At 42.3% G+C, this 288358-nt stretch overlaps 1 protein-coding gene across 1 annotated transcript; it reads left to right on the forward strand.

The window, feature by feature from the left end:
• Positions 1 to 81675: 81675 nt before the first annotated feature.
• Positions 81676 to 225079, forward strand: PUDP (pseudouridine 5'-phosphatase). Its single transcript, XM_033950590.1, has 4 exons — positions 81676 to 81836; positions 115890 to 116108; positions 148561 to 148790; positions 222673 to 225079. The coding sequence occupies exons 1-4, from the start codon at positions 81779 to 81781 to the stop codon at positions 222847 to 222849; spliced, it is 684 nt and encodes a 227-aa protein (XP_033806481.1). The 5' UTR covers positions 81676 to 81778; the 3' UTR covers positions 222850 to 225079.
• Positions 225080 to 288358: the final 63279 nt, after the last annotated feature.

Consider the following 288358-nt stretch of genomic DNA (forward strand, 5'->3'; position numbering starts at 1 on the left):
TGTGCTGACTAAACAGATTCCTTTTCTATTCTGTAGAAGAGCTTTTCCCTGAAGCAACCGTAGGAAAAAACATATTACTATGTCGGGACCTCATCCTGAGCACATTATATTAGCAGTTTGAATATTTTGAAGTCATGATTGTGAACAATTTGGATAATTTGGATTTTGAAGATATATCTGAGCTAAGTACTTGATACATCATTGTTGTTAAATGAATGGATACTGAACATATAAGTGCTGTATATTAAAATAATTAACCCCCTTATATAAAGCCGCGTTAGGCTTTTTTTATTGCCGGCCGCGGTGGTAAAAGCTCTAATGCTCATAGAATTCCTATGAGTGTCAGAGCTAATACTGCCACAGCCGATGATAAAAAAGCCTAATACAGCTTCATATAAGGGGGCCTAAGTTTGTATTGGGAGGTTTATTCAATTTATGTTGTTTTGGGACATCTAGCGATTATGCATGCAAGTGGCAGTAGATTGACGTGCATATTTGTTTATTTAGGTTTCCAAAATTAATTGCCCACTATTTCCAATTATCAAAGCAAGGTACAAATTAAATATACATAGAGGGGCATAATAAAAAAATGTGTCTAATTCTGTTTTGGGCCTAAGTCGCTAGTCACCCAAAGTCGGACATGTCAGAAGTCCATTCTCGAAAAATACTTCCAAAATATTTATTTTTTTGAGAATTGCCTACTTCTACGCCCAGCTGTTTGATTGTCCAGACCACTAAGTCGTCTATCTTTATACCCCATTCTCGTCCAAAAATTTGTCCAAGTCAAAAACACCTAGAGCAAGACCTTTTGGACATGGGAAGGGTCAGCAAAGTGATGGACTGGCCACCCAGACATGGCAAAAGAGTAGTGGGGCACTTTACAGGGCACTGCTGTGAAGTTCACAAAAAGGGTGCCACATAAACATCTCACCACAACTCCCTTATAGGTCATGGTGAGCCCCCCAAAATCTATTAGACACACCTGTCCACCACCCCAATAGCCCTTTGTTATGCCTCAGCATATTACTGACATGTTCAGCATATTACTGACATGTATCCTCAAGTCTGCTTTCCTGAGTGTTACCTTGACAACCCCAAAAGGACAGTAAAGTCTGTTTATCTGACATCCTGACCTCCTTTATCTTCAAAGGACAGTAAAGGCAGATGGTAAACCAGTCTCTGCAAACACCTCCTTATTAACCTCAAAAGGACAGTAACACCAGATGGGACCTGAATGTTGACAAAACAACATCAAAGGGACAGTGAACTGAAACACCTCCTTGTTTCCTGACTTCCTTTTGCCTGCGTATCTCTCAATTAACATCAAAAGGACAATAAAGCCAGATGGGCCGGTCTCTGCCAAACCTCCTTGCCCTAGGTGTTGTCAAAACAAGGAACAAAGGAGCAGGACTAATCGTAATAGCAGGACCAGCTGTTTATGCTTTTACTATGAACTCTGCAGTTTGCATCCTATATAAGACCGGAATTCTGACCCTGACATCAGAACCCAAGATGTCTCCAGGAACAGGATCCAAGATGTCTCAAGGGGCAGTCTCCCGTGTCTACTCGCCTATCTATTGAGGGGTTCCCAATTGTGAAGGTAGAGTGTTTGCCTGAGATACGGTGATGCTATTTTATTCTTATATATATATATATATATATATATATATATATGTATAATAAAGTGTGATTGTTTATGCTTTATAATGTCTGTGTGCTTTTCTGAGTGTCACTGATCATCCCATTTGACAGAAATAAGTGGCAGAACACCCTTATAGCTGCAGGTGTCACCTATATGGCAGTACAATAGGGTTTTGGAGGGTGCACATGTTTCACCATGAATGCAGTAGTTAGAGTGGCTTATGGGCCTGGGTCCTCCTTTCTATGGTTCAGTAGCCCATCCCCCAGACTTCTTAAGCCACCTCTGTTCTACTAGGCTTTCCTATGCCAGGTGCTGATATTCTGGAGGCAGGTATGTACATTTTTATTCTGATTTTTATGGTATTGTGTGTGTGTATGGGGGGGGGGGGGGTCAGTGATCACTGGGGGACTGTTTGGGAGTCTGTACTTTGTTATCTGTAGCGGCTTTATACATATTTTATTTAAGGCTCTGCTTGGGGAATTGTAAATATCACAACAAAATGCCCCATTTCTGCCCAGATATTCTAGATAAAATGGGGGGGGGGGGTTGGAGATGAAATGCTAAAGATGTTAAATTTCCCATTTGATACCAAACCCAAGATACTAGAAATTATTAGAAAAGGGATAGTACACAAGACTAAGAATGTTATAATGCCTCTATTTCGCTCCTTGGTGCGACCTCACCTTGAGTATTGCATTCAATTCTGGTCACCTTATCTTAAAAAAGATATAGCGGAACTAGAAAAAATTCAAAGAAGAGCAACCAAGATGATAAAGGGGATGGAACTCCTCTCATATGAGGAAAGACTAAAGAAGTTAGGGATTTTCATTTTGGAAAAAGAGATGGCTGAGGGGAAATATGATTGAAATCTACAAAATCCTGAGTGGTGTACAATGGGTACAAGTGGTTCAATTATTTTACTCCATCAAAAATTACAAAGACTAAGAGATACTCGATGAAGTTACATGGAAATACTTTTAAAACCAATAGGAGGAAATATTTTATTTGCTCAGAGAATAGTTAAACTCTGAAATGCATTGCCAGAGGATGTGGTAAGAGCAGTTAATGTAGCTGGTTTTAAAAAAGGTTTGGAAAAGTCTATAGTCTGTTATTGAGAAAAACATGGGGGAAGCCACTGCTTGACCTGGATCAGTAGCATGAAAAGTTGCTACTACCATGTTTCCTTGAACATAAGACCTACCCCAAAAATAAGCCCTATTCGCCAGCAGTGGTGCTTCCCAGCACCCCTCCCCCATTGACACCCCTTGCCGACCCTTCCATCTCTCCCGCTGACTGCAAAATTGAAATACTGTACCTTGTAACAAACAGCAGCATTGTAGCAATGTAGACAGGCTGTTTTGCAGCCTTTTCTTACCCTGGCGTTCCTCTGCCGCATCACTGATGATGTCATCAGCAACGTGGCACATGCGCCCGGGCAGGAGAAGGCCGTGAAGCAGTCTATCTACATTGCTGCAACACTGCCGTTTATTACAAGGTACAGTATTTTGGTCTCGTGGTCGGCGGGAGAGATGAAAGGGTCGGTGGGTGGGTGCACCGCAGCAGTGGGGGGAGGGAGGGATACAAGCTACAAGGGTTCTGCTGCACAAGAGATGGGAGGGAGGGAGGGATACAAGCTGCAAGGGTTCTGCTGCACAAGGGATGGTAGGGAGGAAGGAAGAGAGGGATACTAGCTGCAAAGATTCTGCTGCAGAGGGGGAAGGGATAGAAAGAAACTGCACAAGGGGATGGGTGAGGGAAGGAAAGATTCTGCACATATGTGGGAGAGAAAGGAAAGAAGATGAATTGGGGTGGAGGAAAGGAAGGGAGAGATGATAATTGTACAGTACCTACCCCGAAAATAAGGCACTGTCTTATATTAATTTGGGGCCCAAAAAAGGCACTAGGTCTTATTTTCGGGGAAGCATGTTATTTGGGTTTTTGCCAGTAGTTGTGACCTGGATGACCCATTGGCCCATTGATCTGACCCAGAAAGGCTATTCTTATGTTTTTATTTCTTATGATACCCAATACACAGTTATAACTTCTTTTTTTTATTGGAAAAAAATGTGTATTATAAATAAAGTTTAGTGCTTGAATGTATGAAAAAAATGACCAAAATGTCAAGGTGTAAAGGACAAGTATTCCACAATCCGGAATGCAGAGTACTCTGTGCTCTACTTATAAGTCACCAAATACATTTGAAAATTCTAATGAAAGAAAATCATTTATCATCTTTCAATGCTTATTCAAGCCTAATCTAGTCTTTATTGATTTTTGTTTGTGATGCAGATATCTGCAGGAACAGTTATTTTTCTATAATGTTTCCTTAGTATTATAAAAGGAAATATGAAGGTCAAATGTAAGCATTCTGCAGCAGAAAAGAAAAAGACTTTCATTTTCATACCTTGAAAATACAGCTAGTGCTTTTAGCTCAAATATTTTAAATATCAGTTTTAATGCAGAGCTGAATAAAAAGGAAAGGGGGGGAATTAGAATGTTTTGCTTCTGCAACATCTAATATTCGATATGAAGGTCATCAACCATATTTAAAATAAAGTTAGGCCTTGGAGTTATGTCTTTCCTTTTTATTCTGTACTGCTATAGTATTCCGAGATGCCATCATACAGAAACTTAGTCTGAAGAAAGGATAAGGTCATAGGATGGGGAAAAAAAATCTTCTTCAAGCCAAGTACCCCCTAGATTGAAAATTTTCCACCAAGTACCCCCAAGCTCCAAGCAGCAAAGATTTTAAAATGGACATTTTATTGTTAGACAGTAACTAACAAACAGTAGCTAACTAGGCAATATACAGTACATAACAAATACTGGTCACTGGAAATGGCGTACAGACCAAAGTATGCTTTGCATGATCTCTTATATTTTAGTCTCATATAAACTGGCCTTTTGATAGGTGGTGTGTCATTCTTACAAACTGAGTGAAAATGAATGATACTTAGGGCCTATTTATAAGAACAGGAGAAAAGAAAGATCTCCACAAAAGTTGCCCATCTTTTCTCTGACAAAATAAAATCTGATTGGTCAATATGGGCAAGTTCTCTCACACACATATCCCACCTGCCCTCAGCCACTTTGACCTTCTCTCTCATACACACACACACACACACATGCCCTCAGCCACTCTTCCTGTTTTTTTTCTCTCTCACACACAAACACATCCCACCTGCCCTCAGCTACTTCGCCCTTCTCTCTCACAGACATCCCACCTGCTTCCCTCAGCTAATCTGCCCTTTTCTCTCTCTTCTCACTCTCTCACACACACAAATGCCACCTGCCCTCAGTCACTCTGCCATTCTCTCTCTCTTTCTCTCACTCACACACATCCCACCTGCCCTTGACCACTCTTCTCTTCTCTCTCGCTCTCTCAGACAGCTTATTGATTTTGCTGTCTGATGAGATCGGGAGTTATAGGGTCAACAGGATCTTCTTGCACCTCAACACATATCAGTTAATGTAAAATGTCTAAAGCCCTGTCTGATGTTATAACAAACTATACTTAAAAGTTCTGATATCATCTTAGTAACACCAATACACAATCCTGCCACTGCAAAGTACTAAGCACAAGGCATTTATTATGATCTTTGAATGATAATAGGGTAGTCGCTCCTCATAACTCAAAGGCACATCTTGCATCAACTAGAGATTGAGCGTTCTTTTATTTAGTTCCGTGGCTATGGAATAACTTGTCTATAGACTTGAGAAAAGAAGAATCATATACTGTATAAATTTTAAAAGACATTTAAAAGCACATTTTTCTCAAATTGAAGAATCTATTAGAGTAGGGGAGACAGAAGCAAATGGTAAACTGGAGTCCCTCTGGATAAAGATTCCTGGACAAAAAGAAGCAAACATCAAAATTGGCCTCTATTATCAACCCCCGGGACAGATTGAAGAAACAGACAAAGAAATGATGGAGGAAATTAACCGTGGATGTAAATCAGGGAATGTAACAATCATGGGGGATTTCAACTTTCCGGGGATAAATTGGAAAATGGGGACGTCAAACTGCGCCAGGGAAACAAGATTCCTGGAAATGATAGGAGATTGCTTCCTTGAACAAATGGTGGGAGAACCGACAAGAGGAAACGCAATCCTGGACTTGGTCATAAATGGCATTACTGGAAGGACAGCAGATGTAGAGGTTATGGCCCCGCTGGGGACAAGTGATCACAATACGATCAATTTTACCATTGGCATTGGAAAAGGGAAACCAATCAAGACTAAAGCCACAGCCTTTAACTTCAAAAAAGGGAATTACGACAGCATGAGAACCATGGTTAAAAAACGGCTGAAGAAGGCGAAAGCAGTAATCCAAACAGTTGATCAAGCATGGTCTCTACTGAAAACCACCATTACAGAAGCACAGAATCTTTACATACCGAAGATATCTAAAGGAAGGTGAAAGAAGATCAAAGGAGAACCAGCTTGGTTATCCAAAGAGGTGAAGGATGCAGTGAGGGATAAGAGGAACTCATTTAAAAAATGGAAACGTGAAAAAACAACAGAGGCCTGGAACTGCCACAAAATCGATCAGAAAAAGTGTCACAAAGCAGTAAGAGATGCCAAAAGAGTCTATGAAGAGAAGATAGCGCAAGAAACCAAAAATTTCAAGCCCTTTTTTAGGTATATAAAAGGAAAGAAACCAGCAAGAGAGGTAGTGGGTCCTCTCAACGATCAAGGAAGGAAAGGGACAATAAAAGAAGACAAGCAGGTTGCCGATAGGTTAAATTCATTCTTTGCCTCTGTCTTTACAAATGAGGACACTACAACAATGCCAGAAACAAGGAGGATATTCACCGGAAGCATAGAGGAGAGCCTTGCAACAGTACATGTGGGGTTGGACATGATATATTTTCAGATTGATAGACTTAAAAGTGACAAAGCCCCTGGACCGGATGGAATTCACCCAAGAGTATTAAAGGAACTTAAGATAGAAATTGGCGAACTATTACAATCCTTAGCTAACATGTCAATCAGAACCGGGCAAATACCGGATGACTGGAGGATAGCAAATGTCATCCCAATTTTCAAGAAAGGATCAAGAGGTGAACCGGGAAATTACAGGCCTGTGAGTCTCACATCGGTTCCTGGGAAGATAATTGAAACACTAATTAAGGATACCATTGTACAACACCTGGAAGAGCACAACCTAATAAGTGCTAGTCAACACGGCTTCAGGAAAGGGAAGTCATGTTTGACAAATTTACTTCAATTTTTTGACAAGGTGAATAAACAAATCGATAATGGAGATCCAGTGGACATAATCTATTTGGACTTCCAGAAAGCGTTTGACAAGGTCCCGCACGCAAGGCTTATGAGTAAATTACTAAGTCATGGAATAGGAGGAGAAGTGCACAGATGGATCGGCAAATGGCTAGAGAACAGAAAACAGAGGGTGATAATAAATGGGAAATTCTCAGATTGGGAGAAGGTGACTAGCGGCGTGCCTCAGGGCTCGGTTCTTGGACCCATCTTGTTCAATATTTTTATAAATGACCTTGAAGAGGAAACGACATGCAATATAATCAAGTTTGCAGATGATACAAAATTATGTCGGGGGGTTGGCTCTCCAAGGGACTGCGAGGATCTTCAGAAGGATCTGAACCAGCTGGAAAAATGGGCGATAAAGTGGCAAATGAATTTCAATATAGACAAATGCAAGGTGATGCATCTGGGAAAGAAAAATAAAGAACATGAATATAGAATATTGGGTGTGACATTAGCCAAATGCGAACAAGAAAGGGACTTGGGGGTCCTGATAGACAGAACCCTAAAACCATCGGTTCAATGCGCGGCGGCAGCAAAGAAAGCAAACAGGATGTTGGGCAAGATTAAAAAGGGGATCACGAGTAGGTCAGAGGACATCATAATGCCACTTTACAGAGCGATGGTCAGACCACACTTGGAATACTGTGTCCAACACTGGTTTCCATACCTCAAGAAGAATATAACTCTGCTGGAAAGGGTGCAGAGGTGAGCCACTAAACTAGTCAAAGGTATGGAGAATTTGAGCTATCAAGAACGCCTCCGAAAACTTGGACTGTTCACCCTCGAAAAGAGAAGATTGAGGGGGGATTTGATAGAGACTTTTAAAATATTAAAAGGATTTGACATAATAGACCAGGAAGAAGCATTACTGACATTTTCAAATGTGACACGGACAAGAGGTTATAGCCTGAAACTGTGTGGCAGCAGGTTCAGGACAAATGTCAGGAAGTTCTGCTTCACACAGCGAGTGGTGAGCGCTTGGAATGCTCTCCCAGAGGAGCTTGTGGCGGAGAATAGTGTTCAGGGTTTCAAGCGCAAGTTGGATGCACACCTTCTTGCAAATCATATCGAGGGATATGGGAGATCCGTGTCTCCAACAGGGAGCACCTAACTGGGCCTCCGCGTGTGCGGATCGCTGGACTAGATGGACCTAAGTCTGATCCGGTGAAGGCGTTTCTTATGTTCTTAAGTTCTTAATTGAGTCTGGGACTGTAATCTGTATTTATATAATGATTAATTTCTGTTATGGAAATTTTAGTTGTATGTATTAGTTATGGTTCATTGAGATTTGATTATTTTATTGTTTTATTATTAGAATTGTTATTATTAGAATTGTTATTATTGAGATGTTGATTGTTATAGTATTTTATGAAAAAAAATTAACTTTTGCTCTTATTCTTTCCTTTCCTATTTTTAAATGGAGGTCTTTTCTTAATGAATGTGAACTATACATTGTAAACCGCTTGGATCCTTTTTAGGCTGTTATGTGGTATATAAAGTTTTTAATAACACTGGAATTCGCACCACGCTCAGATTGTTCACAATAAAATACATCAACTCAGATATAGTGGCAAAAAATGGGCCGCAGCTTTATTTTCATTAAGAACAAACCTTAATAAAATCAATTTATCAACATTTTCAAAAACAATGTAGCTTATTCTCAAAATTCTGGAGTTACTCGGTGTCGAATTAGCTCCTCTTCCAAAATTCTCCCCCATTCCCCAATTCCCTTACAGCAAGACTTGTGGTGCCACAGAGTCCAGCCGCCACCCATGGCGGCATCGCACATGAGCAGTTACAAAATTTAGTCACCAAATTTGTTGCATAGCCACACTGATCCAAAATTGTTTCCCCAACATACAATTTTTTCCGCAACAAAACTGCAACCAACCCAACCCCGCCACCCCATCCTCATAACAAAAGCCCCTCCAAAGAGAGAACCCCCCAAAATAGGGAGGGAAGGGCGGGACAATTTTCGCCACCACCCTAACCTTCCCCACTCCCTCCAAACCCCTAATCCTCCACTGCCCGCCAATTCTCCTCAGAAAACTCCTCTAATCCCAGAGCCCCCCTTCCCAGCCAATCCTTGCTCGCTCTCACCTACACCTATCCCTACCTTCTTATTTTCACCCCTCCCTTTACCTAACTTGCCTAACAACCCCCTACCCATCCTCCTACCTACCTACTACTATTTAATTAACCCTTTCCACCCCAAAACAATCTTCGCTGGCTCATCCAGCGTTATAAGCCACTTAAACATAAACATTTTTTATAAACACAAACTTGTTCCCAGTTGGAACTTTACAATATCATAACAGATCTAACTCCCAGGACTCAAAGAGCAACAACCTTATGTGTGAAAAATGCACCATAAATATTACACTAGGTTCTAAAACACTAATAAAACACCTAGTGAGAAAATGAACAATGGGACTGCTGCAAGATTTCTACACTGAAACATTTCAATTAATAAATTCAGAATGAAATACTTTTCTCTGCCTTTGTTTTGTTGTCTGAGTACTTTATTTACATTTGCTTTGGTCGCAGTGTCTTTTTGTTTTTTCTCTATTTTTTCTTCTATCTTTGCGGGATGTCTTGTCCATTTGACATATCTTCTCTCTCTATGTCGACCTTCCATCTTCCCTCTGCATTCTTATCTATTCTGTCCAGCATCTACCATCTGTGTCCTTGTCTCTTTGTACCCCCTATAATTAGAATTGCCCTTCAGTACCCTCATCCCCTCTCCATCCAGAATTCCCCCTCTCTGTCTCTGTCCCTATTCTCCCTAAATGCCTAGCATTTCTTCTCTGTGCATCACCTCTCTATTCTTTTCTGCCTACACCTCCCACCCTGTGGCTTGCATGTCTCCTTCTCAATCCCTTGCTCTCCCCCTGCAGTCCGCATCTCTACCTCCCTGATTCCAGTGTAAACTCCTCTTGCCCCAATCCAGTCTCTCTCCTGCTCTCCTCCACTGTGCTCCCCAGCCCAGAAGCACATTTCCTTCTTCCACTCTGTCCAGAAGAACCTGTCCTTCTTCTTTGCTCTCAGTCCAGCAGCACCTCTCCTTCTCCCTCCTCTACTCCAAGTCCAGCATATATAGCAGCATTAGAAAAGGTTCAAAGAAGAGCAACCAAGATGATAAAGGGGATGGAACTCCTCTCATATGAGGAAAAACTAAAAAGTGCTAATGCACACAACTGATGGAAAGTATAGATGTGAGTTAGTCACTGTGAGCATCATAAGGTGAAATGTTCAGTAAATCACAATGGCATAAGAGAGCATTCCAAGTGTGGTAATATCAAAACCTGTCACCATGTTTCTCTGCTAGGTGGAATTTGTAAGTGGCAATGAACTGAGGCTTGAGCAGTATTTTTCCAATGCTGTAACACCACCTTAATTGCTACTGTTAGAAGAATATCAAATAATGTGGAATGCTCTGAGAGAAAATTGAAGGGTACTGATGCTGACCTCAAAATAATCTGTTCAAAGGATCTCGGTGATGACCAAGATAAAATCTGAGTGATAATATCCGATATATCTTGCAAGCACTGGGTAATAGATGAACAGTCAAAAAGCATATGTTGCACAGTTCCTGTAGATTGATTACATGGCCAGCATAAAGGAAGAGTTTATACTAGTACATTTCTTACTTTTAATGGGTGTCCACATAGCCTTATATGATAAGTAATACACAGATTGCAAAATTGCTGCAGAGTGTAGCGGCCTATTGGCTACATTACAAAAGTAAGACCATTGAGCTTTAGGCTGCTGAGTATCCAATTCATACTCCCAAATTGACTGTATGATAAGTGGTGCACTAGGAGGATGGGATAGAAGGAACTTACAAGCGTGAAGCCAAATGTGGGACACATATACCATAGGCCAGTTTTTGAAGCTTGTGTTTTAATCTATCCAACCTGTCCATTCTGAAATGCTTCCCAAACATCTATTAATTTTCTTATGATCTCCTCATAGTTATTATCTAATGGATGAAACATCTAAACTCATAAATATGAAAATTAATCCCAGCTTGTCTGATGCAGGTTTCAAAAGGCAAGTAAACAAAGATATGAGAGTGGTTTAAAAAGTTTGGTATAAAAGCAAGTTAAACAACGTAGTCTCCATCAAGGGCTATACACATATTCCAGCGAGTTTCCATTTTTTCGTATCACAGGAAAAATGCGTTACCAAAAAACTGGAAATTCATAGTAACGTGGAGGGGCATAATCAAAAGATACGTCTAATTCTGATTTGGACTTAGGGCTCTTGTCGCCCAAAGTTGGCAGCATCTAAATGTCCATTCTCGAAAAGTAAGCCCAAAATATTTTTATTCCGAAAATCATCTATCTGTACATCCAGACATTTGATCATCCAGACCACCACTACATCTATCTTTATACCACATTCTCAACCAAAAAATTTGTCCAAGTCCCAAACACCCAGAACCAGACCTTTTGGACATGGGGGTGGGCCAGCATTGTGATGGACTGACCACCCAGATATGCCAACAGAGCAGTAGGTCACCTTACAGGGCACTGATGTGAACTTCACAAAAATGGTGCCACATAAACATCTCACCAGAACTCCCTTATAGGTTATGGTGAACCCCCATAACACCCCCAAAACCCACTATACCCACCTGTCTACAACCCTAATAACCAAACTAGTGGTAGAGAAAATAAAGGTAAAAGAGTTGGCGTTCCTGAAATATTAAAAAAAACAACAACAAGAAGAGGAGTATAGAAAGGACTACCAGGTGAAACTGAAAGAAGCCAAGAGAGAGATACATCTGGTGAAAGTGCGGGCAGAAGAGCAAATGGCTAAAAATGTAAAAAAGGGAGACAATTTTTTTTTCAGATATATTAGTGAAAGGAGGAAGATAAAAAAATGGAATTGTTAAATTAAAAGATGCTAGGATCCGATATGTGGAGAGTGTTGAGGGAAAAGCAAATGTACTAAACAAATACTTCTGTTCTGTGTTCACAGAAGAAAATCCTGGAGGACTGAAATTGTCTGACAAAGTTACACAAAAAAATGGAGTAGATTCTATGCCGTTCATGGAGGAAAGTGTTTATGAATAACTTGAAAAACTGAAGGTGGACAAAGTGATGGGACCAGACGGGATCCGTCCTAGGATACTGAGGGAGCTCAGAGAGGTTCTGGCAGGTCCTATTAAAGACTTGTTCAACAAATCTCTGGAGATGGGAATGGTTCCTGGAGACTGGAGAAGAGTGGATGTGGTCCCTATTCACAAAAGTGGTCACAGAGATGAAGTGGGAAACTACAGGCCTGTAAGCATCACTTCGGTTCTTGGAAAAATAATGGAAGTGTTGCTGAAAGAAAGGATAGTGAACTTCCTAGAATCTAATGGGTTACAGGATCCGAGGCAACATGGCTTTACTAAAGGTAAATCGTGTCAAACAAACCTGATTGGATTTTTTGATTGAGTGACCAGAGAACTGGATCAATGACATATTCTAGATGTCATTTACTTAGATTTCAGCAAAGCCTTTGACATGATTCCTCATAGGAGGCTCTTGAACAAACTTGAAGGGCTGAAGTTAGGACTCAAAGTGGTGAACTGGATTAGAAATTGGTTGTCAGATAGATGCCAGAGGGTAGTAGTTAATGGAAGTCGTTCGGAGGAAGGAAAGGTGAGTAGTGGAGTCTCTCAGGGGCTGATCTTGTTCAATATGCTTGTGAGTGATATTGCTGAAGGGATAGAAGGAAAGGTTTGCCTTTTTGCGGATGATATCAAGATTTATAACAGCGTGGACACCAAGGAGGGCGTGGAAAACATGAAAAAGGATTTGCAAAAGTTAGAGGAATGGTCTAGAGAATGACACGGTGGTTATTACCCACGGCTAGTTGCGGCTAGCCGCGGGTAATCCGCCGAAATGTGGAGAGAAAAAATAGTGGTCGCTGTGGGGACAGGGACAAGGCCATTCACTGCCCCGTGGAGCAGTGAATGGTCTTGTCTCCGCAGCAAAGTAAGCATGGATCGCACAGTCCAGCATCCCCACTTGACTGCCACATCCCGTGTCCTGCCATCTCCCTCCCTCCACCTCACCTTAGGTACCGAATTGAATTCTTCTTCTCACAGCAGCACGCTTTCATTAAGTCGCGCGCAGCTGCTTGAGTTGTTGAATCTTCTCCTCTGATGCAACTTCCTGTTTCCGGTTGCGTCAGAGCAGAAGATTCAACAATTCAAGCAGCTGTGCATGCAACTTATTGAAAGTGTACAGCTGGGAGAAGAAGAATTAAATTTGGCACCTAAGGTGAGGTGGAGGGAGGGAGGTGGAGGGAGGGAGATGGCGGGGCGGGGCGATCATGCGGGAGGGGGTTGCTAGACCATGAGATCCATGATCACGTGTATTCCCTCACACTGGGAAGGAGGGAGTGAAAGGGAAAGAAATGCTGGGCCAAGGGGATGAAGAGGGAGAGAAACATTAAACATACAGCAAGAAAGATAGGGGAGGACAGGCAGGTGAGATGCTGACAGGCAGGTGAGATGCTGGAAGCAAGGGGGGGGGAGAAAGAGGGAAAGAAGCTAGATGGGGTTGGAGAGAAAAGACACACTGGTGTGTAAGAGGAAGAGAGGGGAAATCTGGACACAGGAAAGTAACAGAAACAGAGGGGAAATGATGTGCATGGGGGCATAGGGGCAGAGACATTACATTACATTAGGGATTTCTATTTCACCATTACCTTGTGGTTCAAGGCGGATTAAAAATGGATTGTCTGGAGATTAGAAAAATTTAGGGAGTAGTTTGTACATTTCTTTGAGTTGCTAAGGATTACATCTGAGTTGTCATGATATTGGAGGTACATATGTAGTAGTTGCAGGTGATGCTTGGGACATTCCTGATTGTGTTAGTTCAGTTTTATGTGTTTTTTGAATAGAAGGGTTTTTATTTCTTTTTTGAAGGTTTTGTAGTCTGTGATCGTGGTCAATAGGTTGTAGAGTTGTGGGTCAAGCATTGCAGCTCGAGTGGCTAGGAGGTTGCCATACAGTTTTTTTCTTTTGACGTTTTTGGTTGGAGGGTGTGTGAATGGTACATGGGTTCTCCTATGTCTGGTTGAGGTGGATTGAACTAGTCGATTGTTCCAATAAGTTGGGCTGTCTCTCTTTATTGCTTTAAATAGTAGGCAGTAAAATATGAAGTGTATTCTCGCTTGTATTGGGAGCCAATGTGAGTCATGGTATGCCTCTGTGATGTGGTCAAATTTCTTCAGTGAGTAGATCAGTCTTAGGAGTGTGTTTTGTATTGTTTGTAGTTGTTTTATCATGGTTGCTGTACATGGGAGATATAGTATGTTGCAGTAGTCTATTAGACCTAGGATTAGGGATTGTACCAAGAGTTGGAATTGTTTTCTGTCAAAGAATTTTCTGACTTGCCTCAGGTTTCTCATAACTGTGAATTATTTTTTTTTATTATTGTTTTGTTGATTTGTGGCTGGGAGTGCTAATAGCCTCTGTCTATTAGCACTCCCAGGAGTTTTAAAGTGGGTTGGAAGTGGTATGTTGTAGAGTTTATTACATTACATTACATTAATGACTTCTATTCCGCTTGTACTTTGCAGTTCTAAGCGGATTACATCAAAAAGATAACTGGTCATTTCCAGGAAGAGGAATACAATTAAAGACGTTGGGCCTAATACATCAAAATGATAGCTGGACGTTTTCAGGAAGAGGAATACAATTAAAGGCGTTAGGTCTAAATCAAGTTTTAAAGGGAGGATACTAAGAGGGGGAGAGAGGGGAAAAGAGAGGGGGTTAGGAAATTAGGATGAATTTCTTGAATAGTATGGTTTTGATTTCTTTTCGAAAAGCTTTGAGGTCAGTTGAAGCTGTCAGTAGGTTGGTGATGGAGGGGTCCAATTTAGCTGCATGTGTTGCAAGTAAGTTGTCGTTCATCTTTTTGCGTTTAGTTCCTTTAAAAGGGGAGTAGGAGAAATAGGACTGGGTTTATGACAAGGTTTGTTACGGTTGGGGTTTTGTTATTTTTGAGTAAGATGAAGTTTGTTTTGTCCGGATTTGGTTTTAGTTTGTGGACTTTCATTCATGTTGCTATTGTTTCAAGTGTTCTGTGTATTGTATCTGCCATGGATGGTGCTGGTTGATCGAACGGAAGGAGAATGGTGATGTCGTCTGCATAACTGTAGGAGGTTAGACCTTGTTTGTCTAGGTAGGAACTGAGGGAGGCAATGTATAGGCTGAAGAGTGTGGGAGAAAGAGGTGATCCTTGAGGTACTCTGCAAGGGTTAGACCATGGCTCAGATTTTTCTTTGTTTGTTTTAACTCTGTATGTTCTGGAGTGTAGGAATCCTTTTTAAATCATGATAGTACCTTACCACTGATTCCTATTGAGTCCAGTATTTGTAGAAGGATGTTATAGTCTACCAGGTCAAAGGCTGTGGAGAGATCTAGTTGGATAATTAGCATTTTTTTGCCTGTGCTAAGGTATTGTCTGGCGGTGTCCATGAGTGAGCCTAGTAGGGTCTCAGTGCTGTGGTTGGTTCTGAAACCTGATTGTGTTGGGTGGATTAGGTTATGGTTTTCTAGGTATGAGTTTAGGACTTTGGCTACCAGGCCTTCCATTAGCTTGACATAAAGGGGTATTGAGGCTATGAGTCTGTAGTTGGATGGTTGGTCTATTTATCCTTTGGGGTCTTTCAGGATTGCAGTGATGATGATTTTGCTGAGGTCTTGTGGGAAAAGGCTGTCAGTTAGTAGGGTTTGTATCCATTGCAAGAGTAGGGTGCGAAATAGTGTACTGGAGACTTTCAATAGGTATGGGGACAGTGGTTGAGGTCGCAAGTTGCGTGGCTGTATTTGTTGTAGAGTTTTTTGAAGTCTGACCATGGTATTGGTGAGAAGTGGGACCATATTCTGTCTGCCGCAACTGCTTCTTCTTCTGTGGAGGGTGTTGTGATCTCTTCTAGGTACATAGGTGTTCCATTGAAGGTGGATCTTATAGTTGTGATTTTGTCTTTGAAGAATGTTGCTAAGAGGGTGGCTGTGGGTGTAGGGGCATTGTTGCTTGTCAGGTAGGGTTTGGTGTCTGTGAGTTCTTTTAGTAGTTGGAATTGTTTTTTTGTGTCTTGAGATTCTTCTCCTATTTGCTTTGTGTAGTATGTTTTTCGTTCTTCTTTTAATTTTTGTTTGTATTTTTGGTTCAGTTTTCACCATGTTGTTTTTGTGGAGTCTTGACTATTTTTCCTCCATTTTCTTTCTAGTTGTCTGAATTGTCTTTTTAGTAGGAGTAGTTCATTGCTGAACCATTTGTCAGATTTTCAATGGATTTTGGTTTTGGTCTTTTCTGGAGCTACCTCATCTAGGGTTGCTGCACTTAGCTGGCTCCATTGTGTGATGAAGTTTTCAGGGATATAGTTTTTGATTATGGGGGAGATACATGGGGGTGGAATTATGTGCATGGGGCATAGGGACAGAGACATAAAGGGGACATACATGGGAATGGTATATGGACACGAGGGGGGGGCAATGCCAGATACAGAGGGGAGATATCAGAAATGGGGAAAATAGGAACACAGAAGCGAGATGGTTTGTGCAGATGGGATCAGATGGTTTGTAGGGGCGGGACAGGAACCGAGCTCGCAAGTTCCAAAGACTTGCACAAATTACATTATAATGCGCCATGAAGGTAAGAGGGAGGGAGAGAGATGGTTGGACCGTGCGAGGGGTGCTGAAGGGCGGTAGAAAGGAACAGACTCTGAAGGGGGTGGCGAGAGGGAAGGGTGGTAGAAAGTAATGGAACAGACGCTGAAGGGGTGGAGAGGAACAGACGCTGAAGGAAAATGTGGAAGACAAAGTGGGGAGAAGACGGTAAAGGGAAATGGGGAACAGAGATTGGGGAGAAGACGCTGGAAGGGAAGAAGACAGAGATGCCAGACTATGGAGGGAGTGGAGGGAAGAAGATGGATGTCAGACCCATTGGGGGAGGGGGGTGAAGGGAGAGGCACAGTAACAGAGCAAATGGAAGACGCAGAGAGAAGACAGAGAGTGGATGGAAGGAATTGAATGAGAAGATGAGGAAAGCAGAAATCAGACAACAAAGGTAGAAAAAAAAATTATATTTCTTTTTTTTTTTTTTTTTTTTGCTTAAGGATAAAGTGGTATATTAGTTGTGTTGATAAAAATTTGGAAACAAAGCCCTGCCAGCTGAACATCTCTTTCTCTAGTTCAGCAGCCAGAACTTTGATTTATAAGGAAGGAATAAGCTAAATATTGCAGTACTGAGGCTTGTATGGATGCTGTGGGGACAGTAGTAGTGGGAACGGGGCGGGGACAGTGGTCATGGGGATGGGGCGGGTACAGTGGTTGTGGGGACAGTGGTCAAGGGGACGGGGCGGTGATGGGACAAATATTTTCCCTGTGTCATTCTTTAGAATGGTCTAAAATTCAATGCAAAGAAATGCATGGTCTAAAATTCAATGCAAAGAAATTCAGAGTAATGCATTTGGAGATTAATATTCGGAACGAACCGTATGTGCTGGGAGGTGAGAGGCTGATATGCACGAAGGCTGGGATGGTGTAGATCAGTGGTTCTCAACCCTGTCCTGGAGGATCACCAGGCCAGTCAGGTTTTCAGGATAGCCCTAATGAATATGCATGAGAGAGATTTGCATATAATGGAGGTGCCAGGCATGCAAACCTGCTCCTTGCATATTCATTAGGGCTATCCTGAAAACCCAACTGGCCTGGTGGTCCTCCAGGACAGGGTTGGGAACCACTGGTGTACATGGTCTGGAGTGAGCTATGATGGAGACGTCAGTAGTTGGAACCTAAACACAGTACTGAGCAGAGCTTTGGATTCTTGGCCAGAAATAGCTAAGAAGAAGAAGAAAATTTAAATTGAATCAGATTGGGCAGACTGGATGGACCGTTCGGGTCATTATCTGCCGTCATCTACTATGTTTTGGCTGCAGGTGCCACCTATATGGCAGTACAGTAGGGTTGGGGGGGCTCATTTTTTCTACCATGAATGTAGTGGTTAAGGTGGCTTATTGGCCTGGGTTCTCTTCTCTATGGCTCACTAGCCCATCCCTCAGACTACTTAAGATACCTCTTTTCCTATGCCAGGTGCTGATGTTCCATGGGTCATGTTTGGGAGGAGGGGAAGAATGACCTGGCAATACCGTGGGTCATGTTTGGGGGAATGTTATAAGACTTAAAGGGAGCTAGTTTCGACACCTAATAGCTTCCTAAGGGGTGTGTGAAATATGCATTGAGGTTTTGGACATGGATTGTATAGTAAGTGGAGATAATATTAAGATAGATAATAAAGCTGCGGCCAAATATTTATTCCTGTAAAATTAAGTTTTGTGATTATTGATTGATGATGTTTAGCTTTCAGTTGCAAGAGATAAAGCGTGAATGCTAATATAATTTTTTTGTTTTTAATGCTTTAGAGTTTGCATGGATCATGTATGATTGTTTCTTTCCTTTTATGTAGTTGGAGTTCTTTTATGTATTTTATAATTGGATTGATTATTGTGTAAGCCACTATGACTTTTACATTCAGCGGGATATCAAGTCTACAATAAACATAAACAAGCATAAACATAAACTTTTTTTTAGTTGTAGTCGTCTTTTATTAAACATGTTTTGCTGTAACAGCTGGATGACATAATTCATTCTGAGTTCACCAGATGTTGTACTTTCAGAGTAGTGGCCCCCAACTGTTCAGGATTCTATACGAACTTTTAGCTGGTAGTATCCACAAAAATTAAAATGTGTTCTCAAATCCTCTACTTTAACATTGCGTTTAGAAGTTGAGGGGGCTGTCCCTTACTGGCCTTCAGCTGCTCATAGACTTGCCTCTGGGTATCCTTTTGCCCAGGTGTTAAGTTTTGGGAATTTGCACTAAGCCTGGTAATCTTTCTGTTCTATCTATCTTATCTTCTCTCTCCTTGAAGGAACAGTTTAAGGACTCCTTTTACAAAGGCGCGCCAGCGGTTTTAGCGCATGCTTAGCGCGTGCTAAAATGCTGTGCGCGCTAGTCGCTACCGCCTCCTTTTAAGCAGGAGGCAATTTTTCAGCTAGCGCGCGCTATAGCGCGTGGTAATTTTCTGCATGCGCTAAAAACGCTAGCGCACCTTCGTAAAAGGAGCCCAAAATATAAGTCCCTTTCCTCCTGTTTTCTTCCTTAGTTTATTTCCCTCACATTCACTTTTAGGGAAAAGAAATGTGGACTTGTATACTGCATTTTTGTGGCTTTGGCATTTCAAAGCTGCCATTCAGAGCGGTGGACACTGGAGAATTAAGTGACTTGCCCAGGGTCACATGGAGCAGCATTGGGATTTGGTCTCACAGTCTCTGGGGGCAGAGGTGGCAGTTCTACCAGCGAGCCACACTTTCCAATTTTGCTTTTAAACACTGCAAACTGCATAGATATTATGGTGATGTGCAGTATAGGAAAACAAACATAAACATTAATAGAAATGCATTTGCTGTGTCTGTGTGTCACAGCTAGACTCTGTAACCATGGAGTAGGGATTGCGTCTTTTATGTGTCTGTAAAGCATTGCATACACCTACTGGCAAAATAGAAATGTTAAGTAATAGTTGTCAAAAGGAAAGTGTAAAGGCAGAAAAAATGTCATAGAGAGCTGTTTAACAATGTTAAGTTTTCTTCTAGTACCTTTTCCCTGAAAATAGGCTCCTATAAATTTAATAATGTGCTGAGCATAAAAAGGTCTTTGATAACCAAATTTGAAACACTACGAACAAACTTAGATCTGGAAGACCATCCCAACCAATTATGCCTGAGAAAATAGTTTGTGTGGAGTTTTGACTTCTTTTGCTGAAACTGAACTCTCTGATGTAGATTTCATTATATCAAGAACCAGGCTTACTACCTGTCTGTTTAAATTCATGCCCATCATGGCTAATAAAGTCTGGCAAAGCGAAGTTGTTGGAACCATTAAAGTTAATAGTCAGGAACTCATTTAACGAGGACTGCTTACCAACTTCATTGAAATGATCCATAACAGTCCATTGATTAAGAAACTCATATTTGACCAAAGATTTTAACTAATTATAGAATGGTTTTTAATATCTGGATTTTTTTCTTTAGGAGAAGCTTGTTGAAAGGGCTATAAAAGTTCAATTGAATCATTACTTAGATGAGAATAATATATTAGATCTACGTTAAGTGGGTTATAGTATGGAATTGGCCCTGTTATCTTTGATGGATAAGCTTCACTATTATTTGGACAGAGGTGATGACTTTTTAGTGATTTTATTAGACTTAAGAGCATCATTCAACATGATAAATGACAAGATTTTGCTACTTAGACTTCAATGCATAATGTAAGTGTGGAGAGCCAGCCCTTAAAATGGCTTAATTTCTGATCAGAAAGAAACAAAAAGCCATTATAGATGATAACTTTATCCACAAGTTTCCTGACATTTGGGGCTCCTTTTCCGAAGGTGCGCTAGCGTTTTTAGTGTGCGCTACAATGCCATGCGTGCTAACCCCACGCTACAAGGAAAATACTAATGCCAGCTCTATGGAGGCATTAGCGTGTAGCGCACGCAGCAATGTAGCATGCGCTAAAACCGTAAAAGGAGCCCTTGGTGTTCTCAAGAGCTCTATGAAAGTTGTTTGAAAAGCCTGGTAAAAATGCAAGTTAAACAATGTAGTCTCCATTGACAATGCAAAAAACAAAACCTAGAAGTGGCTCTTACTGAATTATAAGGTGATCATAAATCTAATTACCGCATTTTTTTAGTGCTCAGAGATTGTTTGATGTCACACCACGGGATAAGCCAGAGCAAATGAACGTCTGTGAATATCACCTCTAATCATCGCACTGTTTTTTAAATCGTGAAATTATTCAAAAAAGGAGTACAGAAAACTGCATGAATTTATCTGCAAAATCTGTGAATAGTGTACAACAAATTCTGGGTTCTGAAGCTTTTCGCAATCCAGCTTCTTCAGAAATTTGAGGTTGAGGGGTGGTAGACTTAAGAGTAATGTTAGGAAATTCTTTTACGGAGTAAGTGGTTGATGCCTGGAATGCGCTCCCAAGGGAAATGGTGGAGAGGAAAACAGTGACAGAGTTAAAAAAAATGTATGGGATGAACACAGGATCTCTACTCAGAAAATAATGGTATATATTGAAGAACTAAGGCTAGTACCGGGTAGACTTGCATGGTCTGTGTCCTGTATATTGCCATTCAGTTGATGATGAGCTGGGCTGGAGTGAGCTGGAGTGACGGAAACTTCAGTAGATGGAACCTAAATGTAGTATCTGGATTGGCCACCGTGAGAACGGGCTACTGGGCTTGATGGACCATTGGTCTGACTCAGTAAGGCTATTCCTATGTTCTAAATCAGTAATTTAAAGAGAGGGTATGGTTGGGGACACTGGATGGACCATTCAGGTCTTTATCTACCATTATTTACTATGTTACTATACATGGGTGAGTTAGTTATGGGCTGAACATATAGCTTAGCTGAAAATTTGCTTAATGTTGAATAGCTTTATCTGTTGGACAGCTGGCCAAACTGTTCCCTCTATGTTGTCACACTGAATGCTCAATAATGACCATCACTTGTAAAGTATACGAGGCAGATAACCTAACAAAACTAATTCATGCTTTCATTACTAGTCGGCTAGATTACTGTAACACATTATTTTTAGGGTCAAGCATAGCCAACCTCTCCCGCCTACAGCTAATCCAAAACACTGTGGCCAGGTTTCTAACAGGCGCACACAGTTGTAACCACATTATGCCAGTACTATTCAAATTACACTAGCTGCCGATAACCAAACAAATTGAATTTAAGCTGCTTTGTCTAGTCTTCAAAGCCTGAAAACAGAGAAAGGGAATCCAACAGTACAACCAGAAAACAATGGTGAAACTGCCTCCAGAACTGGAATAAAAATTGTACTTTATTGCATACATCTATTTCATGCAATAAAGTACAATTTTTATTCCAGTACTGGAGGCAGTTTCCCCTTTTGCAGGGGTCATTGTTTTCTGGTTAGTCTTCAAAGCCTGGCATTTTCATCTTCCAGAGTATAAGAAACTGTCCATATATTAACCTGAGCTCTAAGATCATCTCAATATGACCAAATTGAAATCCCAGGCCTGAGAGATATAAAACTACAAACAACTAGAAAGAGAGCCTTTTCATATGGAACTCCATACTTCAAGGATTCATTGAAGAAATCCCCTACCTTTCCTTCCGGAAACAATTGAAATCAACTCTGTTCTACCAACACTATGGAACCCTATGCGATTACTCACCATAGTCTGCATTTGTCTGCATAGTCTTATGTTGCCTTTTTGTATGTCTATACTATTCACAGTACTAGCATGTATTTAAATCCATCTTACATAGATACTATAATTAGATTGTAAACCGTTTTAATTTTTTTTTTTTTTTTTTGTAAATCTTTATTCATTTTTAAAACTTATACGAAGTATATAATCAGAAGAATAACATATAAACAGCACTTATCTTCAAACAGATAATAAATAAAATATTTTACTCCCACCCCCCCTCCTTGGATGTGTATAAAGATCATCAAGGAATTAAAGGTTCATTAATTAGTCAGTCTTTAAGTTAACAAATGTCTCTAATGCAGTGTTTCCCAACTCTGTCCTGGAGGACTACCAGCCAGTCGAGTTTTTGGGATAACCCTAATGAATATGCATGAGAGAGATTTGCATATAATGGAGATGAAAGGCATGCAAATCTGCTCCATGCATATTCATTAGGGCTATCCTGAAAACCTAACTGGCTGGTGATCCTTCAGGACAGGGTTGGGAACCACTGCTCTAATGGACCCCATATTTTTTTTTAATTTATATTATTTCCCATTTGCTCTGCATACATTCTTTTGTTTAAAAAATTTAAATTGAATCAGATTGGGCAGACTGGATGGACCATTTGGGTCTTTATCTGCTGTCATCTACTATGTTACTATGTTACTATGTAGCTGTAATACAAACAGAGTGATTCCCGCCCAAAATAATAGTTTAGCCTATCCCAGTTTTTCCAGTTTCTAGTTATCATCTGTATGACCACCCCTGAAACCGCTTTATTTGATGTCTTCTTTGTCCCTATTCGTCAGGCTGGTTTGTGCTGTTTTGTATGTTGATTCTAGACTGAAAAAAAAAATCAATTTATAATAATCCTGATAATCAAAGAAAACAAAGGGTCTGATTCTGTAATCAGTGCCTAACGGCGTCTAACTAGTAGTTGCCAGTCGGCACGGTTGCCAATCAACCGTGTGGTGCCATTTATAAATCACACCTAGCAGCATCTATAGAAGCTTGGACATTGCTAGGCGTCCTAGTGCAAGTTAAGTACCTTTATTTTAAGCCAAAAATAGATATTTAAATTCAAATTTGGGGATCTCAAAATTGAAACTTACTAAATATACACCTAACTTTAGGTGCTTCATTAAGGGGTCCTTTTACTAAGCAGCTTTAAGCACTAATTCATGCTTACTGAAGTGAAAAATGCCTGTGGTGTGGCACTCAGGCATACCATGGTAAATTTTGCATGTGTGTCTGTGCTACCCGCACACTAAAAACTAAAAGTCAAGTTTTAAACTTGGGGGGGGGGGGGGGGGGGCTGAGAGTAAGTATGTTCTGAGCCAATTGGTTGGTGCGTGTTTAGTGCATGAGTTTTTAGGGGTTGATTTTGTAAGTGGCGCCTGCCGTGTGTCAATTGCATCAAGCAAGGACCCTAGGCACCAGAAATGTAGGCCTACATTTCTGGTACCTAAGTCCCTTACAGAATCGCAGCCAATGGCGCTTAGTGACACTGAAATCCGGTGCCACCCCTAAACTTGTCCACTTCCAGGCTTCCGCATCACTAGGCAACATTAGACACCATGGACCCAGGCGCATGTCCTAGAGGGCTCCAAGCAGTGCCTAATTAAAAAAAAAGTTTTAAATTGGTTTTTAATGGTGTAAACAATTAGCACGCCACTTAAAACCAATTAAAACACTTAAGTTAGGCAAGATTTAGGTATCTGCTGACATCTAAATTTGGCAACTTTTTGGAGAATCTGGTTTTCAGGGTCTGATTTGATAAACCATGCCTAACCACGCATAACTTCTAGGAACAGGTCAGCCTGGTTCTCAATCAACCGCTAGGCACCATTTATAGAATCACACTTAGCGGAGCTTAGGCATGCTTATGAATCCTAGAAGTAGGTGCTTGTATATCTGGCCTAATTGGATGCCTAATGATGCATAAGTCAACCATGCCTATTCTCTACCCCTAACCATGCCTACTTTTCAGGTAGGTGTCATGAGGCATCAGAGGCCGCCACACAGATATCCATAAGCAACCTAAATTACCCTCCCCCCTTTTATGAAGCCGTGTTAGCGGCGGTAAAAGTTCTGACGCTCATAGGAATTCTATGAAATGGGGGATTAGTTATTTTTTTAAAAATGATTCTTAATGGACTTTTTATGGCATAGTCAATTACCACACCATTTAACCCATTACAAATCAAATAAATTGTGTGCAAATTTTAGTTAGGCATCACTAGGCATCTGCTTTTAGATAGATTAGCCCTCTCTTTTACTAAGGAGCGCTAGCCAATTTAGCAAGCTCTAAATTCTAATGCGTCCATAGAATATAATGGATGCGCTAGCATTTAGCGTGTAGTAAATCAGCTAGTGCGCCTTAATAAAAGGACCGCTAGGTGAGTGAAAGCTGGCCTAATGGAATGACATCTATATCTAGGATGCCTAGCGATGCCTAAGTCCACTTAGGCACTGCTAGGCGTGATTCTATAAACAGTACCTTTCTTTGATTGACAACAGCACCAAGCAGGGCCTACAATGTAGGTGCCGCTCGGCGTCATTTATAGAATCTAGCCCTAACTGCATAAGGCACTATTTTATCAAGCTGCATTAGGATTTTTATCACAAATCACTGTGGTAAAATGAGGTCATTCTAAGTATAATGCTGAACCGTTTTTGAAGTCCTTTTACATGCAGTGTCATGCTATGCTGAAGGTAATTTGTCTTTTAAAATCTGAGGGGTGGTCTAGTGACCCATAGAGAGGAGGACCCGGGCCCATAAACCACTCTAACCACTACATTCATGGTAGAAAATGTGAGCCCCACAAACCCTACTGTATCTATATTAGAGAATGACACGGTGGCGGTTTACCCGTGGCTACTGCGTTTAGCTGCGGGTAACCCGCCAAAAACGGGGAATGAAAATTAGCAGCCTCTGCGGGGACGGGGACAAGGCCATCACTGCCCCGTGGAGCGGTGAATGGTCTTGTCACCGCAGTGAGGCATAAAGGATCGTGCGGTCCCCGCCGCCCCTCTCGCCCACCCGCACGCCGGCTCGATCGTTTAACCAGCTTCCTCTCTCCACCTCACCTTAGTTTGCCGGCTTTCTTTTTCGTCGACCGGAACGCTTTCAAAAGAGCCACGCACGCGCGGCTGCTCAGTATTCAATCTTCTGCTCTGACCCAACCGGAAACAGGAAGTTGAATCAGAGCAGAAGATTGAACTTTGAGCAGCTGCGCATGCGCGGCTCTTTGAAAGCGTGCCGGTCGCCGAAAAAGAAAACCGGCAAACTAAGGAAAGCTGGAGAGCAGTAGCATACCAAGGGAGGGGCGGGAGGGGCGAAAAAGGTAATGGCGCCAGGCCTTGGAGCACCGAGGCAGACCGCTTCTCCCCCCTCCCAGCCGAACCCCCGCTGACCCTCCTATCTCTCCCCTCCCAAGTGAACCTTTCCGACCCTCCCAGCGAAAGCAGCAAACCTCCCTCCAGTAGCGTCGGCTTTCTCCTCCCTCTACCGCATCACTAATGACGTCATCAGTGACGCGACATAGGGAGGAGAAAGCCGCGAAGGAGGTTTGCTGCTCTCGCTGGGAGGGTCGGAAAGGTTCACGGAGGGGGGGAGATAGGAGGGTCAGCGGGGGTTCGGCTGGGAGGGGGGAGAAGTGGTCTGCCTCGTGCTCCATTACCTTCTTCGGACAGCAGCAGCGTTTACAATTCGCTGCTGTTGCCGGCTTCAGGCCTTGTTCTCTGCCGGGTCCTGCCTACTTCCTGTTTTCATGAAGACAGGACCCGACAGAGAGGAAGGCCTGAAGCGGGCAACAGCAGTGAATTGTAAATGCTGCTGCTGCCCGATGAAGTTCAGGACATCAGGACATCAGGGAAGGAGCAGGGAGAAATCGGCTGCTGGCTTGGGGGTGAGGGTAGGGAAAGAATCGTGGAAGTGGAGAAATTGGCATGATGGCTTTGTGGGGGCTAGGGGGAGAGAGAAAGAAAGGATAAAATAAAGAGGGGGGGCCAGGGGGCGAGAGAAAAAAAGGCAGAAATAAAGAGGGGTCAGGGGGAGAGAGAAAGAAAGGCAGAAATAAAGAGGGGGTCAAGGGGGAGAGAAAGAAAGGCAGAAAGAAAGAGGAGGGCCAGGGGGAGAGAGAAATAAAGAGGGATGCCAGGGGGAGAGAGAAAGAAAGGCAGAAATAAAGAGGGGGGCCAGGGGGAGAGAGAAAGAAAGGCAGAAATAAAGAGGGGAGCCAGGGGGAGAGAGAAAGAAAGAGGAGGGGGGCAGGAGAAGAAAGAAGGACCAGAGACTCATGAAATCACCAGACAAAAAGGTAGGAAAAATGATTTTATTTTCAACTTAGTGATCAAAATGTGTCCGTTTTGAGAATTTATATCTGCTGTCTATATTTTGCACTATGGCCCCCTTTTACTAAAACGCAATAGCGGTTTTTAGCGCAGGAAGCCTATGAGAGTCGAGAGCAGCATGGGGCATTCAGCGCAGCTCCCTGCGCTAAAAACCGCTATCGCAGTTTAGTAAAAAGGGAGGGGGAATATTTGTCTATTTTTGTATAGTTGTTACTGAGGTGACATTGCATAAAGTCATCTGCCTTGACCTCTTTGAAAACCCGTGGAATATAAATGATAATTAACATTTTCTCTGCGTACAGCGTGCTTTGTGTTTTTAAAATTTTATTGTTGGTAGATCATTTTGACTTGGCCACAAAGGTAAAGGGGAGGGAGGGAGGGGAGCTGCTGAAAGACATCTAGTAATCCTTGCAGGCTTGACTGTGCAGGGAATTATTTTTGTAAAATCATGTTTTGTTATGTGACTGGCATTATCTAGACTTTAATTTCTATGAATGAATACAATGAAAATGATATAAAATTACTTGCTTGCGGGGACCGCGTGTTCCGGCTCACACAAGGAAGGAGGGGGTGAAAGGGAAAAAGTTAATCTTCCTTGGAAATAGATTCTGAAGTGACCTCATCAAAGAAGACCAGCACCAAATGTACAAGAAATCCCTTAAACAATGTCAAAAGAGCCCAAAATAGAAAACTGCTACTGCCTTGAGACTCCATTATTGAAGGAATCACTTGAAATCACAGAAGAGACAGGAAAAGGTTAAATGCCTCATGGAATCCTCAGGTACAAAACACAAACCAAATTGTGAATGAAATCAGAGCAGACAGTAAGAATTATAAAATTGATGTCATTATCCATCTGGAAAAAAAGGCGTACTAGAAATAATGCCTCAGCAATACAATTTTCAGAAGTTCTATTTGCTCATGGTAAGGGAGAAGAGATACTGCTAGTGATGGTGGGGGGACTGATAGAAGATATGAAAGAAGGGTGGTAGAAAGGAACATATGGTAAAGGAGGGAGGGAAGGGTGGTGGTGGAAAGGAATAGAACAGACATTGAAAGAGGGTAGAGAGGAACAGACCCTGAAAGGAAATGTGGAAGGCAGAGTGGGGAGAAGACGCTGGAAGGGAAGAAGACAGATGCCAGACTATGGGGGAGCGGAGGGAAGAAGATGGGTGCTAGACGGGGACGGTGACGGGGCGGTGAATGGGATGGCAGTGGCGGTGACGGGGCGGTGAAAGGGATGGTGGTGATGGTGACGGGGCGGTGAAGGGAACGGCGGTGACGGGGCGGTGCAGAGGATGGTGGGCCGGGGACGGTGCAATGACGGGGACAGATTTTTTCCCCCGTGTCATTCTCTAATCTATATCTATAGTAAGTATCATACATTCTACATTTCCAGTCTAATTTTTTTTGACTTCTGGTATTTGCATACAGGTACTTATAGTAAGTTTGTATTATTGAAACTATTTTTATTGTATTTTGATGTATTATTTTCTTCCCCCCCCATCTCCAACCCCTTTTACTAAACCGCAGTAGAAGTTTCTACCGTGGACTGGAATGCTAATTACTCTGACGCTGTTCTGACACTCATAGAATTCCTATGAGTGTCGGACCAGCGTCAGAACATATAGCGCTCTGGGCTGCTGTAGAAACCTCTACAGCAGCTTAGTAAAAGGGGGCCTTTATTTATTATGTAAGCTGCTTAGAGTTCCATTTTTGGGAAATAAGCAAACCAAAACCATGATATGATGTAATGTGATATATTTGTCTGCTCTTTATGTAAGTCCACCTGAGCTACCATGAGTTTTTCCATATTTTCTATTAGGAAACTGCAATTTCCCAGTTCCAACAATACCCTTTGAAAATAATTCAAATCAATCATCTCCTGAGTGACTGTCAGGTTTCCTGAAAAATCAATAGGGTGCGCACACCAGCCATCTTTCATTTTATTTTAAGCATTTTTTTGTAGGTTTTCATAAGTTCCAATATCTTTCTTTTTCTGTTTTAATTGTACTTGCTAAAAATGAAATGGTATAACTTGTGTTCTCTTAGGATAGAGATTCTAAATATCTTTCATTTAGAAGCAAGAGTTTCTTCATGGTCAAAAAGGCTGGATGATTTAAAATATTTCAAGGTCAATCAAAGAACATAGACAAAAATGTCTTGCTGTGCTCCGGAAGGGAGGAACGAGTAGCCTAGTGGTTAGAGCTGCGGCCTCTTCACCCTGAGGTTGTGGGTACAGAATAATAAGGGGACAAATTTTTCCCCATTCCCACGGAACTCATTTTCCCGTCCCGTCCTGGCACGTTCTTTTTCCTGTCCCTGTCCCATTCCTGCAAGCTGCATCCTCATCGGCACAAGCTTCAAACACTTTAAAATCGTAAGTGTTTGAGGCTTGTGTGGTTAAGGCAGAGCTTACAGGAATGGAGCAGGCATGGGGACAGCAACAAAACTTGCAGGGACGGGACAGGGAAATTGGGTTCCTGTGGGGACGGGGAAAAATTTGTCTCCGCGTTATTCTCTAGCTGTGGGATCAAGCCCTGCACTGCTCCTTGTAATCCTAAGTGCTCTGAATAGAATTCCTATGAGAATTGGAGCAGCTTCAGAGTATTTAGCCCCGGGCTGCAATAGAAGTCTCTATAGTGGCTTGGGCCTTAGTTTGAGTAGACATTCCCTCAAATGAGATAAACAAATAAGTCCACATAGGATGCTGTGTCTTCTGGTGCTCCCCCCTCCCCCCATCAAATCACTAATAACAATGACAGTCCTTTTGGATAATACACTGTTCTGGAAAAATATCCTTGGAAGACAGAATAACATCATTTAGAAGGTAGCTTCCAGTTCCTTGGTCTCTTCCTGCCATTTTAATCAGATGCTCTCCTTTCAGGTGACCTTGTTCTTCCCTAGCAGCCCATGGTACTGACTGCTGTAGCTCTTCCAGTTTTCCACTCAAGCCTCCAGAGATTATGTCATTTAATTCCATGGTGAATCTGTGTAGCCACAGAACAGTTTTCACAAATGCATCATGACAACTTTTCTTGTGAGCAGCTAAAATCTTGAAAAAAATATATTTTCAATTTTAAGCACTTTATATTCAGTTGGTGAAACTGACTAATGTGTAGATTTATTAACTATAGAACTGCACATCCTAAAAACTACAATATTAAAATGTATAATTTAACTTTAGCTAGAAAGTCTATCTAATGAGTTTTAAGGAATTTGTATTTTGCCAACATTTTTAACCAACTATTTTAATTAAAGATTGACATCAAAACTTTAAGACACAATGTTCAAACTATCCATAGAAGAAAATGATGGGATGAGCCAGAGCTTCACAAACTGTGGATCAACACCCCAAATGGGTTCACAAACTCATGTTTAGGGTATCAATCTGGGTGGGCTGTCCATTGAAGCATCGTTATTCTGCACTTTATGGGAGTCACACAATTTTATTTGGTTGTGAGCATGGGGATCTCAGCAACAAAAAGATTGAAAAGCATTGCCATATTAAATAATAATACAATTTAACATAATATATGATTTAAATAATTCTTAAAGTTACCTAAATGTCACCATCAGTACTTATTTATTTCCCTCCCTTCCCCCCTCCCCCCATGGATGTGTATAGGAAATGAATAAAAGAAATATTATCATACCTCCATAAATTTAGTCAATGGGTTCCAAACTTTATTAAATACACCAATAAATCCCCTACATTCTGCGTTAATTCTTTCATATTTGAATGATATATAAGTTGCCTGTACAGATAATAGTGCATTGTATGTAATACCTACTGTTCTTTATTTGTTTGGCACTGTTTTTAGTTTAAAAATCAATAAAGATTTATAAAAAAAAAAAAAAAAAAGCATTGCCATATGTCCCCTGAAATTCAGCCAGGGATGGTCAGCAATTTTTTAAGTGCTGATCATTGCTGGATAAATTAGACCTGGATATTCAATGTTGGACCATGCCCAGGCACCATCATTAAATATCCAGGCCTAACTAGATAGTCACTGGCCCCAGGACGTACACAGGACCAGCCAATATTTATCAGGGACCCAACATTGAGGATTTCTAACTTATTTCTCCTCCCCCATTCCAACCACTTCCCAAATGCAGTGTCCCATCCTGAACCCATGCCCCCTTGCTGAATTCATCCTACAATGCCCCCTCTTTAAATACTTCCTACCTATACGCCTGCTCCCCATGAGACTTCTGCTAGAGGTCACAGCAGCCATTTTGAGGTTAAAACTGGTATGAGCAGAAGTGACTGGGGATTGCTCCTACTCAAAGCCCCATGAGACCACGAGAGAATGTTAAGTGGGACCAGGGGTCTTACATGGGGGTGGAAGGGTGGGAGTGCTTAAGAAGGGGCATTCTATTGGAGGGTGTCTAGGAGGAAGTGCTGTACTTGGGAGAGGGAGCTCAGGAGAGAGGTCGCCTTTTATCTCTGGGGAGGGAGGGGAGTGCTGAGCAATATTCCAGTTATGACCATGAAGCTATGCGAGTACCTGAATATATTAAGTGCCAGCGCTCACATTGCTAAGAGCCCAAATTTAGGACTGCCTTCTGTACGATTCTATTTGATCACTTAGCTATGTGGGCACCAGAACTGAAATACAGTACACATACTTCCTTTCTCCTCCCTTACTCCACTACCACAATGCCCTTCTACTACTTGTTTTGTTTATTTATTTGTTTATGTGGTTGGAGCCAATATTTAGTAGCACTGCCTAGTTAAGTGCTACTGAATATTGCCAACTGCCCCGGTGAGTAGATTTTTTTGCAATACTTGCATTTTTCCTAAAATCCACTCTCAGGCAGTGTTCCCGCTAAGCTGTGGGCGAGTGCATAAGCACATATGTCTTAAAGGAAGTGTATATGCCTAGCAACTGTGTGCACAACATTTTGTTGGCTTCCTTTATTGTGTTCATATCGCACACATCAAGATGAGGCTAAACACTCATGCACATGGGCAAAAATTAGAGAGAACATTGTTCTTCGAACATCTCTTCTCAATGTACCTACGAGGGGGTGCCGAAAAGTTCTCTTAGGTTTCCATGGCTGGTGTCATTATTGTTACTGTTTTATGGGTCTCGCTGTGTCTGGGTAGGTAGAACCGATGTTTCAGCCATTACGCTTTCTTCGGGGTATGCTGCTAGGTCTGCAGTTTGTCTTTACTTATAGTGGGTTCACTGACCTGATTGAGAACAGGGAGGTCTGTTGGTCATGAATTTGAATTTGGGTGGGACAGTTCATTGGTCACAAATTTGAAATGTGGCAGGAAAGTTTGTTGGTCACAGATTTGAATTCTGGCGGGAAATTTGAATTTTGGTAGGAACGTCCATTGGACCCAGTTTTAAATTCTGGCGGGGAACTCTGTGGTCACATTTTTAAAAAAATTCTGACAGACCAAAAAATGGGGTACTAACTTTTAAATGAAGGGAGAAGGCGTTTGTCCTTGGTCCCAGTCCTTTTTGCGCTGAATTTCTTTTGGATGAGTGGCTGCCATTAAAGTTATTGGGGTGTTTTACTATCTATATTGCCGTTTTGATTCTTCTTGGCCACCAGTGGTCTTCTTTCTCAGCCCAACCAAAAGTTCTCAGCCCAACCAAGAAGAGAAAGATGTGGATATGGTTCAATCAATGATCGGAAACAATGTCAAAACATAGAATTTCATTTCTGCAAATTGGCACTTGGCTAAACAAGATAACACTCTCCTGCTACAGTGGCAAAATAACACTCAGAATAAAGGAAGTTGGTTGGTTGGGCTCAGAACTTTAAGGAAGTTGGTTGGTTGGGCTCAGAACTTTTTAGCACCCCCTCGTAGGGACTCTATGTAACCTTTGCAATCTACAATTCTTTGCAAAACAGTAAACAATTGGTATAGCAAGGACTTTGACTATATAATGTGCAAGACTCAGTCTTTATTTCTTAGGCTCAACCAACATCAATAATGAAGATGTACAACTCATTAGCATGTGAAAGTATTCAGTTTTTACTAGCTAAGGCAATTATGGCAATTTACGATACCAGCATGTAAGAAAAGAGTTTCAGACTGACGCAAATGACTGTACTTCCAGTCTTCTAGATATGCCGAGAAGCACAGCTATTAAATACTCGAGCAAGTCTTTTCACTGAAATAAACAATGCCTCGATTCATTCTGCCTACTGTGCTGCTGGTCAGAAATGCAAAGTGATGGTGAAAGCTGTTGCAGCAACTTGCTGATGAGTTCCTAGAATATTTATGTTTCATAATAATTTGCCATTCCGCATTTTGCTTACAAGCAGCAAAGTGGTTTGCAAAATCAAACAAAAATAATATAACAGAAAGAGAGAATGCCAGCATTCAGACAGAAAAGGATATAGCACAGTGAGAGAATTGAGGCTACATAAAACATGTTACTGCTGCCTCTGCGTCCCTGGCCCGGAACCACCCCCACAGAGGAAGCAAGTCCCTTAGGGATGAAAGGTTTTTGTTTTTTTTTAAATGTGGGCAAATGTTGAATCAAGATGAGAGCAAACCACGGAAGGAACAGCTAGAAATTCCAGCTCCTGTAGCTGACTGCATATGCACATAGAATAGATTCTCATACTTCTCTGGCACCGAGCAATTTAAAGTCCTCACCATGCATTAATCTATTAAATACAAACAGATATTAACTTTAAGCATTACAGTAGAACAGAACAAAGAAAATGTTCTCCTGCTTTGGACTAGTAGGATCAGCAGATTGCCTATACATGTTCAGTGTTAGAATGCAATGAAATCACACTTGGGATCTGATGCAGTTAGATGCCCTCCCTTTAGAGCAGTGGTTTATGTTATGTTATGCTATATTCCACCTATACCTTATCCGTCCAAGGATGGATTACATAAAAATAGCTAGACTGTTTTGTCCAGGAACTATAATGCAATCTATTATTACGTATTTGCAGGCAGATTAAGGGGTGGGGTGGGGGAATTCATCAAGGAGTGCTAACCAATTTAGCTCACGCTAACAATTAGTGCATACCACATGCTTTGACACCCATTATATTCCTATGGGTGTTTAGCATGCTAATCATTAGCACATGCTCTAACGTGGTCAGTATGCTCTAAGGGGGATATTCTATAAACAGTGCTGAAACTTAGGCACCAGTAGGCGCCCTACCAGCGCCTAAGTTAATCATAAAACATGGTGTAAAACAGCAAAAAATAGTAAAATTAAAGTGTCTGCCGGTGCCTATATAAAAAGAACAAGAATTGCGCTATGTAGGAGCTTTACAGCACTTAATGTCACTATGGGCGTGGCTAATGCGGGATGTGTGTTAGGTGCCGTAAAGTGCCTGTGTATTTATTTTATATTTATTTATTCATTTTTTGTATACCGTTCTCCCAGGAGAGCTCAGAACAGTTTATATGAATTTATTCATGTACTCAAGCATCTTTCCCTGTCTGGCCCGGCAGGCTCACAATCTACCTAATGTACCTGGGGCAATGGGGGGATTAAGTGACTTGCCCAGGGTCACAATGAGCAGTGTGAGTTTGAACCCACAACCCCAGGGTGCTGAGGCTGTAGCTTTAATCACTGCGCCATACTTTCCCACCTGTGTAGGCGTGATTCACAACAAGGACAGGTGCCGGAAATGATGGCCCAGAAAATCCGGGCCTGCATTTCCGGTGCCTATCCTTTGCAGAGGCATGATTCTCTATAGGGTGCCATCGCCTGATTGACATGCTTGACTGTCGATACTGGTACCCTATATAGAATCCGGACTTACATTGGTTAGTGCACCTTGATATATTTCCCACTAAATTTATAAAATAAAAATGTTTTAAAATTCTTCTGAAACAAAACATAGGACTTGTAAGATCTTAGAGAAAGCAGAAAGTGATTCCACTTTGCAGATCGGCTACTCACTGAAACGCAGTTTGGTTAGATATTCCAGGACTTCTACCAGTTTCGGATTTTACATGTTATTTTGGTTTGCCCATACAAATATTGGACCCCTGAGGAAAATATATTTGTTGAAACACAGACCATGTTGGGTCCCGGTCAGTTCACCATACAGTCGGCACCTCATCTATATAACGGTGATTTATTCCAATAAAGACTTGTCATCAAGTACATCGCCTCTGCAGTATTTTTTTTCTAGATACTGACATCTACTGCAGTTATGTTGGAGCCCTCTTTGTGCTTTGATTGTACTGAAGAAGAAAGATGTCTGATTGATTTCAGACCCAGCCCAAGGTAAAAGGCTCTACCACTGCTTGATAAAAGGAGTCCATAATGAGGGTCCTCTCCAAAAAAACAAAAAAAAAATTAAAAACTGTGACACATACTTTAACCCTGCTCTGGTACCATGTGACCCCAGCCCTCTTTAGACCATCTTTTTTTGGAAACTATCATGACTAGTGACCTTACCTGCCACGTATTTTCTCTTAAGGCCACAAACTGCAGTAGGAGAGATTGGGCATCTCTCCTGCCGCGGGTCGCGGCAGTTCGGGTAGAGGGGTAATCGCATTGCGGCAGGGGAGATGAGCCATCTCTCCTGCCATGATGGTTGCAGTGGGGGGGAGTGGGTAGCTTGCCGGGCCGCAGAGCTGATCGCGCCAGCTGCCATCAGCTCTGCGGGCCCTTTTTTGGCACTTATAACTGTTTTGACTTGGTCTAAGTCAAAACGTATAAGTGCCGACTAGGCAACCTGTCTAAAGTTTTGGTTATACCTGCTGGATGCCTAGGTCTAGGTCGGCCCACCTCCCGCCCTTTCCCCTCCTCTAAAAACGCCTCTTTTCATTCTATGCGTTTAGAGGTAGGGGAAAAGCCTAAGCTGGTTTTAGATACATCTAAAACCAGCTTTGGTTATGGGTACTTGGACGATCAAGCTTTTTAGCTAATTTGCATGGCTGGATCATGAAATGGGCGATTGAGGGGAAAAACACACGGTGAGCCGTTCTATGCATTGGGTTGGTAAAAGCGATCATTACTAAAGCTGATTTTAGTGCATCCCTCACTTAGTAAGCACCTACCACTTTGAGATAAGCATCTAGTCCAAGGCCTTTCACAAAGTAAGCATGGTTAAGGGGTAGATCATTGGCATCTTTTGCATGTAGGTGCCTGTTTTAGACTTAGGCACTGAAAGGAACCTACCTTAGGTGAGGGTATTTAGGCCACAAAAATCTTGGTATAAGTACAGTGTGCCTAAAAATTAGGATGCCTAGCAATGCCTAAGCTTGTTTAGGTGGTAAGTTTAATTCTATAAAGTGAAGCTAACTTTTATAGAATCAGGCTTAGCACTGTACTAGTCAGCACCTAATTTTAAGTGCAATATATAGAATTGGGTCTTTACTGCCACACAGTTTATAGGTGGTAAGGGCTTACATGGTAAACCAGCGATAACCAATTATTGCATGCAAATGTGGATGCACTAAACAGCACTTAAAGATAGGTACCTAAAGGTATGGGTGTGTGTGGAGGGGTGTGTGGGGATGTTGGAGGAGTGTTGGAGGTGTGTGTGGGGCATCAGTATGGGGGCTGGGGTGTTGTCAGGTGTGGAGGGGTGTCAGGGGAGCTTGTGGGATGTTGGACTCAGCGGAAGGGGGCTTCCTTTGGAGGGAGTTGGGGGAATCAATGGGTGGGAGGGAGAGAGAGAGGCAATGGGGATCACCCTGCTGGTTCAACTGATTAATAGCAGGGGAATCCCCGATCAGCTGAGCTGGCATGACTCCCTGAAGCTGCAGTTTCGGGGAGTCCTACCATCTCGGCTAATTGGGGATTTCCCTGCCATGATCATCCGATGGCAGGCTGTGCACTATTTTCAAGATATTCCAGCAAAGATAGGCGCTGGAAATGTAGGCCAGAGTTTTCCAGCGCCTACCTTTGCATGAATCGTGCCTACATAGGTGCTTTAGTCTGCCTAATGCCTCTTCTGGTGTTGGCCACGCCTACTTTGGCGCTTGGCAGCCTAAAGTGCCTCTGTAGGCGTGATTCTGGTGCCTTTTACATAGGCACTGGTAGGCACTTTATTTTTACCATTTTTTAAACCATTTTAAATGGTATTTCTAAATTAACGTAGGCACCTACAACTTTAGGCACCTATCTTTTTAGGCACCAGTTACAGAATCTGGCCCTAAATAATTAGCACAAGATTACCCCTGACACTTCCCTCAAAAAAGATAGAAAGAAAGAAAGAAATTAGCATATGGGTTAGTATGTGCTAAAATGTCACTTGCTACAGGGTTCCTCAGCATGCCCAGCTGTATGCCATTATAAACTGCATTAGGCACCAATTAGTGTCTAACGCAGCTTGGCTAAAGGGCCCCTAAGTCATTTTGAGGAACATTTTGAAGATACTGTATTTGCATACTTCTTGCAGTTCTACAGTTTTGACACTGTAGTCACCTAAAAGTCAGAAGTCAGCATGTATTCTTTATAGAGTGCTATGGATAAATTGCCATGTGAGATATGTAAATAAATAAATAATCTAGCTGCAAATGATACCAACTGAGTGCTCTGTGCTCTCCATTTGTTTTTATGTTCTGCATTGCCAGTAATCAAGGTTTGAATTCTGACTTTCAAATACTTAACGATCTGATAACAAACACGACCTATGCAATTGCTAACACTCTCTACACCTTAAGTGCAGCCAATTAAACCATAGGAGATAAAATATATATGCGACATAAAAAGAACTGAGGAATAAAAACACTTGACACCCTTAAAATCATTTAAACCCTCCAGTTCTTCCTTTTTTCACTCTCACTTAGATATAACAGCTACAGTATATGAAAAAAAACCAAAAAAACCAAGCCATTTACGGTATATCTTGAACATGCTCAGCAAAAGACAGAATGTTAACACTGGAGTTGCATTCATATTTTTAAATCAAAACAGGATATTTTCATCCTAATATTTGCATTGTATTAATTTTCTGATAAACAATAATTTATCCGTATTTCAATAATTTATGTTTTTTTAATGAACTCCTCCAGTCATTGTCCACAAACTGTACTCCCACCCCGCCCCTTCCACTCTGCATCATTTCTGTATTCATATCATCATACTTCAGCCATTCCCCTCTAGCTGTCTGCCTCTTCCGCAGAGATGTTTACCTAATGACATCATTCCCTCTACACTAATCCTGTTTTTATTTTCTTTACTACATGTTGTAGGGGTGTTTCCTTATTTGCACCTGAGGGTTAGGCCTCTCTGACATCATCAAGCCTGAACCATTGGCTGCAAGAAATCTTTTCAGCATGAACCTTACAAGAAGAGAAAGAAGAACACATCTGTTTCTGCCTGATGCATTCTGGGTATGTACCAGAATGGTATTCTGGTCAATGACATCCTTCTATGCCTTCATGCTTAGACTGTGTAAATCTTGGGGGAGTTATACTCCTATGCTGTGCTTATCTCTCGAAAGGCGCCTGTGTCTCCTAGCCTGTATGAGACTTTTCACTGAAAGGCTATTCATCTAAGTTCTGTTTCTGGATTGGTCCGAGGAAGTCATCTGACGTGATCCAAGTGAAAAGGTGCTAATTATAATTAGTCTGTGCCGGGATGGAAGTGAACTGACATCTCATCAAAGGTGTTCTGCACGCATCTCTTTCATAATAATTAAGATCTGAACAGTTACCTCGTGTGACTCTCTGCCTGAGAGAGAGTGAGTCGGACCTTAAACAGATCTGAATTCCATCACTTCAAGGAAACTTTTGCTGCCAATAAATTACAGCTTTACCAGTGGCTGACGAATACTTGTTCCTGTAACCAAAGGATTTTCTATATCTGCTAAGCTGAAAAGACGTCTTCCATTTCATCTGATTTTGTGCCAAGGCCTAATTAGATGGTGAGATAAGGAACTTATTATCTTATCAGCTGGGGTTAAATAAGTGCATCCAATTGTGATATAGGATAAGGCTTGTAAAGCTACTCTCGGTGATAATCTGTAATAGATTGCTGCTAATCAGGGATTATTATTATTATAAGGAATTGTTTAGTATGTGTAAGAAGTAATTTTACTTAGTTATCTAGAAGTGTGTTGTGATAATTATGTACTGAGTTTCATATATGTAATCAGAAATTTTGTGAACAATATTTAGATATTGCTGCTGGTTTGTGAATTATATTTTTCTATTTTTATAATAAAAGTATTTCTCATTAGCCTTGGTCTGGTCGTGTAAATAGGCAAGAAAGCTGAACCTGGATGAGATTATGGTCTTCCCTAGAAACTAATAGGCACGTATTTGTTTATGTAACTGATTAGTGGACCGTAAATCTTTCTACAGTGTCCATAAGTTAAAAAAAAAAAGCAATATGAAGGAACAAGCATACAAACAGATTTGTTTACATTGGCTAATAAGTATTTAAAAGTGCGTGAAATACTAGCGTTTGTTAACTGCATGTGCTTTGTACTCCACAGGACATGTATGCATGTGCTCCAATGGTCAACATTATGGGTGGCGGTTGTAGGCTCTGATTTATGCAGGCTGCCCTTTCTCTGAGAAGGAAACGGTGATGGCGTCGAAGGAGGGAGGACCAGCTGTCATGGAGGAGTCTGATGTAGCAATCTGGTGATCAATTGCACAGGATCGAACGGAGATTATGGCAAACCAACACGCAAATCATTTGCATGCAGACTTGTTTGAGCATCTATCACTGTTTCGGAATCGGCCAAAAAATTGGCCCACAGCGATCCACATGGTTTTACTGACCATGTTTAGGACATGTAGCCCTCAGTCTGTTTGGACATACAATCATACCAGTTAATTTATTTTGTTATCTTGGGTTTATTCTCGATTCACAATTTACATTTGAACCCCAAACCTCCAATCTAAGTAAAGTTGGTTTAATTGTACTCCATAAGTTACGTTCTATCAAGCACTAGTTCAAACCTCAAAAAACTTCAAACACTTCAAAACACGGCCAACAGATTGCTATGTCAGACTCACAAATTTAAAGAGATCACATCTCCCCATTATTATAATCTCACTATTGGCTTCCTATTGAACAGCATATATCATTTAAGGTACTATTTCTCGCATTTAAAGCACACAGAACTGATTTTCCAGACTACTTAACATCTCTGACTATCCCTTACACTCCTGTCCTGTTCCATAAATGATCGCCATCTGGTCTTGCCAAGTCCTAAACAAGCACACTTAGAATCCACTAGATGTTGCACTTTTTACTTCACTGCCACTTACCTTTGGAATACACGTCTGCTCCCTATTTTTATCCATATTAAATTATCTTTACAAACTTTCAAAGTTATAACTTTCAAGGTTATGCTGAAAACTTGACTTTTCAGCATGGCATATAATATAAAAACCTGAGCCAATCTTAGTTTGGCTGGTTGTGATTAGTACTGTCTTTCCTTTTCTTTTTCCTTGTTTTCAAACACTATTATTAAAGTTTGATTGAGTCCTGTCCTGTCATTATTACAGTTCTTTTCAAGTTTACATTTTTATTTTATGATTGTAGACCATCATGATCTACTGCTTGTAGCCTAGATAGTTTAGGAAATCTTAAATATACGACAGCCATTTTGATGATGGCTTTGCACGGGGCAGAAATGTAGGATGATCGATCGTCCCCCACGTTGCCGCTAGACCACCAGGGAAGGTCTGGGAAAGGTCCAGGACACAGGAGGAAGGCGGTGGTGGGTTAGAGCCGGCCCTAAAAATTATCTGTGATTTTTCAACATTTGCGGGCCGGCTCTGCCCCTAACCCCACTCAGCGTAGGGCGCGTCTCCTCAGTTCTCAGTTTTCCGTGGAGCCGAGAAGTCCGTCTTTGACTCTCTGTGTTTTACTTCGTTACTTCGTGCCTTCTCTCAACCGTGGTTTGTGGTTTTTTTTTCATGAATCGCTGTTTTTACTACTTTTATTTCTTTAAAAAAATATATATATATTTTCTTCTGTTTGGCTGCCGGGGCAGGTCACCCGGCCGCAGCCCAGGGGCTTCGATTTTACGGCGGCTATTTTTCCTCCTATGTCCCGGCCAACTACGGGCTTCAAGAAGTGTAGCAAGTGCCAGCGTGCGATTTCCCTTACGGACCCACACCGTTGGTTCCTCAGGTGCCTTGGGCCGGACTATCAACCGAAGTCGTGCGAGCGCTGTGCTACTCTTCAACCTCGAGGCCTTAAACGTCGTCGTCTTTTGGTGGACAAGCTCTTCGGGATGGATTCTTCCTCCGATCCCTCAACTTCGAAGGCGGCCTTGACCTCACCTTCGACTGAGCCTCCTCCTGTTTCTACTGCTTCCACCTCAAGCCTTATCAGACCTTCTTCGTTTGCAGCGGCTCTCTCGTCGACGACTCCTGCTGTATCTTCCCCTGTATCCTCAGGTCACGTAACTCAGCAGAAAGTTCCAGCAGTGGTTCTGAGAGAGGTGAGGGGGTGTAATACTACATAATATTACATCCCAGCACCTGAGAGAGGTGCTGGGATGTAATACAAGTATAGAAAACTAACCAGGTAATAAGTATGGAAACCCAACCAAGTCGTGAATGTGCAAGACCGGAGGATTAGGACTTCGATGGGAAGATAGGACTTCAATGGGAAACCAAGGTGGCAAGGGGGCCCCTTCTGGTTATTCAGACAGGTCGTGACCTGTTTGGGCCGCCGTGGGAGCGGACTGCTGGGCAGGATGGACCTATGGTCTGACCCGGCGGAGGCACTGCTTATGTTCTTAAAGTGCCTAAGACTTCCAAGTCGAAGCACATTCCCACTGCCTCTGTGGAACTTCCAGCCAAGGCAGGTGGGCCGGTTTCAAACGTGGTACCCTCCTTGTTGGCTCTTTACAGACCATGTTGGAGAAGCAATTCATGCAGTTCCTTACTAATATGGGACCGAAGCTTCTTCCTCTTATCCATCCTGGGCATTCTGCAGACTTCTGGGAGGTCGAGCCGCTTCCTTTGCCTCAGTCTGAGCTTCCACACTCTTTGCAGGGAGCAGAGTCTCTGCGAGTGACTGGTCTGGCATCCAAGCACGTCATGCAAGGAGCAGATTCTTTGCCAATGCCTCGGCAGGAATCCTCACACTCTATCCAAGGAGCAGAGTCTTTGGGAGTGTATCAAGGTTCCTCCACCAAGCCTCTGGAGCTTCGCTCTACAGCCTCCAGTTCTATCCATTTGTTGGTAGCATCGGCTGCTTCTGTCTCCGAGACGAAGTCTCCTCGATCATCGAGATCTGCTTCCAAGCACCATTCTCACAGAAGATCGAGACATTCATCGAGGCATACTTTGAGGCACAATTCTTCTTTTAAAGAACGTCTTTCTTCAACCAAGCCTTGATCTACTCCTACTTCTACTAGACCGCCTACTCCTCAATCGAGGTCTCCACTTCCAAACCTCAAGGATGTTGCGGTTTCGATTGCTTCGTCCAAGTCTCCATATTCATTTGATACTTTTCTTCTGACCGAAGCTTCAACCTCGACCCATGCTGCTTCGACAACCTCAAATCTCTCTCGAGGCAAAGCATTGGCCGATCAGCTATCTTTTTCATCCTTTCTTCGTCAGATGGATGTTGACCTGGATCTTCAATTAGATGCTGGTTCCAAATACTCTAAGGAGTATCTCAAAGTTATGCATCTTCCTCAACCTCTGGCAGAGTCACTTAAGCTTCCTCTTCACAAGCTCCTGTCTTAGGCTTTTGCCAGATGCCTGGAGACTCCTTTTACAATTCCAGCAGTTCCAGGAAAATTGTACTCTAGATATAAAACTCTACATCGCAAAGGGTTTGACAACTCACAGTTATCTCACCAGTCCCTGCTTGTGGAGTCATCCTTGAAGAGGTCCCATCCTTCCAAGGTTTATGCCACCGTACCTCCTGGAAGGGAAGGGAAAACTATGGACAAATTTGGACATCGCATCTATCAAAATGCTATGACGTCCTCTAAAGTCCTTAATTATAATTTTTATTTTGTTACTTATTTTGAGTTCCTCATTAAGCTTTTGCCAAAATTTTTGAGTTATTTGGACACTCAAAAACATTTTGAATTCCAAAAAGTCATCGCTTCTCTATCTCAACTCAGACTACATCTCCTTCAATCATCTTATGATGCCTTTGAGTTGTCTGCTAGGGCAGCTGCTTGTTCTGTAGCAATGTGCCGCCTTGCCTGGCTTCGTACTATTGACATGGATTCTAATCTTCAGGATTATTTGGCTAATGTTCCTTGTGAAGGTAATGACCTCTTTGATGAATCTATCGAGGCAGTCACCAAGAAACTGTCTGACCATGAAAAATCCTTTGCTTCTATAGTCAGACCTAAGCCAAAGCCAGCTCCTGCTAAGCCTACATGTCTTCCACCTATATATCAGAGGTGTTTGGCTCCCAGGACGGCTCCTTACAATCACCCTCCTCCTAAGAAACAGCAGCCTCAGAAGCAACAAAAATCTCAGCCTTCTGCTGCACCTAAGGCTACTCAGCCTTTTTGACTGTTTACAACACAGCATAACCTCCACCGTTCTGCCTCTGTCTTCCCTTCTCCCTATAGGAGGTCGTCTCCATCATTTTTACCACCGATGGATGATGATTACATCCGACCTCTGGGTGCTAACCATCATCAAGGAAGGATACTCTCTTCATTTCACTCAGGTTCCACCAGAGCTTCCTCCAAGAGAGTATCCTTTCAGTCCATTCCATACCGCCCTTCTTCTTCAGAAAGTTCAAGCTCTGCTTTGTCTCCATGCCATCGAGCCAGTTCCTTTGGACCAGCAGAACAGGGGTTTTACTCCCGTTACTTCCTTGTTCCGAAGAAGACGGGCAATCTGCGACCCATTCTGGATCTCAGGGCTCTCAACCAATTTTTGGTCAAAGAAAAATTTTGCATGTTGTCCCTGGCATCCCTTTATCCCCTTCTCGAGCAGAACGACTGGTTATGCTCTCTGGATCTTAAGGAGGCCTACACTCATATTCCAATCCATCCGACCTCCCGTCACTATCTCAGATTTCGGGTGGGGAATCTGCATTATCAATACAGAGTGCTGCCCTTTGGCCTGGCTTCATTTCCCAGAGTGTTCACCAAGTGCCTGGTAGTGGTAGCAGCAGCTCTACGGAACCATGGTCTTCAGGTATTTCCTTACCTCGACGACTGGCTCATCAAAGATTCAACTTATCAGGGGGTTCTTGTACCGACCCAACGGACTACGTGGTTCCTAAAAGTTTGGGGCTCAAAATCAACTTTCCCAAATCCCAACTTCAGCCCTCACAGAATCTACAATTCATCGGAGCTGTTCTGGATACTGTCCAACTCAGAGCATTCCTTCCACAACAACGTCTGGAAGCTCTTTTTCAACTCTGCCACACAGTGTCTTCCCGCTCTTCCATCTCAGCGAGACACATGATGGTACTCCTAGGTCACATGGCCTCCACAGTACACGTGACTCCTTTTGCCAGACTTCACCTCAGAATTCCTCAGTGACCCTGGCATCTCAATGGATGCAAGTTTGCGACCCACTTTTTCGACACATACCAGTCACTCCTTCATTGAAGCAGTCTCTCTGTTGGTGGTTGCTCTCTTCCAATCTCTCCAGAGGCTTGCTGTTCCAAATGCCCCCCCATCCAAAGGTCCTAACAACAGATTCTTTAACCTACGCTTGGGGCACTCACCTCGATGGTCTCCATGCACAAGGCCACTGAACCAGTACGGATCGTCAGTGTCACATCAATCTGTTGGAACTCAGAGCGATCCTCAAGGATCTCAATGCTTTTCAACATCTTCTTCACGACCAGGTAGTCCTTAGTCGGACGGACAACCAAGTCGCCATGTACTATGTCAACAAACAGGGAGGGACGGGTTCTGCCTCCCTTTGTCAAGAAGCTCTGAAGGTTTGGGACTGGGCAATCCGCCGCAACACCTTCCTCAAAACTGTCTACATATAAGGGGCAAAAAATTGCTTGGCGGACAACTTGAGTCGTCTTCTGCAACCTTACAAATGGACACTCCATTCCTCGCCTCTTCATCACATTTTTTTTCAATGGGGAATGCCTCAGATAGACCTCTTTGCAGCTCCCCACAACTACAAACTGACTCAGTTCTGCCCCAGCATATACTCTTCTCATCGCCTCGAGGCAGATGCTTTTCTTCTGGAATGGATGAATCTCTTCCTCTATGCATTCCCTCCATTCCCTCTCATTCTCAAGACTCTGGTCAAGTTGAAGAACGATCATGCCACCATGATTCTGATTGCTCTTCGGTGGCCGAGACAACCTTGGTATTCCCTTCTACTTCAACTCAGCAGCAGGGAGCCATACCTACCAGTTTTTCCTTCTCTGCTTACACAGAATCAAGGGTCTCTTCTTCATCCCAACCTGCAGTCGCTACACCTGACAGCTTGGTACCTCTCAACATGACTCATCTTCAGTTTTCTCAATCTGTAAGAGACGTTTTAGAGGCTTCTAGGAAACCTACCACTAGACAATGCTATCTCCAAAAATGGACTAGATTTTCTATGTGGTGTTTTTCTCACGATAAGGATCCTCAACACTCCTCCTTATCTGCTGTTTTGGATTATCTTTTGTACTTATCCACTTCTGGCCTCAAGTCTACATCTAACCGAGTCCATCTCAGTGCAATTGCTGCTTTCCATCAGCCTATTGAAGGAAAACCCCTCTCTGCTCATCCGGTGGTTTCCAGATTCATGAAAGGACTTTTTAATGTCAAACCTCCTCTCAAACCGCCACCAGTGGTTTGGAACCTCAATGTTGTTCTTACTCAATCGATGAAGCCTCCATTTGAACCAATGTCTACGGCTCATTTGAAGTATCTCACTTGGAAAGTGGTGTTTCTCATTGCCCTCACTTCTGCTCAAAGAATCAGTGAGCTACAAGCTTTAGTTGCTGATCCACCTTTCACTGTCTTCCATCATGACAAGGCGGTTCTCCATACTCATCCTAAATTCCTACCTAAAGTGGTTTCAGAATTTCATCTCAACCAATCCATTGTTCTTCCAGTGTTTTTTCCTAAGCCTCATTCTCATCCTGGAGAATCAGCTCTTCATACTCTGGACTGTAAGCGTGCTTTGGCCTTCTATTTGGAACGCACCAAACCATACAGAACTGCTCTTCAACTTTTTGTCTCCTTCGATCCAAACAAGTTGGGACATCCAATTTCTAAGGGCACCATCTCCAACTGGATGGCGGCTTGTATCTCATTCTGCTATGCCCAGGCTGGATTACCCCTACACAGTAGAGTCACAGCCCATAAAGTTAGAGCAATGGCAGCTTCAGTAGCTTTCCTCAGATCTACACCTATTGAGGAAATTTGCAAGGCTGCTACTTGGTCCTCGGTTCATACTTTCACTTCTCACTATTGTCTGGATGTTTTCTTCAGATGGGATGGACAGTTTGGCCAAACTGTATTACAAAATTTATTCTCCTAAATTGCCAACACTCCCACCATCCCATTCTGGTTAGCTTGGAGGTCACCCATATGTGAGAATAGGCTGCCTGCTTGTCCTGGGATAAAGCACAGTTACTTACCGTAACAGGTGTTATCCAGGGACAGCAGGCAGCTATTCTCACAACCCACCCACCTCCCCTGGTTGGCTTCTCTGCTAGCTATCTGAACTGAGGAGACGCGCCCTACACTGGGCGGGAAGACACTCACGCATGCGTGGTGCGGGCGACTCGAAACTTCGAGTTTCTTCAAGCAAGTCTGTTTATGAGGTGTCCGCATCCGGGCTCCGCTGATGACGTCACCCATATGTGAGAATAGCTGCCTGCTGTCCCTGGATAACACCTGTTACGGTAAGTAACCGTGCTATTCTATAGGGGTCATTTTTCTAGCTGTACTTTAAACTAATGTTTAAACATTAAACAGACTCCTCAACTGCAACCTAAAATACTAACCTAGATTAAAACAATTTTTATATAAAACCCTAACAGAGTACAATTGTTAAAATAGTTAACAAAAGATTAAGGGCCTCTTCTATCAAACTGCCCTAGCAGTTTGTAGCGCGGTGAGCCGCGCTGAATAGCCCGCGTTGCTCCTGATGCTCATAGAGTTCCTATGAGTGTCGGGAGCAGCTTGGACCATTCAGCGCGCCTCTCTGTGCTAAAAACTGCTAGTGCAGTTTGATAGAAGAGTCCCTAAGTTACAAAACTTTCTCAGTAATAATTTGTCTGTATAATAATTTAACATCTATGAAATCATACCACAAAAATTGATTCTGGAATGTATCATTTCTGCAGATAGAAATTTGGATTCAGGGTGAAGCACTTTTTCATACTAAGGTAGGGTACAAAACCATTTTCATCAATAGCTTGTTTCTTATCTTGATGGAATTCAGTCCATAAATATCTTATTGAATGATGAACAGGTTTATTTAACAAGGAACTTGCCATTAAATTATATTGCTTCTGATAGAAACAAGTAGGCAAAGCATGTAGAACATGTAGAACATGACTTATGGAATTCTTCTCAACACCTCTGCATGTGTGGGTGTTATATATGCTTCTACATGCTTTGCCCACTTATTTATAACACAAGCTATATAATTTGATGACACGTTCCTTATTAGTAAATCAGTTCATCATTATTTAAAACACATGGCGAAAGATTAAAGGAGCTTCCAAATATTTAATTGGTTTGGGAAAGAATAAAATTAAGCCTAATGTGTTAAACTCCCACAAAAATTCACTCAAATTTTGCAGTTAATTGAACACATCTCCCATACATTTCAGGGGGATTGAGTAGCTCATCTTGTCTTGAAGGAACAACATTGGATTTTTGAACTGTGACACTATTGGGTCTGTCTGAATGATTGTACTGAATGGATCCACTATTCTGTGATTTTGATGGGCTCTATTTAATTGGGTCGATTCTGACTTCATGTCGTTCGTGCATATTATTTGTTTTCAAAATTGGAGTGAGAATGCCATGCCACAACCCAATGAAAGGTTTGCTTCCAAAAGCTCATAATGTAGATATAACAGACTGCTGAAACAGTGGAAAATAAATTAATTCCTAAGGAAGGAACAATTCTCTGAAATGGAGTGCTTTATAGGAATGCCACCACTGATATTACTTACAGATAATTGTTATTTGCTTTTTGCTAAAATATTGTTAAGAGACAATTTGAACATTATTGTGGCATTTATATATTGGACCCGTTAAGGGTCCGATGCAGACTTGGAAGCTATTTCAATTTTTGAACAGAAGACAAATTGATTGTGACATTGATATTTAAAACGTTAATTCGCGATATTGCATGGTTGAAAGGAGGGTTTAAGTGATATGTGCAAGTTTTTTTGAAGAAACATGTTTGACTGGCCAATTTTAAAAGTAAGCTTACAAGGCTACCTGTATAACTTTGTCATACTGAATATTTCCTCTTAAAACATATAGGGCCCCTTTTACGAAGCCATGGTAGCAGCTCCTGTAGTAGCAAAGGCAACACAGCCCATAAGAATTGAATGGGTTGTGTTGCTGCCATGTGTGAATTGCTACTGGTTTTCTGTTTAAGTATATATATTTTTTTATTTGGGATTGGTTTTGTACAATCTTACTGTTATTTGAGGAAGAGGGAGGAGAATTGTTGTGAAGGTAAGACTTATAACATATGTTATAAGGAAATTTAGATATTTTCAGGTTGTTCTTTTGAACTAACACATACAAATTTAGGCCCACTTTTATCAAGCCGCATTAGGGTTTTTTGGTTTTTTTTTAAATCGTCAGCCACTGCGGTAAAACCTCCAACATTCACAGAATTCCTATGAGCATTGGAGTTTTTACCACAGTGGCTGGTGATAAAACACCCTAATGCAGCTTGATAAAAAGGGGACTTAGATATCCAGGGAAAAAATCATGTTCATTTCATTGTATATCTTTGCAATTTAATAAAGTACTATCAGCATGGAAAACTTCAAGCAGTACTGTTCAGTAAGAATATTTTTGCTAAGCCTAAAATCAATTCAATCATATTTTCTGGTTTAGAAAAATCGCCAGTCTATGTGATTCAGTATGGGTGTAAATAATAAAAATTCTAGATATAGAATAACACAAATATTTCCCTTTATTTGGCATGAATTCTTGTCACAGAAACAGCAGTTTTTTGAGGGATTACTTTGTGCTGAGTGAGTTAAAGGCACAATATAGAAATCTCAAAAAAGAACTGTATATGCCACTGGATGATTAATGATGTTTTGAAAATCTACTGTTTTATGTAAATTTATGTTGACAGAGGAATGGCTTATACTTCATGTTTTCAACATTGTCTCATGATTGATACTTTGGCAAAAAAACAGACTGTGTGATATGATCTCATATCATGAACTCTTTAAAATTATTACTGCTTTATTTAAGGACATGTCAACGTTTGTAACTGAAGAATAAAATCATTGATGGGATGTAAATTTCAAAGCTAGTAACTCAGATGATGGAATCTCCTTGTCAGTGATGATATATGAATATTCAACAACTCCCTTGGACTATTTATACATCTGTTGATGTGATATTAAGATCACTCCATGAATCAGCAATGAGATCACAGCAATGCTGCAGGGCTCGGTGCTTGAACCCGTGCTCTTCAACATCTTTATAAACGATAATGATCTGGACATTGGTACGACAAGTGAGGTGATTAAATTTGCGGACAATACAAAGTTATTCAGAGTAGTGAAGACACAGTGGGATTGCAAAGATCTGCAACGTGACATAATCAAACTCGAGAAATGGGCGCCACATGGCAAATGAGGTTCAACGTGGATAAGTGTAAAATGATGCATGTCGGTAACAAAAATCCCATACATAAATACAGGATGTCCGGGGCGGTACTTGGAGAGACCTCCCAGGAAAGAGATTTGGGAGTTCTGATTGACAAGTCGATGAAGCCATCCACACAATGCGTGGCGGCAGTGAAAAGGGTGAACAGAATGCTAGGAATGATTAAGAAGGGGATCGCAAACAGATCGGAGAAAGTTATCATGCCGCTGTATTGGGCCATGGTGTGCTCTCACCTGGAGTACTGCGTCCAGCACTGGTCGCCATACATGAAGAAGGACACGGTACTACTCGAAAGGGTCCAGAGAAGAGCGACTAAAATGGTTAAGGGGCTGGAGGAGTTGCCGTATAGTGAGAGATTGGAGAAACTGGGCCTCTTCTCCCTTGAAAAGAGGAGACTGAGAGGGGACATGATCGAAACATTCAAAATATTGATGGGAATAGATTTAGGGCTCCTTTTATAAAGGTACGTTAGGGCCTTAACGTGTGGAATAGCGCACGCTAAAACGCCATGTGTGCTAGCTGCTACCGCCTCCTCTTGAGCAGGCGTTTTTGTTTTTTTTTCAGCTAGCGTGCGCTAATCCGGTACGTGCGCTAAAAACGCTAGCACACCTTTGTAAAAGGAGCCCTTAGTAGATAAAGACAGGTTGTTCACCCTCTCCAAGGTAGGGAGAACGAGAGGGCACTCTCTAAAGTTAAAAGGGGAACGATTCCGTACAAACATAAGGAAGTTCTTCTTCACCCAGAGAGTGATAGAAAACTGGAACGCTCTTCCGGAGTCTGTTATAGGGGAAAACACCCTCTAGGGATTCAAGACAAAGTTGGACAAGTTCCTGCTAAACTGGAAAGTACGCAGGTGAGGCTGGACTCATTTAGAGCACTGGTCTTTGACCAAAGGGCTGCTGCGTTATGGACTGCTGGGCACGATGGACCACTGGTCTGATCAGCAATGGCAATTCTTATGTTCTTATGTTCTAGCATCTGGTAGCTATGATTTGGGTTATTCTTCCCAATGTGCATCACTTTGCATTTGTCCACATTAAATTTCATCTTCCATTTGAATGCCCGGTCTTCCAATTTCTTAAGGTCTTCCTGCAATTTTTCACAATCTGCATGCATTTTAACAACTTTAAACAGTTTAGTGTTATCTGCAAATTTAATCACCTCACTTGTCATTCCAATTTCCAGATCACTTATAAATATGTTAAATAGCACCAATCCCAATACAGATTCCTGTGACACTTCACTATTTACCCTCCATTGCTAAGAAAAATAGCTAATTAACCCTACCCTCTGTTTTCTGTCTTGTAATCAATTCTTAATCCACAACTGAACATTGCCTCCTATCCCATGGCTCTTTAACTTTCTCGGGAGCCTCTCATGAAGAACTTTTGTCAAAAGCTTTCTGAAAATCTAGATACACTACATCAACCAGCTCAATTTTATCCACATGTTTATTCATACCTTTAAAGAAGTCAAGCAAATTAATGTGGAAAGACCTTCTTTGGCTGAACCCATGTTGATTCTGTCCCATTAAATCATGTTTGCCAAAATGTTCCACAGTTGTATCTTTTTAATAATTGTTTCCACTATTTTGCCTGGCATTGAGGTCAGGATTACCAGTCTATAATTTCATGGATCTCCCCTGGAACTCTTTTAAAATGTTGGTGTAATATTGGCCACCTTCCAAGGTATTACATAGGGCCCCTTTTACAAAGGTACAGTAGTGATGCTGTTGCGGTAAATGCACTGAAGCCCATAGGAATTTAATTGGCTTTGGTGCATTTACTGCAGAGACATAGCTACTGCAGCTTTGTAAAAAGAGCCCTTATTCTGTTAATTTGCAATATACTTTGTTACACCATTTAAAAAATGTTTTGCTCTTTTATTCTAATACATGTCTTGTGACTTCAATATTTTCCTTTATCTAGTCCCATTGTTTTAAGCTTGGGCATGACCATTGTCTTTTATAACTATCAAACTACATAACAGTAATACCTATAATATTGAACTGCTAATTGTTAACCCATCCCAAACTATAAAACTAGAATGTCATTCGTTTGGTCTCTCTAGATATCTATTAATAACATCGCTATAGATGAAAACTTGTCTGCATTTACATAAATAAGACAAGAAAAGGCTATTCAAACTTTTAGTTGTCTTCTGCGATTATGTACTTCTTCCATAGGAGGTGTACCTGAACCATAGGAAACCTTGAAAAAGGGTGTTCAAGATATACAATTTCACTTCAAATGCATTGTGTCTGTCCATTATAAAGCCATCCACCTTTATGCAGAAGCCTCTGTGATCTCTGCCATTGTTGGAATCCTTGCTACAAGTTGTTCATTGAGACAATGATTTTGCTGTAGGTCTTAAGCAGGTCTCATACTGAAAATGTTTGCAAAAATACTATGAGGGAAATTCATCAATGTATGCTATTGATAAGAAAGATTACACTGGACAACAAAGTTTTTGCTTCTTCAACAAAAAAGTACATTTTTACAATTTCTTATTATACTTTCAGGCTAATGCACTTGTCATCAATGACAAGAGATTTGAAGATCTGTTAGGCCAGAGAAAATCACCTGGAAAGCATTCAGGGATGTTGCAGAACATTTTCTTGGCAGTTACAGAGCACCAAACTATACTGAACTGGTTGACAAACTTCTTAGAGCATACAAAACCATGAAGTGCAACATGTCACTGAAGATGCACTTTCTACATTCACACTTGGACTTCTTTCCCATAAATCTTGGTACAGTCAGTGACAAACATGGCAAAAGGTTTTACCAGGATATTGCCATTATGGAAAAAAAAGATATCAGGGCAACTGGAATCCATCAATGCTGTTGGACACTGCAACGAGATGCACCGGACACTGAGCACAAACGAAAATCAGCAGGAAAACACCTTTAGCCATGGCGAACTATCATAGCGTATCAGAAACTTTGTGCATTAAAACATGTTATAGTCAATTAAAGATACCATCGTGTTTCTCAAAATTCCTACATGATACAGTCAGTGGCAAATTATATTTGTGTTTATTTTGAAGGGATCTATCATAATCACCAGTTTGTTTTAAGGAAGCAAAACATTTGGAAAAACTTGTTGCCCAGTGTTATTTTACCTCAAGTTGTGCTGTTTTAGCACAAGGTCTCATTGCATAAAATTCACTGGCCTACAGGTTCCAAATTAGGAGGGTAAGAATCAACCTTAACTATAGCAGGCAGCCTCTATTTCTGCAAATAGTGGTTTACAGCTCATCAGGCATCCAAGTCACTGTACGAGAGGTAATGGGACCTGACCTGAGGCAGGCTTCTCTTTTCTATCTCTCTCATCACATGTTGTGTTTCTTGTGATACCAGAATTGCTTCTGGTTGACAGAATTATTAGGAAATGCATTCACTGACAAGAAAGTCCTTAGCAACAGAAACCAAATTAGGGACAAGGCTCATTTTTGGCAGCTCAATAGTAGCTTCAGTAATTCTGAATTGTCTCACCGCCACTCTGTTAAATCATACATAACTAGTTTTATATACAACTGGCTTTGGATTCTATTTATAAGATTGTAAGAAAATTAAATCATTTGTACACTGTCAATGACTTATTTCCAGTGTTAAAAGTATTATTAATTATACTGAACTGTGCTACTACATATGTATATCTATGTTATATTAGGGTAGATATTCCGAGCAACTTAAATGCCCAGAAATGGCTTCTGGCCATTTAAATTGCTTGTCTGGGGATAACTGGGAATATTCAGAGGCACTGTCAAGTGCCACTGAATATGAAATGCCTGGCTAGTGTCTAAGCCAGAACTGTCTATTTTGTGGACGTTCCTGGGGCAGATTCAGTTTAGTTGTTTAAATGCTAATATTCAGCACATACTGTAAGCTATGATATCTGCATAAATAAGACTAGATAAAACAGAATCCTATCTTTGTGCAGTTGATCATAGCCGCTTAAGTACTGTATATTGCATTTAACTGGGTATGTTTTCATCACCTGGAAATTGAATGCAGGAGCCTGAACATGATCCGGCATTAAATTTCCAGAGATAAACCCAGTAAGAAACATAGAAACATGGTGTAAGATAAAGGCCGAATGGCCCATCCACAGCATCCTCCATCTCCTCCTCTCCCTACGAGATCCTACGTGCCTGTCCCTTGCTTTCTTGAATTCAGACATAGTCTTTGTCTTCACCACCTCTTCTGGGGACTATTCCACACATCTACCACCCTTTCTGTAAAACATTATTTCCTTAGACTACTCCTGATCCTATCACTTCTTAACCTCATTCATGCCGTCTCAAAAGTAGTTCAAAATGAGCTATATTCAGAGTATATGAGAATACAATATATGATACATGTACAGTATATTGCAGTGAGCAGTCTACTAAGCAGGATACAGAGAGAGAATAAGATTTGGGGTAAGAGTCTACCTGAACGAGAGCAACAAAATGACCAAATGCTGCCTTTCAACCAGTATGAGGTGCAAATAGATTCATTACTTAAATGCAAACAAATTTCAAATTACTTTCCTTCATTTCCTGTCCTTCAGGTACAGCAGGATTCACAGTTGCTGGTTCCATTTCCAGGTTTCATTCAATTTACATGGTGTGTGGCTGGCTTCATTCAGAGCGCAGGAAGAGCCTTCTGTGGTTGCAAAGAACACTTTCTATCTCAAGGAAAAAGCCTTCTTCTAACTTGGAGCCATTGCTGTTAATGTGCTCACCTGCTCTTTAACTTCCAGCTTCCTCTACCACCTTACTCTGTCCAAGCCTGCCCCATGAATTCATAGGAGGTGTAATCCCTTCAGGTGACCATATTCTGCAGTTTTCTTCTTCTTAAGGAGAACTGGCTATCAGGTTTGGTTTACTGAAAATCAATTATCTGCCTGGAATACATCTCTGACATCTCTTCTAGACAACAAAACCCCAATAACCAAAACTGTCTCTGTTCGCAAAATTTTAAACCCCTGGTACACGGCAGAACTCCGCTTGATTAAACAACAATTGCACTCCTTAGAACGAAAATGGCGACACAACAAAACATTAGCTAATCTTCAAACATATAGGGATAACGTCACACTATATAAAATAAAAATCAATCAGGCAAAAAAAAACATACTATTCCAATAAAATCGATAAAGCTAAAAACTCTTCCACATTGTACAACATTCTAAAATCAATAGATTCAAAAAACAAAATAAACAACACCACTCAAAAATCTACATTAAAAGCTTAAGATTTAGCTGACGCTTTTACTCAAAAGATCAATAACATTCGTAATTCTTTTCTTTCAAACACAACAAACAACTCTTCAAGTCCCGATCAAACTAAATTCATACCAACAGCAAGATGTTCAAACTTTAAAATCCCTTCAATTCAAGACATAGAATCTCTCTTTAAACAAGTTAACCTTAAAAGTTCCCGTTCCGATATCATTCCTCCGTTTTATCTAAAAAAACACTTCTCTCATTTTGGACCTTTCATTCATTCTCTTATTCAGACTAGTCTACTCACTGCTACAGTCCCATCCCAATGGAAGACTGCAATCATTACTCCCATTCTTAAAAACCATAAAATTAGTATCAACAAACTCTCCAATTACTGCCCGATAGCCAACATACCATTCTTAGCTAAACTGACAGAAAAATTGATTTTTAACCAACTTTCTGATTTTATAGAAAATACTAATGCACTACATCCTAATCAAACAGGATTTCGGAAATTTCATAGTACAGAGTATTCTTTAATAGGTCTAACATCAAACATTCAATATTTCTTAGACCATCATAAATACATCATTCTTTTCTCTTTAGATATTTTCGCCGCCTTCAACACTATAGATCATGATCTGCTCCTAAACAGGCTAGAAGAAATAGACATAAATGAGAACGTTCTTTCCTGGTTCACCTCGTATCTTGCTAACCGTACTTCCTCTGTTAGGTTTAATAATGAAGAATCCACAACTTACTCTTCCTCATTCGGAATCCCTCAAGGATCTATTCTGTCCCCTCTACTCTTTAACATTTTTCTTTCTCCATTATTAGGTATCTGCCAGTCCATAGGCTTCATTCCATTCTCCTATGCTGACGACATTCAACTTATTCATCCCTTGGACATGGAAAATAACATTGAAATCACATCTATCAATCACAAATTGGAAATAATACAAAACTGGCTCAACACAAACAAATTAGCGCTAAATATAAACAAGACTAAATCAATGCTATTTTCTTGGAAAAAAGACTTAACTCTGTTAAATCCGTTCATCCTTAATAATATTCCACTCAACTTAGTCTCTTCTGTTAAAATCCTCGGAGTAATAATAGACGATAAATTGATCTATCATGAACATATTTCTCTTACTGTTAAAAACTGCTTTTATAAATTACGACTGATCCGCTCAATCGCTAAATTTCTCAGTCTAACTTCAATTAAGATTCTCATTCATTCTTTAGTAATAGCAAAACTTGACTACTGTAATGCACTTCTTCTTAATATTACCCAGAAAGAAAAAAGGAGACTTCAGTTGATACAAAATACGGCCATCAAATTAGTATATAACGCGAGAAAATATGACCATGTCACACCATTACTAATAGATGCCCACTGGCTACCAATCAGTCATAGGATTATCTTTAAAATAATGTTGCTCACTTTCAAAACTCTAGCATCTAATGAACCTTTATTTATATCCAGGTATCTAATCCCACATAGTACTCAACGTCCACTTCGTTCATCTGGACAAAATCTGCTTTCAGTACCCTCACTGAAAATCATAGGAACACGAAGATCAGATATGTTCACAGTGATGGGACCTCAATGGTGGAATGCTTTGCCACAGTACATTAGAATTGAAAATGACATCGCAACATTTAAAATTTTTTTAAAAACTTATCTATTTAATGATGCTTTTAATATCTGAAACTTTTATACTTTTTGGAGATGCTCCTAACAGTGTTATGGATTTATTACCCCTTACCCTTTGTTTTTTCCTTTTTTTCTACCAAAAATTTAAAATTGTAACTTTTAATTTTTTCCCTCCCGATTCATGTCTGTATTGTATGTAACCACATTGTTAAATGTTAGTTTCTTTTAATTACTCTTTATTGGATTTTGTACATCACTTAGCAATTTTAATAGGCGATTCATCAAATGTACTAATAAACTTGAAACTTACTGTCCAGCCAGCAGAACAGTGGCAGAAGTCAGCCCCCTGGCCCATTATCACAATATATTTACAGATATAAATTGCTTATATTGCCACTAACCATTGCTATAGTTTAAATACAGAGGATACTGCTAGGGTTTTATATAGAAAGTGTTTTAGTTTAGATTAGTATTTTAGGTTGCATTTCACAGCCTGAAATCAGATTAGGGCATAGAAAAGAGTTGACTCTACTCAAAAATGGCCCCCTCTTAAATTAACTTGGTGGGGTCGCTTGGACACCATCAAGATGATGATTCTACCCAAAATAAATTATATTCTGAGCATGCTGCCATTTTTGCTCAAAAGACGTATATATCACAACATTGAAAATTACCTTAGTGCATTCTTATGGCAGAATAAACAACCCCGAATTGTGTTGCATAAATTAAAAATGCCAAATCTAGGGGGGAAGTAAACTTCCCTGACTTTTTGCATTATCATCAAGCTTACATCATGAGACATGGATCAATGTGGCTAGATGCTCATTCCACTACTACTTCCCTCATTTGGTTGCAATTAGAAAAAAGTCTATATGAGAATACTCGCCTTCACACTTTCCGCCCCTCTACACTCAACAGATAAGAAACAACCAATTTTCTATTCCACTCATGTAGTACTCAAGGCTTATGATAACTTGATGGAAATTAAATGGCACAAATCTCATCAAATATTGTTATGGCATAATGATCATATCAAAATACAGGATAGGTTACTTACAGTAAATGGATATTGTGGCAGAATTGTGGTATCAGGACTTTGTAATATTTACTACAGAATTCTCATTGGATGTCCTTTGCTGAATTACAAACTCATTACAACTTGCCTTCCCATCAGCAATATCACTGGATTCAACTGTGACACTGCCTGAATGCCCTTTTTCCAGATGTAGGACAATTAAAGAATACTCCAGAACTACGTTCTCAGATGCCATTAATCAATAACAATAAAAAAGGAGTCACCTCTCAATGGTACGTCTTTATGAGAAGTCTTCAACTTCCTCATTAATGAGCATGATGAATGCTTGGCATGGAGATTTGGGACTCTCACTCGAGGAAGAGATTTGGCAGGAAGTCTAGAACAATATACAAGGGCCATTTCATAAACAATGCATACTATTTTTTTTAATTTACATCTTTTATTTTTTTATTAAGTATTTCCTTACAGTCCTTCAATATAGTCTCCCTGCTTTGCAATGACTGAATCCCAATGTCCAGGAAGCTTCATTATTCCATCCAAGACACTGTTTCATTCAGCTGCCGAATGGCTCGGGTACCAGCGGAAGAAAGCTCTTCCAGAGATACAAAATGATGTCCACATACAGGTTGTTTCAACTTTGGAAAAAGGTCGAAGTCTGGTGGACTCATATCTGGACTGTACAGACCATGAGGTAACACCTCCCAGCTGTATTTGTGTAGTTTTTCAATGATGAGTGGAGAGCTCCATCTTCCCCACAACCAAAAAAATTTTGATGAGCTCAATCAAAAGTCAAACAAATGATTTTTGCTTATGATCATGAAGGCATCATCATCACAGACAAAGTTCCATGTGAAAGAAGTGTCACAGCAGTGTATTATCGTGATTTTTTTGTAAAAAAAATGTACAGAAAATGCACAAAACCTGACCTCAGTTGCTCTTGGCTGGGCCACTCATTCTTCATGACAACGCTCGCCCGCACGTAGGGTATGTCATTGAAAAATGCAGGTTTATGTCATTCAATTGTTGTGTTAGGATTTAGATATCTACAACACAACTTATACTTTATAACATGGCTCATCTCTTGTATCTCTATAGGGGTTTAGCTCCGGTGTCTCTCTGTGCTTGGGATACTGTATAAGTTTAGGGCTGCAGGTTGTGCTGATACTCTCCTTTCAGATAGGCATAGATCAGCTTGTTGTATTATATAGATATTATTTTATGATTCCCTGTCTTTGCACAGCTTGTCTATATCTTGCTTTGTTAACATTTGTTGTACTTTTCGTATATTAAAATCAATAAAAATCTTTGAACTAAAAAAAAAGAAAACAGTTGAGCAAACTCTGTTTAGTGTTAAGCATCCATGAGAATTAGAAGTAACATAAGAACTGCCATACTAGAACAGACCGAAGGTCCATCAAGCCCAGTATCCTGTTTCCAACAGCATCCAACCCCAGTCCCATGAACATTGATGAAATGATTTATGAGGCATCCAAGATTTCCAGCAGTGGGGAAGAAAAGGCTTTGCTAAGGGAGGACAGCTGCACTCAGATTACGGGACCCTGCAGGATTGATACTGTGACTTCAGCTGTCCTTGAGCTGAAGAGCCAGTAATCAGCCCCTGGAAGTGAAGATGAGAGCATCCGAGGGAGAGGAAGGACCAAAGCTTAACTACTAGTAGGCGTAAGGTAGTGGTGGTTTGTGATTCCCGTATAAGGGGTACAGAGTGGTCCATCTGCTGCCAGACATGATGTCCCAGGAGGTATGCTGTCTGCCTGGTGCCAAAAAAGATGTTATGGAGAGCTTGCTGAGTTTCTTCAAGCCTAATGCGTATTATCCAGTGCTGCTCATCCATGTTGGCACTAATGATACTGCCAGGTACCCCTCTGAACATATCAATAGTGACTTTGTGGTTCTGGGAGACAAGTTGAAACAGGTGTGCTGATGGTATTCTCATCTATCTTCCCTGTTGAGGGTAAAAACGGGGAGATGAATGCAAGGCTGTATGGATGGTGTTGTTGAGAGTGTTTTGGCTTCCTGGACCATGGGATGATTTTTTTTTAAATCTTTATTAAATTTCCAAACTACCATTGTGCAAACAAACAATTTCAATATACATAATATTACACAAAATGCACATTAAACTTATAGACATTAATGCACAACTATTCCCCCCTCAAATAATCAGAAAAAGTACATACCTACAGGAAACCTTCCATATATTCCCCGATTGAAATTCCAATGCAAAACCCTCCCCCCTCCCACCTACCCTGGATGTGTATGCTTAAGGGTCAATAAAATAAAATCAGTTATCATTCCTTGTAGAACTTAGTCAATGGTTCCCAAACATCCATAAATTTCCTATACCGTCCCTGTTGTACGGCCATCGAACGTTCCATTTTAAAAGTATAACAGAGAGATTCCCACCAGAAAGTGTAATTTAACCTATCCCAGTTCTTCCAATTCTTCAAAATGAGTTGAATGGCAACCCCTGTCATTATAAAGAGAAGTTTATTACTTCGAGCTGATATTTGACTTTTAGCTCTCATTAACGTACCGAAGAAGATGGTATCGTACGTCAGTGCCACTGGATTTTCTAATAAATTGTTCACTTGATCCCAAATGAATCTCCAAAATTTAAGTATCAAGGGACAATAATATAGTAAATGATCCAAAATCCCAGCTTCAAGATGACAATGCCAGAATCTATTAGATTTTGAACTATCTAATTTCTGTAAACGAACTGGGGTCCAAAATGCTCTATGTAATAAAATAAAAACAAAACAAAACATGTAGCTATCCTACTGAAGAGGGTTTAAAACTAAAATCATTGGGGCAGGGTATAAGTCCTCAGGTAAATGAATCACTAAAAATCTTTACACAAATGGAAAAAGGAGGCAATGTCTGAAAAGCAGTATACACTAATGCATGAAGTATGGGAAACAAAGTTCTGGTTCTAGGGGCTGTGATAGAGGAGGCTGAGTAGGATTTAGTGACAATCACAGAGACATAGATCATGGATAACCATGACTGGGATATAGTTATGCCAGGCTATAATCTGTACAGGAAAGAGAGGGTAAGAAAAAAATGAAGGGGAGTGGCATAATATGTTAAAGATCATATTAAAGCCACACAATTGCAAGATCTACAGGGTAAAGAAGAGGAGAGATTTTATAATAGGCATTCAGAATATAACTGTAAAAGGGGAAGTATTAATAATAGGCGATTTTAACATGCCAAATGTTGATTGGGGTATCCCTATTGCGGTTCCTCTAGAAATGGTGAGATCCTGGATTCTCTGCAAATTGGTAATGGAACCCATGCAGGATGGGGCCATACTAGACTTAAGGGCAAATTCTATAAGAAGCGCCCAAAAGTCTAATTAGGCACTGTTCAGTGCAATTCAAGTAAAATTGAGTGCTGTTTAATGAATCACTCTGAGCGCAATTTATTTTGGAGGCGTCCAAGAAATAGGCCAGCTCTAGGCAAAACTAAAAGTTAGGTGCCTAGCTGAGCGCATAAGCACGCTTAAGAGTAGTGCTTCAGCAACAAGGCGCCTAACATGTAGCCATGCCCATGCCTAACATGCATAGCACCTATTTTTTTTTGAAAGCCGCCTAAATTTTTAGAGGCGCCTTGTTACAGAATCGCACTTTCTTGATAGGTCACTATGTTTCAATCAGTGCTGATTAAAAAGCTTAATTGAGCTTGTTATTCAATTTAGATAGGCGCCCATCTAGTTGCCTCCGAAATAGGTGCCCAACTTTAGGCGCTGGTTACAGAATTTGGGCCTTAGTATTTATAAACGGGAAAAGTGTTTCTGATGTTACAGTGGGTGATCATTTGGCATCCAGTGATCACTGCATGGTGTGGTTTAATATTAATATTAAGACAGGTGTAGAGAGGGCTCATTCAAAAGTAAAGGTTCCCGACTTAAAAAAAAAAAAAAAACTTTGTTCAGATGGGGGATGACATCAAAGTATTGTCTAGATGGGAACATCTGGAAGAAGTAGGAAAGCAATGGGTAAAACTGAAACAAGCTTTTATAAGTAAATATAAAAGAAAAAAAGGGCCACTTTGATTCTCAAAAGTAGTAGCTGAAAAAGTAAGGAAAAAGAGATTAGTGTTCATAAACTACAAAAGATCACAGAAAGAGGAAGACAGGCTAAAATATCTGGAAAAGTTAAGAGAGGCTGGTCGAGTGGTCAGGAAAGCAAAGATGCTAATGTAAAGAAAAAAAATAGCCAACACAGTATAACGGGATGGGGGGGAAGAATACATTTTTAGGTATATTACTGATAGGAAGAAGTGCATAAGTGGCATTGTGAGACTCAAAGGTGAAGGGGAGAAATATGTAAAAGCTGATAAAGATAAAACGGAATTGCTTAACAAATATTTCTATTCTGTGTTCACACCTGAAGTGCTGGAAGTGGGACCACAGAAGACAAAGGCAGATGGAGATGGAGGTGTGGTAAACCCTGATTGATTTTCAGAGAATTGTGTTTGTGACAAAGTGATGGGGTCAGATGTTATACATCCGAGAGTACTGAAGGAACTTCGGGAAGTTCTAGCAGCTCCGCTGGCTGAACTTTTCAATGCTTCTATAAAATTGGGAGTGGTACCGTAAGATTGAAGAAGGGTGGGCACCACAGCAACCCTTCCCAGTGTACTTTCCTTAATTTGTTCTCTCTTTCTCTATAATATTGTAGTTCTAACCTTTTTCCTTTTGTTTCTGTTTGTCCTTGGATAAAGCAACCTTGGGTGTATTAACTACCCCTAAAGATGTCTATTAATTTTAAATTTGTATTATAGTCAATATCTGTTTTTACTAAAATTGAACACCGCCTAGAAGTCTGATTAGGCGGTATAAGAAATTTTAAATAAACTTGAAACTTGAGAATAGTAATGTTTCTAAAATCCAGTGGATTACAGTATCTGTAGCAACATGGATTCACTAGAGGCAAGTCTTCTCAGACAATCTGATCAATTTCTTGGACTGGGTAACCAGAGAATTGTAAAGAGGGAGTGTGCTAGATGTGGTATTTTTAGATTTTAGCAAAGCCTTTTGACAGTGTTCCACACAGACATCAAATAACCTGAGTGCTCTTGGGATGGGCCCCAAATTAATGGATTGGGTCAGGAACTGGTTGAGTGGAAGGCAACACAGAGAAGTGATCAATAGAGTCACTCTGAGGAAAGGGATGTTACCAGTGGTGTAGTTCACAGTTCAAGGTTCAGTTCTTGAACTTGTTCTTTTTAACATTTTTGTAAGTAACATTGCTGAAGGACTTTCAGGTAAGATTTGACACTTTGTAGATCAGGGCTGCCCAAGTTTGGTCCTCGAGATCTACTGGCAGGCCAGGTTTTCAGGATATCCACAATGAATATGCATGAGAGCGAGATTTGCATACCAAGAAGGCAGTGCAGGCAAATCTTTCTCATGCATATTCATTGTGGATATCCTGAAAATTTGACCTGCCAGTAGATCTCGAGGACCGGACTTGGGCAGCCCTGTTGTAGATGATACCAAAATCTGTAACAGAGTAACCACCCCTGATAGTGTGAATAACGTGAGGAAGGATCTAGCAAAACTTGAAGAATAGTCTGAAATTTGGCAGGTCATCCATTTGAGCTGCAGAACTCTGAGGGAGTAGTACAGTTTAGGGGATGAAAACTTTTATAAATAAAAGAGGACCAAGACTTGGGTGTGATAGTATGGGATGATCTTAAGGTAGCTAGACAGGTTGAAAAGTTGACACCGAAAGCTAGAAGAATGCTAGTGTGCATAGTGAGAGGTATGGCCAGTAGGAAAAATGAGGTTTTGGTGCTCATGTATAAGAATCTGGTGAGAACTCATTTAGAATATTGTGTACAATTCTGGAGATCGCACCTTCAAAAAGATATAGTCAGTCCAGAGGAAGGCTACTAAATTGGTCTTTGTCATGAGATGTATGGGGCAGAAAGATCTCAATATGTATAGTTTAATATAGTCTGGAGGAAAGGGAGGACAGAGGAAATATGATAGAGATGTTTAAATACCTATGCGCATTAATGAGTATGAGGCAAATCGCTTTCATTTGAAAGGAAACTCTAGAATGAGAGGGCATAGGATGAAGTTAAGAGGTGATAGGCTCAGGAGTAATCTAAGGAAATACTGTTTTACAGAAAGGGTGATAGATGCATTGAATAGTCTCTTGGTAGAGGTGGTGGAGACTGTTTCTGAATTCAAGAAAACATGGGACAGGCATGTGAGATCTTTTAGGGAGAGGAGGAGATAGTGGATGTTGTGGATGGACAGACTAGTTGGGCCATTTGGCCTTTATCTGCCATCATGTTTCTACCCCCTCCTTTTTTTTTTTTTTTTAACAAAACCACAGAACGTTTTTTAGCGCCGGCCACATCGGTTACAGCTCCAACGCTCATAGGAATTCTTATGAGCGTCGGAGCTGTGACTGCTGCGGCCAGCACTAAAAACCATGCTACAGTTTTGAAAAAGGGAGGGCATATTTCTATGCATTTATATTATATTTTTATTTCTGTTGTCTGCTTGGTAATGCAGAATTAATGGCAGATTATCAAGTGCAATAAAACAATTGAACACTTCATATAATAGTTAGCCATATTCTAACACTGGTATTTAAAATATTTATTCTTTTCTTATTGTTTAATTCCATGCTTTATTACATTAATTAGTTCAAATTCTAAGCTATTATGGTTGGATCCCAAAAGAGTCATACCTCAGCAAAATAAAAAAAAATATGGTATTTTAAATGCCATTTTTAAAATTACATTTTTATTTATAAGCACATAGCTAAAATTAATAGTAGCAAGCATAAACAAGAATATTATTTCAATAACTGTGTGCAGGAAAACAGTGCAAACATACAGCAACTATAGTGCTAGAGGCAGGAAGGTACCACCTTTTACACAAGGCTATTGCAAGGTGTGGCCAAGAAGAGCAACCCCTCTGGGTTCTATGTGGTGGCACCACACCACTATTTTAAGTACATCTGCAAGCTCTAGGGTTACCAGACGTCTGGGAAAACCTGGAAATGTCCTCTTTTTAGAGGACTGTCTGGGTGCCCAAACGGACTTTCCAAAACCCATTAGTTCAAGTTTGGAAAGCCCTGACCTCCTGGCCACATCTGGAGGGCTTCTGAGCATGTGCAGATAACATCACTTACATCCGCACATTCTAAGAGACCCTCTAGACGCGGCCCAGAGGTCAGAAAACAAAGATGAGGCTTTGCGGGGGGGAGGGGCTGGAGACTGAACGGGGCATGGTTAGGGCAGAACAGGGCGTGACCATGTGTCCAGATTTCTCCAGACAAAAATCTGGTAACCCTAACAAGCTCCTATATATAAATAGGAAAGGGGCCAGAAGCAAATGTCTCCTGGGGTGCTAGCTTATCAAGTGACTGTCCTGGTTTTCCATATCTGTTTTAAAGTTGACTGTTATCTTAAAACTGATAGGGTGTTTCATGCTGCATGACATTGATCATCACTGCTGCCTATGATGTACCAGTTATCTGGAGTCAGGACTGATCCTAGGGAGGTAAAGTGCTAATCAGTTGCAGTGGCGCCAGAGAGGCTGAAGAATGGAAGGGTGCAAGGGGTTAAGACTCAATTAACTTTTGTTTATGCATTGCAAAATTTAATTGTTTGAAATAATTAGTTTCTCCCACTAAAAGGAATATACTATACTGGCTCTTCTCTTTGGTTGCTTTCATCTTAAAAGCAGAGCAAGTGGCTGCTTTTGTCTCCTTCAGCAACAATGAGTCGTGCTGTTCCTCACTGAATCTTCCTTCCTTCACCAGTGGTGGGGCACTAGTAAACAGGCTTCCCAACAGAAACACAGGTGCTGACATGGCTGAGCACAACAGGCAGACTACAGGCTATAGAGGAAAAAAATGAAGCAAAGATTTTAGGCAACAGCTGTTTATGACATCAAAAGAGAGAGAGGTATTGAGTGTCCCCTAATGGGAATGTTTATCTATTCAAAATGGTAGAGTTCTGATGAGACTCACCAGAGTCCCACAGGCAGAAATCACCCATCAAGCTAAGAAAAACAATTTCTTCTGGTTCTCTCTCGGTCCACGTGGGTGAAGGGAGAAAGTAATACACAAACACAGTTATAAATCTGTAAGATGCTACAGGAAGCCTCGGAAAGAGTCTCAGTGCAGCACAGAACTTGCTGCTTGCCATATCAGGAGACTCTGACCTACCCAGTATGGTGGTCCTATTGATTGATTCCACAACATTCATGTCAGTAGTATATGCGCATTGTTAGCATCAGGAAAGATTCCCCAAATAAGGAGCATCACATGACTTCCAGTAAATGAAACTTTGTTAGCTTTTGTTTCTGAGTTCTAGGAGCAGTCTGAATATTTAGACAAATGACTTTATGGCATGTCCTAAAATCACAGTGTCTTCACAGTAGAAGTTTGTGAGCCGCAGTAGAAGTTCCTCTCATATAGAGACAGCTACATTTCTGTGCCTGAGCTACAAAATCTCAAACATACATATTCTATCACTAATTCTATAATTCTAGCAGCATCACCCCATGAAGAGGCATAGTAAGGGGGAGGGAGGTCACACCCCAGGTGCCATCTTAGTGGGGGCACTAGCATTCATCCTCTTCTCCGCACCCCCCACTACCATGCACATGCACTCCTTCCCTTCCCTTGTACCTCTTTAATGTTCGTGGCGTGAGCAGCAGCCCAAACCTGCTGCTCTTCCTTTGATGTCACTTCCTGGACCTGCACCAAGGAAGTGATGTCAGAAGAAGAGCTGACGGAGAGAGCAGCAGGTTGGGGTTGCTGCTAGCGCCACGAACGTTAAAGAGGTATGGGGTGTAGCCACACTGTAGCCCAAGCCCGGGACTCTATAGCACACCCAGTGGCTAAGCAAAAGAATAACACCAGCGTGTGACCTGGCCTGGAGTCACCCTGCAGGGTTGGACTGACACAAACAGGAACATAAATCAAAATCACACTATTGTTGTTTGAAGGAAATATTTCAATTTTATTTTCCAAAAAACATCAGTCAAGATGATTCAAGCAAAGAAAATTGTTCAATGCACAAATTCCAACAAAGTAAAAAACTCAAAAGAAAGGAAAATAAACAGTTCAAGCTAAGATCCAACTTTCTCTTTCTTTCAGAGCCAGGAAATAATACACCTGAGATAATGCTTTCCTCAGAGCTTCCTAATTACTCAGTGCCAGCCCAGCCTGCTCCCAAGCAGGTTGGAACAAACAAAAAAACAAAATGTAGTTCTCTGCACAAGTTCATACAATTCACAGTACTCAAAATAAAGCCTCCAGCAGTTTGAACAGTACTGCTGGGCAATGGAGAGTGCCTTAGGTTTGCCTTGTAAAAGCTTTTTCAACAGCCTTCAAAATTCCTTCCCTGGGTGATAGCAAACCTCTCCCCAAAACAGAAAGGCACTTTCAGCTTTTTCAATGTCAGAAAAAAAAACAGTCCCAAAACAGTTCATCAATCAAACTCACAGTTTCCAGCTCAACGCTTGCAGCTGGTGGTTAAGCCTACTTCCATCGGTTCAGGTAAATTCACCACTTCCTCTGGCAGTTGTGCTTGAAATTCCATAGGTACTTCATCCTCAGGCAACAACAGATTCAATGCTTCACCAGCTTCTTCCACCTCCATAGGTATACATCCATCGCTCCTGCTTGGCCCAGGGAGATCCTCAGGGAAGAAAGATTTTAACTTTCTCCCTAACCTGCCTGTTCCCAACTGCTGGCTTTTCTAATGCAGGGGCACGCCCTAATCTGGCTGAGTCAGCAGGGAACTGGATAGCTCTAGAGCTCCCCTGGTGGTGACCTGAATACTGACTGCCTAGAGATTTCTTAGTTATTTCCGACTCCCCCTGGTGGACAGCCAGGAAATCACCGTGATCAGGGCCAAGTTGGATCTTGTACATTCCCTTCCTGAGTTTCTTATTCACTTTCCCGCCTGCCTTCACTGGGACCATGGCAGGCATCGTGTCTGACTGGTCACAGGGGGAAGGAAAGGACGTGCATGTGGCAGGAGGGGGAGGGGAAGGAATGGATGGGAGGGTGGAGAAGAGGGCAGGCTAGCGGAACCACCGCCCCAGGCGCCTCTCACCCTCACTACATCACTGACTCACTGTCTCCTTCAGTACCTCTCTGTCAAGTGCTAAGGAGGAAGAGATCAAAAATTGTTTTGGATAGGGAATCATACTACTTGTATAGCAGGATACTGAAATATATTCTTATTAAATTGACCAAATATTTTTTCTACTATGTTGCTATATTTTCTTTCAAGTATGAGTGGTAGAGCAACTGATATTCTTGTTATATCACAGTTCTCAAGGAGTTAATACATTCACAACAAACTGAATTTATGAAAAACAGGAATATCGATTTCATAACGCTAGACTATTTGTGATTTGCTGAGTGAAAAGGTACCAAAAGTGGGGTTACAAATAACAGAGATGAAGTCTATAAAAGTTTGGAGGGGTAAATTTGGGCAACTATCATTATTCAAATGTGATCACAGTCTTTAAAAGAAGTGGTCAAAATTGTATTCACAACTTCCTATGGATTACACAGATATTGATGTGTTAAGTTTGCAATTTATCAGATGTGTTTATCCCAAAAAACTACTTTTTTAAAATTAAAAAATGTTTCTTATTTTTTAAATATGTAATTCATCCATAAGTGAGGCTGAAATTTGCAGGATTATGCTGTTGACACCTCTCTATTCGACTTTTGGTACCTCTTTGCTCAGCAGGTCACATTTAGATCATGCTGTATAAGTTAAGAGCTGATTAGATTTTACTGGAATTCCTATGAGCGTTGGAGCAATTACCGCCGCTGCCGGTGTGAAAACCCGCTCTATGAGTTCGTAAAAGAGGGAGTAAATTAGTAAAAATTATTTATATCTCTCCCTGATCTAGGCTTGTAACAAATATTTCTGTCAAGATTGTTCTGCAGAGAGGGGTACACCAATGCTGCAGCCCTTTCTGTTTTCCTATTTAACTTAAAACAGTTGCTTTGGTGACTGCAGCCTGAAAAATGCATTAATTATTAGAGATTTAAAAGCACTGAATGCAAAGTGGAAACCTATGATAATGATATGTTGTTTTTTATCTCCAAAGAAAAATGGGGAGACCCAATGATCCACAGTGAAAACAATCCACGGATGAAAACAAAAACTGTGGATACAGATGTTCTGAAGATAATTTATTAAACACTGACATATAAAACCATGAAAATTAAATTTAAAAGGTACAATGATAAAAAATACTGTGATAAAAATCCAACCGAATCCTACACGGTCCGTGTTTCGGCGAACACGCCTTCCTCAGGGGTCCAATGGTTTGCAACCTCATATATAAAGAATTGGACTGAAAACAGTCTATTGTCTTTAAACATGTGAGCAAAGAACACCGCAGAGAAGCTGAAGTAGCAAAAAAATGCAAACCATTGGACCCCTGAGGAAGGCGAGTTCGCCGAAACACGGACCATGTAGGGTCCGGTTCGATTTTTATCACAGTATTTTTTTATCATTTTACCTTTTTAATTGAATTTTCGTGGTTTTATATGTCAGTGTTTAATAAATTATCTCCAGAATATCTGTATCCACAGTTTTTGTTTTCATCGGTATTTTCTATCTCCATCCATATGTGCCCATACATATTTTGATATCCTTGATTAGGGTATCTTTATGGTTTTAATGTTAACTGGGAAAAAATTGGAATCATCTAGGGGCAATGGAACATCTTTGTGCTTTGGAGGGCCAAGCAAACTAAGCTTTGCCCTGCCCTCCCCCCCCCCCCCCACCACATCCACTCCCAGGTGTCTGGGGCAAAATAAAGGAAGAGCCAGTGGTGTAGTAGGGAGACAGGGGGCAGGGGTAGAGCACTAGGAGGCGTAAGGTAATGGTAGTTGGCGATTCCCTTCTGAAGGGTACAGAAGCATCCCTCTGCAGCCCAGACATGATGTCATGAGAGGTATGCTGTCTATCTGGTGCCAAAATTCAAGGTGTTACGGAGAGCTTACTGAGACTCATCAAGTCTGATAACTACTATCAGATGCTGCTCATCCACATTGGCACTAACGATACTGCCAGGTACCCCTACAAACATGACAAAAGTGACTTTGTGGCTCTGGGAGAGAAGGTGAAGCAATCAGGTACATAAGAACATAAGAACATAAGCAGTGCCTCCGCCGGGTCAGACCATAGGTCCATCCTGCCCAGCAGTCCGCTCCCGCGGCGGCCCAAACAGTTCACGACCTGTCTAAATCACCAGAAGGGGCCCCCATGCCTCCTTGGTTTCCTAATTGAGTCCTATCTTCCTATCAAAGTCCTAGCCCTCCGGTCTTGCACCTGCACAACCTGGTTGGGTTTCTGCATTTATTTGCTGGTTAGCTTTCTCAGTATCCCACGATCCCCTTATCCCTCAGGAATCCATCCAGTCTCTGTTTGAATCCCTGTACCGTACTCTGCTTGATCACTTCCTCCGGTAGCGCATTCCAAGTGTCCACGACCCTCTGGGTGAAAAAAAACTTCCTTGCATTCGTTTTGAACCTATCTCCCTTCAGTTTCTCCGAATGCCCCCTCGTACCTGTTGTCCCCTTCAGCCTGAAGAATCTGTCCCTATCTACCCTCTCTATGCCCCTCATGATTTTGAAGGTCTCTATCATATCACCCCTGAGCCTCCTTTTTTCCAGAGAGAAGAGCCTCAGCCTATCCAACCTCTCAGCATATGGGTAGTGTTCCAGCCCTCTTACCAGTTTTGTTGCTCTCCTTTGGACTCTCTCAAGTACCTCCATGCCCTTCTTGAGGTACGGCGACCAATATTGAACGCAGTATTCCAGATGCCGACGCACCATCGCTCGATACAGGTGGTATTCTCGTCCATCCTCCCTATTGAGGGTAAAGGCCAGGGTAGCGAAGCTCGAATCCTGGAGATGAATGCATGGCTATGTGGATGGTGTCATCGAAAGCATTTTAGCTTCCTGGACCATGGGATGATTTTCCAAGGGCTTCTGAGCAGGGATGGTGTGCATCTATAAAAGAAGGGAAGAAGTGTCTTTGCCGTCAGGCTGGCTAATTTATGGGCTTTAAACTAGAAGTGATGGGGCAGGGTGATCAAAGCTCCTGCATGAGTATAAGCCCTCAGAGTATAGCCCTCAGGTAAGTAAATCACTAAATACCTCTACACAGATGGGAGAAGGGGCAATGTCTGGAAAGCAGTATATACTAATGCTTGAAGTATGGGAAACAAGATTCTGGATCTAGAAGCTGTGAGGGAAGAAAAGGAGTTGGATATAGTGGTGATTACGGAGATGTGGTTCACGGAGAACCATGACTGGGATGTAGTTATACCGGGCTATAATCTGTCCAGGAAAGACAGGGTAGGAGGAAAAGGAGGGGGAGTAGCGTTATATGTTAAAGAATATATTAAAGACACACAATTGCAGGATCTGCAGGGCAAGGAAGAGGCACTATGGATCAATTTGGAAAAAGGGAATGGTGAATATATTTACATTGGTATGATATTCAGGCCTCCTTCACAGAAGGAAGAAGTAGATAAGAGTAGACATTAGTAGACATTCAGAATATATCTAAAAAAGGGGAAGTCTAGCTAATAGGTGATTTTAACATGCTGGATGCTGATTGGGGTATCCCTATTGAGGGGTCGTCTAGAAGTAGAGAGATCCTGGATTCTCTACAAGGAGAACAGTTCCAGCAGTTGGTAATGGAAACCACGCAGGATGGGGTCATACTGGACTTAGTGCTTACAAACATGGAAAGTGTTTCTTGTTCAAATATTTTATTAGTTTTATAATATAAATAAAGTATACACATAGAGGGGCATAATCGAAAGGGATGTCTAAGTCCATTTAAGTCCATATTGCAAGTCGTCCAAAGTTAAAAAGAGCCTAAGACACATTTTCGAAAGGTACGTCCAACTTTTTTTTACTTTTGAAAATCATCTAATTATACGTCCTGCCAATCTGATAGTCCAAGCCACTAAATCATCTGTCTTTATGCCACATTTCCATCCAACATTCTGTCCAAGTCCAAAACACCTAGAACAAGCCCTGTTGAATGTGGGAGGGGTCTGCAAAGTGATGGACTGCATACCCAGTCATGCCACCTAAATAGTGGGGTACCTTACAGGGCACCGCTATGAACTTCACAAAAAGGGTGCCATGGCTTCTCCTCACTACAGCTCCCTTATAGGTGACGGTGAGCCCCCCAAACCACCTCCAGAATCCCCTAGACCCACTTATCTACCACCCCAATAGCCCTTATGGCTGCAGGAGCCACTTATATGCCAGTAAAAAAGGGTTTTGGGGGTGTATAGGGCAGTGCACATGTTTCAGTATCAATGCAGTGATTACAGGGGCTTATGGGCATGTGTCCTCCTCTCTATGGGTCCCTAACCCACCCCCAAGACGACTTAAGCTGCCTCTGGGCTGGACGACTAGGCTTTCCTATGCCAGGCGGCCAGGTGATGATGGTCTGGAGGCTGAAATGTAAAGTTGTGAATAAAATTTTTATGTGGGTGGGGGGCTGTTGGCGATCACTGGGGTAGTGTGTGAGGGTATGTGTTATGTGTTTTCAGTGCTTATCTGGTGAGTTTAGGTGGGTTTTTGTGACTTAGACCATGTTTTACATGGTCTAAGTCACAACGTCCAAGTTCCGTCTAGGCTCTGTTGTTAAACTTTCGGTTATACATGCTGTATGACTAAGTCTAAACCGGCCCACGTCCTGCCCAATTCCCGCCCTCGACATGCCTCCCGAAACGCCCCGTTTAGCTTTGGACGTTGAGCAGCACTATGAAGGCCTAGGTCATTTTTAAATACGTCCAAAACCCGGTTTTATTATCGTGCTTGGACTTTTTTGAGAAATGTTCATCCAAGTGCCGACTTAGGCTGGTTTTTGGATGTTTTTCTCTTTCGATTATGAGCCCCATATTAACTAGGAAATGAAACAATCCTGTTGTACAGACCATGAATGGTATACAATAAAAGAATAATGAGTATGAGACAATACAACTAGATATCTCATGTCAAACAAATATGGCAAGGTTTAATATTAAGATGGGTATGGAGAGGGCTCATTCAAAAGCAAAGGATCTAGACTTAAAAAATAAATTGTTGTCTGGGTGAGAACGTTTAAAAGGAGTGGAAATGCAATGGGCAAAACTGAAAGAAGCGATTGTAAGGGCGACAAACCTTTTTGTGAGGCAAGTAAGTAAAAATAAGAGGAAAAGAAGGCCGCTTTGGTTTTCAAAAGTAGTAGCTGAGAAGGTAAGGAATAAGAGGTTAGCTTTCTTAAACTACAATAGATCGCAGAAAGAGGCAGGCAGGCAAAAATATCTGGAAAAGTTAAGAGAGGCTGGTTGTGTAGTCAGGAAAGCAAAGATACAAATGGAAAACAAAATAGCTGACATGGTAAAATGGGGAGACAAGACATTTTTTAAATATATTAGTGATAGGAAGAAGTGAAAAAGTGTCATTGTGAGACTCAAATGTGAAGGGGAGGAGTATGTAGAAGCTGATAAAGAAAAGGCCAAATTGCTTAACAAATATTTCTGTTCTGTGTTCACGGCTGAAGCACCGGGAGTGGGACCACAGAAGACAAATGTGAATAGGGATGGAGGAGTAATGGACCCTGATCGATTTTCAGAGGGTTGTGTTCGTGAAGAGCTAGCTAAAATAAAGGTAGACAAAGCGATGGGGCCGGATAGTGTACATCCGAGGGTGTTGAAGGAATTTAGGGAAGTTCTGGTAGCTCCGCTGACAGACCTTTTCAATGAGTCTCTAGAGTCAGGAATGGTACCGGAGGACTGGAGAAGGGAAGATGTGGTCCCTCTCCACAGAAATGGAAGTAAGGAAGAAGTAGGAAATTACAGGCTGATAAGTCTGACTTCTGTGGTAAGCAAATTAATGGAAACACTTTTAAAACAGAATGGTCGAGTTTCTGGAATCCTGTGGATTACAGGACTGGAGGCATCATGGATTCATTAGAGGTAGGTCTTGTCAGACAAATCTGATCTATTTCTTTGACTGGGTGACCAGAGAATTGGATAGAGGATGTGCACTAGATGTGGTATATTTAGATTTTAGCAAAGCCTTTGACAGTGTTCCACACAGACATCTAATAAATAAACTGAGTACCTTGGGATGGGTCCCAAAGTGACGAGCTGGGTCAGGAACTGGTTGAATGGAAGGCAACAGAGGGTAGTGATCAATGAGATCGCTCTGAGAAAAGGGATGTTACCAGTGGTGTGCCGCAAGGTTCTGTTCTTGGGCCTATTCTTTTTAACATTTTTATAAATGATATTGCTGAAGGGTTGTCGGGTAAGATTTGCCTCTTTGCGGATGATACCAAAATCTGCAATAGAGTAGACACACCAGATGATATGAATAACATGAAGAAAGACCTAGCATAGCTTGAAGAATGGTCTGAAATTTGGCAGCTAAAATTTAATGCTAAGAAGTAAGGTCATGTATTTAAGCTGCAATAACCAGAGGGAACAGTACAGTTTAGGGGTTGAAGAACTTATATGCATGATAGAAGAACGGGATTTGGGTATGATTGTATGTGATGATCTTAAGGTGGCCAAACAGGTTGAAAAGGTAATGGCAAAAGCTATAAGGATGCTAGGTTGCATAGGGAGAGGTATGGCAAGTAGGAAAAAGGAGGAATTGATTCCTCTGTATAAGACTCTGGTGATACCTCATTCAGAATATTGTGTACAATTCTGGAGGCAACCAAAAAAAACAAAAAAACTCTGTGGAGTGACGATGTTCCCAAATGGACTTTATTTGAAAGTATCAAAGTTCCAAAGGTACACTAAAATCATCCACATGAAATAATTCCATCCACAATTCTGGAGGCTGCACCTTCAAAAAGATATTAAAAGGATGGAATCGGTCCAGAGATGCCATGTCTGGGTGTTCAGTCCATCACTTTGCAGACTCCTCCCATGTCCAACAGGGCTTTTCTAGGCGTTTTTGACTTGGACAAAAAGTTGGACGGAAATGTGGTATAAAGATGGATGATTTAGCGGCTTGGACAATCAGATCAGCAGGACGTATAATTAGACGATTTTCGAAACAAAAAAAATTTTGGACGTATTTTTCGAAACTGTGTCTTAGGCTGTTTTTGACTTTGGACGACTTGCGAGTTGGATGCAAACGGACTTAGATGTCTCTTTCGATTATACCCCTCTTTGTGTTTATAAAAGAGGGGGTTATTTAAGTATATATCAGTTGGCTCCAAAATATTTAATTAATAGTCTTCCACCTTATATATCGCTCCAAAAATTGCGCTTTGCAGGGCACTGTGATTTATCTATATCAAAAAGAAAAGAATTGAGAGTACAAACAACCTAAATGAGGGCTAGATGGACATTTGATATTTTTGTGGATTAAGATTTCCCTTAATTCTATTATTTTGTTTAATTCCATTCTTCACTGTTCTGTATAAGAATTGTTTGAAAATTATGAAATAAAAAAGAAGAAAAGTCTACAAACAACCAGAACAATCGTTTTCTCATGTGCAGGCCTTGCAGAATGGAATATACTTCCAGCCTATAGAAGACAGCAAGGGGACTTGAGTATTTTTAAAATACTGTTGAAACGGCACTTATTTTGTGAAATGAAGTATGAATGATGAAAATTGAATACTGTGGCTCAAAGATGAAATGTTTTTGCTTTATGATTTTATATGCATGTTTGTTATGTTTTATTATGGATGTGATTTTGCGATAAATAAAATAACTATAAACTCTCACTACCATTCCTGATTACAAGAAAGAAGATTAGCAAGGTAAGAATCTAACTTTTCCATGCATCACTCTGACGAACTTCCTCCTCCTCACTCCCTACCTTAGATCACCTCAATCACTCTATCTACTTTTCCATACCTCTTTGGACTCTACAGTATCATTCTCTTATTGCATGTCCCTTCATGCTTCTCCTTGCTTCCCTGCTCCTTGAATCTCTTTATTATTTTGCTCCTTTGCTGTTTTTTGCACTGTCCCCATCCCTCACTATTTTCTCCCCTACTCTAAACGCCTGAATCACTATTTTGTCTTTTTCTGCTTTTTCCCATCATATCTGATTTCTCCTTTTATCCACTGTGAGTCATAGCTGTGGGCAGTGCAGCACCTCAGGCTGTGTCTTCCCCTTTTTCTGCCTGGGATTTAGGTGTTCAGTATGGGAACTACTGTAGTTCCATATTTTTTAAAAGCACCACAAAACAGCCCTGACAAGAAAAGGGGGAGGATGCAGCCTTATGTATTGCACTGCTATACTCCTCCTCAGCAGAAGATGGATCTTCCTGTGGAGAAAAGAGAAGCAAGTGCCACCACTGATGTCTTGAGACAGAACATTCCTGCCACATTCTGGCCCTCAGTTTCTCAATTTGTGGCAATTATGCAGGGATTAGGAAATTCAATAATCCACAATGCAGATCAAAGTGGTGAAAATAAGTTGGATTTATTAAACCCATCACCCAACATGGCCACATTTCTACCGCAGGTTGCAACAGGGTAAAAACTGCAGGGGAATAAAAAATCCTTTTCATCATTACCTCTGTCCAACAATTCAGCACTTCTTCAAAATAGCACCAAACTAAGGAATGTGGCCATGTTGGATGATTGGTTGAATAAATCAGACTTCTCTTCAGATCTGCTTTGTAGATTATTGTTTGGCTTGTGGCAGTTCTTTTCCTCATTTTGTGTACTTCTGAGATTGGGAAATTCTACAGGATGGGCTGGAATTTTAAGGCTTTTTCTACATATGCAGTATCACAGCACTCTGTAGATACAGATTATGCGAAGGAATGAAGACTACGTTTTCACACAAGAGACAAGGTTTTATTTGATATTACTAATAAAATTATGTTTCTATATTTTGCTTGGTTGTAATATGTTTTAAAAGTTTTTATTTTTAAATAAAACATTTAAGAAAGTATTTCAAGTGTCCAAAAATCCATAGATGTGGTTGCCTTCTTGTTTTGTTTTACCTGTTTTCTTCTTTTTCTTCCTCTGCTCTCATTCTGTCATTCCTTTGCTCTCTAAGAAATGCTTCCTATAGCACTTCCTGAGGATGCCATCAAAACATCTCTATTTGCCCCAATAGACTTCATCTGGCCAGCAGATGGATCTCAAAGTGTAGGCAAATCAATGCCTAATATGTGGTATGAAGTAGGTTGTATATTTTGGAATGTAGAGAATTACTAACAGGAAGTGACTTAATAAAAAGATAAAAATATCCCATAAAGCAATGACTAGTATTAAGTTTTGTATGTCAAGCACATACAGTGCACAGATGGCCTCAACACCCATTTTTTCTTCACTCTTCTTTCTCCCACCATGGCACCCATTCAATCTTTCAAAGTTTTTAGGAATTGGAATTAAGAAACATGTCTGTTTTATACTAAAATTTAACTAGTATGAACTCTGCAAAAGAAAAGCTCTCAGTTTTTCAGATGGGTTTCTTGCATCTAGGAATGTGGCGGGCAGAAATATTAACTTCCACATGCAAAACAAGCATGGCATCTGCCTTAGATGTAACAGGCAAGGCAGCATGATGGAATGACATTATGACATTTGGACCACAGAAGTAAAACTGGGTTTCATGCTGGGCCAAGCATCACTTTGACAGCTGGCCCCATGGGAGATGGCAGAAGAACACAACAGCAGCTGTGCGTCGTGGCTGTAAAAATGCCAGTTTCAGCATAAGGGTGACCTGTGGGAGCTCACAGAAGACTGAAACACTAAGGCAGCTGGCAGCTGTAAAAGATCCAATGAGTCCTCAAAGGCCGAAGCACTGGCAGAGTACTGAGGATCATTTCCTTTTGCTGCCCCAGCTTAGCCTGTTCAGCACCAAATGGAGACTAAAAACAGCAGAAGAAAGAAAATATAATTAAGGGCTTGGTGGTTCATGGTTTTCCTATAATGAGGATGTGAATAAATCAAATCAACCAAATTAAAATATTCATTCAATAAACACCGAGAAGCAGATGTTTCTTTTTACTAATAAATATGTAGAGTCTGAAGGCCTCAAATACCACACCCGCTCATTTGTAGCACTTTATGCCTGTGTGGCAGTACTTATTCACATTGCAATCATGACAAACTAAGGTGGAAAAAGGTCTCCCATTGTTTTTACTAGTGCTGCCCGATTCGCGATTCGAATCGATTCACCAATTCACTTCGGGTGAATTGATTTGTTTTGGAAGAAAATCGGACTTACCGATTCGTCGGCCCCCTTGATAGAGATCCATTCAGGCTTTCCCTCTGCCACCGGAGTCCTTGCTTCTGATGTAACTTCCGGGTGTTAGTATTTCTCCTCTCCTGCCTGGCCAGAAACAAGCGGTGGTGGCGAATGCAATTCACTATCCTGCTGCTACTCTGGGTGTCTTCTCTCCATTTGGCCGCCTAAGCAGGAACAGGAAATTTTCACTGAGGGTGGGCTGCAGTGGAGAGAAGAAGCAAGGAGTGGTGTGGCAGGAGTTGATCGCTAAATAACTACCGCCACCGGCAACACGTTGTAACGTCAAAATAAAGGGAGATGGAGGGAGAGGGGAGATGGACGGGGGAGTTGGGGAACTGTAGGAGAGATGGGGAGATGGATGGGAGAAATGAAATTGGTAGAGGGGGGAAGATGGATTGTGGAAGGGGGAGATGGACTTGAAGGAGATCAAGGAGGGGAGATCATGGAGAGGGGATATGGGGAGAGGGATATAATCAATAATGGACCTAAAAACAGGAGAGGGAGAGAGATGGTGGACAATGGGATTTAGGGAGGGAAGGAACAGAAAGAGAGAGAAATTGGACACAAGGGATGGTGTGTGTGTGTGTGTGTGTGGGGGGATAGATAATGGATAGGGAAGGAAGGAGAGATGCTGGATGAAAGGGTAGGTGAGAAAAGGAGAGATGGTGGATCTAGGTATGGTGGGGTCCATCACTGCAGCTATGGGAATAGAGGCAGAAAAAAAGGAAAGATGTCAGACAGAGACCCTGGCAAGCAAGTTATCAGAAGACGTTTGTTGCAGAGCCTGGGACCAACATGATTTGAAAAATGACCAAACAACAAAAGGTAAAAAAATAATTTTATTTTCTGTTTTGTGATTACAATGTGTCAGATTTGAAATTTGTATCTTGCCAGAGCTGGTGAACGTGAGCTAGGATTTAACAGAGAGAGGAAAAGTATATTTTGTTTGTTTATTTTGTTTACAACACAGCACCAGTGTGGGTAGGATAGGGCAAAGGGGGTGAGGAGGCTATAAAATAAACTCACCAGGATGTTTGGAAAAAAACACCCAATTGTGTAGGAAAATCGAATCAAATCGAAAAATCAATTCAATAGGCTGAATTGAATTGAAATATTTTTTCCTGAATCAGGCAGCACTAGTTTTTACATATTCTATATGCTTTCTTTTTCCATTTTAATCTAAAACGGGGTCTCGCCCAATATGAAATCAAAGTTCCCCCATTACAAAAAAATACTACTTTTATGACTCACAACAAGTGTAGATTGTAATGTCTGGCTTCTATAATATGCAATGTCCTACTTCACAGATGAGGTCCACAAAAGATCTTCAACATATATGTTCTTGAATAAGTTCACATCATATAACATTTCAAAAGACTCATCTCCAAGCATGACCAGACATTACAAGCCATACCAAGCTGGATTATTACAAGTCACATGCCATTACATTTTTTGTTTTTGGATTTTCAGAGACCCTGTGTTGGATTAAAATAAATAAAAAGGGGAAAAGTATAGAGTGTGCAGAAAGACATTGGGGACACATTTCACTTCAAAAAACATATAGCAAAATTAGAAAAGGTGGTGAAAATGATTAAAGGTTTGGGATGACTTCCCTATGAGGCAAGGATAAAGCGGCTAGGGCTCTTCAACTTGAAGAAGTGATGGCTTAGAGGTGATATGATAGAGGTCTATAAAATACTGAGTGGTATGGAAAGGGTAGATGTGAATCGCTTGTTCACAATTTCCAAAAATACTAGGACTAGGGAGCATGCAATTAAGCTACTAATAGCTTAAAAATAAACAGAGAAAATATTTCTTCACATATGTAATTAAACTCTGGAATTTGTTGCTGGAGAATGTGGTGAAATCAATTAGCTTAGCGGGGTTTAAAAATGGCTTGGATAATTTCCTAGAAGAGAAGCCCATAGACCACTACTGAGATAGCTTGGGGAAATCTACTACTTATTCCTAGAATAAGCAGCATAAAATCTGTTTTACTACTTGTGATCAGCTAGGTACATGGGAACTAGGTTGGCCACTGTTGGAAACAGGATACTGGGCTTGATGGACCTTTGGCATGTCCCAGTATTGCAATTCTTATGTTCTTATGTAAAATATTGAGTGGAGTGGAAAGGATAGATGTGAAATGCTTGTTCACTCTTTCCAAAAATACTAGCTTGCCACGGTCTTGACTGCACACAGCAGGACTGCTTAGGAGAGGGGCGAGGCAAGGTGAGGGCCATGTGTCCTATTTTTTGTCTTTACAAATATGGTAACCCTAGGCCAAAGCAAAGCTGGGTCAGATATAAGAAACAGAATGGCTTTTATAGCAAAAAAAGATGCTCTTTCATGTGATATTAAAAAAAAAATAAATAGATGATGTATAGTTGAGATATTTGCACCACAAAAACAGCCAATATTTGTATAAAGCACTAATATAATTTATTTGTGTAATTATATCTTTGCTTCCAATTGGCTGCAAAGCTTCTTAATCAAATCCTATGTGCATGTCATGTGCCATGACCATTGGTACAGTTATGACGTGAATCGAAATACAGTTCAGGAGCAATGAGGAGTCAAAGTAGGCATTACATTTTGTTTGTAACATTTTTTACCTACTTTGCTGGCTCATGAAAGAGGAGGTAAACTAATGTTACATTCCAAACTTAGAACATGAAGTTAGTGCTAGGGGTTGTATTAATCCGCAAAATTTCAATTGTTTTTGAGGCTTTGTTGGGCTGTAGTGGCTGAACAAAGTTGCCATTTTGTGCTACTCACCACAGTACTCCAAGAATGACCTACATTCAACAGCCTCTAGGTCTCAAACCATTAGAGATGTAGTTGAAAAATTTTACATGGCTTTATTTGAGGCTATAAGGAACATCCACACAACATTTTATTCAATTTGGAGGATGTCGAGTGGGGATGATTTTCAATATTGTACTTGACATGGAATAACCTAATAACCAAATCAAGTCAATAAGTAACATCATAAAATTGATATTTTAATATGCACCTCTAAAATAAAGTCCCCAATTAAAGTTCATATATACTGACCAAGTTTTTAACTTCTGTAAGAACAGTCTTAGGGCTCTTTTTACAAAGCCACGCTAGCCAGAAATCTATCGCCTGCTCAAAAGGAGGCAGTAGTGGCTATTCCGCGCATTAGGGTCCTACCGCGGCTTTGTAAAAGGAGCCCTTATCTCTGATTGAAATTGGTTCCAAACTCTTCCAAGAAAAGATGAACCTTTTTGTGGTAGCATCCCAGAGAATGCAGACATGTTATACTTTTTTAGGAAATGTGTTATCTCTAGTGATCAGTGAGATGGATACAGGAGCAAAAAAACGTAACTGCAAGTAAGAAACCAAGACATATTTTTAATCATTCAATTTTCTATACTAATCTCCCAGTGGAGCTCAGAATAGTTAACATGAAGTTATTTAGATACTCAAGCATTTTTCCTTGTCTGTCCCCAGCAGGCTCACAATTTATTTAATGTACCTGGGACAATGAGAGGATTAAATGACTTGCCCAGGGTCACAAGGAGCAGCATGGATTTGAACCCACAACTTCAGGGTACTGAGGCTGCAGTTTTAACCACTGTGACACACTCTCCTCTTTTCTAGAATAGATAACAATAGCATGGAAGCCAACCTTATGTGAAACCTGAACTCCCAGGAGGAATAGCAATCCTACTTATAAGGGTGTCAGCAGTTAAGAACCGATGGTACTGCAGCCTGCAACAGAAAGGATTCAGAAGGTGGAGTCTACTTAAAAGGGAATGAATCAAAAGATCTTTTCTTTGAACATGCTGAGGAAAACGGAATATACTGTACTTAAAAGTGGAATGAAGTAACCCAATCCATAAAACAAATCTATACCAAGATGCATATCCAGCTTTCTTTTATTTTCTCGAGACCAGCAACTTTTTATGTAGGAAAAATAACCCAGTTTATCCTGTTATTCTGTCTCTAAAATCTTTCCTTGAAGACAAATCGAACATCAAAACATTCTAAACCTAAACCTAAACCTATGAAAAGGAAACTGAAACTGACAACCCAGAGTGAGGCTTGCAACACACATTGAAAGACTATTGGAGCACCAGAATGAGACTTGGAACACATTACTAGAGAGGCAATTGGAGCACTAGAATGAGGTTTGGATTGCACAGAGACTGCCTGGCTCCTGCCCCACCCCTTCTACGAGCCGGAAGTGTGAGCTAGGTGCACAGTGCACCTAACTTGTCAGTACGGTGGAGCTTGAAACCAGCAGCAGGGAGGGAGAGAGCAATATGGCACTATTGCAGCCCGTTACCCATGTAATCTTTGACATGGATGGTCTTTTGCTGGGTTTGTAGCCTCTCTTCGCTTTTGTTATGTTTTGTAGTACACCCATTCATTGAATTGCTTTCATTTTCTTTGAGGGCTGAGTTGTAAAATATTTTCTTTGTAGTGTTCCGCAGTTGAAAAAAATGTCAAAAGTGGTTGGTTCCTTAGTTGTCATTGAACGATTCATATTTTGGGAAGTAGTTAAAATCACAAGGTGTTTTTTTTTTGTTTTGTTTTTTTGCCAGCTTGGAAATAACTGGCAATGCTGATAACATTTCTCCATGCCGCTATTTTTTAAAGTTATAACAATTTCTCATGTCACCGAGTTATTTCTAGCTTTGTTGTTGGAGATTTGCAAATAGCTCGACGGAAGAAAAAAAAAAATCTAAGTTGGTGAATTGTCCTTTTCTAATTATCTATCTGCATGATCATGTTTCCCAATTTTTGTTACTGTAGTATGACTCAAAGAGTTTCTTTGAGATACAATTTTAATATTCCAAAGTAAATGAGATGTCCAGCCTAGTGCTAATCAGGGATGTCAACCAAGGGCAGGATTCACTAAACGTCCAAACTGTGCACGATTCGTTTCCTATTAAATGCCAGCGGACTGATTCAGTAAAGGCCTGCATGCAAATGGGGACGATCGTTAGCACGCCCCCTACCCACGGCCAGAGCGATCCCGCTCATGCTCACACCCTAACAGTTGTGACAGGAGAAGCAGCCTCCTGTCACTGCTGTCAGGGCTCAGCCCAGCCCAGATCTCTCTTGCCTACTTCTGGACTCTCCTGCTCTCTGCTGCCTTTCCCTGCAGTGCAAGCCCGTGGTTTTAAAGTGGGCCTGCACTGCGGAGAACCGCGACAGAGAGCAGGAGAATCCGGAAGCAGACAAGAGAGATCTGCCCGACAACTCCCCAGGCCCCAATCTCTCCTGCCTGCGCTGCTCTTCCATGCCCGCCCCCCACCCCTTAGAGAAAAAGCAGGAAACCAGGAGGGATACCAACTCCCTCCTGCCATCAACGTGTTTTTTTTTTGTTTTTTTTTAATGCTGCATGCATGCAGCACAGCCCTCGCCCTCCCCCTTTGCAGACCAGCACGGCCCACCCCTGGCAGTAAAAAGTTGTGAGCAGGAGGGGTGCTCAGTCCCTCCTGCTCCTAGGTCTCCCACCCCCTGGCCCGGTCCTGGTCAGGCCCGGCCCACCCACCCCGGTACCTGTAAAATAGTTGGGAGTAGGAGGGGTGCCTGGTCCCTCCTGCTCCTTGGGCAAGGCTCCCCAACATCTTCAGGAGCAGGAGGGGGTGCCCGAACCCTCCTCCTGCTCCTACGCCGCTCCAAAATCTTCGGGAGCAGGAGGAAACTCCTCCTGCTTCTACACTGCTGCCCGCCGCCGCCCATTAATGACCTTAGGCCGCCCAGGCGCATCATCTGATGCATGGGGAGAGGCCTAAGGCACTGATTGGCTGAAGCGCCTCAGGCTCCTCCCTTTGGAGGCGCAGGGGCACCTCAGCCAATCATGGACTTCCTTAGGGAGGAGTCTAAGGAAGTCCCTGATTGGCCATTGTTTTGGAGGACTCCTCCTTTAGGCCTCTCCCCGTGCATCAGATGATGCACCGGGGCGGGGCGGTGGCGGACAGCAGAGTAGGAGTAGGAGGAGTTTCCTCCTGCTCCCAAAGATTTTGGAACGGGCACCCCTCCTGCTCCCAACTATTTTACAGGTACCGGGGTGGGTGGGACGGTCCCCACTGCTTGGGCCGACCGGGGGTGGGAGGCCTAAGAGCAGGAGGGATCGAGCACCCCTCCTGCTCCCAACTTGGATTTTGGGGGGGAGGGGTTCTGGCCTGGCTCGGCTGAGGGGTTGGTGAGCCTAAGGGGCAGGAGGGACCGAGTACCCCTCCTGCTCCCAACTTTGGTCCATCGGACCCACAATCTTTTTGTTTTTTTTTTTAGTAGTTTTGAGCTCTGCGAGCACGTAGTTTTAACCCGCTTTAAACTCGTGAGTTAAAACCACGGGCTCGCAGGATGGGGAAGGGCAGTGCAGGGCAGCGGGACTTCGGGGCAGTGCAGCTTTTTTACATAGGCCAGGGAGCCCATGGTTTTAACCCATGGGTTAAAACTAGGGGCTCGCTGGGCGGGGAAGGGCAGGAGAGCTTCGGGGAAGGGCAGGAAAACGACGATGTGGCAGGAGAAATTCAGGGAAGATCGAGGCAGAGCAAGGCAGCATTCAGGGCGAGCAGGCAGGAGAGATTGCAGGGCAGAGAGCAAGGCTTACAGTGGGAAAGACGTTTTCGACTGGTCCCTAGCAGTTGCTTCTTCAGGTGATCGGCCAGCCCAGTCGCATCCAAAATTTTGTGTAGTGAATTGGGTCGCTGTCCAATTTGCATGCGTTTTATCTCATTTGCATGCACGGATTCGAAGCGGATCGCAGGAGAGGTAAGTGAATCATGCCGGATGGAAATTTGATTGTAAAAGAGTCGCAAGCTGATCAGTACACAATTGGTTTGCTTAGTGAATCTAGCCTCAAGTGGGGTGTTGTCAGATCTGCGGGAGGCAGACACTGAGCTTAACAGTATCACCCCCACTGTTTTCTTGGTTGTCAACTTCAGTCATCTGAACAAAACTTATAGTAGAAACAGTCAAGTGTGCATCATCAATTTCTTGTAGTGCCAAGACTTCAGTGAATAGTATCAGTTTATAAATGTACATTATTTTTATCTGCTGGGCTTAGAATTTATGTGTAGATAATAGAGGAAGTGGATTTGGATAAGGACAGAAGTAGGGTTACTAGATTTTGCATCTGGAAAAAGAGGATGTGTGGCCCTCCCCCAGCCCCATGCAAACCTCGTCTTTTTGGACCAAGTGTAGAGTGCATCTGCACATGTGCAGATACAACATGATGACATCACACAAATGCACACATGTGTATGATGTCACTGCATCACATCTGCACATGCGCAGTTGGGTAAAACTAACCTGTCTCAAAACCTGGACAAAGTGCCGAGTTTTAAAAAGCTGCCTGGACAGTCCTCTAAAAAGAGGACTTGTCCGGGTAAATCTGGATGTCTGATAATCCTAGACAGAAGAAACCCAAAAATATTAGAGAACAATCATTCTGCTAAATAGTTCATCTATGGTGCTCCAAGCTTATCAGAGAATGCCTAAAAGGCAGAAGAATAGGAACCAAGCATTGAGCAGCTGAGGTAGTGCTGGTGCAAAAGTATTGGGTGCCTTAGGCCTCCCTGAAGTGGTAATTTCAAGGCCCATAGTAATCCCTCTGAGCTTTCAGTAAACACAACAATCATGATCACCTCTGCATCTCAGAACACTACTGTAAAAATGCATAAATGTAAATTTTAATACTGAGCTTTATTTAGTATATTCTAATTGAGAGCATTTTCCAAAAGTCTGATTAATTGGCTTATTTTGAAATTCCTGTGCATGAAAATATAGGATGGTGATCTTTTGAGTTTGACTGCTAAACACTGTTGCTTTGTTTCCTTCTACATCATAGCACTCCCATTGGTTACCTTCCAGATGCTGGGGAGGTCTTGCAGCTCATTTACATATTCCTTCCAGCATTCTCTGGGGTGACTGGCAGGTCCTCCTCATTCCATCTGGTTGCTCATACTACCTAGTGCTCCCACTGACTGCCTACCAGGTGCTGTGATTGTATTTTCTTTTCTCTTATTTCTTAGGGCTCCAGTACACTTTCTCTTGATATTGTTTCTTCCCAATCTTATTTCCCATCTCAAACTACTGCATATCTCAAGACTGCATTGCCCACTTTCTGTTTTCATCACTTTACCATCCATTTTGGCTTTACCTTAGCTCTCAAGCTTCAACTTTTTCTTCCTTTCATTCATCCATTCTCATTTTGTTTGAGTGCATCTCATTTTCATTAGTTAACTAGCTTGTTTTTAAATCCTGGGTAGGTCAATGTCCCTTTTCTATTGATAAAAATGTTAGATCTGAAAGAAATAATATACAGTAGACTCTCTGTTAACCAGAATTCTTTTAACCAGAACTCTCAAGCAACCAGAAAAGAAAATCTAAGAAATAGTGTAATACTTTAAATAAAAATGAAAATAAAATCAATTTCTGGTAGAAATGTAAGTGTAAACTTGGCACGACACACTTGAGTACACCAACACTTTGCCTACCAGATGTCTGGTAGTTTGTCTGGAATAGTTTATAGTATGGCATAGTATGGGGTATATTATTAGTTAGGCCTATTTTTAATAGTAACTCTTAAGCAACCAGAAACTATATTTATCCATCATCTGTCAATCCCCATGGGTGCCAGTTAACTGAGAGTCTACTGTACTTTTTTTTTCTAACCTTGAAAAATGTAAAATAATTATCATCAATTAACTTTTTTATTATCTCGGAGCAAGAATTTGAAATGACATTCCTGTGTAAATTAGATCGGCACCTTTGTACTGCTTATTCCGTAAAAGGCTGAAAACTTATCTGTTTGAAAACTGGGCTTCTTAGATATTTTATATAATTTTTAATATATGTTTTCTTTCTTGCTGAAATCCACAGAGAGAAATTGTGGAATATAAGACATTTTAGCACTGCACAGCACAGCATAGCATAGCATCATGTTTCCTGTACTCTTCTCTGTACTCTTAACTATGGATGTTTCTGCTTTAAGGTACTTTTTGGCCTAACCCCCAGATATATAACTGACCTTTTCTCTTTCTCAACCAATCAATATATGAGAAGCTCAAACTTGAATTATGTTTCCCTACTGGTTAGAGGATGTAAATTTAAAAGATATCATCAACATCTCTTCTCATATCGGGCAGCATTATGGGGTAAAGATCTGAAACAATTACTTATGCTTGCGAATACTTATGGGGAATTTAGGAAACACCTAAAAACATATCTGTTCCTAAAGTACGTAGGCAGCTGCACTGCACAATCTTTCCCCACAATAACTGACCGCTAAACTTTAACTCTGTTAGTACTACTCAATCTTTAACATTTTTTAATCATTGTAAACCGCATAGAATTTCATGGTCCTGCGGTAAATAAACTTATTATTATTATTATTGCTCTCTTGCTCCTCCTTCTGCTGCCTGATATCAGTCCCAATCAATTCTTGCCATACACAGGATACCCCACAACCTCTCCAATCTTATTTCTGTTCTTCTCCTTCCTCATCCTCCTCTGCCTTTTTCATGTGCTTTGTGGAATGTCTGCTCTGTTTCCAACAAACTTGCCTACATTCATGACCTCAGTATCACTTATGCTTTCTTTCTCCTTGCTCTAACTCAGACTTGGCTTTTCATTGAACACCCTACTTCAGTTGCTGCCCTGTGTTATTGTAGTGTTGGGCTGCTATGCCTCCTTTCTCGCCAGTTTTCTTCCTTTGAGTTTCCATAATAACCTAACTTTAACCACAATTGTCTGAGTTTGGGTTCAAATGTAAGACACATCAAAAATCCTCCTAAAAATCTTCAAGGTGGACTCCAAAGGAAAAATAATTCAATCGAAGCACACATTTTTTTGTGGTCATTGCATTGAAAGGGCTACTAAGCACCAAGAATTTAGTTGAGGCCCACAGTTCCAGGGAATCGAATCCTTTCTTCTTGTACAATCCCGTTCTATTCCTGGAGAAGTGGGTTATGCATCCCCAATCGCGAGACTGCTTGGGGAATTCATAACCCGCTTGGGGAATTCATAACCCACTTGGGGATTCATAACCCACTTGGGGATTCAGTTGTTTTCCTACAAGTGGGACAGTAGGCATTTTCCTCTTGAAGCTCAATCTCTGGCTATATTCAAATGTAGGCTAAAAGCCCGCCTTTTTGTGGCTGCCTTTTCACTGCCCATGTCTGTTTTAATCATTTCCATGATAACTTGGGGAAATCCACTGCTTATTCCTAGGATAATCTAGCTAGGTACTTGGAACCTGGGTTGGTCACTGTTGGAAACAGGATACTGGCTTGATAGGCCTTGGGTTGTCCCAGTATGGCAATTCTTATGTTCTTATTTGTCCTTTTTGTCGGCTTTGAATAGATTTTGAGCTTTGTTGATCAGGTACTATCTTATATATGTTTTATGTATAGCTCTGCGTGCATCTAGTAAAGCTATAGAAATGATAAATAGTAGTAGCAGTAATAGTGACTTCAGCTGCTTTTTGATATCCCATTGTAGTCTTGCCTAATGTTTGCATCAGCCTTGGCCTCAGCTCCAAACAGCACTGATATAGCATTTGTACCTAAAGGCTTAGGGAGGTAAACTGCATGCATTGCAGCCCTAGACAAAGGCATGCTAGCAGGCGATTAGGCTACATGAAATAGTATTCTGGACCTTAACCTCCTTGCTGGGCAAAATGAATGGGTCATTTTTATATTTATCTGCCATCATCTGGTATTTTAACAATATAAATACTGAGAGAGAAATCAGTGCCTCTTAGGTCAGGTTTATGAAAGGGAGTATTTTCTTTCTGCACAGAAACAAAACATTTAAATTTTAGCCCATGAATTTTCTTCTTACAGATTAGAAAACTGAAAACTAAGGCAGCTTGAAACAGAATTTAAAGTTTTAATAATGTAACCTCTCCAGTAGTCTTTTTTTTATTATTATTAGTATATTTTTTTTGTAATGGATTCTCTTTTTATAATAAAGATATACAAAGTAATATCTTGTTTGGGTGTAGAAATAATAGGTACAGGAAGAAAGATTTTTAGCAGTTTGTGGTAAAAGTAGTGATTAAAATGAGCCATTATGTACCAATAGGGAAAATATTCTTAGCAGTCTTTTCCAATGAGCAAGTATTGCTTTTATCTGTAGGGGTTACATACCATATACAGTGGTTGCTTGGTTTGCGAGCATAATTCGTTCCAGAAGCATGCTCGTAAACCAAAGTGCTCGTATATCAAAGCGATTTCCCCATAGGAAGTAAGGGAAACTCGCTTGATTGGTTTCTACCCCCACACCCCTGAGGCCACCGGCGCTGCTCGCTTCCACACATCCCACCCCCGAGGCCACTAGCATGCTTCTACCACCCCCACCCAAGAACCGGCATTGCTCCCCTCCTGCGAACGCCCCCCCCCCGTGCCTGCCCACCCAAACCCCACTACAGCACCAATCCACAGGACATACCAGTGCCTGAAGATCCTGCAGATCCTGCCTCTTGCCGTTGGGCTGGGCCTTGACCATCTGCGCATGCTCAAGGCCTTCTGGCTCTCGGGTAAGGGTTTGTGTTTGGGCGGGCGGGCGATGCTGGTTCTTGCGGGGGGGAGGGACGTTCGCAGGCGGGGGGAGGGGGGCGATGCCGGTTCTCGGGGGTGGGCTTGCAAATCGAGTCAATGCTCACTTTGCGAGGCACGATTTGCTTGAGTGTTTTGCTTGTCTTGTAAAACACTTGCAAACCAAGGTTTGACTGTATACTCAAATATAAAATGAGATTTTTGGGCCAAAAATTGCCCCAAAAAGGGGGGTCTTGGTTTATAGTTCAGCTACTACATTATCACTGAGCCTGCTGTCTTCCCTTTAATCCCCCTCCCCCCGGCGCCTCTCCCCCAATGTACGCTGGAACAGTTATCCTCCCAGTCCCAAGATGATCCATGCTGTTCCCCTTCGTGACCCCCCCTCGCCCTGCTTATCCGTTCAGTTTTGAAGAAAAGCTTCTGCCACCGATGCTGTATACTGATCCAGCAAGTCTTATGAAGTTTGCTGCAGGATCTTGCAGCAGTCATTTTTTCACTACAGAGACTGCCGGGCAGGAGCGTAAAAGGGATTGCTCCTGCGCCGTCTCACTGCTGGACCACCGGGGACCAAAGGTAGACCTGCAGGGGGACCAGGAGGGAAGGGGAGAGGTGGGCTACTTGCACAAAGTCGCCGGGAAAGAGGTATTGAAGGCAGCTCCGGTTCCCCACTCCACTGGACCACCAGGGAAGTACTGGAGACCTGCTGTGGGTCTGGGAAGAGGGGCAGACTAATTGTCTGTCTGTTTGCTTGTACACTGGACCACTAGGGCAGTACTGCAGGCCTGCTGTGGGTCTGGGAGGGGGGCCATTTCAGGAAAGGGGGCAGATTGGCTGGCTGCAGAGCCAGCAAAAAGGCCACCAGGGAGGGAGGAGAGGTCGCTTCTGCCCTTAAATATATGGTAAACCATTGGTTTATATTCAAGTCAATCTTTTTTCCTCCTTTTTTTGGGGGGGGGGGAAGGTTACCTCGGTTTATATTTGGATCGGTTTATATTTAAGTATATACGTTATTTAAAGTTTTTAAAAAATTTGTTAAAACTTATGGCAAGATGTCTAGTTTTTGTAGACCGTCTCACCAGGAACACACAAATTTCTAATCTCGGTTTATATTTGAGTCAGCCTTTTTTTCTCCTTTTTGAGTCACCTCGGTTTATATTTGGATCGGTTTATATTCTAGTATATATGGTAACATGAAGAATAATTTTATAAACTACATCCAAATCAACAACTGTTATTCAGGCTGCTTGTTATTATGTGCAAGTGGTGCCATGTGTAGCCAGTCAGTAGCAGCATCTTTTGCTCTATGACAGTGTATTGCAGACTGTGTGCTGCGGCACGCGAGATTCCAGGAGTGCCATGAGATGCCGGTGAGGAAGAGAGGCACCAGCTGACTGCCTATAGGATGTGCCTCTCGCAGTCAGTTGGTGCTAGCGCCTCTCCTCCTCTCGCACCCCCCCCCCATACACACTGACATCGTAATAGCAAGCTCAGGGCCCATCTGGAGGGCCTCTGCACATGCGCAAACATTGATGTGATGATGTTACACATGCACATGACATCATTGTGTCGACGTCCGCACCCTTCAGAAGTGGTCCGGAGTTTAATGTGCCACAGCTTCAAAAGGTTTTCAAGACACTGCTCTATGAAGTCCTGCTAAACTTCTATTTTGTTGGTTCAGTGGACAGGAGTCAACAACATGAGACATCGCCTACATTTGTCTGTAATTGCCCAGGTTACTATTTCTCCACTTTGAAGAAACATGAATCCTTTGATGTGGCTGGCGGCTGAGTGGAAAGATGGGTAGAAGTCAGAACCTGTGAATAAACCCTACTGTTCGACAAGCAGGTTTTAATCTCTCCTGTTGCTAGTGGTCTCTCCTCAACCTCTTCTGCACAGAACAGGGTTCATAATAAATTGTGCTTAATATTCATATTCAAGAGTCTAATTGGGAGAAATTGTTTCAGGGGTTATGTGCCTTCAGTTTAAGGATATTAAAAACAAATTAATGTTTTTTTGTAAACTGCTTTGGTGTTAAGTGGGTAACAAATAAAAATAAAATGAAATACTTTTGAACATTTTGAGATTTACTATCTTTCATACACAACTTTGCTACTATCCTTCATTGTAATAATGAATAATTGAAATCACACTTTAAATGCAATAAAGAAAAGTTCTTAATTTTTAATAATTATTATTCTGCAGTAATCTAATGTGTTTATAAGAGATGTTCTCATACCACCATATATGATACACAGGCCAAATCAGTTTACAGTTCAAAAATTTAGGAAGTAAAGAACGCAATTCAAATAATAGCATAGGTCTATGACATACAAACATGAAAACATCCAAAATCAATATAAGGGGACAGGTAAAGGTTCAGAACATCCAGGTGCTTGCCTTCCTGCTGGAAGGACTGGAAAAAGGCCCAGTGGTTGGCTCCTTGAAAGTTCAGATTATGTGGCTCTCGTGTTTGGTTAATAAGGTCACCATAGCCGCATATCCAGATGTGGCCAGGTTTTTGAATGGCTCTTTTGTTCCTCTGTCCTCCAGCATAGAGTCTTAATCTGGTCCTATGGGCGCTAGCTAGAGTGCTCTATGAACCTCTAGAGCAAGCTTCTTTAGTGGGTTTTTTCCAGTCAAAATGGTGTTTTTGGTGGCGATTACTTCAGCTTGATGAATATCGAAATTGCCGGCATTGTCATGCAGAGATCCCTTCTTCAGAATTTTGGATTCAGGTGTGGTATTGTGCACAGTACCATCTTTCTTTCTCAAAGTAGTCTCCAGCTTTCATATCAATCAAAAAGTGTGATTGCCTGATTTCACACCATCAGGATTGAGGAAGAGTGATAAAATGCTGAAATTGTTGGATGTGCACAGAGTATTAATGCAGCATCTGGAGGTTACAAATTAATTTCAACTGTCAGATCATCTCTTCATACTTGCGAGTACTGTCCGTAAAGGCTGATTAGCCTCGAAGCTGACCATTTCTAGATGGATCCATATGGCCATCTCTTCAGCCTATGTTGGTAGTGGAAAGTGACAATCTATATCTATAAAGGCACATTCTACTAGAAGTGTGGCTTCTTCATGGGCGGAATCTTTTGCGGTATCTCTAGAAAAATATCTGTAGAGCGGCCACCTGGTCTCTATGTTCACGAAGTTTTACAGGATGGATATAGCGGCTGAAAAGGACTCTGCATTCGGATCATCCATTCTGTCAGCAGGCTCATCTGTCCCACCCTAGGCTCTGGGGACTGCTTTGATACGTCCTGAAGGTTCAGTTATAATGTGTCTGTCACACTAGAAGTAAAGATTAGGTTCTTACATCGTTACTCTTTCGAATAGACAGACACATTATTTCTGAAACCTATACTACCTTACTACCTTGAATATGTCAGGGAATCTGGACATCTTGTTTCTTTCCTTTATCTAGCATTGACAAGGATAGAGGACATGACTGCCACTTTGAAGAATCTAGGGATATCTGATGAATCTCCCACACTCTTAATGCAGGTTGCACTCTGGTTGGTGACTTGTTTGTTTTCACCTTGTTATTATTGAAAATGTTTTTGTTTTATCTGTTATATGTCAATGATATGAGCAGAATGCATGTGTTTCTCAGGAGAGTACCCATACCCCTCCCTATTCTGTTTCCTCTCTAGGCTGACTATCTGCTTTGGTACGAACTGAAGAATTGGAGGACAGCCCAGAGATATGGAAGAGCAAAAGAATGCTAATAAGAATCTCTACAATAATTCTCATGACTACTCGAAGGTTGTGGCACAGTGGTTAAAGTTATAGCCTCAGCACCCTGGGGTTGTGGGTTCAAACCCACGCTACACCTTGTGACCCTGGGTAAGTCACTTAATCCCCCCATTGCCCCAGGTATACTAGATAGATTGTGAGCCCACCGGGTCAGATAGGGAAAAATGCTTGAGTATCTGAATAAATTCATGTAAACCGTTCTGAGCTCTCCTGAGAGAACGGTATAGAAAATTGAATAAATACTAAACTAAACCTTAGGTTTGTATACCGCACCATCTCCATGGTCGTGGAGCTCGGCACGGTTTACAGGAATTGTAATGAGAAAGGAACTCCAGGAAAGGGCTAGATGAAGGAGAAGATGAAGGAGGAGAGAAGGAAGTTAGAGGGCTAGGATGTCAGATGAGGAGGAAGTGTTATATTTTTGAGAAAAGCCAGGTTTTCAGATGTTTACGGAAGGGTTGAAGAGCATTCAGGTTCCGAAGAGGGGAGGAAAGGTTGTTCCAGAGCTCGGTGAGTCTAAAGAGGAGGGAAGTCCCCAGTGTTCCTGGGAGGGTAATGCCTTTTAATGAGGGGAAGGATAATTTTGATTTTTGGGTGGGTCTGATGGTATTGGGATTTGAGAAGTTCCAAGAAAGCGGAATTAATGGTGGAAGGATGCCATGGAGGATCTTGAAAGTGTGTCTGTCTAATAGAAAGAAGATTACCAAGTAAACAACCTAATCTTTCCTTCTAGTGCTTTTGATTAAGGAAAGCGTTGCAAATAAAATAGGAATTACAGGGGCCTCTGAAAATAAGATTGAGTCAATTTTAGGTAGCCACTGGAAAACCTTTAGTTCAGTTGCAATGTATAGAGAATGAAACTGGGTAAATATGTAAGAAATGTTATATTCTATTTTCTTACATTGGATTACAAAGTTCTGGCAAGAAGTTTCATGAAAATCAGCTAGTTGTAACAGCACTTCTTGATTTTATTTATAGATAGATAGATATCGACGCCTTCTCAATTCACTGACTTTACTCCTGCCCAGAGAGGCTCACATGCATCTCAAGACTGATAATCATTCCCGTCTACTTTGGACTCCAAAACAAAAAGGGGCCATTATCTGCCTCACTCCTCGTTGTGCTTGTAGCTCAGTTAGTGCACCCTAGAAGACTACCCAGACAGTGGATTTTCCTCCTCTGGAATCCACCTTAAAGACAGAAGAGTATTGTACAGGAATTCCATTAGCTCTGTTTCCTCCTCGTACATGAAATGAATCATCTTATGATAACATCTCTTACCAAAGATTTGTTTAGTACATGTTGAGAGGTTCCTTCCTATTGCAGCAGGAAGAAAAAACACATTCAGATGGTTTGGACTCTTATTCATAGATGCCCTCAAACATCAGTGTAGCTGTGCCAGTATATGGCCGCCTACAAGAGTAACAGCTTTGTATGTAGCACTATTAATCATTCAGCCTGTATCAAGAGTTGGAAGTAAAAGGCAAAATTTAACAATCATCTGGTTTCAGAAAAGTTCAGCTTTCTCATTTGTCAGTGGTAATTGGCAATGCAGAGGATTTTTATAATATGCTACCTGGTAGAGTCTTGGGCCAGTGAGGCAATAAAATTTTCCAGGGTGCAGTGCTGTTTGCCTGCATTGCCGCTCCTTAGCTGTATGTATTTCAATATATGCATACCATTTATCAGAAGGCATGTGGTTTCTTGTTTAATATACTTTCACAATTGCAGTCTGAATTGGTGGCTCTTTTGGCTTAAACAGATGAGTGTGAAACTTGTCTTATATGCCCAGCATTTAATGCATTTTCTTGAATCTCAGTTTCTTTCATTTCCAACGGATATCTGTGGTGGCTGCATGCAACTGATTTCCATAAATACTCCTTTACTTGAAACTATTTGTTTAGTTACAAAAGTGTATTGCAAACTGTGTGCCGCGGCGATTTCAGGTGTGCCGCAGTACAGTGGGGAAGAGGAGAGATGCCAGTGCCAGCTGACTGTCTACAGGATGTGCCTCTCACGAAGAGAAGCACGTCCTGTAAGCAATCTCCCAATGCTGGCACTTTTCTCTGCTGGCCCTTCTCTCCAGCTCTTCTCTCTATCAGCCCTTCTCTCCTCTCGGCATAAGGCCCATTTGAAGGGCCTTTGCGCATACGCTGATGTCACGCATGCGTGTGATGTCATCATGCCGACACCAGCGCCCTTCCGGGTGTCTCAAGCCGGGGACAGTAGGTTTAGTGTGCCCTGGATCGAAAATGTTTGCAAGAAACAAGCTAAAGGAAACTAGGAGGCTCATTTTCAACCCCCCCCCCACCCTTTCAGATCTGAATGAAACAGTACTGTCTTAATGCAACTGCAGATAGCATGGTCAGTCCTAGTATAACAGCAAGCAGGTGTCTAGAGTAGCATGATGGTCAATGCATTGGACTCCAGAGAAGGGGACCCAGGCCCATATCCCACCCTAACTAGAACACTTATGGGGGAAAGTTTGAGTCCAACAAAACCTGCCTAAAACATACTGTACCTACATATAGGTGACACTTGCAGCCATAAGGGCTATTGTAATGGTAGACAGGTGGGTCCAGTAGGTTTTGAAGATGTTTTGGAGGGCACAGTATACAATGTAAGGGGATTCTGGTGAGATGTGTACCTGGCACCCTTTATGTGAAGTTCACAGCAATGCCCCCTATAGATGGTGGACCTACCTATGCCAAATGGATTGGTTTTGGACGTTTTGCATATAAAAATGGCCAAAAACAATATATACACTTAGGATCAAAATGTCTAGATCAGGGGTGCCCACACTTTTTGGGCTTGCGAGCTACTTTTTAAATGATCAAGTCAAAATGATCTACCAACAATAAAATTTTAAAAAAACACAAAGCACACTGTATGCATAGAAAATGTTAATCATCATTCCTATTCCAGGGTTTTTCAAAGAGGTCAAAGCAGATGACTCTAAGCACTATCACCTCAGTAACAACCATACAAAAATAGACAAATATACCCCCTCCCTTTTTACTAAACCACGATAGCAGTTTTTAAGCGCAGGGAGCTGCGCTGAATGCCCAGCGCTGCTCTCGACACTCATAGGCTCCCTGCGCTAAAAACCTCTATTGCGGTTTAGTAAAAGGGGACCTTAGTGTAAAATATAGACAGCAGATATAAATTCAGACACATTTTGATCACTAAATTTAAAATAAAATCATTTTCCCTACCTTGTCTGGTGATTTCATGAGTCTCTGGTTGCACTTTCTTCTTCTGACTGTGTATCCAATCTTTCTTCCCTTCTTTTAACCTGTATGCTTCCTCTCCTCCAGACCTTGTTCCCTCCCCCAACTTTTCCTTCCTCTCTCCCTGCCCTTTCTTTCTCTCTGCCTCCCTTTCTTTTTTTTCTGTTTCTCTTCTTTCCTTCTGTCTCCCTGCTTGCCCTTTTTCTTTCTTTCTCCCTGCCCTCCCCCAAGCCACTGCCATCGGGGACCAGGACCCAAACCGCCACCAAAAACAGGCCCGAAAGCTGACGCCGCCCCAACATCTCCCTGCTTCGGCCGACCAGCATCGCGATCGAGCTGTTGGGGGAAATGCTGCCGGGTCCTGCCTTCGCGGAAACAGAAAGTAGGCAGGAACCGGCAGGAAGAAGAACAAATGCTTCACTAACCTGTCTCCCGCATTAGCCCGTAGCGAACGCTTGCTTCAGGGCTCTCAACATGTGCGTGCAGGCTTCCCTTCTCCCCCCCCTCCCCGGACATAACTTCCGGTTTCGGAGGGAAGAGAAGAGAAGCCTGCACGCACACGTTAGAGCCCGGAGCATAAGTTCGCTAGAGGCTGAAATCTCCAAGCCGGTTTTTTTTTAATGTTCAGCAGCGGCAGATGACAGCTGGGCGGACCGCCCAGCTAAAAGGCCCTAGGGAGAACACTGGAGAGGAAGGCTGATCGGCCCGTAGATCAGGACGGCAACACGAGTGCGATCGACTCGAGTTGCCTTCCTGAGCTACTGGTCGATCGCGATCGACGCGTTGGGCACCCCTGGTCTAGATAGATTTTTTTTGGAAAAGAAAAAATGAACGTCCTTCAGTTTCAAAAATGGACATTTTCTCCACCCAATTTCTGGCCGTTTTTCTCGAAAATACCCCTGTGTAGATACCAATAAGAACCACTTTTACACTTTGCAACATCTTTCAGCTGTGCCACTGTCACTCTACATCATCCTTTAGGCAAATGAGTGCATATCAGTACATACGTTTTGTTCTCTTTCTTAGATGACTATGAAAGACTCAATGTTTCACTTCATCAACAAAAAAGGAGGCAAGCAAAGCAGCCTTTCAATTTGTTTTTCCTGTATTCTAAGGTTATAGCAAGTACCCCTCCAGAATGTGTATTCTGCCCTAATTGTAGGCATTTTGTATGCTTACAATAACTGAAAAATAAAATCTACATGTAATACAGGCTTGATACTTATCTTCCATTGAATATCATGCCACACTTTTTACAGTTATTGAAAATTGCACTACTGAACATTTTGATATAAATGTTTGCACGTGGGGGAAGGCTTATGTGCTTTGTGTATGCGAGGAAATGTATATGTTTTGGATATACACGTGTACATTCATATATTTGATATTTTCTATATACTGTATTTTATTTTTTTCTCTTTCAGCCAGTGGATGTTTTGCTGTATTAATAGTCTGATACTGTATTTCTCTCAGATGTGCAGATATCTTATAATGTGTCTGCATGTACTTTTGTGTACTGATATCTATACCCATCTGGTCTGGTATTTTTTTAAATACGGTATATTTTTCTGACATAATGGTTTTGACATTGTTTTCCAATCACTTGTTTCGGTTTAAAATTTGTAACGATTTAACTCTTCAATATGGTTTTCCAACTATTATAATTATTGACACATATACTTCTTGGCAATTTTTAATGGAATTACTTATTGGTCATATGTTTATATACATCTTTTCTGCTTTCTGAAGTTGATTATATGCTGTATTTGTCTTGTATATGTATTAATTTTCTTTGTTTATATTAGTGTTTCGCAAACTGTGTGCTGCAGCAGATTCTAGGTGTGCCCCGATAAGACACAGATAAGGAGGAGAGATGCCAGCGCCAACTGACTGCTTATAGGATGTGCCTCTCGCGGCGAGAAGCACGTCCTGTATGCAGTTAGCCGACGACTCTCCTCCTCGTCATTGTCTCTCCTATTCTTCCCGCACCTCCCCTCCTACAGGATCCCCCACTAAAGTGACAGATTCAGGTTCATGGCCAGATGGGTCTCCGCATATGCACGGATGTCAATGTGATATTTTGATCTTAGGCACCATTAGCCACCATACTGTAGGCACAATTCTGGCACTTTTTGTTTTTACAAGGTCTTAATTGGTTTTAAATAATGCAATCAGTTACCATGTCAATTAAAGCAATTAAGTTATTCACCAGTAGGCGTGATCAAGGTGCCTAAGTTATGGCATCATTTGTAGAATAAGGCCCACGGTGTTCTATTTTTTTATCACCAGCTACCTGGAACAGTCTCCCATTATCCATATGTAGTAACCTTTCTTTTAAGAATTTTAAAGCTGAGATAGACATGGCTGTTTACACAGGCCAATAAAACCTAAAAACTGTAATTTGAGGAATAACTCCGTATATCACCATGCTTTTGCTTCCTAAATTCCCGCTTACCCAAATTTCTCCTTCCTTTTCCTTTTGTGCAATTTATATTACATGGTAGGCTTGATAGAACCACTTTCTTGTTTTATTATTGGGATTAATTTCATACTTTTTTTTTTAGGTTGTAACCACTGAGCCCCACATTGTCAGTTTCAGCAGTGTAACAAGTTTATAAATAAAAATATTTATCTTTTAGCCAGAAGAGAGTTTTTTTAGGCCCAGTGAAAGAGATCTTGCTATACACTCTAGGGCAGGGGTGCCCAACACGTCGATCGCGATCGACCAGTAGCTCAGGAAGGCAACGCGAGTCGATCGCGGAGCCCATCCCGGGCTCCGTGATAGACTCGTGTTGCTGTCCTGATCTACCGGGCCGATCAGCCTTCCTCTCCAGTGTTCTCTCTAGGGCCTTTTAGCTGGGCGGTCCGCCCAGCTGTCATCTGCTGCTGCCGCTGCCGCTGAACATTAAAACCCCCCCCAAAAAAACGGCTTGGAGATTTCAGCCCGTAGCGAACTTATGCTCCGTGGCTCTAACGTGTGCGTGCCGGCTTCCCTTCTCTTCCCTCCGAAACCGGAAGTTATGTCCGCAGGAGAGTGGGGGGAGAAGGGAAGCCGGCACGCACATGTTGAGAGCCCTGAAGCAAGCGTTCGCTACGGGCTAAGGCGGGAGACAGGTTAATGAAGCATTTCCTCTTCTTGCTGCCAGGTCCTGCCTACTTTCTGTTTCCACGAAGGCAGGACCCGGCAGCATTTCCCCCAACAGCTCGATCGCGATGCTGGGCGGCCGAAGCAGGGAGAGGTTGGGGTGGCGTCGGCTTTCGGGCCTGTTATTGGTGGCGGTTTGGGGCCTGTTATTGGTGGCGGTTTGGGGCCTGGTCCCCGATGGCAGTGGCTTGGGGGAGGGCAGGGAGAAAGAAAGAAAAAGGGCAGGCAGGGAGACAGAAGGAAAGAAGAGAAACAGAAAAAAAAAGAAAGGGAGGCAGAGAGAAAGAAAGGGCAGGGAGAGAGGAAGGAAAAGTTGGGGGAGGGAACGAGGTCTGGAGGAGAGGAAGCATACAGGCTGAAAGAAGGGAAGAAAGACTGGATGCACAGTCAGAAGAAGAAAGTGCAACCAGAGACTCATGAAATCACCAGACAAGGTAGGAAAAATTATTTTATTTTAAATTTAGTGATCAAAATGTGTCTGAATTTATATCTGCTGTCTATATTTTACACTAAGGCCCCCTTTTAATAAACCGCAATAGAGTTTTTTAGCGCAGGGAGCCTATGAGCGTCGAGAGCAGTGCTGGGCATTCAGCGCAGCTCCCTGCGCTCTAAAAACTGCTATCGTGGTTTAGTAAAAAGGGAGGGGGGTATATTTGTCTATTTTTGTATGGTTGTTACTGAGGTGATAGTGCATAGAGTCATCTGCTTTGACCTCTTTGAAAAACCCTGAATAGGAATGATAATTAACATTTTCTATGCGTACAGTGTGCGTTGTGTTTTTTTTTTTATTTTATTGTTGGTAGATCATTTTGACTTGGTCATTTTAAAAGTAGCTCGCAAGCCCAAAAAGTGTGGGCACCCCTGCTCTAGGGCTTATGGTATAAAGTCCCTTTGAGAAGACTCAGAAATTAATATATATACCCTAGAGCAGTGGTCTCAAATTTGCGGCCCGGGGGCCACATGCGGCCCGCCAGCTACTATTTTGCAGCCCACGGTCTTTATTAGTGCTGTCTGTACTAGTGCTGCTCGCTCTTTGCAGCGTCCTCCAGCTTCTCCCCAGCCTCCCGCTCTTACCTTCAGATAATTACCGCAGCCTGCAGTGAGGATTGCCGGTGCTGTAGTGATCCTTGCAGGCTGCTGTCGTTCTCAGCAGCACGTTCCCTCTGCCGCGATCCTGCCCCTGAAGTCAGTAGAGGGTGGGACTGCGGCAGAGGGAACATGCTGCAGAGGCCGGTGGCAGCTTTCAAGGAACACCGGCGATCCTCTCTGCAGGCTGCGGTAATTAGCTGAAACTAAGACCGGGAGGCCAGGGGGGAAGCTGGAGGACGCTGCAAAGAAGGGGGGAACATGCAGGCCTTTGGGGGTGGAAGATTTATAAACTATATAGTGTTTTACCTCATGCAAAATTGTCATTTCTTTAATAAGACATTAACTATTTTTTCTGCGGCCCTCCATGTACCCACAAATCCAAAATGTGGCCTGCAAAGAGTTTGAGTTTGAGACCACTGCCCTAGAGGAAAGGTGGGCAGGGGTCATGTGATACTATGTTTAAATATATGAAAGGTATTAGTATGCAAACAATTTTTTTTGTGCGAAAGGGACGTGATAGAACTAGAGAACACAAATCGAGGTTGTAGGAGGACTGATTTAGGATTAAAGTCAGGAAGTACTTTTTCACAGAGAAGGTGGTAGATTCCTGGAATGCTCTCAAACAACAGGTGGTGGAAATAAAAATGGTACCAGAATTCAAAATGCATGGGATAAACATAAAGGATTCTTTTATAAAAGAGAATGGATTCAAAACAAAAAACTTTAGATGGTAACTCCAGTAATTAGGAAATAAGGCCAGTGCCAGACAGACATCTAATCTGGGATTTATGGGTTGCACTAGGCGTAAGTAGATTCAAGGCAACTTACAGTAGTACAGGGTAAGGATGCTATTGAAGATACATTACAATACAGATTGAGAGATGGTACAAAACAGGAAGAGATAAACAAGTATTGTTGAAAGAATGGTGCTGCGAGGTAGAAGGAGATAATTCATAGTCTAAGGTCATGTGGATGCCATTTTTTGTCATGTGTATAGCATTTTTTGTGTTGAATATGGTGTTGAAGAGAGAAGTCTTCAATTTTTTTTTCAAAACCTGAGGTAGTTCGGTTCATATCTCATACCTGTTGGGAGGTTGTTACTGATGCACATATACATATTGTTAAAAATACATTTGTAATTGAGGCCTTTTGTTGTGGTTTAGTCAGAAGCTCACAGATTTCTGTTTGATGTGGACCATGAGGAAGTGAATAGGAGGAGAGTGTGGCGCAGTGGTTAAAGCTACAGCCTGGGGTTGTGGGTTCAAACCCATGCTGCTCTTTGTGACCCTGGGCAAGTCACTTAATCCCCCCATTGCCCCAGGTACATTAGACAGATTGTGAGCCCACCGGGACAGACAGGGAAAAATGTTCAAGTACCTGAATAAATTAATGTAAACCGTTCTCCAACTGCACTAGGGAAACAGGATTTGTAGAAGCTGTGAGGGACTGCTTCATGGAGCAACTAGTCAAAGAACCGACGCGAGGAGGTGCTACTCTTGACCTCATCCTAAACGGATTAGGGGGGCCTGCAAGAGGGGTAGAAGTGGGAGGACCACTAGGCAACAGTGATCACAACGCGATCAGATTCACATTAGAAAGGGGGACACCCATAGTAAGGAGGACTGCAACAACTGCGCTCAACTTCAAGAAAGGGAACTATGTTGCTATGAGGGAAATGGTGGGGAGGAAGCTCAGAAACATCTTTAGGATGGAGACTGTGGGAAGCGCCTGGACCCTATTCAGGGACACCCTGCAGGAAGCACAAAGAATGTACGTCCCCAGTTTCAGGAAAGGCTGCAAGAACAAGCGATCAAAGGACCCGGTTTGGATGTCAACTGAAGTAAAGAGGGCAATAAATGACAAAAAAGTATCCTTCCGGAGATGGAAAAAGGACCCAATGGAGGAAAATCACCAGGCGCACAGGAAATGCCAAAAGGAATGCCACCAAGAGGTTAGAAAAGCGAAAGGGGAATACGAAGAGGGGCTGGCCAGGGAGGCGAAAAACTTCAAGGCATTCTTCAGTTACGTAAAGGGGAAGCGACCAGCGAGAGAGGAGGTGGGGCCGTTGGACGATGGGGATAGGAAGGGAGTGATTAAGGAGGATAAAGAGGTAGCTGAGAGGTTGAACACGTTCTTCTCGTCGGTTTTCACGAGCGAAGACACATCTAATATACCGGACTCAGAGGAGCTCATGAGTGGGGAACAGGCCGAAAAATTGGAGCACATAGAAGGATGTCCTCAAACAGATAGACAGGTTAAAATGCGGTAAATCACCGGGCCCGGACGGGATCCACCCAAGGGTTCTGAAGGAACTAAGACAAGAAATAGCGGGCACAATCCAGCATGTTTGCAACCTATCCTTGAAAACTGGTGAGGTACCAGAGGACTGGAAATTGGCGAATGTCACACCTATCTTCAAGAAGGGATCGAGGGGTGACCCCGGGAACTACAGGCCGGTGAGCCTGACTTCAATTATAGGGAAGATGGTGGAAGCTATGATCAAGGACGGCATTTGCGAGCACATTGAGAGGAATGGCCTACTGAGCACAAGCCAGCACGGATTCTGTAAGGGAAGGTCGTGCCTAACAAACCTTCTGTACTTCTTTGAGGGAATAAGCAGTCGGGTGGACAATGGGGAACCCATAGACATTATTTACCTCGATTTTCAAAAGGCTTTCGACAAGGTGCCACATGAAAGGCTGCTTAGGAAGCTGTGGAACCATGGGGTGGGAGGGGATGTGCACAGATGGATCAAGCACTGGTTGTCGGGTAGACTGCAGAGGGTCGGAGTGAAGGGCCAATATTCTGACTGGCGGGGAGTCACGAGCGGTGTGCCACAGGGATCGGTGCTGGGGCCGTTACTCTTCAACATATTTATCAATGACCTGGAAAAGGAGGCAAATTGCGAGGTTATAAAATTTGCAGACGATACCAAACTGTGCGGTAGAGTTAGGTCCAGGGAGGAGTGTGAGGACCTGCAAAGGGACCTGGACAAGCTGGAAGACTGGGCAAACAAATGGCAAATGCGCTTTAACGTGGAAAAATGCAAGGTCAAGCATATAGGGAAAAAGAACCCGTTGTTCAACTACAAATTGGGGGGGGCATTGTTGGGAGACAGCAGACTTGAGAGAGACTTGGGTGTGCTGGTGGATGCATCACTGAAGCCATCTGCACAGTGCGCAGCAGCCTCGAAAAAAGCCAACAGGATGCTGGGCATCATAAAGAGGGGCATAACAACCAGGATGCGGGAAGTCATCATGCCATTGTATCGAGCGATGGTGCATCCACATCTGGAATACTGCGTTCAGTATTGGTCGCCACACCTCAAGAAGGACATGGCGGTACTTGAGAGAGTCCAAAGGAGAGCAACGAAACTGGTAAAAGGGCTGGAACACTGCCCAAACGCCGAGAGGTTGGATAGGCTGGGGCTCTTCTCTCTGGAAAAAAGGAAGCTCAGGGGAGATATGATAGAGACCTTCAAGATCATGAGGGGCATAGAGAGGGTGGATAGGGACAGATTCTTCAGACTGAAGGGGACAACAAGTACGAGGGGGCATTCGGAGAAACTGAAGGGAGATAGGTTCAAAACAAATGCAAGGAAGTTTTTTTTCACCCAAAGGGTCGTGGACACTTGGAATGCGCTACCGGAGGAAGTGATCAGGCAGAGTACGGTACAGGGATTCAAACAGGGATTGGACGGATTCCTGAGGGATAAAGGGATCGTGGGATACTGAGGGAGGAGCTGGGATGTAACACAAGTATAGAAAGCTAACCAGGTAATAAGTATAGAAACCCAACAGGTCGTGCATGTGCAAGACCGGAGGGTTAGGACTACGATGGGAAGATAGGACTTCAATGAGAAACCAAGGTGGCAAGGGAGCCCCTTCTGGTGATTCAGACAGGTCGTGACCTGTTTGGGCCGCCGCGGGAGCGGACTGCCGGGCAGGATGGACCTATGGTCTGACCCGGCGGAGGCACTGCTTATGTTCTTATGTTCTGAGCTCTCCTGGGAGAACGGTATAGAAAATTGATAAATAAATAAATAAAATTTATGAGTGTCAAGGTGGAGTTTCCATGTAGGATGTGGAAGGTTATGCAGAAGGTTTTGAAGTTTATTCGAGTACAGATGGTTAGCCAATATAACTGTTTGAGATATGTGGAGATTGGTTCACATTTTTTAAACTTGAAAATAAGTCTAATTGCTTTGTTTTGGATTTGTTGCAGTTTACAGGTCAATGTTGTGCCTGTATGGAGGAAGTTATAGTAGTCAAGCTATGGCAGAATCAACATCTGTACTAATAAGTCAAAGTATTGTTTGTGGAAGTAGGGTCTTATGAGTCTCAGCTGTCTCATGGAGAAGAAGGTTTTTCCAGAGTTTAGAGATCTGCGGTTCAAGAGATAGTGTGGCGTCCAGTATAACACTCAGTACTTTGGGGGATTCTTTTCTATCTGTTTTAACTCTGGATGGCAGGAGAGTGATATTGGGAGCTGTTTGTTAGGGGTATAGAACCAGAGGATTTTAGTTTTGGTTGCTTTCAGTTTGTTTGTTACTTTTAGCCCATGATTGAATTTTCTCAATGTTATCGGCAATTCTTTTTGGTGCATTTAGTTGGTTGTCTATAATGGGAATGAGGAGGAGGATGCCATCTGCATAGGATAACAGGCACTCATTGTTGACAAATGTAATGTTACCGAGAGAGCTCATGAATAGGTTGAACAATATTGGGGAGAGGGGAGAACCCTGGGGGTACTCCACAGAATGCTTTCCAGCTGTTGGAGAATTCCATCTTTCCATACAAGGTATTCTCTCTTTTCTAGGTGAGTGTGGTACCTGTGATTCCAATTTCAGTGAATTTCATTAGGAGAATGTCGTGGTTTACAGAATCAAAGGCTGCAGAGTTGTCAAATTTAAGGAGGGTTACTTGTTTACCTGTGCTTAGTATCTGTTTAATTTTTGTGGTAAGGGTTAGCAGAAAGAATTCTGTGCTGTGCTGCAATTGAAATTCAAACTGAGAGGGATGTAGGCTAGTATACTGTTCAATGTAGGATGTGAGTTGCTTATATACATGAGTTTCTAGGCGTTTGGTAAGTGTAGGGATACTTGCAATAGGTCTATAGTTTGAAAAGATGGATAGGTCAGCATTTTGCAATTTTGGTATAGGTGTGAGAGCTATTTTACCCATTTTGGCTTGGAGTTGGCCTTGATTTAGAAGGTTGTTTAGGAATCTGGTTATCCAGGGGCAGTTGTCAAGGGAATTACTACGAATGGTTAATTTATTTAGAAGATTTGCTGTTAGTGGAGTGAAGGTGTTCCTTATCTGGTCCATTGTGCAGAGGTCATCAGAGTTTTTGGTAATGGTGTGTGTAGGTTCAGGGGTGGGGTATGATTTCTCTACTTCTGTTTGTACAGTTCTGATCTTGTTGAGGAAGAAGTCTGTGAAGTCTTGGGCTGTTGGTTGATGCCCTTTTCCAGTGGTGATAAGGTTGCGTATGAGGTGAAGTAATTTCTTGTTGTCAAGTGTTTTATATTCTATCTCTTGAATATAGCAGTTTTTCTTAGCTATATTTAATTTGTATTTATTGATCACTGATCTCCATAGTATTTGTCTTTCCATTCTTTGACAGGTTTGCTTTTTTTCTTAGTATTTCTGTGAACCATGGGGAGCAAGTGAGTCTAAGGTGTCTATGAGTGATTTGTTCCGATTTGATAGAATTGTTTTGGTTGAGTCGGAGGTAACAACTTTGTTCCAGAAATGAGCAGGGTTTATTTTGCCTCTTGTTTATTTGAGTGGGAGGAAGTGCTGGTTGTGTATGACAAGTAGAGGCATAGGTTGAAAGAAAGGAGATAATGGTCTGACCAGTTAGCATTGGTGATGAGACAGGGAGGAGTGGAGGCTATGAAGTCAAGAGTATAGCCTTTTTCTTTTTTTTTTTTTTTTTTCAAGTAGTGTTTTGAAGTAGTGGACAGCATTGTTATCAGAAGCTTCAAGGAGTAGGTTTATGTCTCTGTGCCCCCTTTAGGCCTAAGTAAATTTGGATGGGCTGGAGTAGGCTTTAATGGCAATTCCAGTAGTTAGAAAGTATGTCCATTGTTGGGCAGACTTCTATGGTTTGTGCCCTGAAAATGACAAGGGCAGATCAAGATCAACAATATATGTTATATTGCATCATGAGTTTCTTATTGGGCAGACTGAAAGGACCATGCTGGTCTTTAGCAGCCATCATCTACTCTTTTACAATATACAGTATGTTCTGAAGAAATTGTAAATTTGTTGATTCCCTGGTGATAGTGAAGTGTGCACTTCACTTGTGACAGAAAGTGACAATAATTCAGAATTTAGTACAGTTACATACAAATTTCTCCTTTCTGGACTAGCACAAAACCGATTTCTTTTTAGATCCACAATTCATCAAGTCACTAGGACTTGAGCATGAGTCGATGGCACCTAACAACAACAACATGCAAATTAAGCCTGCTTACATCCTGGACATTCAAATTAGAAAGCTGACGGGTTTAGCAGAGTTCTTCAGTCTCACATGTGGTCTTTAGACCAGAAAGCTTCTACACAACATAATTTTTGACCTTGAGACCCTTAACCTTCTGTGCAGCCATCTCCCTTCCAGGGGGGATAAGTGCAGAGCTCTGGCATTCTCTATCTCCATCTGCTGATAGATGGGTACAACCCACACAAGTCTCTGGATTGATCTGTTAGGACTAATGGAAAGAAAATGATCAGGTAAGAACTAATTTTTACATCTTCACCATGTACTGTGCTAATGGATTTTTTTTTTTTAACATTTTAATTTTAATTGCATTACAGGATACATTTCTTCATTTTCAGGAATGCTTATATGCAAACCTGAATTACAGCCATGGAGGCTACTTTTGCCACTTCATTGACCAACTTTTGTATGGGAGGATTTGAGAATGGGTAGATCATTCTCATTTTTCTACATGTATTAAGATGTAGAATCGCTTCACAATGCTTTCCTAAATCAGTTAAAATTCATGTAATCCAGCAATACAACTTTATATGAAATATGATTTCAAAAACTATATTTTTAGATGTCAGGTTGAATAAAATTGAGGAAAGGGTTTAATGTGGACAATTTGTTTTTCAAAACCCACTGACAGGAACTCTTTATTAGAATATAATTGTCAAATGAGAGAGTTGAAAGAACATTCTGTTTTCATAATTTCTTTGATATGGAAAAGTGTTTGATGCAGGAAAAGTTTTAAAAGTACAGAAGAATTAAGCAATAAGCTTAAAGCACTTCATATCCTATTATAATTAAAATGGCTTATTTATGAGCCCTCTATAATGTATTGTTATTACAGAGCAGTGTAAAAGAAGATCAGCTGGTATATGTGATGAGGTACTCATCTTGAAATAGAAAAATAACTTCTATCATAAAAATACACTGGTCAGCAACGTTGTGCGTTAATGTTTTCTACACAGTGAACCAATAAAAAAACACATCCTAATTTTTTTGTTGTATCTTCCTCAGAACCCGGCCGATTCTTATGAAATTTAGGGCTCCTTTTACGAAGGCACATTAGGGCCTTAACACGCGGAATAATGTGTGCTAAAATGCCGCGCGCGCTAGCCGCTACCACCTCCTCTTGATCAGGCGGTAGTTTTTTGGCTAGCGCGCACTAATCTGGTACGTGCACTAAAAACGCTAGCGCACCTTCGAAAAAGGAGCCCTTAGTGTGTGGTACCCTGAGGGAATTTGATGTAAACTGATGTAACTATTTCCCACTGTACCGCAGTACTACCTTGTGAAAATGCATTGTTTCTATGAGATATTCGCAGAAGCAGACAATAACTTGTAAACAGTCTGTATCAAAATGGTTTTCACTGCAGAAAACCAAATTCTGATAAAGAACTTGGTAGTGCTAAAAGGTCACGGCATTAAAAGATTGTTTAAAGAGTTCCCTCAGAAGGGTTGGAATAAAAATGGCCTTGATATGCTGTTATGCAAGATCCAAGCAACATGCACTGTGGATCTTAAGCCAGGTAGTGGACGACATCACTTGAGGTGCATATAAGAGCACATTGAAATTGTACACGATCTTGTACTGAGCTAGGAGGACAAGCCTCAAACACACCTACCAAGGCTGAGGGCGTGCCTTCGTGCAAAAGGACCACACTTCAAACATTTGACTAATTGACCATTACTGTATGACTTTAGATTTTTGTGCAAGATATGCCATAAAACATTTTGAAGTGCTTTTATTCAGTTCACACTTCATTTTCACAAGGTAGTGCTGCAGTACAGTGGGAAATATTTACATTGGTTTACATCAACTTCCCTCAGGATACCACACACTAAATTTCATAAGAATAGGCCAAGTTCTGTGGAAGATGTACAGCCTTGTGTGCACCTGGTAGCTCTATAGAAATAATAAATTGTTGTTTTTGAAGATAAACAAACATTAGGGTGTGTTGTTTTTTGGCACACAGCGTATATACAGAGGAAATATTAATATATTGTGTCACATTGAATTAAAAACTATGTAAACTGAGTGAAGAATATTCATACCTTTGGTTTCTTTAAATGTGGTAGTTGCAAAAATTTTGGGTAACCGAAAAAGAAGTTCAAGAAAATCCCTACGATAAGAAGGTATGTACGAAACACAAGGCCACTTTCAGGTCTTCTTTTGGTAAAAGTTATTTGTTGAACAATTCCAAAAATAAGGAATGGAGGAACTAAACAATATGGCGAAGCTTGAAGAATGGTCTTAAATTTGGCAGCTAAAATTTAATGCTAAGAAATGCAAGGTCATGCATTCGGGCTGCAAAAACCCAAGGAACGGTACAGATTAGGGAGTGAAGAGCTTATGTGCATGACAGAAGTGCAGGGCTTGGGTGTGATTGTATGTGATGATTTTAAGGTGGCCAAACAGGTTGAAAAGGTGATGGCAAAAGCTAGAAGGATGCTAGGTTGCATAGGGAGAGATATGGCTAGTTGGAAAAAGGAGGTATTGATGCCCCTGAATAAGACTTTGGTGAGACCTCATTTAGAATATTGTGTACAATTCTGGAGGCTGCACCTTCAAAAAAATATAAAAAGGATTGAGTTGGTCCAGAGGAAGGCTACTAAAATGGTATGTGGTCTTCATCATAAGACGTATGGGGACATACTTAAAGATCTCAATCTGTATACTTTGGAGGAAAGGCGGGAAAGGGGAGATATGATAGAGATGTTTAAATACCTACGTAATGTAAATGCACATAAGTCAAGTCTCTTTAATTTGAAAGGAAACTCTACAATGAGAGGGCATAGGATGAAGTTAAGAGGTGATAGGCTCCGGAGTAAACTAAGGAAATACTTTCTTACAGAAAGGGTGGTAGATGCATGGAACAGTCTCCCAGAAGAGGTGGTAGAGACAGAGACTGTGTCTAAATTCAAAAGGGCCTGGGATAGGCACGTGGGATCTCTCGGAGAGAGAAAAAGATAATGGTTACTGCAGATGGGCAGACTAGATGGGCCATTTGGCCTTTATCTGCCATCATGTTTCTCTGTTTCAAAATATGAGTCCCTTTGCCCTGAAGAAACGGCAGAGTCCACAAAACGCTGGCCAACGTCGGGAGACAGTCAAACTTTGTTTAGCGCGTGCTAAATCGGCTAGCGTACCTTAGTAAAAGAGGGGGTTTGTGAGGTATATAACTTGATGGCAAAAAAACAGCTCCAGTTTGTTAGAAGTTCCTGTGGTCCAAAAGTGAAGAAAAGCATCATTTTTCTGAGTTATAGTGTAGTGTGATCAGATAAGTGAAGGCTAACGTCAGAGAGATCTAGGAAAAGCCCTGTTGAGGCTGCAGCAAAGATACAATTTTAATCTTAATTTACTCTGTGTTAATTATTTTTAACTGACTGAGGTGTCCTTGAAAGGCTGATTGATTCCTGTGCCAACTATAGAGATCTAGAAGCCGCAGCAGTAATTCCAGGCCTTTTTTGAGGCTTGGGTGTGTCAAGAGTGGACCCAGGTGCTAGTTGCGGTGGCTGGGCTGAAGCCATAGTAAGGAGAGCGCACTGCTAGAAGGAAGAAGACCAAGTTCGGACCTGAGCTGGTAATAACCCTACTCCCCTCTGCTCACCACCCTAGCCAACAGTTTAATCATCCCCTCTAACTGTAACCCCTACTCTGGCATCCTGTTTATCTGTCTTGATTGTTTAGATAGTCCCTGCTCGAATGAGCTTACAATCTCCTTTGTGACACTGTACAGTGCTGTGAACGTCTGATAGCACTTTAGAAATAATAGTAGCAGTAATAATGTCTATGTATGTGCAGATGATCATGCAGAGAGCAGGCTAGAGTCTTAAGATGCGGAGCTGGGTGGGAGAATAATGGCATGAAAATATGAACCTGGAGAAATGGACTGGAATCCTCACATATGAGGAAATCTGGCAGAGAATGTTAGGGTATAGTGCAAAAAAAAAAGCACAAAAAGACAAGGCAGAACTTATAGCCTTAAAGCTAAATTTCCGCTCTGAGACAGTATATGTTGTAGTTCCTGTTGGAGAGACTATCAAAGGTCAACTCTCTGGCACTAACAAAATATGTAATATGGATGAAGAAAAAAACCAAATGGCATTAAAAAATTCCACCACAAAAATGTCAGCAGTTCCAGTATGTCAGCGTCGCTATAAGCCAACTTGAATTTGAGACAAAAAAAACAATGGTACCAGAAGGAATAGTCTGAGACATAAACAAACACATCATATGAAACAAACAAATTTAATTTAGCTGAAAAGTTTTTAGTGTGTGCTTGCAGTCGAACTGGCACCAGATGAAAAGCCCAACAGGGGGGACCCCTCGTTTCGGTAAAGCTGCATCAGGGGTAAATAAGTTTCAGTGACTTTTTTGACTCTAGCTCCTATTAAAAATACAATTTTAAAAATGTGGAGCAGAGGTACATCTTGGAGGTCTCTTAGTTATCTCCCGCCACCCCATCCTGGACCATTGAATCCTTCTGCCACTGTTAATGTATGTGAACCTTTGCTCTCTTTCAAGTTTGAGAACAATTTGTTTTACTTTTTGTTGTGGCAGACTAGATTATGGACAGGATAGGTTAAAACCTTCCTGTCTGTTGACTGGGGTAAGGTGTATTTTATCACTGTTTTCTTAAACTGTGTAGAAGTAAGCAATGTTTTGCAGTGTTTGTCACATGTGAGTGCCTGGATTTCTAGAATTTTCAGATTTCCCTCATCAATAAGGTGTATTTCATTGCCGCTTTCTTAAACTGTGAAGAGGCAAGCAGTAGTTTCTTACTGCTTTATTTAGCTTTGCATTATTGTTTGGCACTTGTGAGCACACGGAGTTCTAGAATTTTCAGACATAGGGTAAAATCACAACTTTTCAGCAAACAAAAGAAAATTCTGTACAGTCTTTCCCCACCAGATCGAGCTGCCATAAAAAGCTTACAAAATAATCAAAACATTGTCATCAAACCTGCAGACAAAGGAGGCTCTGTAGTAATTATGGACATACAAAATTACATTGGAAAAAGACACAGACAACTCTGACAACATATACTATAACAAACTGACTGAAGACTCCACAAAAGATTATACTAAACAGCTAAAAAAAACCTCATCAAAACACTTCCAAAGCAAGTAGAGCCACATTTAAAGAAACTCATACCTAACCATCTTTCTGTGGACACATTTAGCATGCTGCAAAAAAATCCATAAACCTGGCCACCCTGTCAGACCAATTATATCTGATATTGGCACACTCACAAAAGAAATATCTGGATTTATACAGGAAATTCTTAAAACCTAAGGCCCTGATTCTTGTAGAGATGCCGAAAGTTAGGAGGCGGTAGGTGTCATACCGCTGCCTAACTTAATTGGTTCAATTGGCAATAAATGACATGGTAATTGAGTGCATTGTTTAAAACCAATTAAAAACTAATTTTAAAAAAAAGATAGGCGCCTACTGAACAGGTTGCTCATGTCCCATCCACAGAAGCGTCTACAGTCAATGTGGATGTGGCTTGAGCTGGAAGTGACTAGGTGCTGGTAAGAGCCCAAGTGGATGTGATTCTTGTGTAAAGTAGGCACCTGAAATGTAGGCCAGTAAAGCCGTGGCGTACATTTCCGGCGTCTACTTTACACATGTCCATGATTCTTCAAACGGCGTCAGTACATGATTAACTTGCGACCAGCAATGGTTTTGGAGGTGCTGGCTAATACCAGTGCCAGTTGCAGAATTCAGCCCTTAATGCACAAGACAAAGAGCTTCATACAAGACACCACAGACTTCCTGAACAAATTAAATAATGGTGTCAGGTCAAAAGTGCGCCGGGACAAAGGCGCGCCCAAACAATTGAGCACAGCGCGGAGGCGCACGCCGCTCTAAATTACTGTTTTTAGGGCTCCGACGGGGGGGGGTGTGGGGGGGGGGGGTGGGGGGGAACCCACCCACTTTACTTAATAGGGGGGGAACCCACCCACTTTACTTAATAGACATTGCGCCGCGTTGTGGAGGGTATGGGGGGTTGTAACCCCCCACATTTTACTGAAAACTTAACTTTTTCCCTGTTTTTAGGGAAAAAGTTCAGTTTACAGTAAAATGTGGAGGGTTACAACCCCCCATAATGCCGGTGCGATGTCTATTAAGTAAACTGGGGGGGTTCCCCAACAAAACCCCCCATCAGAGCCCCTAAAAACTGTAATTTTGTGCGGTGCGCGCCTCCGCGCTGCGCTCAATTGTCGGCGTGCGCTTTTGTCTTTCGCGCCGTTGTCTATGAACCTAAATAATATCAAGCAGCTACCACCTGGCGTACTTCTAGTCACAATGGATGTAGAAGTATACAATAGAGAATGACACGGTGACAAAATTCATCACCGTCCCCGTCCCTGCGAATAACCGCGGGAAACCATCTTCGTGTCATTCTTTAAGGAGAGAGGGAACAATCAGAGTATGAATGGCCACAACCACTGATCCGCAAGCTTTGATTTGAAGAATGCTGGTGTAGAAGGACTGAGGTTGAAATAGACACTAGAAAATGACATGGGATTATTTCCCGCGGTTATCCGCGGGGACGGGAACGGTGATGAATTTTGTCACCGTGTCATTCTCTAGTATACAACAACATTCCCCATGCAGATGTCATTACTGCATGTAATAATTTCCTAACATCATCTACCCTGGACCACCAACTCTTACTACAAGCTATTACAGCATTCATCAAATTCATTCTAACAACTATTTCAGCTTTAACAATGATATCTGCAAATCATAGACACTGCTATGGGCACCAGGAAGGCACCACAATATGCAAACCTCTTCATGGCAAATCTAGAAGAGATTTCTAAATACATATCAGACAAAACCCCTGAAATACTATCAGTATATTGATGACATTTTTATGTTTTGCACTGAGGGAGAAGAGACTTAAACAATTTTACATTTATTTCAATACATACCATTTTACAATCAAATTCAAAATTGACTATTCCCCAGAAAAAGTCAATTTTCTAGACACCACAGACTTTATCAACAGTGGTTACATAGAAACATCTACAGTATATACAAGAAATCTACAAATAGATGTAGTTACCTCTACAACTCCAGCTTCCACCTCTCGCATACAAAAAAAAACCCCATTATACACAGCCAAGGCACATAATACAACTGTATCTGCTCTGATCAAAGAGACAGTGATAAACACCTTAAAACCCTGACTGAATCCTTCAAACAAAAAGGATATAATCCTAAAATAATCTCCAAGAATATTGCCTCATCCCTTAAAACACCAAGAGAAAACCTATTGCACTACAAGAACCCCTTCACCCCCCCAAAATAAAGGACCCCCTTGGTAGTGAAATACAATCCAGAGCTGGAAAAACTATGAAAAATTATAAGAGATCTTCATCCACTACCCCAATAAAAATTAGCATGGTTTAAAAAAGGTTTGGATAATTTCTTAAAAGAGAACCATCATTGAGATGGCTTGGGGAAATCCACTGCCTTATTCCTAGGATAAGTCAGATGTACACAGGGAGAAGGTATACATATACCAATAATATTGCAAAAAAGGTAGCGAAATACATTTTTGTGTAAAGAGAGAACAATACCCCTGGTTCAGGGGTGTCAAAGTCCCTCGACGGCCACAATCCAGTCGGGTTTTCAGGATTTTCCCAATGAATATGCATGAGATCTATTTGCATGCACTGCTTTCATTGTATGCTAATAGATCTCATGCATATTCATTGGGGAAATCATGAAAACCCGACTGGATTGCGGCCCTCGAGGAGGGACTTTGACACCTCTGCCCTAGTTTCACTTAAATAGTTGTTCAAGAGATGCTATACATATGTAAAGATCAGCTCAAAGACATACTTTCATACTTTTAATCATAACTTAGTGCCAAATAAACTATAAATCAATCAAAAGAATTTCAAAAAGTTCAAAATTTCTTAACTTAAAGCTTGGTTTCTTGATTCCAGCAAGAACATGTTTCGTGCTCCTGCCTCAGGAAACCAAACAATCTAAAATTCAGCCGAACTGAATAGAAAATGCTAGGCAGCAATAGGTGATTGGAATCTTTTAACAACTTGTATATTCACAGCATCCTGTGGCACTGATTATGCTAGAGAAAGTAGACACACACTTTTGCACCTTCTTCGTAGCAGGCATGATTTTGTGATTGCATGTACTGGTAAGACTAGGCGCGTGTGCGTTTAACACACTTTTATGAATTTAAGCGAATCTTTAAAAAAAAACCCCAAAACAATTTTCTGTAATATGAAATATGGTGCTCAGTAATGTTGGGTTTTACTATGACAGCAGGTTCTGTTTTGTGAGTATGTTTGAATTATTAATGTTGTATATGTATTTTTTTTGTAATCTGCCTTAGACAAAGGCGGACTAGCAATCATAAATTGAAATTGAAATCTTACCGCCCTTACTTCACCTGTTCTCTATTCCTGGAAACACCTATGCATGTGTCATGTAAAAGAATGCACTTTACATATTTATGCCCTCAGGTAGTTTTCTACGCATTCAAGTTTCTTATGAATTATACTCATAATGGACAGAGAAGGACAATAAAAAGTAATATAACTACTCACAAAGAAAGTCTTAATAGGTTAGAACTATTCAGTTTGGTGAAGAGAACAGTGAGGGGATGTCATACAAGTTGATAAAATCACGAATGAAGTGGATCAGTTGGGACAGATTAATAGGAAATAGTTGCTTTCCCTTTCAAATAACACTAGAAATAAAGGATGCCCTGTCTGGTAGCAGAAATAAGAGGAATTTAGTAAATGTTTTTTGGGGCTTTTTTCAGTCAAGGCACAAATAATGTATGCCATCTGTTACCAGAAGAATGCGGTTGAAATTAATAATGTAAAATATTCCCCTTTTGAATATTTTTTCTTCTTACATGTTCTCTGACAAAGTTGTTATTCATTATTTTATACAAAAATCTTGAAATATTTAAAAACCTTTCTTATAAATTTGATTTGTTGCACAGTTTTGACATTTGGGAGCACTAGTAGTCTTAACTGTTTTTGTATATGTGTCCAAAATATGCACATTATTTTTTTGTTGTGTGTGTTAATAAGTTCAGCCTGTATAGTACTGATGGTTTCAACTGGATTTCTTTTGCAGATACCGAGCGACTGTATACTTTGGTATTCCAGGAAATTTGTAAACAATTTGGAAAGGAATATACCTGGGAAGTGAAAACTTTAGTCATGGGTAAACAGTCTTTGCCAGCAGCTCAGATTATTCGGGATACTCTGGAGCTTCCAATGACTGCTGAAGAACTTCTGAATGAAAGCAGAATTAAACAGGCAAATGTGTTTCCTACTGCTGCTTTGATGCCAGGTATTTTCTCTTTTCTTATTCATGAAACTTTATCTTGCTCAGATCGTGGTGTTATCCATGTGATTCACTCCCTGCTGTCACATGGATAACAATCTCTTAAATGCTATCCAACAGTTGTTCATGTCAAAACTTAACTTATCCCAGGACAAGCAGGCAGGTATTCTCACTAGTGGGTGATGTCATCCGACAGAGCCCCGACACGGACATCTTGAAAGCATGTCTTGCTTGAAGAAACTTAGAAGTTTCGAGATGCCCGCACCGCGCATGCGCCAGTGCCTTCCCGCCCGATGTACCGGGCGTGTCTCCTCAGTTCTTTTCTTTCCGCGGAGCTGAGAAGTTTGTACTTCATTCTGCGCTGACTGAAATTCAGTTTTTTGCCTTCTTTAACCCGCGTTTCTGTTTATTTCTTTGACTTTATTTCAATTTTACTTTATTTAAAAAAAAAAAAAAAAAAAAAACTTAAAAAATTATTTCTTCCGGCGGTTCGGCCGGGCCGGCCTCGTGGCTGCGGCCTAGCGGCTTCGACCTTGCAACGTCGATTTTCCGGCCTATGTCCCGACCAATCACCGGTTTTAAAAAGTGCAGCAAGTGCCAGCGTGCGATTTCGCTGACGGACCCACACCGACGCTGCCTTCAGTGTCTTGGTCCGGAACACATTCCGAAATCGTGCCGGCCTTGTTCCACGCTCACTGCGCGCTCGTTTAAGCGGCGCTGCTTGCTCTGGGAGTCGATGTTCAAGATGGAGACTGCCAAGGACATCTCTGCTACTGCGGCTGTTGAGGTTTCGCCGGTCAGTTCGAAACCTGCATCGACGACTCCTGCATCGAGCATCGTGAAGCCTGCATCGTTCGCACCGGCTTCAGCATCGAGTTCAGCATCGGCGCCTGCCTCCGTCTCCTCGGTTCAGGTACCGCCTTCCACTGTCCCTCCTGTGGTCATCAAAGTGCCTAAAGCTACCAAGCAGAAGCACTTGGCCACGAAGGAACGCGAAGACCGTGCAGGAGGACCCCCTTTCGGTGCGGATCCCTCCATATCGGCTTCGCTTCGTTCCCTGCTCGAAGCTCAGTTTGTCGAGCTTATGCGCACTATGGGACCCCGGCTTATCGCCAACATTCACGGTGAGCTTCCGACCCAGGTTTCAGAGGGCGGTCCGCCCCCTCCCCCTCCTCCTCGTCGTTCGATCTCTCTGCTCGACGAGGGGGATCGGCGGAGGGCGGCGGAATCCTCCAGGAGGGCTTCCCTTCCTGAAATGCCACCTTTGGAGCCCATCACACCTCCACGCCACCAGGGTGCTAGGGCAGCTCCTGATAATCGTAGTCCTGGGCATACTGCATCGCAGGAGGAGTTCTTCCGCACTCCATACCAGACCTGGGTGGCGCTGCGTGAATCCGCATCTCTGCCACCTCTACGATCCACTGCATCGAGCCCTATCCATTCCTTTGAGGCTTCAAAGGACCAATCGATGCATAGAAGATCTCGTTCTCCGTCCCGTCACCGGGAGGGGCATCGATCTCGGCACTCTTCTCGACACTCCTCACGTCATTCGGAGGTGTCTCCGCAGAAGAAGATGCAGCGTTTGGGATACTCCTCGTCGGATGTGTCCCAGCCGGAGGGGCCGGAGTATGAGGAACCATCTACCTCCTATTCTCCCTGCCGTTCCCAGCTCTCCCTGGACCCGGAGGCTTCCACGTCTTCTAGCCCGTCTCGTCGGCCGGCCTTGGCAGACCAACTGTCTTTCTCATCCTTTCTTCGACAGATGGCGGATGACTTGGATGTGACTTTGGACACTGGGTCCAAATATTCTAAAGAGTATTTGGACACCATGCATTTGCCTCACCCTCCAGCGGAGACACTTCGGCTTCCTCTACACAAGCTGCTGGACCAGACTTTCATGCGCTGTTTTGAGACACCGTATTCCTTACCTGCAGTTCCCAGTAAACTGGATGCTCGATACCGCATCGTTCACCATAAGGGGTTTGAGGGAGCTCAACTTTCTCATCAGTCCCTTCTAGTCGAGTCCTCTCTCAAACGTTCTCATCCCTCCCAAGTCTATGCTTCCGTTCCTCCGGGCAGAGAAGGGAGAACGATGGATAAGTTTGGTAGACGTATCTATCAGAACTCGATGATGGCGACTCGAGTGCTCAACTACAACTTTTTCTTCTCTTCATACTTGGATTTTTTCTTGCCGGTGCTCCGCAAGTTCACTCCTTTCATCGATGCTCAGGCTCGTTTCCAGTTTGAAGAGGTGGTGGCGACCCTGTCCCAATTACGCCTTCAACTGATGCAATCCTCCTACGATGCCTTTGAGCTCTCGGCTCGAGCGGCGGCATGTTCGGTTGCCATGCGTCGTCTGGCATGGCTTCGAACCATCGATATGGATCCGAACCTTCAAGACAGACTTGCAAATGTACCTTGTGCAGGAGCGGATCTATTTGATGAGTCCATCGAAACTGTTACTAAAAAGCTGTCGGACCATGAAAAGTCTTTTCAGTCTATTCTACGTCCTAAACCGAAGCCTCAGCAGTCTCGTCCATCCAGACCGCCTCAAATTTACCAGCGGCGTTATCAACCGAGGCAGACTCCTCCTGCGAGACAGCCTGCGAAGAGACAGCCTCCGCAAAAGACTCAGCAGAAGCCTCAGATGCTGGCTGCACCCAAGGCTACTCAGCCTTTTTGACTCTCTTCCAGGGAGCATAACCGACGTTCTGTCTTCCACTGTTTTTCCCATAGGGGGTCGTCTCCATCATTTTTGTCATCGATGGGAGGCGATCACCACAGACCTTTGGGTCCTTACCATCGTAAGAGAGGGATACTCTCTTCATTTCCAACGGGTCCCCCCGGACCACCCTCCAAGAGAGTATCCTTCAAACTTAACGCAGACCGCTCTTCTTCTCCAGGAGGCCCAAGCTTTGCTTCGGCTTCGGGCCGTCGAGCCGGTCCCGTTAGATCAGCAAAACCAAGGGTTTTACTCCAGGTATTTCCTAGTTCCGAAGAAGACGGGCGATCTGCGGCCCATTTTGGACCTTCGAGTCCTCAACAAGTTTTTGGTCAAGGAGCGGTTCCGTATGCTGACCCTTGCCTCTCTCTATCCCCTCCTCGAGCAGAACGATTGGTTATGCTCTCTGGACCTCAAGGAGGCCTACACTCACATCCCGATTCATCCGGCCTCCCGCAAGTTCCTCAGATTTCGGGTGGGACATCTACATCTGCAGTATCGAGTGCTTCCATTTGGCCTTTCCTCTTCGCCCAGAGTCTTCACGAAGTGTCTGGTGGTGGTGGCCGCGGCACTCCGGAACATGGGTCTTCAGGTGTTTCCATACCTCGACGACTGGCTCATCAAGGCCCCGTCGGCCCCAGAGGTCATTTCGGCGACCTTGACCACGATTTGTTTTCTGCAGAACTTGGGCTTCGAGATCAACTTTCCCAAGTCACATCTTCAGCCCACCCAGACTCTCCCCTTCATCGGGGCGGTCCTGGATACCATCCAACTTCGAGCGTTCCTTCCTCCTCAGCGCATGGATGCTCTTCTTCTACTCTGCCAGTCGGTGTCTTCTCGCCCGTCCATCTCAGCGAGACACATGATGGTCCTCTTGGGTCACATGGCATCCACAGTTCATGTGACGCCTTTTGCCAGACTACATCTCAGAATCCCTCAATGGACCTTGGCATCTCAGTGGACTCAGGTGTCCGACCCATTGTCCCGCCACATTGTAGTCACTCCTGCTCTACGGCAGTCTCTTCTTTGGTGGATGACCTCTTCGAATCTATCCAGAGGTTTGCTGTTTCACTCTCCTCCCCACCAGAAGGTTCTCACGACCGATTCATCGAACTATGCATGGGGAGCTCATCTGGATGGTCTTCGCACTCAGGGGTTCTGGACCAGTGCGGAACGACTCCATCAAATCAATCTTCTGGAGCTCAGAGCCATCTTCAATGCTCTTCAGGCTTTTCAACATCTGCTTCACAACATGGTAGTCCTCATTCGTATCGACAATCAGGTCGCCATGTATTATGTAAACAAGCAAGGGGGCACGGGCTCGGCCTCCCTTTGCCAGGAAGCTCTTCGAGTCTGGGATTGGGCGGTCCGACACAACACCTTCCTCAGGGCTGTCTACATTCAGGGGAAGGACAATGTCTTGGCAGACAAATTGAGCCGTCTTCTCCAACCTCACGAATGGACGCTCAATTCCAAACCCCTTCATCGGGTATTTGCACAATGGGGGACACCTCAGATAGATCTCTTTGCAGCCCCCCACAACTTCAAGCTGCCTCAGTTTTGCTCCAGGATCTACACTCCTCTCCGTCTCGAGGCAGACGCTTTTCTGCTGGATTGGGAGAATCGCTTCCTATATGCGTTTCCTCCTTTTCCTCTCATTCAGAAGACTCTGGTCAAGTTGAGATCAGACCATGCCACCATGATTCTAATTGCTCCTCGATGGCCCAGACAACCTTGGTTCTCCCTTCTACTTCAACTCAGCAGCAGGGAGCCCATACTTCTTCCAGTGTTTCCTTCACTTCTCACTCAACATCAAGGTTCACTACTTCATCCCAATCTGCAGTCCCTCCACCTGACAGCTTGGTTCCTTTCAACATAACTCCTCACCAGTTTTCTCAAGCAGTGAGGGAGGTTTTGGAGGCTTCCAGGAAGCCTGCTACTCGACAATGCTACTCCCAAAAATGGACTAGATTCTCCTCCTAGTGTATTTCCAATGCCACGGAACCTCAGCGAGCTTCCCTTTCTTCTGTATTGGACTACCTTTTACACCTATCTCAGTCTGGTCTCAAGTCTACCTCTATACGAGTCCACCTGAGTGCTATTGCGGCTTTCCATCAGCCTCTACAGGGGAAACCTTTGTCTGCTCATCCTGTGGTTTCCAGATTTATGAAAGGTCTTTTTCATGTCAACCCTCCTATCAAACCTCCTCCTGTGGTTTGGGATCTCAATGTTGTCCTGTCTCATCTCATGAAGCCTCCGTTTGAACCTCTCACCAAGGCTCCACTTAAGTATCTCACCTGGAAGGTGGTTTTTCTGGTGGCCCTCACGTCTGCTCGCTGCGTCAGTAAGCTTCAGGCCCTAGTGGCGGATCCACCGTTCACTGTATTCCATCATGACAAGGTGGTTCTTCGTACTCATCCGAAATTCCTGCCTAAAGTGGTCTCTGAATTTCACATCAACCAATCCATCGTGCTTCCAGTGTTCTTTCCAAAGCCTCATTCTCATCCTGGGGAAGCTGCTTTGCACACTCTGGACTGTAAACGTGCTTTAGCTTTCTACTTGGATCGCACAAAGCCTCACAGAACTGCTCCTCAACTTTTCATCTCCTTTGATCCAAACAAGTTGGGACGACCTGTATCGAAGCGCACCATCTCTAACTGGATGGCGGCTTGTATCTCTTCCTGCTATGCCCAGGCTGGATTATCCCTTCCCTGTAAGGTCACAGCCCATAAGGTCAGAGCAATGGCAGCCTCTGTAGCCTTCCTCAGATCGACACCGATTGAGGAGATTTGTAAGGCTGCCACTTGGTCCTCGGTTCATACATTCACCTCTCATTATTGTCTGGACACTTTTTCCAGACGGGATGGACAGTTTGGCCAAACAGTGTTACAAAATTTATTCTCTTGAAATTGCCAACTCTCCCACCATCCCATTGGGGTTAGCTTGGAGGTCACCCACTAGTGAGAATACCTGCCTGCTTGTCCTGGGATAAAGCAATGTTACTTACCGTAACAGTTGTTATCCAGGGACAGCAGGCAGCTATTCTCACGTCCCACCCACCTCCCCTGGGTTGGCTTCTCAGGCTAGCTACCTGAACTGAGGAGACACGCCCGGTACATCGGGCGGGAAGGCACTGGCGCATGCGCGGTGCGGGCATCTCGAAACTTCTAAGTTTCTTCAAGCAAGACATGCTTTCAAGATGTCCGTGTCGGGGCTCTGTCGGATGACATCACCCACTAGTGAGAATAGCTGCCTGCTGTCCCTGGATAACAACTGTTACGGTAAGTAACATTGCTATATGTTCTACTTAAGTCAGTCCAAGCAGCTAAACCTATGTGATCCCTTTGACAGTGGCCAGCATTTCGCTAGATAAACTACTTGAGGACTTTTGGGACCCCATGAAACTAAACACAGAAATAGCTTATTAGATACACTGTTTATTCCCGATAACCATCTTGAATAGCTCAAGTTCCATAAATAACTTACTTTATCTCGGCTTAAATGCAAACTCCATTCTGCTCAACCAAACATGGCAACCTTCAGTTATGCCTTGTTTTAAAATCAGTGTGTGATGTCAAATTCTGATGATCTCAACTGGCTGATACACTGGAAAATTAAAAGGCAAACTTCTAAATGAGCCCTTAGTAGAAATAATGCCATTCAGTCCTCTCGGTTCTTCTGTTCCCAGTTTCAAAATCTACTCCTTTTCTCAGTAACATCTCTCTCCTGTTGCCACTGGTTCCAATAATAGGACAGAATCTATAGCACACTTCAAACCTGCAAAAACATGTTCCTGATTATACAATTGGTTCATCAACATTTTGCACTTCATACGGCTCTTGTGTTCCCCTCTGTGGGCACCATGCTTTGGTCTGAGTCTTCTTCCCATTCTCCCTGATTAGCATATTTTTCTTAGTGCCGCGCTCACGCTCCTCAACCGGCATATTTTTTTCTCTCTGGGTGCTCTTGCAGCTTTTTTCCCTCTGCCCCCACTCCCACATTCTTTCTTACCTCTGCTTCAGCCGCCTTTTGTCTACTGCTGCCCTTGTTCTTCTGTATCTTATCCCCTTCTCCCTGGTGGCAGTGGCATAGTAAGGAGGGTGGGGCCACGGCAGGCACCTTCTTGATGAGGGCGCAGGTACCCGTCGTCCTCTCCGCCCCCCCCTCCCCCACTCATTTGCTTCCCCCTCCCATTGCTGTGCATGCACACTGCTTCCCTTATCCCGTACCTCTGTAATGTTCCTGGCACGAGCAGCAACCCCCAACCTGCTTTCGCGCCAGTGTAGGTTCTTCCTCTGACATCACTTCCTGGACCCACACCTAGGAAGTGATGTCAAAGGAAGAGCCAATGCTGACACAACAGCAGCTTGGGGATTGCTGCTCATTCCAGAAATGTTACAGAGGTATGGGGGAAGGGAAGCAGCGTGCGCGGCTGGAGAGGCGGGGAAGGAGCGTGTGGAGGTGGGGGCAGAGAAAAATGTGGAGGGAGGGACACCACCGCCCCAGGCACCTCTCATGCACACTACGCCACTGCCTGGTGGCCTTCTGATCTTGCCTGTATACAGGCTGCTCCACACTAGCCAGAGTCCCCCAGCTCTAGTGACCTGTCCGCAGGAAACAAAAGCATCGTCAGAACGCAAGAAAGGGTGGATTCTGGCTAGAGCAGAGCAGCCTGTTACAAGCGTCCTTATGTTTTCCTTTTTTGTTCAGGATAGCCTAGTAGCTAGGGATTCCCAAGAGTAAGAATGTTGTCAGCCTGCTTCTTTGGAGAAAGATGAAGTTACTCATCTATAACAGCAGGATGAATATTTTTATTCACCTGCCCATCTTTCCTTGGAGTTGGACTCTTGTCAGCTATCCATGCTAGACTGATCCAATTCCGTGGAATGGTGATTGGCAAGATAACTGCACATACACGGTGAGCTGCTTTCAACAGCTTTTGGAATAGTTGCTGGAGAGCATTTCTGTGTGTGCTCTGTTGAATGGTAACTCCAAAGAGTAAGAATCTTCATCCTGCTGTTCTTGGAGAGCAATTGGTACAGCTGAGTAACTGTTATCTGTATGTGGTTTTGATACTATTAAAATACAGTACCTCCCTAAATTGCTTTTTTTTTTTAGGCTTTTGTTGGACTTCAGAGGTGTCACTCAGGATTGGAATATCAAATATTGACTGAGATTCCTGCATTATGTTTGTTATAGTTCTCAATTTTGCCAACATTTTAATTTTTTAGAAAAATTTTAAGATATTTCATAAAATTTCAGTAATCATTATTTTAAACAAAGAATGCTTAATAAAAGTCAGCTCTGAATTTGTAAAGCTGGTGGGGCTTTGGGATCCCCGCCTAGGGTGACCAAGTTACTCATTCCAGTAAGGAGACTTTTTGGCCAGTCCTGGTTTTAAAATTACATCCCAAAGCAGTGTACAGTAGTATTTGTAGTCCATGATTCTATCCATTTAAATCAGTGCAGCAGGTCCCATAATACACTAGGATAAGGTTGGCATAAATCCAGGACTGGCCAAAAAGTCTCCCTTCTGGAATAGGTAACCTGGTCACCCTAGCTCTGCCAACTTGGGTGGGCCTGAAGCAAAAGTGGATGGGCCCAGGCCAGGTGTACCCCTATGTATTACTAACCTTTTGAAAATCATGAGCTCAGTTCACTCAAATTCTAGATTGGTTCTGCTTCAAATATTACCATTCAACTTGCTGTCTTACCTATTATATCATCCTCTGGGTAGATATTTATGCTTTATTAGTACATGGTATGCTGTCCTTCAAGTTAAACAATCAGTGGTTCACATTACTATAAACAGGTATTGAAAATAATTACAAATTATTGATAGGGCAAAGGGGAAAAAAAGCCAAAGTAAGAACCATAACATAACCACCCTCAATCCAAACCTCATTCAACTCTTCAACTGGGAAAGGCTTGGGTAAATAAATGAGCCTGCCCAAAACTTAGAATAAGAGAGTTCAGCACATATTGGAGAACATTCTAGGGAGAAGAGGCAAAGTAGAAAAAAGCACACTAATGAATAATTGTGTACTATAAACCAAGGGGATAGATAAGAGAACTAGATCTCAAAAGTTATGTGGGTTGCTGAGGGATACCGTATTTTCACACATATAACGCGCACCCGTGTAAAACGCGCACACGGGTATAGCGCGCGGGAAAACAACATTTATGTAAATAAATTGATATATAGTGCGCACACACATGTACCGCGCATTGCCGTCCCGACTCTCCTCTCGCCGCCCTGCCCTCTGCCCCGAATCACCGCCCTGCTCATGTCTTACTGTCCCGACTCTCCTCTTGCCGCTGTGCCCTGAATCGCTGCCCTGCTCCTTTCTTGCTGCCTCGACTCTCCTCTCACCACTCTGCTCCTATCTTGCTGCCCCGACTCTCCTCTCGCCGCTCTGCCCCGAATCGCCACCCTGCTCCTGTCTTGCTGCCCCGACTCTCCTCTCACTGCTCTGCCCCGAATTGCCACCCTGCTCCCAGCTCTGTAAGCATGCGCAGACCATCTACAGACAAAGAAGATGGTCTGAGCATGCTTGCGCTCAGTTTTCTGCGCCGGGTTGTCAGCGCGCCTTTGTCGCGGCGTGCTTTTGACCTGTCACCGAGGCGGGCGTTTGTCGCGGCGCGCTTTTGATCACTGTGGCCATGTCCCCCCTCATCCCATTCTGTTGTCTATCTGGCCTTGTAATTGGCCCAGTGACCCATTGAATAGTATTTTGCCTATACAACAGCATCCCAGCCATTGGGTAAGCCTATAAAAGATCATTAGTGCTGCATGTAGAGCCGGTAAAGTTTTTTCTAAAACGCCATAATGCCAGGAATGAGACGAAAGTCATATACAGAGGACTTTAAGCTTAAAGTCATTGCGAAAGCTGAGGAAATAGGCAACCGGGCCGCAGCGAGAGAGTTCGATGTTGGAGAATGTGCGTGAATGGAGAAAAGATAAGAAGGAACTGGAGAAATGCAATCCGCGAAAACGGGCACGTCGTGGGGCCAAACCAAAATGGCCTCAGCTGGAAGATGACTTGAAGCAGTGGATTCTGGGGAGAAGGGAGCAAAATCAATCAGTCTCTACCGTTGCAATTCAGATGAAGGCAAATCTACTTGCCAATGGAAGAGGAATACCTGACTTCAAAGCTGGCTTCACATGGATCTTGAAATTTATGAAAAGGAACCGACTATTGGTTCGAATGAGAACAACTGTTGGCCAGCGACTTCTGGATGACTGGCAGCAAAAATTGATCGATTTCCGTGACTTTGTCGCCAAAGAAATATCTGAACTTGTCGTCACTGCAAAGGATGTCATCAACATGGATGAAATTCCAATGGCATTCGACATTCCAGCGACAAGAACCGTAGCCCCCACAGGTACTAAATCTGTTGCCATCACCACAACTGGGCATGAAAGAACGTGTTATACGGTAGTTCTTGGTTGCTCTACTAGCGGGGTTAAGTTAAAGCCCATGGTCATTTTCAAAAGGGTCGCTATGCCCCGTGAAAAACTGCCCACCAGTGTGGTTGTGCACTGCAACAAGAAGGGATGTATGGACTGCGACGTAATGAGATTGTGGGTAGATAAATGCTTTAGGGCAAGACAGGGTGGATTTTTTTCAAAAAAATCCTTGTTAATTTTTGATGCCATGGCTGCCCACAAAGAAAAATATGTTCAGGCCTACATTAATTCTACTGGTGCCCACATCGCTGTGATACCTGAAGGCCTGACGTGTAAGCTGCAGCCACTTGACATCGCAGTGAATCATCCATTCAAGACTTTTGTTAGAAAGGAGTGGGAGGAGTGGATGCAGAGCGGCACGCACGAGTACACACCCACGGGGCGGCTGAAGCGAATAACTTTCACAGAAGTCTGCAAGTGGGTGGCTTCAGCATGAGATAAAATAACACTAGATACTATTCGAAACGGATTTAGAAAAGCGGGCATTGTTTATGAAACCAATGACACTACTACCGGTAATCATGCAGCGGAAGGAGGCAACAACACGGATATCAGCGATGATGATGACGATATCACTTCGGAAATAAACGAGGATCATCTGCAGGCCATACTCACTTTATTTAATGACGATGATGACAATTCAGATTTTGATGGATTCAACGATTCAGATGACTGTGATGGTGATGACTGAATAAACCAGTAAACTTTGTTTATTTACAACTTTACCGCAATTACGGTAACTATTTAGATTATTTTATCCTCGATACTTCGTTTGATCTAGATTACCGGTAAATGTTATAGTTTATAAGAATGAACATGTGATTTCTGTTCTTGTTGCTTAATTCATACTCACTAACTCTAGATTAAAAGTTATATGGTAGTTTATAAGAATGAACAGTTTTTTTCTTTTGACGTTTTTGGTTGGAGGGTGTGTGAATGATGTAGTTATCCCCCCCCCCCTCATTCCACACACATTACGGTAATTCTCTTCCATTTTTGTTCCCATTATAAAAAACACTGATAAATTCCCAGAAAAAAAATACATTAAAATAAGAAGTGAAAACAAAGGCCCCTACAGATGAGAACATAAGAATAGCCTAACTGGGTCAGACCAATGGTCCATCATGCCCAGTAGCCCATTCTCATGGTAGCTACCGTAATCCAGGTCACTAGTAACTGGTCAAAACCCAAAGAGTAGCAACATTCCATGCTACCGATCCAGGGCAAGCAGATACCGGTACTTCCCCCATGTCGTAATAACAGACTATGGACTTTTCCTCCAGGAATTTGTCCAAACCTTTCTTAAAACCAGCAACGCTATCTGCTTTTACCATAACTTCTGGCCACTTCAATTTTAAGCTTAGATCTTTCCTTCCAAACAGAGACCTTGCTAGATGTCAAATACAGAAAGAACAAGGTAACTTCACAAGGACTTACCGGTAGCTGTGCAGGAAATGTGAATCTCCTCATACACCCACCATATAGTGCAAAAATGTGCAAAGGTCTGGTTTTTTTCTTTCGATCACTACATAGCCTAATGCCACAAAAGCAGCGCTGTTACAAACATATTCTGAAGGTCAATGCTAAGGTTAACAAAGTTTCCTTCCTTGGACCACAAGGAGATACTGACAAACCACTAGAAGAGATCCCAAAACAACTACCCAGGCACAACACCCAAAGACCCACTCAGTGTGTGAACCAGTTGAGTGGAGTGGACTAACTGGGGGGTGGAAATGGGCCCGGAGTTTGCTCAGCAGAATTTCCCAGACCACCTCTTCCTCTCAACACATTGACACGCTGGTGGGTTTATTTTATAGCTTTTTCACCCCCTTTGGCTTCTCCTAACCACACTGCCCCCCCCCCCACCCCTGAAGTCCTGTCCCCCCTTAAAGGTCTGCCTGTGCCCCCTTGAAGTCCTGTCCCCCCCTTGAAGGCCCGCCCCACCCTGAAAGCCTGATGCCCCACCCCGAAGGACCGCTGGCCCCCCCACCCTGAAGGACCGCTCGCACACACCCCGACGTCCGATTCATCCCCCAGCCCCCCCCCGCACCGTTTGCGGTGGAGAAGCAGCCTACCATGAGTTCGCAATGCCAGTGAGCCCTGCGCTGCTTTCTCTGATGTCAGAGAAGGGGCGGGACCGCGGCAGAGGAAGCAGCGCAGGGCTCACTGGCATCGCGAACCTACGGTAGGCTGCTTCTCCACCGCAAACGGTGTGGGGGGGCTGGGGGATGAATCGGACGTCGGAGGGGGGAACCAGCAATGTAAAAAACAAATTGTAAATGTGCTCACGCATATAACGCGCATGGTTATGCTCGGTTTGTAAAATCGTGTTTAGCGCGCACGTTATATGTGTGAAAATACGGTAATCAGTGAGGCAAGGTAATGGTGTTGGCCTGTTTACAGTGCCTTATGAGCCAAGGTCAAGAACTTCAACTGAATTCACAGTGAATAGTAGCCAATGATAGCAAAGAGAGGTTAGGTGATCTGAGTCCAGCAAAGATGATTATAGTATAAACGTGTCTGAATTGAAAACCATCTCAGAAAATGCTTTTACAGAAGCTCATGTAAACTTCTCTGAATTGACTCCCCAGTCATTAGTATCAGTATAGAAGCTTATGATAAACAATGATAATTGAATGACAATGCTTTAAATAATTTGAAGTCACTTTAGGAGCACAGAAGAAATACCCAAATAGACACACTACAGTAGCTTACTAGTCTAGTTTCTACCAGAGCATAGAGTAATTTAGAATAGAACAGATCAAGCATAATTTTAGAAGCTAGATTTAACCATGTTATTTATGAATTTCAAAAGACAACTGTTAGTCCATATAGATTCCAAAGTATCAAAACGTGTCAAGTAGTTTAATCAGGGAGCCCCAGATGCTGAGGGAGGCTGATGGTGCAACCGAATGGCCAGTTATTTAACAGGCAATAGATTTTTTTGTACAGCCTCCAAGACTTGCCATATTATATGTCCTTCAGAACACTATAAATGCCTTAAATCAGTGTATCGTAAACTGTGTGCCGTGGCAAACTAGTGTGCCTTTTGAGATTTTAAGTGTGCCGCAACTCACAGTGCAGGAAGAGAGGCTCCGGCGCCTGTGTCAGCTGACTTCTACCGTCGTGCTGCGCGTATTTGCTGGGACTCCTGTCTTCCTCGTCTCCACACCACCGGACTAGCAGTGTCAGCTCTGTGTGCTTTTAACTTTGGCACACAGCTGCTGCTAGCAGTAGTTTAGCCCGGTTTCATCAGGCAGCCTCTGAGCCTTTGCTTGGCCGGCCTGCATTGCATCATCGAAGTGGGCCGGCCTAGCAAAGGCCCCGAGGCTTCCTGATGAAACCGGGCAGCTGTGTGCCAAAGTTAAAAGCAGACAGTGAGCTGCCACTAGCAGTGACAAGAGAGATATTGCTGGGCAGGGAAGGGAGAAGGGGTACTACTGAAGATGGGGAGCAAGGAAGGGAGAAGTAGTACTGCTGGACGGGGAGGAGGAGGAAAGGGAGATGGGGCACTACTGGCCAGGGGGAGGTAAAAGGAAGAGAGAAGAGGTGTTGCTGAACTTGGCAGAAAGGGAGGAAAAGGAAAGGTGCTACACACTTGAGAGGAGGGTGAGATGGTGCATGGGGAGAGAGCATGTTGGGTTGGGGGGTAGGAAGGAGGGATGCCACTTGAGGGAAGAGGCAAGAACAGAGAGAGAAAGTGTGCAGGAGGGAGAAAGCGTTGGACTCATGGAGAGAGCAAGAAATGGATGGAGAGGACAGAAAAGGGGGAAAGATAAATGTTACACTCTGGGAAAGGGGGAGAGGGCAGAGAGTGAAAAGTTGGACTCATGGAGGGAGAGTGAGAGAGAGATGTTGGTTGGGGGAGGGAAGGAGGACCAGAGAAGCATGCAGGAGGAAGAGAGAAAAAATGTTGGACTGGTGGAAAGGAGGGAGAAATGTTGGACTGGGACGGGGGCCAGAAAGGAGGAAGGGAAATGGACTGCAGGGGGCAGAAAAGAGGAAGGGAAAGATAAATGTTACACTGGGGGGGAGGAGAGATTACTAAAGGAAGGGAGAGAGATCAGACCAGGAAATGGAAGGGAAGGAGGGGAGTCTTGTAGCACTATAGAAATAATAATAGTAGTAATAAAGAGAGATGCCAGATTATGGGAAGGAGAGGAGAGAGATGCCAAACTGGGAAGGGAGGAAAGGAAGGAGAGAGTTGTTGTCGGAACACTGAAGGGGAAGGAGGGAAGGAGAGAGATGCCAGACCATGGAAATAGGGAGGGAAGGAGAACGAGATAGTAGATTTTGAGAAGAAAGCAGAAAAATGGAAATATTGAATGTTAAGTTAATGCCAAAGATGAATGCAAAATAAATTTCCTTCAGAAATTGCAGGGGTATTGCTAATTAGAACCTAGTCAGAAAAATGCTTGGATCCAAAAATATATATAAACTGACCTCTCATTCAAGCAGGTAACCTTAACATGGATTGTGGTCAACAAATTGTTAGTCACTCAGAGACGTGAAACTCTACAAGGAGGGAACGCTCCCCCCTAGAGAAGAACCAGAGTTTGCCTTCCAGTCATTGCAACTGTTTCAATGCTGGTCACGCTCCATGTTAGATTCCAAATAAATAAAGGTTACAGTCTTGCAATCTTCTATATGAGTGCTTGCTTTCTTTTGTCGTGTTTCTTTTTATACAAACATCACTCTATGAGCTATAGAGATTTTAAAACTTAGCTTCAACTTGGCTTTATAACAGGTGAGGGGTCTCCTGTTATAAAGCCAAGTTGAAGCTAAGTTTTAAAATCTCTATAGCTCATAGAGTGATGTTTGTATAAAAAGAAACAAGACAAAAGAAAGCAAGCACTCATATAGAAGATTGCAAGACTGTAACCTTTATTTATTTATTTATTTATTTATTTGGAATCTAACATGGAGCGTGACCAGCATTGAAACAGTTGCAATGACTGGAAGGCAAACTCTGGTTCTTCTCTAGGGGGGAGCGTTCCCTCCTTGTAGAGTTTCACGTCTCTGAGTGACTAACAATTTGTTGACCACAATCCATGTTTAGGTTACCTGCTTGAATGAGAGGTCAGTTTATATATATTTTTGAAACATAGAAACATAGAAATTGACGGCAGAAAAGGGCCATAGCCCATCGAGTCTGCCCATACCAATGACCCACTCCCTGATTCTTACTCTCCTATAGATCCCACATGAATATCCCATTTTCTCTTAAAATCTGACACGCTGTTGGCCTCAATCACCTGCTGAGGCAGCTCGTTCCAATGATCAACCACCCTTTCAGTGAAGAAGTACTTCCTAGCATCACCTTGAAATTTCCCTCCCCTGATCTTCAGCGAGTGTCCTCTGGTTACCGTGGGCCCTGTAAGACTGAATATATCATTTTTCACCTCTATATGCCCCGTGATATATTTAAAGGTCTCAATCATATCCCCCCTCTCTCTTCGCTCCTCCAGTGAGTACATCCGCAGTTTTTTTAACCTTTCTTCATACGTGAGATCCCTGAGCCCCAAGACCATCCTGGTAGCCATTCGTTGAACCGACTCAACTCTCAACACATCTTTCCGGTTGTGTGGTCTCCAGAATTGAACACAATACTCGAGATGAGGTCTCACCATGGATCTGTACAGTGGCATTATAACTTCAGGTTTTCTGCTGACAAAACCCCTGCGGATGCAGCCCATCATTTGTCTTGCCTTGGACGAAGCCTTCTCCACATGATTGGCAGCCTTCATATCATTGCTAATGATCACTCCTAAATCTCGTTCCACCGTGGTCATGGACAAGGTTTCACCATTTAGTGTGTATGTTCTGTGTGGATTTTTTTTGCCTAGGTGCATTACTTTACATTTTTTAGCATTGAAACCTAACTGCCAAGTTGATGACCACTGTTCAAGCTGCCGTAGGTCCTACGTCATAATGTCAGGCACACTGCTTTTGTCTACTATATTGCATAGTTTGGCGTCGTCGGCAAAAAGTGATACCTTTCCTCTAAGCCCTTGGGTCAAATCTCCTATGAATAAATTGAATAGAATCGGCCCTAAGACGGAGCCCTGAGGTACTCCACTCGTCACTGCTGACGTTTTGGAGGGGATACCATTCACCATCACCCTCTGAAGCCTACCATCCAGCCAATCCCTTACCCATTTAGTGAAAGTATCTCCTAATCCCATTGATTTCAGTTTATTCAACAGCCTACGGTGTGGGACGCTATCAAAAGCTTTGCTGAAGTCCAAATATATCACGTCTAGGGACTCCCCGGCATCCAGATGACTGGTCACCCAGTAAAGAAGTCAATCAGATTAGTTTGGCAGGACCTTCCCCTGGTAAATCCGTGTTGGTGCGGATCACGTAAATTTTCTTCGTCTAGAATTTTGTCAAGATTCTGTTTGATCAGTGTTTCCATGAGTTTGCACACTATGGATGTAAGACTCGCCGATCTGTAATTTTCTGTCTCTGTTCTGCAGCCCTTTTTGTGGAGTGGAATTACGTTAGCTGTTTTCCAGTCTAGTGGTACCTTTCCCGTGCGCATGGAAAGATTGAAGAGCACGGATAGTGGTTCAGCCAGAACCTCACTCAGCTCTCTGAGTACCCTGGGGTGTAGATTGTCGGGTCCCATGGCTTTGTCTACTTTGAGTCTTGAAAGTTCGTGGTAGACGCTACTGGGTGTAAACTCGTAGTCATGAAACAGGTCATTTTGGCTGTCTCTTATCTGTAGTTGTGGACCAGCTCCCGGTGCTTCACAGGTGAATACTGAGCTACAAGGCAGAATGCAAGGCAGAAAGTGAAGATGGAGAGAAAAACAGTCAATGGATAAGAAGGCCCTGGAAACATAGTTAAAAGCACAGCAAAATAAAGTCACCAGACAACAAACGTAGAGAAAATTATTTTATATATAGTGATTGAAATGTGTCAGTTTTGAGAATTTATATCTGCTGTGTATATTGTGTGTATATGAAAAATGAATGGAAAAAATTACATTACAATTAATAAAGGGGTTGGGATCTGGGGAAGAGCTTAGGTGGGTCTAGGGTGGAGTTTGGGAAGTCTGCGGTTGGGGGTACTCAGTTGATATTTGTTAGATTTCCCTTCTGCCACGCCCTACTGGCATTTCAGGGCCTGTCTGGAGCAGTGTTCCCTCTAAGGATTGATGAGGTGTGTGCAAAAAAAAATATGCATGAGCGACAAGTTACATATTCCACAAATTTATGAGCAGGCACGGAGGACGCATTTTTAAACAAATGTAGTTTATCCTTGTACTCCTTATGTATTTTTAATCATCTATGGATATGTTTGTATGTTTATTGTTCAAATGGTTTTATTTATTTCCCAAAATTTATTTTTGTTATACACATTGAAAATATTTGATATTGCGTTTAAATCAAAATCTCAATAAACTTGAAACTTGAAACGAGTGCCCATGAGATTGTGGGAGGGTTAAATACTCAAAACTTAGAAGAATAACAATTTACTTAAAGTTTTTGCTTCGCCAGCTTTCTGGTATCTTTACATAATGCAGTGGCGTACCTAGCATATGTAACACCCGGGGCCCATCATTTTTTGGCAGCCCCCCCATCTGTACGAAAAACATGATTTTTAGTAACAAGCCACACGTCACACATGAGTACCTAGGAAAAGGCAGCATCTTACATATTGCAGTGAACAGTACATCAATACACCCATTGTAAAACTAAACAAGCCAGACCAGCACAGATCAATCCTACACCGTCAATCCTAACAGAAAACTATGTCTTTCGAACACACAGAACACACCTTCGCCTAGTATGGAATATGTAATCACAAACTAACCCCTCCCTCTTTTACAAAACTGTAGTGTGAATTTTAGCTATGGAGATAACAGCTCTGATGCTCATAGAATTCTGAGCATCAGAGCTGCTACCACCACGGCTGGTGCTAAAAAACGCTTTTGTAAAAGGGGGGATAAAATAAAAATACATAGACAAAAGTTAAATTGAACCAACAAGAAGCTGGACTCTGCATACAATGCTTCACAGAAACAGTGACACATGTCTCCTAAAGCAATAAATAAATAAAAAAAATTTTCTACCTTTGTCTTCTGTGGTTTCTGCTTTCCTCATCTTCTTGTAACTCTCTTCCTACCATCCACTGTCTGCCATCTCTCTACCCCTATATGGCATCTTCTCTTCTTCTATGCCCCTTCCAGAAATTGTATGCCTCCCCCTTCCATCTCTCCTTTCACCCCCATTGGTCTGGCATCTCTCTCCTCTCCTTCCCTCTCCCACACCTCTCCTCTGCAATCCCTTTCCCTTTTATCCCTCATTTCCCTTTTAAATTTATTTTCTGCATCTGTCTAGATTATGTTTTTACTACCCTCTCATCAATGTCCTTTTTTACTGTCTACCTAAAGCTTGCCACCTCTTTCCCTCACCCCTCCAGTGTTTCCCTAACTCAATCATTTTCTCCCCATCATGTGTCCTCCTTTTATTTATCCCCTCCTTCCATCATGTACCCTCTTTCTCCAACCCTTCCATCTAGTACCTTCTCCTCTCTCTGTCCACTTATCATCCAGCATCTGCTCCCCTCTTTCTCTTCTCCCATTTCCTTCTGGCATTTGCTCCCTTATCTGTCCCATCTGCACTTCCATCCAGCATAGGCTCCCCACTACCATCCAATGTCTGCCCTTTCTCTCTCCATCCACCTCTCTTCAATCAGCATCTGCCCCCTTTCTTTCCCTCCAATATCCTTCCCCCTTATGTCTCTCCCCTTTCTCTGTACATCAATTCCATCAGCACCACCCTTCCATACCACCCTGCCCCCTTTCTTTCCCTCCACCACTCTTCCATTCCAGCAGTCCTGCTCCTTTCTATCCCTTCATGCAGCAAGGTCCCGCGATGATTGTAGCTGCCTGCTGCCAATCCACCCCACTCTGACATGCTTGCTCTAGAGCGGACTCAGCAGCCGCATGCTGGAAGGGCCCGCGATGACTCGTCTGCTGGCTCTGCTCTGGAAGAAGAAAGTTACATTGGAGGGGGTGGATCCGGCAGACGCAGGGAGTTGCGGCAAAGTCCCGCAATGACTGCGTCTGCCGGGTCCACCCCCTCCGACGTAACTTACTTCTTCCAGAGCAGAGCCAGCAGACGAGTCATCGCGGGACCTTCCTGCACCTCAGTGCGGATGCTGACTCTGCTGAAGAGAAAGTAAGTCAGTGGTAACGTGGCCATTTATTTTTTTCATCAAAAGGGGACATCTATTAATTGACTGTGTATCCTTTCTTTCTTTCTGCACTCAGGCCCAACAATTGTCCCTTTCTATTCCCTCCCTCCTTCCTTCCCAGGTCCTTAGTGCCCCCAGTGCCTCCTTCCCGTGTCCATAGTGCCCCCAGTGCCTCCTTCCCGTGTCCTTTGTTCCCCCAGTGCCTCCTTCTTATGTCCCCCCACTGCCTTCTAGATTTTGCCCACCCCCAAAGCCAGCCAGCTCTGCCACCTCTCCATTTTTTTCTCTCTGTCACCACCCCATCCCCTATGCTCTGGCATCTCTCTCTTCTCCTTTCTTTCCTTCGCACCCCATAGTCTGGTATCTTCCCTTCCCTGATTCTCTGGCATCTTTCTCCTTTCCTTTTCTTACATCTTTTCCTCCCCCTCCATGCTCTCACATCTCCCCCTTCCTTTTCCCTTAGTCTGGCATACCTTCCTCCTTCCCTCCAAGCCCTGGCATCTCCTTTCATTCCCTCCCTCATCTTCCTTCTCCCTCCAGCTGGGTACCGCAACACTCTCCCCTGCAGCTCTGGACTTTCCCACACCTGCTCCCCCAAAATTGCCATGCTTAGGTTCCTCTTCTTCCTTCCTTCCTTCCTCCCTCCCTCCCCCCGCAGGACCCTGCGGCACCATCAACTCTTACTTCCTCTAACGCCGGCCCTGCAGCTCCGGACTTCCCCGCACCTTCTCCCCCCCCCCTTCGGATCGCTATTATTTTAAATGTTATAACGGCGGCGCTGTATCCATCAGTGGAGACGTCTAACCTCGGCCTGCCCCGGAACTCTTACTGCAGCAGCCGCCCGTCTAGGCAGGAACAGGAAGTCACTGTTGCAGTAAGAGTTCCGGGGCAGGCCGAGGTTAGATGTCTCCACTGATGGATACAGCGCCGCCCCTATAACATTTAAAATAATAGCGATCCAAGGGGGGGGCAGATGTGGGGAAGTCTGGAGCTGCAGGGCCGGCGTTACACCAATGAGAACAAGGGGCGGACCGCCCCCCCACTTAGTACGCCACTTATTGCGGGGATCATGAAAGGAGCCGTCGCTGCTGCATCTTAGGCGAGCAGGGCAGACCGCCACTGCCGCCGCTTCCTCTCACCTCCGCTCGAGTGAGCGACACCAGAAGAAGCATGAGCGACGCCACTGAAAATAGTGAGCGATCGCTCATGCGCTCACCTTAGAGGGAACACTGGTCTGGAGGGCCTCTGCGCATGCGTGGATGTCAGAGTGATGATGTCACACTTGCACATGATGTCATCACGGCAACATCCGTGCACTTCTGGGTGCCTCAAGCCGTGGTCACTACCTTTAGTGTGCCCCGACTCGAAAAAGTTTGAGACACTGCCTTAGATAGTTATTAAAATAGAAAACAATCATTACAGCTCAAAATTGTTAACAGCTTGGTAAGGATAATGAGCCAACTTATAGTAGTCTTCAAACACATTCTAAGAAACACATCAACAATTACAGTCTTAATTATTGATGTATTTCTTAGAATGAGTTTAAAGACTGTAAGAGGGATATCTATTTACACCTACAAGACACAACAATACATATAATCTGGGTCTTGTTTCTCAATGCTGAAAACAAGTTACAAATTGCTGCCTTTTTCTCTACCGTTTTGTGTTGCTCAATGCCATTCACATTCCTGCATCCACTTCTATTCTTCACTCCTTCCTTTACTTACTCTTTTTGTAGAGAAAACAAACTCTAAACATATGTTTATGCTGCAGTACTCTGAAGGCGATCTGTTAATATCAGTTTTTAACACAAAAAGTCCCATGCTCCTTATATCCTTCTGCTTGGAGCAACTAAATTACAGTCCATTCAATAGTACTGGCACAATTCCATGTCATTGAAAGGGTCCATGGGAGACAAACAAAATGAAAATAAAGGAGGGCTTTTTCTGCCCCATCTCTCTTAGCTCTGCTTGGCAGCGCTGCTTATATAGTTCTAAAATGAAACGGAAACTCCACAAAGAAGCACAAGCTGTCACACTCCTTTGCATTATGGCCTTGTCCTGCTGTGTCTGCACCGGTTCAATACAGTTGGCAAATTCCTTAAACAATAACAGGCTGTTACATCTCCCCACATTATAGCTTTTGGCTTTCTTAAGATACACTGTTACAAAAGCCGATTTCAAAGAAACTGCCATGCTCCATTTCTGCACTGCAACTCTGTATGGTCACATGAGTTCAAGTAAGTCCTATTTACAAAGATTAGTATTGAGGCCCTCAAGTTCAAGATTATTAGGATTTTATATACCGTCTATCAAAGTTATCTAAGCGTTTTTTACAATCGGGTACTTCAAGCATTTTCCCTATCTGTCCCAGTGGGTTCACAATCTATCTAATGTACCTGGGGCTATGGAGGGTCACAAGGAGCAGTGCAGGGTTTGAACCCACAACCCCAGGGGTGCTGAGGCTGTAGCTTCAACCACACACTCCCCTTCCCCCACACCCCTTTTCTTTTCCTGTCTCTGATCTGATATCCTTTAAAATACTTCACAAAAATTATAATCGCTTGCAAAATAATTACCTCTGTTTATTACTTGCTCTGGATTTCAATCACTGTTCCAATGCTTCCTCCTTTGTTGTGCCTGAGGAGGAGAAACAAAAATCTTCCTCTCTTTTGGCCTCACCTGTGTAGTTATAGTTGTAACTTGTTAATACCCTATTCTTAGCTTTCTACCCTATTCATTTTCCCCACTTCCTTAAAGCTTTCATTTTTTAAAATATTTGTTTTAAATGTATATGCAACACAATATCTAGGACCACTTTTACTTTTGGTCAAAAGGGGGTAAATGTCCCAAGCCTTGCATAAAAGCGTGTGTGTATGTGTGTGGGGGGAGGGGGGTCCATGGGTAAATGCAAACGTAGGCATGTATTAATATTTAGAGCTAAGAATGGGTTACAGTTTACATTCACAGTGTTACAATATAGGGTTTACATACTGTACAGTGTGTTGCAATATGTCTTCATATATATGCTGGTGAAGGGTTGAGGGAGTGACTAGGCAAAAAGGTAGGTTTTTACAGCTTTTCTTAAGTTAAGAAGTTCTTTAAGGGCTCTGATATGAGGAGGGAGGCTGCTCCAGAAGTTTGGTAAGAAATGGGAATAGGATCATTTACAGAATATGTGGAGTTGGAGCGAGTGTCCTGATGGTGTATGTAGGCGTTTTTCATCTTTAAGCGTAGTGTTTTCTTTGGGGTATAGAGAGGAAGTTTGACTGAAAAGTATATGGGTGTCATGTTGTAGAGGGATTTATATGCCAACACTAGGCCTTTAGAAATGCAGCGTTTGGTTATGGGCAGCCAATGGGCCAATATCAGTGCTGGAGAGACTGGGTCATGGGCTTGTAGGTTTTTCAGTAGTCTTGTTGCTGCATTTTGAACTTGCTATAGTCGTTTGGTGTTTTTTGTTGTAAGACCATTGAAAAAAGTGTTGCAGTAATCCAGGCATGTAAGGATAAAGGCATAGAGTAGTTGGGTGAAGTCTTGTTCCATGAAGTAGTTTCTTCTCTTTCAGAGTAGTAGTAGAAGGATAAAGAGACTACTTGTGAGATGTGTTTGGAGAGTGATAGATTTGAGTCGAGAGTAATTAGGCTCCTTATGTTGTCTTTTTCCATCAAGGTAGTTGATTCCCAGGTTAGGGAAGGGTGAGTATAGGAGCATTTTTCTTTCCTAATCCATAGTAGTTCATTCTTGGAGGCGTTCAATTGATATTTGTTTTGGGGTCATCCAATGTTTAATTTCAGATAAGCAGTTGTGCAGGGTTGTGGTCTGGGTATCGCGATTTGCTCCTATTGGTAGGTATAGTTGAATGTTGTTAGCGAAGGTGTGGATTTTGATTTGGTATTTGTGGGTAACTTATGTCATGTACTGGTTTGATGTACAGATTGAAAAGAAGAGGGAATAATAGGGCCCCCTGTGGTACTCCATATCTGATTTGTTTCAATTTGGATAGATTAATACCGAGTAGTACTCTTTGGGATCTTTGGCTCAGAAAGGAATGGAACCAGTGTAGTGCTTATCATGGATACCAATTTCTGCAAGACAGGCAATGAGGATAGAGTGATCAATGGTATCAAAAGCTACACTCAGGTCAAGCAAAATAAGTAGGATGTATTAGGCTGCCTGCCTTCAGTCACCACTGCCCTTCTGGTCCCCAGTAGAAATGGTACAGATGGAAAATTGGAAAGTAAGGTTACAGAGTAAGAAAATCCCATGGGAATTTTTGAAAGTGGATGGTTTCAATGCTAATTCTGATTTATGGGTTTACTCTCTTTGTGAAGTGTGCAAACTATTTATAAACACTGTGTAGGTATGCAATGCTGAAAATAGTCTGTCCATGTGAATATTCATAATGGGTATTATATAATGTACAAAATTGTCTCCAAATTGAAAATAATTCTAAAAAGAAAAATGAAAAATTCCTAACAACAACATAGTAAACTGAACAAAAATTTTTGGCCTGCATAATTCTATCTGAAGTAGCATAATGGTTCTGAAGAAAACGAGAGTCCTTGTAAGTTCTGACTAAAAAAAAAAAGCTAGAAAAAGATAATGGGGTCGATAATTCAGCCAGCAGCGCTCAGTGGCACCCAGTTCTTAACCAGCTGTGGGGTACCACATAAAGATAGGACTGACTTTATGTGATCCTCTTTATGTGGTGGCCTTGGCCAGTTAAGTGCTGATTATCTGCATTTAACTGACAGAGTGGCAACTCTACCCTTGGATCGCCACAGAAATAGCTGGTTTTGCTTTAAATGTTAATTTGTCATTTTCAGCGGCACTAAACAGTTAAGTGCAGCTTAAAATGACTGGTTAGCCTTAAACAGGTGATTAGCCAGCCAGGCACCATTTCTGGACACTTTAAATATAGACCCTGATCAATGTTGGCTCTAAGGATTGAGTTGATGTGAGCAAAAATTTTCTTATGAATTTCTTGTGTGCTTACTTTGTGAGCATTTCTTCAGATACATCACATATACTCACACTCACAGGGAAACTGGAAATAATTCCATGAGTCATACTCTGCATCTTTTCCCTGCTTATTTGCCTGTAGTGTATAGCTACTCTGAATAAAATTTAGATGCTGTTTAGTGTGTCTATCTACAGCTTGCCACCTCTTTCGCTCACCTTGGCTCTCCTTTTTCATTCCCTTTTATTCTAACTGTATGCTCTTCCCCCATCCATCATTTTCCCTGTCTCCCTCTTCCATCCAGTGTCTGCCCTTTTTCATTATTCCTTGTTCTACCAGCATCTGTCCTCCCCTCTCTTCCATCCAACATCTTCCCCTTCTCTCCCCTCTTCCATCCAGCATCTTCCCCTTCTCTCCCTTCTTCCATCCAACATCTGCCCTTTCTCTCCCTTCTCCCATTCAGCCTTTGCCCCTTTCTCCTCCCTGCTTTTCATCTAGCCTCTGTTCTCTCCTCCCCGCTTCCATTGAGCATCTGCCCCCTCCCTCCTCCACATGTCCATTAAGCATGTGTCCTCTCTCCTCCCCATGTCCATTCACAATGTGCCCTCTCGCCTCCCCATGTCCATTCACAATGTGCCCCCTGTCCTCCCCACTTCTATTCAACGTGCCCCTCTACCTCTCCTCTTCCATTCAGTGTGCCCCCTGTCCTCCCTACTTCTGTTAAAGCATCTGGCTCCTTCCCTGCTGCTGCTTCCCCAGACCAGCAGCGTAAAAATACAAACAGCGCAGGGGTGCGCTGCACTTATCTGTGACTGCTAGCTCCACCCCAGTACAAGAAATAATGTAGAGGAAGCGGAGTCGGCAACTGCAGATAAGTGCAATGCAGTTCCTCGTTTTGCATTTTATTTTACCATTGCTGCTGATTTGTGGAAATCGTCAGCAGCGGTAGTGGCAGATGGAGGCAGTGGGCATGGAAGCTGCAGGTTGGCACGCTGGCTGCACGGCTAGCCAATTAAGCTGGGTGGCCTCTTATCAATTGATGTGTGGCCTCGCAGTTGTGCAGCTTACAGGGAACATTGACCCTGATATTTTTTTATTTCTGATCTGGTGATTGTGTCAGTTTTGCGAATTTGAATGTGCTTCATCTCTTCTATTTTTCTGTATTGCACAGTGCACATTAAAATGCATTTTTTTCCTGTCCAATATTGCATTGCCTGCAGCGTTTGCTTTTTTAAGGTTTCCCTTTCATGGTGTTTCTGTTTATAATTTGTGGTTCCTTTATTATGTATTTTTGAGGGCCTCTCTGTATTGCATGCGTGTTCATAGTGATGGATATTCTTAGCATTTTAGCTTTCTGTATTTTATCCATTGTGGGAGTAGTTTCTGTAAATGCAGAATATATTTTACAGAACTGCATCTATAAGGTTTTTTAGAGAGATTTTAGCACCATCATTTATAAACTCCAGACTTCACTCCTGGGATAAATAGAAAAACATATATGTAATGCTTCATGGTATGTTAATTTTATATTAGGCACTTCTGGTTCCATGATGTTAGATATGACAGATTGGCCCCTTAATCCTTTAATCTAAAAATATTTAGAGCATTTTCCCTATGCAACTAAATTTGCAGAAAGCATTATAAATTAAGGTAATTAAAATGAGTCCAATAAATGTTGAATTATATATGCAGTATGACATAAAAAACTGCTTGAGTCAACACAAATAAAATTGGTTATTCATCCCATATTTAATAGTTAAACAGTTTTAGTGTATGTGTATTGCTGTACAAGATAATTCAGTGGCTCATAGGCCTAGATTCACTAAACTCACCGGTCTGGATATTTTGGGGCAATTTGTAGCCAAATTCTGCCGGGCGACCGATTCACTAGAGTCCTCATGCAAATTGTGTGATCGGACGTGCGCCCCATCGCGACCCCATGGATCACTCCAGAGTGATCCAGACCCATGTGCAGACCATCCTCGTTGGCTGTAGATGCAATCCGCGCATGCGCTTGATCTCCGCACAAGCTTGAGGTCAAAACAAAGGGCGAGGGGGTGGCTTCACTTACTGGCCCACAAGTGGACATTCAGGAATCATTTCAATTTTTTGTGCAGCCAGAATGGAACAGAACACACTTTGCAGCCAGACTATGAAACAACACGGAAGAGAACATGCCTTGTGCAGCCCCGCTTTAAACCTGTGGGTTAAAACCATGGGCTCGCACTGTGCTTTTTGCACAATATATAAAAAGGGAGATGCATATGTACAGTTTTATTTTGATGGTTTTATTTTTTATTTTGATACTGGAATTTCAGGGCAGCAGAGAGCAGAAGAGTCGGCAAGAACGTAAGCGACTGGTCCTCAGCAGTCGCTTCATTTTGGATCGGCAAGCCCAATCGGTTTTTCTTCTTCTATTTAGTGAATCGATGGCTTCCTCATTATGCATGCCATTTCTCCTCATTTCCATTGGTGGATTGGATTGAGTAGGAGATGTTATCGGGCACAGGTTCGTGAAATGGGTCAGGGATCGATTTCAAAACCATCGGGACACAATCGGTGCGTTTAGTGAATCTGGCCCATAGTAAATTGACAAACAGTGAAAGTTCAGTGATTATACTTTAGGTCACACACATTAAAAGGTGTTAACAGGAAATCAAACCAGGCTTTTAGGTTCACACCTCTGTGCAATAACTATTGGGTTGATGCTGGTAGCTTAAAATAAACTTACTGGGGGATGCACAAAACTTACCGATTGTGTAACGATCGTTGCTAAAATGGTATGACCAGTTTAGCAATCAATCGGATCGGATTCTCCGATGCACAAAACTGTTGTCTGCCCATTATCCAATCCGATCCATGCAAATTAGTAAAACCCCATGCAAAATAGCCAAGCAATTGATGCACTGACATCACATGGCTATTTAGCATCGGGTTTTACTGATTGTAAAATCCAATTGCTCTATACCTGTGCTACCGACATGTCTGCCTGCTTTTATTTTTTTTTTCAATGGCACAAATATTTTGCATGTATTACACACGCAAAATATCTGCCCAATAAAAAAAGAAAAAAGTCTCTCACCACCACCACAGGCCCTCTCCAACGACCCCCGACAAAGCGCACCCCCCCCAAAAAAAAACAAACAAAGCGCCCCCTCCCTCCCTGAACCAAAAAAAAATGGCAGGAGGGATGCACACTCCCTCCTTCCAATGGAGGCCACTCTACATCGCCCCCCTTCCATCAGCCCCTCTCCTCCCCGGTACCTTTAAGTCAGGAGCAGGAGGGGTGCTGAGTCAGTCCCTCCCTCTCCTCTGCCAGCCGCCTAAAGTTTCATTATATAGAGATGATATGGTGGTTTATATGACAGAGGTTTCATTATATAGAGATGACATGGTGGTTTATATGACAGAGGTGAAAACTTCAGTATCCCAAGTTATTGAAGGTTAACTAATCTTTCTCAAATAAATCTAGTTAACAAAACTCAAGTAGGAAAAATTCATCATGCTTCATTTGAATATTTGCTGCATTAAGGCACAACATGGCCATATCAATCTACGTTGGGGTTCAAAAGGAATCAAATATCTGTCTTCATTTTTAGTGCACACCAGAGATCCTAATTTAAGGATAAGTAGGTGCCATCTGTTTTACCAGTACTAAAATCCCAACCATAAATTCATTAATCTAGCTATTTTAAATATGGAAAGTGTTTACAGAGAGGAAATTATCTCATTTTTTGAACTGTTCCATGTCCAATGTTCTATTCTTTGTCCTTGTGACCTCCTTTATCTAGTTAAGACAACACAAATGTTGCAGACTAGGCCACTTCAAGTTGCTTGATACACTTTCGCCTGGAAGTTTGATAATGGACCATTCTAAATGATTATGAAATACTTTTGATACACTGGGAGTATGTGTGTGATATCAGTTCTGCCTGAGCTTTTTTCTAATAAAGACACCTAAGTAGCTAGCAATATATCATTCTCACCTAGATTTGGTATCTGAGCTGCTAGAAAGGAGTTCCTTGCATAGGTGCAGCATAGTCACCTGGAAAGATAAAAAAGGTTAGAAAGACATCAATTGCAAATTACTACATTATAGCTGCTAATGGTTCTGTGAAATGGAGAGTTGTGGCAGATATAGGAAAGAAAAGGTTAAAAGATAATTAAGAAAGGTAAGGTCTCAGAAATTAGCATAAGCAATAGCACAGAATAGGAGTCCTGAAAGAGAAAAAGCTGCTCTGATGGACCTTCTTATACTAAGCATGCCTAAGTAGCATCTGACGTCATAGGCACTGTTAGGACTTCCCACCAGAAAACTTTCAAATCTGGGCGTGCTTTGGGTGTGTTTTGGCCAAACACAGCTGCACTGACTTTTAATCATTTCCTTCACTTCTCAAAGCTTTTACAGTAAGCCATTTGTCATCTGCTTAGTCTCTAGAGGCTCTGTTACCAAATTCTAAACAAAGTTCCCTCTATAGCTCTATGCCTTAAGGCACTGTTCTTATCTTCCATACATTAGGGATTCAAGTCTTGAGTGCGGTTAGCAAATATTTGATATTAATTTTTCTACCAGAAATAAAACCCTAAAACTCTTTGTCCATTCCTTTGCTTAAACATATTTTGGTTCAGCTTTAATTATCTGTAGCCATTGTCTGATTTTTAAAGCAGCCTGTTCTCTCATTCTAAACCCCTCCCCCACCCCAATACCCCCTCCCTTAATTCTAAAGCCAAGCTTAATTTACCAATAGTAATGTCTCTAGGATACATCTCAAAACATGTACCTTCCTTCAACACCTGTCCAAGCCCTCTGATGTTTAGACGCGGTCTGCCGCCGAACTAGCATCTATCTGGTGCCTATCCTTAACCACGCTAACATTATGCCCTCATTACGCCCACGTCTACATACTTGAAACTTGAAACTTTCCTAAAAACTTGCATCTACCTCGCATCTATATTCTGACAACGCCTACCTGATGCCTAACTCCATCTAAGTCCCAATTAACGCTTGTTAAGACCCTTAAATAGCTCATTAACCACTTAAATTGGATGCCTAAACCACGCGTAAAGTTAGGCGCAGTTTGCAGAATCAGGGCCATAATAAACTGGTCGCCCTTTAGTTGCATAAATATGAACAAACAATAGACAAACATCTTATCAATAAAATGTTTAGCAATAAAACTGTAAAAAGTTAAAACCCAGGTATTCATTGGCACTATATCTTACAAGAAGAATAAAAGTAAATGCACTTTATCAAAAAGCATTAACAAAGAGCTGCGTTTTCAACATTTTCTTAAAATTGATCTTTCCAACACAAAAACGCGGAATGCCTGGCAGAGTATTCCAAAGTTTGACACCAGCTACTGACATCAATGATGCTCCAATTATAACATAAATGATAGGCATCCTTCCCTCTAAAGTCAATTTCATACTGTTGTCAGACCTTAGATTTCTTTTTGGATGATAAATTTCAAACATTTCTTTTAGTATCCTTGGAGCAATGTGGTACAGTATCTGATGTATAATAAGTTTCTTTGTCATGGGAAATATAAGCATAATGATTTGGGGGTCCTTTTATGAAGGTGCGAGGAAAAGTAATCTTACATGGGTTTTTCCTGCACATTATGGAAGTTTCTTCCCGCAGCCATATTGTGTGGCCATTAAAGATTAGCAGGTGAGTCCCCAGAACATGTCCCCTCTGTAAAAAACCGTAGTGCAGTTTTTAGCACCGGCTGTGGTGGTAACAGCTCTGACACTCATAGAATTCCTATGAGCGTTGGAGCTGTTACCACTGCACCCAGCCCTAAAAAATGTTCTACAGTTTTGTAAAAGGGGAGGCAAAAATTTTTTTTGCATGTGTTATGCATGCACAGTGTGCAAAATTATATTGGAACACCTCAGTTCTTCCCATAGTAAACACTTTCAAGCTGCGGTAAACACTAGTGCTAACACTTACTGTAGTTTAATAAAAGGACCCCTTTGGTTTTCTTTTGATTTTTTTTTTTTTAATGTTTTGCCCTTTTTTGGTGGTTATCTTGTTTTACCCTGTCTTATTTTCCTTTGTGTACACTGTCCATATTTTTTCTTTCTATCTATTTATTATTTTTATTCAATGGCTTTATAGCTCATTATAAGTAGCCTCCTTCCCATTATTTGTAAAAGGGATGTTTTTTTGTAAAGTTGCATTTTTACTCTGGGTTTTACTAAACAGTGCTAGAGGTTTTTAGCCCACATCAGTGAGGTAATTGCTCTGACACCCGCACTAAAACCTTTAGTGCCGTTGATTAAAAGGAACCCTTAAATTGAAGCTGTACTGAATTGCGTAGTTTACTATTCAGCTGAATATGAATAATGAAAAATATTTGGCAGAATAAAAATAATGGTCATTGAGTTTTTAACATAAAAAAATAATACAAGAAATATTAAATTAGAGATCATTTGTATTCAGTGGGGTTTAGCACAGTAGAACCCTGCATTATTCATATTTGAATTTAAATTACTATCTAGTCAAATACGAATAATATATTCGGGGCACTATTTGGTGCCGAATCAAATACAAATATTCAGTACCACTCTATTTTTAATGATTTATAAGCCTTTTTTGTTTTGTTTGAAAATTTGCCCCCACGTGAGGTCACACTACCATTTTGGTACAATTTTGCCATTTTATAAGTAAGAAAGTTGTGCTTAATGAGGTTTGTTGTTTTCAGCATTTTAAGAATCGTGATTTTTATAAAAAATTTCATGAATTTCAATACATATCGGTAATTACTTGTAAAGTAAAGCTATGACGAAGGGGAAATAAATTAATTAATACTTTTTAACATTCCCCCCAAAAAATCCATAATTCATGAATAGCTAAAGTCCGCAACTTAAGGACTCCATAAGAATAAGAATTAGTAAAGAAAATAAAACACAGTAGAAAAATACCTACCACATATTGGACATGATTGAGAGCAAATCATGTATTGAACTCCTAACTAGTTCCAGAGGGAGTCAAAGCAAATGTCCACTTAGCTGACAAAAAAAAAAAAAAAGCTGTCAAGTAAGAAGGATCAAAAAATACATACTTTTGATGACTGATACATAAGAATACATTTGTAGGGATATTTCAGATAATAACTTCCAGTCTAAAAAGCAGAAATTGTTTGAACATTTCTGTGTTTCTTGAGACAGATCTGGAAAATTTATTTCTGAAGTAAACTTTTTAAGCATGTTGGGGAGAATTCATCAGTGTGCTACTGCTAAGATGGGTTATTTTACCACAAGTCGTGCTATTTTAGCACAGGGTCCCATTTTATCCAATGAGAATATGTGCTAAAATAACCGGTCTTAACAGTAGCACACATTGATGAATATCCCCCTTTATCTCTCCGTAACCTGACCTAAGCATCACTCCATACATAGATACCTTCCTATGCCAATCCTGGCTCTCAATTGCCTTCAAATGCAGCTTCCCAGTGTACCCTCTGCAGTACTTGAATGTATCCTGACCCCATTTAAAACACAAAGTGAAACCACATTATTTTCTGTAGGTGCCATTTTCTTCAATAAGACCTATTCACTAGTAATGCCTATTTTTTCAATTTAAGATTATTCAACTTTTGTGGTTATCCCAACAGTGCACCTAATTTCCTAGGCAGTTTTGGATGGAATTTGTCACTAATAATGTGCTCCTTTGTCTGCTCCTTAATACAGCTCTAGCCCTGAACAACAGGAAAATGGTTAACATCGAGCCCCCTCCCCCGCCCCCTTGATGCTCTAAGTTGAATCCTGGGAAAAGGGTGGTAGGATGCTCATCGAGGATAATGGTTTCATGTCACGAATGATACTTGTTACCATTCAAATGCTCACCAGACTCAACCCTGCTTAGCTTGTAAGATATCCTGGTGTAGAAATAAGGATTATTAAGTAACAATATTTTATTCTCGGACTGTTGACCTTGGCTAACAAGAATTCAGCGATACCAACTGCACACAATAGAAAAATTGTAAAACAACCTGTCCTACTCTTCATGTATGTTGCGGTATCTGTTAGAGATATGTTTTATATATTGCATGATCTTTCTCACAAATGCCTTCTCTATTTCTCTTTAATAGGGGTTGAGAAGTTGATCTATCACCTGCACAAACACAACATTCCCATAGCTATTGCCACCAGCTCAGCAGGAGTGACATTTGAAATGAAAACAAGAAGTCACAAAGACTTCTTTAATTTGTTCCATCACATTGTATTGGGAGATGACCCAGATGTGAAGAATGGCAAGCCACAGCCTGATCTTTTTCTAGTGTGTGCAAAGAGATTTGACCCCCCTCCTCACGTGGAAAAGGTAGGAACCGTATTAGCTGAGACAAATATTTATCTTATTGTGATCTACTGGAATGGAGTTTCAATTAACGGAAGATACAGTATGTTCTTGTATGAATTGCCAAATAACATATTTGGGGGTCCTTTTACTAAACAATGGTAAACACCAACACATACTTATCACCACCTAAAAATGGTGCTAGTAGCACACGCTAAGGAGCCACACAGTAACTGCGGACACCCTTGCGCTAAAAAATACATCTTATTCTTTAGCAAGGGGGGCATGTTTGGGAGCGGAGGGTAGGTGTGCATGGGTATTGGCTTGTGCTGACTAATGCAAGATTAGTGCGGCTGCCTTAAAAGTCACCCGCTAACGGCCACAGGCTAATTTTGTAATTTGTGCATGGCCATTTATAAGAAAACAGCACTGACGGCCATCTTAGAGCCACACTAAAGAGGTCTCAATTGAAATGCACATGCAAAAAACACCACCAACCGTTTTTTTAGCATGCCTTAGTGAAAGGATCCCTTTACCTGTAACATGAAGGAGCTCAATTGACATCACTTCTGTTTTTGTGAATAGTTTAGACATGCATTGAATAAGTATCAAGTTAATCACAGTTAAATGCTTGTCTGTCTTCAAAATGTATTATAAAAATATGTAGAACAATTTAGTGCATCTTATGTTAGTCCATTTTTGCTACATTAGGGGGAGTGCATTAGCACTTGGTGCAGCTTAGTGAAAGGGGCCCCTAAAGTGTGAACACTTCCACTATGGAGGTAATTCTATAACAGAGCACCTTCATTTTAGATGCCCAGATAGTGCACATTAGCTTAATCTATGATGATGTCTAGACATCTAGATGTCATCATAGAATACGAATATAACCATTATTGGCGCACTGACCATTTAACATGCTCACAATTACACCAGCCCCCTTCTTTCTGCCCCCCCCAAAGCAAACCAAGATTGCTCCCTGCCCCCAGCACACCCCTCCCCCCAAAGCAAAGCAAGTTAATTCCCTGGCCCCCTTTCCGTTCCCCCAACTTCCCTGTGCAGCAGCAGCATTTCCCTCCCCTACTTCCCTGTGCAGCAGCAGCAGCATTCCCTCCCCCTCCATTTCCCTGTGCAGCAGCAGCATTTCCGTCCCCCACCCCACTTCCCTGTGCAGCAGCAGCATTTCCTCCCCTTCCATTTCCCTGTGTAGCTGCAGCATTTCCCTCCCCCCACCTCACTTCCCTGTGCAGCAGCACAGGGAAACAGGTATTTCTGTTTGTTTCTGGCCAGCTCCCTTACTTGCCGAAGTTATTTTTGAGTTTAAAGCTTCCGCAGCGGCTCCTCTCACGATCCGTGCCTGTGTTGGAAGCCTTCTCTCTGACGTGATGTCAGAGAGGCTTCCGACGCAGGTGTGGCTCATGAGAGGAGCCGCGTTGGTGGCGGCTTTGAACTTAAAAATAACTTCGGCAAGGGTAAGGGAGCCGGCCGGATTGCAGAACAGTACCTGGGGGACCGCGACTTTGATACCGCTGTTAGACGGAGTGAGGGGGAGTCGCTTCCATGTGTCCCTGCTTAAGGTGCCTCCGCATACACAGAAGAAACCACTGCTGACTCCTTCTACTGCGCATGCGAAGCCACGGAGTTACAGAGCATGGATCACGCAGGTAGGAGTATGCATGTGTGCTTAGGGTTTTATTATTAGTGATGATTCCTGAATAAGTGTCTGATACCCTGGATGGGAATAGATTTGCATTCTTTAAATCTTCACAGCATGACGAGTCTATAAAATCATGAGTGGTGTAGAACTGTATCAAAAATTACAAAGATTAGGGGACAAGCAAATTTGACCACGTGACTCCTTTGCTTTTGAGTCTCCATTGGCTCCCGGTTTATCTCAGAATCCAGATTAAGTGTATATGTATTATTTTTAAAATTTTATATGGTATTTTCATTCCTCTTGTTCCTCTTCTATGGAATGTCTATAGATTTTCATATGCGAGAGGCACTCAACAATTTAAACTTTCCCTCCCTTCTAGGAAAGGAATTAAAGGAGTCAAGAATTTCAGCCTTTCTCTGGTTTTAAATTTCCCCAATTATGGAATGAACTTCCTTTAATTATGAGGTGACCCAGCTCTTTCCAATCTTTTTGTAAATCTTTAAAAACTTTTCTATTTGCTAAACACTCTGAAAATTAATCCCCTTGTATTTTAGCATATTTTTTAACTTATTGTTAACCGCGTTGAGCTTCCTCTGGTTGAAGATCCAGTATATAAAGTTAGGTTTTAGTTTAGTTTAGCTCTAGAACGCATTGTCAGATGATGTGGTAAGAGTGGTTAATGTAGCTGGTTTTAAAAAAGGTTTGGACAAGTTCCTGGAGGAAAAGTCCCTAGTCTTCTATTGAGACAGACATGGGGAAAGCCAATGTTTGCACTGGATCGGTAGCATGGAATGTAGCTACTATTTGGGTTTTGGCTAGGTACTTGTGACCTGGATTGGCCACTATGAAGACGGGAAACTGGGCTAGATGGACCATTGGTCAGACTGAGTTACAGGCAATAAATGTTTCTCAAATATTTTGTTGTTTATTTAGTTAGTGAGTATTGGTGAATATTGAATGTTTTAGCACTGATTAGATAGAATTATTTTTCCTAAGTTAAGGGTCCTTTTACTAAGCTGCGGTGGAAAATGTGTTAGCATGCCCTTACCTAGGTTTTTCTTGTGCACTAAGGCCATTTTTGCTGCAACAGTAAAATGGCTAATTTTTCCTTGTTTTGCATTAATAGTCATACGCTAATGTTACCACCAGCATATGCCAGTTAAAAAAAAAAAGAAAAGAAATGCCACAGAAGCACTTACTGACAGTCTTTAAGGGCTCATGGGGTAATCCTGTGCTAATCAGTTAATTTGTGACAGTGTGGACATGCTAACTGATTAGCACTGGAATGCTCCCTACCTGCAAAAATTTAAAATATTTTTTAAAATGCAGGTAGTGCTCACGTATTAGATACTTATCACAGGGCACCTGTGTGCATGCCTTGGTATTTAATCCCTTTTATGCTGCAATAAGCACATGCTAGTGTTTACCGCAGCTTAGTAAAAAGGACCCCTAATTGAGAGATTTTTTTTTTGTATTGTGCATTTCCTTAACCAGGTTATGGTGGCTGGACACTGTGGCCCTGATTCTGAAAGTGCGTCCCGATTTTAGGCAGCTGTAGCTGCCGGCGATCGGGGGTGTCGGGTGGGCGGCGTTCCAGCAGGAGGGGTTGGGCACCCTCCTGCTGGCAATCAGGGGTGTTGGGTAGGCGGCGTCTACTCTAACCCGATTCTGTAACCGGCGTCTGTAACATGGATGCTGGTTACAGAATCGGGGTTAGTGTAGGCCCGATTCTGTATAGGTCGCCCTCCCGGGCGTCTTATACAGAATCCGGGCCCGTGTATTTTTCTTTTTTTGATTTGTGGGTAAGATTTATGTCTTGATGTATTTCTTCTGCAGTCTTAGAGCAGCATAATAAAAAAAAAGTTTTAAGTCCGTTTTGGGCCTAGGGTGCTAGTTGTCCAAAGTCAGCAGTGTCTAAATTCCATTCTCAAAAAATACATCCAAAATATATATATATTTTTTGAGAATCATTACTTCTACGTTCAGCCGTTTGATCATCCAGACCGCTAAGTCATCTATCTTTATACCATGTGAGAACCATATCACTTCTGTTGGCAGTCTAAAGTCTGCCTTCCTTGAGGATATTTACCAAACTGCAGCACAGAGTTCTGACCACATATTCAAATGCCTTCATGATATGACATGGCTTCCCAGCAGGGAAGGGAGGAGAATGTAGATTTTCCATCCCTCCTTAGCCTTTGCAAGATAGAAAACCAACCTTTTCCCTCCTATGACTCATATTGCGGTTTTGCATGATCTTCACCTTATAAACTAAGAGTTCCTTATACAAAGCCATGGTAGCGAATGCGGCACAGCCCATGGAAATAGGTATCCATCGTATTTGCCACATGGGAATTGTTGCTTTCTAAAAGGGGCCCTAAGTGGTTTTCTCTTGCAGAAATAGTCCCACTTACTGTAATTCTTGTACTCTGCCTTTGTTAAAGGCAGCCTCTTAGGAAAGGAGTTCCACTTAGGTGATGCTATTTTCAGAGAACACCCTTTACAAGTGAGTGATTTTATTTTCTCTTTTTAGTGTTCCATTCATTATATTAATGAGAGATCATTTCCATATAAAGTACTGCCTGTTCATTGTGTCTTTCACAACAATAATCCAAAAATAGGATGAATTTCAAAACTGACGCATTTCATAAATATTTGTCCAGAATTTTATGATAAACATTTTGAATGTCACTTCAGTACAAGTAAACAGAAATTAGTATCTATCTTCCTGGAAAAGTGCTAGCATATAAAGAATGTATCCACAATAATTATCTGTCTATCAGTGGCATAGCGAGGATGAGAGGTGCCTGGGGTGATGGTATTCACACTTCAAAAGTGGTCAATCAGTGGAAGACGATTCATGAACTAGAAGACCATCAACATCAACTGATAATGATCATGTTGCTTAAGTGAGGGTTCTTGTGTGCATCAATCTGTGATTAATTGTTAGAGAATAGGCAGAGGAATGTAACACCTCCATTGGTTTATGCCATAGCAAACTATCTGAGAAGTTGGAGGATGTCTCACATTGCGGCAAAGTTTGTTCCACATTTGATGATCGACAATCAGAAGAACCATTTTATAATCTGTCAGGATCTTCTTGAGCAAGCAAATGAAAACAAAACATTTCTTGATAAAATGATAACTGGGTCTACAGCAGTGGTATCAAACTCAAACCCTTTGCAGGGCCACAGTTTGGATTTGTAGGTACTAGGAGGGCCTCAGAAAAGATAGTTAATGTGTTATTAAAAAAATGACAATTTTGCATGAGGTAGAACTTTATAGTTTAGAAATCTTTCCTTTTGACTACGTCTTAATAATAATATTGTAATTTATAGCTAAAGAGACATGATCAAGAAACTGTTTTATTTTACTTTTGTGATTATGATAAACTACAGAGTACCTGACGGGCCGCAAGTTTGAGACCACTGGTCTACAGCAATAACGTGGAAACCAAAGCTCAATCGCCTCAATGGAAAACCAAAAAATGCTCAGCAAGTTCAGTTAAACATCAAAGTGATGTTAAGTGTTTTGTTTTTTTACAGTAATGGCATTGTTCAATATGGAGAGGTGGCATTGATGAATGTTTGAGAGCTAACCTCAAAGTTAAGTAGCTAAGTAATAAGATTAAATTAGAAGAAAAAGATATTAGTAAGGAAGTGAAGTGAACTAAGGAAGTGAAGTGGACAAAGCGATGGGACCAGACGGGATACATCCAAGGATACTAAGGGAGCTCTCTGGAGACGGGAGTGATTCCTGGGGATTGGAGGAGAGCAGATGTGGTCCCTATTCATAAAAGTGGTCACAGGGATGAAGCAGGAAACTACAGGCCGGTGAGCCTCACTTCAGTTGTTGGAAAAATAATGGAAGTGTTGCTGAAAGAAAGGATAGTGTATTTCCTTGAATCTAATGGGTTACAGGATCCGAGGCAACATGGCTTTACAAAAGGTAAATCGTGCCAAATGAACCTGATTTAATTTTTTGATTGGTTGACCAGAGAGTTGGATCGAGAACATATGCTAGATGTAATTTACTTGGATTTCAGCAAAGCCTTTGATACAGTTCCTCATAGGAGGCTGTTGAACAAACTTGAAGTGCTGAAGTTGGGACCCAAAGTGGTAAACTGGGTCAGAAACTGGCTGTCGGACAGACGCCAGAGGGTGGTGGTTAATGGAAGTCGCTCGAAGGAAGGAAAGGTGACTAGTGGAGTCCCTCAGGGTTCGGTGCTGGGGCTGATCCTGTTCAATATGTTTGTGAGTGACATTGCTGAAGGGTTAGAAGGAAAAGTGTGCCTTTTTGCAGATGATACCAAGATTTGTAACAGAGTAGACACCGAAGAGGGAGTGGAAAATATGAAAAAGGATCTGCAAAAGTTAGAGGAATGGTCTAATGCCTGGCAACTAAAATTCAATGCAAAGAAATGCAGAGCAATGCATTTGGGGATTAATAATAGGAAGGAACCGTATATGCTGGGAGGAGAGAAGCTGATATGCACGGACGGGGAGAGGGACCTTGGGGTGATAGTGTCCGAAGATCTAAAGGCGAAAAAACAGTGTGACAAGGCAGTGGCTGCTGCCAGAAGGATGCTGGGCTGTATAAAGAGAGGCGTAGTCAGTAGAAGGAAGAAGGTGTTGATGCCCCTGTACAGGTCATTGGTGAGGCCCCACTTGGAGTATTGTGTTCAGTTTTGGAGACCGTATCTGGCGAAAGACGTAAGAAGACTTGAGGCGGTCCAGAGGAGGGTGACGAAAATGATAGGAGGCTTGCGCCAGAAGATGTATGAGGAGAGACTGGAAGCCCTGAATATGTATACCCTAGAGGAAAGGAGAGACAGGGGAGATATGATTCAGACGTTCAAATACTTGAAGGGTATTAACGTAGAACAAAATCTTTTCCAGAGAAAGGAAAATGGTAAAACCAGAGGACATAATTTGAGGTTGAGGGGTGGTAGATTCAGGGGCAATGTTAGGAAATTCTACTTTAAGGAGAAGGTAGTGGATACCTGGAATGCGCTCCCGAGAGAGGTGGTGGAGAGTAAAACTGTGACTGAGTTCAAAGAAGCGTGGGATGAACACAGAAGATTTAGAATCAGAAAATAATATTAAATATTGAACTAGGCCAGTTACTGGGCAGACTTGCACGGTCTGTGTCTGTGTATGGCCGTTTGGTGGAGGATGGGCAGGGGAGGGCTTCAATGGCTGGGAGGGTGTAGATGGGCTGGAGTAAGTCTTAACAGAGATTTCGGCAGTTGGAACCCAAGCACAGTACTGGGTAAAGCTTTGGATTCTTGCCCAGAAATAGCTAAGAAGAAAAAATTTAAAAAAAAAAAAAAAAAATTTTAATTGAAACAGGTTGGGCAGACTGGATGGACCATTCGGGTCTTTATTACATTACATTAGTGATTTTTATTCCGCTTGTACCTTGCGGTTCAAAGCGGATTACATAAGAAGAGAACTGGACATTTCCAGGAGGGTACATGACATTGGAGAATACAGATTGAGGGTATAGACTTAATAACAGAATGAGTGTATAGACATAATAACATTGGAAGATAAATCAGGTTACATTACATTACATAGCAAATTGTCTGTTTCCATACATTGGTAGGTAGTCGGTTTCGGTAGGATGATATAGGTTCCAGGTAGCTTTGTTGGCTTTTTTTTTTTTTTTTTCATTTTTTTATTGGTCGATTGAGGGTATGGTGCCAGGGAGTGTGCAGAATCTGGTTGGTGTAAGTGGAAGAGGAGAGGGAGATTAGGAAGATTGTAATGGTATTGAACAGCAGTGTTTTGATTTCTAGGGGAAGAGGAGAGGGAGATTAGATAGATTGTATATACTTTTTGAATAGCAGCGTTTTGATTTCTTTACGGAATGCTTTGAAGTCAGATGTTGAGGTTAACAATCTGGTGATGGAGGGTCATCTGCCGTCATCTACTATGTTACTATGTAACTAAAATGAAATAGAATGAAGAAATATTTATGGAGTTATGAAATTAAGAATAAATATGAAACTAAATGAATTTTAGAGTTTTGAGTAAATAAACAATAAAGTGGACTGATGAAGACAAGAGATTGCTGGGCATTATTCATGATCCAGTTGATATCCGTAGGTCCATACAAATGAAAAAATGAAGAATTAATATATATGTATACATAAACACATAAAATGTAGTGTATTTTAATATTAGACCAGTAATCTCTTTGCAGTATATATGATGCCGCAATATGTAAATAGGCACCATATAGCTTTATTAGATTAGAGATTTAAAAGAGTACAGAGGATAGTTAGTGATTCTGAGAGAAGTGACTAAGGACTACACTAACAATTGATTAAGATTTATCAAGTGACTGGAACTTAACAGAACATGCTGTAGTGCAGCCCCGCTTTAAACCCACGGGTTAAAACCATGAAGTCGTGGCGGCAAGAGCAAGAGAGTCGGGGCAGAGAGCAGCCCGGCAAGAGCAGGAGAGTTGGGGTAGAGAGAAGGGCTTTTGCACAAGCGACTGGTCCTCAGCAGTCTCTTGTTTTTGGATTGGCCAGCCCAGTTGGTGTGCCTGCATTTGTTTAATGAATCGAGGCCCTTCCTACTTTGCATGCCATTTCCCCTCATTTGCATGATCGGAGGATAATTGGCCAAAAGGTTAGTGAATCGGGTCAGAGGAAAATCGGGTCGGTACACGATCGCAAACACGATCGGTGGGCTTAGTGAATCTAGCCCTAGGTGTCATCAGCACATTTTAAATACCTCACTAGTTAGCCCCATCTGTAGATCATTTATAAATATATTTATACACCAGTCCCAGCATAGACACCTGGGGAACCCCACCATCTACACTTTTCCATAGAGAATACTAACCATCTAACCCTACTCTGTTTTCTATCACTTAACCAGTTTTTAATTCACAATAGGGCATTAGAAAATCATGGGATAGGAGGTAATTTCGTAAGGAGTCTTTGAGATACTTTGTCAAATTCCAGATACACAATATCTACAAACTCACCTTTTATTCATATGTTTATTCACCCTTCAAAGAAATGTGGTAAATTGGTGAGGCAAGATTTCTCTTGATTAAATAATTCATTTAATCTCTCTGTTAGATCATTTAATCTCTCTGTTTGATTTCCCTAACGGCTCCTTTTACTAAGGTGCGCTAGTGTTTTTACCGTGCTTTGCATTGCCGCGAGCATTAACCCCACACTACATGCCAAGAACTAATGGAAGCTCAATGCTGGCGTTAGTGGCTAGCTCACACGGCAATGCAGAGCATGGTAAAAAAGCTAGTGCACCTTAGTAAAAGAAGCCCTAAGTGTCTCTTTTACTTCTGGGTCATCTAGCGATTTGTATTTGTCAATATTGTACCGAGTGACTGCTAATGGACCTGAATGAAAGTGATATGGAATTATAAAATTATTTTTCTGCAGCCTTTGGCCCTGCTACATAACGTATAATAAGGACCCTAAGACAAATATGCCTCAAATTCAAAAGGCATTATGTGTAGATTAGTATATCATTGGTGGTGTTTCAGTAACTTATTTAGGAAATATCTTAATATTATAAAAAAATAGATCACACCTGAACATGAAAAAAAATGATTGAAATATAAATATAGAGAAAAATTCTTGTATTATGATAAAGCCCTTATATTTTTCATCACCTTGTCCAAATTTGACATTTTTTTGTAGATGTAAAAGCAAATATTCAGTGAATAAGATATTTTATTGCTAATCATTAGGTATGTATGTATGTATTTTCCAGGAAATGTTTTCTCTTAAATGGCATATTGACTCTGCTGATGCATCCCAGGAGTAAGATTACAGTAACGAGATAAATGTGTGAAGTTGGGTAGGATTTCTGCAGAGGTGGTTTTATGAAGGGCTATGTGCAGAATAACTGCGGCACTTAACATCACTTGTGTTAATTGGATTGCTGAGCACATTCTAGATTATTACCATCCTTGTGCCTCACACCGATGGTATCACAAGAATAAAATTGAACACCAATAAGATAAAATTCATCTAAAATATTTTATTGTGATAGGTGGATAGTATAAAGAACTGGCAGTATAAGTATACTTTTCACTTCCTGTGTAGAATTTTTTTTAATCTTAAAATAATAACAGGTTTAATTAAAAGAGGCAAAGTAAGAAAATTGACAGTAAGAAAGTTAGATAAGAAACTTAGGAGGCCACTTCCGGGTGAAACTACGCCCACGCCTAGCCTTGGGCGAGCTTAGGTGGCCCTACACACTTCCCTAGGCTCGCGATAACGCCTACAATATAGGTGACCCTCTTCAGGATTTTTTTTGGGTTTGTCCCAATTGGCTGGTTAGACAGCAGTAGGTTGCCTTCTGCTGCCTATTTCTGCAATGCCATTTATAGAATTTGCTCCTTAATGTATTTCAGTCATAATTTTCTTTATAAAATAGACATGGTTTTGAGAATTATAGGCACTCTGTTATGAAATTATTCCCATAAAGGGCAATTTTGAATAGTTCACTCTACCTATAGACCCTCTAGCATCATCTCCTTGAACATAAATGCACTGATTTGGATTTAGTTCTTACCTTAGTTCTTACCTGTGTTACTTTAAGGTAGAGTAAAAGTATGCTGCTGTTGTGAAAGGGAATGCTATTTAAATTTACAAGAAGCATCAGTTGGATTTGATCCCTGGTATCCTTGGGTTTTTAGTCTCCTTTTCTTTTTTTTTTTTTTGTAATTCTTTATTTAAAGGTTGCATAGAGACAAATGAGCATACACAACATAGCCAAACTGGCAGCATAAAATACTAGACTTCTCCTTTGTGCCCTTTGGTCTACTTTGCTCATATAGTTGCTCCGTTTTTCAGGTGCTTTTAAGGAAGATGGCTAGAATTCATAAATTAGGTGTGTGGTTCTTGTGAAATGCCAGAAATATTGAAGAATAGTCTTACAAGAGAAACCATCCAAGATGTGCAAGAACAGAATTCTAATTATGTGTGTCAAACCCAGAGGTCACGGGTTAATAGAAAATTAATCTACACTGTGAAGATGGACTTGATGAACATGGCTTTTGAAATAATAGAATGAAATAAGGATGATAACTGATATAAATTTTTGAAACAGATTGGCTGAACAAGAGGAAAAAAAGACTTCAGATACACAATCCCATGATGTGAATCCTCTTAACAAGCCAAAAGTTTGTAAAGTTAATATTAATTTCCATATTTTTTCTTTGAAGTAGACACTTAATCACTTGTATCCTCTTCTCCTCCTGTATCTTCCTGCCCTCCATTGCCTCGGGGGGGACATGGAGGTACTTGAGAGAGTTCAGAGAAGAGCAACTAAGCTAATGGGGGGTATGGAGGACCTCTCATATACTGACAGACTGAAGGGGCTGGGGCTTTTCTCCCTGGAGGGGCGGAGACTTAGAGGAGACGTGGTGGAGACCTTCGGGATCATGAGGGGCATGGAGGGAGTGGACAGGGACAGATTTTTCAAATTAAGGGGATTTTTCAAATTAAGGGGATCAACAAGTACAAGGGGGCACTCAGAGAAGTTGAAGGTGGAGAAGTTTAGAACGAACGCTAGGAAGTTCTTTTTCGCACAGAGGGTGGTGGATACATGGAACGCGCTACCGGAGGATGTGATAAACAGGAGCACGCTACAGGGGTTCAAAGAAGCTTTGGATAGGTACTTGGAAGACAAAGGGATTGAGGGGTACAGATAAGAGTAGAGGTAGATTATAGGGATGGGATTAGAGGTAAGTTATAAAATTAATCAGGGATCACTGTTCAGGCACTAGGCCTGATGGGCCGCTGCGGGAGCGGACCGCTGAGCAAGATGGACCTCTGGTCTGACTCAGCGGGGGCAACTTCTTATGTTCTTATGTCCTCCCTACCCTCTTCTAAACCCTTCCTCTTTAATGTCGCCAAGAGCTTGTAGAGGTAGGTGTGACGCACAAATGGAATAAATAAATAAAAATAGGACCATTCATTGATTGATAAACTAACCCCACCCCCCTCTTTTACAAAACTGTACTGTGGTTTTTAGCGCCAGCCTCGGTGGTAACAGCTCCGATGCTCATAGGAATTCTGTGAGCATTAGAGCTGTTACCACCGCAGCTGGCGCTAAACACCACACTATGGTTTTGTAAAAGGGGGGAGGGGATAAATTTTGTTTTCCAAAGTTCTTGATCTTTTATTGCATTTATGCCAACTTCTAATTTTAGAATAGCAGTGTTAAAGTATTACTAATTTGAGGGTTTTTTTAAATCCTTGAATGCATGAGGATTCACATCAGGGGACTGTGTGTCTGGAGGCTTTTTTTTGTTTGTTTCTCTCATTCAGCCAAACTAAGCAGTGGGTCTGTTTGGAGCTCTGAATCTATTGCAGATTCACCGTCTACAATTATACAGAGTTTTACTATAATATTCCCTGATTTTAAAAGACAGCTGACTAAAGAAGGTGTCTCCTTAACTTTTTTTTTTCTCATCTATTTCATGAAGGTACATTCAAAACTACCTTAATAGCTTAATACATTTTAATATACCACCCTTCACAATTATATCAGAGTGATGTACAACTCACTAAAAATACATTTATGACACATACAATTTCAAATAAGTTTGAAAAATAGAAATAAAAAAAGAGTGGCTGGGATCATTTCAGTTTTTTCCATCAATTGCTTGTTTAAAAACTAAGAATTTTTTTAGAGTAAATGTAACCTCCATTTGTCCTCTTTCCCACTTTTTTTTCTTGTTTAGAGAAGACACAAAAATGTCTATTATCCTCTTTCACTTTTCTTGAGACTTTTATTTAGTGGGAGAGTATGAGTTAAGACAATTGTGAAGATCAACAAGGCCTTAGATAAAAATACCTTACCCAATTACAGTCAAAGATGGACATATGCTCTCTTGGTGACCTTGACTATTTATATGAAAAGGTATAGACCTATGTGTTTAAGTATTCCATAGGCAGTTATTCTGGATAGTAGAAGGTAGTCATAATAATGCGACTCAACTATCTATCTATCTATCTATCTAATCTATCTAATCTATCTATCTTATCTATCTATCTATCTTAGAAATTACAACCCTGAGTTGGAATACCTTGCAATATTACTGGCTGCAGTGTTTGGCTGGAATATGTATTTCATATCCAAGTCATTTACCGTATTTTCTCGCATATAACGCGCGCGTTATACGTGGTTTTTACAAACCGCGCATACCCTTGCGCGTTATACGCGTGAGCGTGTTGTACAAAATTTTTTTTACATAGTTTCCCCCCCCCCCCCGACGCCCGATTCATCACCCGGAAGGAGCGCTCGCACTCCCACCCCGAAGGACCGCTCGCACCCCCACCCGAAGAACCGCTCGCACCCCCACAGCCTTCCCCCCTCCCCCATGGAGAAGCTGTCTACCTTGTTTCCGGATGCCAGCCCAGCTGCTTCCTCTGCCGGCGGTCCTGCCCCTTCTCAGAGCCCTGTGCTGCGCTGCTTCCTCTTCAGGCGGTCCCGCCCTTTCTCTGATGTCAGAGAAAGGGCGGGACCGCCGGAAGAAAAAGCAGCACAGCAGGGCTCAGAGAAGGGGCGGGACCGCCGGCAGAGGAAACAGCTGGGCTCGCTGGCATCCGGAAACAAGGTAGACAGCTTCTCCATGGGGGAGGGGGGTGAGGCTGTGGGGGTGCGAGCGGTTCTTCGGGTGGGGGTGCGAGCGGTCCTTCGGGGTGGGAGTGCGAGCGCTCCTTCGGGGTGGGGGTGCGAGCGGTCCTTCAGGGTGGGGGTGCGGGTGCGTGCGAGCGGTCCTTCGGGGTGGGGGTGCGAGCGGTCCTGCGGGGGGGGTGAATCGGATGTCGGGGGGGGGGGTGCATCAGGCTTTCAGGGTAGGGACAGGACTTCAAGGAGGAAAGGAGAGTCGGGGCAGGCGAAAACAGAGTCAGGGTCTCCAGAGAAGAGTCGGGGCGGGCGAAAGGAGAGTCGGGCAGCATGCGCGGTATACGGGTGTGCGCGGTATATAAAAATTTATGTACATAAATATGTGTTTTTTGCGTGCTATACCCGTGTGCGCGTTTTACACGGGTGCGCGTTATCTATGTGAAAATACGGTAATTCAAATTGAGTTATTAGATTTTGGTCCTGTAGCATTCTTTATACACTTCAGAAGGAAGCAGTCAACAGTAAAGTCCAAACTGCATGTACAAATCACTTTGGCAGCATCCTTTACTTGGGTTCAGAATACCTGAACATAACAAGTCTGCCATACACATATAAAAAAAACACCAAAAAAATCTACCTTGTATCCTGCAATTCCTCCAGTAGATTTAATACTGAACAGCTCTACTTAAGTAAATGCATAGAGAGAGTATAGACACAATAAAATTTTAATTTGAGAGTTACAAAGTGATAGAGACACAGGGCCTTAAGTGCCAGGGCCTTAAGTGCCTTACACCCCCTCCCCAGTGCATCCCAAGATGCACCGGGAAGGGGCAGGCCCGCCATTCCAGTGAAGGCGGGCGTGCTGGCCAGACACAGGCAGGAAGGAGCCTTCCGTCCGGCCAACTAAACCAGGTTAGGGGGATTCTAGGTGGGGTTAGAGGGATAGGGTGATCTGGGTGGGGTTAGGGGGTCCTGGTGGGGGGTCAGAGGGAAAACTTTCAGGGGGGTGGGGGTGTCAGCAGGAGGGACTGAGCATCCCTCCTGCCAGTGAACTTTCAGGGTGGAGTGGGGGTGTCTGGAGGGACTGGGCTTCCCTCTGGCCGCGATCATTTGGGGTTTGCGAGTGTCGGCAGGAGAGACTGGGCATCCCTCCTGCTGCGATCATTGACGGGGGGCGGTTGCGGGTGTTGGCAGGAGGGACTGGGCATCCCTGCTGCCACGATCATTGGGTGGGGGTCGCAGGTGTCGGTAGGAGGGACTGGGCATCCACAGTTTTGTAAAAAGGGGGGGGGGAGGAGGTTAAAAGCATATTATATGCAGGCCTTTGGGGCCAGTTTTTCTACTGCGACATATCATTTTAATTAGAGTAAAAGTGCATTTTGTGGTTTTTTGTGGGATCTTGCTTCTTGGAGGCTAGTCTGGTTGTCCCCAAATCTGGTGTTTGATTGTATTGGTGATAATATAACAGGGGATTTTTAATAGTTTTAAATATATGAATGTGGAATAATATAGATTCTTTTATGATTATGCTTTCCTATTTTTCTTTTTTTTTTTGTTAACTACCCCCCCCTTTTTTTTTTACTAAACCATGACAGCGGTTATTAGCGCAGGGAGCTGCGCTGAATGCTCCACGCTGCTTCCGACTTTCATAGGAACTCTAAGAGCATTGAGAGCAATGAGGAGCATTCAGCGCAGCTCTCTGTGCAAACTGGTAAGTTTTTAGTTTTAAATGTAAATCATTGATCTGTGTAGCAGGGTGGATATAAATTAAAAATAAACTTTGAACTAAACTAAATTATAAACTAATACTTACCATACTACTCTTCAATGAGTCATCAAAGAAGTTTTCAGTATCAACACTAAAAAGAATTTAGCAGAGATGAGTTTGTGTGTGTCTAGTAAAGTTTAGCACCAATCACCTGCTTGTTATAATTACCCCTTTTGAGTCCTCTTAAAGCCAGATCTCTGTGTGTTGACTTTAGCTTGCAGGTATCCTTGTTTACTATCCCCCTCCCTCTTTTATAAAATCATAGCACGGTTTTTAGCGCCGGCTGCAACGGTAACAGCTCCAACGCTCATAGGAACTCTGAGCGTCACAGCTGTTACTGCCACACCTGCTGCTAGAAACCACACTAACGTTTTGTAAAATGGGGGAGCGGGGGAGGTAAGTATTTTAATATGTTAATCTGGACAAAATACCTTTGCAGAAAGAACAATTACATACCATTAATTACTGGTCTTTGACAATAGCATTTTTTTCATTTAGTTATATAACTAACCTACCTTGAGAAACTGGAAAATTTAGTTCATGAGAACTGACAATTGAAAGGAACTCCTATTAGCTTGTTGCTTAGCAACTGCTTTCACAACTTTAGAATTGCCAAGGAAGCACGACATGTTGCTTGAACAGTTAGTACAGGTGAGTAACTTTTCAATACCTGAGAATAAAAATTTATAGCTAGGACATATATAATAAACGCTTAAACTGAAATCCTATGTAATAAATCCTTTTAACAATACTAACTGAAAGAAAGCTGCTTTCCTGTAACAGGTGTACTCTGTAGAACAGTGGTCTCAAACACGCGGCCCGGGGGCCACATGCGGCCCGCCAGGTACTATTTTGAGGCCCTCAGTATGTCTATCATAATCACAAAAGTAAAATAAAAGTTTCTTGATCATATATGTCTCTTTAGCTATAAATGACAATATTATTATTAAGACTTAGCCAAAAGGAAAGATTTATAAACTATAAAGAGTTACCTCATGCAAAATTGTCATTTCTTTAATAACACATGAACTATTTTTTCTGCGGCCCTCCAAGTACCTACAAATCCAAAATGTGGCCCTGCAATGGCTTTGAGTTTGAGACCACTGCTGTAGAAGGTAGAGATAATCAAGCATATAAATAGGTGATGCCATCGGACAGCACTGGAATGGCACATCTGTTCCAGAGCTTAGAACTATTATAAAGTTCTGATTAGGTAGGACCCTTCCTATATGCCATAGGGGGCATTTTCAAAAGGCAAACCACCATATGTCTAGAATTCTTTTTTTTGAAAATCCTGCATCTGGATGTCCAGGCCATTGGGACACCCAGACCACCAAGACGTCTATCTTTATACCACATTTTCAACCAAAATTTCATCTAAGTCCCTGCTCAGAACAAGACCATTTGGATGTGAGAGGGGCCAATCCTTTAATGGAGTGGCCACCCGGACATGACAATAGAGCAGTGGGACACCTTAGAGGGCACTGATGTGAACGTCACATAAAGTAATAATAATAATATTCTTATATACCGCCAAAGCCATAGTAGTTCGAGGCGGTTTACAACAAGAAGAGCTGGACAATCGGCGAAAATAATTACAATGAAGTCGTCGAATACATGTAGAGAGGGAGGATACAAGTAAACATAGAAACATAGAAATAGACGGCAGATAAGGGCCACGGCCCATCTAGTCTGCCCACCCCAAAGACCCTCCCCTACCTTTCTCTGTGAATAGATCCCACGTGTCTGTCCCATTTGGCCTTAAAATCAGGCACACTGCTGGCCTCAATAACCTGAAGTGGAAGACTATTCCAGCGATCAACCACCCTTTCAGTAAAAAAGAATTTCCTGGTGTCCCCGTGCAGTTTCCCGCCCCTGATTTTCCACGGATGCCCCCTTGTTGCCGCGGGACCCTTGAAAAAGAAGATATCTTCTTCCACCTCGATGCGGCCCGTGAGATACTTGAATGTCTCGATCATGTCACCCCTCTCTCTGCGTTCCTCGAGTGAGTATAGCTTTAATTTATCCAGCCGTTCCTCGTACGGGAGAAAGTCAGAGTAATAGACACAGTGTAGAGACATCGAGTACATGTAAGTAGAGTACAGAGATAAGGCATTAAGTGTTCTTGGTTACAAATCGGTTGAACAGGTTTGTTTTAACTAGTTTTCTAAAGCTAAGATAGGATGAGGAGTGTTTAATGATGTTACCCAGCCAACCGTTCCGTTGACCTGCCTGGAAAGCAAGAGTTTTGTCCAGGTATCTCTTGTATGCCAGATAAACATCTCACCAGAACTCCCTTATAGGTTATGGTAAACCCCCCCAAACCCCCCCCCACTATACCCACCTGATAATCAATGTAAGATGTCCATGTATAACCGACCCTTGAGACTGCCCAAAGCCAGCCCATAATATGCCTCCGCCACACCCATCTCGTGCTATGAATGTACAGAGGCTGGAACACCTCGCTAGACATACAAAAAGACGGTTTTGTTTATTGGCACTTGGACGTCCTGGCGATTAGGATGTCCAAGTGCTGATTTAGAATGCTTTTTGGACGTCTATGGGCTCCTTTTACTAAGGTGCGCTAGCGTTTTTAGCACGCGCTAACCCCCACACTACACGTAAAAACTAACTCCAGCTTAATGGTGGCATTAGCATGTAGCGTGTGTGGCAAGGCAGTGCACGCTAAGCGCGCGTAATTAATTTCAAAATTGCATTTACATCAGTCATAGAAATACTTCAAAAACTTTTCCCCTCCCTGCCACCCCAATACAAGAACAAAAACCAGATGCATTATTTCAGACATATAGGGCTCCTTTTATGAAGGCGCATTAGGGCCTTAACGTGCGGAATAGCGCACGCTAGCCACTACCGCCTCCTCTTGAGCAGGCGGTAGTTTTTCAGCCAGCGCGCGCTAATCCGGTGCGTGCACTAAAAACGCTAGCGCACCTTCGTAAAAGGAGCCCATAGTGAAAATCATATTGAACTTATTGATCAATGAAAACATCAAAATATAATACCCATACACCCACCCACCCACCCTCCCTGGATGTGTAAATCAAATAAAAAATCAGGAGAATAAACCAGCTAATCATCATTAACAAAATTTGTCAATGGACTCCATGTTAATTTAAATAACTTATTATTACACAACATTTCTGAATTCATTTTCTCATATTTGTAGCATAAACATAAATTTCCAAAATAGTAATTAAGTCCAGATCCAAGTCAGCTAATGGAAGGTCTGTTAGAACAGAACCTGGCAAATAGGAACATAACTGTCTAGATGCAGTTGGTAAACAAACAAAAAAAAAAGGTATTTTTTGAAGAGGGGCTATACCTGAATCTGGGTAATAAAATACATTTTGTAGGAATTTAACCCCCCCCCACTCCTCCCTTTTATAAAACCACACTAGTGTTTTTAGCACTGGTTGTGGCAGTAGCAGATCTGATATGTCCATAGAATTCCTATGAGCATTGGAGCTGTTACCGCCGTGGCCAGTGCTAAAAACCACACTGGTTTTGTAAAAGAGGGGGTGGGGGTAGTAAAAATTTCTCAAAGTGAGCTAAATTTAAATAAAGAGAAGTTCAAAAAGTCTTTAATTCAATGATTTGGCCCCATTTTCAAGATTTAAAATTTTCTTACCATAATTATTTATTTTAAAATGTATTTCTCACCTAAAACCTAGGCGAGTTACAGCATAACATACATAAAATTGTCTTTCATCAGTTCTCTACATTTTTGTTCCTGTAACCATTTTTCTTAAATCAGTAAGTTATTTTTCCTGGTTAAACACATGAAACTCCAATGCATAAGAAGAGTCTTAAGTTTCCAAAGAAATTGAAACAAATGCTGCACAAACCCTTTGAAGGGGCTCAACAGCAACCCAAAGTAACCTCCAGAGGTCTTACCAGTGGCTTTAATAAATGCAACATACTCTGAATTCACCTGAAATTTCAGCTTCAGACTGCAAAGGCAATCGCACCAGGACCCTCAGTGTTATAGGAATATCTGCTTCCGAAGTAACAACTACTGCTGACACTCCAAGCACAGGCTCCGGATTTTTTTTACTTTTTCAAAAATTATGAAGACTAGGAGACACCCAATGAAGTTACATAGAAATACCTTTAAAATGAATGGGAGGAAATATTTTTTCACTCAAAGAATAGTTATGCTATGTAGCTCATAACCGGAAGATGTGGTAACAGCAGTTAGTATGTCTGGATTTAACAAAGGTTTGGACAGGTTCCTGGAGGAAAAGTGCATAGGGTGCTATTGAGACAGACATGGGGGAAGCCACTGCTTGCCCTGGGATTGGTAGCATAGTATTTTGCTGCTATTTGGGTTTCTGCTAGGTATTTGTGACCTGGATTGGCCACTGTTGGAAACAGGGTACTGGGCTAGATGGACCATTGAACTGACCCAGTGTGGCTGTTCTTATGACCATTCCTCCCTCACAGGTAAAGTGAAACCACTTTCTCAGTCTCCTGCCGCCACTGTTCCCAGTGGGCTTTGTGGTTCCAAAAGGCAGTGTGTGCCAACAACAGAAACACCCTGGTTTGGTGCCAGAAGTTACAAAGGCAAATGTTTCAGCACTGGGGCTGCAGCTTTAAAAGAGGAGTAACCCCTTAGTTTGCCTTTATGCTTCAGCGTCAAGCAAGCAAAAAAAAAAAAAAGGGAAACCTTATAAAAGGAGAGTTTTGCCTAGTATATGTCCTATTCAGATGCCGTCTTAGTCACCCCCCCCCCAAATATCTATTCTGTTTGTGAAAATAGACAAAGGAAGCCTATTCCTCCCTGCTTGTTGATATAAAACATATTCACCTGATTGTCCAGATCTAAGCATGACATAAATAACTGAATTCTTGAAAAGAATAAAAGATTACTGTTAGCTCTCGCTGATTAATGTGAAGAAGATCCTTAGCTATTAATCAGATATCACAAGTATGTCGTTGGTATAAGTGGGCTGCCTGCTTATAGAGCAGGCGATTAGCATCAGTACCAGGTGCTTCAGCCAATTTTGCCAGAACGTGTTCTCTAAGGCCTGATACCTTGAGCTATGCAGTCAGCTGAGGCAGAGAGACTGAAAGATGTGTCAAAGGCATCATAAGAGAAATGAGTAAGGTGAATATCATATTCATCAGCTTCAGCTAGGATTGAAATGGGCTTAGCCTGTGTTGTGTTAGAAAATGCCGGATATACTCCAAATCTTCTGCAGCTAGGTATACTGCATATATCGCACTATATATAGTTGGTGGAGAAGCTGTTAATGTAGAGATCACAGAAACATGAAAAATCTTTTTCTGAGCCACTACTTTCCTGCCACTTGAAATATGTAGCCCCAGAAGGTTTTACTTCTGGTGGCAATTACTTTAGTATAGTTAGTGATCAAACCCTAGTAGCTGATCTGCCTTACACAAAGTTTGCAGGGGTTTACAAGGGGTCCATATGTAATAAAATATATAGTTTGAGTTAACAGTGTCAACTGTGATAGTTTTCACGTACTCTTCTACTTTGGGGCTTATTTTCAAAAACGAAAAACATCTAGAAATTGGCATAAAGGGGCAAATGGATGTTTTTCTCGCCAAACCTTTCCAATGCGCTATTTTCAAAACCTATTTTCTAGACAGATATCTGTGCTGTTCATCTGCAGTTTGTCTACTGTATTTTTGCTCTATAAGACACACTTTTTTTCCACCCAAAAGTGGGTGGAAATCTTAGTGCGTCTTATGAAGCGAAGATGCAAAATTTGTATCCACTGTACAGCTGCAAAACACCTCCCCTCCTGCGCATACCAGCCACACCACCTTTTTAAACACCGCTCCCCCATGCCTATTAAACACTGCCGCCAGACCACCTTTTTAAAACAACACTCCTACCACTGCCGTACCTTTTTCAAGCAACCTGGTGGTCCAGCGTATATCCCTCCCTCAACAGCTCCGTACTGTTTCTGGGCAGCAGGTGCACAAGTCAGGAGCGTGGAGGTCAGGACCAAGATTTAAACACTCCCGCATGGGCCCGCGCCGCTTTCCGAATGGCTGGTGGCAGTTCTCAAGAACGTGAGAACTGCCGGCAGCCATTCGGAAAGCGACGCGGGCCCAAGCGGGAGTGTGTAAAGCTTGGTCCTGACGTCCGTGCTCCTGACTTGTGCGCCTGCTGCCCAGAAATAGTAAGGAGCCGTCGAGGGAGAGAGGGAAGAATTAAAATGGGTACTTTTTTGTTGTTTTTGTTTTAAAGGTACAGGAGGGGTATGATTAAAAAGGTACAAGTGGGGTATGTTTAAAGGTAAAGATGGATGATTAAAAAAGGTACTGGGGGTATGTGGGGGGATGAATTAAGGTACTGGGGGGCATGTGGGTGGTTGGGGGATGATTTAAGGTACTGGGGGGCATATATGGGTATGGGGGATGATTTAAGGTACTGGGGGGGTACGTGGGGGGTATGGGGCCTGCCTGCCTACCTTCTTGTCACTAGGCCTGCCTGCTCTGTGCCCTGTCCTGGCCTACCACTAGACCACCAGAGGGGGGGACAGGGTAAAGAGCCTGGCAGGGAGGGGGGACAGGGTGCAGAGCCTGGCAAGGAGTGTGGGGTTGGGTACAGAGCCTGGCAGGGAGAATTTGGTTCAGAATGATTTTTTTTCTTGTTTTCCTCCCCTAAATCTAGGGTGCGTCTTATGGTAAGGTGTGTCTTATGGAACAAAAAATATGGTAAATCTCAAGGGGGTGTATTAGAGGCATGGTATAGGCAGGATTAGGCGGGCTTATGACTTGGGCGTTTTTCTGCCATAGTTGAACATTTAAAAATACATCCAGGGCACAGTTTGGACATTTGAGGCTAGTCCTGTTTTAACAACAAATAAGTTCCAAAAAGGTGGCCAAACTGACCAGATGCTCGCTGGAGGGATGTAAGCATGACCCTTCGTACCCCCCAAATATGTGAATGAACTGTGCATACCTGCCTGTTTGAGAGCTTCAGATATTATGATCAGTCCTATAAGAGCAGCAAGCAGGTTCCTGGAATAGCCTGGAGGGTGGTATACTCATCCATAGAGATGGAAATTCAGGCCCATACTCCACTCTAACCACTATACTTATGGTGGAACTTGTGAGTCTTCCAAATCCCATCCTGATCTCACTGTACCCACATATAAGTTTCACCTGCAAGCATAAGGGCTATTGATGTGGTGTAAAGTGGGTTTTAGAAGGCTCATCATACAATATAAAGGAGCTATGGTGAGATTTTACCTAGAACATTTTATGCGAGATTCACTGTAGTGTTACTTAAGATGTTCCACTGTTCTGCTGGGATGTTTGTGTGGCTAGTATACAAAAAAATGGCTTATTTTGTACATTTTTCTTTTGAACTTTTTTTTTTTTAATGGTTCAAAGAAGCTAGATACACAGAACACAAATGCATCCATTTTTGAATAAAATAAACAAACAAAAAAAACAAGATAGACATTTTGTAGTTTAGAAAATGAGCATGTTTGGTACTGAATTTTTGTGTATGTTCCTCAAAACGTCTAAACTCAGAAATGCCTCATATCGGAAATGTCCCTCCACATATCAACTTTCAACTTTGCTTATGATATGCCTCAATTTGTACTGAAAGACATTTTAAAAACCAAAAAAGGCAACGGGAAGGTTAAAAAGGACAGGGCACATAATGATTGGACAAAAGGTAACAAAAAAGGGGGGAGGGGATTACAACCTCAAAATCTCTGTAATAGTATTCTGCTGCACGTTTCCACTGGAGTAGAAGTAAATCAAATGCTCAGATATTTAATATCGTCTAGAGTCTGCTTTAGTTTATGCTGCGTAATTTCTTCTATTACCTCTGGGCAATTGAAAGATAAAATCTCAATCCTTGTTTTTATTGATTTTGTACACTGATAGGATGGAGAACTGAACAATGATTTCCAAGATAACTGGGAAATAAGTGTGGTATATAATAGCACATAGGCTATTCTCTCTCCATGTATTACACATTTTGCTTACCATCCTGCATCCTAATGGCAATCAGGGGCTCCAGAGTTATGTTGGGAAGCAGACACCAAATGTTTCAAGCCTCTGAAGTGAAGAAAAGAGTTGGAAAAACAGATTGATTTGCACTCTCTCTTGTTTTAAGAGCCATATAAGACCTGCTCACAAATTAATCAAATTCAAACCAGTGCAGGGTATATAACAGATAAGCCCATTCAGCCCTGTCAAAGGAGTATTAGACTGTTGTGCAAGCAAAATTATGCTAGCAAAATAGCCTGGTGTTATCACTGGAATACCGGCCCTGCATCAATCCAGCTTGATCTCTCTGTATTATAGATGGTATGGTTTGCAGTCAGGCTGCAATAATTTTGGCATAGATCTTAGCATCCACATGTATTAAGCAAAGGGGCTGATAGTTTTGCAAATATACTAGAAATGTATCTGGTTTAGGAAAAACAATGATCATAGCCTGACCACCTTTGATTAAATCTGTTTAAAAGTCGTTTAACTCGGGTATCAATAGTTTCTGGACAGCAAAGTAGAATTCAGCTATTATACCATATTGTACAACACTTTCCTAATCTTATCTTCCGTGATCTCACCTTTTGAGTGTTTCATTCATTTGCAGCGAGTTAGTAATGTGTGACAAAGATACAAATAAATCCAACATTGCCCCGTGCACAGATAATTCAGACATATAAGGCTCTTGATAGAATTCTTTGAAATGTTGCAGTATATTTGATTCCTGATGCAAATTTGTGTTGTCCCCAACCTTGATGATATAAATCCAGCTCTCTCCTTCTTGATTTCAAATAGTTTGTCAGAAGATATCTACCTTTATTTTCAGTTCAATAATGTTTATTCGTTTTACAAGTAAAAATACAGGAAAAACAGCAATGGGTAATAACAATGAAAAGAGAATACAGAAGTGCAATGAAGTCAATTCAGACGCACAGCAACCAGCAGAAGAGATCAGAAATAAACAATCGGATTAAATTGAAATGATAGTAAATAAGATAATAACCCAAGAAAATAGATCATACAATTCAGATTATTCATGAGGAGGGAAAGAAACATCCAGTAAAAGCTGCCAAGTGCGTTCAAAAGAGTGCAAAGATCTGTTTTTAAGGGCAGCTGCTCTCTCATATTTAGCTGTGACACAAATCGTATTCCACCACCTGGAGTAGGTCACCACTGAGACATTCTTCCAGTTCCAGAGTACCAGCTTAATAGCCAAATGCAGCAACAGGTTAAATAGTTTTGAGTCTGCATCAGACAATTCTTGATCGAGAACATGTGAGCCAAGAATAACAATGGCAGGTGTAATTGGGATGGCTATAGAAAAAATCTCACACATTTTGTTCCAGAGGGAATGCCAAAATGTTTAATACTGTTTAATACTGTTCAGTTGCATAAACAAAGATCAAAAAGTGGAACCATAATATGGACTAGGATCCAATTTAATAACACTAATATAATAGAAATGTCCTTTTACACCTTAGGGCTCTTTTTACTAAGCTGCAATAGCAGTTTTAGCGCACGCTAGACCTTAACGCCAGCATTGAGCTGGCATTCTAGCTACGTAGTGTGGATTTAGCGTGCGCTAAAAATGCTATCGCAGCTTAGTAAAAGGAGCCCTTAATGTGTTACCTAGGTGCATAAGCACTTCCGTCCCCTATCCAATGATTTTCAATGTATTACAGTGAAAAAGAAAAGAGAAAAGCAAGCCCAGTGGAAAAATACAAATCCAAAAAAAGAAGGTCAAGTGAGATGTCAGTTCATGCCGCCAATAAAATAAACCTTCTCTTTCCCTCCCCCCCCCTTTTTTTACAAAACCATAGTATGGTTTTTAGCGCCGGCTGTGGTGGTAACAGCTCTGACGCTCATAGAATTCCTATGAGCATCAGAGTTGTTACCGCCACTAGGATCCAAGATTTGGCAACAAAAGTTGACTTCTTCAGGGGATAATCAAAATAACATCTACGACATAAACATACAGTTAAGCAGAAATATATACAGTATGTACATGAACATATACTGTGAACTGAAAGAATATTTTTTATTGTATTTTCCACAGAAATTGACCAGTTCTTATGACATTTAGAGTGTTGAGTCCTGAATGAAGTTGATGTAAAATGTAACTATTTCCTACCACATCACAACACTACCTTATGAAACACAACACTACCTTATGAAAATGAATTGTTGCTATGGAATATGCACAGAGACACTACTTTGTGAAAATGAATTGTTGCTATGGGATACCTGCAGGTGATAATTTGTAAACAGTCTCTGTATCAAAATGGTTTTCACTGCAGAAGACCGAATTCTGATAAATAATTTGGTATTGCTAAAAGGTTACAGCAGTCGACAATTGTTGAAAGAGTTTCCACAGAAGGGTTGGAACAAAAACGGCTTTCATGTGCTGCTACGCAAGATCCGAGCAACGGGCACTGTGGATCATAAGCCAGGCATTGGACAACCGCACTAGATTCCCACACAAGAGCACATTGATGTTGTACTTGATCTTGAACTGAGCCAGGAGGACGCACTGCAAACACACCAAACAACTTGACAAATAGAAAGAGAAGCAGGAATAAGCCAGACAACAGTGGTTAGGATAATTCATGACGATCCTAAATTACATAAGAACTGCCGTCGCCGGATCAGACCCTGGGTCCATCAAGTCCGGTGAATCGCTCACGCGGAGGCCCAGCCAGGTGGCAAAAAACTTAGTCACCCGTAACCTTCTATGCGCCTTCCGAGGAGATGTGCATCTAACTTGCCCTTAAATCCTAGAACGGTGTTTTCCGCAGCAATCTCCACCGGGAAAGCATTCCAGGTGTCTACCACTCGTTGTGTGAAGCAGAACTTCCTGGCATTTGTCCTGGGCTTGTCCCCCTTCAGCTTCAGTCCATGACCTCTTGTCCTAGTCACATTTGACATTGTAAATAACATTTTGTCCTGTTCTATCTTGTCGATTCCTTTTATTATTTTAAAAGTCTCAATCATATCCCCTTGCAGTCTCCTCTTCTCAAGGAAAAACAGTCCCAGTTTTCTAAGCCGTTCTTCGTAGTTCAAGTTCTCCATACCTTTTACCAGCTTCGTTGCTCGCCTCTGCACCCTCTCGAGCAGTTTTATATCCTTCTTTAGATAGGGAGACCAGTGTTGGACAGTATTCCAAGTGTGGTCTGACCATTGCTCTATAAAGCGGCATTATAACACACTCTGATCTACTCGTGATTCCCTTCTTTATCATGCCCAACATTTTATTTGCTTTTTTTGCTGCCGCCACACATTGTGTTGATGGTTTCAAGGTCCTATCTATCAGCACCCCCAGGTCTTTTTCTCGTTCACTCTTACTCAGAGTTGCACCTGACATGCTGTACTCATGCTCCTTATTCTTTCTGCCCAAATGCATTACTTTGCACTTTTCCATATTAAACTTCATCTGCCATTTCTCTGCCCATCTCTCTAACTGGCTCAAGTCTCTCTGTAGTTCCTCGCTGTCCTTTTGTGATCTGATTGTCCATCATAGCTTTGTATCGTCTGCAAACTTGATGATATCACTGGACGTTCCTTCGTTGATGAAAATATTAAATAAGATGGGCCCAAGAACCGAGCCCTGGGGCACACTGCTAGTCACTTTCTCCCAGTCTGAGAGCTTCCCATTTATGCCTATCCTCTGCATTCTGTTTTCCAGCCATTTGCCTATCCACCTTAGTATGTCTCCCTTTATTCCGTGGCTTTGTAATTTCCTGAGAAGTCTTTCATGTGGAACTTTATCGAACGCTTTCTGGAAGTCCAGGTATATTATGTCCACTGGTTCCCCGTTATCGATAGTGTATTAAAAAGTGTTTATTGAAAAATTTATATACCGCATAAAAACTATGCGGTTTACAAAATTACATGCATACATATTAAAAATACTAAAACATGTTTCGACAGAACAAACGCAATAAAACATTAACTAACAGTATCATTATTAAAACCTTTTTTTCAAATTCATCCAACAAGATGGAAAGACAAAATCCCATAAAAACATTTACAGGATGGTAAGGCTTCAGCAGCAAATAGCATTAGCACATGAAGGCATTAACAAATAATTGTGTTTTCAACATTTTCTTAAAATTCAGTCTCCCATCACAAAATTGCAGAATACCAGGTAGCGCATTCCTAAGCTTGGCACCTGCTACAGACAGCATTTTTGCCCCAATCTTAACATGAGAGACTAACATCTTACTCTCCAAATTCAACTTCATACCATTGTGCCCAAGAATTAACTTTATACAACAAAGACACACACCTGAAATGGTGCAAATAGCTTTTGACCAAGTACCCAGAGCACAGCATCGGCTTCATCTGGTTTACAGATGAAAATAAATTTACCGAAGCTCCACCGATTAACACACAGAATGATTGCCTGTAAATGCCTTCAACAACACTGAAGCATGAGGTTAATGCCAAACGTCTACTATGGATCCACCTGACCTTCAACCAATCAGCTATGGTCTCAGTCGCAATCTCGAAACTCAGATTCACAGATCTGTTCTTCATTGATCCTGTGGTTAAGATCAATGGTGCATACTACCAGGAAGTCCTTTTGATGCAGAAGCTGTTGCCAACAATCTATCGCTTGTCGGGAGACTACTTTATCATCCAACAGGACAATGCTTCAGCACATCGGACAAAGGAAATGGTAGAACTGCTACATTGTGAGACCACAGACTTTATTGGTCCAGACCTGTGGCCTGTGAATTCACCAGAATTAATCCCAGTTGACTACCAGATCAGGGGGCTGATACAGGAAGGCATCTACCAGACAATGATATCTGACATCTAAGACCTTAAATAGTGCCTTATCTCTGCTTGTTTGGGTTGAGCTGAAGTAGGCATAACCTGCCAAACTCCCCTAATAGCCTTCATCCTGTGTGCTTACTTTGGGTGGTAAGACTCATTTAGGCTCATGATGTGAGCACTGCCTAAAGATTTTAAAATGATGATGCACTTGGCAGTGTTCATACTGGATTCCATGGATGATGGCGGCCACATGTGAGAATATATGCTTTTGTTCCTCAGAGAATACTTGCTACAGGTAAGTATCTTCGCTTTTCTGAAGTAATACTACAGGAGAGTGTTGTTTTCATAAATTACTATCTTTTCCCTTTTTTATTGGGTTATGGTGCCCTACATTAATGGTTAATAATGTTAATGAAAACTGTAAGGGGTATAGGGTTAGATTCACTAAGCAAACCGATCGTGTACTGATTGGTTTGCGGGCCCTTTGCGACCTGATTTCCCTCCTGCACTATTCACTAACCTGTGTAGCGATCAGATTCCAATCCTCGCATGCAAATGAGGGGAACTGCATGCAAAGTAGGCAGGGACGCGATTCACTAGAAAAAGTTCCTGATCCAACTGGGCTGGCCGATCAACCCAAAAAGCGACTGCTGGGAACCAGTCGCAAACGGCTTTCTGAGTCTCCTGCTCCATTGCCGCTCTGCACTCTGCCCCAGTCTTCCACTGCCGCCCTGCACCCTGCCCCAATCTTCCATTGCTGCCCTGTACTCTGCCCCAATCTTCAGGTTTTTTCCTGCAAGCAACAATCCCAATCTTCCAGCCCTGCTTTCTCCCCCATGTCCTCTCTGCTGCCTTCCCTGCAGTGCGAGCCCCGCTTTAAACCCATGGGCTTGCACTACAGAGAAGGCGACAGAGAGCAGGGCATGACCAGCTGACAGTCGGCGAAAGGGAAGAGGCTGCTGCCGCCGGGGTGGGGAGAGAAGGAGAGTCGGGGCCTGTTCATACAGCAAGCCTGCAGAGTCTGTGGGGAAAAATGTCGCCCTTCCCCACAGTGTAGCCTGTGGTTTTAAAACGGGGCTGCACTGCCGGGAAGGGCGGCATAGAGGTGGAGAGTCTAGGCAGCAAGAGCAGCTGGAAGGGGAGAGCAGGAGAGTAGATGCTACAAAAAGCAAACAGTCCAGCAATTTTTTTTTTAAACCCAGACCCAAAACGCATGCGCAGATCATCTGCAGGGAAAGCAGATGGTCTGCGCAAGCGTCAGGATCGCAAACTCGCAATCTGTGTGGTCGGAAGGGGGCGTTCCTCCGATCGCTCTAATTTGAATTTATTCGCATTGTGAATCGATCGGGCCTAGTGGAATCGGCCAAGGATCGCCCCCGGAAAAAAGGTTAGTGAATCTAGCCCTTAGTCCTTCCATCATTTTATGTGAATCACAGAACTTAGCCTGACCAAGCCTGGACCAAAGGCCGGTGCCATCATAATGGATTTTCTTTGTTAAAGGACTGTTAGATTCCTCGTGCATCAGCCAAAGATTCTGTGACCTAATAGATCTGGCTAGAAAGATTCCAAAGATACTTGATGTTGTTTACCAGAATGACATAGGGAGAGCAAGTTGGACTTTTTTCAATTGCCCTCATTGATAGGTTTAACAATAGAGACGAGGCACTGGGAAGGCGGTCTAAGACTCTTGTGGGCCTAGGTGCCTTAGCCCCTCCCCAATGTATCCCAGAATGTACCAAGAAGAGGAAGGCCCACCATTTTGGAGTGGTTGGCCAGTCAGCCAGAAGATGTGAGCATCCCTCTGGCCAGATATTCAACTGAAAGGTATGGGGTTGGGGGTTGGTGGTAGAGTTAGGGATGGGGGGGCCTGAGTCTTTGGGGGGGGAGGTCAGGGCGGTCACATTTGGGATGGTGATTGCAGGAGGGAGTGGGCATCCCTCCTGCCCAGCTTTCCTCGGGGAGGGGGGTGGCATCAGCTCTGGGGCAGGAGGGAGTGGGCATTCCTCCTACCCGGCTTACTTTGGGGGGGGGGGAAGGAGGGAGTGAGCATCTCTTCTGCCTGGCTTACTTCACGGGTGGAGGTTCAGGGGTTACAGCGGGAGGGAGTGGGCATCCTTCCTGCTGGCTGACTTCATAGGGGGGAGGGGTTCCCTGCCACAACTGCTCAGCTGATCGCAGTAGGGGGATTCCCTTGCCACAATCAGCTGATGGCAAGGGATCAGGCACGATTCTCTAACCAGTGCCTGTGACATGGGCACTGGTTAGAGAATCGGGCTGGTTAGGCGGAGTTGGGCGTCTGTAGGTTAGATGTGATTCTGTATAGGACACCAGTGTGTGATTCTCAGCCACTTCTTAGGCGGCTGCAAAAACTGGCGTCCTATACAGAATCAGGGGTATAATCTGTACAACACCTATATAGCAACATAAGTCAATGTACTCAAATCTTCTTTGCCATCATTAGCATAGCCATTACCATGATTTATTATATCAAAGATATACTTTTATATAAATAATATTTCTTTGCTAAAAGAGGCACTTGCTCTCAATTCCACTTTGTAGTCATTACTATATGAGAATTTTTTTAAAAAAACAACTTTACCCAAGAAAAAACCCCATTGTATAGTTAGCCCAGCAATCAATAACATCTGAATATTGTACCAGTGTCCCACAGGGCTGACCTATTTCATCAATACTAATTAATGTTTTGATGGTATCATTGGGTGCTGAATTAGCAATTCTAGGTGTGAATGTTTATGCAGTTGGCATAATTATAGGCATTCCAAACCACCATGCAAAAATAAAAACAAATTAATATAAAACTGTATATAAAATAACCAAAACTCTATGGTCCTGTTTTATAAAGCAGCGCTAGTGGCTGCTTCTCGCGGTAACAGCCCCGAAGCCCATAGTGATTTAAAGGGCTTCGGGACTGTTGCCGTATGGCTTTGTAAAACAGGTTGCATGTGTTTCCATGAATATATGATCTTATGCTTATAAATTAAGATATATATATAGAGAGAGAGAGAGAGATATGACTATCTCTTGCACTACCAATTTTGTATGAACCACATTTTCATAAATTTGTTCAATTTCTTTTCATTTCATTAGCTTAGTTTTTGAACCAAAAATGTTCTATCCTAGTTGGAGCCCTTACTAAGCTTTTCCCCAAAGTGGCTGCAGTAAGACAACTCTGTACAAACTATAGATACTGCAGAGCATGAATACATTTAAAACTACAAAGGCTACAAATAGATCTGATGGACTGTTATTAGAGTGTCGGTTCTACCAGGTTTTACCTCATGTTTTTTAATGAATAGCATTGATCTACATCTCTTCTTCTGCCTTCAGACCTGTATCATTTTAAAAAGCTGAGCTGCTGTTTCCACTAAGCTCTCAATTTAGTTATATCTCTATTTCTGAATCTAATATCAGCCCCTTCACCTCACAGAGTGAAAACAGAGATTTTTTCTTTTATATTATCTTGATTATGCAGTATCTTGTGAGGTAACTTGATAAGTACTTAAACCTTAGGTCACTAGCTTGTGGAATTGTGAGAGTAAGAAAAACAGAGCATGTAGGGTTTTAGGAAAACTATACTATTAATGTGAATTGAAAAATAGTTTTATTGACACACAATATATATCAGAAATTTTTTGCAAAGTAATAAAATTGTTTTCATTACTTTCACTGTAGTGATATACTGTAATATGTTATAATACAATCCATAACAATTATTGATTTGTTTAAATAATGCATTGTAGAAAGAAATCAATGTTTTGTTCTAAACAAACCACTGGAATTTTCAAATACTCATTTTTAAGATGCTAAAACTCCACTACTAATGATGTGGGTTATATACTTATAATCAATGTTATAATACCACTTTGTTTTCATAAGATAGGCATTTTGGACTGTCAACCTGGTTTCAACCTGGACATTCTAGCTAGAACTTGGACTGATACAGAGCCCAATTTGTACATTACAATTGCAACGCTCGATGAAGAGAGCTCTACGATTGACTCCTAGCATTACTCTGTGGGAGCTTCAACATAAATTTTTGTTTTGTTTATATATATCCCCTACTAGAGCCTATCGTATGTCCCTCATGGGCTCTTCTTGTTTGAAATGTGGTCAATTATGTGCTTCGCTCGGTCATCAGTTTTTGACTTGCCCTCGAGTTTCAACCTTTTGGCAATTTTTGGGACATAGTATTTCGACCTTTTGGCACCATCGCTGGACGCCTACTTCACAAGCTCTTTTTGGTACTTATACACTCTCTCTTCCTAAACGTGGTGGAATGTCTGCCTTTTTAGCACGTGCTGTCCTTTTGGGACTGAAGACGATTTTGATTGCATGGCTCACAATGGACACACCTTCTTATCCCCTTTGGAAATCCCTCATGATTGGACAGGCTGCTTTGGAACACAGTGATTTTGCGGACATAGATTCCCCTCAAGGAAGGTGATATCAGATTGTGTGGGAGCCCTTTTTGCGCACTCTAACACCTTATGCACACAGCAGACTTTTGAATGGTTAACTACATCACTTTTTGATTTTTGATTGTAGCGTGAGAGACATTTTCTTCTTTGAGTTTGGGTGGGTGGGGGGATTTTGTTGACTTGTATATTGGTTCTGTTTATATTTTGATTACTATTCTGGATAAACTTGAATAAACACATTGAAACATAATCAATGTTATAACAACAAAATACGTTATTTTTTTAGTTATTCCAGCAAAGTTATTTTTTTCCCTTTTACATTAAGGAAATTCTCTTTATGGTATACCCACAGTGTTTGTGTAAATTAAGCTAAACAAAATTCATGTTTACAGATTTTATAAAGATTTTTTCGTTGTTTCTTTTAGCAGACATCAAATGCATTTTCAGTAAATCTTTTTTAAAGAGCCATTGAACAAAGAGTATATAAAATGACTATGGATAATCTTTTTTTGTTTTTGTGTATGTATAAACATACATAAATTGGCTTTTGTCCTCAGGGGTATATCTACACAAAGATATGCATAACATAACATCGTACTTATAAACTGCATAACCTTAAGTTCAATGCGGTGAACAAAAGATTAAAAATAACATAACCTAAGGATGATTTAAATTAGTTTGCTAAATATTTTGAAAAAAGATGAGTTTCCAATTGAGTTCTAAAGTGCTTGTAAAAGCACTACGCAACAGTGGCCTAAATTCCCTGTCATAGAAAGCTGCCTGAAATGCTAGTGTATGTTCCAAGAATTTCTTGCTCTTACAACCTTGAGCAGACAGAAAATTAAACAATGCATGTGATTCTCTCCTATGTTTATGGAATGCTATGAGAAATCTATCGGTCATATCGCTTGGAGCAATACCATATACAACTTTGCAACAAAGACAACCCAGCTTACACAAAACACACGCTTCCACTGGAAGCCAATGCAACTCAAGGTAGAAAGGAGTCACATGATCATATTTCTTAAGACCATAAATTAATTTGATCCCCGTATTTTAAATCAGTCTAAGCCTAGCCATCTCTTTCTTGGTACATGTCAGATAGACACTGTTACAATAGTCGAGAAGACATAGAAGTAATGACTGAACTAAAAATTTAAAGGCCAGAAACTGAAAATATGATTTTGTGGTACGCAGCTTCCACAATGTGTAATAACCCTTTTGCACCTCAGCATCTACTTGCTTTTTCATGGTCAAGTGTTGATCTATAACAACCCCCAATATTTTAATTGTTGGATTGATCTTATAGAGTGTTGAGTCATAAATATTGTTTCAAAAATTATTCAAACTGAGTAAAAAATACAGCCAGGTACTTATCCTTAGAGTTGTCTAAGTCGGTTGTTGATTGCTGTATGTACTTTTTAAAAATCCATAAACGATGTGTTGCAGTTCTGTCTAAAATAACAATTTTTATCAGTATTTTTATTTATTTTTTTTAATCAGTGTCCTATAGATTTTGAGCACCAAAAATAGTTGGAGCCAGTTGTTTGAATGTCTCATATCCTATCTGAAAATATAACCAGCACTTCTCAGCCAAGCTCTTTAAACATGGGTCTTTCCCGGGCAGATTTATTTGCAGCCTCATCCAACAGGAATCTGAATTGGGGTTTTCTTTAGCTGCTTTCAAGATCTCTGCAATATAGCAGTAGCAACTCAGTTCCCTGATTATTTTACTCAGCATGAAGCTTCCCTTCATTTTCCCTGTTGTACTAAACAGTATGCAAGATAGGGAGGAATAAAGCCCTAATCATAGTGATAATCCCCTTCTGGCTGAAACAAGCATGGTAATGCAGACGTAATCTGAATGCCTGTACATGGTTGGATAATCTTCTCTCAAAGCTATGACCTGCAGTCTTAAAGCCAGTTCACTTCTGAAGAATCAAAGTTGTTAAAGGGGAAATGCCATGTTCAAAATTTAAGGTAGTTTATTGTATAGGTGAAGGTAACCTATGACTGGATAATGAGTTTTAACCCCAGTTAGTTTACAGTAAAAATTAATACAAGTTGTTTGCTGTGGTAGGAGCTTCTATAAAGGAACATAGGTGCCAGCTTTTCTTTGTAGAGTACAAGCGTAACAGCAAACATATGTGCCTCTAGAATTTAGACACAAGCGCTTTTGCTAACCCCCTCCGCGTATTGAGAGTTATCTTCAAACAGTTAGTCTGGATTTCACTTGAGGCCCTGAGGCAGCGACGTCGTCGGCCTTTTGTTTTCCACATTGATATTTCTTGCCAGCTAATTTTTTGTAAAGTTCTTACCGGCTACAACTAACCAGAGCGAAAGTGTTTTTGTGCCTATGATGCTCGGGTGGTAGAGTGTGGGTTCACCTCTCTTATTTTCTGAGGCTTTTTCTTTCGCTGATTAGTACTGTCTTGGTGCATAGCGGTTTTCTTTAATGGAGTGAGTTTTTTTGTATTTTGTGTGGTTTCCCTCCATTCCCTAATTTGTTAGTATTGTAGTTTACAAAAACAGACACATAAGCAAAGATGCACACTGTGTACAAAACAAATATACACACATAAATATGGACATAACATAACTTTATTCTTCTATACCGCCACAATCAAACGATTTCTAGGCAGTTTACACAGAAGAGAAACTGGACAATCAGCGAAATACAAAATACTAGTAATAACAATATAACATGTAACCTAGAGTATAGACAATATAAAATTTTTGTTATGAATAAAACTTCAGTTGAGAAATAAATTTATCAAATAGTACAGTCTTAATTTCTGGGTGGATTTGATTTAAATCAAATCAGTTTAAATTATTAGAAAGACTTGATTTAAATCATGCCTGTGACTTTAATAAGAAACCGACCTTGCCACAAAAGAAAGTCAGAAACACAAACAGATAACGACTTGACACTTAGTTGGGGATAGGGTTTTGGGGCAGAAGGGGAAGGGGGCAGGTAGGAAAAAAGGGACTGGTCTGGCAGGTCTAAGAAGGGTAAAACAGAAATTAGAAAATGGGAGGCTGATGAGAGTATCTGAGGCGGATGGGTAGCTGCAGTTAGGAATGAGAGGAAGTCTAAGAGGCGGTGTCAAGGGTAGAGACTAGGAGCATGAAGAAAGGAGTTGGCAAATGCATGATCTCCATTTTGCCTGCATCTCCATCTGCTTTCTCTGCTCTAAATTTTTGCTCCTATTTTTGCTTCTACCCCTTCCCTTTTTTCTTACCTGCTACACAGGGGGCAGCCTATTCCATAGTGCGTCTGCATGGTTCTTGATACAGGCAGGCAGCTATAATCATTTAATACTGTTTTTATTACTGTTAGCAGCCATAGGTGGATATACCTCTGATCTACAGGGTGTTTCCCAAACAGAGTAGAGATGGATTGGTCATCCTGGAATAGGGCATATTGCCATGCTGTTACCATATGAACTATATTAGTGGCCATCTTAATAGGGTCAAATTTGTTTTATCACTTTCTGTTCAATGGCCATCTAGGCAACATTTACTATATGAGAGCACTGGTGGCCATCTTTATTGGGGGCAAATTGGTAACATCACTTCCTTCTCAGGGACTATCTTGGAATAGGACATGTTACCCAGCTTTTACTATGTGGGTTGTGTTTGTGGTGATCTCTAGTAGGGGCAGATTTATAACATTACTCTCAGTGGCTACTGCAAAGCAGAGAGGAATGGAAACTCTACAGTTCTTGTTTAACAACAAAGGGTTGTAAGTAACAGCAGCAAGAATATTATGAGTTTTAATAAAATAAATTTGATTTAAAAAATTGAGAAAAATTCAGTATTTAGGTAAGTCACCCACCTAGAGGGATGAGTGCCTACAGATATAAGTGGAAGGAATGTAACTGATTGGCTTTTTGTTTTAGCATCTTTCACACAGCGATGTACCAAAGAAGCAACAAAAAAAGAAATCCAACCGAATCTGCAGAAAAACCACCAAAACAGGAAAACCAAACAAAAACTGCAGACAATGTACACGATGCAGGCAAGAATTTATTGTACCAAAGTTAAAATGTAGTAATAAAAAACCTTTTTACCAACCAAGAGACCCAACACAGTCCGTGTTTCGGACAACACACCTTCATCAGAGGTCCATGGTAAATAAGGTATACAATGTACCGCAAAAAATGAAGGTAACAACAAATGCCTGTGTATTACACCAAGAGCCGCTGCCAAAAAACAAATCACTCAAAAGCAGAAAATGAAAACATTTCATTTTCTGCTTTTGAGTGATTTGGTTTTTGGCATCGGCTCTTGGTGTAATAAACAGGAGGTGCCGGTGCCCAGATGACTGTAAGAAGCAGCGGGGGGAGGGGAAGAGTGCCCAATCACGGCGGGGGGTGCCGGATCGCAGGGGGGACCTTCGGGGGGAGAAATGCCATTTCTCGGGGGGGAATGTATCAAAGCGAGTTTCCATTATTTCCTGTGGGGAAACTCGCTTTGATAAACGAGCATTTTGGATTACGAGCATGCTCCTGGAACGGATTATGCTCGTAATCCAAGGTACCACTGTATATTACAATTCATTGTTAAGTTTAAACATCTATTGCTGGACCAGGAGGACGTGGGAGTGAGACAAAAGACAGAACAGTAAGCCTAGTCGACCTAATAGGTAAGCCATTTTGATGGTAATCACATAACAGCAGTCTGGTAGTCAAGGCAATCCTGATTGTGTCTGCATTATTAGCATAGGTTGGTGGGTGGTTACAAAATTCTGATCATATTTGTGGAGCTTGCATAGTTCCTACTTTTCAGACTCTGCGACTCACATACAAAAAGAAATCAGCACCCCAGTAGAACAGGGAACTACTTTAGTATATAGCAAACTAAGAAGCAAAGGGCTCGAGATATCCAATTGTTTGTAGAAGTGATTTATTACATGCACATCAGGACAGATTTCTCCATCTGGGTAATTCCACAAACAGCTTTCAGTTCTGAATGTTTAATGAAAAATGGTGCATAGGTATCCTTTCTACAAAATTGTGCTGTTCTGCACAAAAACTGATTTCAATTCTGAATATACATTGAAGGAATTGCATGTTTAAGTTTTTATTGCATTTACCTCAGGACATGAAGCTAAAAGGCAAGGGGGCTAGGGAAAACTATGTTTGCTGAAGTTGTTTATCACAGTCACATCAGGACATATTTGTCTATCAGGGTATTCCACAAACTAGTTTTCAGCTTCGCTTATTTAGTGTAGAACTACGCATAGATGTGCATTGCATTTACAATAGGTCATCAGATTTCAGTTGCACAAAACTTCTTGCAGTTTTGATTATTCCTGAAAGGAATATGCATCAAAGTTGTTTATTGTATTTATCTCAGGATATCTGGATGGTGAGCCAAAGGTTTTGAGGTACCTATATTTTGCAGAAGTTGATATATTTACATCAAGACATTCTCTACCGAGCTATTTTCAGTTGTGTATTCATCAAACAAATACACATCTAATTTGTATTGTGTATTTACATTAGCACATCAGTGTACATTTGCTTCAAACTGCTTTCAGTTTTCATTTCAGGATATGCATAGAAGGAATATACAGTGGTGCCTCGCACAGCGAACGCCTCGCACAGCGAACGCTGCGCACAACGAACTTTATGTCTTGATTCGTACAACGGACTTCGTTTCACACAACGAAGTCCGGGGTTCCTGCGGGGTTGGATCGCAGCGGGGTTGGTCGAGCCGCGAGGGTAGTCTCCTTCTCCTTACCTGCCCTGTCGCAGCACACAGCCGAACGGAAATCTTCCCGATGTCAGCGCTGACGTCGGAGGGAGGGCTTAAGCAAAGCCCTCCCTTCCTCCGACGTCAGCGCTGACATCAGGAAGACTTCCGTTCGGCTGTGTGCGGCTGCGGCAGGGCAGGTAGGAAGAAGGCAATGGCGAACGAAAGAGGGGGGAGGGGGCGGTCCGCCCCGAAGAATGTGCACAGCTGGTCAGGTCCCCCGATCGACCGACAACAGGCCCGGCCGACAAACCTCCCTGCCCTGTAGCCGCGAATCTAAATTACCTCTTACAGCAGCTTCAATAATCCAGCTGCTGTAAGAAGGTAATTTAGATTCGCGGCTACAGGACAGGGAGATTTGTCCGACCGGGCCTGTTCTGTTGTCGGTCGGGTGCAAAAGCGCCACAAAGGTGGAGGCAGGGAGGGAGGAAAGGTGGAGTGGAGAAGAAAAGACGCTTAAGGGGGGAGAAGGCCGCTGAAAGCACATGTTGGAGCAGGGGATGAGAGGGAGGGAGAGAAGGGGAAATATTGGACAAGGGCAGAAGGGATGCTAAATCATAGGGTGACAGGCAGAGAGAACAACAGGAAAAAGAGTGGAAGCAATCTTGAACCCTGAGGGTGAGGGCAGAGAGAGGTGGTGAGATGATTGATCATGGGGAGAGGGACAAAAGGGAATAGAGATGGGATAGGAAAGATAGTGGAAGTAAAAGGACAGGGAGATGTATGTTTTTATATGTATCTAAATAAAAATAATAACAAAAAATTTATCTTTTTTATGTCATCTTAGCATATTTTATGCTGCAGAACGAATTATTTTTTTTTACATGTATTCCTATGGGAAAACGCGTTTCACATAACGAACGTTTCACATAACAAACTTGCTCCTGGAACCAATTAAGTTCGTTGTGTGAGGCACCACTGTACATCAAAGTCATCGCATTCTCTTCAGGACAGCAGGTACTCGGTCAAGGTATCGACACAAATATGTTTTCGGCTCTGTATGATCATCAAAAAAAAATGGAAAATTTAACATTTTACTTCTTAAGTAAAGTGCTGATCGTTAAGGTTATAAGCCAAAATACTTTGGTAAACATATATATATATACTGTATATACAGTACATATATACACCGGCATATGTGCCAGATATCAATAACTGCTGCAGACACTTTCACTACGGTGATTCTCTTCTTCACTTGCCTAGGCACCAGACTATTTGTAATCATCCACTCCCCATTTGAAACCCCTGATGAAGATTTCTTAATTGAAACATGGCCCGCATCGGATCCCTGTTTCCCCTAAGGAAAAAGTGGATTGGTTTTATGAAAAATCTCTGACTGAATAAACTGACTTCATCGTGCACATCTGTTCTGCAGTTTTATTTTTTGCTGTTTGCTACCTGATATTCACTGCAGACCAGTTGGATTCTTTTTAATCTCATCAACCTAGATATCAATAACAACATACGAATAGTCTTAATGGGTCAGACAAAGGTCCATCTAGTCCAGTAACCCGTCCTCACGCTGACCAATCCAGGTCACTAGTACCTTGCAAAAATCCAAAGAGTAGCAACATTCCATACTACCGATCTAGGTCCGTCTCAATAATTGACTATGGACTTTTCCTCCAGGAAATTGTTCAAACCTTTCTTAAATGCTTGAGTACCTGAATGTAAACCACTTAGGCTATAAGTGGTATATAAATACAAAAAAACTAAAACCAGCTATGCTATCTGCTCTTACTACAACCTCTGGCAATGTGTTCCAGAGCTTAACTATTCTCTGAGTGAAAAAATATTTCCTCCTATTAGTTTTAAAAGTATTTACCTGTAACTTCATTGAGTGTACCCCTAGTCTTTGTAATTTTTGACGCAGTGAAAAATCACTCCACTTGTGCTTGTTCTACTCCACTCAGTATTTTGTAGACTTCAATCATATTTCCCCTCTGCCATCTCTTTTCCAAGCTTTTTAGTCTTTCCTCATATGAGAAGAGTTCCATCCCCTTTATCATCTTGGTCGATCTTCTTTGAACCTTTTCTAGTGCCGCTATATCTTTCTTGAGATAAGGAGACCAGCATTGAATGTATTACTCTAGGTGAGGTCACACCATGGAGATATACAAAGGCATTATAATATTCTTAGGGCTCCTTTTACTAAGCTGTGCTAGCGGTTTTAGTGCGCGTTTAGTGCATGCTGCATTACCGTGCGCACTAGACGCTAATGCTACCATTGAGCTGGCGTTAGTTTTTACATATAGCGCGGGGGTTAGCATGCGCTAATCTGCAGCACACGCAAAAAACGCTAGCGCACCTTAGTAAAAGGAGCCCCTTAGTCTTGTTAACTATCCCTTTTTTAAAATAATTTGTAGCATCTGATTTGTTTTTTTGGCCACTGCCGCACATTGGACAGATGGTTTCATCATATTGTCTTCAACACCCAGATCTTTTTCTTGGACTCTAACGCCAAGGTGGAACCCTAGCATCCAGTATCTGTGATTTGGGTTGTTCTTTCCAATGTGCATCACTTTGCATTTGTCCACATTAAATTTCATCTGCCACTTGGATGCCTAGTCTTCCAATTTCCTAAGATCTGCCTGTAATTTTTCATAATCCACATGTGTTTTAACAACTTTGAACAATTTAGTGTCATCTGCAAATTTAATCAACTCACTCATCGTTCCAATTTCCAGACCATTTATAAATAAGTTAAATAGCACCAACACTAGTACAGATCCCTGTGGCACTCCACTGTTTACTCTCCTCCTTTGAGAAAAATGACCTACCTTCTGTTTTCTAATCAATAACCAATTCCTAATCCACAACTGAACTTTGCTACCTATCCTATGACTCTTTAATTTTCTCAGGAGCCTCTCATGAGGAACTTTGTCAAAAGCTTTCCGAAAATCTAGATACACTACATTAACCAGTTTACCTTTATCCACATGTTTATTCACACCTTCAAAGAAGTCAAGCAAATTGGTGAGGCTGACTCTAAATCATGTTTGTCTAAGTGTTCCATGATTTTATGTTTTATAATTGTTTCCACCATTTTGCCTGGTACTGAAGTCATGCTTACTGGTCTGGAATTTCCCAGATCTCCCATGGAACCCTTTTTGAAAATTGGCATAACATTGGCCACCTTCCAATCTTCAGGTACTACAGACGATTTTAGCGACAGATTATAGATCACTAACAGCAGGTCAGCAATTTCATGTTTGAGTTCTTTTAGTACTCTGGGATATATACTATACTATTTATATACAATTTGGCTTAGTTTATCTTCCAGATTCACCAAGATTTATTTCAATTTCTCCACATCATAGTTGGGGGGGGGACTATATATCTCAAAATACTATGCATGGAATACCATTCCTGCACATGCACTCATGCATACCCATGCAGGTTTCTATGCAGAAAAATGGTTGTATGCTGGATATTAACCTATTATCCTATACATTGGCACACAGGCCCCTCCACATTGTATGTAATATATAGTGCTGTGAGCATCTGGCAGCGCTATAAAAATGATAAGTAGTAATAGTTAGCCACTGGTCTGCCCTACTGCTCGCAGATCCCTCTGCAGTCTAATTAACTGGTGGCTTATTAAGCAGAGTCCTCGGCTTCCATTTAATGAGAGTGTTGCACTCAATGTGATTTGTTACTTGGAGGGTTGTTGTTAAAACAAGCACTGTTCCTATATAATATACATGTTAGAGTTTATAATGGAACAAACGTCATTGTCCTATCTTTACATCTGATCATATTAGGACTCCACAGATACAACTGCAAGATCACCTTTGCAGGTTAGAAACTGCGTTTGTTACATATACCAGCTGTACTCCCATTTTCATCAATGCTGTCATTCTCTTGGCCCTTAGTCCTCATGCAAGCTGCAAATAGTAGCCAGTACTCGCTCTTTATTTTGATGAAACTTAAGATTTGAAGTTGCTCATGCTCTGTTACACTGATTTGGTCTGTTAGCTGACTAGGGCAAAAGGCTAGATAGATTTAAGTACAACAGGATAGAATGTAGGTATACCAACTGCTCCTCTGCTTCCAGAAGTTTAGGTAACTGGGGGAGTCTCCCTGTGCCTTACACCAATAAGCCTAATCACACAATTGGAAAAGGGGTAGCAGTAGCTTAATTATTATTATTTATTAAACTGGCTATACTGCCTGAACCATTAAAGGATCTAGATGGTGTACAATAATTAAAGCACAAATATATAAAATAAATCAAACACCATGAAAAATGATGGGAAAGAGAATCATTCATAACAAGATTTACATTCAAAACAGACAAGATAGTCCTGCGTTAACCTTCCACCCCTCATGATGCAATCAACTGATTAACTCTGGTGCCACTCTTGACTTGGTTCATTTGCCAGACCGGTGTGGCTACAGATCATAGTAGATTTTCCCCTTGACTGAATTCTTATGGAGCCTATTTGAAATGACTCCGAAATATGTATTAACAGATTTAGCAAAATTACAAACACCCAACTTTACACATTTATTGAATTTTGATATTCTGCAAAATAAGTACACTTCTGGATGGTGTATAGTATAAATATATGCAAATATGTTCTTCAGTATGTTTAGGGTGGGATACATAACCAGGGTGGCTGCCACAGGAGAGAGTATTCAAGACATTTATAAGGTTGGCTTCTGGCTGATGTATGAGGGCATCAAATTATATTACCTTCAAAACAAATAGTGTTACGAAGATGACATATACGTTGGTTACAGTTGGCTATCACTGGGCATTGTGAGTATCCAAGTTAAGGAATGGCCACAACTATGAGTAGGGAAGGTGAGGAGACTGCAACAAACGAGGTTTCGCTGTCTCGGTCTGTGGCGGGGGTTCCTAGCCTGATGTGAAGTTGTTTTGTCATATACTAGCAGTGACATGGATGTTGTAATAGACCCAGGGCAGTCCCCCTCTTCTAAAGAGGGGGGGGGGGGCAGTGCCAGAGAAATAGTAGTGCCTACTCCAGACTCTTACAGAATGTGGGAGGGGAGCCTGAAGACATCAAGAAAAGGAGTCAACGGTTAAGGAGAGGGGAATTGCTATTATAGCAACCCCTGATGACATGATGGTACTGCATTGGCATTTATGCAGTCTGTGCTCAGGAAAGGCAGAAATTGTGCTTCATCTGGTTAGGCGGAAAACAGAGGGAGCTGTTTGACTCGAAAAGCTAGGCAGCCTGCCCTGAAGTGATTTAGACAGAATCTTTACAATAATTCATATATGTAATTGCAATTGTACTGTAAGCTGCACTCATGTACTGTGTGCAATTGCAAGATACTGTAAACTGTGTTAATCATATGTAACTAGTACAATGCTGCGTCCATAATAAATCCACTGTTCTTCTTAGATGCTTTGTTGTGTGTTGATATTGTATGTGGGATGAAAGAATGCCAAGGTTCCGCCTGCCCAGTTTGTTATTCAGTTGTCCTCAGTTCTCAAAAAAGCAATTTAAAGAAAAACAATACTGCACTACAAATTGGATCATATACAAAGTGTGTATTGATAATTACAATATGAAACATATTTTCAGAATTTTGCACGTTTTATTCTTATTTTTTGAAAATGTATAAATTTTTATTCATCGAACTAATGAAGAGCATTGGTGAATGCTTCCCACTATTTAAATCGATATAAATGTGGCGATATCTTTGATCTGATGATAAATCTTTGTTTAACATGTGTCTTTCCCTGCCTAATTCCCCACCCCTTCCCCTTTTACAAAACTATGCAAGAGGACACCAGCTGGCATGCTGAATGCTCTGCATTGCTCTACCGGTCATAGAGTTTCAATGATTGTTGAAGCAGCGCAGAGCATTCAGCTTGCTGACTGGCGCTAAAATCTCTTGCGTGGTTTTGTAAAAGGGGGGAGGGGGTAAGTGTCCTGTTATAAAATTGCCTTGCATATGGACTTTAAATCAAGTTGCAACTGATGCACATTAGATTATTGCTGTAGATTTTTAAATGAAGAAGCAGCTCCTTTAGTCAGTAATGGCGTGATTGCATTATTTTTACTGTGGATAAATAACATTTTATCACTCCTTGATGCACTAATGGATCTCTTTTTTAAATTTTATGGTGTGGTTTATATCTAAGATCTTCATATCCCTTATAAATATAGCCTTAAACAGGGACATTTTGTACTGTTCCTAGAACATTTCTGGTCATTAATAAGAAATATGAAAAAAGCTGAATCATAAAGTGTTGAGTACTATAGCCTTTACTTGAAAGAATAAGAAAATTATTAGTTTTTGGGGGAAAAAAGTATGGCATGAGAATTCTAGTGATATTGAAACAAGAGATTACGGAAATGGTTAACACTTTGGGCTCCTTTTACAAAGGTGCGTTAGGGCCTTAACGAGCGGAATAGCATGCGCTAGCCGCTACCACCTCCTCTTGATCAGACGGTAGTTTTTCGGGTAGCGCACACTAATCCGGTGCGTGCGCTAAAAACGCTAGCGCACCTTTGTAAAAGGAGCCCTTTGTTTCAAGTGCTTTACCTTTTTTTTTTTTTTTTTTTTGCTGTACAGCAAGTTATATTTGGAAAATATTTCCATATTGTTTGCATTATATTGGTGATTTGGTAACTTTCCAGTACCTGTTGCATGGTTATCACTTCATAGAATAAACTAAAAGAATGTGTGTTATCATTGCTTACACAGTTTTGACAAAGAACATTTGTATGCATGTACTTGAATACAAGTCATCATCCAACATTTTAATTAATTACAATAGCAAATATACACAGAATATGATGGCAGATATAACCATAAGGCTCATCTACTCTGGTAATTTCTTTCCTGGTATATTGCCATAGACCCTAATTAGTTTCTGACTTTCACACACTTTGTTTTGTTTCATTTACGTGAAAACCAAACTTGCATTTTGGAAATGAATCATATTACATAGGATAACAGAAGATACAGTCACAGAAAATTTTATATATAGTGTTTTATATACTAGTGTTTTAGCCCTTTACATTAACGGGTGCTAGAGTAGATGTCTATTTTTTTTTGAGGGGGGGGGGGGTGTTTGTCTCTTTCTTCTTGGATGTTGTCTGTCTGTCTGTCATTCTTTCTGTCTGTGTCTTTCCTTGGCCCCCTGTCATTCTTTCTGTCTCTGTCTCCCTGGCCCCCTGTATTTCTCGCCATGCCTGCCTGTCTCTCAGTGGCCCCCTTCCTATGTCCATAGTGTCCCATCCTATGTCCTTAGTGCCCTCAGTGCTGCCTTCCTATGTCCTTAGTGCCCTCAGTGCTTCCTTCCTATGTCCTTAGTGCCCTTTCCTATGTCCTTAGTACCCCTTCCTACGTCCTTAGTGCCCCAAGTGCCTCCTTCCCATGTCCTAGGTGCCCCCAGTGCTTCTGTCCTGTGTCCATAGTACTCCCAGTGCCTCCTTCCCATGTCCTTAGTGGCCCCAGTGCCTCCGTCCTGTGTCCTTAGTGTCCCCAGTGCCTCCTTCCCGTGTCCTTAGTTCCCCCAGTGCCTCTGTCCTGTGTCCTTAGTGCCCCTTCCTATGTCCTTAGTGCCCCCCAGTGCCTCTTTCCTATGCCCCCCTCACTGCCTTCCAGACTTTGACCCAACCTCATCCCCGAAGCCAGCCTGCATGCCTGCCTCCCTCCCATCCCCCTGTGTAGTAGACCCAATGAGCAGCATCTTTAAATTTCAACCCGCCCCCCATTCCCCCTGTACATTAGAACCCGGCATTTTTATTTCCCTCCCTCCCATCCCCCCTGTGCAGTAGAACCGGTGATCAGCCTGTTTCCATCTTCCCCTCCCCCCCCAGCCACCTTGCAGCCAACCCCATTGACCCTCCCATCTGCCCCTCCCATTGCGAGATGACCTACAAACCTTCTGGAACCAGCAGCATCCCCAGCACTTTAAAGATGCTGCTTGGCGACCTACTAATGCCGATTTCCTCTGCCGCGTCTCTGTCTCTGATGATGCCGGTGATCGTGGGGTTCTGTGGGCAGGAGGGTTTGGGCACCCTCCTGCCACGATGGTCAGGGGTAGGGTGGAGATACGGGAGACTGACGGCCATAGCCATGGCCGCTATACTAATTGTGGCAGGGAGATCCCTTGCCGTGATTAAGTATAACAGGCATGTCTAAAGTAACCCAATTCTGTAACCAGTGTCTGCAACATAGACATCGGTTACAGGATCGGGTTTAGTTTGGGCGGACGACGGCCCGATTCTGTATAGGACATCTGGGACGGGCATCCTATACAGAATCCAGGCCAAAGTGTCATCCAACAGACATCTATTTGGGGTCAGAGTCCAGGCTGTCCAATATAGGCCACTTAAATAAGTCCATATGGCAGTTCAAAATCATTGAATGTAATCACAATCCCACACATAATGATTATAAGAAACTTCAACTGAAGCTCATTTCTGACAGGTCCCATCTGAAGGGAGACCCATTTTTTTTGCCTGAGAAGAATGAATATACATTTGCAACAAGAATTTATAATGGAGTTCCTGCAAAAAGATACTTTCTGCCAGCTTTGGCACTAAACTGGACCAACATAAAGGACATTTTTCACAACTTTGTGTTCAAAAACTCCCTCACCTCTCCTAATTGCATATTGCTAGAAGACTTAAACCTCCACATAGAATCAAAAAACGACAACACGGTCACCGACCTACTCATCTTTCTGCAAGATCTAGACTATTCCTGGCCAGCTTTCTGTTCCACACACATAAAAGGCCACCACCTAAACCTGTTTGCCACCTCTTCCAAAGACCCTCTGCAACCCCCTATATTCTGCTCAGAAGAAAATGTACATACATGTCACATGATTATAAAATTACTATTAGTAAAAACGGTACTAAAGTTTAACCTAGACAGTATAATCAGCAAGTAACGCACATTACTGATCAATTCTATTGCACCTTTCTCAGTGCATTGATCTCTTAGTGAAGGGGCACTTTTTGACTGATATACAAATCTAGAGCCATAGCTGCGTTTTTCTGGGAGATGGTTAAAAGTTAAGTTATATAATTTTTAATCATATTCAAGAATCTGTTCTTAATTGAAGTATCTAAATGCTTTACAACTACAGTTTTAAAAGAGCTGGAAAGAAGGCAGTGTTAGATACAAGCAATACTGTACTGTACTACCAGAGTGCTGCTATGGGTCCATTTAATAGCTCAGGAAATGGCAAAGATTAGAAAATGCTACCACCTATGTTACAATCATAAGCAGTGAATGCCTTGAATGTTTGCCCTGAAGAAGCTCAGGTCCTTAAGGAAACAGACCTTTTCTATTACTTTGATTGAGTTAAGATTACTGGAGCTCACATAATCAAACAGTGTCTGAGGAATGCCTGGGAATTTCTTGAGGCTCACGATTTGCTCACAGAGTCCTTAGTGTTGTGCTCATCACAGAGCCCTCTATAAAAAGAATGCACCAGCCATCCGGAATGATCTAAGTAACCTCGCATGTAAATGTGACCTTCTCATTACTTCACAGAGTCGCAGTGTCTGGTAGCCAACTGTCAGTCACAGAACACATTCTTTAAAACTTGACTGAATGCTGAATAGGAACAAGAAATTTGAAATTTTCTGTTTCTTCTATTTCTATCATTCTTAACAGTCCACAAATAACCTTCTTTCAAGATTCTGATGAGAAATTGCTGTGGTTATGGGCTCAAAAAGAAAATAATACATTTCAAAAACTAAGAAAACAAATCGTTTTCTGTCTTCTGATTCACTGATTGGTATCACAGATATGCAGATAAAATGATTTTGCATAATTTGTCTTTTATGCTCTATAGTTGTTATGCTCGTTTTCTACTGTTTTGCACCTGTGTTGAATGTAATATTTTGCTGACAAAACCAAAACATTGACCTGAACTGCATGATGTTCTGTCAAGTTGGATGGATGTTGTATGGAAATGGAAAAGGTACTGAAGAATAATTCTCAAGACTGGAATATTCCTGCATTTCATATGAATAAGAACATTTTTAAATGACTTAAAAAAAAATTAACATAAGCTATCCTTCTGTAAATTGCCTTGGGTGAATCTCTTTCTATAAATCTCAATAAATAAGTTAAATACAAGTAATTTCAAAGATTTTTCTATTGTGATGGCAATCATGTTTACCATATCTCAGCTAGAATGTGGCAAAGGATAAACTGGGTTTTTCTGTGTAAACAATATTTTCAGAACCCATTTTATTATGAAGTATATCTTGAATAGAAACATAGAACATAGAAACATAGAAAGATGACGGCAGAAAAGGGCTACAGCCCATCAAGTCTGCCCACTCTTCTGACCCACCCCATCAAGTCTGAGTGCTAATGACCCAGTTCCTTAGCTCAACCCCCGTAGGGATCCCACGTGGATGTCCCATTTATTTTTAAAGTCGAGCACGCTGGTGGCCTTGACCACCTGCACCGGAAGTTTGTTCCAGTGATCTACTACCCTTTCTGTGAAGAAATACTTCCTGGTGTCACCATTAAATTTCCCTCCTCTGAGTTTGAGCGGGTGCCCCCTTGTGACCGAGGGTCCCCTGGGGAAGAATATATCGCTTTCCGCCTCGACACGACCTGTGATGTACTTAAATGTCTCAATCATGTCTCCCCTTTCTCTACGCTCCTCAAGAGTGTAGAGCTGCAGTTTGTCCAGTCTTTCCTCATATGGGAGACTCTTGAATCCGGAGACCATTCTAGTGGCCATTCGCTGGACCGATTCAGCTCGAAGCACATCTTTTTGGTAGTGCGGTCTCCAAAATTGCACACAGTATTCCAGGTGAGGTCTCACCATGGTTCTGTAGAGCGGCATTATGACTTCAGGTTTGCGACTGATGAAGCCTCTATTGATACATCCCAACATTTGCCTTGCCTTGGATGAGGCCTGCTCCACTTGTTTGGCAGCCTTCATGTCTGCACTGACGATTACTCCCAAGTCCCGTTCTTCTGAAGTCCTAGCTAGTGTTTCTCCATTCAAGGTGCATTTAAATTTACATGTCTATTAAAAACAAATACCCTCTGCTTTTTGGAGTTCTTTATTAGCAAGGAGATGCACATATCTCTTCTCCCCAGATGAACCTTATAAAATAGTATTTCAGCATTTCATAGGATGGAAAGGGTTTAGACCTGGGGATCCCATACTGTTGACTTTGGAGGAAGTAGAGGGTTTAGGAGCCTGAAGGCCAAGTAGACCTTTTGCCTTTAACTTTGGGGGAACGTTTCAGTGTTTACTTGTGAATCAGGTTTCAAGTTTATTATAAAATTTGATTAATCGCTTATTCCAAATTCTAAGCGATGAACAAATCGATAAAATTACAAAGTTAGGGGAGACAAACATAACTAACAAAAAAGACTAAATCTACGAAACATAATAAAAACCAAATTTGCAAACATAATAAAACACAAGGAAAGAATAGGAAAGAAATACAATCTGATTAATAAAAAGAAAGACAATTAAGGTCAAAAACAATAGGAAGGGGAAGGACAAAAACTCTCAAAAGATATAAAGATAAAATGAAACTCCTGAGCAATTCATTTAGTCATTAAATGCATCTTTAAAAAGAAAGCTTTTGAGTTTGCTCTTAAATTTTTCCAGTGGGTAGGTAAAGCCCAGGGAGGCCTAGGTGTTCATTTGAGAGATCAGATTTTGTTGTTTGACGGGTGCTTAGAGGATAGAGGGCATTTGGTACCTGTTCCTGAATTTGATTTTGGTCCTATCAAGTCTTGTTTTTGTACAGCTGAAAACACTTATGTATTACCAGCAGTACTCTCACACTAACAGTGCAGTTGACCAAAGGTGCTTGGAATGCTTTATTGTTCAACTAAAAAGATTCAACATGAATATGTGTTTTGGTCCTATGACCTGCATCACGAGTGTCTACCTGCCTCTACAAGTATCTAACTGCATCACAGGTGTCTCCTTTTCTAGTAATGCTAACCAAGCAATATTATTTGTTTACAAGTTTCAAGTTTATTGGCATTTGATGAATCGCTTATCACAATATCTAAGCGATGTACATAGTAAAAAACCACCAGACGGTGGTTTAACATACGATTTAGACAGGTTAGACATAGAACAAACAGTTTACTAATAATATTATTAAAATTGACGAAAAAAGTCAAAGTAACTTAAATTAAGTTAAAAATTGTTAAAATCTAGACAGACATGAATTAGTAGGGAGGAGGGGGGAAAGTTACAATGTCGTTATTTGTTGAAATTTTACATAAAAGGGAAAAAACAATTAGGAGGGAAGGGATTTAATAAGATTTTTTCAAATTATTATATGATGTAGGAAATTTTAGTATGTCATTTCATGTATCAAATGCATCTTGAAATAGAAAAGTTTTTAACATTTTCTTAAATGAAATAAGGTCTTTTTCGCTTCTAATAAAATTTGGTAGGGAATTCCATAACGTAGGAGCCACAACGGAGAATATGTCATTTTTTCTTGTGCCGATGATTTTCAAAGAAGGGATTGATAATAAATTTGAGGAGGATGATCGTAGAGAACGTGTAGAGTTATATGGAATTATCATTTTAGATATAAATTGAGGTTCATTGAAGAGTATTGTTTTATAAACCAAAAATATAATTTTAAAAGTAATTCGGTGAGAAACGGGAAGCCAGTGTGATTTGATCAATAATGGAGTGACATGATCGTATTTTCTTGCTTTATGAATTAATTTTATTGCGGTGTTTTGAATTATTTGGAGTCGTCTTTTTTCTTTCTGAGTTGTGATAATTAAGAGGGAGTTACAATAATCAATTTTAGAAATGATTAAAGAATGAACCAGAATATTAATTGATTTGGGTTCTAGAAAGGTAGAAATCGAACGAATAAGACGTAGTCTATAAAAGCATGATTTGATTATTTCGCTGATATGGCTATGAAATGATAAATCTACGTCAATTGTTACTCCAAGAATTTTCAGTTTGGGTACAGATTCTAGAGGGGTATTATCTAGGGTGAATGGTATATTTGGTATTAAGTTTCCTTTCCAAGTGAAAAGCATTGTTTTTGATTTTTGAATATTCAGAGCTAGTTTATTACAGCTTAGCCAATTTTGTATTAATTCTAGTTTGTCATTGATGGCTTTTATTTCTTCATCTTTTTCTGGATTGAAGGGGTGTATAAGTTGGATATCGTCTGCGTAAGAGAATGTTGTAAAACCTAGTGATTGTGAGATAGTAAGAAGAGGAGATAGAAAAATGTTAAATAGATGAGGTGATAGTATTGATCCTTGTGGTACCCCATAGGTTGAAGAATAGTTTGAAGAATAGACGTCATTGAATTTAACTCGGGAAATGCGGTCTGATAAGAAAGAAGTTAACCATTTTAGAACTTGGCCTTCAATGCCTAATGATTGCATATGATTTAATAAGAGTTCGTGATCAATAGTATCGAATGCGGCCGATAGATCTAACGAGAAAAGAGCTACAGATTTGTGGTGGTCTAAATAATAGTGGATTTTCTTTACGAGACCGATCAGTGAGTATTCGGTACTATGATGTTTTCGAAATCCGGTTTGGTTGGGGTGAAGAGCGTTCGAGGATTCGACAAACTCTGAAAGTTGTTCAAAAACTAGTTTTTCGGATAGTTTCATTAGAAAAGGTAGGTTGGAGATGGGGCGGTAATTGGATGTGTCATTTTGACTAGATTTATAATTTTTTATTATTGGCGTGACAACTGAGGTTTTCCAAGAGGTGGGCACAGTTGCAGAAAGAAAGCTGTTTTGGATAAAAGAAAGAATAAAAGGACCGACGCAATGAAAAAATTTCTTTAAATAGAACGGAGGGATAATTTCTTGAGGAGAGCCTTTTAAATTAATTGATTTGAGATGTCCTTCTAATTCCCCTAAGGATGGTGTTTTGAGATTTGTGCATTTAGCTGTAGGAATAACGTTATTTATGTTTTCCGATGCAGGTACGATTGATGTGGTATTTGCAAAGTTTTGTCTAATCTTGGCAATCTTTTGGCAAAAATAATCTGCTAGTTCCTGTGCTGTTAAGGTTGATTTTTGATTAGATGTTTTCATTTTTGTTTCTGGATTAATAGATTTTAAAATTTTGAATAAGGCCGAGGTGTTTTTAGCTTTTTGAATTTTGTTACTAAAATAAGATTTTTTTGTTTGAGTAATTTTGTTTTTATAGTAAGAAGCGTTGTCATTGAATTTTTGGAGATTAATAGATGTTTTAGAGGAACGCCATTTCCTTTCTGAGGCGCGAAGTTGTGTTTTTAGTTGAGACAATTCTTTGGAATACCAAGGATTTTTTGTATTCGAGTAGATTCTATTTTTGTGATTAACGGTATTTTAGTGTTTATGATGGATTCTAGGGTTAAGTTCCAAAATTGAAGTTGTTCTTCGATGGTTGTAAATTTTGGAAAGGTTGTAGAAGGACTGAAATATGGTGAAAAATCGGAGATCTCTAGTTTGGAGAAGTCTCTGTATGAGAATTTTTTAGTTTCAGAGAAAAGATTTGAGGGAAAAGGTTCTGTAAGATAAAAGTTAAGAGAGATCACACTATGGTCAGACCATGGAACTGGAAGGATGTTTGGAGCTGAGTGAGTGATAGATTGAGCAGTAGGTGTTAAGATCATGTCTAGTATATGTTGAGCCTGGTGCGTGGGTTCATGAATCACTGTTTGTAAATCTAATTCTTTAAAGAAATTTATGGTGTCTGAGGTATTCGGATTATTGAGGTTATCAAAATGAATATTGAAATCTCCCAATATGACTGGGCAGTTAGAAGTTGAACAGAATTCAAAGAGTAGGTTATGGAAGAGTGTCAATCTTGAATGATCAATTGGGGGAGGGATATATAGTAGTTTAAAAACTTTAGTTAAAAACTTTCGCCCCATCTCTCTCCTCAATTTAGACTACAAGATAATGGCAAAATTACTTGCATTAAGACTTACCAAAATAATCCCACTGCTTATACATAAAGATCAAACAGGGTTCATTAAACAAAGATATATAGGAGACAACCTGCGCCTATTTCACTATATTAACGCTCATGCTAAAACAATGTCAGACCCTGTAATAGACCTAGCTATTGATGCTGAAAAAGCCTTTGACCGAGTGGAGTGGCCTTTCCTTTTCCGTGTCCTGAAGTGGTATAATTTTGGCCCATTTTTTACAAACTGGATAAAAACGCTATATCATCAACCCACAGCTCGTATTAGGATTAACAATTCTTTATCCAATAAATTTCCCCTTCATAGAGGTACTCGACAAGGCTGTCCTCTCTCACCATTGCTATTTAATTTAGTATTAGAGCCACTCCTTTCAGCTATACGACAAAGTCCCTCAATTAAAGGTATTCCCTCCTCTGATCGAGATTTCAAATTAGCAGCTTATGCTGATGATGTTTTACTTTTTCTGAGAGACCCTTTACTCTCCCTTCCCAATCTTATTCATATTATCACTCAATACTCCCTCCTTTCCGGATACTCTGTTAATTGGGAGAAATCAGAGATCTTCCCTCTAAATGACAATATACTTCCATCAGATTTGGCTCATTTTCCTTTCTCATGGTCACATGAAGCTGTGAAATACTTGGGGATTTTAATACATAAAGATTCGGTTCATGCTCAAGATCTTAATATATCTAAAGTCAAAAATCTAGTTCTAAACACTACATCTCGATGGACTCCACTCTTTTTATCCTGGTGGGGTAGAATTGCATCCATCAAAATGACTCTGGCCCCTCAAATTAATTATATCCTTTCTATGCTCCCTCTGTTATGCCGGAAATCATTATTTCATTGGCTAAATATGAAAATATCTGAATTCATTTGGAACAAGAAAAAACCTCGAATTGCTCTCGCCAAACTGAAAGCCTCTAAGATCAACGGTGGTCTCAACTTTCCTGATTTCTATCACTATTATATTGCTTCATTAGCCAAATATGGAGCTTACTGGCTCACTAACTCCTCCACTCAAAATCTTCCCACTCAAAATCTTCCTGCCTGGTTTGAAATGGAATGTTTTTTATGTACGCCTTTACACATCTCATGCTTACTAACGGTGTCAATACCAAGGCACTTAAAGAGATACTCTTTATTGGGTGCAACGCAGCATGCTCTTTATCTTATAGATACATTGACTGAAATCTCAGTTAATGTTAGTCCACTCATGTCCCTTTGGAACAATCCCAAAATTCAAAATCACGACAAATCTCTATCATGGAAAAGGTGGCAGCGGGCAGGTATATGGTTTGTCCATCAATTGTCTACCCTCAACTCGTTAATTTCATTCGATATACTGTGCTCTACATACTCGCTGCCTCCTTCTACTTATTCACAATGGCGTTCTCTCACTGGAGTGTTGCCGTCTTTGCATATACGATTTGACTATATGACTTCCAAAAATACTATTTACAACTGGTCTTCTCTGTCTCTATTAAAAGGCAAGGCGATATCATCCTTCTACAGTATTTTAAGAGATCACTCCTTCACTTTTTCACCTCACTCTATGAAGCACTGGGACGCTATACTTACCACTCCGCTTTCTGACATTGATTGGGAGCTTTTCTGGTCATCAACAAATCGCCCGCTTTTATCTTCTAGAGTATCACAATCAATGTACTTTCTTATGTGGCAGGCAATATGGACCCCACTTCGCATGTGGAAAGCTAACTTAAAGCAAGACTCTGTTTGCTGGAACTGTTTGAAAGAGGAAGGAACTCTTGATCATATGTTATTTCATTGTACTCTAGTCCGCTCTTTTTGGACCTACGTCTGGAACACCATACAATCTATTACTAACTGCTCAGAAGAAATCTCTATAGACATTGTAATCCTTCGCTCTCAACACCCATGTTTCACACAATCAAATTGTCCACCTAAACTCATTGATACCATGTTGGTGACTGCTCTCATGCACATTCTAAAAAATTGGAAATCACCCTCGCTATTAGATTATACCTTTTGGTGGAACTCTCTGAGTATGTATCATAGATTTGAATCCTATGCATATGAGAAGAGAGTTACATTCCGAACCTGCATGAACTTGAAATACAACAAATCTCCATGGTCATTCTTAGATTCCTATGTACGCTCATCTTCTTAGACACTCCTGTTATCCTTTTCTTCTCCTCTCTTCTCTCTTTCATTTTTCTTTCCTTTTTCTTTACTGCTCTCTCTCATCTTTATCTTATATATCCCTTACATACATTTTTAATAATTGGAGCCTTTGCTCCTATACAGTTAAACATAGATTTATATATTTTATATACAGAAAGCTTTATTTTGTTTCTATGTACTTTAAATGATTCTTGTATCCTTTAAAATACTTAATAAAAATTATTGAACTTAAAAAAAAAAAAAAAAAGAAGGTCAATTTTTTGTTTAAGATTGATTTTAATGTGAAGGTATTCGATTATGGAATTACTGTAACTCTGAAGCATTTTTATATCCTTCATTTTATATTTTACATATATATATATAGATATAGATATTTTTTAATGTCTTTCCAGGTTCCCAGGCAGGGGGTGTCTCATACATATTGGTTTATGCGCCCCACCACCACTTATCATGCTTAATACAGTTATTGTCATCATGGGCAATTGTTCAATTATGATTTTTTTTTCTTTATTGGTAATACATTTCAATTTACATTCCCCCCAAAATAATTCTTGATACAGAAAAAACAGAGAATAAAAAATGCACAATTTAAAGAATATAACTATTTTTCTCTATATTTACAGACCACAAATGGGTGGAGAGCTTATGATAAAAATGTTCATATTGGATTTGCTCAGTACTAAATAGCTCACATTCATTCAATATTGTATCTGCTTTGAGTGAATCAAAAATTGTGCCTTGTTTGAGTTAGCACTCCTACTCCTTGTACAAGAAATGAATGCACATTTTCTATCTTTTCCAATTTCAGCATGCATTATTGTAACACATACCAAGTGCAACAATCTTAAGGCTCCTTTTACAAAGGTGCACTAGCGTTTTTAGTGCACGCACCGGATTAGTGCACGCTACCCGAAAAACTACCGTCTGCTCAAGAGAAGGCGGTAGCAGCTAGCGCATAGGGCATTTTAGCGCGCGCTATTCAATGTGTTAAGGCCCTAACGCACCTTTGTGAAAGGAGCCCTTAGTGTATGAATATGAAAGTCAAAAGCATACACTTTTTGGCATAGGCAGTGAAATGTCTTCAGGGCCTAGTGACCCATACTATTTTGCCAAGCACAGTATTAGAGAGTTTAGGAGCAAGGCTGGGGATTGGTCTGTTTGGCTCCTCCAACCAAAAAAATGTTCCAGTATTCCTATTGGCCCTGATTCTGTATAGGACGCCTGGGAGAGGTGTCCTATTCAGAATCGGGCCTACACTAAACCCTGATTCTGTAACCGGCGTCCATGTTACAGACGCTGGTTAGCGAATCGGGTTAGATTAGACATGGCCCGCTACACTTATCGCGGCAAGGGATCTCTCTGCCGCTATAAGTATAGCGGGCCGCGGCCCCCTGTCCGATTGCAGGCAGGAGGGTGCCCAAACACTACCGACCGTCCCCCCCGACACTACCAACCGCCCCCCCAACATTACCGATCTCCCTCCCACCCCGACACTATCGATCGCTGGCAGGAGGGTGCCCAAACCCTCCTGCCAGAAGATGCCCCCCCCCCGACAATATCGATCACTGGCAGGAGGGTGCCCAATCCCTCCTGCCCGAAGACGCACCCTCCCCCCCCCCCCCCGATGCTAACAGCCCCTAAACCTCCACCCCACCAAACTAACCTTTTCTTTTGGTCAGACGGTCTTGTCCGTCCAGCCAGCAGGCCCGCCTCGTCGAAATGAGGCGGGCCCGCCCCTTCCCGGCCCATCCCGCCGAAGCCTAAGGCCTGATTGGCCCAGGCTCTAGAAGCCTGGACCAATCAGGCCTTAGGCATAGCGGGTCCACCCATCCCCACTTAATCTAAGGCCTGATTGGCCCAGGCTCTAGCCTGCCTGGGGAGCATTTTTTTAAAAAACGTGCATCCCGATTGGCTGATTAGACAGCTGTAGGACGCCTACAACTGCCTAAATTGGGACGCACTTTGGAGAATCAGGCCCATTGTGTCTCTTTTAACGTTTTTTTTTAGTATATATGCACCTTGATGACATACTGTAAATCCTTCATTACAGAAAAATAGTGAGGATTTTACTATGTGTTCTAAATTTTTAAAAAGATTTTCTAAAGCCATAATTACTATACACTTCCCCCTCCGAATCCACGGTTTCAGCATCCGTGGATTTGGTTATTCAAGATTTTTTTGGGGAAAAAAAAAGCTTCAATTTGGACCTTCCCCCGCCTTTCCCCCGGCATCCCAACCTTACCTGGCGGTCTAGCGGGTTTTCGGGGTAGGAGCAATCTTCCTACTCTCCTGCCCGTGCAGAACACCAATAAGAAATGGCTACCGTGAGCTCCCGTCATAGTCTCGAGAGACTATGGGAGCTCACGGAATCCATTTCCTTTTGGCAATCTGCACGGGGCAGGAGCGTAGGAAGATTGCTCCTGCCCCGAAAGCCTGCTAAACCACCAGGTAAGGCCGGCACAGGCTGCCCAGCCCAGAGAGGAATGATCTTTGCTCTGCCCAGACCGACACCGAAGCCGGAAAAGAGGAGACCGAAGCACCCGCACTGGCCTCTGCAAACTCTAAACATGCACGGAAGGAGGCGATTGGATTCAGAGACCACTAGGTAAGCTCCGGGGGTGGGTCAGAGCCGGCACAAAGTTATTCACAACTTTTCACATTTTGAAGTCCAGCTCTGCCCCTGCCCCTAATCCCCACGAATACTGAGGGAGAAGTGTATATACTTGAATATAAACCCATTCAGATATAAACCAAGAACATTTTCCCCTGAAAAAGGGAGAAATGTTAACTAAAATATATACCAATGGTTTATAGTCAAGTAATTCTCTCTGTCCTCCCTTCCCTTCCTTTCCCGTAGCATCCATATTCCTCTTCCCTTCCTTCCCCAAGGTGTCCTGCCCTGGTGGTGAGCTAGAGCAGGAAAAATCCTCCTCCTGCTCATTGCAGCCTGTGCCAAAAATCTCTGCTGTTAGTTCCCACGACAATCTTGCAAGATTGCTGCTGAAACATGAGGCAGCCGTTTTCAGTAAAGAGACCACATGGACAGGAGTGTAGGAGGAGCACTCCTGCCCCAGCTCGCCACTGGATGACCAGGACTTTAAGAGAGGCGAGAGAACATCAGGAATGCCAGGAGCACAGTAGTGGGTGGGGAGGAGAGGACAAAAGCACTTGTCATCAGCTGGGGACTCAAATATAAACCAAAATTCCTGTTTTTAGACCATTTTCGATATATTTAAATTTTGAAAAATTGGTCCCTACATGTCAATTCTAAGATATATTTGAAGTATAATAAATGTGGTGTTCTTAGTGATATTTGAATTCTATATTATATTTAAAATAATAAGGGCCTGATTCATAAAAAGGGACAATGTTTTATAAAGTCAAAGTGTATAACTTACGGTATGTGAGTAGATAAACAGAAGGAAGCCAAATAAACCAACTGTTTAAACAATAGGAAGCAATTAATTAGGATTGCATTATTAACTTTCTAAGGAAAGCTTTTTTAGTTTGAGCTTGTTGGTTCCAAATAATGATTGGTAGAACAAGACAGTATTATAAAGAGAAAAGAAAGATGAAAGAATATTTTACTTTGCATTTCTGCTCTACATTTTTTCTATATTGTCATGGCAACTATTATTTTACAAATTGTCAGCCAGTGAAACACATCTGAATCATATGTACGTTTGTTGTTGTTGTTGTTAGAGGTCACTAAGAGAACAAGTTGATCCTTTTGAAATTAATTTTGTATCATAGAACTAGTAGAAAAGATTAACTAATGATATGAATGAGGGTGATCACGTTTGGCTCAATGATAATATGCTTTCTCTGCATATCCCAAAATCCAAGATCATGATCTTTTCCTGCAGTGAAAAAATAAATACAAATGCCCCTGTCTGCATAAGATGAACACTCAAAAAGAACACCAGAATCAAATTATTAGGCATCAAATTATTAGACGACAAACTATCCTATCACCAACACATTAACTCAGTAGTCCAAAAATGTTTTTATAAGTTAAAAATGATCCGTAGGTCTTTTAGATCAAAAGTCCATTAACAACCTCATTCACTCTCTAGTTATAACACATCTAGATTATTGCATTTCCTTTTACCGTGGTATAAACCAAAAAGAAATCAGACGTCTCCAGATAATACAAAACACTGCGGTTAATCTCATCTACAAGGCAAAAAAATATGATCATGTTACTCCTCTCTTGAAACATGCTCACTGGTTGCCCATACCCCACTGCATCTCCTTTAAAATTATACTTCTTGTTTTCAAAACAAGAAAACACACCTGCGTTCATTTGCAGACTATTAATCGCTCGGACAACATTGCAGCTATAATGATCTTCCTAACAAAATCTCTCAATTCCTTCACTATGCCATATATTGTATGACACAACTCGAAAAACAATCTTTTCTGTAGTAGCTCCTACTTTATGAAATGCTCTTCCTAGCTATATCAAGAATGAAACCTCCTTACCCATGTACAGGACAAATCTAAAGACCTCTCTATTTAAGGATGCCTTTGCACTTTAAAAATTATTTGTTCCGTAGTAGTGCAATACTGTATCCTTACCCTCTCCCACTGTGTAAGCCCTTTAAAATTTGTATTCATTTGAATATTGTATTTTTCCCGTAACCCCCCCCCCCCTCACACACACACACACACACACTCTTGTATCTCTAATTAATATGTTCTTTTGTTTATTTCTCCTAGTGTGATGGTTTGTTTTTGGATTTTTTTTTTTTTAGGGGGGTTATGTTATGTTAACTTTTTTTAATAGCATTTAATGGTCAATTTTATCTAGGAATTTGTATTTTAATTGAATTGTTTTTTACTGATGTTGTATTTAAAGTAGTAATACGTGTTCTATATTGTATTTTTTCACTGAAATGTCGCAGTTTCTCTTGCTGTGAACCGCCCAGAACTACTGGAAGGGTGGTATATAAGAAAATAAATTATTATGATTATGATTACTTTGTTTTAACCTATTGTAAACCGACTAGACGTAATGATAGGCGAGATATCAAAAAAAGTGATCAGTAGTTCATGGACACTGATATCTTTTATTGGTTGTACATTATAACCAGTAGGCATCACTATTTTCTGTTTTTCAATTGATTTTATAACAAGGCTCATTCATTGTCTTCTCCACTAGTCTAAGGGGGTACACAGGGATCCATTCTCGTCCCTTTCTTATTGAAAATATTTGTGGCTGCTCTAGTTACCCTGATCAGGATTGTGGAATTAGTCTGTTTATTTATGCCAAAGAATCTGTTCCTTTGCTATTTAAGTATACAATTAGGTGCAGATTCTGTATTGGACACTGGTCTCAGCAGACGCCTGAGAAACAGCTGAGAATCACACACCAGTGTCCTGTACAAAATCGTGTCTGCCCTAATGGACAGATGCCTACAATTCTCTAACCAGCACCCATGTCGTGGGTGCCGGTTACAGAATCGTGCCTGCCTGATTGAGGGATCCCTTGCCATCAGCTGATTGTCGCAGGGGAATCCACAATCAGCTGAGCTGGCAGGCCTCCACTGAAGAAGAGGCTTCAGGGAGACTTGCCAGCTCAGCTGATCAGGGCGAAAATACCCATGCAGCAATCATCTGAGCGGTTGCGGCAGGGGACCCCCGACAAGTACTCCTGAAATTGGCAAGAGGAAGGGATGCCCACTTCCTCCTGCTGCTGGCCCGTGATCCCTGACACCCCCCCTGGAAAGTAACCCAGCAGGAGGGATGCCCATTCTATCCTACTTCCACCCCCCCCCTCCAGAATGTTTGACAGCAGGAGGGGTGCCCACTCTCTTGTGCCACCATACCTCACACACCCCTGACCCCCCTGGAAAGTAGCCTGGCAGGAGGCATGTCCATTCCCTCCTGCCTCCACCTCCCCAGAACCTCCACCACCTCCCAACCAGTGATACCCCCAAACCTCCAGAACCCCCCAGAAACCTCCAAGCCTCTAGACCCCCCAACCCACACCCCTAAGACTCCCACATACACACACACACACACCCTCGTATCTTTAATGAAGAAAGGCCAGCCAGAGGGATGCATACTTCCTTCGGCCAGCAGGCCCACCTCTGAAGAATGACAGGCAATTCCCTTCCCAGTGCATCCCTTGGTACACGGACCTGGTGCATCTACAGAGAGGCAAGCCCCCGAAGTTGCCTATTTATTCAGGGCTTCTCAGTTGAGGCCTGGTTCCGATGGAGAAGCTGGAATGCTAATGGTCTTACGGCATGGCTCTTGAGCATGCAGCCTTGATTCAGAAGGATTATTCAGAGGTTGTGGTTATGATTCTCCTTCAGGCTAAGCAGCCAGCGATAATTGTGAGTCCCACGAGAACTAACGGCAGCCAGTCATAGAGCGGCTCAGGACCAGGCAGGAGCATGAAAAACTTGTGCCTACTGCAAGAGATGAGGAGGCAACTGTCCAGTGAGGGAGGGGCATGGAAAGCTCCTGCCGATACAGTGCTGGATCACCAGAATTTTAAAAAGGTACATGGAGGGGGTGTTAAAAATTTGTTATATTCTTTCCATAAGACATACCTAGATTTCCACCCACTTTTTGGGGAGTAAAAAGTGTCTCTTATGAAACGATAAATACGGAATATTGCACCCCTACTTCTGTGAGTGAGCCTTGTTCAGGGAAACTCAGTCATAAACATGATTACAGGAAAAAATTGTTTTAACAGAGTCACCTGCAGCCCTTTGATTCCCACAATGCTCTTGGCTGTTTTTCAGTCCTGCTTTACAACAACGTGAACTGACATAGAATTCCTTAGGCCTCTCCTACCTCTAGGAGGCAGCCCTGTATGAGAAATGGGAGCAGGAATAGTGAAGAAGAGGTCTTGCCAAACCACTTGTTGTCGAACAGAAGAATAGAGAAAGGAGAAACAGCAGTCGTAAAGCCACTAGTTTAGTGCAAACCAAAGAGCCTTAACACCTGACAGTTCTTAAATACCATTTAGTTCTTAAGCGGTATAGAAAAATGTTAAATAAATAAATAGATGTCTTCTTTAAAATGAATCAATTGTTCTTAATTACTTAGCCCTTGAAATTTAAAGATTTTAGATTAAAATGGTACCCAACCTTTTTGAAATATATATATTTTTGAGACTTCATGGATGCTAAGAAATGTATTTGATTAATTTCTCTAACTCAACAATGGAGTTTATCTCCATAAATCATTGTATTATATTTTTTAATTGAGATGTCAGCTAAGAAGAATGCCTTATGTTTAGAAATGCAAATGCAATCATAGTTACTAAACTAGTTGTGTTACTTTAAGTATGTTCATGACTGTCCAGACACCTCGAGAGTTGCAAATATCTATATGAGGTTTTCACAGAAGAATAACTCGGTATTGAAACCATGAAAATTGTTTTACATGTAATGTTCCTGCAGTATCATCATTTACAATCTGTTAGGTATAGAGTACATTGTATTTCGGCCAATAAATCTGCAACAGCTCTTGTGCCCATGAGAAACAAAAGGCCTCCAGACTGGGTAAACTAACAAATTCAATTCTACAAGCAGTAATGTTTCTCTAAGCATGGTGGGAATGCTCAATGCACATCTGTGCTCAGACATCTTGTACAAAACAAAACTGGTTGCAGACCTTTACAAGATACCAAAGGTACAAAGGAGGAGCAGTTTTGAGAGACATTTCAGTACATAGCATTATGTCCCCCTCACCTTGCTTGAGTCTGATCACAGGGTTGGAGGGGATAGATATTGTGACATTCTCATTCCCAAGGATGACCCTGTCAAGCGTAGGATAGGGGTTAAGCCGACTCCCCTAACCAGGAATCAAGACAGGGCTGCTTATTCTGAGGGGAATGAAGGTAATGCAAACCTAGTTCCCTTTACCGAGCCAAAGTCTGTCAGCAAAACAAACTCCCTGAGGAAATATAACCAGCTCCCAGAGTGTAATTTTACCCCTGAACTGAGAGGGAGCCAAAGAGCCTCCAAAGCAGTACCTCAGCCAGGTAGGACTGGGAGTGGCTCTTCTCCCTTAAAGCAGCTCTCCAAGAGTCTGAGAGGGACAGCTCAGGAAGGACTGGCAGAAAGGTTCCTCCTGTCCAGGCAAAGGCAGGCGCCCAAGCCAGAACCTATGGACTGGGAAAGTCCTGTAACACAGAGCCCAGCAGAGCAAGAGGTTCCAGAGGAGCAAATGGAAATAACAGAGTTGGCAATACCTGAAGTGGATTCCCTGGAACCCATGGATGTGAGTGTGGCAGTTTCCTGCTCATGAATTATTCTTTTGTTTTTGGAATTTTTGTTGGGACTATTTTGAATGACCAGGACCTGGCAAAGAATGTGTTTGAAAACTGTTTTTTTGTTGCACAGCAGTGGGCTGGAAGCAGTACTGAACTGGTGCTTTACACTAATTGAGCTACTCCACACCAGCTGGGTGAGAGCTTTGGGAGAAGCTGGTGTGTGGCTGGTGTGAGTACTGGAGCAAGTCTGAGGACTAACAGGATTGGGGTTGGGTTCACTGAAGACCTCGGGCTGGGTTATTTTGTGGGTGCTTGTGAAAAGCTTTTTTGTAAGAGTGAACCCGGCAATCCTGTTCCTGCAACACCAGGAGTGGAGTGCTGCATTGTACTGGAGTTTTTGTTTGGATTGCTTCATACCTAAGGACCTGGTGAAGACTGGGATTGAGTGAAGTTAAAATCCAGGAATCCTTGTAATATAATGAACTAAGAACTTTATAATACTTACCTGGGTGAGCTTCCAAGAACCTGGGCAGAAGTATTGTCTTTTGGATATATATTTTTTTTGTGCTAAGACAGAAAGTCTGCTTTGTTGTTTTGAATTAAAACTTTTGACCATACGCAGTGTATCTACTGTTGATTTAGTGAACACACCAGTGAACTGAACTATTATGTAGGGTCTTCCCTCATTGGGAGCCACGCCAGGGTTGTGCTGCCACCCGTCGGTGAACACCGCAGTGCCCTCGCGGGCCCGACTGGGTGACAATATATTCTAGATACTTTCCCCACCCCTGGGAGCCTCCTACTCTTGATCTAGCCTAGCTAGGGGGAACAAATACTGAACTTAAAACAATTTTCAACTTCTGCATCTCTATAGTTTGATTTCTCATTTGTCTCTTAGCTCTCATTCTTTCTTCTTTTCTTCCCATTTAACACATTTTCCTGTCTTCATAGTTCTTTATCATCAGTAGCGTACCTAGGGTATGTGGCACCCGGGGCCCATCATTTTTTGACATCCCCCCCATCAATATGAAAAATATGATTTTTAGTAACAATCCACATATCGCACAAGAGTGTACCTAGGAAAAGGCAGCATCTTAAACACTGCAGTGAGCACTAGAACACCAACACATACTTTGTAAAACTAAACAAGCCAGATCCCGCACAGTCAATTGATCCTGTAGTCAATGCCAACTGAAAACTATGTTCTGTTCATACACACAGAACAGAGATACACCCTTGCCCAATATGGAATAATCACAAACTAAAAATAGAAATATGTAGACAAAAGTTAAACTGAACTGCCAAGAAACCAGACTCTGCATACAATGCAACACCACAAAAACAGTAACACCTGTCCTCTAATACAGTGCAAAATATAAAGACAGTAGATGTAAATTTGAAAAAACTGATACATAACAATCACCACTTTACAAATTAAGAAATAAAAATAAAACAAATAATGTGAAATAAAAAAATACCATTTTATTGGACTAATCCCCATAAGCTCAGTCCCCATCCCCGCAAACCACCTGATTCCATCCACACAAACCTTGAATTGTTTATATTAAAGTATAAAAAGAACCAATATTCTGTACAATTGTCAATTTATAAATCAGCGTCTTCTCCCCACTCTCTCTTCCTCATTTCCCTTCAGCGTCCTCAGCCCACTCTCTCTCTCCACTTTCCTTCAGCGCACGCACATAAAAACAAGCAAGTAATTTTATATCATTTTCATTCTATTCATTCATTCATAGAAATTAAAGTCTCAATAATGCCAGTCACATAACAAAACATGATTTTACAAAAATAATTCCCTGCAGTCAAGCCTGCAAGGATTACTAGATGTCTTTCAGCAGCTCCCCTCCCTCCCCATTACCTTCATGGCCAAGTCAAAATGATCTACCAACAATAAAATTTTAAAAACACAAAGCACATTGTACGCAGAGAAAATGTTAATTATCATTTATATTCCGCGGGTTTTCAAAGATGTCAAGGCAGATGACTTTATGCAATGTCACCTCAGTAACAACTATACAAAAATAGACAAATATACCCCCTCCCTTTTTATTAAACCGCAATAGCGTTTTTTAGCGCAGGGAGCGGCGCTGAATACCCCACGCTGCTCTCGACGCTCCCTGCGCTAAAAACTGCTATTGCAGTTTAGTAAAAGGGGCCCATAGTGCAAAATATAGACAGCATATATAAATTCTCAAAACGGACACATTTTGATCACTAAATTGAAAATAAAATCATTTTCCTACCTTTGGTAATTTCATCAGTCTCTGGTTGCACTTTATTCTTCTGACTGTGCATCCGATATTTCTTCCCTTCTTTCAGCCTCCTGTATGCTTCCTCTCCTCCAGACCTCATTCCCTCCCCCAACTTTTTCTTTGTTTCATCCTGTCCCCTTCTTTCTTTCTCTCTCCATGCCCCCTTTCTTTCTGTATGTCTGTCTTTCTCTCTCTCTCCATGCCCCATTTCTTTTGTTCATCCTGCCCCCTTCTTTCTTTCTCTCTCCATGCCCCCTTTCTTTCTCTATGTCTGTCTTTCTCTCTCTTTCCCCATGCTCCATTTTTTTCTTTCTTTCACCCTGCCCCCTTTCTTTCTTTCTGGATCCCTGTCCCCCCCCCCTTGCTTTATTTCTGGCTCCCTGGCTCCCCCCTTTCTTTCTTTCTCTCTTCCCTCACCCATGCCACCGCTGCTACCACCACCATGCTGCCATCACCGCCGTGGAAAGGCTGCCACTGGCCATCGAAAACAGGCCGGTGCCGAATTCGCCCTCCTTCTTTTCCCGCGGGCCGACCAACTCTGGCTGCCCGACATCAATTCTAATGTCGGAGAGGACGTTCCGGGCCAGCCAGGCAGCGATTGGCTGGCCCAGAACGTCCTCTCCGACGTCAGAATTGACGTCGGATGGCTAGAGTTGCTCGGCTCGGGGAAGAGAAGCAGGGAGGGAGAATTTGGCGCCGGCTTCTTTCTGATGACGGCAATGGCAGCCTTTCCCCGGCAGCAGCCTATTCCCCAGTAAGTGGCCAGCTGTACACCCCCTCGGGCCTTGCACCTGGGGCGGACCTCCTCCCCCGTCCCCCCTTGGTACGCCACTGTTTATCAAATCTGCTTTCCTTCTTTTGTGTACGTATCTCTATCTGTAGCTTCTCTCCTCACCGCAGATTAACTTTTTTGATGTGCTTCTAGACTCACCCCTTTCTGTCCTTTCCTCTACACTTCTCATCCTTTCATGTCCCTTCCTTCTACCTCACCCATCTCTGATCCTCTCTTCTCACAACATGACTCTGATTGTCTGTTATCCCTCTGCTTTCCTCTACCAATTCTAAACAGAACTATTTTCCACCTTCCCTTGCAAACCTTTCTTTCACTTCTTCTCTCATCCAGATCTCTCTTCCCCTAACCCAGTCATCCTCCACCTTCTTCTCTTCATACCACAGGCTTGTCTCCTCTAAATCTTTTTTTTTCTACCTATCCCCCGCTCCTACATCAGTTTTCTTCCCCCTCACATCCCTTTATCAATTCCTCTTTCCCCTCACAGTTTGTACCTATTCTCCCATCACTATTCTTCAGTCTTCTCCTCATAACTCTACTTATAGACCTTCTCCCTATTACCCAGCCCTTCCCTTTTACCTTTTTTAGTTGCTCCCTGCCACATTTCAGCCAAAACTATCCTTTCATCTGCTACCCTCCCTCACATCAGTGTTCTCTCCCCCATCCAACCCTCCCTCTTATCAGTGTTTTCTCCCCCTTCCAGCATTATTATTCTTTGCTGCTTTCTTTCCTCTACAAAGTTGCCCTATTCTCACCCAGCCCCATTATCACTTTCTCACCCCCTTTTTCAGTTCCTCCCTTTTCTCAGCTACTCTGTCACCTCCCCCACATACACCTTCTCATATGTGTATATGTAAGATCTGATTGAAGAGCCTAGGCAATCTAGGTATCTCTCCTGCACTGCTGTTCCCTTCTTCCATCCACTGCAACCTACTGGTAAAGCATTCCTTTTCCAACCAATAAGCTTCAAGGAGAGATGGGAACACGATTGCTTCCAGCCTGCTCTCTACCACTGCTGTATAACACAGAACATTCAATTCTTCAACTATCTTCTAGGTTCAGAAAGAGTTTGTTCTTTGCTGCCTTACATGCAGGAGGCAAGAGTCTGAAATAGGAGTTTTCTGCCCAATTTGGGAGACTTGGTAGGATTGAAATATACTGTGCTGAGTATACACAAGAGCACTTTAAAAAAAAATAAATTCAGAGTCTGTATTGAATGTATATTGTATAGAAACATGGTATTCATTGAGAATAATTAAAACACAGTAACTTAGATGGATAAAAAGTAGAAGGGTATTTTATGAAATTTTTCCTGCATGTCAACTCTATTTTACACATTACAAAGTCAACATACGTATATAACGTATAGCTAATTTTATAAGGTATGAACAGTGAAAAGGAGATAAGTAATTTGTATAACCTACGTTTAGGTATGTTTGGACAAGGAGAAGTAAAAAAAATGCTGGTGCAATTTATAATATATAAATGCCGGTGCAATTTATAGTATAAATGTATGTGAATACTTTATCGGCCTCTTTTACAAAGCCGCGCTAATGGCCCCGAAGCCCATAGAGATTAAAAGGGCTTTGGGGCTGTTGCTGTGCGGCTTTGTAAAAGAGGCAGTATGTGCATTTCCACCTGCTCAGAAGTCAGTGTAAGTTTCCATGAGTGCATTTTATAAAATTTGTGATGAGGTTTATTAATCTTAGCCTCAAAATTGACAAGTAGGTAGATTTCAAATCTAGGCATCCTGCTTTAAATTTACCCCCTAACTAGTGCTATGAAGTTGGCACACCAAACCTCCATCTCTGATTCCTTTATTTTTCTGACAAAAAGTAGAAAATCAATCAAATTGAGTGCTCGTTAAATCCTTAATTTGGATAAGATTTGATACTATTTATATGATTACTAATCGACTCAAACAATGAATGATAGCTAAATGTGGAGTTTTTGAGACCAAGGATGTGTCTACACCTCTAAATATTATTTTGAAGTTGCTATGTCTGGAGGATTAACAATTTTTTATATCCTTCTGTGATGCTGAGGTCTTTTCTCCACTGCAATAAAAGTATCTTTGGTGGTTTTCCTATTGTGCTGTGGCACCTGAATGCATGTTAGTATTAGTCCTTTATTTTTCTGCCATCTGACTCTGATTCCAACTTTGTCTCCGTTTCCAACTTCTACAGATATTAGATTTTACTATATTTTTTTTTTTGGTTCTAGATCTAAAGTACTGGTAAATATAATTTATATTTACCAGTGCATTGGATCCAGGAAAGGAATATATATATTAGGGTTCTGTATCAATTTAAGATTTTAATTGTACGATCCAGCTTTCAGGGGAGGGAGAATGTTGGGGCCCAGGGCAGAAATTAAGGAGGTAGCCCCAAATACCTCTCCTCCCTAACACATCACCCACCAAATGCCCTGCCATCTAATATCTGTCTCCCCACTACCCCTAGGTCCACCAGCTCTCATTTTCTCTTCCCAACAGCCATCCCATCTAGCATCTCTCCCTTCCTTCTCCTCCTCCCCTCTTTACTACCACCCCCAGGTCCACCAAATGCCCTCCCATCCAGCACCTGTCCCTTTAAAACTGCTGCTCCAAGGGGACCCCCATGGGTGGGATATCCTTCCCTCCAGTCTGAAGCCCCCCCATACCTTTTAAAATGCAAGGGGGTCACCAGCATGACAGCAATTCCGCTTTGGTGCTCTTCCTCTGCTGCAGCCCACTCAAGCATAAACAGGAAGTTGTGACGGGGCAGGCCGTGACAGAGGAAGAGCGGTGAGAAATCTGTGGTCAGTGTCAAAGAATCTCTGCTGCTCTGGGGATACCCTTGTATTTTAAAAGGTAAGGAGGAGCTTTGGACCAGGGTGGGGAAAAGGGAAGGCTATTATTAATGCCTGAGTACAAAGAGAAATGATTTATGATTTTTATATGTTTGTAGTTTGTAATAATTATTGTGTATGTGATGATGTAATCTGTCACAGATAGATAGCTGTGGTGTCAGAAGCAATTTTAGGTGAAGTTGGAGGCAATAAAATCATGCGTGCTCCAGTTTCAAAATAAAAGCTTTTATTTTGAATTTAGAGCGTATATTTTTATTGACTCCAACTTCACCCAAAATTGCTTCTGACTCCACAGCCCTACCTCTAACAGTGCCATGACATATGATTTCTGTATTACTACTTAATGACATCTTGTGGAGGAAAAAAAAAAATCCATAAACTATTGTTGAGTCAACCTAAAACCCAGCAGAACTTAATAGGAAATATTTTCCCTTTTAAACTTAACATTTTGTGATTTTTATAATAAAACTGGAGGAAGTTCATAGAAAAGCAAACATTTTTAATTCTTTAAGGGACAATCTCAGTAGCCTACATTGTGTGTAAAGTACAGGAGGTATTTTAGCCTATGGACACCTCTCTTTTGGACTCTTTACTCTTCAAAAATAAATAATAGATGTTTTACAATGAATTTGAGCAAGTGCATAGTACTTTTTCTGAAAAGCATCCATGTACTTTGCACCTACTATTTGCACAGATAGCTGAACGGGCAAAATAGTTTGCATACTTAAAAAAAAATCTCATGTTTGTGTGCTGTTTTCATTTCTTGACCTGAACTTATGCCCACAACATATTCTTTTAATACAGCTGCTAAAAGTACACATGCCATGGAACCCACATGCATTTTTAATCACGTTTGAAGAGAAAAATTTTCAGTCCATTAAATTTAAAGCGATAAATACCTTTTAAAGACTGGTCTGTTTATTTCATGCATTTATTATTTATTATAATCATTTCTAGCCCATTAATCACAATACATGACTGGGCAAGACACAATAAAACATCTGAAAAGCAAAACAATACAGCTCAGTAAGGTAAATATCAAACTAATACTTCAAATGCCTCTGTAAATAGCCATGCCTTCACAAGCTTTTAAAAAATAAAGATGTCCTCAAGTGATTTTAGCTCTGCTGGTAATATATTGCAAGAATACGGTGCCATAGTAGAAAATACATGAGACCATATAAAAATCATCTGAACTAACCTCATACTAAGCTGTGCCAGCCACATCAAGGGCTCCTTTTACTAAGGTGCGCTAGCATTTTTAGCGCACGCACAAAATTACCGCACGGTACGCATCTAGAATAACGCCAGCTCAATGCTGGCGTTAAGGTCTAGCACGCACAGCAATTTAGCAAGCGCTTTTCCACGTGTTAAGGCCCTAACGCACCTTAGTAAAAGGAGCCCCAAGTGTTTTTATGATGAGCAAAAATGCATCCATCAAATCTTAGATATAAACTATTAAATATATTTTACTCGTAATTTAAATTGAAAAGAGAAATGTTTGCTTTTAACATTTTATAGGGGCTAGGAATATTATCATATTTAGATGTATTGTTTCATATTTTTTCTGGAATGTTGCATTTTTATTTTATTAATTGTACTACAATAAACAATTTTTTAAAAACTGAAAATGAAATGATCACGAATCTGCAGAGTTGTATAGTACTCGTCAATTAAATTTGGAGGGTAATTTTCAGAGCCATTATCATAGTATGTAAAACAGTGCTTTACTGGCTGAAATGGGCTTTTATAAAATTTCCAACCTACTTGTGAGTTAAAGTACGCCTGGAGAATAATTGTATAATGGAGCCCCTGGTTAAAGGGGGGCAGGTAGGTGCATATATAGGCGTGCTATTTTATAAAATCATAACATACTTGCAGGCACAGACAGTTACACCTCTCATATTGATGCAGATGTCTGTATTTGAGTTATTCACTTATTTGGGGGTCCTTTTACCAAGGTACACTAAATCTGTTAATGTACCTTAGTTAAAGCACCCAATATAATCTATATACACACCTGTGAACTCAGCCATTCTAAATGCCTTCCTGCTTATCTGTTTAAGCTGGGTGCAGAGCCTGACAGGGGAGGGAGGGATAGAGAGAAGGAAGGGTGCTTGGTGCAATGCCTGACAGGGGAGGGAAGGAAGGATGCTGGGTGCAGTGCCTGGCAGGAAGTGAACGGGTGCAGTGCCTGACAGGGGATGGAGGGAAGAGGACTGGGTGCAGAGCTTGGCAGGGAGGGGGCTGGGTGTAGAGCCTGACAAGGCAGAGCACTTGAATATTAAGCCGCCCAACTTGTATTCGAGTCAACCATTTTTCCTCCTGTTTTGGGGGAAAAGGGGGGTCTCGACTTATATTCGGATCAATGTATATTCGAGTATATATGATGTGCGTAGAAATGTGTTGATAAAATTACCTTCATCTATCTACTTGTGAATTCCAGTTAAACTTTTTATAAAATTTCAGTAGTGGAGACAAATAGTTTATGACCCAGTAAAGCTCAGTTTATTGATAATAAACTTTCTTTGCTCTGATTAGTGAACCTTCTGTTTAGGAGTACAAATGTTTTGGTAAAAAATAGACTTCATGTTAGGTTTTATTCCATTTTAATGATTGTATTTCCTTTTTTGTTTCTTGCTGTTGCTTTTTGGTGAAATCCCATTACTTGGGGACTATGAGAAAAGGATAATTTTCTGAGAGGCAAATTCTATAAATGGCATCTTAACTTAGGCCCCGGTAGACATCCTAATGGCGACTAAGTTAAGAGGGAAATGCTGTTTGAAATGCAACTTAAGTATAAATTCAAAGTGCCTATTGGTGCCTAAACAAATAGTGCCAGAACAAATAGTGCCAGAATCTTGCCTCCAGAGGTGCCTACCAGTGCCTAATGCCACTATGGGCGTGGCTAATGCTGAAAGTGGCATTAGGTGCCGTAAAGCTACATAGGCGCTATTCACATTGAAGATAGGCACCAGAAATGTAGGCCTTGAAAACCTTGGCCTACATTTCTGTCACCTATCTTTGCCGGAGGCGCAATTCTCTAAATAGCGCCATCATGTGATTGACATGCGATCATGGCCACTTTTAAGGCCAGTTAGAGAAGCCGGACCTGAATGTTTCCTATATTGGATATGTATAATATCCTTATTGTTATTTCTTTATCGTATCCTATTATCTGGACAAGGTTTTATTTTACTTGTATGAATGCCAAGCCGCATATTCTATTCCTAAGGGTAGCTTGGCATTTAGCTTGCACTGCTTAGCAGTGCGGTTTGATAAAAGAGGGAGTTAATTTGTCTATATCATATAATGGTTTTGTAACTCCTGGATGAAATGATCCAGCTCTTGTATGGAATCCGTCTTTGTACCATGCAACCACAAATCAACAAAACAATACAGAAATCATTTGCGGTCATGTGAAACTTAAGGCAAATCCGAAAATTTTTTGACAGAAAACAATTCCAGCTCATGATCCAATCCCTAGTCCTAGGACTTCTAGACTACTGCAACATCCTCTATCTCCCCTGCCCCGCAGTCATGATAAAACAACTACAAACAGTACAAAACACAGCCTTGAGAATGATCTATTCATTGATGAAACACAACCATATCACCACAGCATACCTCGACTCACACTGGCTCCCAATACAAGCAAGAATACTATTCAAATTTCACTGTCTACTATTTAAAGCCATGAATGGAGACAGCCCAGCTTATATAAACAACTGCCTTATCAGAACCACCACAACCAGGCAAATGACAACCCAGACACCATTCATACACCCCCCAATCAGAGGCGTCAAACGCAAAAAAATGTACGATGGCCTACTGGCCACGCAGGCAGCAAAACTAGACCGCCAACTATCCAATCTACTGACCACAACTCCAGACTACAAAACTTTCAGAAAAGAAATAAAAACCCTGCTATTCAAAAAATCCATCAAAACAAACTAACACCACAAGAAGCTCTTCAGTCCCCCGAAGTAACCCGTTCAACTCTGTAACTCTTCTGGAAATGTCCAGATAACCTCTTATGTAATCTGCCTTGAACCGCAAGGTAATGGGGGAATAAAAGTCACTAATGTAATATAATGTACTGTTAAGGTATAGGCAGAACATAAAACCTGACATAACATAACTCTAGCTACAATGCTGATCTAGAGAGATGCCATATCCAGGGATGGAGGCAAAGGGGAGTTGAAAGGCCCACCCATTTTAACTGTAGGCACACAAAATGGCAGATCTGGCTATGTCACTGTCTCTCAGTGGGTGTAACTTTGTGTGGGAACACCATTTCATGCCTACTTCTCCCTGTCACGGGGGAGGTGTTTTGGAGTGGACTATAACTTCACTCGGAAAATATGTCAGCACAAATTATCAAGTGTACAGGTGATTTTCCTTGGATAATTTATGAAAATGAAATTGCTTGCAGATTTAGACTTTGAAAATCCTTCCGAGTTCATGGAGTGAAAAATCCCTGCATACTGTTATCTTTTTGAGGCAGTTATAAAATGACCCCATTAGTTATCAGTCAAACCTGGCACCCAGAAATATACAGTAGGTTTAATTAATTTTTTGTTTGCTAGTTGCTTAATGTAGTCTATTAAATTGTCTCTTTTTTTTTTTTACCCCTTAGTGCCTTGTCTTTGAAGATGCTCCAAATGGGGTCAAGGCAGCGCAAACAGCTGGGATGCAAGTGGTTATGATTCCTGATGAAAACCTAGACCAAAATCTTACAAAGGAGGCCACCTTAACACTGAAGTCCATGGAAGATTTTAAGCCAGAATTATTTGGTTTACCAGCATATGATTAAGAAGCAACATATGTGTTAGAAAATGTCTAAAATTGAGACTAGTGATTTGGCATTTGTTTTGAAAACAGATTTCTGAAAAGTGCCACTCAGTACATGTTTGAAGAACCATTTGGTTGACCCAGTCTATCCGCTTGTACTGCCACAGGTTTGTCTTGAACTGTGGTCGTCTTCATTCGTTGCCTTTTCTATGAACACTTGTATCTTAAATCTGTTATGACTCCTGTAGCCTCTGCTGGAAGTCTGTTTCAGGTGTCTGCCACACTCAAACAAAAATTGCTTTCCTTACATTGCCTTTGAACGTATCTCCTTTTTTCATATGATGCTCACTTGTTTCTGATATATCCTTTTTATGGAAAATGCTTCTTTCAGTTCTTCATTCTAGTTCTAGTCTGCCTGCTATTTTGTATCGTATGTCTTCTTTCCCTTCTTATTCTAGACCACAGGTGTCAAAGTCGGTCCTCGAGGGCCGGAATCCAGTCGGGTTTTCAGGATTTCCCCAATGAATATGCATGAGATCTATGTGCATGCACTGCTTTCAATGCATATTCATTGGGGAAATCCTGAAAACCCGACTGGATTACGGCCCTCGAGGAGGGACTTTGACACCCCTGTTCTAGACGGTACATCTTAGATTCCTTATGCATAACTTATGAGGGCTATCTACTATTTTGTTGGCCACCTTAAAAGCATCTACTTTTTGGGCTTCTTTTACTAAGCTACGTTAGCGTTTTTAGCGCACGCTAAACCCGCATTACCCGGCTAGAACTAACACCAGCTCAATGCTTGCGTTAGCGTCTAGCGCGCACGGCAATTAAGCGCAGGCTATTCCGCGCGTTAATGCCCTAACGTGGCTTAGTAAAAGGAGCCCTAAATTTCCTCTGTGAATGTTGTCTCTAGAACAAATACAGTATTCAAGGGATAATTGTACCAGAGAGAGAAGAAATAATGTTACTGCCATCTTGCCCTCTTTTTAAAATTTTTATTATATTTTGACAATATATTAAGAAATCTCTTGATGTGAAAATAGAACTGATCAATGTTTCCTAAGAGAAAATGTAAGGCTGCGGTGAGGGAGGAGTCAAGATGGCGGCGGTGTGTGAGCCGAGAGTAGGACGCAGTTAAGAGCTAACAACTGCTGGATTCCCTAACTGACTTTATTACCTGTTTTTTGACCTCTGTAATTCTGTAGTGTTGCCAGTATGCCGCATATGAAAAAGAAGGGGGTGATTAGAGCCATACCCTCGCCGGTACTAGCGTCGACCCCAGTCCAGCAGACTGTCGATCACTTCTTTGCGGCTCTATCAACGACGACACAAGTATCCGGAGGATTGGATAGCCCACCATTGGCCGTAGTTTTGGGAGAGCCTATCGCCCTTTTGGGTCTTGAAACATAACTCTCACCTCCGCCTACCCTTAACCCTCTGTGTCCAGCTATAACCAGGGCTCTGGGGCAGGAGACTTGTGATCCAGGAAGTTGATACACAGGGTCTCCAAGCGAGGGCACAGCATCAACGGCAGAACAGCTGATATCTACAATCAAGAGAGCAGAGATAGTATCAGCTCCCACAGAGGCTTCCTTGAATGCTGCAATGAATGGAGACTAAAATGACCAAGTTTGAAGAGATAACTAATATCACAACTAAATTGGATACCTTAACCAACTTGGACTTGATGAAAATGGAGTTTACAGTCCAGGCCAGGCAAACACAGGAAGAGATACTACATTTGCAGCTGTTTGAAGCAACTACAATCTATCATAATAAAACCCTTAGCACGCATGTGTACTTCAAACTCCGTGATCCCTGCCTCCGTGCGTCTATGCTTAAGGTGCCTCCACATGCGCAGTAGAAGGAGCCAGCGGCGGTTTCCCCTTCGCCCTCCCTTGGCAACGCTGGCTCCTTCTACTACTAATTATGCGGAGGCACCTTAAACTTAGACGCACGGATGCAGCGACCACGATGGCGACTCCCCCTTCCCACCCTCATTCCGTCTAACAGGACCAGGGAGAGCACAAAAATAACGGAAGCAGGCATACCGACGCTCAGCATCCGGACTGTGGTTGGAGGTTGTTTAGACTGGGGAGGAAGCAAAAGGAGTGATTTAAGGATAGGTGGGAGAAGGGGGCTGGAGCTGAAGCATCGCAGCACACGAGAACGAAATACAGACACACAGAAAGACAGTGGGCAGGGAGAGAGACTGAAAGAAAGACAGATAGGGAGCCAGAGAGAGAGATAAAAAGAAAGAAAGACAGACAGACAAAGAAGGCCAGGGAGAGAGCCAGACAGAAAGAAAGACATATGGATGGGGCCAGGGAGAGAGAGAGAGACAGAAAGAAAGACAGAGAGACAGAAGGGGCCAGGGAGAGAGACAGACAGGGGGCCAGAGAGACAGACAGAAAGAAAGACAGACAGGCAGGGGGCCATAGAGAGAGACAGACAGAAAGAAAAACAGACAGGCAAAGGGGGCCAGGGAGACAGACAGGGGGCCAAGGAGAGAGACAGAAAGAAAGACAGACAGACAGGGGGCCAGGGAGTGAGACAGAAAGAAAGACAGACAGACAGGGGCCAAGGAGAGAGAAAAAAAGACAGACAGACAGGGGGCCAGAGAGAGATACAGATAGGCAAAGGGGGCCAGGAAGAGAGACAGACAGACAGACAGGGGGAGAGAGACAAAAAGAAAGACAGACAGACAGGAGGCCAGAGAGAGAGAGACAGACAGAAAGATATACTTTGGTATAGGTCCTGGATTTATACAAATGATTAAAACATTGTATAGCTCCCCTTCTGCAAGATTGAATATTAATAATAATTTATCTGAGCGTTTTAATTTGCAGAGGGGAGTTAGACAAGGCTGTCCTTTATCTCCTTTGCTGTTTGATGTTGTATTAGAACCCCTATTGTTAGCCATTCAACAAGCAAAGGGGTTTACAGGGTATTCTGAATTCAGATATGGAATATAAAGTTTCAGCATATGCAGATGATATTCTGCTTTATTTGAGAAATCCAGAAACTACCATTCCATGTTTATTGGAATTGATTGATACATTTGGAAAATTTTCAGGATACAAAATAAATTGAAGTTCTTATGTTCTTATGTAAGTAAGTCAGAGATTCTTCCTTTAAATGTGCATTGTTTTAAAAGGTTATTTGATTCTTTTCCATTCATATGGAAGGAAGATGGATTAAAATATTTAGGTATTCGGATTAAAAGCAATACAGATGACAGTAAAAGAAAATAAGAAACTTTTATTAAAAAGAGTTACAGAATTATGCGAGCAATGGAATCCTTTACACCTCTCTTGGTGGGGAAGAGTTCAAACTATTAAAATGATGATATTGCCTGTGGTGTGTTATCAAATGGGTATGATACCAATTTTTTTTCATGGGTCCTTTTATAAAAAGCTTAATGGTATCCTCACGAAATTTCTTTGGCTAGGTAAAATGCCTAGAATTGCTTTAGTATCTCTTCAAAAATCAATTGAGGAGGGTGAGGTAAATTTTCCAAATTTTTATAGGTATCATCAAGCCTATATTTTACATCAGGATCCTCCCATAACTCATAGATAATGCTCTGGATTGGCTGTATTTGGAGTGGCGTCTCTTTTTTCCTTTAAATCTAGTTCATATTCCTAGTATTAAAATGCCAAGAAAGTATAAGGATAACAGAATTGTATCTGATACATGGAAAACATTGAGATACATTAGTAACTTAACACCTATTCCAATTAGTAAATCAACGAACATTAGTAACTTAATTTAACACCTATTCCAATTAGTAAATCAACAAATCAGTCTTTATGGATAAACTCCAAGATTCAAATTGGTGGATCTAAACTCTTATGGAAGAACTGGATTATTGCAGGTATTTGAACTCTGAATGATGTTATTTCAGATGGTAAACTGCTTGAATTTTCACAGCTGCAGCATAGTCTTAATAAATCACAAAGTTTTAAATGGTTGCAGCTGAAGCAGGCTATTCAGGAGAGAGACAGACAGAAAGAAAGACAGGCAGAGGGCCAGGGAGAGAGACAGACAGAAAGAAAGACAGACAGGGAGACCAGGGAGAAAGACAGACAGCGGGCCAGAGAGAGAGAGAGACAGACAGACAGAAAGAAAGACAGACAGTGGGAGGGAGAGAGACAGAAAGAAAGAAAGACAGACAGACATATATTCTAGCACCCGTTAATGTAACGGGCTTAAACACTAGTTAAAGATAATATTTTAATTTATAGAAAACTTGAACAGATAGAAAATTATATTTGACGGTTAAATCTTCATTTCCTGAATTTTCCTTTGGCCACAGGTGTTCTACCCATGGATTTCTTTAAAAGATATTTATCTGAGAATTTAAAAATTCCCCTAAATAATATTCCTCCAATTAATAAAATGTATTATTTGCCAAATAGAAAGGCTTTTCAAAAGGAATCAGAAAAAAAGAATGGTCAAGAGACTCAGATTGATTTTGAAAATGTGTCTGTACTTTTTGAACAAACTTTAACAGCTGACACTGAAAGAGCTACTCTCTTGGTGTCTTGTTTTTGAACAGGATGCTAATATGACCTTGAAATTATTTTTTAAGAACTCTCAGAAATTTTTTGGGAGTCAGAAAATATGGTTATACCCTGATGTTTCTAAAACCATTCAGGAACGAAGAAAGGATTTCCTTTCTATACGTCAAGAGACAATTAAGTTAGGTGCTACATTTCTTCTTTCGTATCCCTGTAAGTGCCTGGTTAGATACTTGGGTGTCAGATATACATTTTATTCTCCAGAACATCTGAAGCACTTCCTAGATATCAAGAAGATCATCAATGAATGATTAAAAAAGGGGACTTTTTGAATAATTTAGTCGTTGAATCACACTAGGGGCTCCTTTTATCAAGCCACGCTAGCGGGGTTAGCGCACACGACTTTTTATCATGCGCTAACCCCCGTGCTGGCCAAAAAACTACCGCCTGCTCAAGGCAGGTGTTAGTGGCTAGCGCAGCTGACATTTAACGCGCATTAAACCGCTAGCGCGGCTTGATAAAAGGAGCCCTAAGCTTTTTCCTTAAATGATATGCATTTAATTTCTCCTTGTAATATATGTTGATTACCCTTACGTTGTTGTGGTCTAAGAAAGGGGATTCAGATTTGGTTATATTATAAGAAATTTTCTTCTTTTTTTGCCTTCTTGAATTATTTTCCTTCTCTTTGTTTCATGCAGCAAGATATTCTTGTGAATCTTATTTGAAAGTTATAAATAAATAAAAAAGAAAATGTAAAAAAAATAGTAAGCAAGTATCCCTGGTGGTATCCTTGATAAACAAATAATGAGGGAAATCCTGTTCAGAAAAAGTAATTAGCTACAGATAAGTTGCTAAAATCTAAAAGTGAAAAAAAAAGGAAAAAAGCAACTTGGTCTAACGAGGTCATTCATTTAACACCATATATAGCCCTTAATATCTAACTGCTTTAAGGAAGCCTAGTTAAAGCCAAAATTGGCAATGTGAAGAAAATTTTAAAAAAAGAGCATCAAATGAGCAGGAAGATAAGTATTTATTTTTTAGCTTATTTTATGTGAAATAGTTTTTATTAAATATCATGTCAAGATAAACATGTGAACATCAAAAACATTTTATGAGAAAACCACACTCTTCCAAATCCCCAACCCACCCAATCCTCCCCCCACCCTCATCCCTCCCCATCCCACCCTACCCGGGCAGCAACAGCGGACGTGAACAGAGTACTGGATAACATATATTATCAAAATGGTATTCAGATCAGGCTGTCCATAGTTGTTGTTGAATGGGTGTGACAAATGTTAAACTAAACAAGTACCAGCATTGGCGGAACAGCCTGCCCTTTTTTGTTTGCAAATCCACAATGTCCCTTCTTTCCAATAACATTTGCTGCAGCATAAGTGATCTCCACTGCTGAAGAGAGGGAGGCTGAGGTGAAAGCCACTGGGTCAGAATGCATTTCCTGCCCATAAGCACAGTCTTGCGGAGAAATGTCGCACATCCCGGTTTAGGTGGATGAAAACGAATTTGTGAAGTAAGAAGAAAACTGGGGTGTAACCTCCACGAGCATCCCCATAGTGCGGCCAACGTGGTTATTAAAGTCAACCAAAATGTAGACACCAAAGGGCATGTCCAAAACATGTGTCCAAAGGATGCCATAGGAGAGGAGCATTTTCCACAACCAGAAGTCGCACTAATCCCCATGATCATAGCCCTCTTAGGTGGATAGAACGCTCGCAGTAAAAACTTGTAGTTGCGTTCTTTCTCCGTCGAAGACAAGGTAGGATCGCGTCCCACTCGAAGTCCCCTTCGAAGCATATCCTCGGATATAGGTATCTGCAGGTCAGCCGACCATTTCTGGGCGAGAGAAATAAAGTCCAATTCTCCAGACAGTTCTTGCAAGAATTTATGATAAAATTTGAGGGGTACATGGTCATGTGCCGTTAGATCAAGAGCTTCTCGTAAGCTGGATTGAACCTCGTCTCTTAACAGTACAGGAGTCAAAGTCTGTATGTAGTGGCACAGTTGTCGATGAGCAAACCAGTCCCCGAGTACAAAAGTAAACTCAGTCTGTAGATCAGTAAGTGGGGTCGGAGTACCCATATCCTGCACCACCTGGAACAGGTATTGAAGACCCAGAGAAGTCCAGCGTCCAAAAACAGCAGAGTCCATGCCAGGCGGGAACGCTCCGTTGCCCGCCACAGGAAGGTAGGGTGTCGTTTCAGAAGAAATGTGCAATAACCTACATAACTTTTTCCAGGCTGATCGCATGACCTGCAAAAAGGGATGATTGTATATAGATGGCAAATCAGGCAACTGTCTAATATGTAAAAGGTAACTGAAATGATATGGTCGGAACTCAAAGCATTCATTCTCAGGCCAGGAAAACCAGGAGGTATTACAAAACCAATCATGTAGGTGTCTAAATTGACATGCAAGTGCAAATCGGGATATATCCAATAAGCCCATCCCCCCCCCGGTGTTTTGGCAGCATCAACTTAGACAGAGCTATCCTAGCCCGCTTTCCCTGCCATAAATAGGCAGAGAGGTGGGAGTTGAGCCGCGTTAAGTGGTGTGGTGTAAGCATAATAGGCAACATTTGCATAATGTAGAGCCATTGCGGCAAAAGCATCATATTGTACAATGCTATGCGACCAGAAAGGGACAGGGGGAGCTTCCTCCAACCCGTCAGAGTAGACAAAGTACGCTGTAGTAGGGGTGTGACATTAATGGAATACAATCTGTCCAGGTCCTGAGGGATCACCACCCCCAAATAGGTCAGCTGAGATGAGGCCCACTGTAAAGGAAAATCACCCGGCCAACCCAGACGCACCCCAGGTGACGTTGGCAACGCTATGGACTTCTGCTTATTAAGCACCAGACCTGAATAAATATTAAATTCATCCAGAAGTTCCAGAGCTCGGGGCAAAGAATGGTGCGGATCGCCCAACGTAAGCAGAAGGTCATCCGCGAATGCCAGCACCCGCAACTGTGCGGAGCCCTCAGGTAACCCCACTATTACATCGTCTCTTTGCAGTGTGCGTAATAGAGGATCTAAGTATAGAAGAAAAAGGAGGGGCGATAGTGGGCATCCTTGTCGCGTCCCCCTGCCCACCACAAAAAAGGAAGAGCGCACTCCATTAACCAAGACCGATGCCCTGGGTCTCAAGTAGAGCGAACGGATCAACGCCAGGTAACTATCGGGGAACCCCATGTAATGTAACACCTGAAAAAGGTAATGCCAGTGGACTTTGTCAAATGCCTTTGCTGCATCTAACCCAACCAACAACCCTGGCGTATGGGTCCGCTGAGCACGAGAGAAGGCCAAAAGCACCCGGCGTACATTAATTACCGATTGGCGAGATCGTACAAAGCCCACCTGTTCCGGCACAATCACAGCTGGAAGTAGAGTGGCCAGCCTGTCTGCCAAAATACGCGCCAAGATTTTCAGGTCTACATTCAGCAGTGATATCGGGCGGTATGATTCAATATCCGTCGGCGGTTTAGAAGGTTTTGGGATCAAGGTTATCAAAGCATCGTTTGCATACCGCGGGAGGGCGCCAGAGTTTTGTACCGCAGAGTAATAATTTAAGAGAGACCCCCCTATTGAGGACGATAAGATCTTATAAAACTCTGGAGAGAAGCCATCCGGACCCGGAGCTGTACACGATTTCAGAGTTTTAATCGCCTGTAACACTTCCGGGAGCTGCAATTGTCTATCCAACCGAGATATTTGAACCGCCGATAGTTTGGGCATCCCAGCGTCCTCTAAGTAATCCCCCACGTCCGGGCCTGTATAGGGACCAGGGGACGAATAAAAGGCCTCAAAATAATTTTTAAAACAGGTGGAGATATCAGCCGCGGACGTCAGTATTTTTCCCGACTTCTCCTTCAACATAGCTATATATCGAGAGCCCTTCCAACTCTTCGCGACGGAAGCTAACAACTTCCCAGATTTATTGCCATATTTATAAAAATGATATTTGCGAAAGAATAATAATTTCTTAGTGCGCTCATGAATTAGAGAGTTTAGCTCCGCCAAAGAGGCGGTGTATGCCTCCCTAGCAGTCACAGAGGGAGAATGCAGTAACTCCCGTTTCAATTGAGTCGACTGTTTCTCCAGCAATACTATACGATGAGCAATTCTCCGAGTCCTAGCGGCCACATAAGCAATCACCTCCCCGCGCAGTACCGCCTTAGCAGCGTCCCAAAATAATATGGGTTGATCTAAATGTGGAGCATTAAAAGAACTGTATTCCTCCCATTTCCCAGATAAAAACTCCCTAAAGTGAGGATCAGAATGCAAATAAGAGGGAAATCTCCAACCCGACCCAACACCCACCGCACCCCCCATTGCTACATCTAGCCAAATCATATGGTGGTCAGAAATTTCAAGGGGGCCTATTGTTGCCTCAGAAACCCAAGCAAATTTGTGTTCAGAAATCAAGGTGTAGTCAATTCTGGAAAAGGTTCCATGGGCCCTGGACTGGTGTGTATAATCTCTGTCAGTGGGGTGGAGCAACCGCCAGGGATCCACCAACCCCAAAGTCCGACACAGATAGGGAACACCCTTTGTCTGTCTCGCCGTCGTGGGTCCCAACCCTCCAGAGCGATCCACACCAGGATCCAGAACCTGATTCAAGTCACCCACTAGTATCAGCGGGTCACCTGAATACTGCAAACATATATTAACCAGATTTTGGAAGAAAGAGTGCTGGTAGCCATTAGGGCCATATCCCACTAGTAACCTGAATGACCCACCCGGACCTGTCACCCTCACCAGCAAGTATCGACCATCGGTGTCACGCCTCAGGACCTGGACAGAGCATGGTAAACCCCTTCTGATCAATATAGCCACCCCTGCCCTCCTCCCTGATGCTGATGCATAATATAGGTCCCCAACCCAACCTCTCTTCAGTTTTTGGTGTTCTGCGTCGGTAAGTCTAGTTTCCTGGAGGCAGGCTATGTCAACTGAGTGATGTTTCAACTGTGACAAAATCTTTGTCCGTTTGGCAGGCGAGGTGATGCCCGATACATTCCAGGAGAGTATACGGACATTCCTATCACCCATGACTCTCCCCACTTCTCAGATCATAATAAGTAAGCCAACCTATAGAGAGAGTCCAGGGGCGCCCAGCCTCACCCCAGGACTGCACAAACACACTCCATTCATACCATGCGCAATATCCCAAAATGTACAAGAACCATAGAGAACACAGATAGAAAAACACAATTTTCCCTGCAGGTACCGCTGCTGCCACCCAGGAGTATCCCACCCCCCAAAACCCCCCCACACTCCCCACTGCTCCCATCATGTGGGAGAAAGAAGAGTCACGATAGATGTCCCTCCCAGGGCCACCCCGGCCAGCAAGAGGATATACTCAGGAAAGTTTCCAAAACATGGTCTCCCTAGAAAAACGCATAGGGACAATAACAATCAAGCTATACATGTCAGACTCATAGAAGGCTCAAACCCCAGTGTCAAACCTGTCCTGAATCAGGCCTTTTAAGCAAGGTAATAAATTCAGCAGCCGCCTCAGAAGATTGGAAGGTCTTCCAGACACCATTGTGAAGGATCCTCAATTGAGCCGGATAGTTGAACTGGAATCTGACTTTAAGCTCAGACAGTTGTGTGCAGAGGGAATAAAATGGTCGCCTCCGTTCCTGTAGAGCCAGAGAAAAATCCTGGCTAATTCTGATCAGAGAGCCATCATACTTCAAGGCATCACGTTTATTCCGATAGAGTTGCAACAGTTCCACCTTATGGCGAAAGTTGAGCACCTTCATGATGACAACACGTGGACGGGTCTCCAAATCAGGACGACGGCCCAAGCGGTGTGCCCTTTCAATACGGAGGGGCCCCAGAGAGGAGTGGAAAGGCAATTCTTCCTTCAGCCATGTTTCTAGGACCCCCAGCAGGTCACGGTCCGGGATCGACTCTGGGATTCCCAGCAGGCGCAGGTTCGAGCGTCTGGAACGATTCTCCAAATCGTCCAGTTTTTCAGCCTGCGCCCGAACCTGCGCCCGCAACTCCTCCAAATCTGTGCTCTGAGTCACGGAGGTGTCTTCTAATGTGGAGACCCGTTGCTCCAGCTCACTCGTTCGAGCCGCTGCCGCCGCCAGCAGAGTTTCCACGTTATTGATTTGTGCCGTAATGATTTCCAGCTTCGGCCCCAAGACCTGCGCCAAGGCGTCCTTGATATCGCTTAAGGCGGTCTCAGTGAGATTCGAGACCGCCGTCGCGGGGCTCGCCGCCATTTTGTTCGCCCCAGGCCGCGCTCGTTCACGATCTTTGCGGGCGGATTTGGGTTGCATGTAATCCTTTGATCTTGTTAGATATTTGTCCATGCACCCCGATCGAGTTCAGGAGTCGAAACAGCTTAAAGGAGACTTCGAAAAATCGGCGATTATTGTCTTGTAAACAGGGTGGCCCCGGAGCGAGTAAGGATGCGTCCTCACACGCTCATGGCATCACGTGACCTCAACTTATTTTATAAAGAAACATTGGTGCCTGTGGGGCTCATAATCGAAAGAGAAAAACGTCCAAAAACCAGCCTAAGTCGGTATATTTCTAAACGACTTAGGCCTACATAGTGCCGCTGAACGACCAAAGCTAAATGGGGCGGTTCGGGAGGAGTGTTGAGGGCGGGAATTGGGCAAGACGTGGGCCGGCTTAGACTTAGTTGTACAGCATGTATAACCAAAAGTTATACAGCCCACGATCAACGGAACTTGGACGTTGTGACTTAGACCATGTAAAACATGGTCTAAGTCACAAAATCCCACCTAAAGTCACAAGATAAGCACTGAAAACACATAAAATAGACCCCCACACACTACCCCAGTGATCACCGACCCCCCCACCCCCATAAAAATATTAATCACACCTTTAAAATTCAGCCTCCAGACCATCATCACCTGGCCGCCTTGCATAGGAAAGCCTAGTCGTCCAGCACAGAGGCGGCTTAAGCCATCTTGGGGGTGGGTTAGGGACTTATGAAGAGGAGGACCCATGCCCATAAGCCCCTGTAATTACTACATTGATACTTAAACATGTGCACGCCCCTATACACCCCCAAAACTCTTTTTACTGGCATATAAGTGGCTCCTGCAGCCATGAGGGCTATTGAGGTGGTAGATAAGTGGGTCTAGGGGATTCTGGAGATGGTTTGGGGGGCTCACCATGACCTATAAGGGAGTTGTAGTGAGGATAAGACATGGCACCCTTTTAGTGAAGTTCACAGCAGTGCCTTGTAAGGTACCACACTATTTAGGTGCCATGTCCGGGTGTTCAGTCCATCACTTTGCAGACCCTTCCCATTTTTGACTTGGATGAAAAGTTGGATGGAAATGTGGTATAAAGATGGACGATTTAGCAGCTTGGACGATCAGATCGGCAGGACGTAGAATTAGACGATTTTCGAAACAAAAAGTATTTTGTATGTATTTTTTGAAAATGAATCCTAGGCTGTTTTTTACTTTGGACGACTTGCGACTTAGATGCAAACAGGCATAGACATCCCTTTCGATTATACCCCTCCATGTGTCTTTATAAAATACTAGCACAATGGTGCACGCTCTTCCCTAAGTATGCCTACTTTACAAACACATGCTAGCTTACATTGTGCATATTTTTAGACATGACCTAATTTTATAAGATGCACCAAAAAGACCCCCCAAACCCAAAGGAAAGAGATAAACCCCTATGTAGCAAAACTAAACAGCACACAGAAGTAGGGGTATATCAAGAACTTTACTTCACACGAGTATAAAATATAAAGCACCTTTTTAATTAGCAAAGCACTGATAGACAAAAAGACCTGACATGGGGCTGTGTTTCAGCGGATAACTGCCTGCTTCAGGAGCCACCAACACTCTAAAGGATGTATTATGTTAAAAGATGTCAAAAAGCAGAGTCTGCATCCGATAGTACCTATAGTGTTCTAAAGAGAAAGGCAAGAAAACCAAACGTGTCAGTCTCATAGTGCAAGATTCAGTGGCTTCGGGCCATCCTGAAGGCTAGGAGAAGTACATGAGGCTTTACCCTTCATCCCCCATTGAGTCACAATCCCCCAACACATTTGTGCTTCCCCCCAAATATTCTGCATCCACAGAACCTCCTTTGCCTGTTTTTCTACCTCAGATTAGTATACAAGCATCCTTGAAATCTAAGCATACTATCAAGTATAAAGAAATATTTGGAATATGGACTGATACTACTCATGTAATAGAATTATAGGCTGTGTGTTTTGGGGAGCTGAATAACAAAGTGGAACAGAGCTGTTTTATTACTGATCCAGATTTCAAGTAAGCCTATTATTTGTTTATAGAGAAAATGTATTCCTTCCAAATGAAATACCGAATATGATGACAAAGCAAGTCAGCAAGGAGAACGCTAAACTGAAAATCTAAAGATCCCTGGTTTGATCCCAGGTGTTAGAATAATTTATTTTACAAGAAAGAGTGATAATGTATACAGCTGCTTTTTCCCAGACATGGTGAAAACATTAGAATTCAAGAAAGCATGAGGTAAGCACAAAGAATTCTTAGTTGTGTGGATGTGAAAGGCAAGGCTGGAGATCAGAGGCTCTCTTGTATTGTGGAAAATGAGGAAAACGTTTAGATCTGTATTTCTCAAACTATTCCTGGAGTGATTAGGCATGTGAGAGATTTGCCTACACTGCCTCCATTATATGCAAGTCTATCTCGTAAACATTCATGTTTGATATCCTGATAACCTTACTGATTAGGAGTACTGTAGGATGGGCCTGAAAAACATAGGTCTAGGTAGATCCTGTTTTTATCTACCATCTGTGTCTACGTTATCAGCTACGTTATCAGCTTTGCAACTTACTCCTTATTATGATTCCTTCCTCAGCTTATAAAGTACTTACTTATTTTATTTATTTATTCATTCATTCAATTTTCTATACCATTCTCCCAGGGGAGCTCTGAACGGTTTGCATTAATTTATTTAGATACTAAATCCTTTTTTCCTGTCTGTCCTGGTAGGCTCACAATCTATCTAATGTAAATTTAAACATCTGATGATAATTGTTGGACATACTTATTTAGCTTTCTTTCACCCTTAATTGTTATTGTTTAACCTCTATGTTGGTGTGAATTCAAGAGGAAGCCTACTGACCGTGATTATAACATTTCATACGTTTAATTATAATTAAATTGTAATGTAATTGCATACCATCACCACTAGGATGTTTACACACATATCCCCTTAGGTCCAGAAATTTTCAACTGAGTACACTTCAAGCATTTTATTGTTAAGCAGTAACTAACTAGGCAACATACATAACAAATACAGGTCACTGGAACTGGTGTGCAGACCAATGCATACTTTGCATGATCTCTTATATTTACATTTTTAAAAATCCCTCAATAAAGTTTAATCCATGGGAGGCTGGATTCAGGAAATATTTCTAAAACTGACCATTCTGTACTTCTGGAGTGGGAAGATGTTATTCAAAATAGTGACAGAAGTCAGGACTGAATTGCTATTAACTTCACCGCTCTTTCCATGATGCTTTAGGAATCAATAGTCATAAATCTGCGAATTTGCCACACAATACAGATGCCATTCATCATTATGTTAAAAACTGCCAATGCATTTTTGAACAGAAAGAGTGCAATGAGCTATCACTTCACCAATCTGCTTCTGTTAGTGTGCACAATGCTATCTCAAGCACTCTGTACGTTTATTTATTTAGTTGAATTTATATAAACTGGCCTCTTGACAGGTGGGAGACATGCAGTGCCACTTACTCCCTAACAATGATATGCGTACCGCATTTTGGAAACCTCTGCTGTAGAAGATAGCAAAGCAACAGTTACTGTTACCAGAGGCGGCTGTACTTGTTGGGGAAGAAGTGAGGAGGTTTGTTGGGGCGGGGCTGGAGTCTGAACTGGAAGGGGTTGGGGCAGAATAGGGCAAGGCCAAAGGCAGAACAGGGTGAGGCCATGTGTCTGGATTTTTTTTGGGTCCGAAAAATGGTAATCCTACTCTACCCCTTCCTCTTGCTTGGAGGAGGAGTAGAACAGCATAGAACCTGTTTAGAGTAGCAAGGCTTGCAGACCCTGCACTGAATCTTGCAAATACATTTGTTCCTGCTGCTCCAGGAATGAGGGAAATGCAATATGGGATGCTAGGAGAAGGCAAGATTGAAGGAGGGGGAGAAAACACCTCTTTCACCCTCTTCCCATCTCTCCTCCCTCTCATAAGAACATAAGAGTTGCCATGCTGTTTCCAACAGTAACCAGGAATAAGCAGTGGATTTTCCCAAGCCATCTGAATAATGGCTTATGGACTTTTGTTTTAGGAAATTGTCAAAGCCATTTTTAAACCATGCTAAGCTAGCTGCTCTATCCATTGTTTCTGAGTGCTTAGGAAGAAAATTTGGGCCTGAATAGCAGCAAGCAGCATTCGCTGCTCCTTGTGACCCTGTAAACCACTCCTTGTGACCTTGTAAACCACTTAGAACATAAGTGGTATATGAATTTGGCTTTGTATGTCCCATTGTAGGACCTAAATTGAGGTGTTAAGTTATAGAATTACCTTGTACGTGCCTTTTCCTTTTCTTTCTGATACAATTTCACTAAACTATTGCTCTTCCACTTTAAATAATGGGAAGTAAATGGATCATAACAGTTCCATTGTGGAGTACCTGTGGAGTTCTGGAATAAAAGTAAGGGGGAAGGGGGGAAGAGATAGCAGATGATGTGGATTGACCAGACTTGATAAGCCATAATGACCTTTATCTGCTATCATTTTCTCTGTTTCTATAGTCTATAGCTGCTATTAATATTTGTTATTAATAAATCTATTACCCTTAAATATAAAAGACTTTTTCTGGACTACAAGATTGATCTCAGTAATGGTCTCCAGTTTTGACTTGGCTTGTGGACAAATTTGTGCATTTCATTTAAATTTAAGTGAACATTTATTTAACTTTTGCCATAAAACAATATTGCAAGATATATGCTATAAATCTCAGAGGATAAAAGTAAGGAACCTGAATTTATGCTCAAAGAGGATAGCAGATAAGGTGATTAGAAGTCCATTTCTATCAAAACAACTCAAGAAAAGACACCATTTCTAACAATCAACCTATCTAGGGAATATGATACAAGCAGAAAGGCAGGATGACAATAAAATGCCATCAAACTTTCCTTTTTGCAAAGGAACAAAGATGAATAAAGCCCTGTGATCCTTACAAATAAAGAGAGAAATTCCCAACTGAATGCGTGAAGAACTGTGTCTATAAAATTTCATACTATGGTGAAAGAAATGTGAGAGTGAATACATTGGGGAGCCCAGAAAAAATGGCATATAGAGGTAAGCAAATACATGTCAGAAGTCAGCGAAGACATAACAAGATATCTGAAATGCAAAGCTTTAATCATGGGCTATGGAGAAATGCAGACAAAAAGTAATCACTGGAGGGAAAGTACTAAATATGAATTTGAATTAGAAAAAAAAAAAGCCTCAGATATTCCATGACAAGTAATCCATTGCATTGAAGAAATTATACCTTTAGAATAACTATCTGATCTTAAGAAATAATTTGTGTGAGTAGCAAGAGGGTAAAAGTTGCAGTTTTATAAAGCTGGAAACCCTAACAAGCTATGTTTATTTTCTACTAGTAGAAATGTCCATGGTAAAATGATTGAAAAATAGGTGACAGAGAGTAATCCCGTGAGTGATTTGTTCTCTTTCCCCAGAAACACACAATTAAATGTACTCTGTAATCAGAGTTGACTTAACCGTTGGACCAGGTAAACCTCTGGCCCAAGGCACTGGTGACTAAGGGCTGCCCAAAATACCCAACTCTAGTCCAGGGCACCAATGACTAAGGGTCACCAAAATACACAGCCTCTGACCTCACCTGGTCTACAGGGTAAGCCTTTTCTTCCTTGGTCAGGTCTCTCCCCTTCTCTATTTCCCCTGTCCACATGTCTAGCACTGTTCCCTCACCTCTATTACTCCCCTGCCATCTTTTGTAAAGTTTATATTGGTCACTGGTGGGAGCAGAAACAGCAGCATGACAGGCTGCCTTCGACCAGCCCATGAGAGGGAAAGATGCTGAATCTCACGGGTGAGGAGGGAAGGGGTGCCAGAAGCAATATTATAGGGTTGGAGGAAGTCACCAAATCAAATTGTCTCAGGGTGTCACTATCCCTTGTGCCAGCCCTGACTAGTATCCTTAATGCCTTAGATGAGCCTATGTAGGGTATAGCAGCTGATGAAGCTTATTAGCAGGTAATATATCGGGGTGAAGGTGGAACTGTATGTGTAGGTGAGTGAGGTTAATCAGTGGCTATGTGTGTGAATATGAGGAGTGCATGTGGGTATGAATGACATCATTTGGAGTGACACATATATGCTGCCAAGCATGGAAATCTGGTTCACATCCCCCTGTAGCTCCTGGTGATTTTGTGCAAGTCTGCATTAACTCTGCATTTTCTATAAAAGATGCCTTTAGTGAGGTGCCTAGATTAGTGCACCTAGCCGATCTAGGTGCCTAACTTATCCCTCCCCCCTTTTACAAAACCATGCAAAAGGATTTTAGCGCCGACTGGCACTCTGAATGCTCTGCACTGCTCCGATGGTCATAGAGTATTCAGTGTGCCAACCGGCGCTAAAAATCTCTTGCACTGTTTTGTAAAAAAGGGGGGGTTAATGTTTTTAATTGGCGTTGATAATTAAAGCGCCATTAAAAAAAAAACATTTTTAAAAATTAATTAGCGGGCAGATGCCTAAGTCGGTAGGCACCTATCACTTCAAGGTAAGTGTCTACACTGAGGATCCTAGGCATGATTAGGGCCATAGGGTGGAATTTGGGCATGGATTCAGACAGGCACTTGTAGGTGCCTACTTTTGGTGTGTTCATTTAGGCCAAGAAAAACCCAGCTAAAATGGCAGTGTGCCTAAGGATTTAACACCTACTAGCACCTAAGACTGCTTAGGCGCAATTCTTTAAACAGCACCTAGCAGTTGATTGACAACCGTGCTGAAAGGCGCCAAGAAGTTAGCCACCGTTTATAGAATCGGGCCCTAAATGCCATGTGGGTATGTGTAGGTATCAAATAGAACCTGCAGCATTTAATATGCACAATTGTCAATTAGCATACTAAGCTTTAGTAAAAGGACCTCTTTTAGGATATGAGATCTCCAAGGTCAGAAAAATATATCTCATACTATACTTGAGTCTAACTTCTCCTGAACTAGAATAAAAAAAAGGCAGGAGCTAAATCCAGATTAAGAACCCACATCTGAGTATGAAACTACATTTTTTTCATAAATGTGGAATTGTTTTGAAAGTACTCAGATGTGTCCATCTCCACTCTCTCTGGGCACCGTCTTCTCTCTCTCTTAACTCTGGCTCTCCCATGTCTTCTACTCTTTACCCATTACTACTATTTATAAATTCTATAGTACTGAAAGGCATACGCAGTGCTGTACATTTAACATGCAATAAACAGTCCCTGCTTAGAAGAGCTTACAATCTCATTTGAACAGATAGGACATATAAGGGCTGGGAAGTTTCTTGCAGGGAGAATGATAGGATGGACATAGGTACTTTTACGGTGAGTGGGAGTTAGGAGTTGAAAGCAGCCTCGAAAAAGTGGGCCTTTAGCTTGGATTTGAATACTGCTAATAATGGAACCTGATGAATGGCTCAGGCAATCTGTTCATTTCTTGCTCTAACAGTCTCTTTTAATCAGTTACCGCCAAACATCACACTAGATGAGCATTTTAAAAACACATCTTTAGCAAATGAGTGTTATATTGTAAGTGAAGTAGGGATTACCATACTACTCAATATGAATATAACAAAATTGTAGTTGTATTTCTTCATTTATATACATATACAATATATGCTAATTGTAGGACAAATGACATCTTTTTGGACCAGATTAGCATGTATATCAGTGTGTCTGTGCATGTCACTTTGTTTTACTGGATAAGTTCCACTATGTCCTTATGAGTAGAGGCAAATTATTTTTTACGTAAGAACATAAGTATCACTGTTGTGGGACAGAATAAATTTCAATCTAGTTCAGTATCCTTTTTCCAATGGTGACCAATATAGGTCACAAGTACCTGGTGATTCCAAAAATTAACATAGATTTCATGCTGCTTATACCAGGAATAAGCAGTATATTTTCAAAAGTCCATCTTAATAATAGTTAATAAATTTTTTTTTAGAAATTCGTGTAACCCTTTATTAAACCCTGATATGCTGCTTTTACCACATTCTCTGGCAATGAATTATGAGGGAGTGCTGAAAAGTTCTCAGCCTAACCAAGAAAAAAAATGTGTAGAACCATGAAACAAGTTATTCCACTTATTTACCCCTAAGTTCAACACACTTGGCACATCATGTCTGAAGTTTCTATAACCCTTCTGAAACATGCTCTGATATCTGGTCACTGAAATACTGCAATCACCTCTGAATCACTCAAACATTGTCACCCTTTCAAACTCTTTTTAAGGTTTGGAAACAGAAAATAGTCAGATAGAGCAAGATCTGGTGGATAGTCTATGTACTGAAACCCCAACTGCATCAACACATCTGTGGTTTTTGCCAGCCTTGTGAACTGGTGCATTGTCATGCAAAAAGAAAACTCCTTTCCACAGCTTCCCTTTTTTTCTGTCAATGCCTCTTTTAATCAGTACAGCAAGTTACAGTAGTATTCTGCATTAACTGTTTGGCCCCTTGGAAGATAGTCAGTCATTACAACACTTTCTTGATCCCAAAACACTGTGGCCATGACCTTTCCTGTTAATTTTTGGGTCTTGAGTTTCCTTGACCTTGGAGATCCTGAGTGCCATCATGCATGGATTGTTGTTTTCTCTCAGAATCATAGTGGTGGAACCATGTTTCATCAACAGTAACTAGTCATTCCAAAAAGTTGGCTCCAGCTCACTAAAAATGCTATAAAATCAACTTAATTCAATCCTTTTGCCAAATCTTGTGCACAATGTGATGTTCCAGCCTCATTGAAGAAGTTTTTAATATCAAGGTTCTAAAGAACCAATATAAATGAGAATGCATTTCAAAGTCATCATAATGGGTTGTTGGAACAAATGAAAGACCCATTTGCAGTACCTCTTCTTCCTCCTTCGATAAAACTCGGGAAGACAAATTAAATGTACAGTACTTTATTTTCAGCTCTACTTCTTTGATCTCAGAACTTTGGTACTTGCTTGACAACTGACCTCGCCCAATGGTGGTATCTGGGGCTGCAACCATAAAAAAAGTCCCAGATAAGTCACCATTCACGGTAGATTGAGCCACTAGTTTTGATGTACCTTTATTACTAGTGTCACCATCTGTTGACGATTCACTTGATGACATTTTAAATAATACTGTTTTACCCGACTGCTGACTCTTCTTGATCCGTGCACCTCTGTTAACACATGCACCTCGGTTAGCACATGTTAATATTGCCATTAGTGCATGGCCATTATTACAAATTAGCACATAAGCCCTTACCTTTTTTGTAGGTGGTAAGGATTAATGCACTAATCCTGCGCTAATCAATTAGCCTGAAGTAATGCAGATGTGCTGATTAGCACTGAAACCAACCATTCTCCGCCCCTCAGGTATGTCCCTTCAGCCAATACAGTACAAAAATACAAAATACAGTAAAAAAATAAAAAAAAAGTAGCACGTGGGTAGTGTACAAACATTTGGAACATACAGAGGGATGCTTGTGCATGCACCGTGGTAAGTTTAGTAAAAGGACCCCCAGTGTTTCCTTGCTTGACTCAAAATTCTGAATTACCATAATATCCATCTTCCTTCAAGATTCACCGTAAGGCCCATAAATGATGATTCTATTGTAGCAGATTAAATTTTGGTCTTACATTTCAACAAATGTCCACACTGGCTCTGAATCAATGCAAACATATTTTCTCAGCTCTTTTCTATTGTAATTGCCCAAGCCAAGTATGATTATGGGCAGCAAACCACATTATGTGATGCTTTTACTATGTTGCAGTAAGCACTAGCACCTGCTTACCACTGATTAAAAAGGCACTACCACAGGATGCGCTCTGGCATCTCATGGTAGTTTTGTGTTCACATGCGCATCCCTTGAGCTAAAAATAGATTTTATTTCTTAGCACTGGGGCATGTTTGAGGGTGGGGGGTAGGCATGCCCTGTACTGATCGGATTAGAGTAGGTGCCCTTACCACTTAGAAAAGAGGTGGCGGTATGGTGGCTCATGTGCTAATTTGGAAATTAGCATGTGGCCATTAATTCAGCGGATGAGAAACCTACACACTAACAATAGCACAAGCTTGTTTTTATCACAGTTTAGTATGAGGGTGGTCTGAAAAGCTTGGTACCACAGTCCATCAATGAGTTTTTTTTGCAGAGTTTGACAAAACCTATATTTCCTATGATTAAAAAAAAAAAAAAAAAAAAACTGGACTAAAAGCTAGATTCTTAGAACTTTGCAGTAAAATCCGACGGGCTGCTCTCGCAGCCGTTATTGTAGTGATTTCAAAAAGGGTAGTCATTCTCCAAAAACCTTACATGCAAATGAGGTTGACGGAGAGTAGCGAAGGTTCGCTGTATTTGCATGTGCCCATCGCTGGTGATAGCGATGGGCACGTGCAGAATAAACACCAAAATAAAAAAAAACAAATCAAAGATCAGCAAAGCGGGAGAGATGCCCACTCCCTCCGACCACCAAAGTCAAGCAACCCCCTCCCCCCATGGCAGTGGGAGAGATGCCCATTCCCTCCTGCCACCAAGCAACACCCCCTGATATCCTCCATGCCTACGATGACCCCCACCCCTCCCCCTTACTTATTTACCCAGTAGGAGGGACCTTAAACAACCTGGGCCAATCAGAGCTTTAGGCCCCACCCTGGTGCTTCCCAGGATGCACCGGGGAGGGTAAGGCCTGCAATTTTGAAGAGGCAGGCCTGCATGCTGGAAGGAGTAGGCATCCCTCCAGCCAGAAAAGGTGGAGGTGACAGAAGGTCATTAGAGGCATGAGGGGTGTCGGGGGTGCATTGCATGGCAGTGGGAGGGAGTGGGCATCTCTCCTGCTGCTGTGAGGTGGGGTGCTTGACTTCAGCGGCAAGAGGGATTGGGCATCTCTCCCGCTGACATTTGGTGGGGTGGAGGAAGATAGCAGTGGCAGGTAATTGTGTGACGTAGCAGGAGAGAATGGATATCTTCTGCTGATCTTCGATTTAGGGTTTGTTTATTTTAATTTTGGGGGGGAGGGGGGTGGCTGAGCTGTGAAGCCTTATTTTTCTGGCAGTGCCTGAGCCAATCAGCACTCAGGCACTGATCAGAAAGTAAGACAATGACAGCTCAGACCTGTTGGCAATTTTTTTCTGCGAATGTGGCACAATGAGGTTAGAGAATCACTCGGCGATTATAGAAAATAGCTCAGAGTGCTCATTTTAATAGTAATGACCTTGTTGTACTACATTTGCATGGCAGTATTGGAGATTGCCAGAAAACTCTGAAAAGTCCACAGTAAAGCCATTTTAATATTCAGCTGCTAAAATACATGCACTCTAAACTGGCTGGAACCGGTGTAACAAGTAGGTTAAAGGCAGATTTTAGTTTTGATAATCTGGCCCTTGGTGTAGCCCTTAATCTATGTTAACTTGCTTTTCTACCAAATCTTTCAAACCACCCTCATAAAAGGACTCTGTAAGTGTCATGCACATTCCTAAAATATGAATGTTCTTTAAAATGCTACTTTTCCCCATATGTACTTTTCAAAAAGCAGTCACAAAAATAACATTTTTATCTCTTATTGAGAGTCCTTAGGGACCTGAAACTCATCTTTTTTTGTCACCACATAAAACATTAAAAAGGTCATTCTCTGAATAATACAGTAGCAGCCCAAACACACAAATACAGATAGAATGCTAAAGCATGAATAATTAAGAATAAATTTCCACTTTCCAGAATAAAATGAAGGGACAAAAGACATAGTTGAAGCACACGCACTCTAAATGTGATCACAATATCTTTTTATTTCAGGTTGCTTATATGTAGCCAGTTTCAGAAACTGAAAGTGTACTTGAAACTTCTATAGCCATTTCAAATGCTAGTTATCAATCAGAAACCTACATTGAACCTGGTAAGAAAATAAGCAAGAATAATAAAGCTAAGTAAGGCTTCTGCAGTATATAGGAAAGTAAAATTCGGGGAAAAGTTTTTGATGGACTGGTTAGAAGCACTTTTGGTGTCAGGTTTGCTCTTAAGTGGAATCAACTTGGGCTTTTGCATGGTGGCAAGGCAAGGTTTTTTGATATTTTGTTAGGAGTTGCTGTACAACTCAAGAGTTTTCTTTTTAAAGACGCTTTCAATATTTAATTGAAATGCCAATTGCTCTTCACAACTCCCTTTCATTTTAGTCAGCTATATATATATATATATATACTATTTCCAAAAATTATTTTGTTTTCCCTGTCCTTTTGTGTTTTTACCCTTATCGGTCCCTCCTTTCCTATTATAAATTGTATTTCTTCCCCCTCTATCCCAATGTTTCCTGTTCAAATTTGTCTAGTTTTTTAAAATGATTTTTATATTTTTATTATATTATTGTTAATATTTTATCATGTATTTTCTGTAAATGTAAATCGCTTAGTAATTATGATAGGCGATTAATCAAATAATGAATAAACTTGAAACTTGAAACTTACAGTTTCTTTGAACATAAGAATTGCCGCTGTTGGGTCAGACCGGTTGTCCATCGTGCCCAGCAGTCCGCTCACGCGGCGGCCCTTGGTCAAAGACCAGCACCCTAACTGAGACTAGCCCTACCTGCGTATGTTCTGGTTCAGCAGGAACTTGTCTAACTTTGTCTTGAATCCCTGGAGGGTGTTTTCCGCTACGACAGACTCCGGAAGAGCGTTCCAGTTTTCTACCACTCTCTAGGTGAAGAAGAACTTCCTTACGTTTGTATGGAATCTATCCCCTTTCAATTTTAGAGAGTGCCCTCTCGTTCTCCCTACCGTGGAGAGGGTGAACAACCTGTCCTTATCTACTAAGTCTATTCCCTTCAGTACTTTGAATGTTTCGACCATGTTCCCTCTCAATCTCCTCTGTTCGAGGGAGAAAAGGCCCAGTTTCTCTAATCTTTCACTATATGGCAACTCCTCCAGCCCCTTTACCATCTGAGTTGACAATGGGTGCATGGTGGAATGTGTTATGTTTAGTCCACAAGTATGAAAAATTAGCTTCTATAAAGAAGTGAATTCTGCATAAATGTAGAAAAAACATAACATAACTTTATTTATCCCAGGACAAGCAGGCATGATATTCTCACATGTGGGTGACGTCATCTACGGAGCCCCAGCGCGGACAGCTTTTCAAGCAAACTTGATTGAAGTTTCAAGTTTGCTACACTGCACCACGCATGTGCATGCCTTCTTGCCCACTAGAGGGCGCATCCTCACCTCGTGGTCCTCAGTTCAGTCTTTTCCGCGGAGCCAGAAGCCCTGTGGAATTTGTGCTCTTCTTGTTTAGCCTTCTGTCACCGCGGCTGAGTGTTTCCCTCTCGGTCGCTGTGCTTACTTTGTTTTTTTATTTGATTGTGTATCGGTTTTCGTCGGAAAAAAAAAAAAAAAAAAAACTTTTATTTTTCTTCCGTTCGGCTCCGTGGGCTCCCGGGAGCCGCGGCCGCGGAACCTCGTTCATTCCCGGCCGGGTTTCGTGTCCATGTTCGTCCTTTGACGGGTTTTAAAAAGTGCACCCGGTGCGATCGTCTCCTTTCGATCACCGATCCTCACCGGTGGTGCTTACTTTGTCTGGGCCCTGAGCACCCGACCGACTCCTGTACTCGGTGCTCTACGTTTCAAACAAGGGCCCTCCGCCGCCGTCGCGCTCATATGGCAGAGCTCTTTGCGGTGGACGCCGGGGCAGGGAAGGCCTCGACGTTGGCTTCGGCCCCGGCCTTGACCTCGGCCTCGTCTCCCTCGACCTCGCCCCGACAGTTCGCGTCGTCGAAGCCGGTCTCCTCGACCCCAAAGTCGACGAAGGGTAAGTCCTCGCTTCCTTCTTCTCTTCCAGCCTTGAAGAAGCCATCCTCAGGCTCATCGACGGGGGCGGGTGGGTCATCCTCGGCCCCGCCCCGAGTGTCGAAGTCGGGTGCCCCGCGGGAATACTCGAGACCGAGGTCGCCCTCAAGGGAGCACCCGCTGACCCAGGATCTACCTGCCATGATGGCGGTGCCGGCCTTTCAGGACTTACTCCGTGCGCTCATTACCTCGGAACTGTCCGGTGCCCTCGCGCACCTCCAGCCGCCTTCGGCGGCCCCGGCGTCGGCGGCCTCGGTCTCAGTACCCTCGACTTCGGCCCCCGGGACGGCTTCAGCCTCGGCCCCGGCCTTACCCTCGATCTCGGCTGACCAGCCTGAGCGGAGCGTGCGGCCTCGGGACAAGGTACGGAGGGTTCGGAGGATCTCCTCATCTTCCTCCTCGTCGAGATCCTCCCGGGGCTCCTCGCCCTCGGGTCGGCCTCGGGCGAAGCGTCGGTTGAGGAAGCCCAAACGTCAACGGGTTTCTCCTCGACGACGCGGTCGCTCCTCGCCGACCGGGGCCGAGACCCTTCGGGTCTCCGAGCTTCGCCTCGATAATCCGAGGCTTCTCCGTTCCTCCGAGGTTGAGTACTCGAGGAACTCTTCGCCAAGACGGAGGGAGCGTGCCTCGGTCCCCCATATCCCGGGGACCTCCCGAAGGGGTTCCTCGGGGCATGGCCGGTCCCTGACCCCGTCGAGGTCGCTTGGTGCGGCCTCTTGGGGTTCGGGTTCGGGTACGGGGAAGGAACCTCGTTATTCTCGTGAGGCTTCCCCTTCCTTCTTGGCGACGAGGGCTTCTCGTTCTCCCTCGCCTCCTTCGAAGCCCTCCTCCTTTTCATGATTTGTGCTGGATATGGGGAGGGCTTTGGACCTTGACCTGGCGTCAGGGTCGCAATACACGAAAGAATTTTTGGAGGAGCAGGATTTGCCCTCTCCTCCCAGAGAGACTCCCCGGTTGCCTCTTAACAAGGTTCTACACCAAACCTTTCTGAGGAACTTGGACTCCCCTCTTACAGTCACAGCAGTTCCATCTAAGATGGAGTCTAAGTACTGGACAGTCCCTTGTAAGGGCTTCGATAAAGCGCAGTTGTCTCACCAGTCGTTGCTGGTGGAGTCGGCGTTGAAGAGGTCCCAGCCTTCTCGGGTCTTGGCTGCAGTTCCCCCCGGGCGGGAAGGGCGGACCCTGGACAAGTTTGGTCGTCGCCTCTATTCCAACTCCATGATGGCTGCCAGGGTCCTTAATTACGCATTCACCTTCTCATCCTATTTAAGGCAGATGGTGAAGGCGTTGCCCAGGTATTATGGATTCCCATAAGGAGGATTTTGGAGCCTTTATGGCCAATTTATCTCAGCTGCGTCTCTACCTTTTTCACGCAGTTTACGATGCCTTTGAGTTGGCCTCTCGCGTATCCGCCTTTGCGGTGGCGATGCGCCGTCTCGCATGGCTTCGTACTTTGGATATGGACCCGAACTTGCAAGAACGTCTGGCCAATCTCCCCTGTGTGGGCTCCGAGTTGTTCGATGAGTCCTTGGAGGCGGCGACCAAACACTTGTCCGAACATGAGCGCTCTATTGCCTCATTGGTCCGTCCTAAACCCCGGGCTCCACCGCAGAAGCCGTTTAGACCTCCTCCGCGGCATTACCCGCAGAAGTCAACACCGGCTTTTTCGAGGCCTCCGCCCCGGCGTCCCCCGCAGCAGGGCAGAGCGTCCCAACCAAAGCCTCAGGCGCAAGGAGCGTCTAAACCCGCTCCGTCTTTTTGACGTGATGCGTGGTTGGGGGCGGGCCCCCTCCGCACTGTCGAAGGACCCCCTTCCTATTGGGGGCCGATTGCAGGCCTTTCTTCCAGCCTGGGCCGAGATCACGTCGGACGCTTGGGTGCTCCGGATCATCTCCGAAGGTTACTCGCTAAACTTCTTAGCCAGTCCGCCGGAACGTCCGCCGGGGACTTTTCTTGGCTGTCGAGACCAGCTTCCTCTTCTCTTGTCGGAAGCCAAGTCCTTGTTGAGCCTTCGGGCGGTGGAGCCTGTTCCCCCGAACCAAAGGGGACGGGGGTTTTACTCCCGGTACTTCTTGGTCCCGAAGAAGACAGGGGACTTATGCCCAATTCTGGACCTCCGAGGGCTCAACAAGTTTCTTGTCCGGGAGAAGTTCCGTATGTTGTCCCTCCCAGTCCTGTACCCTCTGTTAGACTCGGGGGACTGGATGTGCTCCCTGGACCTGAAGGAAGCATATACTCATGTTCCGGTGCATCCCGCCTTCCGCAGGTTCTTACGGTTCCAGGTGGGGGAGTTGCACCTCCAGTATCGCGTCCTTCCCTTCGGGCTGGCCTCGTCTCCTCGGGTCTTCACGAAATGTATGGTGGTGGTAGCGGCTGCCCTGAGATCTCAGGGGCTGCAGGTCTTCCCCTACCTGGACGATTGGCTGATCAAGGCTTCATCCCGGGAGGGGGTTATCTCAGCGACCCGACAGACTATCATTTTTCTTCAACGTCTGGGGTTCGAGGTAAATTTTCCCAAATCGCAGCTGTGCCCGGCTCAATCCCTTCAGTTTATCGGGGCCGTGCTGGACACGGTTTGCCTTCGGGCGTTCCTTCCCTCGTCGAGACTGGAAGCTCTGCTTCGTCTGGCCCGTCAGATTTTGCTGCAGCGCTCCGTATCTGCCCACAGGCTGATGATTCTACTCAGCCACATGGCTTCGACAGTTCATGTCACGCCGTTTGCCCGATTGCATCTGAGACTCCATCAGTGGACCTTGGCCTCCCAGTGGCGTCAGGATCGAGACCCGCTCTCCCTTCCTGTAACGGTGACTCCTTCCGTGAGACGATCGCTCCGTTGGTGGACCGACTCTTCCAATCTTTCTGGGGGTTTGCTCTTTCTCGTTCCTCCACATCGCAAGGTCCTGACCACGGACTCTTCGGAGTACGCGAGGGGAGCTCACCTTGACGGTCTGCGGACTCAAGCGCTATGGTCGGCGGAGGACCGTCTTTGTCACATCAATGTGTTGGAGCTTCGTGCCATTTTTCTGGCAGCTCGAGCGTTCGGTCATCTGCTGCGCAATCAGGTAGTCCTGCTACGGCGGACAACCAAGTGGCAATGTATTATGTCAACAAACAAGGGGGGACGGGCTCTTGGTCCCTGTGCAGGGAAGCTTTGTGCCTTTGGGAATGGGCGACCTCCCAGAACATCTTCCTGCGGGCGGTTTACATTCAGGGAGAGAAGAATTGTCTGGCCGACAAGCTCAGTCGTCTTCTCCAGCCGCACGAGTGGTCGCTAAACTCCAGAGTCCTGCGCGAGGTCTTCCGCCGCTGGGGGACTCCTCAGGTGGATCTGTTTGCCTCCCTGGAGACTCGCAAACTGCCCCTTTATTGTTCACGGATTTACTCCCAGGACCGTCTCGAGGCAGACGCCTTCCTTTTCGACTGGGGAGGGAGATTCCTTTATGCGTTTCCTCCTTTTCCTCTGATCTTGAGGACGTTGGTTCACCTCAAGTCATCCAGAGCCACTATGATTCTCATTGCGCCTCGTTGGCCTCGTCAGCACTGGTTCTCCCTGCTCCTTCAACTCAGTGCCAGGGAGCCTCTACTTCTGCCTGTGTTTCCCTCTCTGCTGTCTCAGAGTCGGGGTTCGCTGTTGCATCCCAATCTTCAGTCATTACATCTGACGGCTTGGTTCCTTTCCCCCTGACCTTCGGCGATCAGGGAGGTGTTAGAAGCCTCGCGCAAGGCCTTGACTCGGCTTTGTTATTCCCAGAAGTGGACCAGATTTTCATCCTGGTGTACCTCGCACCATCTGGATCCGAGTTTGGTTCCGGTGTCCTCGGTTCTGGAATATTTGTTGCATTTGTCCAAGTCTGGGCTGAAGACGACTTCCATCCGGGTACATCTCAGTGCTATTGCTGCTTTCCATCGGCATCTAGAGGGACGTTCTCTCTCTCTTCATCCTCTGGTGGTTCGTTTCATGAGGGGTTTAGTTAATGTTAATCCTCCTCTGAAACCTCCTCCTGTGGTTTGGGATCTTAATGTGGTCTTGGCTCAGCTGATGAAACTTCCTTTTGAGCCGCTTGATAAGTCTCTTCTTAAGTTTCTCACTTGGAAGGTGGTCTTTTTACTTGCGCTCACGTCGGCTCGTCGGATTAGTGAGCTACAGGCTTTGGTTGCGGACCTGCCCTTTACTGTGTTCCATCATGACAAGGTGGTTCTTCGCACCCATCCTAAATTTCTACCTAAGGTTGTGTCTGATTTTCACCTCAATCAGTCTATTGTTCTTCCGGTGTTTTTCCCGAAGCCCCACTCTCATCCTGGTGAGGTGGCGCTTCACACGCTTGACTGTAAGAGGGCGTTGGCTTTCTATCTCCAACGTACCAAGTCTCATCGGAAGGTTCCTCAATTGTTTTTGTCCTTTGATCCTAATCGGTTGGGACATCCTGTTTCCAAGCGCACCTTGTCCAACTGGTTGGCTGCTTGTATTTCTTTTTGCTATGCTCAGGCTGGTCTTACACTCCATGGTCGAGTCACGGGGCATAAGGTCAGAGCTATGGCAGCTTCGGTTGCTTTCCTCCGGTCTACTCCTGTGGAGGACATATGTAAAGCTGCCACTTGGTCTTCGGTTCATACGTTCACCTCCCACTACTGTCTGGATACTTTGTCTAGAAGTGACGGCCGGTTTGGCCAGTCGGTGTTACGTAACCTGTTTTCCTAAATTGCCATCCTCCCACCTGCCCTTTTTTGGGTTGGCTTGGAGGTCACCCACATGTGAGAATATCATGCCTGCTTGTCCTGGGATAAAGCACAGTTACTTACCGTAACAGGTGTTATCCAGGGACAGCAGGCATATATTCTCACAACCCGCCCTCCTCCCCGGGGATGGCTTCTTTGCTGGTTATGGAACTGAGGACCACGAGGTGAGGATGCACCCTCTAGTGGGCAAGAAGGCATGCACATGCATGGTACAGTGTAGCAAACTTGAAACTTCAATCAAGTTTGCTTGAAAAGCTGTCCGCGCTGGGGCTCCGTAGATGACGTCACCCACATGTGAGAATATATGCCTGCTGTCCCTGGATAACACCTGTTACGGTAAGTAACTGTGCTTTTTGTATGCCGCCACAATCAAAAGAATTCTAGGCGGTTTACACAAAAGAGAAAAACTGAACAATCAGCGAAATAACAAAATAATAATAAGAGAATAAAGTATATTGACAAAAAAGACAATAAGAATTTAAATTAATGCTGTAAAACAATAAAAATTATTATATTAAGAATAAAAACATCGAATTAAGAGATAAATTTATCAAATAATACTGTCTTAATTTCTCTTCGAAAGGCGCTGTAAGATAACATGGCTCCGCTAATATAGTTACCCAACCAGGACTGTTGTGTACTTGCTTGAAATGCAAGCATCCTATCAAAAAAGATCTAATTTTACAATTTTATTCAGGCCACCAGCGGGAGACAGCGTATCCAGATTGTTCCCGAAGAGAGGCAGCGTGGGAGCCCTGCTCCGCCCCTCTCCCTGACCGAAAGGGAACATTTAAAAGAGCACAGCAGCCAGCCGGGCCCCCTTTCAGGCCACCAGCGGGAGACAGCATATCCAGATTGTTCCCGAAGAGAGGCAGCGTGGGAGCCCTGCTCTACCCCTCTCCCTGACCGAAAGGGAACATTTAAAAGAGCACAGCGCCAAGTGCGCGCCTTTGTGAAGCGCCTGCAGTGACGACAGTTGGATTCTGAAGCTAACAAAATAACAGGCTCCAATCAGCAGGAGCACACCAGCACTTTACGAGAGCGATGGAGGACCCAGGATCCCAGAGGTACTTTCCGGTATACTGCACAGAGTGCAATATGTACGACTACCTCCCCTTGGGAAGGCGGGAGTACATATGCAGTCGGTGTCAGGAACTGGAAAGCCTAAGGATGGAGGTCGGCAGATTGAGGGTCAGGGTCCAGGAACTGGAGGGACTGGAGGGACTGCGCACAACAGAGGAGACGAGCTGGTCAACCCAGAACACAGATGGAGCAGGCCCCATTGTGGACCAGGTGAGGGACCTCGAGAGATTCATCAAGGAGGCCTATAGGAAGGTGGAGGAACGGGACCAGCAGCTGCACAGACGGATGTCGGCAGACGAGACCCAGGATCCACAAGGCGACACCGGGGAAGGACCTAGCGGAGGAACCACGCAAGAGGAGGAGACCGCGACTCACCGGGACCCCGAGGGAGAGACACCGCACTACACCAAGGACACGGACCTGAGGCAGAGGAGGTTGCTGAGGAAAGGGAAGCCTGCTATTGTGGTGGGAGACTCGATCTTGAGAGAGGTAGACAGTCACGTAGCTGGAGGAAGGGAGGACCGGCTAGTGACTTGTCTCCCAGGGGCCAAGACACGAGACATCACTGATAGGATCGAGAGGATCCTGGACGGAGCAGAGACAGAGGAGACTGCGGTAATAATCCACGTCGGAACGAATGATGTGAGCCGGAGGAACTTCAGCATGGCCACACTGACTGACCAGTTCAGGGTCCTGGGACGAAAGCTGAAACGGAGCACACGGAGGATAGCATTCTCGGAGATCCTGCCTGTACCGAGAGCAGATGCAAAGAGGCAGGCAGACCTCCAGGCTGTGAATGCATGGTTGAGGAGATGGTGCCAGGAGGAGGGCTTCCACTTTGTGAGGAACTGGACGTCCTTCTGGGGAAAGAGCAAGCTCTACCGGCGGGACGGCCTGCACCTGAGCACAGCAGGAACTAGACTACTGGCAGCCAATGTGAGGAAGGAGATCGAGAGGGCTTTAAACTGAGGAGAGGGGGAAAGCCGACAGCTGATCTGATGTTGACGCTTCGGACAACAGTATCCAGAACAGATGCTGAACGGGCTGACTGCAGGGAGGAAGCAGAGGGACCGGAGGATCTTATGATCAGACAGTGAGGGAAACATCAGGTAAAGGGAACTTGCTGGGAGAAGACTAAGGGGCATGGAGACACAGGGGGACTGGGTGGCACGAGGGCGAAAGCTGAGGGCAATGTAGAGGTACCACAAGGCGAGGGGGATCAAACAGAGGCTCAAGGGATGATAGCCCAGGAGTGGGCCGGTAGGGCTAGAAAACCCAGAGGAAAAGCGGGAAAGTGGGGTGGCGGGAATGTGGGGAAGCTGAAAGCTAAGAGGGTAAAGGCTGAGGGCAAAGCAAAAGCACAGGGAACGGGAGAACTGCCCGAAATCCAAGGGCAGGCGGCCCAGGTAAATGCAGAGGTGGAGGAAAAACGACGGGACCTACGGGACCTGCGGTGCTTATACGCAAATGCAAGATGGCCAAGATGGGTGAACTAGAAGTCGTGGCCAAGGGGGAGGACCTAGATATAATTGGAATTGCAGAAACATGGTGGACAGAGGAAAATCAATGGGATGTGGCGCTGCCGGGGTACAAGCTCTACAGGAGGGACAGAACCCACAAGAAGGGGGGAGGCATAGCACTATATATAAAGGACTCTATCCACTCGGTCGGGATGGATATGGCAACGAAGGCAGAGGGGCTGGAATCGCTATGGGTCAAATTGCCGGGAAACAAGGGTGCAGGCATAAAACTGGGGCTGTACTATCGCCCACCTAGTACGCCAGAAGGAGTCGGACATGACTTGGAAGCGGAACTGAGACAGGAATGCAGGACTGGAAGTGTAACAGTGATGGGGGACTTCAACTACCCGGGAATAGACTGGAGTACGGGTCACTCCAACTGCACTAGGGAAACAGGATTTGTAGAAGCTGTGAGGGACTGCTTCATGGAGCAACTAGTCAAAGTACCGACGCGAGGGGGTGCTACTCTTGACCTCATCCTAAACGGATTAGGGGGGCCTGCAAGAGGGGTAGAAGTGGGAGGACCACTAGGCAACAGTGATCACAACGCGATCAGATTCACATTAGAAAGGGGGACACCCATAGTAAAGAGGACCGCAACAACTGCGCTCAACTTCAAGAAAGGGAACTATGTTGCTATGAGGGAAATGGTGGGGAGGAAGTTCAGAAACATCTCTAGGATGGAGACTGTGGGAAGCGCCTGGACCCTATTCAGGGACACCCTGCAGGAAGCACAAAGAATGTACGTCCCCAGTTTCAGGAAAGGCTGCAAGAACAAGCGATCAAAGGACCCGGTTTGGATGTCAACTGAAGTAAAGAGGGCAATAAATGACAAAAAAGTATCCTTCCTGAGATGGAAAAAGGACCCAACGGAGGAAAATCACCAGGCGCACAGGAAATGCCAAAAGGAATGCCACCGATAGGTTAGAAAAGCGAAAGGGGAATACGAAGAGGGGCTGGCCAGGGAGGCGAAAAACTTCAAGGCATTCTTCAGTTACGTAAAGGGGAATCGACCAGCGAGAGAGGAGGTGGGGCCGTTGGACGATGGGGATAGGAAGGGAGTGATTAAGGAGGATAAAGAGGTAGCTGAGAGGTTGAACACGTTCTTCTCGTCGGTTTTCACGAGCGAAGACACATCTAATATACCGGACTCAGAGGAGCTCATGAGTGGGGAACAGGCCGAAAAATTGGAGCACATAGAGGTAAGTAAGGAGGATGTCCTCAAACAGATAGACAGGTTAAAATGCGGTAAATCACCGGGCCTGGACGGGATCCACCCAAGGGTTCTGAAGGAACTAAGACAAGAAATAGCGGGCACAATCCAGCATGTTTGCAACCTATCCTTGAAAACTGGTGAGGTACCAGAGGACTGGAAATTGGTGAATGTCACACCTATCTTCAAGAAGGGATCGAGGGGTGACCCCGGGAACTACAGGCCGGTGAGCCTGACTTCAATTATAGGGAAGATGGTGGAAGCTATGATCAAGGACGGCATTTGCGAGCACATCGAGAGGAATGGCCTACTGAGAACAAGCCAGCACGGATTCTGTAAGGGAAGGTCGTGCCTAACGAACCTTCTATACTTCTTTGAGGGAATAAGCAGTCGGGTGGACAATGGGGAACCCATAGACATCATTTATCTCGATTTTCAAAAGGCTTTCGACAAGGTGCCACATGAAAGGCTGCTTAGGAAGCTGTGGAACCACGGGGTGGGAGGGGATGTGCACAGATGGATCAAGCACTGGTTGTCGGGTAGACTGCAGAGGGTCGGAGTGAAGGGCCAATATTCTGACTGGCGGGGAGTCACAAGCGGTGTGCCACAGGGATCGGTGCTGGGGCCGTTACTCTTCAACATATTTATCAATGACCTGGAAAAGGAGGCAAAGTGCGAGGTTATAAAATTTGCAGACGATACCAAACTGTGCGGCAGAGTTAGGTCCAGGGAGGAGTGTGAGGACCTGCAAAGGGACCTGGACAAGCTGGAAGACTGGGCAAATGGCAAATGCGCTTTAACGTGGAAAAATGCAAGGTCATGCATATAGGGAAAAAGAACCCGTTGTTCAACTACAAATTGGGGGGGGGCATTGTTGGGAGACAGCAGACTTGAGAGAGACTTGGGTGTGCTGGTGGATGCATCACTGAAGCCATCTGCACAGTGCGCAGCAGCCTCGAAAAAAGCCAACAGGATGCTGGGCATCATAAAGAGGGGCATAACAACCAGGACGCGGGAAGTCATCATGCCATTGTATCGAGCGATGGTGCGTCCACATCTGGAATACTGCGTTCAGTATTGGTCGCCGCACCTCAAGAAGGACATGGCGGTACTTGAGAGAGTCCAAAGGAGAGCAATGAAACTGGTAAAAGGGCTGAAACACTGCCCATACGCCGAGAGGTTGGATAGGCTGGGGCTCTTCTCTCTGGAAAAAAGGAGGCTCAGAGGAGATATGATAGAGACCTTCAAGATCATGAGGGGCATAGAGAGGGTGGATAGGGACAGATTCTTCAGACTGAAGGGTACAACAAGTACGAGGGGGCATTCGGAGAAACTGAAGGGAGATAGGTTCAAAACAAATGCAAGGAAGTTTTTTTTCACCCAAAGGGTCGTGGACACTTGGAATGCGCTACCGGAGGAAGTGATCAGGCAGAGTACGGTACAGGGATTCAAACAGGGATTGGACGGATTCCTGAGGGATAAAGGGATCGTGGGATACTGAGGGAGGAGCTGGGATGTAACACAAGTATAGAAAGCTAACCAGGTAATAAGTATAGAAACCCAACCAGATCGTGCATGTGCAAGACCAGAGGGTTAGGACTTCGATGGGAAGATAGGACTTCAATGAGAAACCAAGGTGGCAAGGGAGCCCCTTCTGGTGATTCAGACAGGTCGTGACCTGTTTGGGCCGCCGCGGGAGCGGACTGCCGGGCAGGATGGACCTATGGTCTGACCCGGCGGAGGCACTGCTTATGTTCTTATGTTCTTAACCTAAAATCTTCGGGTATGCAAATAAATTACAATTCCTGGTTATCCTCACGGGGTTATATAGCACAAAATCAGATAACAGGTAGGTAGGGGCCAGTCCCCAAAGCAACTTAAAACAGAGATATGCAAATTTGAACATTACTCGTGCTTCCTCTGGCAATAAGGGCTGATAATAAGGTAATAAGGTCTGATATGATCACTTTTCTTCAGCCCAAATATCAGGTGAACAGTAGTATTCTGCACTATTCTCTATTTTCTCACAACTTTCTATGGTGCGCCCAAGTAAACAATATTACAATAGTCCAATATGGATAGTACCAATGCCTGCACCAACAATCTAAAAGATAAAGGGTCAAAATATTTTTTGATGGTCTTTAATTTCCATAGCGCTAAAAAGCACTTTTTCACCACCAAATTCGTATTTTGATAAATTTAGATTGCATGTAGACTCTGTATATCCAATCAGTTGTTATGGGGAGGGATTTTGGAGTGGGGAGAGTTGTGATTTGTGTTGCTTTTTCTTGTGTGTTCTCTTTGACATGTATTCATTTGCAGAAAAACCCCCAATAAAAATTTGAACAGAAAAAAACAAATAAATAAAGTGAGTCACATACATTATTTGCACTAGAAAACAGACTGAAGCATCTACAAATCTGTGGAATTCACTCCTTGAGCAGTAGCTATTTGATTGGCAAAATAGCAGCAAATTGTATTCATATGATCATAAAATATGATGAAGGAAACTAGATCTGCTTCACTCCAAGGGGCTAAATGCATTATGGCCTTGATTCTATAAACGATACTTAAAGTTAGGTACCTAGGTTGGTGTGCCTAATTTAATTTTCTTAATTGGCTTAATCAGCACTGATAATTGAAAGCGCCATTAAAAAAAAAATCTTAAAAAAATTTAATTAGCTGGTAGGTGTCTACAGTGAAAGATCTACTAGCAAATAGGTATGGTAAGGGGTGGAGTTTGGGCATGGTTTGACTTAGTTGCACTCATTTAGGCCAAGAATACCTAACCTAAATGGCAGAGTGCTTAAGGCTTCAACACCTACTCCACTTAAGACCACCTAAATGCCACTATGTGCAATTCTATAAATGGTGGCTAGCAGATGATTGGCAATCACACCTAATGGCACCTACAAGTTAGATCCTGATTCTATAAAGGGCACCTATGTACTTTCTACATGTATAAACCCCAGACTTCTTTTAATATGCAGAGTTTGCCATTCCTGTTGGTCCTATCTAGAAATGTACAGGGAAAGCACTCTCAGCATGCATGACCTATGATGTTAGTGCAATCTTAAGACAACAAGAAGAAAACAACTGTCAAACTTCATTTGTTTTCAGCCTTATTTCTATATTTTCTGAAAAACATATTTGCCCTGGCTTCTTAAGAATGAATGTAGAAAACATTAACCCTACAATACAGGTAAACAACATTTATTGCAGTTAGAGATATTTGGACAAGCTATAGCATTCAAATTGTTGGCAGATAGTCAACCCATGTTGAAAAATCGATATTTTCTTTAGTGATCACAGGGCACACGCCTTCCCTTCATATATAGTACATGAACCCCCTTTTATGCTAGTCAGCAAAAGTAGTGGCACTGGTCAATACAACCTCATTGTTCAAATCCCAAAACCTTACCATTTAATCAGCTATCCTGCCTTCTTAATGCTCAGGCTAGAATATAGGGTATACCCATGTTTCCTCCGAAAATAAGCCCTAAATGATTTTTTAAAGATGCTCATAATATAAGCCCTACCCCAAAAATAAGCCCTAGTTAAGATTGTCCCCCGAAGCCCCTCGCTGAATGTCCCTGACACTCCCTGACTCCATCCTTGACACCAGTGCTGCCCGATTCGTCAAAAAATTCAGACTTGTCAATTCAACGACCCCCCATCCTGGTGAGACCTGGCATACCTCTGCTCCGAGGCCTCCTAAAGCAGCAGCAGCGGTGGCGCTCTGAACAGGCTGCTTTGCGGCCTTCCCCGCTAGAGCCTTCCCTCTGCTGGGTCACTGATGACATCAGTGATGCAGCAGAGGGAAGGCCCTGGCGGGGAAAGCCGTGAAGCAGCCCGTTCAGAGCACTGCCGCTGCAGCTGTTTTTGGAGGCCTCAGAGGTACGGTATGCCAATATCAAGGTAGGAGGGTCGATGGGGTTCTGCTGCACAGGGGGATGGTAGGGAGGGATAGAAAGATGCTGCAGAAGGGGATGGGTGAGAGGGGAGGAAATATGCTTCATATTGGGGGTATGTGCAGGAGAAAGGAAAGAGGAAGGGAGAGATTATTGTTGTACATGAAAAAAAATAATGACATCCACCCCATATAAGCTCTAATGCATTTTTTTGGAGCCAAAATTAATATAAGACCTGGTCTTATTTGAGGGGAAACACGGTATTATTTTCATCTTGCACATGCAATTATCTTGACTTGTCTTGTAGCATAACTATCTAGTTTATTGGTTGGCATAATAGTATTCATGAATGAGTTCAGAGCAGCAAGAAGCGAAACATTAGTAGGACTTATTTTTCTTTTTCCTAAAAAAGACTCCAAATTGAGGTAAGTGTTCTTTTTGTGTGCACGATTTTTTTCTATTCAGTTCATAATTTTGCCAGTGAATATGCGAAGGCCCATTGTACATAGTAGGAATAGGAGTTGAAATGTTAAGGTCAGGACATGCTTAATCTCTCTGTCTTTTACAAAAGGCTCTGCTGACCATGAAGCTTTTTGTAGAATTTATAAATGGTTGCCATAAAATACAAGTTTTTTTGCTGGCATGAATGGGGTACCAGTGATTTTACAACCCTACACTTTCAGAAAGAGTAGGGTTCTGCAGGGTTTTACATGTGTAAATAACAGGAACTACATATGCAAATGCTGATTTTTGTACTCTAAACCTATGGTTCTTAAACCTGTCCTGGGATTTTTCAAGATATCTCTAATGAATATGCATGAGCAAGATTTGCCTATAATGTAGGTAGTACCGTATTTTCACGCAAATAACGCGCACCCGTATAAAACGCGCACACGGGTATAGCACGCAGAAATCACGATGATATGTACAAAAACTTTGGTATACCGCGCTCACGGGTATACCGTGCATGCTGCCCGACGCTCCTTTCGCCCGCCCTGACTTTCCGACTCTCCGTTCACCCCCCCTGACTTCCGTGCACTGTCCCCCCTTGAAGGTCTGTCCCCATCCTGAAAGCCTGATGCCCCCCCCCCGACGTCCGATACATCCCTCCCCCCGAAGGACCGCCGACTCCCCAACAATATCGGGCCAGGAGGGAGCCCAAATCCTCCTGGCCACGGCGACCCCCTAACCCCACCCCGCACTACATTACGGGCAGGAGGGATCCCAGGCCCTCCTGCACTCGACGCAAACCCCCCTCCCTCCAACGACTGCCCCCCCCCCCAAGAACCTCCGACCGCCCCCCCCAGCTGACCCGCGACCCCCCCTGGCGACCCCCACGACCCCCCACCCCCCTTCCCCGTACCTTTGGTAGTTGGGCCAGAAGGGAGCCCAAACCCTCCTGGCCACGGCGACCCCCTAACCCCACCCCGCACTACATTACGGGCAGGAGGGATCCCAGGCCCTCCTGCCCTCGACGCAAACCCCCCTCCCCCCCAACGACCGCCCCCCCCAAGAACCTCCGACCGCTCCCCCAGCCGACCCGCGACCCCCCTGGCGACCCCCCCACCCCCCTTCCCCGTACCTTTGGTAGTTGGCCGGACAGACGGGAGCCAAACCCGCCTGTCCGGCAGGCAGCCAACGAAGGAATGAGGCCGGATTGGCCCATCCATCCTAAAGCTCCGCCTACTGGTGGGGCCTAAGGCGCGTGGGCCAATCAGAATAGGCCCTGGAGCCTTAGGTCCCACCTGGGGGCGCGGCCTGAGGCACATGGTCGGGTTGGGCCCATGTGCCTCAGGCCGTGCCCCCAGGTGGGACCTAAGGCTCCAGGGCCTATTCTGATTGGCCCACGCGCCTTAGGCCCCACCAGTAGGCAGAGCTTTAGGATGGATGGGCCAATCCGGCCTCATTCCTTCGTTGGCTGCCTGCCGGACAGGCGGGTTTGGCTCCCGTCTGTCCGGCCAACTACCAAAGGTACGGGGAAGGGGGGTGGGGGGGTCGTGGGGTCGCCAGGGGGATCGCGGGTCGGCTGGGGGGCGGTCGGAGGTTCTTGGGGGGGGGGGGCGGTCGGTGGGGGGGGGGGGGGTTTGCGTCGAGGGCAGGAGGGCCTGGGATCCCTCCTGCCCGTAATGTAGTGCGGGGTGGGGTTAGGGGGTCGCCGTGGCCAGGAGGGTTTGGGCTCCCTTCTGGCCCGATATTGTCGGGAACTCGGCGGTCCTTCGGGGTGGGGGTGCGAGTGGTCCTGCCGGGGGGGGGGGATGTATCGGACGTCGGGGAGTCGGCCGGGCAAGAGGGCTTGGGCTCCCTCTTGCTCCGATCGTGGATGCGGGTGCGGGTGGGAGCGCGTGCGAGCGGTCGTTCGGGGTGGGGGTGCGAGTGGTCCTGCCGGGGGGGGGGATGTATCGGACGTCGGGGAGTCGGCCGGGCAAGAGGGCTTGGGCTCCCTCTTGCTCCGATCGTGGATGCGGGTGCGGGTGGGAGCGCGTGCGAGCGGTCGTTCGGGGTGGGGGTGCGAGCGGTCCTGCCGGGGGGGGGGATGTATCGGACGTCGGGGAGTCGGCCGGGCAAGAGGGCTTGGGCTCCCTCTTGCTCCGATCGTGGGTGCGGGTGGGAGCGCGTGCGAGCGGTCGTTCGGGGTGGGGGTGCGAGCGGTCCTGCTGGGGGGGGTGAGTCGGGCGTCGGGCGGGGTGGGAACTATGTTTTAAAACTTTTGTATACCGCGCTCACGCATATAACGCGCGAGGGGTATGCGCGGTAGGTAAAAACGTGTATAACGCGCGCGTTATATGCGTGAAAATACGGTAGGCATTCAAATTTCTTTCATGTATATTCATTACCAATATCTATAAATTTACCAGAACTTTTCAATGTCTAAAATAGCTTCAATAAATATAAATACAACTATAAGAAAAATAAGCTATTTCCAGAAATTGAAAATATAATAAATTGTGATATTTATTGTTTAAATTTCCATCACTCAATGTAATACTTCATTGCACTAACCCCTACCATTCACTTTCCATTCATACTTCAAAAACCCTTCAAGTGATCATAAAAGCTTCAACCAATATGTAATCAATGTTCATCTTTAACTTCATTGAATAATGCACCAATTAGTTCAAATTCTTCAGCTTTCAGGTTTCAAAGATGAAATTATCCCATAATAAAAGTTATATGCTTGCTGGTAATCTCAAACGTTCAGCCAGTAGATCTTTCACCACTATTAGCCAAGCCCCACTAATAAGCGTCTTCAGGTGCTTTGACTAAAAAGGCTCCATTTTCCTTCCTCCACTTTCAATCTCTGATTTAAGATACCTTTTGTAAGATAGTCGTGTTTGCAACAGATCTAGACAAAATCATCTCAGTTTTTGCCCCAGATGTTTTAGTTTTGTTCCATTACAGTGCCCCAGTCCAGTCCCTCCCCCAAAAAAATACCTTCAATATATTCCCTACAAATTTGGATGAACTACAGAAAAAAAAAATCTTAAATCGAGTTTTGAAAATCACAACTTAGACATTGTTTGTGAGAAAAATGTACTTCTGCTGCTTTATCACATTTTTTAGATGTTTTTCTCTTTTGAAAATGCGCACCAGTAAACATAAAGAAACATCCCAACTAACAACAGTAAACACAATGACTTACTGCTGGTACAGATTGACAGTGACTTTAACATTCCATAGAGTCACCAAGAGCATTGTACTATATTAAGCTGATATTTCTTCCAAACACCAGAGAGACAACCTACCCTGTTTGTTTTTTTTCACTGCTACCTTTTCATATTTAATGATATTGCAGAGCAGGTTGCACCAGAAATTCATTTCAATCATATCTATTGATTTCCAATGTCATTGTAGCATCTTCACCATTAAGCAAAACATTATATCCAATAGCTACGTTTCTGCAGTTGACAAATTAGCCTCCATTAAATTGTTTACACTTCATGTGCTCATTAGAGTGCAAGATAGAGCTTATTCTGGCCAATACCTGTTGCTAATAAGTTTTCAATAGAGAACAGCAGAAAGCACACATTGTTCCCTATTGGAACAACATCAGTTGTTTCTGAGCAAAGGTGAGAACTTGTTTATACAGCATCCACATTGCTCTATGAACTATAAAAAGTATAGTTTAAGTTAAGACAGCAGACATTTTAAAACTCATTGATTTAGACCATAATACAGACCAAGTTCTCTCTAATTTTACCTCAAAATCCCTTTCTCAGACCTTTTCTTTACCCATCTTCCTGGGTTTATTTATAGATTTTAAATATTGACTGAAATTTGAGAAGCACTTAATCATAGCCATTGTTTTCTCACACACTTTTGCATGAACAGGATGCTCCTCCAATCTATCAAAACACAAATCCACAGAGAGTATATAATATAGTGACAAAACTTATGCTGGGTTGAGGCTACACTGAAGAGCCAGTTCTAGAAACAATTTCAACTTACCGGTATGCTCTCTGAATTGGTCAATGGTCCATTTACAACTTACACATGTAACCTACCTCAGCTAAATGGCCTGCCAACATATGAGAGGGGGTTTCTAAATACTTAGGGGATTAGGACTTGTTTATTTTTCTCCCCTGTGACCATGTCTGGAGTCATTCACAACAACAGGTTATCATCTGTCACAAATTTGGGAAAGAGGTCTTTGGTTCCCACTTCCTGCTCCTGTTCTGCCTTTTGCCATAAACTTTGTAAACAGAGAGGGTTTTTTTTTTTGTTCTTGGGGAAATTTGTCAAACTTTAACAGGATCTCATTCTTTAACCCCTCAATCCTGTTTGTAGGTATCATATTTCTCCATTTTTCCTGTCCCCTGGTGATCTGCTTTTCCTGATTTTTCTGAGGCCCTGAGTAGCAAAGGTAAAGATCTCCCCTAATTGAAAGGGCCTTGCCTCCTCCAATGGGTAGTCCTGAGTTCTGGAGGAAGTTCCTACCACCCTGGGTAACAGCAATTCCTGCATCCCCTTCCAATCCCTTCCCTGAATTAAGGGGAGAAGCAACTTTTCCACTACTTGCGCTTTTAACTCTTGAGTTTGCCCCTCAGTGGTTATCTTCATTCTATAGGTTCATTCTGGTTTCCTATCTCCGTAAACACAGTAAATTTAAACTATCCCTCTCCAGGTCCCACCTTGTTTCCCAGTCTTCAATTTTCAGGCCAGGACATCATGGACTGATTGCTACCAATATCTATAAAAGCCATCACCTCCTCTCCATCCACCTGTATGGCTTTCCGAAAAGCCTGTTTTTCTTATTCCTTGTGGGGCTCTCCTTTTCCTACCTCCATGAAGGAACATTCCATTACTGGACAGTCCCTCTGAAAGTGACCAACCTCTCCACATCAGTAGCACTTCAGAGATGGTCGAGAGCCTAGGAGAATAATACTCTTACTCTTCCCACCTTTTCTTTCTAATTCCTGATGCCATTTCCTCCCTGAGTTCTAAGGTTTTCTCTCCACTCTCCTTTCTGCTCCTTCAGAGTACAAACAACTGTATTTAGCAATTGTCCAGCTCTAGGAGTTAGTTTAAGTCCAAATTGGAGATAATAGTGATTAAGTCTGTGGAGAATGGTGGTTAGGTCATCTAGATTGATATTAAAGTCCCCAAGGATGACAGCATCAGGATGATATAGACCAGGGATCTCAAAGTCCCTCCTTGAAGGCCGCAATCCAGTCGGGTTTTCAAGATTTCCCCAATGAATATGCATGAGATCTATGTGCATACATTGCTTTCAATGCATATTCATTGGGGAAATCCTGAAAGCCCTACTGGATTGCGGCCCTCAAGGAGGGACTTTGAGATCCCTGATATAGACAATGATCCATAATTAAGTACAATATAAGTTGTACTGAATGGACAAATGGTGGAGGAGGGTAGTAGAGAAGGAGAACGTCTAAGGGGGAAGAGGTCTGGAAATGGTGGTGAGTGTCTCCAAATTGGGGTTAAAGAAGTTGGGTAATGGTTTGATGTTAAGAGGAGTGGAGTAAATAACAGCAAGGCCTCTGCCTGTGTGATCAAAGTGGCTGCAGAAAGGGAAGGAGTAGCCAGGAGGTGAGGATTGAATGAGATAAACAATTTCCGCATTGGTAAGGCAGGTTTTGATTAGAGAAGAATATCAAGTTTGTCAGATAATATAAAGTCCCTAATAAAGTAAAGTTTGCCATGAAATGAACGGATGCTAAGAAGTCTGAGTTTTAGCTGTAGTAGAGGATTGGTCGTAGTTAAGGAAGAAGTTGGCATTAGAGGGATAGATTGTGGAGGTATATTATCTAGGGATTGTCAGGCGGCAGAGGTTTGGTCCAAGGCCGATGGCCCCAGAGCACAGACATAAAGTCACCGTGACACATATCCAAGGTAGAAAAGATTGGAAATAGTTTTGTTGTAATGCTATACAAGAAATAAGGGTACATAATGATTAATGGGTGCACACAAAGAAGGGTCAAAAGACAGTTACCACCTTGTCAGAGGTGGCACTGAGCAAAAGCCACAAATGTGAATTCCTGGAGAGAGCGTACAAGACACAACAGCAGCCAGAAAGGTAAGAGAAATAGCATATTATAGCAGAACCCATATATTCTCTCCTGCCTTATGGCAGTAACCAAGACCTCCAGTTAAATGTTAGAGCAAAGGTGATAGGTGACAGCTTTGCCTAGTAACCCATTAAGAAGACACTATGGCAGGACTCTATTAACTATCAGTTTAGTAACAGGCCCAAATATAAGATCTTCCCCAAAGCAAAACCATGTTAATAGAGAGATAGTCCTGAAGTTGCAGAGGGTCCCTTCCTGGCTCTCACAGGGGAGAGTGTGTCACAATAGTTAAAGCTTCAGCCTCAGCACCCCGAGGTTGTGGGTTCAAATCCACATTGATCCTTGTGATCCTTACATTGCCCCAGGTACAATAGATAGATTGTGAGCAGTGGTGTGGTAAGGAGAGGGGGGGGGGAACAGACTGCCCCAGGTACCATGTTGGTGGTGGTGCCAGCACCTCCTCGCACAGCTACACCATGCTCATGCCATCTCTCTCCCCCCCCCCCATACCTCTGTAGATCTTCACAAGCAACTTCTGCCTGTTGCATGTGCCAGTCTGGTTTCCCACTGAATCACTTCCGGGTCACAGGGCCAGGAAGTAACATCAGAGGGGAATCCAACACTGGTATGAGGAGCATGCTGGAGAAGCCACTCTTGCTGGTGAATATTTAGAAGTATGGAGGGGAAAGGCAGAGCATGAGTGTGGGTTGGGTGGGGGGTGCTGAAGGAGCAGGGGCATGGAGAGGACCATGTGGGGGTGCGCTACTGCCCTGGGGCCTCCTACCCTTACTACATCACTGATTGTGAGCACACTGGGATAACTACAAATATTATGTAAATCTCAAAATTGTAAATTGCCATGAACCTACTTAGGCATATAACAACCCATAAATTGCAGATTAGATTATTCAGTGACTCATTTTAGCTGGAAATAGGAAGCCATATTTTGCCTTGTTTGCTATTTGAGACAGATTTACATAAAATATCTTATGCATATATATTTTGGGTATCCTGAAAACCCAGCAAACTAGGTGTGTTCTGAGGACTAGATTGATAACCACTACACTTAAGTGCTAGTTTGCACTGTTTGTTCGGTCAGTTTAGCTGTGCTCAATGTTTCTGGGAGGTAATGTGATATAAGGAGAATCAGTTTCAGGATGAATGAAGGAATATTAGCAAGATGCTCATCAAGTGTGAGAAAGACAGTTCTTTTTGTAGGCATTTGAATTTCTTATGTTATGCTTCTTCTTCAGTTGAATTAAAGGTAGCACTTCTTCTTTGTAAGTTTAATCATTGATCAGTTACTTGTTATGAGCTACCTTCTTACTTAATACATATCAAACACTACTTTGTCACTGAGTGATACATCTTCAAGATGAAAAAGGAATTTTTTTTTCGCCTGCATTTTTTTTTCTGGATTGTATCATTTTGTTATGCTCATTAATTTTTTTTTTTTTTTTAAGATTTCTATAATTAGTCGGCCTCTCAACTGCAAGTTTCACTGAATGGTTAAGTATTTCTTACAGCCTGCACTTATCTGTGGAGGGGGAGAGAAGTAGAAAATGGGAATACACTTTATTGTTCATTATCTTCTAGAGAACAGACTGGAATATTTAATATGTGATGAGTAATTCAAACGTGTCCTCTAACCTAGAATTCACAAAACATGAATGACAGATGTCTTTGAAAAAATACATTGCCAGCAAACTCAGTCAATAGATCTTCCCTTGTTAAGTGCTATCTATCTGCTGCTGATTGACCAATCATTAATTTTTCATCTTTTTCCATAATTAGCCTTTTCCTTTTTTACAAGCTGTAGTGATAATAGGGTCTTCACCGTGTGTTAAGTAACCAGAAAAAAAGGGACTTGAATCAGCACTCGGCAATTTCTACTGGCTTCTGTGTGACCGATGAAGCAAGTTACCGTGAGCTGAAGTATGTGGTTACTGCAGGGTGTACATGCATGTTACTGGCTGCAAAATGCAGAAGGATTTTGAGCACAGTATACACGGGCTCACTTTGCATTAAATTACTTTGTAATGAGGCCATTAAACATTCCTCCACAGTGCACAGAAGAAAATAGGGTAAGTTCAATGGAAGACGTTTTTTGCCAGATCCAGGGCAGTGCAGAAGTTTGGTCGAGAGGATTTAATAACAGGTTTTGGAGATATAATTTTTTTTTTCAATGACCATATCAGGTGCTTGCAACTTAAAAAATAAACAAATAAAGGCTCCCTGCCTTACCTGAGTAACACGCCCTGGGAGTTAGTGAAGATTCTTAAAACTTTTCAAGGTAGAGAGGGAAGTCTTGCCCTCCTACCAGACATGCCCAAGCGACGCGGCCGAAGCGACGCTGATGCCTCGTGCCGCTCCTGAGGTGTCCCGCTGGGTTCAATTGAGGACATCCTACGGTGTATGCAAAATGCCCCAGTCGCGTCAATGAGCCGTCCGCAGGAGGTGCCGCAAACGGGCGAGACCGCTGCAATCCTCCAAGGACCCGATACCACTCTGAGCCCCAACTTTCGAGCTCCACCCCCGCAGCCCCGGACTACAAGCTCTCCAAGGAGTGAGGAAACCCCGGAGATAGGGCAGTTTCCTTCCCCTGAAGCAAGTTCACCAGCTTTGGAGGGCTCAGTAGGAGGGGTGCTCCATCTGGAAAGCCCAGCCAAGGAACCGGAGGCGATATTATCAGCTAGTGAAGGGACCCTCCAGCCGGAAGAGAGGAAAGAGATTTCTACATTGGGTGAGAACTTTTTCACTGGCCAGCAATTTATTGCTCCTATTAAAACCCTCTGAAGTTACACTAGAGGCACTTTGGGATCTAGTGGCTAATTTTGGGAAAGCCACTAATCCCCATTTTCAATACTTTGAAGGGAAACTGATTGAACATACAAAAGCATTGAAAGAAGTTAAAGAGGAATTGAGTGACTCTAAATCCAGTATTCAGAAATTTGAACAGGATTTAATTTCCTCCAAAAAGATTCAAGAGACAATAATTAAAGATAACATTAACCTTAGGAGGAAAATTGAAATGCTGGAGAACACTACACAAAGTAATAATTTGAGATTGATCAATTTCCCCAAAGTCACTTTGGTGACACCAAGGGAAATGATCAAAAGATATTGTCAGGAAATTCTGGGAATTTCAGATAAACTTTTACCTCCATTGTCTCCGGTATATTATTTGCCTGCAGGTGGTCAAAGTCAACATCAGAGGTCTGGACCTCAAGAAGTAATGGACGTCTCAGTGTTACTGGAAACGTCAGATAAAGAAATTGCGACCCCAGCAACTTTAATAATATCTGTTGCTCTTCAACCAGATAAGGCATGGATTTTGAGTTTATTCTTTAAGAACAAACAGAAAGAATTTCTTGGACATAAAATACAGATGTTTCCCGATGTATCACGTGAAACGCAGAAGCGTAGGTGTGAATTTATTTTACTTAAGTCAGGAGTGTTAGCTTTAAGGGCTACTTTTTACTTGCGACACCCTTGCAAGTGTATTTTTCATCACCAAATGAATAAGTATATTTTCTTGGAACCTTGTAAGTTAACTACTTTCTTGTCCATATCCTGGTTAGATAAAGGAAAATCTTAAACTCATTAGAAAGTTATGCATTTTGTGCTCAGTTTAAGACAGTGATTCTTTAAGTTTAAGTTTACTTCTATTTTACTCGCTAAGTGTAAGTTTTGGATCCAATTTGAGGACTTGAGTAAAGTTAAGCCATTGTAACTTTTATGTTTATTAGTAATTTATTTGTCTAACAATCTTATTTTTGGATTGTTGTAGATTCTATTTGGCTTGATTTCTTTTCTGTACAAGTTTGATGCTTGATATTATTTTGAAATTCATAAATAAATAAAATAAACAAATAAAAAACAAGCAGACAGGGAGATAATAGTTCATGTGTGTGTGTTCGAACAAAAACAAAAGTGCTAGCACACAACTGCAACTGTTGTTCTGCACATAAATACACTGGAAAACAAAGTTTTTGCTTCTTCCACACATTCAGGTGGATCTTACAGATTTTGGCTGCTGATCATGAAAACCACGTTTAAAATTACATATCACATACCATTTTTACAATTTCTTATTATACTTTCAGGCTAATGCAATTAATTCTTAGTCTAATTCTTAATGTATGCCTATTGCTCATGTTACACCGTGCTGGATATAGTGTGGGCATGTCCAGGCATACATTCAGGGCAGGTTGCATAGCGTCCATGGAAATGATGCAGTCTGGGCATGCCTGGGCATGCTTGTACATGGGCTTGATGTATGCTTTCTGAAAAGGCTGTATAAAAACAGTTCACATACAGGGATTATCGTCATTATGTGCCTGTCAGTTCGGATGTATTTTGATGCTTCAAGGCATAGTATTGTCTATGTAAGTAACTTAATTACTAAGCTAGTTCATTTTTAATTGCTATAGGATGATTTGTGACAGCAGAAAAGTCTCGCTGATGTCGCAAAAGCTGTGATATATTCTGCTACATTTGTGGCAAGTACATGCTTGACGTACCATGACTTGACTTGTTTCAAGTTTCAAGTTTTATTTTAATTTGATGAGTCGCTTAATTTAATTTTTACTAAGCGAATTACAACATAGGAAAAAGAAAAATAACATTTATTTTAACATAATGCTTAAAAAAATTTTTAAACAATAGTTAAGACCAACAGACATACAGACCAACCAAGACAAGGTAAAAAAAAAAAAGGGCAGAACTACAATTCAATATTTTTAGGGTACAGAAGAGAACCATAAATGGAAAAAAAAAACATTAGGAGGGGGAAGGTAAAAACCTGGAAGGTAATATATAAATTGTTAAGAAAGCATATGATCTGTGCTTCGGTTGCAAGATTGGTGATCAAGAAAAACTATGGGTTCCTTACATTTGTTGTACAAGATGTGCAATCGATCTTAGAGCTTAGCTCTGAGGTACTCGGCAGTCAATGCCATTTGCTATCCCAATGATATGGCGAGAACTGAAGGATCACTTGACAGACTGTTACTTCTGTCTGACAAATGTATCTGGTTTATCTGGTTAAAAATAAGAAATCAAATGAATACCCCAATCTTCCTTCAGCCATGAGACCAGTGCCTCATGATGACAGTCTACCGGTACCAAAACCACCAGAGAAATGGAGCTTAAACGAAGCTGTTGAAAAATATGCAATGCACTAGCCAAGCACTGACAGTGACATTAATCCTGATTTTGAACCATGTATATCTGGTGAACCTCATTTTATAATACAGTCAGAATTAAATGACCTGGTCAGAGACTTAGATTTCTCAAAAGCAAAAGCAGAATTATTGAGTTCAAGACTGCAGGGATGGTGTTTGCTCTCGCCAGGTCTGAAAATTTCTGTCTTTCGAAGCCGCCAAGATGATTTAACATATTTCTTTGAAAACCTCTGTATCTGCACTGACATTGAAGTGTTCACAGGTTTGGATGGTGTCTTTTTCTTGATTTGTTAGTGTTAAGCCTCAAGGCTGTTTTGTTACACAATGGCAATGTCTGCGGATATTTTTGCCTCCTCTTCACATAAAACCTGGACTGATGAAAAATTTTGTAAAAGCGATAAACGAGGAAGGCAAAGGTTTTCTTTATCTAAGATAGATGTTTCCAAGAATAACTGACGCCAAGATTAAGGAAGCATTTTGTTGGTCCACAGATCAGACACGTCATCAGTGTTAGTCGGCCCAGAGAAAATCACCTGGAAAGCATTCAAGGATGTCACTGAGAATTTTCTTGGTAGTGTCAGAGCACCAAACTATATTCAACTGGTTAACAAACTTCTTAGAGCATACAAAACCATGAAGTGCAACATGCCACTGAGTATGCACTCTCTACATTCACACTTGAACTTCTTCCCCACATATCTTGGTGCAGTCAGTAACAAACATGGTGAAAAGTTTCACCAGGATATTGTCACTATGGAAAAAAAACTATCAGGGCAACTGGAATCCATCAATGCTGGCTGGCTGACTTGTTAGACACTGCAACAAGATGCACCGGACAATGAGTACAAATGAAAATCAGCAGGAAAACACTTTTAGCCACGGTGAACTATCACAGCATATCAGAAATAATCATTTTATTATAGCATACAGTATACATGTTTATGTTTATTTAAGATTTGATATACCGCTCCTGCATTTTACTGACCTAAGCGGTTTACACTGTATAAAACTAAAATGAAATTAGGTACTTGAGAAAAACTACCCTATCTGCCCTGAAGGCTCACAATCTACCTAAAGTACCTGATTAAAACAAAAATATGTAATACATTTCTAAGATAAAAAAATCAAAGAAATAGAAAATAGAAATAATGAAAGAAGATAAAAAAATAAAAATAAAATAAAACAACTTTAAGAGATAGAAAAGTCTCTGAGGCAGCTTGATAGTAAGTTCAGTTTGCAGAACCAGGTCAACCAGCCGCCACCAAAGAAGCAGGACCAGGAACCACGCCAATGAAGACCACCTTGACACCAGTCACCGGACAGGCAAGGCCAGGCGCCGCCGACAGCAGACCCCTGAAATGAAGTCCAGTTTCCCTTTGATGTGTCCAACACTGCAGCTGCTGGAGTACAAGTCTGCCAAGGAGAGGGGGAGAGAGGGCAGGCCACAGGAGATCCTCTGACGCTGGCATTAATCCACTGCTGGTGACCACAACATGAACAACAAAGTACAAACACAAACTGTTGAACTGTTAAAATCCTTCAAAGTAGTCTCCCAGGCTGTCTTGTGTGTCATCTAGGTCATGAGGGACATTATCCCAGGACAAGCAAGCAGCCTATTCTCAACATATGGGTGATATCATATTTGGAGCCTGGATGCAGACAGCTTCGCAAGCAGACTTGCTTGAAGAACTTTTAGAAGTTTGTGAGTGCTGCACCGCGCATACGTGAGTGCCTTCCCGCCTGACGCAGGGTGCGTGTCTCCTCAGTTCTCAGTTTTCCTCAGAGCTGTGAAGTCCTATTTCGATGCTCTGTGCTAGACTCAGTTCTACTTCATGCCTTCTCTCACCGTGGCTTGTGTTTTATTTCTTTACAGGGTCGCTGTGTTTTCTTGCATGTTTTAGTTTTTTTTTTTTAAACCCATTAATTTGAAATTTATTTTGTGTCACTGCGGGGCCTGCCTCGCGGCCTCAGCCTGCAGGCTTCGATTTCATTGAGGCTATTTTTCCATTTATGTCCCGACCGGTCACAGGCTTCAAGAAGAGTAGCCATTACCAGCCAGCGATCTCCCTCACTGACCCACATAGGTGGTGTGTTCAGTGTTTGGGACCTGACCATCGTCTGGAGTCCTGTGCCCACTGTGCAACCCTTCAAGCTCGAGCCATCAAACGTCGTCGAGTTCAGGTGGAGAAACTCTTTGGCAGTATGGATCCACTTTTCCCGGTCTCGACCTCAAATCCAGTCAAGCTTCTCACAGGGGTTCCACCTTCTGCCTCAACCTCGGCCGCGACCTTAATCAAACCCTCCTCATTTGGCGAGTCTTCGTCCTCAGGCAAATCTGCTAAGTCTTCTCCTGAGGAGACACTTGCCTCGCTGCCTCCCTCAGGTCAGGTACCAGCAGTGGTTATCAAGCTGCCCAAGAAGCATGTCTCAAAGTTGAAAAGTCGTACTTCCTCCTCTTCCTCGGAGACTATAGCCACACCAAATGTACCAGATCCTCAAGTCTCGGTGTTACATTTGGAGGCTATGATCCAGACCATTTTGGATCGCCAGTTTGGTAATATGCTTGCAAAACATACTCCTTCCTTGACTGCTTCCTGCAGTCCAGTCTGAGCACTTAGCGGTATCACAAGGAGTCGAGTCCTTGGCAGTGCCTCAAGCTGAATCTACTCACTCTATACAAGGAGTCAAGTCCTTGGAAGTGCATCAAGAGGATTCTACACACTCTATGCAAGGAGTCAAGTCTTTGTGAATGTCTTACTTGGAGCATAAGCACGCTACTCAAAGAGCCGAGTCCTTGTCAGTGCTTCGAGATACCACTTCTACCAGTTTTTCCCTCTCTGTTTACAGAGTCAGGGGTCTCTACTTCATCCCAACCTGCAGTCTCTACATCTGACAGCTGGATACCTCTCAACCTAACTGCCACTCTACAGTTTTCTCAATCATTACAGGTAATTTTAGAGGCTTCTAGGAAGCCTATCACTGGTCAATGCTACAATCAGAAATGGATTAGATTTTCTGCTTGGTGCATCATTCATCACAAGGAACCTCAATCTACCTCCTTGTCTTCAGTTTTGGATTACCTGTTCCATTTGTCTCAATCAGGCCTCAAATCCACATCCATTCGAGTCCATCTCAGTGCAATTGCTGCTTTTCAGCCTATCAAAGGGAAACCCCTTTGAAGTTTATTTAAAATTTACTATACCGCCTACTCAAGACTTCTAGGCGGTATACAAACATGTCATAATAATATACCAGTAAAAGTATAATTTAATCTAAAACAGACCAAGGGAGAAGAACAATTCAAGGACAAAGACAAACAGGGACAAGAGGAAAGAAGGGATAGGAACGCCAATTGTTAGAGAGAAAAGAAAACACTTAAAGGTAAAAACATAGGGTTGGGGAAATGATACTAAAAGATTTTTCTAAAAACTAAAGTCGTCCTTAAAAGGACAATTTAGGTTGCAAAGGCATCGCGGAATAAGAATGTCTTTAGCATTTCCTTAAATTTTATCAGTGATGTTTTATCCCGCAAGTAGTTAGGAATACTGTTCCAAAGAAAAGGAGCACTTACAGAAAAGATCGTGTTCCTCATTGTACTAATGTGTTTCAATGAGGGAACAGTGAGAAGATTGTGTGCGGTAGAACGTAGGGTCCTAGATTAGTTATAAGGGATAAGTAATTTGTTAATAAATTCTGGCTGGCTATTTGCTTTCGTTTTAAAGATTAGTAGTAGAATTTTATAACTAATCCTATGCTCTATAGGTAACCAATGAGCTTTGGACAAAAGAGGTGTAACGTGATCATACTTTGCTTTAAAAAGAACTTTTACTGCAGTATTTTGAACCATTTGAAGTCTGTTTATTTCTTTTTTTGTGATGCCCTTAAGAAGGGCATTGCTGTAGTCTAAGCAAGAAATGACCAGAGAATGGATTAGAATATTCAAAGTTGTGGGATCTAATAGTTTTGCTAGAGTTTTAATCATACGCAGCCGATAAATGCAATGTTGGACCACTGTGCTGATATGCTGGTGATAAGTAAATTTGCAATCAAAGGTGACTCCTAATAATTTTAAGGAAGGTACAACTTTGATAGGGAGATTTTTGAGAGTAAGAGGAGTTAAAAATGAGAGGTCGTCTTTTAAAGGAAAAATAATTAATTTTGATTTATTTATATTCAAGGAGAGCATGTGGGCATCAAGCCAATAATTAATCTTTTCTAACTTTTCATTAATGATGATAATTTCATTTGGGTTATTTAGGTCTATTGGATGTACTAATTGGACATCGTCGGCATAAGCAAAAGTTGTGAAACCAATATATTGGCACGGAGCTAAGAAGATATTAAAAAGCAAAGGAGATAGAATTGAACCTTGCGGTATACCATAATCAGTTGTGAAGGAATCTGAAGAGGTTGAATTAAATACAACCTTGGAAATCCGATCTGTGAAAAAAGAGGAGAACCAGTCGAGGACTTGGTCTGTAATGCCAACGTTTTGTAAACGAGATAGAAGAAGTTTATGGTCAATGGTGTCAAAAGCCGATGAAAGATCTAAAGAGATAAGTAGCACAGATTGATGATGGTCTAAATGATAGAGAATTTTAGTAGTTAGCCCAACCATCCTGTGGTTTCCAGATTTATGAAAGGTCTTTTCAATGTCAAACCATTTGATGGAATACCTTGATCAGTTTTCCCTTCTACATGAAACTCAATCTGGCTTCAGACATTTGTTCAGCACTGAGACAGTAATTGCAGCTATCTTGGATAATTGATTGAATACCTTGATCAGTTCTCCCTTCTACATGAAACTCAATCTGGCTTCAGACCTTTGTTCAGCACTGAGACAGTAATTGCAGCTATCTTGGATAATTTACGGTTCCTGTTTAGTAAGGGCCTTAATGCCCTGGTCATGCAAATTTAATGCCCTGGTTATGGGAAACTGTTATAATGCTTAGATGCAATTGGTATCAGAGAAGAAGTGTTAGACTGGTTTCGAGGTTTCCTTATGTCCCACACATATCAAGTACATTTTAATTACGATCTCTCTGGTACCTGGAGCAATCCATCTGGTGTATCGCAAGGGTCACCATTATCCCCACTGCTTTTCAATGTCTACATATCGTCATTAGGTGCACAACTAACCCAGTTGGGGATAAAATTATTTAGTTACGCAGACGACTTTACAATCAATATCTCATTCGCTACCTCTCTCTCGGAAGTCACTCCTAAGGCAACAGAAATACTAAACTCGATGGAGAACCGGATGCCGGGGGAGGGGGGAACCCGATGCCTGGGGGGACCGGACGCGAATGGCTTCAAGGCCAGGATCACCCCCTCAGGGCTTGCACCCGGGACGGACCGCCCCCCTTGGTATGCCACTGCTTTAGCCCCCATTGTATATTATGACTTACATAATTTCACATGCCTACATGTATGCATTAATAAGTAGAGAAATATTGGCAATATATTCACTGTCAACCAAAGCTCAAGGTCTTGCTTATTTAAACAACTCACTAATGTATGAGTACTATTCTTTTTAAAAAAATTCTTGCCCAGTGTATGTAATTATTTTTTATAGATTATATGTGAATAAAACATAAACGGCAATGTCACCTTTAAATGTAAGCCTGTTTTTCATAAGTCTTTAGAAAGACATGGGGGGAGGGGGGAGTAAATTATACCATTCTCCACTTGTCTGCTATAAGGTTCACAGAGCCGACTTATCAACCATTAGCAAGGCGAGATGACAGTTTAACACAATGACCCTCATTCAAACAATGATTGACAAAGGTGATCTCCTTTTCCCCTTTTCTAAAGGCTGCAGCTTTCTATCATAGCGAAAAATAATTTCAGTTTGGCTCCCTAGCTGATTCATGGTATAAATAGCTCTTTTGTATGAGCAAGGAGGGGGGAGGATTTCTCATTCTGTCTGGGACTACCTTGACTCCTTCATTTGTACCAGCAGAAGTTAAGTACTGATGGAAAATGATGTTAAGCTATATATTTTGCTCTTATATGCTGCCTAAGTAATAAGTAGGAACCACTACACCTCTGATACAAGCAACTGAAATGCTTAAGAAATATTTTCAGGTGGTGCTTAATATTTCATCTTAAGTTATATATCCAATTCTTCAGGCGCAGTATGGACCTGATTCTGTATAGGACGCCCGGTCTCAGCAGCCGCCTAAGTGACTTTTGAGAATCACACATGGGCATCCTATACAGAACTGCACCTGTCCTAATGGACAAATACCTAACCACCCTAATTCTCTAATCGGCGTCCATGTCATAGGTGCCATTAAGAGAACTGTGTTGCTGCTGAGCTGATCGTGGCAAGGGAATTTCCCTGCTGCAATCAGCTGAGCAGCAGTGGCATGGAACCCCCAAACCCCAACGCAAGTCGGCCGGCAGGAGGGATGCCCACTCCCTCCCACTGCCACCCCGAACCACCAACACTGTTCGCTTCAGGAGGGATGCCCACTCCCTCCTGCCACAAACTTTGAAATAATCCCCTGCAGGAGGGATGCTCACTCCCATCTGCCAGCACCCCCCCAAATTTCCCTGGCAGGAGGGATGCCCATGTCCTCCTGCTGGGCCCCCCCGAACACATAACCCTGCCCTCCCCAAACCCCAAAGCCCACCTGGACCCTCCCAGACCTTTATAAGCAAGATTGGCTGGAGGGATGCCTACTCCGTTCAGAATGACAGGCCTTACCCTTCCCAGTGCATCCTGGGATACACAAGGGAAGGGCATAAGGCCCTTATTGGCCCAGGCACCTAAGGTGGGGCCCTGGCACCGGGAAGAGGAAGGCCCTCCATTCTGCATTCTCTATTCTCCATTCTGCTGCATCAGGAGAAAACAGTAAGACTTCAGGACGATGTCCTGTTTTCTCCTGATGCAGTGTTTTTTTCCGTGAAACAAGGCCCATGTCAAGAATTTATTTGAGCATTGGTTTTTCTTCCATATCAAGCTGGATTATAAATTGTTTTTTGGGGGGGACTGCAAAGACAGCGAGTGATCTCAATGAAGAAGGACATATGCTTGATAAGATAAGTGATTGGAAGAGCATTTTGAGACTGTGTATTTTACAATACATCCATTATTGCTGCTTATATGTGAAGAAATTGTTTTCTTTGTTACACATAAGTCTGGGTTTTTTGAAGCACAGGTTTTTCTCAGATGTTTTATCTGAGTTTTTTTGCTGTGCTGGTTTTCCCCCACTTTAAGAGGAGCCAGTGATTAGTGATTAAACCTGAATGAAACTTATGTGGGTAGCAGTGATTTCAATGATCTGCACCTAAGTCTGAGACTCATTTGATCAATATTTGGACTAATTAGCTTTTTTGAGCATAGCTGCAAATAAGCAAAGTGTTTTTTTGAGATTTAGTACTTTCAGTAGTTTTCAGTAAGCTTGTCCCATTTAATTTATTACATTATATCAGAATATAAAAACAGACCTCTAGATTAGGGGAAACTGGACCAAATACAACTTGAAAAAAATCTCATTACCATCTCTGACCCTGTCAAGTGGTTGGTCTGGAGTGGCCCCTAGGCTGAAAGGGTGGAAGCTGGTGCTGTGGCAGAAATTGGACATGCTTGGGGCAAATATGGAGGGCAGTAATAGAAACCTGATTGAGATGCTGGAGCATGGAGTAGGGGGCTGGTGTAACTTAAGCATAAAAATTAATATAATCATATATTCAAAGTGGCACAGACCTAGAAAGAAAAATTGTGTGGATCAATTATTTCTTTATCTACGGTCTTTTCCTCAGAACATCAAAATGAAATACAATAAAAAAATCATTTATAATACTGAAGCCTTATAATTCCAAGGCCCAAAACTAATTTTACTTTCCACCTTGAATCTCATGTACTGAAAAAACGTATCTTTATTGTAACCCATGTACTGACTAAATGTATCTTTATGGTAACCCACCTGTATCTCATACACTGGCAAAATGCACCTTGATAGTAAACCACTTGTATTGTAACCCACTTGCATCCCATGTACTGACAAAATATATCTTTACTGTAACCCACTTTTATCCCATGTACTGACAAAATGAATCTTTAATGTTAACCACTTGCATCCCAAATACTGACTAAACGTATCTTTATTGTAAACCGTTTCTATCCCATGTACTGTCAAATGTATCTTTATTGTAAACCGCTTCAAACTTCACGGTATAGCGGTATATAAGAAATAAATTATTATTATTATTATTATAAACAATGTACATAAAATCATACAATATAAAATAGTCCTAACTATTGGCATCTGCAGTGATTCTTCCCTTGCCCCATGGGGGCAAAGCCTTAATAGCAATATGAAATAAAAACATTCACAAATAAGAAACACCAGCTATTTGAAGTGAAAGTATCAACAACAACAAGACACTCCTGATTTGCCAAACAAATCCTAAACTAGAAAAAACAAGGAAGGCAACCAAGTCACATCAAGGTCTGCGTGGGGGAAGCTCACAGTGCCAGACTTGTCTCACAACTTATAAGCCAAATACAGTGTAACAAGTCAAAAAAGCATGTCACACTGTATAATGTTGTAGGGCGCTCTCAGTGTGAACCCTCAGTGATAGGAGCGCAGCTCCGACACTTCACTTCTGGGTCAAGGCAATAAGCCTCCACCCACACACCATCATCGAGCGCCCTGTGTGTGCAAGAATCAAAGCAATCAACAATCAAAGTGAGTAAATAAAACTCAACACAACACAAACAACCTGAGCGACCCCCACACAAACCCTGCCAGCCAAACCCCCTCAGAAAGCACGCACAAAATCACAGCAAAATCAAAAACCATACCAAAAAGTGAAGAACATATCCAAAAATAAACAATACTTATCCAAAACTGTCACACCAACGGAAGAACCGCGCCAGGAGGAAAGGTTCAACCGCGCTGGTTTCGGGAGGAGCCCTTCTTCAGGAACCTGGCCTCCAACAGAACACGAGCAGAGAGGACGGCTGGAGGGCGGGGTGCCCGGGAGGGAGAGCACACCAGCTAAAACAGATCTGCAGGTGACATCATGCACGAACCAACCAATCATGCTGTGCCAGCACTCAACACAATCATGAAGTGAAAGTATAGCAGCGCATATTTAATAGACAGCTAAAAACATAAGAATAGCCATACTAGGTCAGACCAATGGTCTATCTAGCCAATCCAGGTCACAATTACCTATCAGAAACCCAAATAGGAGCAACATTTCATGTTACGGATACCAGGGCATACAGTGGCTCCCTCCATGTTTGTCTCAAGAGCAGTCTAGGAACGTTTCCTCCTGGAACTTGTCCAAACCTTTTTTTAAACTCATCTACATTAACTGCTGTTACCACATCATCTGGTAACAAGTTCCAGAGCTTAACTATTCTCTGACTGTTGGTTTTAAAAGTATTTCTCTGTCATTTCACTGAGTATCCCCTAGTCTTTGTAATTTTTGACGGAATAAAAAATTGATTCATCGTACCCGTTCTACAGCACTCAGTATTTTGTAGACTCCAATCATATCTCTCCTCAGCCATCTCTTTATGAAGCTGAAGAGCCCAAACTTCTTTAATATTTTCTCATACAAGAGGAGTTCCATCTCCTTTATCATCTCGATCACTCTTTTTTGAACCTTTTCTATTTCCTCTATATCTTTTTTCGAGATACAGCAACCATAATTGAATGCAATTCAGTGATACAGAGGTATTATAATATTCTTAGTCTTATTTATTATCCCTTTTAAAAAAAATTATTCCTAACATCCTGTTTGCCTTTTTGGCCGCTGCTCCATATTGGGCAGAAGGCTTCAGTATATTGTCTACCATGACACCTAAGAGCATAAGAACATAAGAATAGCCTTACTGGGTCAGACCAATGGTCCTTCAAGCCCAGTAGCCCATCCTCACAGTGGCCAATCCAGGTCACTAGTACCTGGCCAAAACCCAAGGAGAAGCTATATTCCATGCTACCGATCCAGGGCAAGCAGTGGCTTCCCCCATGTCTTTCTCAATAACAGACTATGGACTTTTTATCCAGGAACTTGTCCAAACCTTTCTTAAAACCAGCTATGTTATCCGCTCTTACCACAACCTCTGGCAATGCATTCCAGAGCTTAACTATTTTCTGAGTGAAAAAAAAATTTCTCCTATTGGTTTTAAAAGTATTTCCCTGTAACTTCGAGTGTCCCCTAGTCTTTGCAATTTTTGACGGTGGACCCTAGCATCTGGTAACTATGATTTGGGTTATTCTTCTCAATATGCATCAGTTTGCATTTGTCCACATTAAATTTCATCTGCCATTTGGATTCCCAATCTTCCAATTTCTTGAGGTCTTCCTGTAGTTTTTCACAGTCTGCATGTGTTTCAACAACTGTGAACAGTTTAGTGTCATCTGCAAATTGAATTGCCTCATTTATCATTCCAGCTTCCAGATCATTTGTAAATAAGTTAAATAGCCCTAGTCCCAATACAGATCCCTGTGTTACTCCACTATTCACCCTCCTCCATTGATAAAAATGGTCATTTAACCCTACCCTCTGTTCTCCTGCTGCCATCACAGAAGTGCAGGAGTGCAACTCCTAATCCCATTCTTCACTGGATATTACTTATCCTCCATGCTAGAGACCACATCAGTGGTGACCATTCTCCTTGCTCCTATTCTCTCATGCAGGTAACATGGGCAGCTAAATCCAGTAGGAGCTGTTCAGCAGTCTTTCTGTTTGTTATTAGTTTGTACACTTCCTTCACTAGTCCTCAATTGTAATAGCATTTGTCAGAAATGAAAAAATGTTAATTTAAGTACCCCCCCCCTCCCCCGTTTAATTCTAGGGAAATAAAATTAAAATAAACAAAAATATAATGAATTTAATTTTTTCTTCAAATTGTTTAAATGAATCCATATATCTAAAAAATGAGTCTGACCACTTCACAACTGAACAACAATAATGCACTATACTGTATATTGGTCAAACCCAAAAGAGTTTGCACCAGCTACAACTAATTTGGAAGGCTGCAGCATAACTGATATAGGGCTGCAAGTGCCGTGACCACATTATACCCTTCCTGCAAATATTTCAGTAGCTACCAGTACCTTAGAAGGCAAAATTTAATTTTGATTTTCCAGGTCCCTAATATAATAGGCAAAAATACCTAAAACAAGTTAGTCTTTCATGCTCCTACAGGTCTTCTCAAGGAGCATCACTATCTCTGTATTTGTTAACAGAAATCACACAATGTGGATACCCTACAGCGAGCCTTCACAGGATTAGCCCTCACACTTAAACTCTCTCCCATAGAGTCTATGACTAACTCAATGTTACCTCAACTTCAACCTTTTAATACATGTAGCAACTGGCTATTCACTTATTCCACATGTGGACTAGCTTACTGCATTTCCTGTAACTAAGACTGCCCCTCATAGCTTAATCAACAGTACATATAATTTGTCTTTAGTTTAGCCAGTTATCAATTTATCCTAATTTATTTATTTGAAATTCACTATACAGCTAAAGCTTGAGGTGCAGAACTAAGTGGTTTTCAGATTACTTAAAAGAATAAAAAAGAACTCCATTTAATTTGATGGAAAATATGTCATTTCCTTACAGTCTTTCCACAAAAGGGTACAAGTAGTAAGGCTAGAATAGTGAGACACAGAGGGGTTTATCATAAAAGATATCCGAGGTTCATTTGTACCTGGAGTAATGGAATGTTGGTACTTGCCCAGGGTCACTAGAAACTGCAGCAGGAATTGAACCAGTTCCCTGGGATCAAAATCCAATGAGAGCAATGTTTTGCAATGTTTGCAGCTTTTTTAGAGCAGAAGATGGGAGCCTGGCATAGACAATATTGCAGTAGTCTAATCTGGAATCCAATAACAATAATATCAGGGTGTGCAGTGTATCATAATTAAAAAAAGAATGTCTTATATGGCGTATTTGCCTAAATTTGAAAATCCTTGCTTTGCATAAATTAGAGATCTGAGCTTAGAATGATAATCGAGAATCTAGGAGTATACCTAAGTAACAGAACATTTCAATAGGGATGAACTTGCTACTGAAAAGTGTGTTTGTAAGCCAGCAAGCCATAGTTTTATTTTTATTTAAGACAAATCTATTTGAGAGAGCCAATCCACTACAGCATCAAAGCCTTTTGATTTAATTAATGAAGCTAGAGGACTCAAGAAAATGTTGAAAAGCAATGGGAAGAGGATCAAGCCTTGGGGTATTCCACAACAGACCACAGTGGTTCTCTGCGGAGATCTCAGACCTCATAAAAAAAGAAGAAAAGAGCGTTCATCTTCTACAAACAATCAGAGAAGCAAGAATCCAAGGAAGACCATCTGGCCAAGTCAAAAGCGGTCAAAACGGCAGTCAGAGAGGCCAAACTCCGAATGGAGGAGAACCTTGCGAAGAACATCAAGAAGGGCGATAAATCCTTCTTCAGGTATATTAGTGACAGAAAAAGAAACACAGATGGGATAGTACGCCTTAGGAAACCCGACGGGAACTATGTAGAATCGGACTCCGATAAAGCCAAACTTTTAAATGAATACTTCTACTCAGTCTTTACTTGCGAGGCACCGGGGTCCGGTCCTCAGCTGCCGACAAGGGAAAGCTCAGAAGACCCATTTCGAAATTTCGTGTTTACACCCAGCAGTGTTTACGATGAGCTATCAAGACTCAAGGTGAACAAAGCTTTGGGACCGGACAAACTACACCCCAGTGTGCTCAGGGAGTTGAGTCACGTCCTGACAGAGCCGTGCTCTTCAATCTTTCCCTAAGTACAGGAAGAGTCCTATTGGATTGGAAAATGGCCAACATCATTCCACTCCACAAAAAGGGATGCAGGACGGAGGCTGAGAACTATAGACTGGTGAGTCTCACATCGATAGTGAGTAAACTTATGGAAATACTAATCAAACGCCAATTAGATACGATCCTGAACGAGGAGAATCTACTAGATTCCCATCAACATGGTTTTACGAAGGGAAGGTCCTGTCAATCAAATCTGATCTGCTTCTTTGACTGGGTAACAAGACAGCTGGATATAGGGGAGTCCCTGGACGTCCTGTACTTAGACTTCAGCAAAGCATTTGATAGTGTCCTGCACCGCAGGTTATTGAGCAAGATGGGCTCGATGGGATTGGGTGAAACATTAATCGCATGGGTTAGGGACTGGCTTAGAGGTAGACTTCAGAGGGTAGTGGTAAACGGTAGAGGTGATAAGCGGAGTGCCGCAGGGCTCGGTCTTGGGCCCAATCCTATTTAACATCTTCATAAGAGACTTGGCTGAGGGGCTTCAAGGTAAAATTACATTATTTGCCAATGACGCCAAACTATGCATCATAGTAGACAAAAGCATAATAGACGAAAGCACAGTGCCCAACAAAAGCTCAATGCCTGACAGTATGATGCAGGACCTACTCCTGCTGGAGCATTGTTCAAAGACTTGGCAACTAAGTTTCAATATCAAGAAATGCAAGGTCATGCACCTTGGCGGCTAAATCCATGCAGGACTTACACCCTAAATGGTGAGATCCTAACAAGGACTGTAGCAGAACGTGACTTGGGGGTGATCATTAGCGAAGACATGAAGACTGCCAATCAAGTGGAGAAAGCTTCATCCAGGGCTAGACAAATCATGGGCTGTATCCGTAGAAGTTTTGTCAGCCATAAGTCTGAGGTCATAATGCCGTTGTACAGATCCATGCTGAGACCCCATCTGGAATACTGTGTACAATTCTGGAGGCCGCATTATCAAAAAAGACGTGCTGAGAGTTGAATCAGTTCAGCGAATGGCCACCAGGATGGTCTCAGGACTCAAGGATCTCCCATATGAGGAACGACTGGGTAAGTTGCAGCTTTACTCACTCGAGGAACGCAGAGAGAGGAGAGACATGATCGAGACGTTCAAATATGTCACGGCCATATCGAGGTAGAAGAAAATCTCTTTTTTCTTAAAAGACCCACGGCAACAAGAGGGCATCCGTTGAAAATCAGGGGTGGAAAATTTCATGGCGACACCAGAAAATATTTATTCACCGAAAGGGTGTTTGATTGCTGGAATAATCTTCCACAACAGGTAATTGAGGCCAGCAGCATGCCAGATTTTAAGAAAAGATGGGATTGGCATGTAGGATTTCTTCATGGAGGCAGTTAGGGGGTGGATCATTAGTGTGGGCAGACTAGATGGGCCGAGGCCCTTTTCTGCCGTAATTTTTCTATGTTTCTATTCTATCTTGTGTAAGTTGGATGTAGAGTGATTAGTAGAAACCTTAAAGACATGATTGGACAAAAATGATGCAAATCAAGAGTACTGTACCAGCTATGCCTGGGAATGATAACCAACACAGTAGTAAAGAATGGTGAACAAGACTACAAACTGCACTAGAACGAAGGATATTTTATTTATTTATAACATTTATATCCCACATATTACAAAAACCTATGCGGTTTACAATAAACACACAAATGCATTAAAAACAAACACTATGACTAACACTATGGGCTCCTTTTACTAACGGTTTTAGCACGCGCTTAGTGTGCGCTAAATTGCCACACGCGGTAGATGCTAATGCCAGCATTGAGCTGGTGTTAGTTCTAGCTGCATAGCACAGGTTTAGCGCGTGTTAAAATTCTGTGCGCATTAAAAATGCTATCACAGCTTAGTAAAAGGAGCCCTATGATGTTTATCTAAGTGGAAATAAACTTCACATAAGAGAGAAGTTATTAATGTATTGGCACTGTGATAAGATCTAAATCCAGATTGTCTTGTATGTAGGGCCAAGGTTTTTTTCAGAAAAATATGTTAATTGTATGTGTTAATTGTATTTTCTCCAAAATTTTCAATTTAAAGCATAGGTTAAAAATAGGCAAGTAGTGTGCTGGGAACGAAGGATCTAGTGCTCGCTTCTTTAATATAGGTTGTACTAATGCTAGTTTCCATGGAGATGGAAATTGACCAGTAGATAAACTTAAATTTATAATGGACAATATTGTGAAAAGCAGGTCTATTTGTGGTAGCTTTGTCCTACCCAGCTTGTCTGTCCTTATGTTTCAACTGCACTTGCTGACCCCCCTTTCATGCCCATTTGAATGTTGCATTGTATTGTAATATCAACAAAGGGAGGCACTGGAGATGTCATATCCAACCTGTGGACAATGAGAGGGATGTCTAAGTTCGTTTGTGTCCAATTCGCAAGTTGTCCAAAGTAAAAAACAGCCTAGGAAACATTTTCGAAAAATACGTCCAAATTTTTTTTTTGTTTTAAAAGTCGTCTAATTATACATCCTGCCGATCTGATCGTCCAAGCCTTTAAATTGTCCAAGCCGTTAAATCGTCCATCTTTATTCCACATTTCCGTCCAACTTTTCATCCAAGTCAAAAACGCCTAGCACAAGCCCTGTTGGACATGGGAGGGGTCTGCAAAGTGATGGACTCAACACCCAGACATGCCACCTAAATAGTGGGGTACCTTACAGGGCACTGCTGTGAACTTCACAAAAAGGGTGCCATGGCTTCTCTTCACTACAGCTCCCTTATAGAGGTCATGGTGAGCCCCCCAAACCACATCCAGAATCCCCTAGACCCACTTATCTACCACCCCAATAGCCCTCATGGCTGCAGGAGCCACTTATATGCCAGTAAAAAAGGGTTGCGGGGGTGTATAGGGCAGTGCATATGTTTCAATATCAATGCAGTGATTACAGAGGCTTATGGGCATGGGTCCTCCTCTCTATGGGTCCCTAACCCACCCCCAAGATGACTTAGGTCGCCTCTGTGCTGGACGACTAGGCTTTCCTATGCAAGGCGGCCAGGTGATGATGGTCTGGAGGCTGAATTTTAAAGGTGTGATTAATATTTTTATGGGGGGTGTGGGGGTCGGTGATCACTGGGGTAGTGTGTGGGGGTCTGTTTTATGTGTTTTCAGTGCTTATCTGGTGACTTTAGGTGGGTTTTTTAGACTTAGACTATGTTTTACATGGTCTAAGTCACAACATCCAAGTTCCGTCGATCGTGGGCTGTATAACTTTCGGTTGTACATGCTGTTCAACTAAGTTCCGCCCAACTCCCGCCCTTGACACTCCTCCTGAAATGCCCCATTTAGCTTTGGTCATTCAGCGGCACTATGTAGGCCTAGGTCGTCTAGAAATAAGCCCCAAACCTGTTTTTATTATCGGCACTTGGACGTATTTGGGAAATGTTTGGCCAAGTGCTGTCTTAGGCCAGTTTTTGGACATTTTTCTTTTTCGATTATGAGCCCCTGAGCCATTATTTGCAGTTTGTATCAAAGTTTCATTACAAGTCTTAAAACTAGTAAAATTAAAAAAAAAAACAACAACAAAGTCCCGCCTAGTATCCGAGTTTCAGTGATTCCATCGCCTTCCTCAGGGGACAATTTCATATGCGTTGGCATCTCTCCATCCAAAAAGAAGCGCTTTGTAAAAGAGTGATATAATGTGATATTTGAAAATGGTGGTGTAAAAAGACCAGTAATGATTACGTTTCATAAATTCTGGGAGAAGGTTTTTGTTTAAACATTAACTTGGTTCTATAATCAACGATAAGATCGCCTTCAGTTACAAGCATCATTCACAATAACATTACAGTTAGATGTCAGGTCAGGGAACAGAAAAAAAACAAACCCAAAAACAATTTTTATTCTCCTGCCTGAGGAACAAACTGTCTCATTTAGTAGGGAATGGTTGTAGGTTTGAATCCATCCATCATCTGACAGAATTTATACCTTGTTTTAAA

This window comes from Geotrypetes seraphini, chromosome 6, assembly GCF_902459505.1.
Source record: "Geotrypetes seraphini chromosome 6, aGeoSer1.1, whole genome shotgun sequence".
NCBI classification, from domain to species: domain Eukaryota; kingdom Metazoa; phylum Chordata; class Amphibia; order Gymnophiona; family Dermophiidae; genus Geotrypetes; species Geotrypetes seraphini.

Coding starts and splice junctions, on each gene's coding strand:
- PUDP (XM_033950590.1), top strand. CDS start 81,779: ATGGCACTATTGCAGCCCGTTACCCATGTAATCTTTGACATGGATGGT. Junction 81,837..115,889: donor CATGGATGGTCTTTTGCTGG/GTTTGTAGCCTC, acceptor TTTCTTTTGCAG/ATACCGAGCGACTGTATACT. Junction 148,791..222,672: donor CCCCTCCTCACGTGGAAAAG/GTAGGAACCGTA, acceptor TTTACCCCTTAG/TGCCTTGTCTTTGAAGATGC.